At 56.1% G+C, this 281,248-nt stretch overlaps 5 protein-coding genes across 7 annotated transcripts in view; 1 reads left to right on the top strand and 4 right to left on the bottom strand.

Annotated features, from left to right (window-relative positions):
• BCR (BCR activator of RhoGEF and GTPase) overlaps positions 1 to 104,350 on the bottom strand; it is a 104,672-nt gene extending 322 nt beyond the window's left edge. The window contains exons 1-23 of one of the 2 annotated variants that reach the window (XM_045819774.1): positions 102,854 to 104,350; positions 51,855 to 52,039; positions 44,844 to 44,948; positions 44,296 to 44,481; positions 39,235 to 39,342; positions 36,156 to 36,216; positions 34,855 to 34,907; positions 33,035 to 33,175; positions 27,775 to 27,896; positions 26,289 to 26,457; positions 25,065 to 25,184; positions 24,062 to 24,137; positions 22,544 to 22,648; positions 21,871 to 21,945; positions 19,504 to 19,601; positions 17,602 to 17,733; positions 7,501 to 7,560; positions 6,540 to 6,649; positions 5,111 to 5,250; positions 4,070 to 4,204; positions 3,232 to 3,337; positions 2,569 to 2,731; positions 1 to 2,236 (exon numbers count right to left, since the gene is read on the bottom strand). The exon at positions 1 to 2,236 is cut by the window's left edge and continues 322 nt beyond it. In XM_045819774.1, the coding sequence (XP_045675730.1) occupies positions 2,147 to 2,236; positions 2,569 to 2,731; positions 3,232 to 3,337; positions 4,070 to 4,204; positions 5,111 to 5,250; positions 6,540 to 6,649; positions 7,501 to 7,560; positions 17,602 to 17,733; positions 19,504 to 19,601; positions 21,871 to 21,945; positions 22,544 to 22,648; positions 24,062 to 24,137; positions 25,065 to 25,184; positions 26,289 to 26,457; positions 27,775 to 27,896; positions 33,035 to 33,175; positions 34,855 to 34,907; positions 36,156 to 36,216; positions 39,235 to 39,342; positions 44,296 to 44,481; positions 44,844 to 44,948; positions 51,855 to 52,039; positions 102,854 to 104,165 (3,852 nt within the window). In that variant the 5' untranslated portion in view covers positions 104,166 to 104,350 and the 3' untranslated portion in view covers positions 1 to 2,146. Of the gene's footprint in view, positions 2,237 to 2,568; positions 2,732 to 3,231; positions 3,338 to 4,069; positions 4,205 to 5,110; positions 5,251 to 6,539; positions 6,650 to 7,500; positions 7,561 to 17,601; positions 17,734 to 19,503; positions 19,602 to 21,870; positions 21,946 to 22,543; positions 22,649 to 24,061; positions 24,138 to 25,064; positions 25,185 to 26,288; positions 26,458 to 27,774; positions 27,897 to 33,034; positions 33,176 to 34,854; positions 34,908 to 36,155; positions 36,217 to 39,234; positions 39,343 to 44,295; positions 44,482 to 44,843; positions 44,949 to 45,285; positions 45,346 to 51,854; positions 52,040 to 102,853 lie in introns of those variants that run through there. The other variant, XM_045819775.1, reaches the window with a different exon arrangement.
• A 9,037-nt stretch (positions 104,351 to 113,387) lies between these two features.
• RAB36 (RAB36, member RAS oncogene family) lies at positions 113,388 to 127,952 on the bottom strand. Of its 2 annotated transcripts, XM_045819827.1 has the most exons (11): positions 127,714 to 127,952; positions 126,895 to 126,977; positions 123,777 to 123,868; positions 122,042 to 122,107; positions 121,560 to 121,661; positions 119,129 to 119,193; positions 118,153 to 118,204; positions 117,185 to 117,266; positions 116,772 to 116,862; positions 115,250 to 115,369; positions 113,388 to 114,800 (listed from the first exon to the last, which is right to left on the bottom strand). In XM_045819827.1, exons 1-11 carry the CDS (start codon positions 127,781 to 127,783, stop codon positions 114,736 to 114,738), a joined length of 888 nt encoding a protein of 295 aa, XP_045675783.1. In that variant the 5' UTR covers positions 127,784 to 127,952; the 3' UTR covers positions 113,388 to 114,735. The 2 variants fall into 2 exon arrangements, with proteins under 2 accessions (XP_045675783.1, XP_045675785.1); XM_045819829.1 differs by lacking the exons at positions 119,129 to 119,193; positions 126,895 to 126,977.
• Positions 127,953 to 132,557: 4,605 nt separating this feature from the next.
• RSPH14 (radial spoke head 14 homolog) lies at positions 132,558 to 208,386 on the top strand. Its single transcript, XM_045819901.1, has 6 exons — positions 132,558 to 132,762; positions 133,821 to 133,923; positions 138,086 to 138,204; positions 204,952 to 205,177; positions 206,262 to 206,398; positions 208,148 to 208,386. Exons 1-6 carry the CDS (start codon positions 132,564 to 132,566, stop codon positions 208,384 to 208,386), a joined length of 1,023 nt encoding a protein of 340 aa, XP_045675857.1. The 5' UTR covers positions 132,558 to 132,563.
• On the bottom strand, positions 145,223 to 198,807 carry GNAZ (G protein subunit alpha z). The gene is made up of 3 exons (XM_045819900.1): positions 198,542 to 198,807; positions 172,807 to 173,994; positions 145,223 to 147,110 (listed from the first exon to the last, which is right to left on the bottom strand). The coding sequence occupies exons 2-3, from the start codon at positions 173,527 to 173,529 to the stop codon at positions 146,766 to 146,768; spliced, it is 1,068 nt and encodes a 355-aa protein (XP_045675856.1). The 5' UTR covers positions 173,530 to 173,994; positions 198,542 to 198,807; the 3' UTR covers positions 145,223 to 146,765.
• Positions 208,387 to 211,617: 3,231 nt separating the features above from the next.
• Positions 211,618 to 274,710, bottom strand: LOC123806588 (sodium/glucose cotransporter 1-like). Its single transcript, XM_045819801.1, has 15 exons — positions 274,333 to 274,710; positions 252,716 to 252,787; positions 248,285 to 248,389; positions 246,706 to 246,765; positions 242,214 to 242,318; positions 240,531 to 240,636; positions 239,681 to 239,761; positions 236,511 to 236,731; positions 230,851 to 230,986; positions 227,543 to 227,650; positions 225,991 to 226,141; positions 220,236 to 220,404; positions 217,598 to 217,816; positions 215,180 to 215,279; positions 211,618 to 212,592 (listed from the first exon to the last, which is right to left on the bottom strand). Exons 1-15 carry the CDS (start codon positions 274,429 to 274,431, stop codon positions 212,318 to 212,320), a joined length of 2,007 nt encoding a protein of 668 aa, XP_045675757.1. The 5' UTR covers positions 274,432 to 274,710; the 3' UTR covers positions 211,618 to 212,317.
• Positions 274,711 to 281,248: the final 6,538 nt, after the last annotated feature.

Here is a 281,248-nt window from a genome sequence, read left to right as displayed (position 1 = left end):
CCCAATTAACCACTGCCACTGTGGCCAAGCAAAGGAAGGCTTTTACAGCTAGAGGAGAGTGGTCATTCCATCCTTAAACGGCACATGTTCTATATAAATAAAATAAAAAGGGGAGGAGGTGGGAGAGGGGATGGAAATTGGCACAGACACTGATATATTGCTTTCCAGTTTCAATGCGACAGATGCGAACCATGACACACCAGGGGAAGGAGAAACGAGGGCTGGGTTCAGCTTTTCTAAGCGCGTGTGTTCCCCTCGCAGGGCAGGAGCTTTGCCGAGACGGGTGCAAACGGGAGGCCGGGCGGAGGAACCCCAGGGAACCCACTGAGTCCAGAAGCGTGTGGAGGCTAGAGGCCCCACTCCCTGCCCTTATCCCCCAGCTTTAAAATGGTGGGTCTGCTCTCTTTAAAAGAAAAAAGTACACCTAAATAAATACAGTATGCAGGAGTAAGACCTTCAGGTGACCTTGCTTTCTGCCCCTGACCGGGCAGGTCCCCAGGCAGAAGAGAGCGCTACCCGTCGACACACTGGGTAAGCCCTCCGCCCTCCCCCGCAGGGACACGGGAAGGATCCTGGGACAGAGCCACCGGTCACCGGTGCTGACCAAACACCTTTTCCTGAGTCATACCATGGCTTCCCTCCTCCAGCTCGTGACAGCCTTTCTTCCCGCGAGACCAGCGTGGAAACTCAGGCTGTCACAGTTTCTTTTCTGTTCTCCTCGCCCCAACCTCTCTTTTTAAAAAAAAAGTTCATAGACTTGTCTCTTCAAAATCCTTAGTGGCTTCCCCAGGTCTCTTTCCTCTGAGTCAGGTGGTCAGGAGGGTTCGTGGGAATGTCAGTCAGGTGCGCGGGGAGCGAGGAGGGTGGGCAGGCCTGCCCTGGGTGGGGAGCCGCCACCCTCAGCCAGGCCTGTGGAGCGGCCCCCACTCCCCGCCCCCCACTCCCCGTGCTCGGGGGACTTTGGAAACGGCTCCTGGTGAAAACGGAGCTGGCGCTTGGAGGAAGACAAAATGCTGCTGGGACAGGCACGCCCGCAGAGTACATTCTATTATCTCATTAGGTATCTGAATCTGTTAGGAAAAAAATTAGAAACTATGTATAAAACTTAAAAATATTCAAGTATCAAAAGGCTATTCGGATCAAAGTTTAAAACAAGCTGTCAGCAAGATGCCGCCAAGAGGAAACTTTTACAAAAATTTACTGTTTGTTCGGGAGAGAGCGAGGAACTGAAGCAATCTATAAAGGGGGACAGGAGGGGAAGGGGGAGTGGGGACGGAGGGGGCGACAGGCAGGAGTAAGCTAGAGACCAAGGCCGTTTCAAGCTGACAAGGAGAGCATGTGCCCAGCCAGGGGGCTGGGACGGTGGGTAGGGTCACTCTCCCCGGAGGGCAAGCCATAAAGTGCGCAGCCTGGGCCTCCCGCCCCCTGGCGCCTGGTCCTGGACTTCACACGGGGAGCTGCCTTCCGAGGGGCCCCGATCAGCAAAAACAATGCCACAGGACAGAAAAGGAAGGAGACCCATTTCTGCACAGAGGTCCTTCTGGAAGGTAAGAGAAGACAGGAGGTGAAAGGGGTCAAACGCTACCGTGTTGACCTAGCTTTTCAAACCCTGTTACACACAGGAGTTGAATCTGTAAGTCGGGAAAGTCTGAGTGCCCCCACCCGCACAGGGGCAGGGCTGTGGCCTCCAGGGTATGAAGCAGCAGCAGTGTTTATTCAAGACACGACGGGGAGGGGATCTGGTCCCGCTCCCTGCTCCCTGGAAAGGGTGCATCTTGACAAGTGATCCAGTAGAAATCTTTTAAATTCTGGTAAGTTCATAAAAACCACTCCCTTCGCCTGGTCCTTGGCCAGGCCTGCACTCCGAGTCGTGTGGGCTTGGGGCGCCCTCTGGTGGCAGTATGGAAATCAGAATCTGAGGCCAGCTGGGAGCTCTCACTGGCCCACAGCCCCCCGGGGGCCCAGAATTGCCCAAGCCACCTGGCCTTTTGCCTTGGGTAGCTAGCTGTCTCTTGGCAGGCGGACTGGTTCTTGGGGGCAACCCAACTGCCCCTCAAGAAGATTCAGTTCCTGCTCTGTGGACGGCCTGTTTCGACAGGAGTTTTCCAGGCTGTTCTTCCGGCCTCTTGGAGATAGAACTGGGCCTCTATACTTCAGTGGAGAACAGGATGCTCTGTCTCTTGCTGTCCGGGGCGGGGATGGCCTCCAGCTGCAGAAAGTACAGCAGCACCTGGACCTGCCGGAGCAGAGCGAGGGGACAAAAGTGGCTCAGAAGGGTGCCCACAGCTGCAGGTGGGAGGTCCTCTTGGCTAAAGCCCAGGGCCTGCTAACTAAGGCTGTAGGGCCAGCTCAGGGTGCTGAGGGCTCCCTCTGGTGACAGGAGCCCCTCACAGTAAGAGATCTGGGCGCCCCTGAAGGACCACCCTGAGAAGCCCAGGAAGGTACAAAGGCAAGTCCCCTCTTTCTGAACTGTGGTCACCTCCCCTGTACAATTTGAGTGGCAACTGGCAGCACCCAGGGTGGGGCAGGCAGAAGCCGCCTCTGTGAGGCTGAGCGCCATCCTCGTACCTGGGACATGACCTCCAGGGACCAGCTGTCGGTCATGGAGATGGGCTGGCCGGGGTTGGCAGGGAGCTTGCTTTCCTTCTCCGAGGGCCGGAGCAGCGTGGGGCCAAAGACTGTGGCAAGGTTGTGTAGGGACATCTTGTTCACTGTCTCCTTTTCCGCCACCCTGAGGAGGGCCGAAGCGGAGGGTGCTGTCAGGAGGAGGGGCCAGGCCACCCAGGAGTCCTCAGGGAAAGTGGTGAGGGGGTACCACCCCTTTCTGCCTTGGGCTGGCTCCATGACACAGCTAACCAGCCTCTGGGTGTGCTCACAGGAGACCCACCCTAGTTCTGGGTCTGAGGGGCCCAGAACGACAGTACTTGAACCCAACAGGTGGCCAGGCCAGCTCTAGGCCATGACCTGGGGGGCGGGGGCGGGGGGGAGTCCAAATGCAATGCTGGCTGTGGCCACAGGACCTCACTCTTAAGGCCGTGGTGCAGAGGGGGAGCGTGGGGGCGGGGGGAAGAAGGCAGCAACGCTCTAGTACCCAGAGGGGGTGAGTAACCCCGGGTGGGGGTGGGAAGAGAAGGTGCCAGGTGCCGAGGGGTCTGACGGGAGCCAGTGGGGCCTCCCTTTGCTGCCCGGGGGTCCTGGAACCCCTGTCCCCTGAGGAAGAGCTGGGGTTACCTTTTCAGGTGGTCCAGAAGGAAGAGGAAGGTCAGCAGGTTGGCTTCCGGGAGTGACAGCAGCAAGTTAAGCATGCAGCTCTCTTTTGCAACAGGGTCTGAAAGAGCTGCAGGTGGGGGCGGCCTGTTATTTTGTGGGGTCACTGGGCCTGGGACAGTCCCCGGATGTCATCATCTGGGCTCACACAGGACTAGCCCCAGGTGGGACCCTGCGACAGGTGCCTACGTGAGGACAGGCCCCTCTGAACACCTTTTCTCTACCTGAAAGAGGTCAAAGGCCCCACAGGAAGCACTGACAGGAGGCACTGGGCATAGTCACCGGCCGACTTGGCCATTCCTGCCTCCTGTTTGGGAGAGCCCCAGGCCAGGGAAGCCGGGCACGGAATGAGGCCCACAGGCCGAGGGGGCTGCCAGGCCGTGGGGACTCCCTTACCACCCTGTGCATGATGGGAGGGTCAGGTCCCCCACGGAACAGCCCCAGAGGCAGAGTGCGGAGGCCGCCGCTGCCCTGTACACTGGCACCCAGGCCTGGAAACTCCCCTCCAGGCTGACCTGGGGCCAGCCCAGGTCTGAAGGGGGTGCACTGACATGCCAGGACCGGGTGTCAGGGGAGCAGGACAGGTGTTCTAGTGAGGAGGATGCCAACCTCGACCCCACACCCAGCCATGTACCCACTCGAGCTATTGGGGGGACAGGGACGGGGGGTGGCTGGGGGACAGAGGCCTCCAGGATCTGCCCGGTTCTGGGCCCCCGGCACACGCGGAGTTCAGGCTGAAACACAGACCACGGCAGAAAGGGCGCAGAGGACGAGAGGGGCGGGAGACGCCCGCTGCACTCACCGATGCCCTCGGCAAAGTTGGGGTAGAACTCGTCGGTGAACAGGGGCTCGGGCAGCTCGCGGAAGTAGAGCTTCAGGGTCCCAGCGATGGCGTTGACGTCCATCTCGCTCATCATCACGGACACGTCCTTGTTATCTGCACGGAGCACAGAAGGGCGACGCGGCTACTCCCAGGCCCGGAAGTGGGCTCCGTTCCCCTGGCCCAGCTGACAGAGTTCCAGGCTCCTGTCCTCGGAGCAGCTCGTCTCACCCCTTCCAGGCTCCCTCCACAGGTCCCGCCCACACCCCCCTGCTGCACACGGGGCAGCCGGCGAAGGAGGACAGACACAGCACCCGAGCTGCGAGCGGGCGGCTCTGCCCTGTAGCAACTGTCCACTGCCAGTGTCTCTGATGACAGGAAGACACTGGATTATTTGTTCCGCTTCGGTGTTTAAGCCAGTGTCTTCCTGTTGGACTCAGGTGGCCACTGGCCCTCAGTGCCATAGGCCACACCCACTCTGGTCACGGGGGCTGGGGTGACACTCGGCCTTTGAGGGCTCCAGGCCAGGGAGGGCAGAGTGTGTAGGTACCAGGTCCCAGCTCTGCCAACCTTCCATCCACCCTGAGGGCTTTCTGGGGTTTTGGTGTCTTTGGCAATTGGGGCTGTTCTGCCAACTTTTTGGCACGCAAAGGCGAGGGAGACAGACATGCCCCAGCTTTGGCTGGACCCGCTCGCCTCAGAGCCCTCTGCACTGGCCAGCCCGCACTGGCCCGTGGGCTTCGGCTGGCGCCTCTTTGCCACCTCAGGGCGAGCAGGCTGGGCCCCAGTAAGAAGGCCCATGGGGAGGCCCCCGCTCCATCTCAGCAAGAGCCACACGTGGTTAAAGGGGCAAGAACTGGCTTCTGCAGAACCATCTCCCATGAATGTGTTTTCTTCTCATTTTCAGTGAAGAGACAGTGCAGGGCATGATGCAATCAGCATGGGCCACGGAGGGCACCCTGACACTTAGCAGGGCCTCCAGGCCCACCTCTCCCTCCCACGCTGCCCGCAGCCGACACTCACTGACGTCAAAGGCCGCCTTCAGCGCCTGGATGTCCGTGGCCACGCCGGACACACGGTAGATGCCCACTTCCTCCATGCCCCGGCGCTCGATCTCCTCCACACACTGGCGCACGATGTAGGGCACCTTGGACCTCTCCCTCCTGCGGGGAAGGGAAACACTGTTAGTGTCCAGCAGCCTGGTTCGCGCCCCAGTGGAGCACGGCCGTTACCCATCTGGACACCTGGAGCCGGGTGAGGACAGCGCCGGGTTGGAGCTGCACACAGAGCCCTGGCCACTCTGTGAGCTCGTGACTGTCACTGCTTACACCCTATCGGGGCCTCTGCGTGCGCTCCAGGGAGCCAGACGACCTGGGAGCGCACACGATCTTGGGGGAAGGTCGGGGGGCCTTTCTAAGGGAACCAGACCACGGGAAGTCCAGTTACAAGATCCCAGGCTGCGGGTTAATGGGCAGCTGCAAGCGACCTGGAAAGCAGTCTGGTCTCTGAGCCGGAAAGGTGGGACCAGCTTGCTGTGCAAGAGGCAAATCCCTCCCTCTCCAGACCTCGGCGACAGGAGAACCCTGCACACAGCAGGCACCCAGCCGACGCCTGCCTCGTGAAGGACTCCACAGGGCCACCTAACATCGGTGCTCAGAAACCTGTCATTTTAACCGCTGTTCTCTTCCCAGTCCTAAACGGACAGTTCCAGGACCTCCACGAAGGACCGTGGAGGGAGAACACTTCCGGAGTAGGAGATGGTGCTGTCTGGAGGGCTGGCTTTAGTCCCGTGTAGCAGCTGGACTCAGGAGCCCGGGAGAGCTCTTCCCGGAGCCACCCTCCTTAGCGGGGCTTCCTTGCTGACCGAGGCCTCTCTGCTCACGCCCAGAGCCTTACAGAGGTGCTGTGAGGATGGCTGGGGAGCAGCCTGGGGCAGGGAGCAGCGTTTTGACACAACCAGGTGTCTGGGAAACACCTGACGTGGGCCCCGGCCAGGACAGCCAGCAAGGTCAGGGCGCAGCCGGGTCCCCTCCTGGGCAGTGAGCGAGCTCTGGGAGGAAGCAGCCTGGGTCCCTGAGAACCCAGCACCAACAGGCTCTGCTCCGGTCGGCAGGAACGATGGGGCAGGGGTCGCCACCATTCACCAGGAACCCAGCTCATGACAAACGCCAAGCGTGGGAAGAAAACCCTGCCCTTGCTCAGTTCCGGGAGTCAGGCAGAGGCTGGCCCACCAGCACAGGAAGGGGACACAGATGCTCCTGAGCTTATGGGTAAAGTTCTGCAGTAAACATGGGGGGCAGCTAAGCACGCAGTGTCCCTGCGGGCCTGGGGGGCTCCCTCGTGCAGTGACCACGCTGTGCACAGAGGGGAGACCCACGTCTGCTCTCCCCTCTAGAAACATCTCGGGGGGAGGACGACAAGAGACCCGAGAGGCCAAGCCCCTGACGCTCACTTGGTGACCACAGCAATCTTGACCCCGAAGACCCCCGTCTGCTTCCGGGAAGGCATTCTCTTCAAGCTGAACTCCCTGCTGGTGAACTTGACTGAAAGTTTCACTTCAACCTGTGGGAGGAGACGGGGAACGGCCCTGTCACCCTTCTGGTCGTCACAGCCCCAGTTCCCGGGGCAAATCTCTCCACCACGGGGGCGTTGCCGGGAGGGTGAGGGTGGTTCACGGACCTGCTTCTGCAGAACCTCCCCCCACAGTCCCCACTGCATTGCTTTTCTAAAAAACTGAGATACAATCGCCATGTAACCTCAGTTCCAGGTGTACAACGCAGCAACTAGGTATCCGTACAATTGTGAAGTGGCCACTGTAGTAAGTCTGGTTAACACCCACCACCTCACACAGCTGCACGTTTTTTTCTGCGGATCCAAACTTCAAGATCTACTCCCTCAGCAACCTCCACGTGCACCACCCGGCACCCGTGGCTGCAGCCACCTCGCTGCCCAAGACCTCCCAGGACTTGTTTATCTGGTAGCTGGACGCTCGCACCTTTTGACCCCCTTCGCCCCTTCCACAGCCCCCACTCCTTGCCACAAGTAATCACCAAGCCGTTCTCTGTACCTTTCATCATCATAAAAAAATAACCAGAGAGAAAGTCCAGGGAATAACGTAACGAAAAGCCATGACTCGTCCGTTTTTCACAGGGCGCCGAGGACTCCTCAGGCGCCCCAGCTTCCACGCGTGGGCCCTAGGGCTGAGGCCCCGGTGGTCCTGGTGGTGCCACCGGGTCAGTGTCGGGGAGGGACACTCAGTACCCGGCCGGGGACCACACCCCGAGCACTACCCAGATTCCCTCTGGAGCCTCAATCCTGAGCCCCAGGGCCTCCCCAACCCCGTCCAGCCACGCTCCTTTCCCAGCACACACCTTCCGGGGCTGGCGGTGCCAACGGAACCCCGTGGTACCTACCCCGTTCATGGCGATGACAGTCCGCTGCCAGTCTCTCTCCTGCAGGGCCTGGGGGTCCAGCTGAAAGAAAGGAGCTATGGTTAACAGAGGCCCCACCGGGCAGCAGCCCAAGCTTGCGACTCCTCTGCGCCTAAGTCGGACCCAGAGCTGGACCTCGGCCAGCACCCCTATTCAGAGGCCAAGTGGAGCCCACAGAGGGGAGAGGACCTGCTGGGAACCTTAGAGCCCTTCAGCTCCCAGACCTCGGCTGTCCGGGGCCCGGGCTCACCCTGTGCCTGAGGCGGTGGTGACAGCTGCCCCTCTGTCCTGCCCAGGTGGGAGCTGAGGTCTGTGCTGGCAGTCCGGGAACTGGGGCCACCCTGCTCCCCTCACCAGCTGTCACGGGTGCCAACTACAGCTGCACTGGAGCTGGATAGTTGCTTTAAGTGACATTTCAGGAGCAACTTCCTGGGGGCAAAGCCATCTGAAGGTTCCGCCCCTATTCCTCCCACAGCACTGGCTGCAGTCTGGCTGGCCACAGGACCACGTGTAGCAGAAGCCTCCAGTCCAGGCCAGTCCTGAAGTTTGGAGAGCCTGGCCCAGAGGAGCCAGAGCCCAGCTCCAAATATCAAAGCCAGTGAGGGGGTTTCCGGCGGCCCCTCTAAGCATGCGCTCCCCAGAGTGCTGTCTGAGCCCTGGCCTGTGCTGGGCTAAGACACCTGGCCAGCACGGTCAGGTCATGTGACCCTGCCCACGACGGCCCCATCTCCCTTGTTCCGGGGCTCAAGCACATGCTCCCTGCCAGCCGGCTGGGCTGGATGGATAGACACCTGGGGAGATCTTGCTAAAACGATGCCTCCCTGGGTTTCACCCACAGCTCAGGGTGGGCTCTGGGGTTCGAGTAACGAGAAACTTCCGCAGCAGACTGTGGTGTGAAGCCAGGCCAGGGACCCACTGTCTGATACCATGTAACCTGCCACTCCTCACACAGGGCCTAGGGTGTCATCCTTGCTTTGGGCGATGGGTCACTGCTGCTGCAAGGCAAGCACTTGAGAGCAGGGACCATGCCTTGTGACTTCTGTACATATGAGTACACATGAGTACACACACACACACACACACACACACCAGTACTGAGCCAGTGCCAGATCTGGGGGTGCGCTGCTCAGGACAGGCACCACACATTTATCTACCACAAGGAACCCAAGAGGTCACAGCCCTCGGGGCCTCGGGCAGGTGAGGTGGCAGGAAAACAAGCTGGGCCTGCCCAGTGCACTGGCTCTGCACAAGGCTCATTGCAGGTACTCCTGGGGGCTGAGCCTCTCACCTCCTCCCTCTGTAAGTCCCACTGGTTAACTCTGCTAAGGATCCGAGTGCACAGACAGGATGACCCAGACAAACCAAGGGTGGCAGAGCAACTCCTGGGGCTGCGTGGGCACAGGTTCTCATCTGGCCTCTGCTCCACCCGGTCCCTGGGGGCCACGCTCCCAGGCAACAGGGACACCACCCTGAGGGGCAGGGTCTGTGAGCAGGGACCAGGCCGTCACAAACCACTCAGAAAGGGAAACCTCCCCAGGTCACTTCCATGCTCTGGGGCCAGCAGAGCCCTCGGCTCTTGACTGCCTGGGAGGGGCAGGACGGATGAGGGGAGTGCACCGAGGCGCCATCACCCCCACCCGTGTCCTGGCCCCGGGGAGCAGGCAGGGACCACTCCCTCTGCTCCTAAGGAAGGGGAGAGCTCAACACCACCACGGGGAACCTTTAAACAGGGAAACAGGCAGTTCGGCGGGAGAAACCCTTCCCTTTCCCTCCAGAGACGGGTCATCACGGGGCCCCTTTCCCCTCAAGAACCGAGAACTGGCAAACACAGCAGACAAGCAAAGGGACCTTGCCCTGACACGGCCCCCGCCCCCGGGGGAGACCCGAGCCGCCCTGGCCCACCTTGCCCCTGCACAGGAGGTTCCGGATGTGGGTCCACAGGGCGGTGCCTCGCGCACACAGGCGCTTGTCAGCAGGCGCTGAGCGGCTCCAGTGGAAGTACCGCAGAAGGCCCTGCACCGCGGCAGGGGTGGGCAGCGCCTCTCGCATCCTGGGTCCCGCTGGTCTGCACGGCCAGCACAGCTGGGCAGGAGGAGCATGGGGAGCCCCGGGCCTCCGCAGCCTTTTGACGGGGCTCTGTGGGAAACCCCACCCCCACGGCCCGGCTTGCCAAAGCCACACTTCCTATTACCCGCGTTTCCTACTTTGTTGTCTCTGAGTGGAAAAACACAGCCCTGCCAGCGGCCTGTTTATTGGTTACGGGAACTCTGTCGTGTCACAGTTTTCTCCAGAGCCCAAAAAAGCCATGCTTCTTTCTCAAGTGGCTGGTTTCCTGTGGGTGCTTCTGGAAACACTGAGTGACGTGGCTGCCTGGCCAGTGCACTTTGTGGCAGGAGGTACTCTGGGGACCAAGCCCCCAGGGCCTGTGACACCCTAGCTGGTAACCCCAGTAACAATGTGTTGTCTTGGATGGACTCAGGGTGGAGGACACCCATACCCCTCCCCGGTTAGCTGGCCCCGGGATGAGGGGATTCGGCGCACTGTCCACCCCCAGCACTGAGGTCCAGATCCCCCACCCCCGGGCCCCAGGGGCTGCAGCACGAGCTGGCCTCGAGTGAGACCTAGGCCATGGCACTGCAGGAGCCTCCTCACAGGGCCCCATCCCTCTCGGTGGCCCTGGACGGCGGCCCCAGCGGGAAAGGCCAACCCCAGGCTGACTGGGTCCCACAGAACAGAGCGTGCGAGGCAGAGCGGAAGCAGCAGGAAGAATAACATGACGAAGATGCGGAGGCTGCCTGGTCCAGCCCTAAGCAGCACACGGGGACGGCAACCTCTCGAGAGTGGCTATTTAAAGCACCAGAGAAGTAAACAAGAGGGGGTTTGGGAAACACAGATGACCAAGAAGTGAGGTCGAGGAAACGGACGTCTCGGGGAAAATGTGAGAGTGCTTTGAATGCCCCTCTGGGTCTCAAGGTCACAGTGATGACCAGGGCACGGGGACTGGTGGTGGGCTGTGTCCGCTCACCCCAGGTTCTCAGAAGCATGGTCCGGATCCCGCTTGTGTCCCCAGGGTTGGGCAAGGTGGGGGTCTCAGAGGCACAAGTGGGTGGTGGGCCAGCTGGCTCAGTGGGTCGGACACCGTCCCGCAAAGCAAGACACTGCCGGTTCGGTTCTCAGTCAGGGTGCCTACCAAAGGCAGCCAATCGATGTTTCTCTCTCACATCGATGTTTTTCAGCCTCTCTTTCTCTCTCCCTCCCCCTCTCTCTGAAAATAAATAAACAATCTTAAAAAAAGTTGGATGCATCATTGGTATGCCAGGTAAAGGAGGGAAGACAGAAGGCCCAACTGGACCGAGACGGAGCCAGGGGCGTCCAGGTCACCAGTGCCACCCTCTCCATGGTGGCAAGGGTGTGCTTCTTCAGGACAACCCTGGGGACTCTGAACAGGAGTTTGCTCACGTGGTTTTACACATTCGTAACTTTTACAGCCTAAAATGTTCCTCAAATGCTTGTTAAAAACAATCATTATCCACTTTATGCCCCTGGTGCAAGAGGCCCCAGCCTCCTCCACGTCAGTGCTGAAGAGGGGGCATCAGTTTCTTTCCCGGGACACGGGCCACACCTCATACATCTGAGCCCCCCTCCAAAGCAGCCAGGAAGGCACCCCTCTTCCCAGGCCCAGAGGGGGCCCCAGCATGGTGAATGGCCATGTGGACAGGACGTACATGACCCTATCACGTCCTTTGTGACAGCAGGTGGGACTCTCAGTGCCTTTACCAGTTCTCCCCTCGCCCCATCTCCTTCCTGCCTAATGTGTCTCCACAGCCCTGGGAACAGGGCTTCTGTCTGCTTTACTCACTGCAGTGTCTCCGTGCCCAGACGCATACATGCAGGATATAAAATGCGAACACAGTTAACGTATATACAGTATGATGCATATTTGCATAGAGTAAGTGAGCAGTTCCTACAGGCGGCGGGGAGGAGGGTGCTGAGAACCAGGCGCCTGCCCTCTCTGTCTTGTAGGTGAGGCTCCGAGGGGTGGCCGAGGGACGGGAGGCAGAGTCGCAGGCTTTTCCACCGCCTGTACCGAGCAGGGACGACCGAGTGCTCTGGTGGCCGGGGCTGCCATGGACGGGGCGACTCACCAAGCCTGGGCTCCATGTCCACCCCCACTCCTCTTTCTTTTTTAAAGGTTTTATTTATTTATTTTTAGAGAGAGGGGAAGGGAGGGACACAGAGAGGGAGAGAGACATCAATGTGCGGTTGCCTCTCACGTGTGCCTCACTGGGGACCTAGCCCGCAACCCAGGCACGTGTCCGGACTCGGAATCAAACCAGCGACCCTTTGGTTCACAGGCCAGTGCTGAATCCACTAAGGCACACCAGCCAAGGGCCATCCCTGCACCTTTAACTTCTTAAAAGAAAAAGATGGTAAAATAGACATAACATCAAATTTACCATGTTAGCCATTTTAAGGGCATAATTCGGTGGCACTCATGCACATCCACAATGCTGTGCGACCATCACCACCATCTCTCCCCAGAACTCTCTCCAACAGTGAGCCCACTGTGTGAGCCCACTGAGCCATCACTCCCTGTCCCGCCCCCCGCCCACCCCTGCCCGCCCCTGGCCCCCTGTCTGTCCCTGGGAGTTTGCCTCCTCTGGGAACCCGGGGTCGGTGGAACCACACACTGCTCATCGCTTTGTGTCTTTAATCACTTAATGAAAATGCTCTTGAGGCTATCCACATTGTAGCAGGTATCAGAATTGTCTTTCCTTTCGAGGGCTGTGTAACATTCCACCGTACAGCTGTGCTGCATTTTGTTTACCTGTGCACCAGCTGACGGACACCTGGGGTCTTCCCGCTCTGGGGCCGCTGTGGCCCGCACTGCTGTGAACAGCCGTGTGTGTCTCGGTGGCATCTCCACATCCACACAGCGCTTCAGTGGGCTCTCGGGTCACAAGTGCCATGGGGCTGGCAGTCAGATGGGGTCGCTGCCCGTGAGCAGGCAGACCTCAGAACTCGGTGAGGACAGCTGGCGTGTGGGTGCCAGGGGCCCCAGAAGGGGCTCCGTGGGAGCTGCCGGCCCACACCCAGCCAGGTTTCTATGTATAAGGCAGGCAGCCCAAGCTGGCAGAGGAGGTTGAAAACTGCCTTCAGCCTGAGTACCAGCTTCGAACAAAGCAGGGGTCAAACCAGAGACCCCAGGCCCCAATCTCACCGGAGATTTCTATAAAATATTTTTAAAAAAATCAACGAAACCCTGGCTGGGTAGCTTGGTTGGTTAGAGTGTTGTCCCAATACACCAAGGTTTCGGGTTCCATCCCTGGTCAGGGCACGCACAAGAATCAGCCAGCAAACGCATAAATAAGTGGAACAATAACTCGGTGTTTTTCTCTCTCAAATCAATAAATTAAAAGCACAGTAATTAAAAAAGAATCAACCCTGATGCCCATAATGGAAAGTGAGTGGTGAGCCCAGAGAGAAACTCGAAGGAGCAGGAGAAACGGGGAAGACAGAACTCTAGGACCTCGTCAATCACCCTCCGAGTAGGAGAAAGGGGCCAAGTGTGCGCAGCGACCGGAGCACTCAGAGAAGGGAAGGGGAGGGCCGAGGGAAGGCTCCAGCCGCCCCGGGTGTCGCCAGCCCTGGAGATCCCTCCGGGTGCCAGTCTGCCCGGGCTCTCCCCAAATAACTGCACCGCCCGGCCGCCCGGCCACCCAGCCCCCCGGGCTGGCCCCTCTCCGGCTCTCCGGCGCCTCGGCAGCAGCCTCCCTCCCCACACCTCTCGGCTGGGGCTGCTCGGCATGCGGGCAGGCGCCTTCTCATTCTTGGGGTCCCTGGCACCCCGCTGATCATGAGGGTAACACAGTGGCCTCCTGGTGTCTGAGGATGGACTGGGGTGGCCTTGCTTGTTCAGAAGGCTCAAGGGGCTCAGCACTGGCCGGGAGAGGGCCCTTGTCAGCCCCTCTGCACCCGTCCACAGCCAAGGGCATGGAGTTGGGAGTCTGTGACTCTTTACTGAACATTCGGCACCCCAGGGCTGTGTCCTTCTGCCTTCCTGGCCCGGGGCCTAATGCTCTGAACCAACCAGCCCACCTCTCTGAGGTTCGGGCAGGGGAGCCCTCCACCCTCCTCTGATGGAGCCTGTATCTTTCCGGCTTGGGGGTTGAGGGGCGACCTGGCAACTCACTCAGAACGGCCACCGGAGGAGCACGAGCTGGAACCCGAGACTCAGGCTGGGGGTTCCTGGACCCTCGGCCCATCCGCACCAGGTAGGGTAGCAAAACCACCCTGACCCAGCACCCCAACCCTGGAGTTTGGGACCCAGCTCTCCAAATCATTACGACACCTCCTGCCCAGACGTGTGAGCAGCTTCACTAGGGACATGATTCCATCCCAGGGACCCTGGAGGGGCCGCTCGGGGCCTGCCCTGCCTCTTCTCACCCTGCACAGCTCCGACTTCTCCCTGGCCCCCCTTGGATACGTGAGGGGTGCAGTGCCTTCCCCACCTCAAAGGAGAAGCTTTCCACTCAACTTATAAGTCCAAGTGCGTATGGGGGACAGGGAGCACCTGGGGGAACACAGGCCATGCTCCCGCCCCGCAGCACTCTGGGAAGATGCCTGAAATCACTGGGAAAAGCCTGGTCTCAGGATGGTGGGGCCCCAGGAGTCACGGATGCCCCCTCAGGCACACCCCACACAAAAGAGCATCCGTGTCCACAGGGCTGGTGGGGAGGGGGGGCCTGCCTGTGGGGGGAGGCGGGTGGCAGGCGCCATCGCTGCTCCTCCTCCTCCTTCCTTCCTCCTTCCTCCTGGGGAATCCAGCTTCACTAATGAGTGTCTGGGAGCCCAGGTCTCCAGCAGCCAAGCCAGCCTCCTACGCATGAGTCACAAACATCCCCTTTCCTGGCTAACATGGCTCCGATGGCTCCGGGGCCAGACTTCCCACTCCGCCCTCCCACTGAGGGGAGGCAGTGAACCCGCCTTCTCTGCTAACAATGACTACAAACAGTAGTGACGGGAGCTCTGACCCCCTGAGGTCCCCACCTCAATTCATAGGTGAGGACACAAGTTTGCACAGGCGGAACGATGACTCGCGCGATGTCACAGGAGGTGGGGCACGGGAGGTGACAGAGTCTGTCCTCGGCCCAAGTCTAGCCAGGCTACTCTGAGCTCTGTTTCCCCACCAGCACTCATCCGTGAGCACATCCTCACGGGCTCGACTTTATCAAGAATCCTGCTCCGTCTGTTGGGCCAGAAGCCCCACCCCTGATATCTGACCACCTTCCAACTGACCCAACTTCTTACCCTACCGTCCCCAGGTGATGTCCGACCCCCCCCCCCCGCCTGCCTTTGATGAGAACCCCATTAGGTCTGTTCAGCCAGAAGTGCCCTCACCCAGAAGCTTTCTCCAACTGCCACCACGGACACCCCCTCACCCTGCTCCTTCGCTGGAAAGCCTCCCTCTGCCCCCTCGCATCCAGAGCCGAGCCCCACCCCCTCCCCTGCAGCAAAACCCCACCTCGGGCGGGTGCCCCAGCACACGTCTCGCTAGTCCCTCGGTCGGGGCGGGATGGGAAGTGACTGTAGACAGGAATAAGGACGCCACTGTGGGGTGACGAGAATATTGTACAAATGGACTGCTGGTGATAAATAAAGTCTATTTTTAGAAAAAAGCCTGTCTTGTTGTTTCAACAAGTAGTTGTTGTTTCCCAATTTTTGTTTTTAGCAGAGCCCACGCCCTCCACCCCTTTGCTGCCGCAAGTCCGGGTCGTGGGGGTCCTCCGAGAAGGGGTGGCGGGACAGCGCCCCCCACCGCACACCGACGGGGAAACCCGGGCTGGGGTCAGGCGGTAGGAGGGCGCACAGAGCAGCCAGAGACTCAGAGAGGTGCCCCTCACTGACCCTTCCCACCCTCACTGCTTTCTCCTTCCCGGGGACGTGCCTGGGGCCCCGACTATCAGAGAGCACGGGCTGTGCGTAAGGGAATGTTCTGTTTACGCCCGGCAGTGTCATGGCACAGGCTTCCCAAAGAGGGCTTGACTTCAGCACAGGAGGAAGGAGAGTATGAGCTCTTTTCTCTCTTCCACTGGGATCTCCACTAACCAGGGACAGTCCTCAGAGGCCCCAGTTTGAACCGGGGTTCAACATCCGCAGGACCCTAGTGGTGAAGATCTCGAATGATTCAAGTCAAAGGTCGTTGGAACCTGAGCTGAAAAAAGGAGCCGGGCACCCAGCCTGTGGGCACCCGTGGCTCACTGTAGCTGGGCGTGGGTGAGGGGTGCCCAGGCTGCAGGCGGATGCAAGGATGGAAAGGAGGGGAGAGGAGAGCAGTAGCCGCTGAGTAGTATGGTAGAGGGTGAAGGCTCCAAGGACCAAGTTGTGACTGTCACTGTCACCTAGTGGGTGTGAAAACGTGTCAGTTCTCTAAAGAGCCCGGCCCCAGGACGCTCACGGAACAGCACAATCTGGAGACTGCCTCAGCGTCCATCAAGAGAACTCTGGGGATTCCACTCGCTGCGTGGGATTCCCTGTAGAGCTGAGATCTAGGTGGAAACGCGGGGCTGGACCTCAAGGGTACGATGGGGAGTCACTGCACACGAGTCGTGAAGTGGGAAGTGTCCGCATCACGCGTGTGAGGCACCTGCCCCCACTGCCCCGTCTGTCAGGGTGGGGGCCACGCCAAGCTCACACGGACAACCCTGGGGGAGGGAGGGACCTGGCTGGTCACAGATCCCCGATCAGGACCCCAGAAGTGGGGTGACTGATAAACCCTGCCTTGCATTTCTGTTGCCCTAAGACCCTCCAAACGGCTCGAGGAAACTTATGGCTGATGGAGAGCCATTCCTTCCTCACCCCAGATCTAAGCCACAGGCAGGTTCCAGGACACCTCGCAAGTGTCTGTGGGCCAGGAGCTGGCACTGGTGGGCCGTCCCCACCTGAGAGAGGGGCCGAGAGCCCTGCCCGCCCAGTGCGGGGCAGGGCTGCTGCACTGCCCCCCACCGCAGACCCAAACCCTAGCACACCCACTGGAGCAGCACCCCAGCCCGGTCCTCACCCCAGGTCCCGTCCGTGGGGCCAGCCAAGGCCAAGAACAGGGCGGTGAGAGGGGCATTTCTGCTTTGGGGCCTGGTCTCAAAGCACAGGGATTCCCAGAGGCCCTGAGCCAGAGGTCCCCAGTGAGCCTCCAAGGCGGGAAAACAGGCAGACTCAGCTCCCAGGGACCGGGTGAGCCAGGGTGGCGTCTGGAGCCACCGCAAAGCGAGGACATGCTGGCCTGACTGATGAGTGTGTGCACCCAGCCAGACGACCAATCACTCAGGGACAAGTCATGTTCTCGTGCCATCACTCCCGCTGCTCAGCATTTCACCACTGACGGACTTTTACTTCTTGCCCCATGGGTGGGAGGTGGGGCTGCTTGGAGAGCCTGGCCCTCCCACCAGCACCTGGCAGGCCCCACCCACTCCCCCTGGAGGCTGCACCCCAGGGTCTGAGGGTACCAGGGAGTGGGGAGCATCAGTGCCCACCTCTAGGGCAGGACCAGGGGGACCTGGTTAGCTGGGTCTGGTGAGTTACCCTGTAAGGAAGAAGAAACCAAGGCCCTCCCGCACAGGAAGCAGTACTGGGCAGGCGAGGCCACAAGAAACACAGCAGTGGTGTAGCTCCGGTCTGCCGAGAAGTGGGAGAGCTGGTAGTGGATCTCCAGGGCCTGGGTAAACTTCTGAAGTTTATAATAATTTTCCCTGAGGGCTGGGGACCCCCCGCTGGTTGTGTAAGGACACTGATTCTTCCCCAACCAGGGGGCCTCTACGCCAGCTCTGCACCCACACCGCAGCCCCTGGAACCAGGGTCAGAAGCCAAACAGAGGCACCAGGCCGGGTGGACTGGCATTTCTGTGCTTTTCCCAGAAGAGCTGGCCTCCTGTCTGCCAACCATGGCCCACGGCATGACCTCGCCATTTGCTGGGGGAACTGAGGCTCAGCTGGAAAGACAAGTTTAACTGACATTCCCTTGGGGGCAGGATGGGGCGTGAGAGACACTCAAGAGACAGACGTGGGCAGAGGAGGGTGGCAGCCTCACCTGGATCTGGCCCTTTCCCATGATCCTGTCCGTGCTTTCGCCGTCCTCCTTAGTGATCTTGGTTTTGTTATAGCATTTCTCGTAGCACAGGATCCTCAGGGTCTGGGAGCCTTCCAGCTCGATCTCAAACTCCTGCAGCTCCAAGAAAGCAGGGAAGTCCCCCGTTAGTAGACAGGTCCAGGGGTGAGGCGGTTGGGGCTACAGGCCCAGGGGGCCCTCTACAGGGTGGCCCCTCAGCGAACAGCTTCCTTGCGGCCCCAAGAGGACCCGGGCCTCAAGACTTCCTCACTTCCGTCCTGGGATGCAGACTCTCAGAAGCTACATCTCCATGAGCCTCAGATTGTGACCCTGTCTAGATGTTTCTACGAGCTCCAAGGGACTCTCAACCCAAACTCCTTCACCAGCATCTCAAAGGGCGGGCGGTCCCCACACGGCCTGCATCAGTGCAGGGGGCTGGATGCAAATGCAGACACTTTGTGCAGGCGCTTTGGGAGATGACGATGTATCCGTACGGGCTCGCCGATTGTAACCAATGCCCCGCCGTGGTGCACTGATGGTGGGGGAGACTGTGCATGTGCGTGTGGGGGCAGTGCAGGGGGATATGAAAATCGGTCCTTTCTGCTGTATTGTTTTGTGAAGGCACACCTGCCCTCTCTGCACTTGAAAGGGAAAACAACGGACCCAGGGGGCGATACAGGGAAGAGAGGAACATAAGAGAGAGGAACCGTGCCCGCAGCTGCTGGGGTCGTCTGCCATGAGGCTGCACTGCTAACTCTCCCCCGTCAGCCCCCACAGCTTTGGTCAGTTCTGCACTGGGACTGGGGGGGTGGGGCCTATGCCGGAAACAGGTATGATCCTGGAAGCAGCCGCAGGCCCAGCCAGGGCAGTCTCCAGGCGACCAGCTGCTGTGGGACCCTTGTGCCTCAGTCACTTGACCCCCCACTTGCTTGCACCTGAACTCCCTGCGTCATGTCTGGAACCCTGCACCTTGCTGCCTGCCAGGTCTCGACCCTCTCACTCTCTGCAAAGCTTTCTGTGATGGATCCACCTGGCTCTATCCCCGCTCATCACGGCAGCCACACAGCCCTTTCTGCTGGGACACCCAGAGCTGTAACGATTGGGTAATTCTACCAGTTTCTTGCACCCCGGCCCCAGTGAGGCAGCACATCTGATCACTCTGCAGAGTCAATGCTGGAAAATGAGACCTGGGTTCTGGCCCTACCACCCCACCAGTCACAGGACCCACCCGGGACCAGGCAGCACAGGGGTCTTAGCTTTCTCCTCCGCAGGTGAAAAGGCGGGCGGGTGGCAGCTGTCTGCAGCTGGCTGCCTCCACCACATGCTAAAGCAGGGGTCCCCAAAGGCCACAGCTGCTCTTGAGGCTGGGAAATGGCACCTCTCAAGGATCTGGGGACCCCGCCAAGACCGGCTGCTTTGCCTCATCCTTCATCTCCAAAGGCTCAAGGCACGCCAGCCGGGTAACTGGGTCACACAGCTCTCTGAGGTGGAGGAAAAGGGCGTAGCAGCCCACACACCCGGTACCTGGGAGAAGCAAAGAGGACCCTTCCTTCCCCCCAGGTCTCTACCGCAGCCCCCAGGGCAGAGCTCCAGGCTTCCGGAAACCCGGAGGCTCACAGAGGGCTCACTCCAACTTCACAGGAAAATGTGATGGAATCTTACCAAGTAAACACTAAGGAATGACAAAGGCAGGACAAGAGGCCCTTTCAAATTCTTTTCCCCAACACTCCTCTAGCAAAACAGGTCATTTCTTTGTGACGGGGGAGGGAGGGTAGGATTCTCAGGAAGCTGCAGATAAAATCTGCTGGACAAGTCACCTTCCCCCAGGAGGTTCCCGTAATGCTGGCGCACTGCCTTCAGGGGAAGCCGGTGGGGGCCCCTCACCTCGTTCCAGTTGGGCTCCGTGGTGTCCCTGTATACGCGAGTCTTGGCTTTATTCACGAAGTAGCCGAAGGAGTCCACCTCCAGCGTGCAGTACAGATCTGCAGGCGGGCGACACCAGAGGGTGACCACGCAGTTCCACACCACCCGCACTTACTATACGGGCAGGCGTTATTTTTGAAATCAGAGAACAGTGGTCTCGTTTTTCTTTTTAAAATAAAACACCAAACCAGAGCAGGCCCCTATTTGATGACCCCGCCCCTTGGGGGCAGCTGGGAACTGGCACCTCTCAAGAGCACTGGGTCACAGGTCACTCAGCCTGGCTGAAGCCCCTAGGTGGGCAGGCCCCATGCTGGTGGGCCGGGCAGAGGGGCACATGCCATCACCACCAAGGACCAAGGGGACACAGGGCCGGGGGAAGTGCCTATGACCTTCAGAGACCCCACTTCCGGTTTTACCAGGGAAACTGGGGCCCAGGGCACTGCAGGCCAGTGCTGTGCTCTGAAAGCAGCATGTGCTGGGAGAGTCATGGGGTGCAGAGAGGGAGACTGGGTGCAAGGCATGGTGCTGGGGACCAGGGAGGGGGCCCCTGCCGCGGGCTGGATGAAGGGCGTGGCATCTCACTGATATGGCCAGTGAAGAGGATGGTGGTTTCTGGCCGGGTCACATGACATAGGTTTGGCGCCTCTCACTAGGGCAGGAATTAGTGACAAGTCATTGGTTCAGTCTGGGGATGTGGAGTTTACGATATGCAACATTGAGGCAGAGGGACAGGTGACAGAGGGAGGCTGGGAGAGAGCCATGGGGACGGAAAGGCAGTTTCGGGTGTCGGCTGCATTGCTGATGGAAGGGCCCCTGGGAGCAGGAAGAAGGGAGTTTGTGTAGTGAGGGAGGCAGGCCCGATGGGACCCCGGGACACAGCAGCATGTAGGGGCAGCCCGAGAGATGCCCGGGAAAACAATTCCGTGTGCTGCAGCTTTAAGGAGTAGAACTTACAAACCATACAGTGCGCTCGTCACATGTACACAGTTTGAGGATGTTCAGTGAATTTAAACACTGGTGCCAACAGCTAAAGTCCCGCCCCCAAAAGCCCCCAGGGTCATGTGCAGTCAATCCTCCCTCCCGCCCTGAGTCCCAGATCACCTCCATCTCCATATTCTGCCTTTTCTACAAACTGCATACATACACAGAGAGCGATATAACATATCGTCTTTGCATCTGGCATCTGTCATTCACCCTAATTTTTTTTTAGGTTCCTGCACATCGTATGCACGTTGTTGCCCGTGTTGACAGCTCACTCCTTTTTATTGCCACGTGAGCGGTGCTCCACGCCAGGGCGCACTGCGTTTCACCGTTCACGTCCCAGTCTCTCTGTGGGCTGGCTTTCATTTCGCAGGGGTGGGGCTGCTGGACCACGGCGACCTTTTCAAGAAACTGCGAAACCGTTTTCCAGGGTGGCAGGAGCATTCTGCATGCCCCCAGCAGTATCTGAGGGTCCCCATTTTTCCACATCTTGACAGACTGTCCATCTTTCTGATGACCACTGTCCCAGCGGGTACGGAGTGGCAGCGCACCGTGGTTCCAGCCCACATTTCCCTGAGGACGATAACATCGCTGCACACGCCTATTGGCTGTTTGAATTTCTGTAGTGAAGTGTCTACGGCACATCTTCTGTCCATTTCCTCAGCTGGATTGTCTCTTCAGTATTGATTGGTAAGAGATCTCTACGCATTCTGGATGCAAGTCCCTTATCTCATAAATCTGGTATTCGCTATCTCCTATTTTGTGGCTTGTTGCAGGCTATCTCTTTTGTAGCCACAGTGGGAGAGGTCAGCAGGACTGTGTCCACCCCATCCTCCTACGAGGGCCTCTGAGAGCTTGTGCAGAGGCACCGGGCTGGGAGGCGCAGTGTGTGCTGAACTTGGACCGAAAAGCGACCAGCCCTCACTGCTCAGACAGCTCAAGTGGCTGGAGAGCCCTCCCCACTCCACCGCACGCCGGGACAGGAGGTTGGAAAGGGTATCCAGTCAGGGGTCAGAGCAGCCAAATCCACTCTGCTGATCAGGACCAAGGCGCCACTGACCACCACACCCCTGGATCAGAGCCTCACTGCATTTTCTGCCTGTAGCAAACTCCAGCCCCTGCAGTGACAAGACTCACCTGCAGGGGTCAGCGCACCAGCTCAGAGGACCAGAAGCAAGCATGGGAAAGGGCAGGAGCCACTCCAGGAAAACAACTCCACACCCAGCACAAGCACGTCCAGCGGTCAGGGGGTCAAAGACGCCTGATGGTAATTTGAGCCACTTCCCCAGTTCCCCACACCCCCTGGCTCAGGGCCCTGCTGCCTTCCTCCCCAAACCAGCTACTTACTTGAACTCTGCTTAAAGCCGGTGGCAGAGTGGACGATAACATTCAGGAACCCATAGAGCCCAGGAGATTCATCATCTGTGCAAAGGATGAGAGAGGTGAGTGTCGGTCCTCCTGAGAGGGAGGCAGGTGACCGGCTCTGCTTCACAGTCAACTCTCGAGGGGGCACAATGTGGCTGCCATTTGCCCAGCACAGGGTAAGGCGATGTCACTGACCAGAAACATGCCCTGTGGCCTCTGTCTTGGGGACCTTGAGATCTGGTTGTGTTCACAACACAGGCAGACCAGTGACTAAGATGAAATGTAACAAGGACAGGAGAGGGGTCGGGGCAGTTGTGACGTGGATGGGGGTGTGTCCATGTGCACAGGCACACGCCTGTGTGCATGATGGAGCGAACACCAGTGCATGGGACAGTGAATGCAAAATGCAGCACAACCAAGGGCGTGGCAGGAAGCTGCTGGCTGGGGGGCGGGGCGGCCAGGGGATTGGGCCCAGCTCTAGGGCACCGAGGCACCTCTGGCTGAGGGAGGTCACCAGTCTCCTCAGTCACCCAGCAGCGGCCACCTGGGGAGAGGCCAGTGCGCCCTAGGCAGCACACGCATCCCTTCGGAATGGAAATCCACGGTCCCGAGGACAGACTGAGCAGAGAGGGGCGGCGGCCCTCGGGAGGCCCACCTTCTTTGTTGATGGTCAGCGGGATGCTGTGGACCGTCTGAAGTTTGACACACGAGTTGGTCAGCATCTGCAGCTCCACGGACGTCAGGGAGAAGCTCTTGAAACCTGCGAGGGTGGAAGACGGTTGGCACAGGTTCTCGGCCCTTTCAGGACACCCAGGGACTTTCAGGATGCCCCTGCCTGCACCAAACCCTCAGCCCACGCTGGTGAGGGGGCAAGACGAGTGGGGTGATCAGCCCCCAGGGAAGGAACTGGTAAGTGACAGAGCGAGGTAGGGGCCCAGGGGGCCCAGGCTGGGCGCAGAGGGCAGGAGAAATCCTAGCACAACCCTTACAAACACAGCACCTGGCCGCCACCTCCACACAGCCAGGGGCATTTCAGAGATGGGGACCTGCCGCAGCTTCCCGTGGGGTGTCCACGGGCAGGCACCTGGCACAGCTCTGTCCCCTACTTTGCTAACGCAGGTCCCCATCTTTTCAACAGGTGAGAGAAAAAGCATTATTTCTGGTACAACGCTGAGCAGGGAACAGACGCTGACACACTGCCAACGATTTAGGTCCCTGGTTGTAACGGGAAACCCTGGGGCACGGGCACCGACGCCAAGCCGGGGGGACGAGAGCTCAGGGCAGAGCCCGTGTGCAGCCTGCGTGCAGCAGGTGAACCACGGTGGCTCGTGGCTGTGCAGGACCAGGCCGCCTGGGACGTGGTTCATCGTGGCCACTCAGGGACAGTGGCATGTGGGGAGTACCTAAGGACCTTTTAGCAAGGATGGTTCAAGAATCCCGAATCACACGCCTGGAGGGTTGAGGAGACCTCCCTGCAGCTGCAGCCTCAAGACCTGGGGTGGGGTCTGCCTTCCCGCCCTGAAGGCTGCCAGGCAGGACAGGGGCAGCTCTGAGCTCAGGAGAAGGAAAACCCTGCTAACAGAGGGAAGCACCCAGAGGAGGGGCTACCCCAGAGGGGAGTGCATGTCTTGTCCTGAGAACGGCCAAGCACTGGACACTTGGAAAGGGGACTGTGGCCAGCACAGTGTGGCCCCTTTGGCATCAGCTGCCAGGGTGTGGGGAAGCCTCAGGGGGAAGGCCAGGGTGGGAGCACTGGGGGAGGCCAAGCAGAGGAAGTGGTGCGAAGTGTGGGGAAGGTCTGGGGGGCAGAGGAGGCCAACGGGCTGTGCATCAGGCCTGAGGGAAGGCAGCTGGGGGGCAGGGGCCCCCGAAGGCAGGCAGGGATTGGGGCAGGGAGGTCCTGGAGGCAGCAGGGGGACTTCAAGGAAAGCCTGGCAGATGGGCAGAGGTTCCTGGAAAGGTCAAATGACAGGGGTGGGGTGCCCAGGGAATTTGGGGGAGGCCCAGAAAGGGGGGAAGCACAGAAGGCGGGGGGCCCTGTTGGACAGTTTCTCTCCGATTTATTTTCTCAGTTAGAACTCCACCTAACAGCTCACTTGGATAACGGAGGTGAGGCGTCTGTCCAGGCCCCACGTTCCCAACCACAAGCCGTCACTACGCACAGGCCACTCACATTTCTTCTGCTGCTCCCGGATGTTCTCTCTCCACTCGGCGCGCTCATAGTCGGATGAGATCAGGAAAGTGTAACTCTGGGGACCAGGCGAACACACCCCAGTCATCTCTGCCCCGCTACGCCGGCACCCAGCACGCTTGGGGCGCTGTTCCCTGTCGCTACCTCGGGCGGCACACCCTGCCAAGGCCTGCGGGCCGCTGTGCCTCTGGCTGGTGGGGCCCAGGGGCCAGGTGTGCTCACAGCACAAGGCATCGCTTCCTGCACTTTCCGCCCTTCGTGCCGGCTAGGCTCTTGGCCATGACTGTCCTGTGGCACCTGTCCCTGCTGGACTGCCTGGGTCGGATGGGGACGCATCCTAACCTGGGGCCGTGAGGAGGTCACCATGGGGAACCTGCAGAGGTGAGGGCGGATGCTGCCCCAGTGACCCGCACCAAGCCCACACGCTCTGTGCTGAGACCCAGACACAAGGCTCCCGCAGAGCCCAGCTGCACACTGCCAGGTGATGTGATGCCTGTCACCTGTTCGTGGGAAAGGCCTAAGCTACCGATGGCAGCAGGAACCAGGCTCAGGAGAGAAGGTGCCACCTGGCCCAAGGTCCCAGACAGCACCCTCCTACAATGGGACGGGTCTGCACAAGTGTGCACGCCCCCCACCATATTCACACTCCCTGGAAACCCACCCCCACCTGTAAGCTGCCAGAGGGAGAGCCAGCGGCTAGTCACCGGGGGGCTGTGGCCTAAAGCACTGGTCAGAGGGGTCCACGAGCCTGTGTGTGCCAGGTGGGACACGCCTCTCTTGGCCCAGGAAGGCTCTCTGCGGGAAAAGGGACGCTGTGACAAAAGCCACGTGGGAGCTGGGGCCACAGCTGCCGCAGGATTGGGCGGGTGGGTCCGGGCCATAGCACTGCGGGGTACCCTGAGGCATGGGAGCCAGGGTCCAGGAGGGTCTGCGTGGGGAGAGCTCGGGGGCTGGCCTGCAGAGAGAGACCGCAGTGGGCACTGACCTTGCCATTGCGATTGTGAACCCTGAAGGCCATGCTGGGGGACATGAGCAGAAGCAGCGACTCCTGCTCTGACAGCTTCTTCCTCAGCCTCTCGATGGCTTTGCTGCCCTTGTTGGCTCTCTGCGGGGAGAGGGAGCAGTCACACTTCCATCCCAGGGCCCGTCCCCACTTCCCCCAACGCTCGGTCCTCGGAGGCCGGGTATACTGCCCGGCGGCGCAGTGCAGCACAGGGCCGAGGTTGGCTGCCGCTGGCTACAGGGCGAAGGCCGGGCACAGGCTGCCGTGTGTGCCCGCCAGCACTTCTTGAAGGACTTAGGTTCTCCCCCTTAGGAGGGCCGAGGAGAGAACTTTCCAAACCTCCCTTCTTTCGATTTTGTCATATCTGGACAATAGGCAGAGGGCTGCTGTGACCCCAGGGCCCTTCCCCACTCCTGGACTCACCCCCATTTCAGTGTCAGGCCCCCAGGGAGTGTTTGTGCAGGTCCCAGTGGAGGGCCAGATGCATCCCCAGGACCGGCTGGGAAAACCCTGCCTGCCCTGTTCCTCCCACCCCCCGAAGCTCCTCCATCCTGGGGAGCAGACCACGCCGCCCGACACTGGCAGTCACAGTGCGGACGAGCGCAGCAGTGGCAGCACACAGGGCGACACAGTCACAGGAACACAGCCCTGGCCTCCCCTCTGCTGCATGATGCTGCTCTGGATCCTGCAGGGCCTCTGGGCAAACAGCCTCGTGCTCTCACTGTCTCCCTGTGCTTTCCTCGACCTGCTGGGTTTCTGGTGCAGCAGGCTGCAGGTGGGTGGGCACAAGGAGGACCCCTGTCCTGCTGTGCCTGCCTCAGCCGGGTGTCCCTGGGCTCAGGCCAGCCTTCTGGAAACCCATCTTATCTTGACCACTGCTGGGCACCTGCTCTAGCCTGGGTGGAATCCACATGCGAGGGGCTCCTCCTCACTATTCCTAAGTCTTCTAAACCCCTCCAGAAACAACTGGGGGTGTGCCTGAGGCAGTTCAGGACAGCTGGAGGGGCTGCCCCCCACCACTTAGGACAATCTCCCTATTATGGTAGGTGGGTACCTCTCCCACCCCACATCCTGGATGGCTCCAAGCCTGGCGGGGATGTCCAGCAGGTCCCAGACACCAGAAATGGGGTCAGATGCCCAGCAGAGCTTGCCCAGGGGCCTGTGTGCTGCTGCCCACACTGGCCACCTGCCCCCCCCCCCCCCCACCTTCTCTCTCTGGATGTCACTCTTGATCTGGGAGATCTTGATCTTCATAGCATCCAGCTCCTCATCCAGCACCAGGGGGATGCTGGGTGCAGCCTCGGACTCGTCCACCGTCTGGAAGCTGAGATCCGTGAGTGGGATGTACCATTTGCAGTCATACTGCTGGGTTTTGCTGGGTGAGGGAAGGAGCACATTAACACACTGATCGTCTTCCTTTGCTAACATCACTGTTTTCTTTTTTTTTTTTTTTAAGCATTTATTTATTTCTAGAGAAGGGGGAAGGGAGGGAGTAAGAGAGGAGAGAAACACCAATGTGTGGTTGCCTCTTGTGCACCCCCTTACTGGGGACCTGGCCTGCAACCCAGGCAAGTGCCCTGACAGGGAATCAAACCTGCAACCCTTTGGTTTGCAGGCCCGCACTCAATCCACTGAGCCACACCAGCCAGGGCTAATGTCGCTGCTTTCCAAAGCTGGAGAACCCCACGTCTGTGGCCGTGTGCAGTGTACCCGACCTGAAAACCCACCTGTGGGCCATGCGACAGGATGGCACAAGGCCACTGGCAGACACCAGTGGGCCAGACTCAGGGACTCCTGGAAATGAGTGTGTGTGACTCAGGCCCCAGAGGGTCTGACAAGCTCTGATTCACCTCATCCTTGCTGATGGTGGCAGCTTAAGGGTCTGTGACGTGGGAGCCCATTATGGACAGCTAAGGACAATCAGGACAGGACCCGAGGTGTACCCAGAGCCGCAGAGTTGGAGGGGCTGCCGATCTGCCCGGTGCAAGCCTTGGCACCTGGGAACGCCGAGGCTCTTCCGAGCTGAGTGATTAAACCCACTCAGCATGGCGACGGCAGGAGCCCAGCTCCAGCCCTTCCCAACGTGACTTTCCTTCCTCCCTTCCAGCCTCCGCAAGCTGGGTGTCTGGTCCCTGGGGAGGTGTGTGTGTGTGCGTGCGGGGGGGGGGGGGGGTGGTTCTGGAGGCCTAGGTTGAAAATAAACTATCACCAGGTTTGGGGAAACAAAGTGCAGCAGTCATCTAGCGATGTCTGCCAAGGGCAGGGGAAGGGCAGCCACCGCCCCCCCCCCATCACCTGCCAGCCTGCACCACATCCTGCAGCCCCCCGACCTGTCACTCATGCTTCCCAGGTCCTGATGTGACAGTCTCCTAAGAGTCCTAAGGGTATCTGAAGTCACAGTCAGGCTCCCCTTTCACTGTAGGAGTCCACAACCAAGTTCTGGCCTTGAGCCTGACCCTGACCCTGACCCAGAATGTCCAGATCATTAATGATGACCCTGGTCCCTGAGCCTGGCATCACACCCAGGTGGACACAGAATGTAGCCTAAAGAGAGCGCCTGCCCACAGAGTGACTGTCCTCTTCAGGCTCACATTGGAAGAAAAAACTCCTGGGTTTTCTCCATGTACGAAATCAGCCGCATGCCCCCAGAGCCCCTCCCCGCCCGCGGGGCACGCGTGGCGTGCTCACTCACCCTCCGCTCTGCTTCTTGAGCTTGGTGCACAGGAGCAGGTCGGTGAAGAGGAAGACGTGGCGCAGCTTGCGGGCTCCCTCCACCAGCTCCACCATGAAGCTGTCCTTCAGCAGCTGCCTGTGCTGGGGGGCGGGGCGGGGCGGGGCTCAGGTCAGGGCGGCGGCCTTCACTCCCTCCCCTTCCGACCTTCACCCCCGCTTTCCAGAGTGCTCCCTCCTTCTCCTCGGCCTGAGTACAAACATGTCACGTGAGTTCTTTTTTGCTCAGTAGTTTCCAAGCCCCTTCTGGGTGCTTGGCCTGCGACAGAGGGCGAGTGGATGGGGTGACAGCCATTAGCCTGGGGGCTGAGGGGGGTGTGTTACAACCAAGTCACGAGTCTGCCCTGAAATTATGGCAAGAGAACCCCTCTAAGCAGTGTAGCCCGTGCCTCTCCGCACAGCAGCTGGAGACCAAGAACGGGCAAGAGGCCAGCCCCGTGAAGGAGGGACATTCCCGCAGAGGTCTGTCACGGCCCAGGCCCCACAGTGAGGAGAGCCTAGCACATGGGCAAAGATGGGGTGGCCTGGTGACACGGGAGGAGGCAGGCGACCAAGGTGGTCAGCCCAAGGGCAAGGTCTGGCTCTGAGGGTACCAGGAGGCTGTGGGGGGCCCACACTCCAGTCCTCCTGAAGTTAGTGGCCACTGATGGGCAGGGGCTCACATAGGGGTCACACCTCTGATGCCAATCTGGATACCTAGCTGCCCCTGAAGCCACACGCCCTGGCCCACCCGACTTGAATGAGCAGGGGACCAGAGACACCAGCCCCTACAAGGCCTGCATCTCTGCGCCTGATAATTCACCACTGCTCATGCAGCCCTTGAGGTTGCTGCCTGGGCACACCAAGGCAAATCGGTAATTCACCCAAGATGGTGCCCAGCACTGCAGCTGGTCAGCGCTGTTTGGGCATAGGACACAGAGACAGGTTGACGTGGCCGCCCTCCCCACGCACATGCCAGGTGTGCTGTGCGAGCACATGGCCCTACCATGGGATGTGGCCCCAACATGCCAGTGGGCAGGACCTCACGCCCGTTTTGCAGATCAGAAACCTGAGCCTCAGGAAGCTCCCCTGCCCAGCCCAGGCAGCACAGTGAGCGAGCGAACGGCAACACGCAGGCTCTGCCCTCAGGTTCCCGCAAACCCAGGGTGAGAGATCAGGTGCCTGGCCCACCAGGCCTCAGGAAAGACCCCTGTCCTGTCCCCATAGAGGGCAACTCCAGCCTCTTGCTGTCATGGCAGGGGAAGGGCCCAGCAGGTCTGCAAGTACACCACAACAGGAAAAGCCCCATAACAACTTGTCCCCAGCAGGAGATGCCTGTTCCCAACCCTCGGTGCCCTAGGCAGGTCCATGGCCCCGGCTCTGCTATGCATGCAGCAGAGACCCCCATAAGCAAGAGTAGCCTGGGCGGGCCCCCAACATTCCTGGGTGCTAAGATCACACATCACCATCTGTCACACAGAGCGCGGCTCTCAATGACCAGCCAGCCCCCGGCTCAGGAGAGCTGATGGCTGACTCAGGAGGCGCTGGTGCCTACAAGGCCAGGAGTGAGAGGGCAGGACGGCTGACGGTGTCCCAAGTCTGTGACTTATCGCCACTCACACTCACCCCGCCTTCCACAGGCACATGGCACACCTGGCACTGGCACCCATGGGAAGCAAGGAAGTGCGTGCACTCGGAGAAACCTCCCTGTGGTGTGCAGACCCCGGCCAGCCCTGGCGGCCGGGTCCTCTTTGGAGGGCAGGTCTGGGAAAGGTTCAGGGACACTGAGGTAGGTCCCCAAGGGATGAATGGACGGATGCCTCCTAGGCCGGTACAAGCAGACGGTCTTCCAAGCTAGGAGGTGGGACCAAGGGAACTTCTGTGAGAGATGGTGTGTGTGTTGGGAGGGGTGTGATAGGACTATAGACCATTCTCCACACAAAGGAGCCGAGTTTCTAGTCACCACCAGCAGAGGGCACCCTACACCCAGCTCAGAAGTGGGCTCAGCAGGGTGCCCTCTGCTGGCAGGTCAGAAAAGCCCAGGCTGTCCCTGCACGGACCATCCCCCAGCTTCCCAGCTGGCCCACTGACTTTCCCTGCCAGGTCCTGCCGTTGTTCACACGTTCATCTGAAGCCCCACCTCAGGCATCCCCTTCATTCTCTGCAGGCCACCAAGTGTCACCTAGCATGCCTGCCATGCTGGGCTGAGAGGACACGGGGCTGGGAGGAGCACCTGGGCCCCTCTGGGCTCTGACAGATGGACTCAGTCACTGGGCCCCGCACCACGCATCCCTGCCCACACAAACCCTCACCTTTCTAAGAGAAGCGTCAAATCCATGGGCACCTGACACCTCCAGCCAGCCGCACTGCTCCTGCGGCATCCCGGCCCTAGCCCTGAGTTGTGTTGCACCCCCTCCCCTCCAAGGGCAGTGCAAGCAGCCCTGAGTCAGTGCATGTCACCCGCCAGTCACAGCTTCCCCGTCCCGTGTCCAGGTACCCTTCTCCAAGGGAACTGGGTCGCTGCTGAACCCTAGCCCCACCCAGGGGTCCTGCAGCTAGAAGAGAAAATGTCCTGCAAGTGGGCAGGGGTCTCCCAGCCCTGGGAAAACAGGGTCACAGCTGTGACAATGGCCAGTCTGCAAAGGGAGTCTGGACCCTGGCAGAGGGGCAGCAGCCCCACTGTCTCTATCCTGAGGGACGAGGACCCCCCAGGCCTGGGGCACAGACTCTCAAGGCTCCTGGACAGTGAGGTGAGTGTGCTCCCCCTCCGCTTCCTGTAGGATGGCACCCAGGTGGAGAAATCTTCACCCCTCGCTTTCATACAGTCCTTCCCAGGTTGTGAAGCCCTTGCTCCCTCACAACCACCCCACGGAGAGACTGTGGGCCAGGAGTCGCTGCTCTCAGAGAGCATGGACGCTCAGCAAAGAAAAAAGGGTGTCCCCAAGACAATGCCACTGCTGAGCATTGCCTGGCATCCTTTCTATTGGGACGGGACTGCAAACTGGCATGGCCCGGCTGCAAGGGCTCACCGAGGAGGACGCTCAGGCTGCAAGCAGCTCAGGGTGTGAATGCAACTGGTTAGCGACGCCTGCCGCTGGCATGGCTGGGAGGCGGGGGCAGCAGGTGAGTGGGCACCTGTCTGCCGCCCTGGTCTAGCCACCGTCTCCCTCACTGTGCACCAGATGGATTCTGGGCGCCGATACAGGCACATGCAGGTCAGATTTGTGACCCCTCAGGGTTCGTAGGCCCTCCCCACCTTTCAGAGTCCAGGAACCCAAGGGATCCCCATGTTGCACAAATGTCACTGAGGCCAACAAGGCCCGATGTGGCCGGAGGTAGTGGTGGTGGTGGTGGGCGCAGACACAAGCCCCCACCCCCACGAGGCACTTGGCCTCTACACACTTCCTGCTCAGTGTCCCCGAGCCCCTGACCGCGGGCCAGCAGGGAGGGGCCTGTGGTAACTGATGGGAGGACAAGGGCCAGGCTGCCGGCTGCCAGGCCACATCTGACTGTCCCCAACCCCTACAGCAGCTGCCTCCAAGGACCCAAAGAGCAAGAAGGCATTTTTCTCCGGGGATCCTGCAGGGCAGCTGGAAATGCAGGGGAGCAGGGAGGGGGGCTGGGCAGGCTGAGCACGGTGAGAAAAGCCAGAGGGGAAAAGGGACCGGAACATTGGCCTCCCAGAAGGTCGGCTCTCTGGGAAAAGAACAGTCAGCAAAGAGAGTAGGCATCGCAGGAGGGAAGAGGGAGCCAGGTGCCAATCTGACTGGTATAAGGGGTCCAGGCAGAGGCAAACCCCACTTCTGGCCAGGCCTGGGTGAACTGCCGATGGAGGAGGCCAGCACTTTGCTCTCCTTCGATGCCCGAGACTGGGGGTGAGCCAGGGCCCCACTGCTGCTCCAGGACACAAGACCGGAACCTCACCCCCAGGTTCTAGCCATTGGGTAGGGAAACCCTGGGAGGTGCTGGGGACCCACTCCTGCCTTCCACAGGCTTGGAGGCTGCCAGAGAGCTAACATCTACCACCAGGAAAGCCACCGGGTGCTGGCCTCCTCAGGGACCCAGGCACCCACACGGCAGGGCCGTGTTCCTGCCTGCTCTGAAGACAGGGAGCAGGGTAGGGCTGAGGAACACCTGTTCCCGGCCATCCGGTGGGTGGGACTGTGGTGATGCCAGGATCGGGTCCCCACGCTGGCCTGGCCTCAGGGCCTGGGAGTGGAGTGGAGTGGACATCTCCCTCCTCCACGCTCTTCCAGGGCCAGGCCTGCCAGCAGACATGTGACCAAGCTACTCGCTCACAGCCAAGCCTGATGAGACTCCGGGCACATGGGAGCTTTCCGCTCAGCACGCAAGGAGCCACTTCCCAAGGAGGTGTGTGGAGGATGCAGAGTGGCCTGCCCACTCACCCAGGGTGGGAGAAGAAGAAAAACCCTGGGTGCTGGGGGGCTGGCCCCTGACACCAAGCACCTGGGACACAAACCACAAGAGAGGAGGAAGTGGTTCTCAGTGGCAGCTTCTGTCATGTTCACCACCAGCCCGGGTCCTGCCCGGGTCAGACAGCTGGGGCCACAGTAGGTTCCCCTCACTCCAGTGCCACTTCCAACAGAACACGTTCCCGATGGGGGCTGGCTCCCTGACTGGCACACCTCCCCTGGCACACTACACGCTGCCCACGGGGGGGGGGGGGGCACCTTCCTGAGACCCTCCCAGGAAGGGGCAGAAGCCACGGGGTGGGCCGGGCCGGGCCAGCACGTTCTGAGCCCCTCTTCTGGAGCGGCCGTCAGGGAGGGAGGGCGGAGGGGGAAGGAGCACTGCCAGCCGAAGACGCCCTGCCCATGTCCTTGACGACACAAACATACACCACACACGCACCTCCCTTTCCTCATTCAGGTCTTTAAATCCAGCAATAACTGCCTTTAAACAGAGGAACACTCAGGAGAAACTGGGTGGTCCCAGGCAGACTGCCTGCCACCCTCCTTCTCACCGTCTCTTCTCGGGGCCCTTAGCTGGCAAGGTGTGGGGATGAGAAGGGCTGCCCTGGGCACGACCCACCGTGGCGGAAAGAGAAAGGGACCTGAGTGAGGCACGCACCTGTGTAGCTCCACTGTGATGCCCTCCTCACAGGATCAGGGACCCCGAAAGGGTGGCACTGTCCAGGGACAGTCTGCTGAGGACCAGAGAGGACCCCGCACCCTCAGCTCAGGCGGGCTGGGGCCACCCTGACCACCCCCGGCCACACTTACCTCGCCTTTCTTCACGGTCATGGACTGCCGGCGGGGCGTGATCTCCTCGTTGATGCTGGACAGGAAGTTCTGCGAGATGCGCAGGGCGTCCTGCAGCAGAGGGTAGTCGGGGTGCCCGGGGGGCGTGTGCTTCAGCAAGTCCTGTGTCGGGAGGAGAGGACTCGAGTCAGAGGGAGTGAGGCCGTGGCACCCACCTCGGCGCAAGCCCCAGACACGCACAGGGTGTGGCCCAGGGCCACAGGCTCTCCAGGTGCCGCTGCCACCCCTCCCAATGGGCCGGGCCACGTGGGCAGCCCCGGGCGAGTGTTCTCGAAGCAGGTCCTCAGCAGCACTCCCGGCGCTCGGGCTGCTTGCATGCTGCCAAGAGCTCCCACCCTGAGGGTCTAGGGTAGGTGTTTTCCGCCTTGGCACTGGTGGCATTTTTGGGCTGAATGATCCTTTGTGGTGGGGGCCTGTCCTGTGCCCTGCAGGACTCAGCACCGTCCCCGGACTCTACCCACCAGAGGCCAGTAGCACCTCCTCATCTGCGGTTGTGACAACCAAAAGTGTCTCCGGCACTGCAGTATGCCCCCTAGGGGGCAGAATTGGTCCTGGTTTCGAACCAGCAGTCAGTACAGGTCCGGCGAAAACCCCAGCTGGGCCTCCCCAGCTCCTGCTCTTTAAGACGAACGCCTAAGAACTGAGGTGGAGGGTGGACTGCTTCTCCACTAGGAATGCACATGCTTTGTCCTCCAGGCCAACAGCTCCCTGGTTTAGACAGACAAAATCCCCGAGCTCCCAAATCCCGAATCTCTGCACACGGGAGAGATGGGAGAGGCACGGAGGAAGGCTTGTGGGCTGGCGGTCCCAGGCTGGCCTCCCACCACTCGCTCCCTGGCCGTTCTGGCTTCTCCCGGTCTGGACACTCAGTGATGCAGGCCTGGGCCAATCACAGCAAGGGGACACGACACAGGGTCTCTGAGACTCTGAGGAGCCACCCCCAGATCCTTCCACCCTGGAAACCCCACCTTGCCTCCCTCCTTCTGAAACCTCTCTGTCGGAGGACGGTAGGAAATGATGAAGTGTCCACTGAGTGGAAGAGAAGGAGGCAGAGCTGTCTGAGCCGAAGTTGGACGATCCCCACAATATGATTGATACCGAGGGGGGTAAGCAAGGTATGGAATGGTGTGTACAGCACTCCCTTTGTGTAATTAAAACACATGTTTACGTGTGCTGGCCTGCGCACAAAGAATCTTGTGGTGGCGGCTCCTTTGCGGGGAGGACGTGGGAAAGGAAATGGAAACTTCACACGCTTCGGCACCTTGGTTGTACATTAGAAAAAAACACTCACGTACAACTTGCTCTAAAGTCACCTGGGCAGTAGGATTAGGGGCCGTTTCTATGTCCTGGTGGTTTCTCAGTGTGAACAAAACCCCTTCAGAAATGGCCCTACCAGGACGGCGCCTCCCCATCATCCCCTTCCCCCACTGGGAGGCAGCAGTCACCCCCGAGGCCCCAGCACGCACCCACTGTCCGCACCCCCAACCGACCACCTCGGGTCCCAGTCACGCACTGAGACTGAAGACCTTCCTCGCACTAGACAGCGTAATCCCTCCCCACACTCGCCCCAGACAGAACACCCAGGACACCAGGAGCGCCTGCTCTGCTCTCCCTGCCACCCCAACCTGTGAGCCCCAGGATGGCAGGGGCACCTCGTTTCTGCATCTTCAATAAAGGCAGGCAACAGAGGCACGGGAGCAGGTGGGCAGCTGAGAAACACCAGCGTCAGCCCAAGGACAGCAGGGGCCAAGAACCCCAGTGCCCTGGGCCCAGCGACTCACGTGCAGAACCAGCGTGCTCCGGGTCACCCGGTCCACAGGCTTGTAGAGCAGGGCTGCGGAGAGAGGGCCACACGTGGGGAGAGCAGACCCGGACCACCGCCTGCTCTTCCTCGCCGCAAGGGTCGGCTGAGGGGAGCGGCCCCAACCCCCACATCCCCCGGGAGGGCCCGCCTCCCGCTGGCGAGAGCAGACCCAGAGCCCCTTTGCACAGTGACAAGGGCAAAGCTCAAGTCCCGGACAGGCCAGGGCCCACGGCTTTGAGCTGCTAAGACTGTGCCCTTAGTGTGGAGTCCAGAGCGGCTGTTCAGAACCCGAGCCGACACGGCTGACTCAGTGACAACTGCTAAAAAGGCTCAGTGTCACTGCCCCTCCCCGTGGGGCTGGAAAGCCCACCAGCACCCTGGTGAGGACGGGCCAGCGAGGGCCCCTGGGAGCGCACCAGCACATGGCTCTCTCCTGGACGGTCTGGAGGTCTGATCGTGAGAACGGCAGGAACCGACTCAGGTGCTGGCACAGTTCTCAGCATCACAGGGGGACGGACACACCTGGACTCCAGCAGCGCAGGAGCCCTGGAAAGTGTTGGCTATCCCCGACTCTCCGTGGTGAGCACGGCCCCGAGGGCACGGGTGCTCAGACGTGTTCTGACACACATCAGGTGCATTTCCTCACGTGACTCCCAAGACTTGTGTAGAAAGTGCACTGTTATCCCTATTTTCCAGATGGGGGCACTGAGGCTTAGCAGGGTGAAGCTGTGGGCTCCAGAGACACGTGGGCTGTGCTCTGTGAGTGTGACTTTCCCGTTCTCCCAACGACTGGAAGTGATAAGTGACCTATTGTTCCTGACACGGTGTTTTCCACCAGTCTGGGGGCTCTGGCTTCCCCCTCTGTCCAGCCCCTAGGGACCTGCATTCTATGGAGGTTACATTTGTTCTAAACCTGTTTTATCATCTGAAAGAAGAGAAAATAAAATCCTCCTTACAGGGCTACTGGGGACAATGTGATGACATTTTTAATGCCCGGCAGTACCTGGTCTGTGGGTATCTGCTAACGCCTACCATTCTCCCTGGCTGTGACTGTTGTTGGAAAGTGGGTCCCGACCTTGTCCTTCCCTACCCCACCCCGCCCCACCCCACCCCACATTCTCCACGTGTCCCCGACATCACTAATGGAAGTCTAGAGCAGCAAAGGCGCCAGAGGGTGACCCCGCAGGGCACCAGGTTCGCTCTGCCAGCAAATGCTCCACCTGTTGGCAGCTGCCACCCCGACGGGGGCACAAAGAGACCTTGGCATGGAGAACTCACTTTCCAAATTGTTCTTGGTCGTCTGGTCCTTGGCATCCTTGTTGCTTCTGGCTCTCAGGTTCTGAAAAGGGAAAAAGCAGGTTATCGCAGGGGACCACTCGGGCAGCTCTGATGTGGAAGGAAGTCCCCTGGTCAGGAACCATCAGCAGAAATCTCACCCCGTGTCACTGTAAAGGATGCCCGGTGCAGCGAGCCACGAGCCTGTGTCCTGGGCAGCAGCAGGAAGAACAGGGCGGGACAGGCACGTGACGTGTCCTGGATGCCGCAGCCTGGGAGAGTTTCTCAATCCCAGCACCGCTGAGATTTGGGGCCAGAAATTCTCTTATTTGGGGGTGGGGTGCTGTCTGCATCCTGAGATATGAGCAGCATCCCTAGCCTCTATCTGTGAGTGCAGTAGCACTGCCCTCCTCCTGTTGTATCAAAAATGTCCCCAGCCACTGCTAAGCATCCTTGGGGATAACATCACTCATGGTTGGGAACCTCTGACACCAAGAACCCTGCACAGCGTGGCAAATGGCGGTGCCCTCCCTACACGCATGGAACTGCTTTCCTGGGGCCGTTACACAGCGTGCGGGGGCTGGTGGGTTGGAGGAACACACCTGTGGAGACGGCAGGGCCTCCACCGAGACCCATATCCCATCCCACCTCCACCTCCTCTTTCCTCACTTAGCAAAAGTACCCGCTAACCAATGAGGGGCTGAGATTCCCACGAGGAGAGCAGCACTTTCTAATGGGTGGGTCATGCCTGACACAACTGCACCAAAGACGTCACTGATTTGGTCCAAGGTGCCCCGAGAAATGAGGATAAAAGACCCCTTTGTGCCTGAAATCGTCTCTGGAAGGAGCTGTGGTTAGCTCCAGTTCTAGGCTTCCCAACACCAACAGACAAAAACAAAAACAAAAACAGCACAGGGACAAGAACGGGCTCAGAGATCGCTTTCCAGACTTCTCAGCTGGAAACCTCTTAAGACTAAAACAAAAAAATGATTGATGTTTTTAAAGCTCACTAGGGCCAAACTCCACAATGCGCTGTGGTACCTTTCCAGAGAGTCTAAGGCCCCTCACAGTGGTCATTCTGCCGCACGTCTTCCTCGGCAGCTGCCAAAGGAGTCTGATCGTGAGAATGGCAGGAACTGACTCAGGTGCTGGCACAGTTCTCAGCATCACAGGGGGACACTCCTGCTCTGCAGCAGCAAGGTGCTGTGAGGGGGCGCGGGAGCAGAACTGAGACTCTGCAGAAACCAGGTGCTGTGCTCGCGCGAGCCTGGGCCGCAGCCCGCATGCACCTGCCCCTGCGCAGTGTGATGTGCATGAGGACTGGGAAGTCCTTCCAGCCTGGCCTCACTGCGCCTTTCCTCAAACTGACTTGACTTCAGAGCCCTCTTTGCAGCCCAGCCAGGGCAGCTCCGGTCTGATCTGATTGGACACTGCTGTATGCCTGTCTCTCAACACTGGTCCTGGGAGGAGATGAAGGACCGAGCACTGCTCCGCCCATCCCTGTCCTTCGAGGCCATCGGCCAGTCCCCACACTGACCCCTGAGCACACCCCTAACACCTCCCTGTGGCTGCTGCTTCCATTTCCTCTGGCTTCATTCTGCTCTTTAGAGGCTCCAGTTTCTCGGATCTTTTTCAAATGTGGATGGAGAGCCACAGTGAATGCCACCCAGTGGTACCAGCTCTACAGAGCACGGGCTGCTGGCTGGCCCCCAGGTGCCACCCCACACTGCCTGCACCCCAGCCTTGGCTTAGATTCCCTTGTGTACAGTCAGTGGGTGGTGTCCCACCACTGCTTTCTCCCTCCACTGTAGAAACCTGTCCAGGTGGACTTCAACTTGACCCCAATTAACCACAGCATGCCCTTTGAGAATTAGGTCTCTCCTTTGTCAAGACACTCAGGATTCTGTGCCAACATTCCAGCTGTTACGGGTGTGGGGTTTGTAACTGAACGAGCCAGGGAAAGGAATGAACTGAATGCGCCAGGAGAAGCAGGGCAGCTGGGGAGGGAAGCCTGCAGCCGGTGGGAGCCCTGGGTGTGTGCAGCCCGTCCCCGGCAGCACCGGGCGGGGACCGGGGCGCCCAGGGGCTCTAGAGAAACACGTGGCACGTGTTATCGCCCCAGGAGATGATAAGGGCCAGGACTCACGATATCGCACCTCCTGTGACAGATTATAAAATGGCACGAAGCCCTTGAAAAACCGCCAGGTCTGGGAGTCGGAGCGTGCTTATCTCCCAGCAAGAACCCCAGCTCACTCCCTGTTTCTAGCTGCCATTTCTCTTCCTAAGGCTGCCTTTCTCACACGGGGATCTTTCCACCTAGAGTCCTTACTAGTTGGGGGAAGGCAAGTCAGAGCTCCCACAGGAGTGGGAGACATCAAAAAGCAAAGGTGAGTGTACGCGCTGAGAGAAGAAAACGTCACCCAGTTGCTATGGGGGCAGAAAAAGGGTGGGGGAGGGCGTGGGTCTGGTCGTGGTGTGGCCACCAGCCCGACAGCTCGTCCTCTTCGTGTCTGAGGGGCTCCTGCGAGGCTCCACGCTAACACTTTGGGGTGTGGGGGTTCAGTCCTCCAGGGCCTGGAGCTTCCCCCCACGGTGTCCACAGAGGGCAGCAACTCCAGCCTCTTCCCAGTGCCTGCAGCTTCACTTCCTCAGGTCTCAAGGTCACTGGCAGGCCAGAGGAACAACGGAGCGCGATGCCTTCCTGCCTGCTCTGCAGCAGCAAGGTGCCAAGGTGACCTCAGGACTCCGTGTCCAGACCTCTGTGAACAGGGCAGAACTGTGGGCGCCCCTCACCGCACATGGATAGTGCAACAGAGCATCTGTGTGGGGGACCCGACCGAGCCCCAGGATCAGGGCCTGGTCCTGAGGGGCAGGAATCCTGGATGCTCCTTGTCTGCTCACAGCAGCGTTCCTGCACCGGGCTGACGGAGCCAACCCAGAGGCATCTGGGAACGGCTGCGGCTTACAACGGAACCTCGGTTTGATGCACCTTGTTCTCCCGGGTCGTGGGGCACCAATGACTAGCCCACGGCCTGCCCACAGGAGGTAGAGGTGCACCTGTCGGAACAGCATCTGTGCATACCTCAGAGATTTCTGCAAACTGAGCATTGGCCTGACAGCACTTCTCAGCCGTTTCCATGGCAACTCCGTAGTTGTCCACAAAGGCCCGGTACACACCCAGCTGGCTGGCCTGCGGGGAGGAAGAGAGGATGGGACAGGTGTGAGACAGGTGCCATTGCTCCCCATCTTCCTGAGAAACGAGCTTCTGTGCGCAGCTCTGGAGAAGCCGCAGGGGCGGCAGGCAGTGCAGACAGGGCTCAGACAGCTCAGCTCCTCGGTGCGTCCCTCCCCCACACCTCCCCTCCCCACGCCCAGGCCGGCTTCCCTCTCCCACAGCAACATGAGATGTGACTCACGCCCCACGCAGGTAACCGTTCCCTTCCACAGCTGCTTCTTCCTCCCACCCGACTCATTTAAATGGTGCCACTTGGCAGCAGCTAAAGTTCAAGGTTGTCAGTGAATGCAGGCAGGGGTCTCAGCCCCCCAAGCCTGTGGTGGGCACAGAGCTCCACTCACATCTGATCCCTTCAGGCACAGAAGGCACACACAGCCCAGCCATCCTCGGAGGGGGTCTCTGCTCAGACACGAGCCTCCCTGACCTGGTGAGGGCCCAGGTGTCACACTGTGCACCTGGCAGGTGCGAGACCTGCTGGCTGCAAGGCGAGAGGCGTTTTGTTCGGCCTTAGTGGAACCAGAGGCATTTATGGTGGGGGTCTCTGGCTCAGACCCTCAGGTGAGTAACAACGTCCGGGGGAAGGACGTGTGTGCAGCTGCCACCCCGCCCTGAGCCCCAGGTCAGCTTCAGAGGCAGCTGTGGGGAGCCAGCCCTCATCCTCGCCAGAAAACCCAGGCTTGGGGAGGGGGAGGGCAGACCCCGGGGACCCCAGTGACTCTCGGGCCGGGCCTCCCACTGCAGCCAAGTAGGAACTGGAAGCCTAAAGCTTTGCCATTCCTGGTGTTTGTTCTGTACAGAACCAAAATTTTATTTCTACTCACATCTGCATTTATATTGAATTTTATGTTTCTTCAGATGACAACCCCAGACACTGGGTAAGGCAGGCAGTCTCAGCACTGTCTGACCTCCTGACCCCACTCCCCGTGGGGCTGCATGGAGGACCCAGGGGTGCAGCAGCTGCAGAGGCCCGGCCTCCCAACGCTGCGCCCCCGCACACCAGGCTCTTCACCAGCAGTCCCTTGGTCCAACCCAGAGCCCTTCCTTCTCTCCCGTCTCCCGCCTCCACAGGACCCCGAGTGCCTCAGACCCACACCAGGCCCTGCGTTAGGCACCCCCTCCATAGCCATGAACCACTCAGACGCCGTGCTGGCCGGAGTGACACGACAGTTAAATAAGTGAACAGACACGTAACAGGGCAAAGGGCTGCTTCAGGTAACAGGGCCAGGACGGCCTCTCCGAAGAGCTGGCAGTGCAGCCAAGTTCCGAAGAGAGGTCACTGCTGAATTTCATGCCTTCAAACTGAAGCCCTAACACCCAGCCTCTCAGCACGTGGCTGCTTCTAGAGACAGGGCCAAGGGGAGTGATTCGGGTTAAAACAGGGTCAGGGTGAGCCCTCATCCAACAGGACTGGTGTCTCCGGGTGACTAGACACAGACAGGAACAGAGGGCGCTCATGTGGATGCGCAGGGAGACCATGGCATCTATAAGCCCAGGACAGACACCTGGGGAGGAACCGGCCCTGCTGACCCCTTGATCCTGGACTTCCAGCCTCTGGAACTGTGGGAAAACAGGCCGCTGTCGTCTGAGCCACTCTTGCTGTGGCAGCGCCGGCCCACCGCGGCAGGGCCTGCGGGAGGGCGCCCCTCTCATTGCCTCTCCTGCCCCATCCCAAGGAGCTCACGATCTCCACATGGCTTGGGAGAAGTTCCGGGCAATTCATTTGCACACTTTTAGCCAAACACTTTTAGCTCCAGCAATGGGACAACGGGAGATCACGTGCCTGCAGACACGACGCACCAAGAAGGACGCAGTGACACAGCTGTGGGATTTTTTTCTCCATTAACACAGAACCTGAATCTATTCCTGAGGAAACATCAGACAGACCCAAAATGGTTTGCAGCCTTCCAAAAAAAAAACGTCAAGGCCATGGAAGATAAGCAAAGGCCTAGGAGCCGGCACAGATGGAAGAAAACTAAGGAGGCGTGGCGACCAAGTACATCCTGTGACCCTGGACTGGATCCTGAATCAAGGAACAAGAGAGGCCACAGAGAACACGATGACCGGCCCGAGAGAAGCGTGCGCATGGACCGCACACTGAACGACAGCACCGCGTCGGTGCGGAAGTCCCCGCCCACACTCGACGACGATGGGGCTGTGGGTCGGGGAAGAGCACGCCCTTGCCCTTAGCAAATACACAGTGAGGGCTGTGGGGGTAAAAAGGCAGGTACCTGCAATTTACTCTCAAACTAGTCTGTGTGTGTGTGTGTGTGTGTGTGTGTGTGCGCGCGGGCACACACACATGTGTGACAGAGAAAAAGATAGAGCAAATGGGGCCGATGTTACAACTGGCATGCCTGGCACGTGAGAGTTCTTCGTGCTGTTCTTACAACTGGGCAGGAAGTTGGAAAGGAACAGAACAACAAAAAACTGAGCCGATCAAGTCCAGCCAGAAACGGGCCCTGAGGGGCCACAGTCAACCACGCACCTCCACGGGAAGGGGCGTCGAGGGGCAGTCCCTTCTGGTTCTCAGGCTCGCCCAGCCAGACACCCGATAGAGCAAAGCCGGGCCAGCCCAGCCGAGCTGGTCGGAAGGGACGGGGGCAGGAACCTGCCTGCCTGTCCTTGGGGAGACCCGGCACCGAGCCTGGGTGGGCACACGGGAACACTCAGCACGCGGGGACTGGGGTGCGACTTCCCTGCAGCCCCACCTCGCTCCCCAGTCTTCCTGTGGCAGCGCCTGATGCACAAAGGTAGCTCCAGGACACCAGCAAAACCAGAAAAAACTTTCCGAATTCTGGCATTCATCAGACTATTAAAAATGAAAAAAAAAAAAAAGTTTCCAAGTGCTTTCAGAATGTTATTTGGGAAGTGCTGGTTCTGGGTCCCTTCCCAATAACACAGCTCTCTCTGTGTCTCAGGCGGCTTCAGGCCGAGTCACTCCCGCAGGGCTCAGACCTGTTGACACGTCACACAGAGGGAAAGGGGGGCGCCTCAAGGATGGGGGCACCTGCATGAAAACGCGGCCCCTTGCCCTCTGGCCATGGAGCCGGGGCTCCTCGCATCTCTGTCCCAGGGCAGTGACGGGGGACGGCCCACAGGAAAGCCGTGCCTTGCACAGGAATGCCAGAGCCCAAGCCGGGCCAAGGCGAGTCCCGGGTCCAGCCGACTGTGCGTCTGAGCGCCCAGAGGGCCGGGAAGCTGCTTTTCACTAATGGCCACGCCCTGTGCCCTTAGAGGGGGCCCAGTGACCTGGGGCCACTCGCACTCTGCTTCAGGGAAAGCGCATGAGCACAGGAGGCCCAGGTAACCCTGGACTCCGAACTGGGGGTCCTCAGAGGTGAAATCCCCGTCACACGGGCCTGGCCTGCACACACCTCCCAGGACTGTCCAAGGACGGGGGCGGCCGGTAGAGGGGGCGGCCTCTGTGCTGGACAAATGCCAGGCTCATATCCAGACCCCTCCGCCCCCCTGCACAAGCCCCCACCTAACAAGACTGACTGGGAGTGCGAAGATGGGGGAACTCATTTTCACACACGAACCTCACACGTTAGAGCCCAATGTCCGTCTGGCAGCTCCCGTCTGAGGGATTTCTCCTTCATCCGCAGGTCCCTGAGTTGTTTCTTCCTTTTGAGCAAGTTCCTCCTCATCCCACCTAGGCTAAGGGTGCACCCCAGATGCAGTCCCCGTCCCGGTGTGGCCTGGCCGGCACCAAGGGGCCTACTAACTCCTCCATCTGACCGCCGGCTCCTACCCGCTGACTGTTTAAAGGCCGCATCCTTGGCTCCTCTCGGGCCCTGTGGTCAGCGGAGGCCAGAGAGGCGCTTGGCCTGCCTTCCCGGCGGGCCTCTCCCATCCTGTGACTCACCGCGGACACCTCCGCCGACGGGCTCTGTGGCCAGTGCTGGCCCACTGGGCCTTTCAGAAACCCTTACTCTGCCATTCCGTCACCCACCAGCACCTGCCCTTCAGTCCTATGGCTCCTGAAAGGCAGGGGGAAGTCCCGGCAAGAGACCTTCCAGCCTCAGTCTCCTCCTCTGCATGATGGGAAGATGGGGCCTGCCTTCCAGGGCTGCCTCAGCACCCCCACCTTGCACCCCGAGCCCCACTACTCAGGAACCAGACTGACACACAGTGTGAGGCTGCCCCTTGATCTGCAACTCCTGGTTTGCAAACCAGCGCCCCCTCCATTTCTCCAGCCTGTCTGCAAGGACGAGCCCTACATCCTGCAGGGCCCGGGGCACCACTGCCTAAGTCTCAAGCACTAAATGTGCCTCCTGGTTCCGACGGGCTGGTGTCGGAAGTTCTGTTTTTACCGCTTTTCTCTGCCAGGGTCCTCCTTCAGACCCGAGGGCGCTTTTCCTTCCCACTGCCTTGATTTTTATGGACCAAGTCCCCCACCTGCCCCCACAGCACTTAGTCAAATTCTGCAAGTGATTCAAGAGCCTTTAATTCAGGGAGCTGCACAAATGAAACAAAGTCTAACAGCCCCCACTCTGCTCCCACTTGTGCTCTGCCCCACCCCTGCCCCACACTCCCGAGTCCTGCTCTCCTGGGCTACGGCATCTTTTTGGTCCAAAGCCGCCCTTGGGGGGCAGCTGGACCAGCCCGGAGACCCGGCACCTTGAGGAAAACCGAGAGGAGCCTGAAGGACCCAGGCTGATGAAACCGGGGACGGCTCTCGTGCTAGGGTCCAGCGCGGATGCTGCGGCAGAGCCTCCTGCTTGCAACCTGACCTTTGTCACCTGAAGTGGTGAGACACACCCCAGACTCTTCCTCGACACTGTCACTCTGATGTCACTCTGCCAAGAGCCCTTGGCAGCACACGCCTGCAGGTCTCGGGGAGGCCGGCCCCCGCCCAGCCACCCCCACGGCCGGGGCTCCGGGAGGCCGCTGTGCGCCTGCGCTCACCAGCTTCTGGAAGAGGTCGCCCACTTGCTGCTGGTGACCCCACTGCTGCACGCGGGGGGAGAGCCCGTCGTAGAACTCCTTGTGGATCTCGTAGAGCTCGGGCACTTTGAAGAAGATGGTCTCGATCTGCTGGCTCGTCAGCACCGGCTGGGAGGTGGTGGCGGCGGCCTTCAGAGGCTTCATGGGCTGGAAGAGGGCACAGGCGACAGGTGAGGTGGAGCAGATGAGGGGGCTCGCCAGTTGTCAGGCACATGGTATGGTCACAGAAAATCATGGTTATGTGACATCTGTGCTTTTATTTTTAAAGTCCATAAAAATGAAAATTTAAAGCCAGCTTGGTTTGGCACCAGTCTTACAATGCTATCCTTGGGGAGCTCCAGCTTCTACATAGGTGGGACGTTCTGACCCCCGCCCGCAGGTGTCTCAGTGACTCCAAGGAGAGGGGGTGCCCCCAGGCTCCGCCAGCTGACCCGCAGCCTGGGCTGTGCGGGCAGAGAGCTCCCCGTGCCCCTGTCCCACCCCCGCTCGGCCCCCTGCACCCTCCTCACCAGCAGCAGGGCCTCCAGGTGGCTCAGGTAGGTCTCCTCACTAGCTAGGATTCCAGACAGGACCCATTTTCTCATCTCCAAGCCCTTCTCCAAGTCCAGCTCACTCTGTAGGAGAAACAGATAGAAGTCGCACCCGCGAGACGCTGTCCGAGGTGGCCCGTCTCGGAGAGGAAGGCTGGCCTGTCAGCCTGAGGATGAGACTCTAAGACTGTTCCAGGTGAAAGTAAAGGGTGTCACAGGTACTCCAGCAGGTCAGCCACTCGCTTGTGGTCACTGCACACTGAAGGGTCTGCAGCAAAGCTGAGACCAAAGCTGCCCTTGGTCTGAACACTGAAAAATGTGGAGCTGAGTAAGCCGAGTGAGGCCTCTTTCCACCCCTTCCGCCCACAGCCAGGAACTGGTGGCCCCAGGACAGGCTGAGCTGAGGGGCATCGGAACCTACCGGACAGCCACCCGAGCTCCCTCTGCCGCTCGTGACTCCTTGCCTGGATTCTCTGCCACTGTCACCTGACCCTTGGACCAGAGGGAGAGGCAGCTCTGCCTCCTTCCACACACACACACACACACACACACACACACACACACACCCTGCCTCCTGGCCACCGGGGCGGAGCTGGGTGCTGCTGCCACCCGCCCAAGGGCAGCCCTGTTCCCTGGGCTCGGGATCTCTGTCCCCTTTGAATCTGCTCTTCTGACTCTGTTGGCAGGGACCCTCCTATGGGTGGGCTTCGACAAGGTGGGTCCCTGCCCCCGCCCGCCCAATACAGCTCTATTGCCTTTGCCTCCAGAAGACAGAGCTGCCACGTCACTGGATGCTGATGCGGGGAGGGGGGACAGAGTCCCCACAGCTGGAGACCACCCACACTCCCATCCCAGCTGTGACCCTATTGTGGGCTGTAGCATGCCCACTGGTGCCTCCGCATTTGGAGTTCGGGCCTTTAAGGAAGTCATCAGGCTGAAACGAGGACTTCAGGGTGGGCCCTCACCCAACATGACTGGTGTCCTTACCAGAAGAGTTTAGTGGTCAAAAGCTGCAAACTTCCAGCTACGAAATAAGTCCTCAGAGGTCATGGTCAGCGTGGGGACTGCAGCTAATACTACTACATGATATATTTAGAAGTTGCTAAGAGAGTAGGTTTTTAAGAAAATTTTTCTTTACTTATTTTTAGAGAGGGGGAATGGAAGGAGAAAGAGAGGGAGAGAAACATCGATTGGTTGCTTCCCACATGCGCCCCAACCAGGGACCTGGCCTGCAACCCAGGCACGTGCCCTGACCGGGAATCGAACCAGCGACCCTTCACTTTGTGGAATGAGGCCCAACCCACTGAGCCAACACTGGTCAGGGCCAGAGCAGATTCTCAAAGTCTGCAACAACAACAGAAATCTGTAGCTATGTGAGGCGATGATTGTTAACTAGTAGTGGTCACTTCACAGCATATACATAAGTCGAATCATGTTGTGCACCTGAAACTAATATATGTCAGTATCTCAACATAATAAAAGGGGATTAAGATGTGGGGAGAAGACAGCCATCTCTAAGCCAGGGAGAGAAGCCTCAGGAGAAACCAACCCTGCCAACACCTTGAATCTCGGACTTCCAGACTCCAGAGACACAAGAAATAAATCTGTCATTTAAGCTCCCCTGGCCTGTGGCACCGTGTTACGGGCACCCCAGGAAACTCACACGGATGCTGCTCCTGCTAAAAATGTTGACCGCTGCTGCGTGGCTGCCCCGGTGGCAAAGCCTGGTGTCAGAGGCTGGCCAGTCCCCACTCTAGTCCCGGGGGCCCCGGGGGCAGGGGCCCTGCGTTCACAGAAGGTGACATAACAGCCCACCCCTTCCTCCACCAGGTTTCCCAGAGGAGCGTGAAACGCCCCTACTGTGGCCGCCCTTGGGTGTGGGACTGGAACACTGCCCCTGCAGCCACTCCCTCACTGCCCCAATCCTCTCAGGAGCCTGCTTGGGGGTAGGCTCCTGGCCCTCGGCACCCCGACCTCTGGGGCTGGAGGTTTCTCTGTGGGGTACTGGGGGCCACTGTGTGCCCTGTAGGCTGCTGAGCAGCATTTCTGGGCTCTGCCCTCCACCTGCTAGGAGCAATGCACAGCTGCGAGCGTCTGCAGACATTGCCACACGTCCCCGGGCCCCAATCAACCGCAGGTGAGGAATGCTTGTGTCAAGGAAAAACTGGAGGCCAGCTAGGGCCTTGTGGTGTCACCACTGAGTCTGGAATCAGGACCAGCTGTGTGGCTCCTCTGCGCCCCCAACCCTGATGTCCCTCTCTCAGCTCTCCCAGCCTGGCGACACAGAGGCACTCTGTGCCCCGCAGGGAGCACCCGGGGCCAGGAGTCAGGGAACAGGGCTGCAGAGCCAGACCTGCCGGGTGAGCTCCTTCCGCCCGATTCTTGGCTCCCTGGGTGTAAACTGGGGACAGGGGTGCAGTCCCTACGTCCCATCTACTTCTGCTTTCTGGGTCCCTGGGGCTTGTACCCCATCCTCGATGCCCCTGGGATTATCCAAAGAGCCTCCCTGGACTTCCAGTTTGCTTCAGGAATCTCTAAGAGCACACGAGCGAGGTGCATGCATGTGTGTGTGCGTGCGTGTTCATACGCATGCTCATGCACTTGTGCAGGGACTAGCCACTTGGACCTTGGCTGGCAGCCACTCCAGGGAAAGGACATCCAGGCCCCACACCACAGGGCCACCTCCCTGAGCACACTGGGCGGTGGCTCTGCAGGGGAGGGAGCCTTCAGGATTTGCTGAGCCTGACCTTGAAACTGCCTGTGTCAGCACAGTATCTGGAACATGTAAGAGGTGCTCCGTGAAGATTCGCTGCAAGTCACTGAATGGATCTAGGGCTCCATGCTGGGCCCATGTGGGCTGCAGCCTTGCAAAACTGTGGCTTCCTTCTGGAGCCCTCATCTGTGAGACAAGCAGGTCCCAGGATCCAAGACTGCCAGTGCAGCCTGCTCCAGGACCCGAAGTGCTACCAGAGCACAGAGGATCCGGTGCACACGGTACGCAGACCGGCAGGGCAGGGACCCCAACGCCTCCTCTCATTTCAGCCCACTGAGCCACACCGTGAGTAGGGCAGCGCTTGGGGGAAGCAGCTCTCAGCCGACCCTGCATGTGCCTCCCACTGTGTCTAGGTGCCTTCTGCCCAGGCAAGGGAAGAGGTGAAGGTGAAAGGCAAGCGGCAGCCACCCACCCAGCCGCATGCTCCGAGAAACAATCCTGCTACTGTGAGCGTGGGAGGGTGGGAAGGGGATGACAGCCCCACCCAACACGAGATGCTGGTGCGCACGTGGGCTTGTGGCAGCTTTGTGCCTTGTTCCTGCCCACATAGTTCGGAAAACCAGGAGGGAAAAGATCATAGGCAGAACTGTGCTGAGGCCAGCTTTCCCTATTTTGAAGGGCATGGCCAGCTCAGGGACCTCACAGGGCTTGGGAGGAGACTCAGGGGGCACGGACACCCATGCTCGGGTCAAGAATCTCCTCCTGAATCACCGAAGAGGGCTGGCGGCACCGGAGAGGCACCGCTGGGACACCAGCCGACTTGCTCTCACAAACGAGAAGGTGGGAGGAGGAGCGCAGAGGAGGAAGGCTCGGAGAGCAGGGCCGGGGCCGGGGTGATTTATAGCCCCGTCTTGTGTGCGTGCCAGTTCTGGAAAGGGCATGTGAACCCAGCCAGGGCCGTGACGGTGGGAACGCCGCGGTGGGAGGAAGCCAGAGGAAAAGGGCAACTGGGAAAGGAAGGCGGTGAGTGGAGGAAGGCCTCCCTCCTGCTGCTGCCCGGAGGGGGCAGGGGACCGGGGCAAGGAAGCAAGTAAGCAACACAAACTGTCAGGCTGAAAGAGCAGATAAAAACAAACTGCGGGTGAAGGCAGGTAGGAAAGCTGGGTAAGGGACCCAGGTGACCAGAACTGCCTCCTCTCAGCCAGCCATCAGGCCCACAGGAGCTGAGGGCTGCAGCGGAGGGAGAGCCGAGGAATGGCAGCAGCAGCAGAAGTGTGTGGGGCACCCCTCATCCCCAACCTTGGGGAGCCGGGGTGGCCAGGGCACAAAAGCCCAGCTGTGAGGGGCAGGCTGTTCCTAGCTGGGAGTTCAAAGCCAGCATAGCTGCTGGAAGAACCGTGGGCTGGGGCTGTGGCTGGATACTGTCCTGGGACCCAGGCAGCAGAGGGCAGAGGCTGGCCTCTGCACAGGGCCCATGAGGGGGTTGGGGTGTGGGGGGGGGGGTTGGGGGGCAGCCCCAGTCCCCGAAGTAGAGGTGGAAGCACACAGGGTGGAAGCATGATTCCTGTGCCCACCCCCTGAACCAGCTCTCCGGCTCTCAGGAGAGAGGGAACGGCCTGGGCTGGCACCAGACACCTGGTTTCTGGGACTTTGCAGAGAAGACAGGTGAGGCCACCACTAACCCTTGTAAGTCAGGGCCTCCGAGCTGGCTCATGTGGCTGAGCTGAGTCACAGGGACCCAGGTGACGCTGATCCTGCTGCACCTGGTGCAGAGCCTCACTGGGGCCCCAAACAGTCAGAGCGTCCGTGACAAGTGAATCATAAAAGTGAATGAACTTGTGGTTGCTGGGATAAAAGCACAAGTCAGAGGTACAATTTCCGCTGCATGGTCACAGCCGTCGACCAGATAAACTGAGCGCGGGGCTGGTCGGCTGCAAAAGTGTGAGGCAGGCCTGTGAGTCCTCAAATGCACCTGAGCCAGCTTTGAGTTCCCTTTGTAAAAATGCAAAATTGACTTCAGAGTAGGGGTGATCAACTGCATATATACATTTACTTTGGCTTCTTCAAAAAAAAAAAAAAAAGAAGAAGAAGAAGACGAAAGAAAAAAGAAAAACAACAAAAACCCCCAAGCATCTGCAGGCCCGGCCAGCCACCTGCCAAGGCAGCACATGGGTGCAGCCACATCTGCAGAGCTGCACCCGGGCCCACGTGCCTCCTGGGCCCCTACATGCCCACGAGAGGCCCCCAGCTAGAGGGCCCACCCAGCTCCACCACGCGCTGGGGGCCCCTGCACAGGAGAAGGTGTATGTGGGGGTCACATCTGCCTCTCCTGGCTGAGCCCAGTATCTCTGGGCTTGCCCCTTGGTGGTACCCCAGGGACGGGGCCCAGCAGGTCAGTGTGGGGAGCAGAGTCACGCTGTGTCACAAGGCGTGGGGCCTGGAGAGCACCAACTGCTCCACAAGGTCAGCTCCCTGCTCTATGCCTTATGTCCACCCCCCCCCCCCCCAACTAATGGACAGGATGCTGCCGGGACACTAGAGAGCCCCCAGAAGGACTGTCCGTGCCGACCAGCAGCTGGGGTGATGCCCGGACCCTTCGCCCTGGCCCTGACACTGCTGAAGGGAGTCACCAGCCAGCTAACAGCTCTGGCCCCACGCGTGCAGGAGGGTCCATAACATTGCTTTGTTTCACTTGGGACAGGGGCGCCGGCTTTGCCCTCCCAGGGGAGAGGGGCAAGGTCATGGAAATGACCGGCGAAAGCCTGTTCTTCCCAGTGTCTCCAAGGCGGTGGAGATGAGGGTCTGAGGGCAGGAGTCTGGGGGTGGGGGGCCAAGTTGCACAGGACCTGGGGCCTAGGGAAGACAAAGCAGCCTCCTCCAGGGGCCTGAAGGAGGAGCAAGGTCCTGTCAGGTGGAGAGCCCTCAAGGACAGTAGATGGACAGGGAGGCCCTGTCCCAAGTTCAGAACCTCACCTACCTATCCAGGGCCCTAAGGATCCCTGCCTGTACCAAACCACACTTGCAGAGCAAGAAGAAGGGGAGTATGCCGAGAAGGGCAAGGAAGTTGCAGGAAAGCGTCCACTGAGGGATTGGGAAGGCTTCCGGTGTGGCGGCTGCGTGGCCTCGAGCCAGTGGCTTCACTTCTCTGAACCCTGGGTCCCTCACCTGTGAGCGGTCGCACCGGACAATGGACAAGAAGCCCCTGGGGCGGGTGCGTGCCGCACGCTGGGTTCCCCTCCCGTCTTCACGTCTCAGAATGAGAAGCCCGCCCAGAACCGAGGTCTGTAGAAATCACAGGAGCGTAAGTACGAAGCAGTCTTGCCGCCGAGATACCAGCCCAGAGAGGCAACGGCAGAGAAAAGACACAACTTTAGCGCTTCTTTGCAGTGGCAAAAATGAGGTAGATTCCTCTCATTTTTCAATCTGGGGTGGAAATCACCCAGAAACAAGCTAAGCAGAAGAGGGGAATGTGTCATTAGGGGCTAAAGGACCAGGAAAACGGAGGTGCAATCTGCCCCAGGGGCTGGGATCTTCTCAAGAAGGAAGGAGCTCGAGGTCAAAGGGGTGCCCCTGCCTCAGAGGCGGGGGGCGCACATCTGGGCCCGCCTGCACCAAGGACGTGCTCTCCTGAGCCACAGCACTGCAGGGGGCGGCGAGGACTCTGCGCCAGGCTGGGCTCACACACAGGCCCTGGGACAACCCAGGGCTATGTGCCCTCAGGAGAGCAGCCAGCGCAAGGGCTTCCCTAGGGGCATCTGCCGAATGTGCCACTTCGCTCTCGCCACTCGACCTCAGGGTCTCAGTGCCACATCAGTGGAGTGGCATCGGCAGCAGGGCTGCTAATGGCGATGCAGTCGCAGAGAAAGACCACCATCGACATGTGGGTGGGGTCCTCCTCAGCACGCCCCGGTGGTAAAACGGAGCAAGTACGTTTTGTGGAGTGCAGGGCTGAGAGCCGAACCACACACCCCTGCTCTGCACCACTGCTGAGGCCACCCCCACAGCCCCTCAGCTTGCTCTGCCTGCCTCCCTCGTGGCGTAGCTGACAGAGTTCCATGATCACCTTGCTCAATGCGCCCAGCAGGCGGTCCCTGTGCCCCGGATGAAGGAATGAGAAAGGAGTTTTGGTGACTCACCAACCTTGGCTGCTCCGTCACTTACTGGGGACTTGCCCCCAGCAGAGCGGCTGCACGTCAGGGAGCCTCTGGGACAAGCACGGCTGGCCTGCAGCCGGGCCCAAGCCCACCTCACACGGGGCCCGCTGGCCTGGGACTCACCGCCTTGGAGGACTCCAGGGCTCCAGAGGCCAGGGCATCGCGGCCGCCCCTGCCCTTGCTGCCGAGGTGGGGCGAGGAGGAGGGCGAGTCATCGATGTAGGGCAGCCCGTCCTGGTGCTGGCGGCGCTGCTCCTCAGCCCGGTCCGCGGCACAGCCGTATCCGGGGGGCGTTCCGAACGACGTATCTGCGTGAGCAGAGAAGCAGCCCGTGTTAGAGATGGGGAGCAGGGCTGAAGGGCCCACCTCCTGGGAGCGTCTGCACCCTACCAGCTCCAGCGGGCTCCCAGCTGAGGATGCCTTCTGCCCCTGAAGGCCTCAAACAGGGCCCTTAGGTACACGGGCTTGAACTACGGTGCACAGACCTCACAGCAGACCGGTGAAGACCCTGGGGTGAGGAGGGGATGCAACAGCAGCTCGCTCCCCAGGCGACATGAGACTGGGCTCTGAAAGCTGCCTGGGACACCTCTGTCCTTGTCCTGGGACGGGGGTTGGAGCCATTATAGAGAGGCAGACCCCAAATTGTAGTGTTTGGCTGCCAGGGACAGTCCTCACGCACCTGTCCAGGGGGATGTGCCGGTGTGAAGAGCACAGGCCAGCACGAGCAGCACCCCATCCCTGCCCATCCCAGCTCAGAAAAGACTGCTGTGGCTCCCTCCCCTCCCCCGCCCTGTCCTTGGGCTGACTCCCAAATGGCCTGGCAAAATCCCTGACCACCTTTACCCCAATCACTGCGCCTGCCTACGAGGACAGAGCAGCTTATCCTACAACACGGTCCCTGATACTGGGGACTGTCTAGTCACAGAGAGTAACACTTCCTTCCCATCTGAAGACAGACACCCCCTTCTTCTGGGAAGGAACATGTCAAGGAACATGTATAAGGGAAGCTGTGGACAAGGACAATGGGGGGGGCGGGAGGGAAGGGGCAGGATTGAATGTGGGAGGTTGGGGTGGGCAGCACAGGGGAGAGTAATGAGGGGGAAAGGGGGACAATTATAATTGAACAACAATAAGAATTTTGTTAAAAAAAGAACCCCCTTTCTTCCTAGGCTAAATCATAAAGCCACACCCCTCAGTCTTTCCTCAGCCCTATTCCCACACCCCTCCCAGGCCAGCAGGCCCCACGGCCCAGGCCTCTTTAAGCCTCATGTGAGGGCCACTTCCGGACTCCTCCCAAAGGGCACTTTCATGGCCCACGGGTTTTCCGACGGGTCAAACTGACTGGGTCACGTCGACCAGCTTACATCACCTTCACTGTGACTCACCTGCAAGCAGCACCACCCCCTCAAAGGTTACCACCACAGGTGGGCTCTGCAGCGTGCATTCACCAGTTTACAACAACCTCTGCCACCAAACACACCCACTCTGGGGACCTGGCCCGAAACCCAGGCATGTGCCCTAGACTGGGAATCTGAACTGGCGACCCTTTGGTTCGCAGGCCAGCGCTCCGTCCCCTGAGCCACACCAGCCAGGGCAGAGTAACTGATGCTTTTAAGTCTGGGTTCGCACAGCTAGTCAGCCCTGCTGCATTCCACCTGAGGGCTGCAGCCCACTGTCCCCGCTAGCGCAGACTGCCACCTCCCAAGAACCAGAGCGAAGTCAGAAGAGAGGCTTGCTCTCCCCTCCTCTCTTAGGAACAGCCAGGGGAAGAGCTCTCTGGGCCTGGACGTGCGGGCAGCACTGTGGACCTGGTGGAGGAGCAGCTGAGCACTTCCCGCAGAGCTCTACCCAAAGCTGAAACCAACACTGGGACCAGGGGATTCAGGGGGAGGGAGGAGGACCATCTGAACAGCTCACCAGCTGGGGAGGAGGAGAGCAGGCCGATTTCAGCCCAGAGCTCTGCAGACAGCAGCTGGCTTAGAGTGGGAAAGGGACCCGTCCAGTGAAATCCGAACCCTCCCCCTCTTCAGGCAAAGCTGGCTTAGCAGCCCTGGTTCCAGCACTCTGCAAATCTATTCTCTGATGCAAGGGAAAAAAGGCAACAAAACTCCCCCAAGAAACAACAACAACAACAACAACAACAACAACAACAACAAACAAGAAGAGTAAGTCAGGAGCAGGGGGGTGGAGAGTGGGGTGTGGTGCCCCCAGTCAGAGAGAACAATACTGGGTTGTTGTTTTTTTAATCCTTCAAAAATTTAAATGCAGAATTACTGTATGATCCAGCAATTCCACTTCTGGGTACACACTCAAAAGAAGTGAAAGTAGAGATCTGAACAGACGTTCCTACGCCCACGTGCACAGCAGCGCCACTCACAACGGCCGGATGACGGAAGCGCGGTGGACGGGTGAATGAACAAACACCATGCGATTCGGACGCACGATGGAGTGGAGTGTCCCTCGGCCTCTGAGAGGGAAGGCAGTTCTGTCGTACGGTGAACCTCAAGGACACACGCTAAGTGGAACAGGCCAGCCACAAAAAGACAGATTTAGGTAATTCCGTGGGTATGAGCTCAGTGCCTAGAGCGATCGAATTCGTAGAGAGTGCCATGGCGGCCGCCAGGGGCTGGGGGAGAGGAACGGAGAGCCGCTGTCTGGTGGGGCTGGAGCTCCGGTCTGGGGAGATGAGGACATTCCGGAGGAGCGCGGTGGGGACGGCTGCACGACGGTGAGAACGCACTCAATGCCACTGACCTGCACCCCCCAAAATGGCTAAAACCACCCATTTTATGCTGTGTCTATTTAACCACACACACGTTTCCTAAGGTCCCTCCCAGCCGGTGGCAATGTCGGGGTGGCTGTGCTCGGGGAAGGTGTGAGGGGGCTTCCCTGGTCGCCAGCGGCCCCTGCAACCACATCTGGAATAAGCACAAAACAAGCACAGGGTAGAAACTTCCAGGCAGTGTGCTCCCGGGCGGACGGGAGTGGGCACGACGGTGGGCTGCTCCTCCACCTACGTGTTTGTTCAGTAATAAAAGACAATAAAGGAAAGCCCTGCACATGCTCTACCAATGTCCCCTCCAGGGGAGACCCTGGCGTCACACTCCTGGGCCACGCAGACTGGCACAGCCACACGCCTGGTTCCAGCCTCCCTCAGCTCGGACAGGGTTAACACGTCCCCTTTTCCGGGCCGTTTCCCTGCCCACCAGCACTCTTCCGATCCTGGAGGGGATTCCCGCCAGCCAACCTTCCGGGGTCAGAGGAGAAGCAGCCGGTCAGAGATCACATGCGCGCCCACACAGGCCCCTCTCGGTGATGGCCGCACAGCACGTGCCCCTGCCTGCAGGCACCTTCCTCCAGCTCGCAGGGCGACAGCCCACATCTGCCTGGAAAGCACCAGCTGCTTCAGACCAGCCCCAGGCCCTTCAGCTCCCCAGCAGCTTGCCTGTCTCTTCTCCAAGCCTTGGTTCAAACAGCTCCCGTAACCTCAACACTCCCCTCCCCATTTTTGCTGCTACCAGTGAGAGACCATGCACCTCCCTCTGAGGCCTCTGCCGGGCCCTGCTGGGGCCCCTCCCACAGGGGCTCCCACGAAATGGGTGCAGAACCCAACTCCGACCACCAGCTGTGTGTCTCCTGGGAGCGGCCAAGCAGAGAGACCCGCCTGGACCCAAAGTGCCCAGAGGGTCCCCAGGTCCTGTTTTCAGGTGCCTTGCTACCACCAGAGGTGTGGGGCTCATGGATCCCAGCTCCTTTCCCACCCTCTGGCCAAGGTGCTCCGGAGTGAGTGCCTGGAGCAGGACCCTGGGAGAGACAAAGGTTATGCTCTCAGCCCTCCCCACCCAGAACAGATGGGAAGGGCAGGGGAGGGGTCTCACCACGGGATCCAGGGAAAGGGAGGAGGGACACCGGGATCTCTGGTGGCGGAGGCAGAGAGACCACAGGAAGGGAAGGGTGGTCTCCCATCCCTGTTTACATTGTCAGCAAATGGCTGAGCTTTATTTATTTACAGAAGTGAAAGTGCATCAAACACCACCTTCCTTCCAGTGGCTGGGCCAGCTGCTGCGGGGAGGTCTCTGCGGAAGGGGACACAGAGCCCCCATCCCGTCCAACCTGCAGCAGCCCTCCTTCCCCAGCCCTCCCCCCACCTCCTTCCTTGGCCCCACCTCCTCCCCTGGGTCACAGGCAAGCAGCACACGGGCAGTGCTGGGGCAGTGCTGGTAACCTTTAAAGCCTGCAGCTCCCACCCTTAGAGGAACCTGCCAGGCAGGTGTCATCCCTCCAGGAGGGGCTATAAAAAGAGAGACCCAGCTGGGACAGAGAGACCCAGGTCTTACCAATGGGCCCGGACCCCACACTCCTCCGCAGCCTGACGAAGTCTCCTTCCCACTGTCCCGCTGCTGAGAGCACACCCACCCACGGGTCCTGGCTCCCTGTCCATAGCCTGGCTCCTTTCCTATGAAGCAGAACCCCAGGTACTGTCAGGGAAGATCTGTGGTGCTTTATGGAAGTAAATTTTGCAAACTGTGGAAAAACCTCAAATCATTGATACATATTTGACAAAAAATAGCTACTATTCTTTGCTGGGAAGATCCTCTGAGCCAGGCACCCTGTGGGCCTTCCGCACCCGCCTTCTCTTTGAATGCACCCCGCACCCTTGGTGAGCAGGAACATCTAGATGCCCATTTTCCAGACAAGGAAACTGAGTCTCCAAGACAAGAACAAGTCAATCCTGACTGTACCCAGACCCACCTGTGTGGCCTGCCTATGGGGTCACTGTCCACACACATTCCAAAGAAGACGTTTCTAAAAGCAGAGCCGACGTGACCCAGCGGTTGCCCTCCTGGGTATGTAACAAAAGAGGAAAACAAGTGCGCAAACCAAAACTTGTACCAGAAAGGTCAAGCAGCATTACTCACAACAGTGACAAAACAACTCACACGTCTACCGGCTGATGACTGGATAAGCAAACTGCGTGTATCTGTACAATGACGTCTTTCGGCTTTACGAAGGAGGAAGAATCGACACAGGCTGTAACGTGGACGAGCCTTGAGAACATTATGCTAAGGAGGCAGTCGCAGAAGACCTGACTCCACGCCAATGAGCGTCCAGGACATGCATGCCCATCGAGACAGCAGGCAGATGCTCAGTGAGCATGGGGTTTCCTTCTGGGGCGATGTAGGTGTTTGGGAGCTAAGTGGAGGAGGTTGTTACATGACAATGTGAATATACTAAATGCTCCTGAATCATTCACTTTAAAACATTCAGTTTTATGTTATCTATTTTCACCTAAACCCCACCCCCCCCAAACACACATCTGTTTTCCCCTCTCACACGGAGAACCCAGAGCATAACCCAGCTGTTTCCTGACCGCCAAGGGCATCATTCTGGACAGACGTCAGAACGCCTGGCGCCGTGACCCCGGGCCGCCCACGGGCAGTTCTTTCTGAGCTATCTGGTTGGTTTCGGTGGTTCTTCTGCCTTCCGCCCCAAGGTCAGGTTGGAGGCTGGTCCTTCTTTCATCTACACCAAGTGGGCCACAATCCTTTACAGATGAGACATCCCCCAGCCAGTTAGTCACCGCACCCCAGCGAGAGGCCCATCTTTAGAGCCCTTGGTTCTGTGGGAGAAGAAGGGGCACAGAGAGCACCCCAGCCCTCGTGCTGTCACCCTAACTGTGACATCACCAAGCCAGCAGGGAAAGCCCCAGCTGCCAGGGCTGGGGGAGGTCACCGTCCAGGCCAGCGAGTGCTACACAGAAAGCCCCAAGGCCAGTCTAATCCTTCTAACGGGCCAGATAATACCAGATGGTAAGGGCCTGAGTCTCCCCCACTCACGGCCTGCACCCCGGCTCTGCAGCAGCCGCCGTGCCCCGAAAAGGGCTGAGCTCGGAGAACAGGGGCTGGCCAAAACAGCAGCCCTCCCTCGGGGCTCTTCGCACTCGGGGTCTGGGTTCCAGCTGCTTGGAGACAAATCACAGGGTCAGGGATCTTAAGAAGAGATCCCTGGATTATCCAGTGGACACTAAATCCAATGACAAGTGTCCTTAAAAGTGACAGAGGAGAGAAAAGATGGTGGGAAGGAAGGGCTCCCCCATTTGGCGGTCAGGATACTGAGCCACAGGCAGGCGTGCAGTGGGTGAGCCTGGGAGAGCCGGGCGGCTGGTGCACGTACACCCACATTCACAGCAGTGCCCTTCACAAGGGCCGAAAGGTGGAAGCAACCTAAGTGTTTACTGGTGGAGGAAGGGATACACAAACGTGGAGTACAGATACATGGAATACCACTCAGCCTCAAAACAGAAGGAAGTTCTGTGATATGCAGCATGAGTGAACCTTGAGGACCTTATGCCAAGCGAAACAAGCCAGTCCCAAAAAGACAAATGCTGTACGGCTCCATCTCTCTAAGTGTGTTACAGTCTGACAGGGCGGCCACAACAACGTGCCAGAGACCAGCAACAGAGATGCAGTGCAGAACTGCTCTCCCAGTTCTGGAAGCCCGAAGTCTGCAATCAGGGCGTCAGCGTGGCCGCGTCACAGTGAGAGCTCTCTCCCTGGCCTGTGGGTGGATGCACGCCCATGGTGTGCTCGTGCGGCCTTGCCTTGGAGCTTGGTGTCCGTGGACGGCCGGAGACGCAAGCTCTCTGGCCTCTTCTTGCACGGGCACCATTCCCACGGTGGGGCCCTACCTTCCCACTCTTGTGTGAACATAATTATCTCTCAAGGGCCCGCCCACAAACACCTCGTGGGATCAGAGCTTCAACATATGAATTTGCGGGGCGGGGGGGGGGGGGGGGAGCAAACATTCAGTCCACGCCATGCGAGGTACCTTGGACAGGCAAATTCATAGAGACAGAAAGTAGGACAGCTGTTGCCTGGGGCTGAGGGAGGGAAGAACGGCGAGTTGTTCAGTGGACAGAGTTTCAGTTTAGGAAGGTAAGAAAGTCCTGGAGACGGACGGTGCTGGTGGTGGCACAACAGTGTGAAGGCACTTCGTGCCACGGAACTGTGCACTTAAAAATGGTTAACATGATAGGCTTCATGTTGGGTGTATTTTACCACAGTTAAAAAAAACCCTAATGATCAGACAAGTTTCAAAATTAAATTTAAAAAAGAACGAAAGAAAAGATACGCAGCGTTGTGGGCTGAACTGTGTCTCCCTGCCACGCGGAAGCCCTACCCCCAGTACATCAAAGTACGACCTTCCTTGGGAACAAGGTCTTTACCGAGTCAGCATGAGGTCTTTGGGTTGGGCTGTGTCCTTACGAAAAGGGGACATCTGGTGACAGGCTGGCTCACAGGGACAGTGGCGTGTACACGCAAAGATGCCCCAAGGACCCAGGATGCCAGCCTGAATTTTGGGCTCTGAGACCCCCGTGGGCAACACACAGCAGCGGCTACAGGCACTATCCAGGTGGGCTGCCTTCACTACTTACACCTCCACCAGGGGACCACTGGCATCGCCTTTCCCAGGTGAACGTTGCACCCACATGCCCCGAGCCCTACAGCCGGCAAGTTGAGTTGCAACGTGGCCAACCCTCCTGGGCAGGTCTGCCGGATCAAGGCCGCTGTCTGGAGCCTCAGGGGGTGTAGCCACACCCTGAGCTGGCTCCCCCTCTTCGGGCAGCAGAATTTTGAGATGTACCAGATGTGAGCAGATGTTTAAAGCCAAGGAACAGACCAGGAGGTGGTAGCATTTCAAAATCTAAGCTAAAATGGATTTTCCACTAAAAAAATCTTCAGCGTTCATTAATCAAGCAGCCGGGAACTCTCCTGTGCTTGACCTATGTACACACTTGGAAAGGAAATGCAATCCCTGGGTTCCCGGCCTCCCCTCTCCCAGCCTTCAGGGCGTTCTTCTGTCCTCCTGGAGAAAGAGAACAGACCGGCCAGGGTTGTCAAGGCCTCGCAGAGGCTCGTTTCATCCTGAGGTTCCCACCAGTGAAATGGGGATAATGACGCTCCACCCACACACCCTGAGGGGCACCAGCAAGCCAGAGGAAGGACCGTCTGGAAGCACGAGTATCATTAACCATAATTATTGGAAGCCTTGGCTATTCACGTGGTCCAGCCTGAGGTAGTTACAGGTACTACGTCACTCCTTTCCAGGAAACCACGCTTTTTGACTGACTTCTCCCAGTATGTCTTTGCTCTCTCCTTCCACGCCACGCTCTACCCTGGGGAAACGACGTGAGGCCCACATGCTTGGGAAGATCCTTCTTGGGGCTGGAAGCCACATGTCAGCAGAGCCTGCAGCACCTGTCAGGTGACTGTGGGTCAGAAGGTGACCCTGGCATGGTGATTCCATCTGTCCAGCCCACTCCACAGCCCTCCAGGCTCCACTCTGCCCGGCTCAGAGGCCCAGAGCTGGTCCACCAGGAAGGCCCCAAGCCCTCCATCATCCCAGATGGGCAGTACTCCCGCAGTTCTCTTCCACACTCAGAATCAGCAGGAGCAGAGCCCTCCCGGCTTCCCAGGGGCCTGGGACTCTGCAGGCTGCTGGGTTTCTTCGAGCACAGGGTCTCGGAAACAGCTGAGGAGCCCGCCAGAAAACAAGCCGGTGAGGATCTCGGTCCAGATGCAAGAGGAGAGACAAAGGACTAGCCTCTCCTCTTGACCTGAAACTTGAAACTGTCATGTGGGAATTACCACCTGCGGCGATAATCCCAGCTGTCATCACAGCATGACAGCCTGGGCCAGGCCCCATGCTCACTCCCCCGCTGGCCAGCCTCCCATCCTCCTCCCCCCGCCGGGCACAGCTGTCAGACGCCCACTCAGGGCTCCATCTCTGCCACCTGCCCAGTCAGGACAGCAGGTTGTGACAAGGGTCTGGGGTATGCTTGGTTCTGAAAGCACCTCTGGGGAAAAGTGAGTCCTCCAGGGAGAGTCTCTACATGGGGACAGGGCTGTGCAGACCGCCACACCGTAGAACACCCTGGGCCTGCCGAGTGTAGACACACTAGGGCCCGCCCCTCGAGAATCACATGACCACGGGGAAGACAAGGCATTGGAAAGGCTCCCAGAGGTGTCTGACACCAGCTCTGAGCCAGGGCTTGTCCCAGAAAGACCCTACAGGGCAGAACATCAGCTTGGCTCACCGGCCGCCCTGCCCGGCACTAACGCCGTGAGGCTGGCACCTCCCATGGGCACTGTTCAAGGCACAGAACTCGAGCTCAGACCTCCTGGACAGGCCTGGAGAGAATGAGGCAAATCCCTGCACCTCACACCCTGGACCCTGCCCACTGCCCACTGCCAAGGTCGCTGTCCTGCTGTCCTTTCACCTCCGGAGTAGGCACTGCCACTCCCCTGCAGAGGGGAGCGCTGCAGACCCCGTCAGACCACACCCCCACAGTGCCTGGCTGTACACAGCCGGCATCTAACAGCTCTCGGCCCGCTCCCGGTCCTCTCGAGGGGAACCCCAGCACTCTTCACTCTGTGCATGTGGATCCTTCCCATAATAAATGCTGTGTCTCCTTGAAATCACTCTTGGCTGTGCAGGTGTGTGTTTCCCTGTTCTCACCTGACGTGCGCTCTGCTCTTGGCCAGGGGGTGGGGGGGTGGGTGTCACTAGGAAAGCTGATGCAATCTAGCTGGACCCAGCCCACCTCGGAGCCACCAGCCTTCTCCCACCCCTTCTTCCAAAGAGGCTGCGTGAGTCAGCAGTGCAGCAGCTGGGAGACAAACATCCCCTAGCCCCCATGCCGCTCAGCCACGGTGCACCCTGGTGCTGCAGGGTGGGGGCAGGGGAAGAGACGGTCATGCTCCGAGCCACCCGGAGCCAGACGGCAGGGCGAAGCACCTGTCTGGAGAGACCCGCTTTTCTGCAGGAAACTGAGAGCCTGGAGGGCGCTTGGGCGGCATGGGAAAGGCCTCCGAGTTGGGTGACAACCTGGGCTCTAGCCATCAATAACCCCTCAGCCCTGGGGACTCTGTCCCCAGTGGCACAGACCGTGGCCTTGTCGGGAGGCACTCTGAGATGCGCCTCCCTGAACTGAGAGACACGTACACCCGCCTATTGCAAGTTTCCAGAAAGACCCATGACTCACCAGTGATACAACACGTCCCCGCCTTCTGCAGCCCCCGTTACGCCTTAGAACTCAGAGGCCTGGACACTGTCGTCCTGACTGCTCTGGGAAGTTCGCTTAGGAGAAGCGCTGACCCAGCTTTACACCCAATGCTCTGTCCCAGAGGGCGGGGTTCAGAGCCCCAAAAACTGTTGAAGAGAAACAGGAACTGAGTCTTCCCAGGTCCACATTATTTTCACCTTCTCGGAGGCTCAGAAATCAAGAGCATCAGGTGCACGGTACTTCGGAGCCAGGAAAGGAGGCATTGACCTTCGCCAACTGGCCCCTTGAGCAGCAGCCAACTTGTGTCCACACACCCCTCTCCCCTGCATGCTCCCCCCTCCAACCATGTCACAGCTCCAGGCGGCCCTGGGTGCCTGGCCCTGCGGCCCACCCAGCACACAGGCTGGGCCCTGGGCCCACGGTTCTGGTCCACACACAGGCTCCGCCAGGGCTCAGGCTCACCACCCCGGCCACCTGCCCGCTTTGTAGGTTTAGCTCTGCCGTCTCCCTCCCATGTCCTGTAGCCCAACCAGACGGGACCCTCCACCCCTCGATGCTGCGTCCTGGGCCTTGCACCACACTCCCACCATCTCCACCCGGAGAGCCTCTGAATTCTACCGAGTCTTCACAGCCTGCCACTGCAGCAGCCCCTTCCCCAGTGTGACTGAGCCTCACGCCCGCTGTGCCTCACCAGGGGATACTCTCCCAGGTTCTCTCTCTCATCACCGTGTGTAAGAACCTCTTCCACGTTCCACTGACTTCACAACCTGCGTCCTGACGCCAGAACTCTCCCTGACTGCTCACAAGCATCTCGGGATGGCCCCGAGTCCTGTCGTCACCACGCCACTGACCGCCTAGGAACCAGGTCCAAATAAACCCACACACATAGCCACTGCCACGCAGGAGTGCTGGGAACATGAGATTAAAGGCAACCCCCCCTTTTCTAGAAGCTGATGATACATAGTGAAATTTCCGTTCACGACCCCAGAGAGCCCAGCTGTGCACGGGCTCTGTGAAAACACTCACGCAGACACCCCACAGCTGACAGCCACCCGGAGGACTCGGCCTGGGGTTTCCGACCATCTGAGGGGTGTGTGGGTTGAGCTCACTTCTGAGTCACAAAGACCAAAAGTGATTTTTGGGGTCAGTGACGACTGGGAGAGCCTCCAACATCTGCCCACTGACCTCACGTGCCCACGGCCAAAAGGCCGATTTTCTGTGGGCCCCTGGCTGGCATGCCTCCTGCAGCTGGGAAGGCCACCATGCTCTGCTGAGAACTGGGAGGAGAGTTGCTGACAGAGGGCAGCGGGGCGCTAAGGGCCCTGGTACCTACTACGTGCGCACACAGGGCCAGCGCTTTGCATACATCACTGAACCAGAGCCGTGTGCTTGGGGAAAGGGCGTGGGGGGAAGCAGTCGTGGTGTCTCTTCTGTTTCCAAACAACCACAGCCTGCCTCTGCCTAGAGAAGGGCCAGTGGGAGCGAGCGGCGAGAGTAAGCTGCTGGAGCCTGGGGCGGGCACAGGCTGCTCGGAGGCATGTCTCAAGACCCGAGCATCTGAGTGGGGAGACGGGGACACAGGCAGGCATGTGGGCCCGTGGGAGGCTCCGGAGCAGACACCCCCCACTGGGTGGGGCTCTGCCTGGAGCTGCCAGGGCTCCCAGGAGACCACAGAGGGTGCAGAGGAACCGCAGAGGAGAAATTTTCTACCAAACCCTGATCGTCTAGAACCATTTTCCTCTCCGAGGCTAAGGACCCAAGTGCAGGCTGAAACCTTCTGGGGGGCCTTGCCCCAGACCAACATTCTCCTCCTTGCACAAGCCATGTCTGTGTGTGGCACATGCGTGCAAATGTGCCTGTGGCTGTTGCATGTAGGAATGTGTGCGAAGTGTGTATGTGGCATATGGGTGCGCAGGTGTGTGCACGTGTGTAGCATGTGCGTCCACCAAAGGGAGCAGGCTGGCCGCTCCCACTCGTCTTGGCCAAACTGACACAGAACAGAGGCTCGTGGCCTGGCCCTGCAGCACCAGACCTCACCAACAAGATCTCTCCACATCTGTGCGACACAGCAGCACCTACAGTCTCTCTCACTGGCCACTGCCCCTTGAGGCTGAAGCCGAACGGGGCTGTGCACACACACAGGTGCATCAGGTGGCGTTCTGACCAGCCACCGAGACACAGAGAGGATGACACGGAGAGGGCAACTGGCTGAGCCAAACTGGACCTCGATCGCAGTTAGGCCCCATCTGCCCCCAGGCTCCTGCCTCTGCAGGTGACAGAGCCAGGCACCCCCTCCAGCAGGCCCAAGGCCACTCCCCAGGCTGGGGGCAGCTAAGTTGCTGGTGTGGGGCAGAACTCACCTACTGGGCAACAGAAACACTGGTTCAAACCTAGCCCCACCACTGCCCAGGTGGGTGACCTCGAAGTTACATCTCTCTGGGCCCACGCTTCCTACTGACAAAAAGAGGATTCAGCTGGCTGGGCAGCTGGCACACTCAGAGGAGGAGTTACAGGGCCCTGCGCTTGGTGCAGCATCCAGGATGGCGCCCCCCAGAGGTTCTACCATCTTGGCTGAGCTAGGAGCTTTGGTATTCGGGGGCCCTGTCCTTGGCAGAGCACTGGGCTTTGAGACTTCCAACTGCTGGGGAGCCAAGAAAGCAACATAAAATCAGGAAATAATGCCAGCATCTGAGTTACTAAGTCATCAGTGAGTCCCTGGACCAGAAGGCTAGAAAGGACAAGACGGCCCAGGGCCTGAAGGATGAGCAGCCTTTGGACAGACCAAGGGTGTGCAGAGAGCAGGCAGGCACCGCAGGGCCACAGGGGAGCCAGGCGGGGCTCAGGAAGAGGACGAGAAGACCCCAAGGACTGACTCACTCCTCTGGGACTTCCCTCCCCGCTCCTGCAGCACGAGCCTGGGGCCAGATTCTCCCTCTGAAAATGAGTGCGGGCGTGGGTGGGGACATACCTCACGGGCCCATGTGCCCCAGGAGCCCGGCCAGATGGTGCAGGCGGCTGGGGCATCCAGGGAAGAACGCCCTGTGGATTCCTGCCGGGCTCCACGCCTCCCCTGCACAGCGGCAGGTGGGGCAGGGCACACAGCCTCCTCGCAAGGCAGCCTGAGTCCATGGGGCCTCTGGTCCCCACAGGTCCCCCCAGTACGTGCGGCTGTCCCTGTGCCAGAGCACAGCAGGGAAACCATCTCAAACAGAGTCCCTCCCTTCCCACTCCCGAGTACCTGCACAAAGCCAGCCATCTCGGACCTCACTGCTAATCCCAACACAGCCCTGCACATTCCTAGAATCGCTCCCACTTGACAAATGGGAAAACAGACGCGGAGAGAAGCAGTGACTCGCCTGACGCCATCAGATGGTTCCGGACGCTGCACTCCCCAGTCCCACCCGGGGGCCCCCCATAGGGACGCAGGAGCCCCGTCCTGCGGTGGGGCACATTCCATGAAGGAACGCTATGTGTCCATAACAACTGCAGGGAGTGGGTGGTGCTCTAGGGAATGACAGCTGGATGTGGGGCTGGGGGCCGGGCTGCTGGGGAGGCAGGCCTGGCACGCAGGAGAGGCCGGTGGGGGGAAGCGATTTCTGGGGTCCTCCGGCCCGGAATCCCTGATGTTACTGAAGGTCTCCGTGATTTCGTGGCCTGAAGCCCTGGTCTCCCTGGAAACCTGGGCAGGAACTTTAGTTAACAGGCACACAGCTATACCTGCCTGCAAAGACCTGTGTCAGACCACGGAATCAAGGGAGGGGCCTGGGGCAGAGCAGCACCTGGGCACACTGGGGCGTGCTGCTGAGTAACCTGTGGGAGGTGAGGCCACAAGAGGAGCTTGTGCGGTGCTACAAACAGGAAGGCGCTCTGGCTTGTGGGGACCTGGCCGGGAGGGCCCTGAGTGGGGGCCGGGCCAGGCTTGGGGGGCTTGGAGGAGCCTCGGGGAGGTTACTAGGGACGGCCCAGGTGCCCAGCCAGCACAGGCCACCGCCCTCCGAGTGACGTGGAACTAAGGTCAATCCCAGGGGGCATGACCGCACGGAAAGAGGGCCTTCAAAAGCAGAAGTTTCAGCTTCCAGCTCCTGGGGAGACAGACAGAGAAAGCACACTCCACCCTCCCCCACTCAGACCTAGAAATTCTAGACAAAACATGTGACATAGCACTCACGGGACTCTCGAAAGGTAAGAACAGGACCACACGGGGGTCTCAGAACCTGAGGGACACCCCGGTGGTGAGCTGTCTGGTGTTTTGGTTTTGGTTTTTAAACTCTTTTTCTTTTTAGAGCAAAGCTGAGCAGAAGGTTTCCCGTATGCTCCTTCCCCCATCCCAGCCTCCCCCACCAGCAGCATCCTGCACCAGAGCAGGACATTTGTTACAATCAAATGTGACCGTCATTACTGCCATCCCCAGTCCCCAGTCGGCATTAGGGGTCACTGCTGGTGCTGTGCATTGTGTGGGTTTGGACAAGCGTTTAATGACTTGTGCCCACCAGTACAGTAATACACAGAGTGTACAGTACCACACAGAGTATACAGTACCACACAGAGCAGTGAGGGGCTTCTGCCTCCATTTATTCCAGCTTGGGCATAACAGCTGCCCAAACCACCATAGGTACAGACAGAAATTTTTTAAAAACCAATAGAAAGTCCACTCTCTGTAAGCTGAAGGGCCAGGAAGGAGGGATTCAACTCTGTTGACCTTACCGACCTCGCTCTAGGTGGACAAAATGGGGTCCTTGTTCCCCTCCCCACAGACAGCAGGCCCCCAGGCATGGAGCCCTGTAGTGTCTCCGGTCTACCTAGGTGAGCGCCACCAAAGACGCAGTGACCCTGCCTTCACCAACACACAGAAGGCCCTCGTGGTGGAACCTGGGAAGTGGAGCAGTGGGGGAGGTCATGGGGAAGGTCATGGGGAGGAGGGAGCTGCAGAAAGGCCCCCGGAAATCTGTGAGTGAAGCCTGGGCTCACCCCAAGCTGCACATGTGTGAGACACCCTGGAATCAGCGCAGGACTGGGAACTGAACCGTACCCGTGAGAATCAAGGCCGGCTCCTACCTTTCAGTTTGAGCCCTGGGGGGCACACATCGGGGTGGGTGGTGGGGTCACGGGCCGCAGAAAGTGGGCCAGGACGTGTGGTCTGAATCAAACTGGGTCGACACCCTGTTTTAACAACTCAATCAATATCCCCAGAACATTTAAACAGAAACCAGAGTCTCTTAACATAATATTCAAAAATGTCCAGGATACAATCCAAACTTGACAAAGAACCAGGAAACCTAAACAGCTGTCAAGGGAAAAAGCAATCAATAACCATCAACCCCCAGATAAGCCAAAGGTGCCTCCGAGAAACCCAGGCGGCCGTTCCTCAATCCACCAGGATGAAAAACAGTGCCGGCCCTGGAAGAGAGGGAAGCCCCAACCCATTCACTCTCTCCTGGAAACCTTCCGAGACTTCTGGGTCCGGTTTCCTCTCCGTGGAACCCCCCGGGGAACACCTACCCAAACCCTCGCGCCCCTGAGCATTCCTAGGGCTGACAAAGGCTGCAGGAAGGGGGGCCTGGGACGGACAGCAGCAGAGGCGGACAGCGGCTGGGCACACAGGCACCAGGACCGCATGACATGGTCCAGCCTTCTAGGTTTCTCAGGAGCGAGAACTGCCCGGAAACCAAACCTCTGATAACTTAGGACCTTGAGCATTCTAAAGGAACTCCATGCTGTCGTGGTCAACCGAGAACAGGTTTGTTGGGGGGAGGGAGGCAGAGGAAGAACTGCTGAATCAGAAAGGTCAAAGGTGTCCTTCAGGGACCACTGTCACCAAGCAGCCGAACACCAAGCATTGGAAATACACTTGAAAACAGCTCATCCTTTCCAAAGCTCCCCCCAGATGGGAATGTCGCACATTCCTTGACAGCTTGTCCCAGTGTTTAGCCGGGCTCACAGTCAAGATGTTCCTCCTTCTGTCCCACAGGGCAGCTCAGACGCTGGCTAATTCTCTCTTCTCTGTTCGAGGGCTCCTACATTCTCACACCCAACTCTGAGCTGGGTGACATGCAAGAGGCACACCCTTGGAACCTCTTTGACAGCTGGGGACAATGGGAGCGGCTGCTTTGAGATTAAACATGATGACAGAGCCACTGCTGCCCCTGGCACATAGTAGGCGCAGAAAGTGGTGGCTGCCGAGAGCAAGTGGCACTTGTTCGACTGCGTCTGTCTCCAGGCTATTGAAATCCGCACCTCCAAATATTCCCTGAAAGGCCCTATTTTCTACCCTTTACATCACTCAGCTACTTCAGGAGGCTCAGCGTTTGCATGGGTTTTGGCTTTGAGGGAATTTTTAAAGAAACAGGTTTTTTATCTGATGAATTTGACATGTTACATTTTGTAAATCTGAAATGTACAGGGAGTTACTTTGATATACTTGTATATTGTAATATGATTGCCACGGAAGCACTATTTATCACATTACAATCCCTACAGGATGACATGGTTGTCTATATTCATTGCACCAGGCACTAGACCTCTGCAGCTTATTTACCACTTGTTACACTGTGTACCTTAAACACCATCGGCCTTATCCATCCCACGTCTCTGGGAACCAGCATTTTACTTTCTTTTTTTTTTATGGCTTTCACTTCTGTGGATTCTACACTGAGGGATTTTTCTGAAGCTCAAGGTGAGGCTGCATGGGCACCTATCTGCTCCAGAGGCACCTGCCACAGACACGCACACGAGGCTGGTGCCAGGTCACTGTCGGCTCCCCGCCCCCCCCCCCCGGGCTGGTCTCCACGCCCAGTCGAACCCCAGTCTGCCCCCCAACCCAGTCCTTCTGGCCCCTTCCAGGTGGAACTGGGGGGGCTTGAGTTTCCACATCAGACCTAGTTTGGAGGACAAAACTGCCGGTGAGGGGAACCCCCATGCAGGCTCGCCGTTCTGGGGCCTCCACACCTCTGCGTTTTATCCTAAGCCAGGGATCCCCGAGCTTCTTCTGCACGGCCAGCCAGTAAATATTTTCAGCTTTGCAAGCCATGTGGTATCTGTCACAACTACTCAGCTCTGCCGTTGTAGTGTGAAAGCAGCCGTGCAGCGTGCACAGACCCATGAGCATGCTGTGTTCCCCATAAAACTTTATTTACAAAAGCGACTGGTGGGCCAGGCTGAGCCATAGTTTGCTGACCTCTGGCCTACACGGCAGGGAGAGGCCCCAGCCGCAACCCTCTCTTCAGGGCCAGGACTCGGCGATTTCTTGCTGTCATCGTTGACCTAGAAATTTGCTATGCAGCTTAGGAACCTCTCTCTTCATTTGTGCCCAGGCATTTAAATGCTGCCAAGAACTTACCAGGCACCGCGCCATGAGACGAAAGAATGCCTCCCCTCACTGCCTTCAAGTGTGGCACCCAATAACAACACACACTCACGCTTGCGCGCACGCACACACACACACACACACACACACTCTCTTAATACTGACGAGCATAAAAGAAAGACTCTGGGCCTTGTGGGAAGAATATCTCTAAAAAGAAAGCTCACATCAGCCACAGCAGAAAACATGAGCCAGGATCCTGATTCACACTTAAGAGAAATGCTGCTGGAAAACAGCGCAGGACTCTTGGAGGAAATGAATCATTTATGGAGGCCGAGGAGGAGGTTTGCCTGGTTTCTACAGCAAGGCCCGCCCCACCCGGCCCCACCCCAAGGACGGTCCTCCCCTTCTTCAGCAGGAACTCCAGGTCCTGAGCAGGGAGAGCAGGATGTGGGCAAGGGAGCGTGCCAGGCTGGGTGGGGAGTGTGTTTGTGTAGGTTTTTACCCGCTTATTTCCAAAAGGATCAGAGGCAGCCGGAAGAAATTGAACAGTGTAAAAATAAGACCACTGGGAAGAAAACAAAAATGAGAGACCAGAGAATGTTTGTCTGAGGTCTGTGGGACGCACTAACTATGCCAACCGAACACGGAATTTGGCCCCCACACTTCCTGACGGCAAAGGCCAGAAGAGGGGATGAGTTCTGGGCAAGCGCTGCTGTCGGATGGGGAGCTGGGAGGCTGGGACTCCAGGGCCAGGAGTCTTCACCGCGGGCTCCTCGGGTCTGTGACTCCACCCACCCCCAACCTGCTGGAGTGTGCTGCAGACACATGATGGCGAGAATGGGATACCAACTGAAAGTCAAGGGGGAGAAACATACCCAGGGTCATCTCAGCCTCCTCCAGACCCAGGGGAATTTCCCCCAAATCAAAGTCCTGGACAGCGGCCAGCACAGGCTGGGGAGGAGGGAGCTCAGGCCACGCCCTCAGAGTCCTGGGCGTGGGAGAGCCTGGGGCGCGGGCACTGCACTCTGGTCTCTGGTTTCTGGCTGGCAGTCCTGCCTTTGGCAGAGCCCACACCCTCCACCTGGCTTGGCCAGCCCACTGCTGGAGGGATGTGAGAAGCAGGGTGGGGTCCACCGGGTGAGTGGGCCCAGAGATGCACAGAGAGGAAGTCCCAAAATAATCACAATGTGCGCTACTCTGGGCTTGGGTGACGTCCCTGGTCCAGGCTCCTGGGGGTCAGGGGCCCTCTCCGTTTAAATGCAAGGGGGAACCAAGCACAGGAGAAGCACAACACCAAACTGTTTTGTTGACCAGGATGCACACAGGGAGTGAGGGGGGTCTCAGCTAGGGGCAGGCAGGGCCACCTCCTGCTGGGCCACACCCTCTGGCAGCAGCCCAGTTAACTGCCACTGATGCCCCACCCGCCTGCAAGGTCTCGAGGCTGTCCCCTGCGTTGTGGCTGCGAGAACCAGAGACAGCTAGAACACTGGGCTCCAGCCCCGCCCCGCTCCAGGCTCACCAAGGGCTGCTCTGCCCAGGTTTGGGAGGGACACCCCCCTCCTCTGATAAGAGGAGGCTCTCCTGGCAGACCAAGGCATCACAGTGGGCAGCAGGCGGCGGGCAGCCATGGGCTCTCCTCCCAGCCTCTGCCCTCCCTTGGGAGAACGCAGCTCACTCACTCACAAGGTCACTCAGGGTGAGGGGATTTCCAGCCCACCCAGAGGCGAGGTGGAAGCTGAGCTTTAGAAGAAACGGTGTCCCCCCCTCTGTACTACCCAGGCTGCCAGGGAGTGAGTGACACAGGCAGGTCACCCCCAATATCCCCTCTGCAAACAAAGTCAAACAATAAAAATGCTAGTCCCCCAAACCACCTGACGAGAGCCCCGGGGAGCAGAGGGGTGGCCCCAGGACACCAGGAGTGGCTGCTGTGTGGCAGCCCTGGTGCATGCCCAGAGACGGGTGCCCACGCCCATCTTCCTGTTGTGGAGTCAGTCCCTGCATTTGCAGTTTCAGCACCAGCTTCCTTTAGACCGTGTGGAAGGGAGAGATAAACTGGCCCTCTCAGCCGGTGGCCAAGATAAGAGAACTCCTGTCACTCCCTTTGAGTGGCAACCCAGGCACAAGGGCCTCTGCCCTTGGGAAAGGCAGGAAGAGGCGACTCCCTGGGAAGGCATGGCCTGAGTCAGGGTTTCATGGGGCAGAAGGACAGCAGAGGTCAGGGAAGAGCTCACCCTGTGCGGAGGAGGGTTGGAGCCCCTGGTCAGCTCTGTGTGGGAGACTGGAGCCATAGCCCTACTGTGCACTGGGGCAGGAGGGGGGCAGGGAAGTGGCTGGCTCCTCGCTCATTGGAATCTGGGGGTTCAGAGTCCCTCTCCACCTCGCCTCTCCTGGCCCCTCCTGCCAGCCCCATCTGCGGCCCACATGCTGCCACGCGCAGGCTGTCACTCCATCTCACGGCTCTCGAGAACCAAGTTGAGGTCCTCATCGGAGAGATGAGGCTCAGAGATGCTGAAACACGTGCAGACGGTGCAAACCCCAGCCCCAGAGCCACTGCTCCTCCCCAGTGGGACGCACAGCCACGTGCAAGCACGCACACACACACACGCACGCACGGACGTGCACGCACACATGCACACGCACGCACACCCACACCCTAACTCAATTCCCTTGGTTGAGCCCTTGTCCACAGAGAGGTGTGGCCCAGAGATCCAGACATGGGGACAGGAATTCTGCCCAGATGCCCACCTGGAGGTCCTGACTGCCCGAGAGAAAGACTGAGGCTCTCGAACCCCCTGCCTCAGGTAACAACGGTCTGACTCGGGCCTCTCTGAGCTGTTCAATGCACACCGCTGATTAGGGTCCCCAAACCACTGGGCCTCCAGGCCACGTCTTTCCACCCTTCGCCCTTCGCCAAATCCCACCCTCCCTCAGCCTTCTCCCCAAAACCTACGCCCACGCCTGCACCCTGAGACACCTCCCCTGCTCCGAACGTTCACAGCACATTGCACTTGAGCAGCTGATTTGGCCTTTCTCACCAGTGCGTCCTGTGAACAACCACTTCGTTTGAATTCTCGTATTTGTGCTCCGTGTCCCCACTTAGGCTGGAAACTGTCAGCCCCCAACTTCTGTCAGGGCCTGACGGTGTCTGGGAGGGGGCCCGAGACGAAACAGGCCGGTGGCCATCCTGTGCCCCTGCAAACAGAACCGAATACCTGCTACGCGCCAGCACCGCTCTAGGTAGGTGATGGGGATGCCGCAGGGTGTGCATGCAGGCCTCAGGAAGCTTGGGCGGGAGGGAGACCGACAGGTGGGGACAGGAACAGGAACACCTGATGGGCACCACTTTTCCCTAACGAAGAGGACCACCCCCACCCCTGCCCAGCCCACCAAGGCTGTCTGTTGAAGAAATGGGAGGCAGGCAGAAAACCCAGTAAACCCAACCTGAAAAACAAAAATTACATTCACCGCCAACTGGGGGTCTGACCCAAGCCCCGGGAAAGGGAGTTTCCTTCGTCCTGGAGGTGAGACCCCTGAACGGCCCTATCGGAGCCTGGAACTTTGTGTGAGAAGCACCGACCAGCGCAGGCGCCCTTACCTGACCTCTGCACTCAGCACAGACATGGGTAACAGGGGTTGCCTGCTCCCTCCCCTCAATCTCCTACAGAACCCCTCCCACCCCACCCCCACCCCTGTCTCCTGCTCCAAACCCATCATCTGGAACCCCTCCCGTGAAGACAGCTCCCATCTGCCCTGGCCCTGGGGGAGGCTGTGCAGAAACTCGAGAGCCACCACGCACGGCGCTGTCAGAGGGAAGCTGGAGTGAAGGGGCGAGAGCAGAGAGGCAGCTGGGGGAGGACCAGGAACAGGCCCCCACGGTGCCTCCAGGAAGCAGAGGCAACTCTGCTCTCCCTGGGGAGGGCCACTCTGGACGTGCACAGCAGAGGCCTGAAGTCTCCGTACGGACTGCGAGCAGGTCAGTCATTGTTCATCTGCGTTCAGATTCTCCGATTTGTAAGAAAGGGAGCAAATTATGGATGCAAATTCCTCGTGCACTGGGAAGAATAACGTATGGCACTTGAAGCAGTTCTAGTTCAGTGTCAAGGAGGCTGGAACCAGGAGATAATTATAAGGTACTGTGAGCCCATTAGAACGAGGAACTGAACCCAAGGAAGCCACTGTGCAGGTCCTGCCCGAGCACAGACAGACGTTCTCGCAGAGGCTTTAAAGACGCCGAGAGGCTGCCACGTGAGGACAACTCCCTGCGCATCCCCAGGGACCTTCTGATACCGAGAGCAGATCCAACCCTGCATCCAGCTCGAAGCAGAGCCAGAAAATGGAAAACATCTCATCAGCAGCCCACGGTGCACGCAGGCTCCTCGCCTCTGATTTTCACGTCTCAGAAGCTTATTGCAAAGAGCATGCACAAAGCCCCAGGTAGAGAGGAGCAGAAAGTGAGCTTGAGCCTTCTCATGGGCAGGGCAGGAAAAACACACCCCAGCGGGCCTCAGGCGCCAGGCTCGGAGACCCCCGTGTTTTTAGCACTTCACATCTGAACTCGGCCTGGTGAACTCAAATGCTGCTCCAAACACAGAGCCACTGAGCTGAAAGGACCTGGGTAGAGCAGGAGTCTGGGCTGGCCATTCCCCAACCACCTGGTGTCACCTGCACCTCGCTGCTCCAAAGAGGTTGCACACCACCCCCTTGCCCCCCACAAAGCCCCCCTGGAACCTGACATGTGGCTGTCACCACACTGCAGGGAAAACCTCAACACGACCCTCCTCCTTTCAGAAGCACATTCAACAGGAGGTGGGTCCCCTCGGTCGCCGCCGGAGGGATGTAAGTGCTTCACCGACCTGTAAGGTGGGGGCAGAGCAGGACCCCTCGTGCTCCGTTGGTCCTGGAGCTCGCTAAGCAGCCTGTGCCAGACAGTCTCAAAGAACAGGGGGCAGGAGAGCCCCCCTACTCCTGCCCCAAGCAGCAGCCACACAAGCAGCAGCCAGCCCCCTGACCCCCTACCCCAGGGCCGTGTCTTCAGCAGGAGAGGTGGTGATACAGGGAGTTTGGACAGTGCAGGCAGGAGGCACAGATGAGGGGGAGGGAGACAAGTCCAGGGAGAGGGGGCATGCTGGGGTGGGGGGGACACAGATGAGGCTCAAGAAGAAAACAGCCTGGAGCTGGACCCCGGACGACAAGTGGGTCTGGGCAGGTCGGGCATTCCAGGTGAGGAGATCGGGTGCAGGAAGCACAAGTGGGGAGGAGGGAATCGTGCTGCCCCCATGGCAGCGCCTGAGAGGGTGGGACAGTGAGGTGTAAACGATCCTGCAGGCCGGCCAGCCTGCCTGGGAAGCCCAGCCTCCAGCCCCAGGCCAAGGGCAGGGGCTTCTGAGAAGGGGCCCTGTGAATAAGAATCTGGAACGCACACTGGCTGACCGGGGAAGGAGCAGAGCCAAGCCCAAGGGCAGGGCAGGGCCACAGTCAACGTGAAGGGGTCAGTCCAGTCCACTGGGCTCCGGGCTCCACACGGGGCTGGTTTTGGAAGCATGGTGGGGAGAGGCTGGGGGTGGGAGGCTTCCCGCTGAAATACCACCTAATGTCAGAGATGCATCTGGAAGGTACGCACCACCCACTCAAGGGTCTCTGGCGCGCACCCCCGGCTTTCTGCTGACTCACTGGAATTTCCAGCTGTGAGTGGGGCAGAGCCGTGCTGGGAGCCGCTTCCCCACGAGGGCCTTCTGTCGGTTTGCACGCGCTGCTTCTCTTCACTTTCTCTCCTCCCCATGGATTATTTTTAAAAGATTAGGTTTCCTGTTTTCACTGTCTGGCTGGCCGGCCCTCTGTCCATCCGTCCGTCGCCACGGTCACTGGGGCGGGGCAGGCACACTGCAGGCGCTCTGGGCTCTGGAATGAGGGATTAACCACCTCTGCACCCCGCACCAGCTGGCTGCTTGGCAAATGCTGCTTTCTCCCATGTGGGGCCGGGCTGCAACCTCTGCCGTGGGCAAGGGTCCCCTTAATGAAGCAAGTAAATAAGCGATTCATCCTAGCTGCTGACAGTCACCTACCCTTGGAGCTGGCTCATTCCAGGACAGAAAAAATAGCCCTTCCCAGCAGGTGCCTTGCCTGGCCTCCCCTCCCCTCTCTGCTCCGCTCCAGCAGTGGGGCCTGGACAGCAGCCAGCTGCCCCAGGCTTCGAGGATAAAGGTCTGCCCAGTCACTTGTCACTTGAGTGGTCAGCATGCTGCAGAGTGGTTCCTAGCCACCACTGCCCAAGCTGACAAGTAGCAGGGCTGACGACCCGCCACCAGGCCCTCCTGTGCACCCTGTCGCCAAGACACCAGGGCCCTCCTCACTGCCACTGCCAAGAATGGGAGGGCCTGAGACTGCTCTCTCCCAGCTCTCAGACCCCCAGCGGCCCTCAAAGTGGGACACTGCAGGGGAGGGCGAGTGTCAGCCAGCTGCGTCTGCCTTACGTACTGGGGGTCCCACAGTCTGCCTAGTTAAGTGGTATGCAGCTCCCGAAGAGAAGGAAAAGGCTGAAACCCAGGGGGTCAGGGGAGGGAACTCAGTGTCTAGGCGCCCTGTGCACCAGGCACTGTCCCAGGTCACCTCTCAGATCCTGACACAGCCTCAGGGGATGGCACGAGGTGGGGCGAGGGGACAGAAGCTCGGAAGCTGACCCGTAGCAAGAGGTGACCTAGACACCCACCCAGCTCTGAGTGCTCCCCACTGCTCCCAACCCGCCTGGCAGTCCAGGGCATTAGCAAGGCTGGAGGCTAGGTCAAGAGCACACACCCCATGCTGAGGGGCCCAGAGGGGGCCAGCTAACAAGGCTCTGTGGGCTTGGGAGTCCAAGAGGAAGAGAAGGGTGAGGGCAAGAATGCCGTGAGGGGGCCGGTCCCCACATAACAGAGGAGGAGTCTCTCTGATCAGAGGAGGGTTATTGCACGGCCCGTGGTTTCCCCTGGAGCGAGGCCCACACGCTCGGGGCAGGTTCAATCCCCTTCCCAGCTCTCCCGGCCACAGCTGTGCAAGACCCCCAGTTTCTCCACGGGGCGCACTCAGGAACCTGGGCCCTCGCTCTTCCTTCAGCGGGGTCTAGGCCCCTGCTCACAGCTGGAGCCCCCCGCCCGCCCCCCCTGCCCAGAGCCCCCACCTGTGTGGGAACGCCCTTCCTCCAGGCCTCACAACCATCCCATGTGCAGGCAGAGCACGGTTTCCGTGCATTTATTTATTTAACTTTTATTCTGAAACACTTTCAAACCCACAGAAAACTTGGAAGAAGAGTACAAAGAACCGTTTGTTTAGAATGGCAATAACCTAAAAAAGGAACCTGGCGGGACAGACAAGTAGACCTTGTGCCCCGACTGAATCAACCGGACAGGACAGCACTGTCCTTGGACACGAGGGTCCCCACGACGCCCCCTCACCCTGTATATGGCCGGCTCTCACTGGCTGGACCCGTGCCTGCCTCACAGAGGCGGCTGGCCAAAACCCCAATGGCCTGGGTCCCTCTGTGCTGCAGCCAAGGCCTGTGCACCCTCTGCACAGGTGACAAGGTGGAGAGAGCACCCAGGAGCCCCGAGGTGCCCCCACCCCCACCCCGAGGGCTGGTCGCTGTCTCAGAGCGTCTTCCTCCCAGAGCCAAGCCCCTGCAGCAGCCTGCCCCGGGCGAGCCTGCACGTCCGCAGCACCCAAGCGCAGGGCCCTCCACCCCTTCGCTCTCCAGCTAGCTGCCCGATGGACGGCCTGTGGAGGGTCATTTTAATCCCGTTACATAAACACGGCAGTAGCCAAAATCTAAAGATCACCCGTAACCTCCCCTCCTTGACCGGGGCTCTAGGTTCATTTTACGACAGTCCCTTTCAGCCCCTGTCCGGAGACTGCACAGCCGGAGGAACCCCACGGTGGGCAGCAGACCCAGGACCCCGGGAGTCACATCGCACCTGTCTGTGCCCGTGCCCCGTGCCAAGATGCCGCTGCTCCTCCCGTCCAGAGGCCGAGCCTGGTTTTGGTTCAGCGGCCCCCGGACCAGGGCCAGCCCTGGGGCCAACGCAGCAGAAGTGACAGGGTACCAATTTCATGGCCCAGACCTCGGGAGGCCCTGCAGCTTCTGCCGTTGCTCTTGAAACCCAGCCTCCGTGCGAGGATGCTCAGGCTAGGCTGTGGAACAATAAAAGATCCCGAGGAGACAGAGACCCAGCCTTCCAGTGTTCCCAGTGGGTGACAGCCACAGAACAAGCAGCCGCCAACCCACAGTCACAAATAATGAACTTGTGTTGTTTTAAGCCACTGACTTTGGGGAAGGCTCCTTACACAGCAAGATTGGCAGACACAAATCCTAACACGCACAACTCTGTGCGTCACTCCCCCCCTCCCCCGCTTCTGAGCAAGTTCCCCTTCGCTACATAATTTTCACTGTTACCATCTGATAATCACAGCACAGCCCACCCAGCTAATGTAACCCCTGTTCTACTGTGGGATGTTTTAGTTTGTTTCCAGTTTTCCACTGTTATAAATACAATGAATAGCTTTATGTAATAATACCAAAAAGGAAAAAGGAAAAAAAAAGTCCTATTTCCTTAGGAAAATACCCGAGGGTGGGATTACTGGCTCTGAGCTTGTAAACATACTAATGACTCTGAAACAATGCAGACACTGAAAAGTCAAAGAGAAAGATGCCCTTGAACCACGATAAAGAAGGAGTCAGGGGTAAGCTCAGCCTTGCAGGAGCACAGGTGTCCGCGTTCAGAAGCGAGCCCCCCCCCTCCAAATCGGCGCTGGCACTGCTCACGTGGATCAAGGCCCCAGCTCCAACCAGAGAGGAAAGAGCTCGGAGCACCTGTCCATAAAATGCACCCACCACTTCCTCCCAAACACTCAGGGGAAACAGAAGGTTGCATACGAGATGTTTCTCAGTTAGGTTTCGTAATTACAGCTCAGCCAGATTTCCTGAATGTGGCAAAATGAAAGGGAACCTGGTTATTCTAGAAAATGACCCAGGTTTCCAGGAAAGGTGCAAATGCCTAGAGACTCAGTCACCCTCTGACTCCCTGACTCACTGATCCCCTATCTCTCTTACATGGCCCCTTTCCCTGGAGGCAGGCTCCAACCTGGGTGCTGAACGGCTGAGCAGGGTGCAGAGCCACAGCCCCAACCCAGGGCCGGCCGGCACTTTGCGGTGTAGCCTGGAGGAGCGCCCAAACCACCCGCCCTATTCCGCTGGGGAAGCAAAGTGTCAAAACCAAGCTTGTACTTGTCCTACCTCGACTCTGGTTTCGTCACTGACTTGCCTGAGGGCAGATGGAATCACACAGAAAGACTCCCCCGTCTCCCCGAACCTCACTGGAGGCTCACCAAGTCCCAGGAGTGGCTGACTCAAGCTCCTCTGGCAGAGAAGGGGGCTGAAAACGGAGGTGGGGCTCGGAGCCAGAGACGCCTGTTTCCAAGAACTTCAGCCCTCTGTACGGCAGCCCTCTGTACGCCCAGAGGGTTGCCCTCACCGCAGTCACTGCAAGAGAGGGGCTGCCCTCTCCCACCTCCCGTCAGCGGGGCTGGATAGCGCCCCGGGTGCTCACGCAGCAGGGACCTAGTTGCAAGGGGACGGCAGGAAGAGCAGCAGGACATGCCCGCTCACAGCAGCAGCATCCACAAGAGCCAAAGGGTGAAAACAGCCCAGCTGTCCACGGACGATTGAATGGGTAAAAACAAAGGTGATATATTCATACAACGGAGTATTATTCAGCTTTATTTAAAAAAATTTTTTTAGATTTTATTTATTTACTTTTAGAGAGAGGGGAAGGGAGGGAGAAAGAGAGGGAAAGAAACATCGATATGCAAGAGATACAGTGATCGGCTGCCTCTCGCATGCCCCCGATTGGGGGTCCAGCTGGCAACCGAGGCCGGGGCCCTGACTGGTAACTGAACCGGCGACCTGTCAGTTCACAGGCCTGTGCTGAGTCCACACAGCCACACCAGCCAGCACAGAACATCACTCAGCTTTAAAAAGGAAGGAGGCCCTGGCCTGGTAGCTCGGTTGTTCAAGTGTCGTCCTGATGGGCCGAGGTTGTGAGTTTAATCCCTGGTCAGGGCACATATAAGAAGCAACCAATGAATGCTTAAACACACGGAACAACAAGTCCATCTCCTTCTCCCTCTCTCTCCCTCTCTCCCTCTCTCTCTCTCTTCCCTGCCCCCTTCTAAAGTTGAGTTAAAATTTTTTAAACGAAATAAAAAGGAAGGAAATTCTGACACATGGTAACAAGGGTGAACCTTGAAGGCATCAGACTAAATGAAAGGGCTGGACACGAGAGGACGGATACTGCGGGATCTCACGACACGAGGTCTGTCCAGAGGTGTCCAGCCATGTGATACGAAAGATAGAAGCATTTATTGAAGAAGAAACAAGATACAAGAAACCCTGTACAAAGGGCAGTGAACCTCAGCCCCCTTCAGAGTCGGCCCCTGGGACCTCAAGCTGTTCTCCCAGTCGCCATCAGCTGCCCTGTTGTATTTCCCTGAATCTCACCGATGGTCTGAAATCTCTTCCCTTTCATAGGGGACTTTAGTTTTCTAAGAAGCCAGAAGTCACGGGGCACCAAATCTGGGCTGCAGGGGAGCTGAGTCACCTGGGCAATTTGATGTTTTACCAAAAAACTCTGCACAAGATGTGATGCTGCATGAGCAGGCGTGTTGCCCTGATGGAGCTGCCAATCACGGAGACGGAAAGGAGACCGTGGTTGCCAGGGCCGGAGGGGGGGACGGTGCGGGGGGTGGGGGAAGGCTGTTCAATGGGGACAGAGTCTCCATCCGGGAAGATGAAAACTTTCTGGAGATGGATGGTGGCGACGGCGGCAGAACACTGTGAATGTACTTAGTGCCACTGACCTGTACACTTACAAATTTTATCACAATTTAACAAGAAAAAGAGCAAAAGCAAAGCTCAGTAACAGGCCCAAAGCCTCGTCTTTCACCCCTCCGGAGCACAGGTTTGGACGGCACATGCTCACAAGCACAGGCTCCAGGCTGCACAGTCCCTCCGGGCCACCCCTCGGCCACCACAAGAAAGGGCCGGTCACTCCTGGGACTGACTCTCTCTTCCCGTTCCCTGCACGGCCGACTCCACCGTAGAGCAGACACGGGCTCTGACCCCCAGGCAGTCGCCCTCCAGACCTCCCGGCTGCCACTCCTGAGAGAGCACAGAGCGAGCACAGAGCGAAGGAGAGGGCCGGCCAGAAGGAGATAAGCGTGGGTCCTCAGAGCCACGGGAAGGCTGCGAGCAGCCGGGGCAGGTGGGGAGGCTGAGCGGGGCTGGCTCCTGCAGCTCCTGCCTCATCTGCTTCATGTACTGAGATGTCATCCAAAATGTCATTTAAAAAGAAGGGCTCTGTTCCTAAAACAAAACAAAACCATCTGAAAAATCACTGTTTGGAAACTGACACTCTGGGCCTTTCCAACTCTGATGGAAACGGCAGCTTCTCATCTTCCACTTCGCCACTTAAAAAAAACACCACCCCCCAAACCTTCCCCCAGCCGATGACACAGCCAGGGTCCTCTCCCGCTGTCTCTCGTCCCAGCAATGACGGGTAACCAGAGGAGAGTAGCGAGTGCTCTCAGGCGGTCGAGGTGTGCTGTTTCTGCACCGAGTCCCCGGGTACGTGATTGCTGCAGATGACTTCTACTTCACAGACGAGGAAACCAATGAATTCTCAGGCATGTACTTTCCACACATTTCAACCCAAATGAAAAAGTGGGATCTTGAATGGAAGGGCTGCCTTCCTTTTCCACGGCACATCGGGCTGCTGGTGCGCTCCCCACGGAGGGCGTGTCAGTGACCTGCCTGTGCCCAGCAGGACCCCCGCTGGGACTGGGCTCCATGCCCCTCAGGAGTGTGAGCCCAACCAGCCCTCAAGGGGGTGCTCCCCACACCTCTCAGCTCAGCTCTGCCTCACTCAGGACCCCCAGAACTGGGGACACACAAGTCAGCCACAGCCTGTCCCCCAGCCTGGCCAGGGTCCTGGACATTCCCACCAGGCTCAGAGGCAGTGGTGTCCACAGGGCTGGCTGCCGGAGCCAGCCACATCTTCTCTGGGATGGCTGCCCTGGCCCAAACGAGCAAGAGGAGCGGGGGGCAGATGAGCCCACAGTCAGAACAAAACCTAACATTGGTGGTTCTCGCAGCACCATCCCAGCAGTGCTGTTCAGTGGGGAAGCCTGAAAGCCTCCCAGCGTGGGCTTGCCGCACTGTGAGTCCTGACCCTCTGTGGCCCCTGCACCCCAGCAATGGCGAGGAAAGCCCACAACCCCTCACGCCTCCAAGTCCTCTGCAGATGAGACACTGATTTATGACTGATCCATTCCTTGGTCCGAGCAATACTCACAGCTGTGCGTGCAGCTGGAAGCTGCCACCGTCTCTTGGCCTGAGGGCAAGTGCATCTATTTCTCTCTTCAAACGAGGAAACACGCACTGTGTCCATCCGAAGCAGAGAGGGTGACCCATGGAAACTATCGTGAGTGTCGGGAAACGTGCAGCACCGCTCCGCTCGTGGGCGGGAGCCGCCCTCGGACGCCAGTCTGCAATGCTGCCTGGCTCCGGGAGCCCCTTGCACTCCCGGGAGAAGAACTGTGCTCCCCTGGAGAGGCCGGCAACCCCAGCCCCTAGAGAGCCTGAAGAGGGCTCGTTCCGGGCCCTGGCAGCCCCGTGCGTCATATACCTGCATGACGACAAGCTTCCTGCCGCGCTTCCTGCTGAGGCCCCAGGGTCCTGGGCAATGGATGTCCCTGTAAACTCCCAATTCTGCCATGGCTCCCAGGGACACGTGTCAATAGGCACACGTCCAAGGACTGCAGGCAGTGAAAGGATCCAACTGTGATCACAGCCCAACCTGCAGGTTCTTGGTCCTGCAGAGCCAGGGCATGTACCAATCCTAAGCCAGTCAGTCCTTGAGCCACAGCTTGGATTCCAGGCTGCAGCCCACGGGCGTGGCCGTACACCACAGCACCTTTTACTCCAGCCTGCAGTCCCCTTTCTGGGGCCCAGTCAATCCGGCAGCAAGAATAACAAAGGGGAACACAGCAGCCGGACTCCTGGGGAAGAGGAGGCACATGGGAAAGCTGCCGGCCCCTCTTAAGAGGACAGAGGGTCCGACCTCCCATCCACCTGCCACCTCTGGGATCCACACTTTTATGTGAGGCCGAGCGTGGGACAAGCAGAACCCTGGTTATGGGAAAAGGGCACCAGAAGAGAAGGGGGTTTTGTTCCCTGGCAAAGGGGAGCAGCCTCAAGCCCAGAGCGAAAGGCTGGGCTCAGGAAGGAGCTAGGAACATACGGAGGGGGGAAGCTCCCGTCCCCACCTCCCCCCAAAATGCAGTACAGCCTGGATCTTCCAAAAGAAAAAAAAAAAAAAAAGATCTGTGTGCCCTGGCCAGGTAGCTCAGCTGGGTGGAGCATCATCTCAATGCACCAGGATTTCAGGTTCGATCCCCAGTCAGGGCATGTGCAAGCATCAACCAATGAATGCATGAAGGAATGCAGGTCGAATGGCAAATCGATGTTTCTCTCCCACCCTCTTCTTTCTAAAATAAAAAATTTAAAAAAGGACAGTGTCTACCAAAAGCTATGTACTGTATGACCTCATGTATGTGAAACGTCCAGAAAAGAAGAATCCACAGAGAACGAGTGAGCAAGCGAGCAGACCGGGGGTGGCCAGGGCCGAGTGGGGCGTGCGGAGGGCTACAGCCACGTGGGCGTTCTCTCAGGCGCAGTGACGCTGCTCTGGGAGAGGCGGTGGTGGCGCCGGCATCGCCCAGTTCCGTGAGTAGACCGAGATGCGCTAAGTGGCCCGCTGGAGGGGGATGAGCTACACGGGAAGTTGTATCTTAACAAAGCTGTTGGGACAGAAAGGATGGGGACTGTTGTCAACCCACCTGTGTGATAAAATGCTCCTCAGTGATAAAATGCTCCTCAGGAATAAAAGAGGAACGAGCTATCGGTGCACACAGCGACTCGGATGAGTCTCAAGTGCTCTCTCTGCGTGAAAGAAGCCAGACCCACACGGCTACTCACTGTGGGGATTCGCTTACTCGACATTCGGAAAAGGCAAGACCGCGGGGAGAGAAGGGGCATCGGTGGTTGTCAGGGGCTGCGGGGGACACAGGTGACAGCGCCTTCTCCCGGGTGGCATGCCCGTTGTGCACCTTGGTGACAATTCTGTCGTAACTCACAGACGAGCACACCAAAAAGAGTGACTTTTACAGCCTGTAAATTACATTTCAATGCGCACACACACACGCACACACACACGCACACACACACACACACACACCCCTAATGACATCATGGCCTCTTTTGAACCTTCGGTGTTTTTTTAAAAGGACAGATTCACTTACAAGACACATATTTTTTTTTTTACCCTCACCCTAAAATTTTATTTTTCGAATGGATCAAAATTCCTGTAACTGGAAATGTGTTAAAAGAGGAAGAGGAAGTGGTTGAAACACAAATAACTGAGAAGAAAAACTGTAACCGTGTGCACGGATGCATGTTAACGGAACTTTCTGTGGTCGTCACTATGTGGCATATGCGTGTATCAAATCGTTGTTACATACCCACAACTAGTATGTTATATACCATCATATCTCCATTAAACATACGTGAATGAATAAACCAAAGGGACGCAGGGGGGAAATACAAAAATCTGTCATTGAAGACAGACCAGAGAATGTACAGACTCAGAGCACTGTTCACTGGCCAGAGGTGGGGCCGCGCAAGCACCCACCGACAGAAGAAACGGTCAAACGCGTGAAGTGCATCCACGCCAGGGAACACCATGGAGACTTAAAAAGAAAGGACATTCTGACACACACAGCGATATGGATGAACTGTGAGGATGCTGTTCTGAGTGAGGTGAGCCAGTCACAAAAGGACAAACACGGTTTGATTCCACATGTGTGAGGGACCTGCAGTCGTCCAATTCACCGAAACAGGAAACGAAAGGGTGGTTGTTGGGTGCCGGAGTCTGGGGTGGGCTGTGGTTTAATGCGGACAGGGTTTCAGTTTGGGAAGATCAGAAAGTTCTGGAGACGGATGGCGGCGGTGGTGGTTGCACAACAGTGAGAAGGTACTTCGTGCCACTGAACCGTGCACTTAAAAACGGTTAAGAGGGTAAACTCTGTGTCATCTGTATTTACCACAATTAAAACAACAAACAAACAAACCAACCCCAAACCCCGGTAACTCTTCCCACAATGCTCAGCAACCACTCCTGCCCCGGGCCTGGCGGAGGCCTGACACTGCAGCCTGGCTCTGCCCCCAGCCAGCCACGGACCCTCAGCGCCACGCAGACACACGCGCCGGTGTGGGCAGACGGCCCGGCGGAGCAGCAGCTGCTGCTCTCACCGCTCTAGCCGTGGACCCCTGCCCAAGCTCCTCACCAACACCAAGTGGGCCTGACAGCCTCGTGAGCAGTCCACGGAAGCAGCGAGTTCCACGAACGCCGAAACTCCTGCCTGTCCGTTCTGCCTGCAGACACGAAGTCCCACTCTTTCTGGGCTGGTGCTGGTCAACTGCAGACTGTGAGCCGAGGAGCCCAAACAAAGGGGAGCACTGGTAAGCACATCTGCCTTGGCCAGAGCGAGGCTGTCACCTGGGGGAAGAGCTCTGTCCAGAGGGAGTCCAGGAGCCCAGGGTGACCCAGGTGCACTGTGGGGTGGGGCACAGAGCTGGCAGGGTGGGCCCTCACACCCTACAGTCATCGCCCTCCCTGCAGGCACTGCAGTAGCCTCCTCTGACCTGGGGGACACACCAGACCACCCCCCGCTCACCAGCCAGTCCCTCGCCCCGACACCTGCTCCGGCTGCCTCAAACCTCACAGAAGCCTGCAGTGAGCCAGGCCACCCCACACCTCCAGGCCTCTGCGCAGGCTGGCCTCTGCCCTGAATGCTTCCTCCACCCCCACCCCCCCACTATGGCCTAACATACTCCTCATCTGGGTCCATTCAAGACCCAGCTAATGGGCTGCCTTCCCCGAACTAACACAGCAGAATGAGCCCCTTTTCAGCACCCGCGTGGTGCTCACCTCTGTCGCAGCACCGGTCTGTCAGCTGTCACGTGTCGATGGGCTCCTTGGGGTCAAGGGCTGTGTCAATGCCTCAGCACGGGGCTTGGACCCTAGTGGGCACTACGTGACATTTGTATGGACAGACAGATGGACAGATGGATAGATAGCTGGATAATGAATGGGCAGATGGCAGGTGAAGGGACAGTGGATGGCTGTCAGGTGTCAGGAAGGGTGGAGGACAAGTGGATGATGGGCAATGCTATAAACAAAGAGTCTGTGAGACCGAACCCTCACGTGACGGCACTGGGACCAGGCCTTTCGGGGGTCATTAGGTCAGAAGGGTGGAACCCTCGTGAATGGGATCGGAGCCCTTACGAAAGAGACCCCAGAGAGCCCCTCCCTCGCTCTTGCTGCCAGGTGAGGACGCGAGGAGAAAACGGCCATCCGTGGACTGGGAAGCAGGCTCTCCCCAAGTCTCTCGGCACCTCGACCGTGGCCTTTGAGCCTTCAGAACTGGGAGAAATGACCTTCTGCTGTTCATAAGCCACCCAGCCTGTGCTCTCCTGCAACAGCAGCCCAGCCAGACCAATGGGCCAGGTGGCTGGATGGACGGTGACGGACAGGCACACAGGTGACAGGTGGTCGGGTGCACGGGGGACGGACGGAGCAGCTTAGGCACGGCTGCCACCTGCTCAGGCACACCTGCCCCAGGAAACAGGTGAGCGAGAGTTCCCCCGCATGCTGAGGGCTTGGGGAAGACTCAGGGTTCTGACATCCTGTTCTCTCACAGTGGAGGGTGTCTTTTGGTTTTGGGGTTTTTTTTAAGAGCTTTCATCAATTAGCAACTTTTTTATAAAAAACTTTTCATTATGGAAAATTTCAAACCCATACAAAAATAGAGAATACAGTATGATGAGTCCCCATGTCCCATCCCCCAGCATCGACGATTATTAAGCTGGGGCCGGCCTTGTTTCAGGGGGCCAAGGGTTGACACCGGGGGCAGAGGGCACACGGGCGAGAAAGGGGGCTGTCGCCCAGGCAGGTGTCTCCCACCTCAGCTCCAGCACCTGCAGCGACTTCCTGGGGGAAGGAGCCCTCGGGGGCACAGGAAGACCGACCCTGCCTGCTTCACAGGTTCCACGGGGGAGCACGTGAGCTCCTGAACAGACGTAAGGCACCCACGCACAGCTCCGTACCTCCAGTCATAATCACCAGGAATTGGGGGGCAGCTCTCTGCAGAACAGGGGCCAAACCCAGCCCGACACTGCCCCTTTCTGTGTGACCAGAGAATGGTTTTAAATGTTCACATTTGAAGTGGTAACGTAAGTCATTTACCCGATAGCCCTGATTTCGCCTCTCAGCCACAAAGCCTAAATTAGTTACTATCTGGCCCTTTAAGAAAAGGTCCGCCAAACCCAATACTGCAGAACAAAGGGCAGAGGCTCAAATAGCTGCCTTTGGTTTGAAGCCAGAGCCTGCCACGAAAGCTCTTACCCTCCTAAGCTCCTGCTGTCTGAGCATCAGCGTGGCAGGCCCCACCTAGCTCTCCGCAGGGCGGTGGGGCTCAGATCCCAGAAGGCACACGGGATCCCGTGACAAATCGTAAAGCCAAACCCAAGTGCAGAGTTCCAGTAAAGGGTGGGGGTGGGGGGTTTCTTTTCTGCAAGACCACGGGAGACATACACCAGAACACCCTGGGGGGCTCTGAGAATCCCAGCGCACCTCGAGCCAAACCCACCAGATGGAAAGTTCTGAAGGAAAGTGCAGACTCGCACTGAGACGTCCTCACCTCACCGGAGTGCAGATGGTCCCGAGGACTCCTTCCTGTCCTCGTGCCCTTCAGACAGACCAGCCCACCCCGGGCCGACCAGCTCAGCTGCATGGCAGCCCCGGCTCCGGCCGGCACTGGGGACGCCGAGAGCTTCCACTGCAGGGCGCAAACCCTGGACGCGGATCCCCGGTGGGGCCTTCACACGGCAGCAAGCTGCTGGAGGACGGGTCCTCTGTGATGAAGTTACAAGATGGCCCCACGGTCCCCGTGTCCCTCCCGCACCACCACACAGAGATGACACAGGCAACGCCCCGCACGGGAGTCCCGCTCGTCTCAGCACAGGCTTTAGCACAGCGTTCCTGAGCACGCAGGGCTGCTCCGGCTGGCCAGACACCAGCTGGCACTCCAGGCCTTGCCCTGCCAGCCACCTGCTTGGACACCATCACCTCCGCCCTGGCAGACGCCCTCCTGCTGCCCATGCTCTGCATTTCAGCACACTGCCCAGGTGGCACCTGCACCGCTTCTGAGCATCTGTGCCAGCCCTGGGGGCTGATCCCAGGACCCCTGTCCCTGGCAGTGAAGGAAGATGACAAATCGACCAGCAAAGATGCATCCCGGTTCCCGTTAAACTTGCAGGCAGAGCCAAGCCCACCCTGGCTCCCCGGACCCCAGGCACCACAGGTGCCAGACCCCGTCAGGGTCTCACACAAAGAGAGGCTTTGGGACACTTGCCAGCAAGGTTTTCCGAGCACTTTTCTGGGAACTTAGGGTGACTTAATTTAATTTGGAGTCACAAACCTAAAGGAATCTTAAAGACGCTACTGTGTGGCTTCCTCACTCGCAGGTGGGAATCCAGAGGCCCAGGGAGCATTAAGTGATTTACTCAGCTTCAGAGCGGCAGCTGACGGCACGGCTGAGATGGGAAATAGAGCTCAGGAAAAGGAAAGAGTGTGAGCCCAGCTTCTCTAAACCACGATCTGGGGACGCGAGGACTCCTGAGCTGCTGGCTCCCGGCCGCGGCGAATTACATGGTCTCACTGCGGCGTGAGACCGCCGTCAACATCTGGGAAACACGCATTCCTCTCTCGTCTGCCCCAGGCCCGTCACACCCACCGCCCTCCCTCCAAACGCACGCAGCCTTGCCCTGTCTGCCCTCACCTCCAACCTACGCGGCCACACAGTCTGCACACTGCCAGTCCTCAGGCACAGGGAGGTGTCTGACCTGACAAAACCCAGCAGCATCCTACTGCCCTGGCCTGGCCTCTGCCGGCTTCTCCGGCCGAGAGCAGCGACGTCTCCCTTCTGTAAAACCCCTTTTCCACCAGAGCATTCGGTTTCCTTGGAGCTTCCCTGCCAGCCAGGCAGGAACTCTACAGGACAGAACTGGCTGGACAATGCTATCTAGCAAACTGAGTCATTGGCCGGAATGTACAGAAAATAAGCCAAAATGCTTTTCAGATTCAGTTACAAGCAGTCCAGGGCAGCCATAAACCAGCAAGTTTCATGATAACCCAGGGAACAGGGAGTTCTTGCCCCACCAAGCACCACGGAGCTGACGATGAACTGTCACACGGCCAGTAGCCTCCAGGGCCTTCCCTGGCGGCCCCAGCTCAGGGCCTCTCCTGCTTCCAGGAGCATCAAGGAACTGGGAGTTACGGTGGGGCCCGGCGTAGGGCAGAGGCCCCCTAGACCAACATTAACCTCTGCTCCTGCTTGTCCAGACAAAACACCCAGATCAGTTTTGGATTTGGGAAGGCCCCACCTGACTCAACCTTTTTATCACCTGATGGAATTACCCGGGTAAAGTCTTGCAAAAGGAACAAAAGCAAGAAAGAAGTCAAAGGAGAGCAGAAGATTAATTTTGAAACCAAAGGTAAACTGGAATGTGTTTCTGGAAGGCCGTTTGCCAGCAGATACCAACAGTTTTAAAACCCTCCACAGATGCCTGACAGACGCCCACCGTGGTGGAAGGCGGCAGGAGCGTGAACAGAAATCCCCATAAACACATTCACAGAACGTAACGAATCCACTGAAAGGCACACTTGAAACAAAATGCAGTCAATACAAACAACAGGATATTACTCGGCCTTGAAAAGGAAGGATATTCTAATACATGCTACCCCACTGCCGAACCTCGAGAACCTCACACTAAACGAAAAGAAGACAGCCCAGCCGCACAGGGCGGTTGGCTGGAGCATCGTCCTGACGCATCGAGGTTGCATCCCTGACCAGGACACACATGAGAGGCAAGCAATGAATGCATGAATGAGCAGAACAACAAACTGATGTTTCTCTCTCTCTCTCTCCCCGCCTTCCTATCTCTGCTAAAATCCATACATTTTTTAAAAAAGGAAATAAGACGGTAATAATGTGTAATTCTACTTCTATATGAGGTCCCGGGGACAGACAAGCTCACAGAGACAGAAAGCGGAATGGTGGTTGTCGGAGGCTGGGAGTGGGGTGGGGTGGGGCGTTACTGATTAATGAGGACAGAGTTTCAGTTCTGCAAGATGAAGAGAGCTCTGGAGACGGACGGTGGTGACAGTAGTGACGGTGGCCAAACAGTGTGAACGTGTTTTACACCACCAAACTGTACAATAAAAAGTGGTCAATAAAAAAAACAAATAAAATGTTAAAAAGGTAACCCTTCTATAACCACAACTTTTAAAAGCTAGTGCAATAATATATCAAAAATATCGGCTTATCCACTTTAAATGGGTGAACTGTATGGTAGGTGATTATATCACGATAAAGCTTTTTTTTTAGAAATAAATGCACTGCCCCAGCCCGTGTGGCTCAGTTGGCTCAGTCATCCTGTAAACTAAGAGGTCGTCAGTTCGATTCCCAGCCAGGGCACATGCCTGGATTGCGGGTTCAATCCCCCAGTCGGAACGAATCAACGTTTCCCTCTTGCACTGATGTTTCTCTCCCCCACCTTCCTTCCCCTCCCTCTAAACAAATAAACATAAAAAATAAAATAAATAATGCACTGAAACATAATAACCAACTATATACAGTAAACGCTTTAAATTTCCAACAAAATTATTACAAGTAGATCAACTAAACTATAACTCTTTTACAAAGTAATAATGTGGCCACTAAAAATGTTTATAAACTAGTTAGTAAAACAAAAAATGTTCCTGTTAATGGAGAAAAGCAGGACACCCAAGCACGCAGTGAAGGGAACCAAAGTCCCGCCGCCCGGAAGCTGCCCTTTTGCCAACACTGACTTTAAGCTCTTTATTAAGACAGAAGACTCAGAAGGAACCTCGTGACCCTCCCCCTTCCCTGCCCAAGCAGTTCAGACAGAGAAACCTGGTTTGAGAAGGCAACCTTGGCTTCAGCACCTTGAGAGTCCTCACCCTGGCGGGAGGGCTCCAAGACTGTTTCCTTGGCAGCCCCACGCACCCCACCCCATTGCTGAGTCGCCTGGCAAGGATTTTCCTGCCACAAATGGGCAAGTCTTCCTCAACTGCCCGTAAATCAGCCATTCTCACTTCTGAAATCTAATACCCACCCCCCCCACCTCCTCTCTCCTTCGTCCAAAATGTCTCCTATACCTAAGGTTGCATCACTGTCTTTGGAATGTTTAGGCCTATGTGAATTCCCCATGCACATGTATTAAAATTTGATTTCCTCCTGTTAATCTGTCTCTCTTAATTTGATTATTCACCCAGCCGGAAGATCTTAGAAGGTGGGAGGAAAAGCAATAATATCTTTTAACCCGCACAACAGCGAGATCTCTGCTACATAAAGTAATTATAGATACGATTTTATATGAAGTCAGAAAGGAAAGAAAATCTTCCTCAACACTGAGCAGAAACCTGTCTCCCTGAAGCTTCTAGTCCTTAATAACAGACCAGCCTTCCAGACAGGACCCAAAAATATCCACGCCTCCCACATGTCAATCATTCAAAGCTTACAGCCCGAGAGCCCGAGCTCAGGGCCGCGTGGGTGTCTGGGCTCACGCCATGACATCCCCACGAGAAAGTCCCGCCTCGGCCTTTGATGTCCAAGGTCTCATTAACAGTCAAGCCCGGTCATGTCCTGTCTCAGAGTCCCATAAACATGGAGTGACCCTCCTCCCTTAGGGGTGACTGATTAACTCACACACCTGAGGGAGCTCAGTGCTTTGAGGACCAGGAGAAAGGAGAGGAAAAGAATCACCCATCTTGCATTCTCCTCCCAAATATATCCCCTGCACTCACGGGATGACCAGGCAGGACACTCTGGTTCTGGTGGCCATGTCCCTGCCAACTGCACCCAACTGTGGCTGTGACAGCTTGCACCTGTGAATCAGACAGCAGGCCCCTCGCTGGCTGTCTGGGCACCTGGCTGCCCAGCCCAACACGGCGGACACTCCCACAAGAAAGCCCCACACTTCCTGAGCAGCTAGAACACAGTGCCGCTCCCAGACGGCCGGCGGGCCGGGTCTCAGCCCACTAACCTTCCTGGACTTCCTTGCCAGAGTTCCTGGAACCCGACACTGCAGACTTTGCAGGGATAAATAAGCAAGCGCAGCACTCACAGGGCTGGGAAGCCAGGAGATGACAAAGGCGAGCTGGGACCAAGTCTCCCACACTTCCTCACACACCTCTTTCTAGAGCCTCGTCCGGCCCTTGCTGGGGCCTTGGCCTTGCTCGCGCTTCCATGGAGAAGAGTCTGCTTCAGGGAATCACACCATCTGGACGCTAGAGGAACGCCACGGGAGAGGAAACCAGACTTATGTTGGTGATCACAGCCCAGACTGCTCAGGGCTGTGACAGCGGCTCCCCAGCTGCTTCGGAGGGCGAGGACAGGCCGTGTGACAACTCCGCGACAAGATGCTGGCCACGGGGCCTCCCGACCTGGCACCCGCAGGCCCACCCAAGTGCACGGCAGTCTTAGAACTCAGACCGCTGCCCCGTGAGCACAGGCTCAACGCTGCGTTCCTCCTCCCCACCTTCCCTCTGCCTCGGCCCGCAGGGACTCCACTCCCACCGCCACCCTTCGAGTCCCCTTGCCCACCACCTCCCTTTATGCCAGCCCCGTGGCCCACCTCCCTGGCCCCTCTCAGGCCTCCTCTGGGGCCCCCACCCTGGGCTTCCAGAACCTGCGTTCTTGTCTAACTGCCACCTACGTCCCTCTGTTCCTAATCGTCTCCCCACTCACTCCCCTCCCTACCCCCAGGCCCCAGGGTGAGCTGTGTCGACACCCCCGAAACCCCGCCATGTTCCCGCCAGGCCCTAGTGACCCGACTCCCACAAGTCCACGTCACCCCGGGCGTCACAACCTGGCCACTCCTCTGCTGGGGCCACTAACCTCCCTACGAGACCCCCACACACTGAATCACCTCCCTGGAGCCCCGCTTGGGCCACCCACCCCCAGGGACCCTGTCCCATTGGTCACCTTCTCTGCAGGCACTGTCTGGGCCGCTCCTCCCACAGACGGGGGAGTGGCCATGCCCCAGGAACTGGGCAGTCCCACAGGTGGACGCTGAGGGAGCACTCAGACCCCCCACCCCCAGTCCCAACTCCTGACCACACCAACACCCCCTCACCTCCCCCCTGCCCGAATCCTGGGCGCAGCGGCCCACATGCAGCGCTCGGGTTCCTCCCTTGCCCACTTGCAGGTCCTCCCCACAGTCTCCTGGCGGGCCCTTCCCTTGACCCTTCTGTGACATCAACGCCCCGCCACCCTTCCCGCCTCCTCGTCTCAGACTCCTCCTCTCTCTCTCACGCCCCCAGACATGCAAGGCCCCAGGCCTGCTCCAGCCCTCCTCCTCCTTCCTAGCCTGGCCCTTTCTCCCAGAGGCCCCAGCCGGCTGCCCACCAGAGGCCCTCCAGCACAGCCATCACCACCCCAGGTTCGCCTCCCTTCCTCCAGTCACCCCCTACCTGTCAGCTCACTAGTGTCCTCTCCATCCTCCCCCACCCCACTCTCACCCCAGACAACAACTCCAGGTGCCCCAGCCCCCACCGGGCCATCTCTCACACCACACCAGATGCCCCATCCTGAGGCGGAGCTCCAAAGGCGCCCTCTCTCCTGCTCAGCAACCTTCGGCAGTGCCCTGTCACGGTCCAAGCAAACACAACTCTCCCCCATCCTGGCGCCTGGGTCCTGCACAGCGTTGCCCAACTCTCCCATCCATTTCGGCCTCCCCCACGGCCTGCATCTTACACCAGGTGTTCGGACAGACTCTGCCATTTCCTGTGTGTGCTGGAACGCTTCCATCCTCTTCCATCCTCGGGGCTCTTGCCCACTCCAGACTCTGCGAGGACCATGATCTCCTGCCCCGCCCCCTCCGCCACAGGACAGGTGGGAGGCTTTCCCTCCTGCACACTCACTCCATGGCTCCGCGGAGCCTCAAGGGCGGCCCCACGTTAAGGCCGCTTTAGGTGCCTTCTGGTCCCTGCTCCCACCTGGGTCCGCAGGCTCTGCCACCCACTCCAGGGCTGAGCCTGAGCCACCTAGCCATTTCCTAGGACGCTGGGAGAGGCACCCGGTCCTAAAGGACAGATCCGTGTTTTCCCATCAGCTCTGCCTTTTGAGAAACACTGAAGAGTGAGCACTTCTGAGTTCTACACTTCTAAATGGTTAACGCGGTAAATTCTACGTTAGGTGCAGTTTGTTCCACAATTAAAAAGACAAACAATGAAAATAAGGGAAAAGGGTGAGGCAGGCTCGGCAGGACCCTGGTGCTGCGGACAGGGGCTGACGGGCGGCGTGTGCATCGTCCTCCTCTTCCCACATTCAGGGACGTTGGAAAGTGGCAACTTTTTCAAGTGAGGAAAGCACACGTAGAGCACGTTTCAGGTGGCAGGGTCTGATGCACAGACCGAGAGGAGGAGCCCCTGGGCCGGAGGCTGAAAGAAGCTCAATCGCCCGCTGCCCTTCCCCGGTGAGCCCCGAGACTCCCTGCCATCACGAGCCCCCCAGCACCCCTCGCCCCACACGGGACCCCTGTGAGCCAGCAGAGAGAGCCGGAGAACGATCAGGGCCCGACCACCTGTCCTGGAAAAGACCTTCTGGAGTAACATCCGGTGGCAAACAGCAATGCAGCCCTGAGGCGGGCCATGACGAGGGTGAGCCCTGAAAGCCTTACTCTGCGTGAGAGAAGCCGGACACAAAGGCCGCGTGTTACACGATTCCATTCACGTGAAACGTCCAGAGGAGGCAAATCTACAGACTTGGGAAGTAGGGTGGCAGGTGCCCAGGGCTGGGGGAGGGAGGGGACATGGCTGAAGGAAGCAAAGCCCTTAGAAATCCGCAGATGGAGCACGGATATGCCAAAACATTAGTGATTTTCGGAGCTTCCTGTCTTCCTCCTTTATTTTCTATTAAAATAAGAAAGTCTGTGGTGTTTTTTTAAAGATTTTATTTATTTATTTTTAGAGAGAGAGGAAGGGAAGAGAAGGAGAGGGAGAGAAATATCAATGTGTGATTGCCTCTCAAACGCCCCCTACTGGGGACCTGGCCCACAACCCAGGCATGTGCCCTGACTGGGAATTGAACCAGCAACCCTTTGGTTCACAGGCCTGTGCTCAATCCACTGAGCTACACCAGCCAGGACAGAAAGACTGTTGTTTTTACTTCCTCTCTTAGGGCCTCACAATCACTAAAAATGAGAACAAAGTGGTCCTAAGTCTTCCCTCTACAAACATGGGGCAGGGGAGCTCTGTGAGAAAAATCAAGAGATCTGTCTTCCTCCAGCTCCTAGCTTCCAAGGCCCTTGAAAGCCACCAGGCCAAGCAGTTCAGGAGTCCTGCAAGGGGACCCCATGGTGCCCCACAGGGGGGCGATGTGGCCTCAGCACAGTGCATGGCCCCTCACACCCCTGGCTGATGGGACTTCACGCCAGATGAAGTAGCTGGCTTTCACCGGGGCCACAGCACAGAAACACACATGCCGTACCCTCAGGATGGAAGAATCCCACTCAGCCCAGGAGCACACACCATGAGAAGAACAGAGGGGTGTGAAGGCCAGAGCAGACCCCTCAGCCCCCCTGGAGCTCATACCAGACACTCTCACTGAGTCAAGAGGGTGAATCTACTGAATTATGCATTTCTCCTTTAAAACCTCTTGCTAAGTGGTGTTCAATCAACTGGCATTAGGTGCCCGAGGGGAGACTCTGAGAGACTAGAGAGGAGGCCAGGTCCCCCCCCCCCCAGACAACCCACTCTGGGTACTCACGCTCCCAAAGGCCTCCCAGGCAGGGGCGTCCTCTCCAGCTGACAATTAAATCCCAGCACGAGGCCACACGCTGGCTCCTGAGCAAGTCCCCATCTTCCACCTTCAAAGTCTGTGTTCTTCCCCCGCACCAGGCAGATATATGTTGCTTCTAGATGGTGACTTCTAGAGTGTTCACCATGTTACATGCAAGGTTACGTGCAGATGTTACATGCAGAGAAATCTCTTCCTGTTCTACTGGCTTTCCTAGTCGGTCCCAGCAGCATTTTCTAAAAGGGGCCAGTCAGGCACTTCAGGTGAAGTGAATCTTCAAAAGCTCTTCTGGAGCCAACAGAAGCACTCAAGTCGAGGAGCCCCTCGGGCTGTCCGTCCCTGGCTCTGCCGGCTGGGCCCCGCTCGGTCTGGCCCAGCAGGTCTCTCCCTCGTCTTCCGGCGCCCCCCTGGCTGTCTCCTGGCCATGGACACGGCTGCTTTCCAGCCCTCCCTGGTCCCCAACCTTGCTCACTGGGCCACGCCCCTGACACTGTACAAAAGGCCAGCCACCTCCGTCACGTCTCCCCAACCAGGCATTGTCCCTCAGCATCTCCCCAACCTGCTCACCACTGGGCAGGTCAGCACACCCCGGCCCCTTCTCCCCAGCCCTTGACTGTCAGAGGCACAAGCAGGGAGAAGGACAGTGTCCTTCCACACACCTGTCCTCTCGGCTCCTGTCCACCCCACTAGCTGGAGGGGTCTTAGCAAAGCACCCCAGGAGGATGGATGGGACATTGGAAGAAGTCCTTTCTCTGGCAGATTTGCCAAATAAGAGACAAATAACATCCCTGGATGGCTGATACCTCGGCAGACCTGCTGGAAGGCCAAGGCCAGGAGATTCCTATCAGAGCACGTAGGCTTACAGGGTTACCTACGGGCTTACGTGGCTGTCTCTTGGCCAGACCAAAGATGACCTGCTAGGAGGCCTGTCTCCTGACACTCAGCACCACCCCTGTCTCAAACGGCAGGTCCCCAAACACATTTGCAAAACAGCTGGTCGAGGCCCCCTTCACTTCTGGGGGTCACTCTGTGCCCACTCTCCTGGGATGACCTCACCCGCCCTCTGAGGTGAGAGGCCAGCCCCAGCCCCTCCACTGGCCGCCTGACCCGCGGTATGTTATTTTAGGTCTGTGCGTCTGTCTCGCACGCCCTCGGACCCAGTCAGCCAATGGCGTATAATTACGATAATAATCTTCCTCCAGCCACCTCACAGGAATGTTTTGAGGACACAGGAAACAGCGTCCACCCCCCACACAGGAGGGGTGCTGTAGTCTCCCTGATGCAGACCTCAGCACGCGTGTCTGTGAACCCACCAGCCGCGTCTCCCTCGGGCCCCAGCCACCACCCCGTCCACTGTCATTTTGCAAGGTCGCAGGAGTGAGCAACAGAATCCAAGACACTAATTAGGAGGCCCCAGTCTGAGAACTCGAGACGCTCTGTAAGGTTTAGCAGGAAAGCCCAAGGCTCAGCAAAGGAGGAAAACTAATCTCCGGATAATCGCCCAAGCCAACAGGCTTCCTGGCTGGAGCACCTGCAGCATCGGGCCCCCGAAAATCCGCCACCGCTTATCAGACGGGGTTCAGAGGGGCGGGCCTGAACCGGGAAGGGTCTGAGCAAACAGAAGCCGCAGAGACGGGGTCTCTTCCATCTCTGACTCACGAGCACAGCGCCAAGGACACAGGCCCGCGGGGGCTCACGTCACCGCCGTCACATCGCACACGGTGACGGGCCTGAAGTGAGGCACACGGTGCGGGGCACCGCAGCGTCACCGACTCTGTCCTTGTGCTCAGGGCCTCCACCTCCCGAAGGAGCAAGGCAGACAGACGCAGGATTAACAGGAAACAGCTGCAAATCTGGTCAGAGGGAGACACGCGGTCAGGGAAGATGCCAGAACAGGACAGAGGTTTCGTTTTGTGCGTTAGTTTTAAAGGACAAGGCCCTTGGAGACGAGCCTTTCCTCAAACCCACAAAGAAAGCCGACGGCAAGAAGGGACCTACCTCTCTCGGAGACCAGATGCTCAGTCTGGCCTTTCGACTGGACAGGGAGAGGCGGCTCCTCTGTGAAGGAAGGGCAGGTAGAAACCGGGAATAAAAACGTACATTAAAAACACTGTCTTAATAAAAATTTTCATGTTTAAAGACAGAACTGAGAGCAAGGGCCTCGGCAACGATGGGCCCGAACATGAGGACCGTGAGGGCAGGCAGCACAGAGGCCTGAGGACGCTTCCCCGGGCGCCCCGCAGCGCTGTCCAGGCCCCGGCACCCAACGCTGGACGTGTGTCCTCCCAAAACACGGCCCGTTCCTCTGCTGCCCAGCGAGGCCGGGTGTGGTGGGCTGAACGGCACTCCCCCCCGAACTCGTGTGCGAAGTCCCGGCCCCCAGGATCTTAGTGTGGGACAGGATGTGGAGACAGGGTCTTCCCAGTGGTGATGGAGTGAAAGTGGGGCTGGTCGCTAGGGTGGGCTCCACTCCAATCTGCCTAGTGAACTTGTAAGAAAAGGACACTTGGCCCTGGCCCGGTGGCCCAGTGGGTTGGAGTGCCCTCCCAAGAACCGAAAGGTTATGGGTTCAGTCCCAGGTCAGGGCAAGTATGGGAGGCAGCCGATGGGTGTTTCCCTCCCTCCCTCCCTCCCTCTCTCACATCAATAAGCATATCCTCAGGGGAGGATGGAAAAGGGGAGGGGAGGGGACTTAGCCACACTGAGACATACCAGGGGTGCATGTGCACACAGGGACACCCAGTGAAGATGCAGCAAGAGGACAGCACCTTGACCTTGAACTTCCAGCCTCCAGAACTGCGAGGAAATACCTTTCTGCAGTTGAAGCCACCCAGTCTGTGATACTTTGTGATGGCAGCCTTAGCCAACTAGTGCACCGGGACACTTCAGAAATGTGGGTGTGAAAGCCACGGAACCACTACTGTCACTAACTGCCATTTCCCTGAAGAGAACACACCTACTAAGGACCAGAGCTGGGGAGTGAAGGACGACAATGCTGCTCCCAACTTCGGAACCCTGGGTGAGTGAAATGCACCAGACACCAGAGGACAAACACGTGATCCTGCTTACACAAGGTGCCCAGGATAAGCAAATCCGTGGGGACAGAAAGAAGAGTGGTGGCTGCCAGGGGCAGGGCACGGGAAGGTGAGTCATTGCTTCGTGGGGACAGAGTTTCTGGCTGGAGGGATGAGAAGGTGCTGGAGGTGGACGGTGGTGACGGTCGCTCGGCAATGCGACTATACTTCGTGCCGCTGAACTGCACCCTCAACGGAGTGTGAAGTGGCACATTTCATGATGTATATTTTACCAAAAAACAAAACCCATCACACGTTTCATAAATAGCCCAGCTTAATGAGAATCACTACATTTTTTCCAAAGGAAAATGCCCTACATGAGTCATGGACTGTGTTCCAGTCAGGGCGGCGAACTCAATGGGGGTCCTCCCCCGCCAACCGTGACCTAAAAAGGAGCCTCAGTCAGGATCAAGCCTGCTGTTTTGCAACACAAAACCACACTGGAGATGCCCATCCCAGTACTGTGACCGAGGAGCCCCCTCCAGCCACAGGGGCGAGCTGCGCCTGGCCCCAGGCACTGCTGTGTCCCCTTCCTGGGTGGGCCCCAGCGCTTGGCTCACCCGGAGTCTCTGCCCCGGTGAGGACGGCAGTCACACGCACACAGGTCCTCTGGGCCACGGGACTCCCGGCCAGGGGTGCGGGCTGGCTACTGAAGCAACAAATGAGGCAAAAGGGAGAAATGGGAAAGGCACGTTCTCCTGGACCCATGCAAATCAACAGCACTCCCGGCCCCTTCTTTAGTGGAAGGTTCTGGAATGCTTCCCTCTGTTCCCAAAACAGGAAAGTCATCCTTCCCGAGCCAAGACACACTTATAAAATTCGATCTGGACTTCGTTTCCACCCTGTTGATGACTTAAGTGCCCTCAAGACTCTGTCCACTCTCCCTCTGCTCACAGAGTGGAGCCTGTACTCAATTTAGAGGTGACCACAGGCTCTGGTCGACGGAGATGACGGAGCCAGCGCGAGGCATGGGGTGACCTTCCACTGCCCCACAGTTACTCACTCTGACTGGTCACTGGTCCATTCAATCATCCCAGGGAAAAACAAAGCTGTAATCATTCTGGTGACAACATGTCACCAGGACCCAGAGGGCAAAGCAAGCTGCTTAATAAACATGAAAACACAGGGCAGCAAGTTGCAGGAGAGCCCACAAAGGACCACGAGATTTGGGGGGCACAGCTCACCATGGACACTTGGACAGGGCTGAGTGGCACATGGGGCTGGGTGTCCAGATTTAGAATTCCTCGGGCTGAGAAGGGACTAAAAAAGGAAAGGCCTTGGAGTCTGCTGGCCTCCTCTCTCAGGCCAGGCTGGCCGATTGCTCCCGCGGGGAAGTTGAAGGGCCAGGACACAGGACGGAGCACGGAGAGAGAGGTGCCGCTGATAAGCCGTTTCCCAAGCCAGGCTCGCCTTCCCAGTCTCCCAGTCCCCACCCCAGAGCGGTGACAGGAGGGAGGGATCCTCCGGGAGGTGCTGTGTTTGGCTCTGACTCAGGCTCCACGGGAGACCCAGAATGGGCCAGGCATCCTTGCCTTCCAAACGCAGTCTGTGCTGCCGCATGGATGAGAAACCTGGCGACATCATGCCAGACACAGAGGCACAGACACTGGGTCATTCCACTTACACGCGGTACCCAGAATAGTCACACCACAGAAACAAAAGTCGAGCGGTTGCTGCCAGGGGCCGAGGGCGGGGAAACGGGAGCCGTCATCCAATGGGTGCAGGGTCCAGTTCTGCGGGAGGAAGAGCGGTGGGGATGGCAGCGGTGGCAGTGGCGGTGGAAACACAGCAACGTGAATGGACAGAATCCCACTGAACTGAGCAAGTCAAAGTGGCTAAAATGGGCTCAGGTACGTTTCACGTCATGTATATTTTACCACAAAAAAGCACACAGTCCAGAGTCACAGAGGGCAGAAATGGGTGCTCCCGAGCCGTTGCTCCCCCTGCTCCTGGGGGCAGACGGCTGCCTCACCCTCTGCTGCTAGAATGGTGCGGACCTGCAGGGCCCCTCCCCCGTGCTGCTGCTTGTGGAAGCTCCCCTGATCTCCCCCTGAACACAGAAGTGAGGTGTGTGTTCCTCTCTCCTATCAACTCGTGAGCTCCCAGACGGCCAGGACCACACAGTACAAAGGGCGGGGCCTGTAACACCCCCTGGGCCAACCCCGTCACGCTTTCTGGTGCAGGGAGGGAGGTCGGAAGAACACCCTAAGGCCACTGCATTCTAGAAGGAACAGCTCTGCAATCCCACAGGGGCCCAAAATGCCAGCTCTGCCATTTCCTGGTTGCATCCTTCTTTCTGGATGGGCGGCCCCACCAAGGGGTGACGTAAGAGCCCAAGAGGGACCCTGCAGGGAGCACACTGTCACCATGCCCGGCACGCAGTGGCTCGTGGTCATTTCAGCTCCTTCTCTCAAACAGCAGTGTCCCCCAGCTCAGAAATGTGAGGACCCACTCATCCAGAGGGATTCTGACAGTATTGGATCCAGACCCCCGTGTCTGCTGCTGCGAAGAATTAGGGTGACTTCCACTCCCTCCCCACCCTGGCATTTTCCTCTTCGCCCCTTTTTGGAGGCGCAGCCCTGGCCAGCAAGCTCCACGGCCATCTAACGAACATCAGTGAACAGTTGGGACAGGGACAGATGGCTGAGCCAGAGCGGGGTCCCTCCCGCCCCGCCAGCCACAACCCTCAGAGGACAGTGCTGGGTGCAGGGTTTAAAGGCTCCCGGAGCTAAAACAACCAGGAGTATAAAAACCTAACAGGAGACAGAATGTGGGACCTTAAGGACATTCAGAGAAGGATCCAGAAAGTCCCAACAGGGAAGCCCAAATTGTAAAATTAACTCCTCAGCCATTTCCAGGGCCAGGGTCTCAGAGGCAGGCTGGGGGAGCTGATGAGGGTGGGGGAGGGGGGCCCACTTTCCGGAAACTCGGAATCCCCTGCCAGCAAGGGAACATCGCTTCAGATTGCAGGTCTGATACGTTCCTCTTTGTTAATAACGTCCTTCCATGCCACAGCGCTCAGGGCCAGTCCGAGCTGGCTCGCTCGGCCGACAGCTGGCCAAACAAGGCTGGTGCCTGCTGACCACAGGGCAATCCTCCAGACCCTGGACCAGCTGATGTGCCTGCAAAGCAGGTTTCTAAATACTACAGCCTTCCACCCCGCCCCACCTCTGCCCCTCCGAAGGACCGAGGGGACATGGCTGGGCCCAGCCACAGGTCAGGGCAGCACCCGGCAGCCACCCCCAACTGCAGATGGAAAACCATCTACTGGATGCACCTACACCAAACAGGACAGAGTGAGTGCCGATCACAGAAAGGCGGCTCACAGAGCCAGAAAACAGCCTCACTGGTTTCAAGGGGATTCCGACGAAGGAAGCACCCGCAACTCCATCAGCAGAAAAAGGGGAATCAGTGGAGCGGAAAACGGGACCAGCCCGGCAGGGACCAGGACTCCAGGAGGCTCCTGCCAGCCCCACACCCACCCTCTGCTTACCCCAGTGACAAACCTCAAAACCCAGTCCCATCACCCCAACACCAATGGTGTTTGTACACAGTCCGGAAGTTGTATACACAATCCCACGGGTTTAATCGGAGGGTCAGGGCCAGACCGTGGGTTGGGAGCCTAAAATAAGCACTGGTGGGCACTCATCCTTGGTTCAGTGAGGAGGCAAGGACTCCATGAGGGACCAGAGCACGGAGCTGGGAGGAGCTGCGTGGAGAAGCCTGTGGGTGAGTAATGGCGGTGAGCTCTCCCACCAGAGCCGGGCCTATCCGAACAGGTGTGGCTCTGCTTCAGCTCCGGATAAAATCTACACCCCCGCTCACTTCCAGCGGCCCACTGAGTCAGAACTACCTGTCACCTCACTTCCTTCTTTTAAAAAAATTTGTTTTAAAGAGAGGGGAAGGGAGGGAGAAAGAGAGGGAGAGAAACATCAGTTGGTTGCCTCTCATACACACCTGATCAGGAACCAAACTTGCAATCCAGGCGTGTGCCCTGACCTGGAATCAAACCAGCGACCCTTCGCTTTGCGGGAGACGACACCCAACGCACTGAGCCACACGCGTCAGGACACCGCACTTCCTTCTAATTCATATTTTCACCTGCTGCTGGCTAGCAAGCAAACCTGACACTTCCATGGCCTGGGAGCAGCGAACGCATCTTGGGTTCCCCAAGCATGTCATGTAACTCTTTCAGGACAAGAGGGCTGGGACTGCCCGAGACACACATCAACCCTCAACAAACCGTCTGACAGAAGTGGCCAAGATGACCCCTATTTACACCATCCCCACAGCCTGGCATGGCGGGAGCGGAAAACCAGATGACTGTCCAGAGCACCCTGGTCCCGACACGAGGCAGCACACACTTTAGAACCAAAGGAACAAGACGCCTACCACCCCACACACCACCCCTCTCAACCCGATTCCCTTCCTAGCCCTGGGAACCTGCATTCAGGAGGAAGGCAGGGATGGAGTTTGCTCAGACGGGGGATCGGCATGAACCCCTCCTGTCCCCAACAGTGTCAGAAATCCACTCCTATACGTACCTCCCTGTTCCTCGCCCTCCACCATCCCTCTCCCATTCCCTCCCGCTGGCTCAATGGTTTCCAGCCAGGGTGCTGGTGTGCCCACCTAAGCTGGTGGAGGTACCCACCTGTGTCTCCATGGAAGGTGCCATCCTGAGGCAGCCTGCTAGACAAGCTGTCCCCATCACTGGGCCAGATCTGCCCAGTCTTACGAACTCCCACAATGGTGGCCTCTGACACCACGACCTGGCACTGCCGGTGCCGCTTCTGGCACTGTGGCGTGGGGGGGCTGCTGCTGTCGAAGGACTGCTGTGAGTTCTGGGACGGCGAGCGGCTCTTGTCCCGGAACATGCGGTAGGTGGTGGGGCTTGGGGACACCCGGCTGGACTGGCCTGAGGAGAAGTCCTCCTCGCTGGAGGTGAGGTTCTCATTGGAGCTGCAGTCTGGGGTATAGCCGCCTCCACTATCCTCAAAGCTCCGAGGGGAGTAGGACCTGCGGGGCCAGGTAAGGCGCTTCTCTTGCTCCGAGGTGCTCTGGCTGCGCAGAAGCGGGCCTTTGCCCTCCCCTTCTACCATCATGCCCCCCACGTAGATACTCTGGTAGGGTTGGTACTCCAGGGGAGGCCAAGGGGGCCTGCTGCCGCCATTGGTGTTGATCAGGTTGTCCTTCAGGAAACGGGGGTTCAGCTCGGCGTCTTCGTAGTCCCCGTCGAGGCCGCAGCTGCTCTCCGAGGTGCGCCCCCGGTAAGCCGGCCTGGGCGCATCTCCCAGGCCCGGTCCGGCACCGTGCTGGGACTTCTTGCGTTCCATCTGCATTGCCTGGCTGCCCAGGGAGCTGATCCGGTCGGACACCTCTTTGTCGTTGACCTTCACCAGCCCGCGTTCGTGGTGAAACTCGACGTTCACGTAAAAGGGCTTCTCGGCGTCGGCCGCCCCGGGCTGGCCTTGGCCCTTGCGGATCCTCTCGAAGTTGGACCTAAGCGCTGCCACGCTGGTGGGGGGCCCCCGGTCGTCCCGGTCGACGGGCGTGGCGGCCCCGGGCCTGCGGGTAGCCGTCGGCCTGGCCTTGCTCGGGGACCCCTCTCCGTCGGGCCGGGCCTCCGGCTCCTCGGCTGGCGGAGGGTCCGCGCCGTCGGAGGGCGCGGGCGGTGGGCGAGGAGCTGGTGCACTGGGCTCAGCGGCGCCGTCGGGGGGCTGAGCCGCGCGCCGGAAGCCCCAGCGCTGCCGGTCGTAGCTTTTCTTCTCCTTGGCCAGCAGCGTCTGCAGGTAGATCATGCGGAAGCGCTCCTGGTTCACCTCCTGCTCCAGGCGCCGGATGGAGGCCTTGCAGCGCTCCAGCTCCTGCTCGATGTCGCCCACGGAGCGCAGCTCCATGCGCGGCGGCTCCGAGTCCGGGAACTGCGCTTTCCACGCCTCAGCGAAGCCCACCGGGTCCACCATGGCGCGGTCGGTCTCACCTGCGCCGCCCGGGTGCTCGCGGAACCTGCTTCAACGGCGCCGCGGCAGCCTCGCCAGGCCCGGCCCGGGGCGCCCGGCGGCCCCCATGGCCCCGCGCGGCGGCGGCGGCGGCGTTGGCAGCGGGCGAACAATGCCCGCCCCCTCCCGGGCGGCAGGTGAGGCGGTGGCCCAGCTCCGGGGTGGCGCGGGCGCGGGGCGGGGCGGGGCGCTGCTGGGGGCGGACGCGCGCCGGGGGGAGGGGGGGGACGGGGGGGGCGCGGGCTGCGCGCTTTGCTATTGTGTGCGGGGCTGCTCGGCGCGGGGCGGGACCGGAGCTGCACTCCACTCGGCCGGGTTCGCTAGTCCATGGCTGCCGCCTGCGCGCTCCTCTTCTCTCGCTGCCGTGCCGCCCTTGTCTGGACTGCCACCACCTCCCCCGGCGCTGCGCTCGGCTCGGCCAGCTCTGGCCACACTCCCTCCCGGCCCGCAATCGGCGCCGCAGGAAGGGGAGGGCCGGGGGGCGGTGGCCGCGGCGGCTGACGGAGCCAGGCGGGCCTCTTAAAGGGGCCGCACGGTAGGCGCCCCGGGGAGGGGCGGGCAGAGGGGGCTGCCGGGAGGTCGTTCACCCAACCACTGCCCCGCGTCGCCCCCGCGCTTGGTTGGAAACTGAGGGTCGGACGGCGAACCCTGCAGTCCAACGCAGAGGCCCTTCTGCACTCCTGGGACAAGAACACCTGGATTCCACGCCCAGAGCCACTCATCAACATCAGGTTGGAGCTGGGCCGCCAGTGCCAGCAGCCCGTGTGTGCCAGTGGGCCTCCAGCGCTGTGGACCTGGGGCGACTGATGAAGCAACAACTGCCACACAGGACTGACACAGAGATCATCGATAGGAATTTCTTTCCCAGGTCGCTCAACACCCACTTCTTCCTTCCTGCGGTCCTGTTCCAGGTGTTTGTCCCCTTGTCTCTCCTGAGCTCCAGGGGCCAGTGTAGTTTTTCCTGAACTTCCTGACTCAGAACTTACCTGTGTAGTTTCCCTCTAAGGTGTGTGCCAGCCTCCACTGTGACCAGCAGAGTTGGGCTGAAGACGGGACAGCCCAGGAGAGCAGTGACGTGGAATCTTTTCTCCTGCCCCAGGGATGCTCGGAGAGCTCAGATACACAGCAGAGAGCACGGTGTAGGGAGCCTGATGGGGCAAAATGAAAACAGCCAAACAGCCTGCTGGGTGAGGGGAAAGGAAACAGGATTTGTCAGCCAGAGAACCGACCGGGCGTTGGCATGAGAACAAGGACACCTGCCTGTGTGGATGTGAGGGATTATCTTGCTCTCCCCCGAGGTTCCAGTGCCACCCAGGGCAGGTGCCCCAATGTCTAATCCAGGAGAACAGAGGCCAGGGCCAGGTCTCCCCCACTCCAGGACCTGTGACCTGTGCCCTGGCAGTTCTGTTCTCTAAGTCCGTTTTGTCCCCCTGTGTAAAGTGTTGTGTGCACTGTATGTAAAGCACTCAGATGGGACAAACAGAAAACACACTTCAATAAGCCCGCATGTGGTGTTCTATCCCGTGTTCGTTAATGTTAGTGCCCTGGGAGAGGCGCGGGAAAACCCTTGGGGCATGATTTACCGGTAATTCGAGGTGCAGCTCACTGCTGCCCTCTGCAGGCCTCTCCACCCACCTGCCTGTAGGGCCGGACAAAGCAAGCCTGGAATCCCAGCAGTGCTGGCATCCGTGTGACCTGTTCTTTAAAATGGGTGTAATAAATCCTGACCTCACGGGGTGTGAGGCGGCTCATGATCAATAGTAGCCACCTTCATCCCATGGCCTGTTCAGGCTTCCCAGCCAGTGGGTCAGGCAGGCTTAGAACGCAGGCCTGCAGAACCCCGTTCGCTCGCGGGTGGCAGAGAATCCCCAAACCACAAACGGCTTTTCCCCTTGCTGACAGGGCTCCTCAGTTTCCAGGAAGAATTGTGAGCTCATCAGGGACATTATAATTACCACCTGGGAAAGAGAAGCTACGGGGGGGCGGGGTGCTTCATCTATCAGTGAGGTGTTCCTTTCTCCCTAAATATTGTAGACATAAGCAAACATAGTTTCACAAACCCTAAAGCTCTGTAGTTTGGGTTTGCAAACTCTATTCTCTTGCCAGAAGAGACACAACAAGATAGTGGCTATCTCCCCATGGGACAGCTTCTTCTGACCCCAAGGACACTCCTCCCATCCTCAGCCCCTTCTCGAAAGCACTCCCACCTTGGGTCTCTAATCCTTTCCTGAAAAACATCCTTATCATCCATTTCCCTTGAGGACAGAGGAGCGTAGGGTCCCAGACACATCACACTCTGTAATTCCCCGTTTGCTGTCTGTCGCCAGCTAGATCTAAACTCTGGAGTTCAAAGATCAATCTGTCTTGTTACCCAAGACCCCCCAGTGCTCAGCACATAGCAGATCCTTAGCCTGTGCTGGTGAACGAAGAATCTGTTCTGTGTGGCCCAGAGAAGCACACAGCCTAGGGAGAGAGGCGCACGTGTTGGAGGGGGATGGGTAAGGCGGGAGGAGCCAGGCCATAACAGAGTTTTGTGTCCCATGTGGGGGAGCAGGGGGAGGCAGAGATCTGGGGAAGGCTTGCTGGAAGAGGTGTTATCTGAGCTGCTCCTAGGGATGAGAGAAAGGCAAAGACAGGAAGAGTTCCAAGTTCTCAGTGTGTTTAAGGAACATCTAGGTTAGGAGACGAGGCTGGTGTGGGGGGCAGGAGAGGAGGTAATATCAGAGGCGAGGCAGGGCCGTCCAGGCTTGTAAGAAGTTTGAGTTTTATGCTAAATGCAAGGAAAAGCACCTGGAAGGTTCTAAGCCTGCACCGTCCGATAGAAGTCTCCAGCACGATGGACATGCTCTGTACTCTGCGCTGAACAATACAGCAGCCATTAGCTTCCCCATGTGACTCCGGAGCAACTAAAATGTGGCTGCTGCAACTGAACGGAATTTTTTATCTGATTTAACTTTAATGAATTTAAGTTCAAATAGCTGCAGCAGCTGCCGTAAGCAGTGGAGTGACTCGCTCAGATTTGCCAGTGGGCGGCGGGGGAGGGAGCAGGGCAGGCATGGCGCTGGTCCAGGAGGTGGGGGGACATCGGCGGCCCAGGCTAGGGTGGAAGCAGGGCAATGGAGAGAAGGGGTCAGACTCCAGGTCTGCTCCGGACTTGTAGGTGGATTGGTTGTGGGGAGAAGAAGAGCTGTGGGGGAGGCAGGGTGCCCATGTGAGGCTTCAGGGGCCCGTAGCCCACCCACAGGGTGAAGTCAGGTAGAGAGAGGGTGGGTCTGGGGCACTGAGGAACAGCTAACACCCAAGACAGAAATGGGAGTGCTGTCAGTGCACAGCTAGTGTTTGCAGAAGGGCAGAGGCTGCACCAGGAGGGAAGTAGAGGCTGAGAGACTGAGCAGGCCAGGGAAGTGACAGGAACCCGGGGAAGTGACAGAGAGGTGCAGACCCAGTGAGGAGGACAGGGTCCCAGTGCCAGACTGCTAGGCCCTCTGGTGGAAGGGCTCTGGGTCTGGCCCCATGAAGTCAGAAGAACCCAGGTGGGGCCTGGAGCCTGGCTGGGCAAGCTGGAGGCGGGGTCGTGAGTCCTCGCCCCAGGGGAGCCTCCCAAAGGGTTTGGCAGGTGGAGGGGACATCGCAAAAGACTCCACAGCTGTCTCTGAGCAGTGAGTGACATTTTTGTCATCATTATGCTCTTCTGAATTCTTCATAATGGAAATGTCTATCTTTTATAATTAAAAAATAGATGTTACTTTTTGTTATTTTTTACAGCTTTACTGAGGTGTAATTGACATGCAATAAATTGTGTAATCTGAAGTGTGCGATTTGATGAATTTTGACATCTGTGCCTGCCTGTGAAACCACCATAACAGATAACATTTTCATCACTCCCAATAGATGTGTTGTTTTTTTTTCCACCTAAAAACTGATATGGGACAGGGAAATGGGATTATTGGTGATGTCTCCCCTCCATTTTCTTCATTTTCTGGGATGTGGTCCCATGGCTTTGTGGTCACATATTTAAAATACATGCACACACACACACCACACCCTTCCCCCCTCTGCCCCCTCCCCCCCTGCCTGCAGCCTCAGCCTCAGTGGTCCATGAGCCCAGACCAAGGTTCTACAAAACCTGTTCCCAAGGTTGTCCTTTCCCTTTGCTGGAAGGAGAGGCTGGGACCCAGCCCATCCTCTGCTGGACAGAATGCAGAACTTCCAATGCCTCAAAACCCAGGCGTCCATCAACAGATGAATGGGTAAACAGAAAGTGGTACGCCCATCCAATGGAATATTACTTGGCCATAAAAGGGAATGCAGTGCAGATACAGGCTGCAACATAGAGGAATCTTGACAAAATTATGGTTAGGGAAAGAAGCCAGCCATAAAAGGCCGTGTATATGTTTCCATTTACATGAAATGTCCGCAATGGACAAATCTACAGAAACAGAAAGTGTGTTGGTAATTGCCTGGAACAGGGGAGTGGGAGCAATGGGGAGTGACTGCTAATGGTCACTGAACTTCTTTTCGAAAACGCTCTAGAACTAGAGAGAGGTGGTGGTTGCGTGGCCTGGTGAATACACCAAAAACCATTCAGTTGTGCAGGTGAAATGGGTACATTGTATGGTAAGGGAATTATGTCTCAAAACAGCTGTTATATTAAAAACACAAAAACCAGCCCTGGCTGGCGTAGCTCAGTGGATTGAGTGCGGACTGCAAACCAAAGTGTCGCAGGTTCGATTCCCAGTCAGGGCACATGCCTGGGTTGCAGGCCATGACCCCCAGCAACCGCACATTGATGTTTCTCTCTCTCTCTCTCTCTCTCTCTCTCTCCCTCCCTCCCTCCCTTCCCTCTCTAAAAATAAATAAATAAAAAAATCTTAAAAAACACAAAAATCTCTGAGGGTGAGTTCAGCAGGCCCTGGTCCTGCTCACTGTGGGGTAAGGATGAACATCTTTCTACCGTCCTCTCAACCCTCCCACGAGTGCAGGGGTTCACCTCTCCCTCCGCACAGGTGAGGTCCTGTTGTCAGGTCCCCCAGCCCCTCAGCTGAGACCCAGGCCTCAGGATCCAGGCCCCTTGTCCTCTGTTATTCTGATGTCAGGAGGCCCTACCAGTATGAAACCAGGAAGGGACTGACGTTTTCTTCAGATGTCCGTTTGCTCATCGTCAAATGGACTGGCCCCCCTGCCCTCCCAGGGAGCTCCCTGAGCAGGGCTGCCAGCCGCAGCCCGGCAGCACAAGCACACCTCGAAGGGGACACCATTCCCTGCTCAGAGCTGGTGATAGGGATCCTGGTGGTGGCAGCGATTGTGGAAAGGTGTCTTGCTCTTCCAGAATTGGTCTATGACACAGTTTCCTAACAGAGGGGCCGCAAAGCCCTTGACTGATGAGTACTTTTTTAAAATTGAGGTGAAATTCTTCGAACAAAATTTTTAAGTGAACCATTTTAAAATGAACAATTCAGAAGCATTTTGGAAATTCACCGCATGGTACAATCATCACTTGTATTTACTTGAAAAATATTTTCGTCGCCCCAAAAGGAAACCTCACAGCCACTGAGCAGTTACTTCCTGTTTCTCCCTCCCGCCAGCCCCTGGCAACCACCAATCTGCTTTCCGTCTCTGTGATGCTACCTGTTCTTGGGTATGTCATGGACTCTTACACAGTGTGGCTTTTTGTGACTGTCTTCTTTCACTCAGTGTACTGTTTTCTAGGTTCATCATGTTGTAGCGCCTATCAGTACTTCATTTCCTTTTAAGGCCAAACACTGTTCCGCTGTGCGGATGCGCCACGTGCTGCTCATCCGTCCGTCCTGGTGGATGCTTGGCTGGTGTGCATAATGCTGCTCTGAACACGCGAGTGCACGTACATGTTTGAGTCCGCGTTTTTAATTCTTTGTGGGAATATACCTGGCAATGGCATTTCTGTGTCATGCAGCAATTCTGTGTTTGACCTTTTGGGGACTGCAAGCACGCCTTTTTCTAATTTGCACACAAAGGCGCTCAGGCTCTGTGTGGGTGGGCACAGTGGCACTTGAGAGTCACACAATCTTCGGGGCTCACACCCACCCAGCTCTCACCAGCTGCCCAGCCTGGGGCTAGAGGCTCCATAGAAGTGACTTCCTTCCACCTTCATGACCATCATCCAGGCAAGAGGCAGGGGAAGGGGCTCCGACTCGAGCTCAGCAGCCCGAGTTCCAAAGCGCTGTTTGTGGCCACTGAGTCACTGGGCAGCGTGGTCAGATGTGGCGTCATAATCTGAGGCCCATTGAAAAGCTAAGTCTTTTTCTTGTTCCTCCCCTGCCCTGTCTGTACCCTCGTCCCCACCCACTTTGTAAGTCAGAGGCTGAAGGAGGGCTCTCTTCAAGGAGAAGGCGGCCACATGACCCCCATCTGTCATCTGTCATCTGTCATCCACCATCCATCATCTGTTAGCCCCAGGGATCTGCGGGCAAGATCTGAAAACTGGGGCAATTAATACAGCTGTGTTGTAGTCTTGCTTGCTTGCTTGCTTGCCCTGTGCTAGATAGTGCCTGGCCAGGCACCTCCTCTGGGCTCCCAGCCCCAGCCCAGGGTGGGGAGCAGAAGTCTCCTCGGGGCTCCATTGGCCAAGGGCCCCAAATGAGTAAGGGTGTGGGCCTTTCTTGCCAGACCCCCTCGGCTGTAACTCCACCTACCTTCTGCAGAATCAATTATTGATGAGGCCCTTACAGTCGGGGAGACCCAGGGGAGTATTCTGGCTGCCTTCCAGCCTCCATGAGAGCAGAGGGGCAGGGACAAATGAGCTTGTTCCTGAAGTCATGGCCAGTGAGATGCTCCAGGCTGTGGCTTCCCATGGTCAGATGCCCAGAGCATCCTCAGGCCAGGGGGTCCCACTCCACTGAGGGGAGCAGGGAGCTCTGGGGCTATCTTGCTTCCCCTGAGGACTGAGAAGGAAGCAAGCTGTTTGAAGGGCCCACACACCAGACCCGCAGCTCCCACAGTCGCCCGGCACACAGGCTCAGACAGGTGGCTGGTGGCCTGAATGCTGGGGAGGCATCTGGATGGGGGGGGGCCGGGAAGGATCCGCTCTGCCTGGAAGGAGGCAGCGTGGCAGCCACAGCTCCCGTCTGCCGATCAGCTTCCCCCGGGGAAGGCCCGACATATGGAAAGTGACACTGGGAGGCCGAGGCAGATGGCAGAGTGGTTCTGGAGCTGCTGGGAGGGTGTCTTGTCTCAGGGCAGTGGCCAAAGCCTCAGGCTCCCTGGGTGGCAGTGAGCCCAGCTCGTCCCCACCTCACCCCCAGGAGCCTCCTCCCTCAGCAGGGGAGGCCCCTTTCCGAGCTCTGCCATATCCCCTCTGCAGCTATGGCCTGGAACGTGTTGTTCCTCTCCCTGGGCCGCTCCTTGGTGCACTAGTTCTTTGTTTTTTAAAGATATTATTTATTACTATTGTTATTATTATTATTTAGAGAGCAGGGAAGGCATGGAGAAAGAGAAGGAGAGAAACAGATCGGTGGCCTCTTGCACACCCCCCGCTGGGTTCCTGGCCCGCAGCCCAGGCACGAGCCCTGACTGGGAGTCAGCCAGCGACCTTCCAGTTCGCAGCCCGGGGCTCGGTTCACTAGTTCTTACTCGCGTGAATGAGTGAGCATGTGACTGTAACTGATCTGCTGTCCTTCGCTAAGTTCGTTTCCCAGCTCTTAGGTGACCTTAGGTCTCCCCGCTTAAGATGTCCCAGGTCCCTCTGGAGAGTGAGGTTTGCCTGGGAGTGGCTCCCACCCCCTCCCCCAGACTGAAATGAGAGTTGAAAGGATCCTGGCCTCCCCTCCCTTCCGCCTTCCCAAAGGAGGCCAGGACACGTGATCAAGGAGGCTGAGAGCCAGTACCCTGCTTAGCTGTGGGGCTGGGGCAGGACTACAGCGTGGGGGCAGGGAGCTGGGTGTCAGGAGAAAAGGGATTGAGTTTCCTGGCTCTGCTGGGGACTCCAAGGAGGGCTGGGCATGGGTGGGGCCATGCAAATAAGCCAGGAGAGGTGGGAGAGGGAGCCCAGACACAGACAACTACACCCAGAGGTAGCAGGTGCTCTGCGGGTCATGGAGGACCCACAGAGTCCTCCTAGAGTGGGGCACGGAGCTCTTGGCAGAGAAGGGGGCCAAAGCCCGGGGATGGAGGCTAGAGCACAGGGGCTGGCAGGGGTGGGCTGGGGCGGCCAGTGAGGGGCCTCAAACACCAGGGCGAGAGTGCACTCTCAGAGAGCAGGGAAGGGGTTGGGAAACGCAGAGGGACGAGACGTCACAGCCAAACGTGGAGGTGTTTGAGGGGAGGTTCTCGTGGACTCGTCCTGTTGGGAGAACCACACTGCAGCGACTTTGACGGAGACACTGTGTTGACAGGGAAACTGAGCACACAGAGTGGGCAACACGGGGGCAGTGTGATCAAGGGCCACTTAGGGAGGGAGGGAGGGAGGGCACACAACAGACGGTGCGGGTCAGCTCAGGAGCTGGTAACAGTGGGATGCCACTACTACCCCCAATTCTGGGGCCTGGAGGGGCAAAGAGAGGGAACCATGGAGAATACCAGCCCACCAGGCCCAGGCTCGCCCACCCTGTGACGCTTTCTGTTGTGTGCTGCAAACCCACCCCTAATACACCCCCAGTGCAGCCTGCCCCCCAAGATTGTGTCCAGTGGACCAAACTGGGGTGATGGTCCGCAGGAGGCCAGCAAGGCCTCTTTGGGGAATTCTCAGTGGGCAAAGCTGTAACTACAGGGTGACCACTGTAGCCCTCCTGTGAAAACTAAAAGCCGACTCAAACCAATTGTCCCAGGTGCAGGACGGGGTACATGGAGTCTGGCCCCTCCACAGGAAGGGAAACCCACAGCTGCTGAAGGCTCGAGCATGCTCGGTGTGTGCTGGGGGGGATCCCGAGGGTCATCAAGGACGCAAGCTCCCAGGCAGTGGGTGTGGACAGGGGTCGTGCTGGTTAAGTGACAAACAGGCTGACAAGTCAGGGTAGTGCTCACCCAGGAACCGTCTGGAAGGGGTTCTGCCGGCTGGGAATAGGGCTTGCTTCCCGGAAGCATTACCAACCCGATGGGGACCTTCACTTCGCATACAAAGCTTTGGCTCTTGTTTTGTTTTACAATTAGCACACAATTCCCTTAAGAGTGATTATACAAAGAAGTATTTTATATCTATAAAAATGAGTGCTAAGTACATGGCAAAGGGGGAATAAACAGAAAAAAAATGCCAGTGTCCTCCCCCACTGATGTCTGGCAGTGGCGGTGAGCACCTGTGGTGTGCCAGGCACTGTCCCAGGCACTGGGCGACAGCACCGACCAGAGTGGCTGCCCGCAGAACGCTGGCCATCTGCGAGAAGCAGGTGAGGTGTGTCCACACGTGCCTGCCTGCCCACGGCGCAAGGTGGGCAGGGATGAGTGGGCACACACCTAGGGATGTGGGAGTGTGAGGGGGGAGAGGGGCAGTCAATGGCCCCCATGGAGGGACAACAGGAGGGCATGCAGAGGACAGGGCACCCCAGGGCCGTGCTGTTCCAGCCTGTCTGGGTGTGCAGGAGGGCTGATGGAGACAGGAGCATGCTCGACTCTGCAGGGCCTTGTGTCCTCCAAGGACATGGCGACGCAATCACAAAGGTCCTGAGGGGCGAGCCCAGCACTTCCTTATTCCCAGGCTGGTGGGAGAGAGGGGCAGTGAGGGCGACAGTGGGCACTCGCCCAGCAGAGTTTGGGGGACTGCTGCCAGAGGCAGAGCAGGGCAGTGCCATGCTCAGCGGGGGTCGCAGTGAGTCACCCCAGGGGCAGCTGGGCAGTCTTTTTCCTGTAGCTCGGTTGGAGAAATTCACTGTCTAGGTGGGCCAGAGGAGTCTGAGTGGCCTGTTCTGCTGGTCCTTGCCCACTGACTGGAGCGCAGGACCCCAAGGATCAAGGAGTAGCGGAGATGGACCCTTGACCAGAAGGGGCCAGAGAGGCCTTCTCACCCACCCTCCTGCAGAGAGGCAAGGCTACCCAGGGGCCCTGCGAGACTGTGGCAGAGGGCCAGCAGACAGGGAGACCAGAACTGCGGGTCCTGTTGCAAACATCCAAGTCCAGGGCGGGGAAGGCAGGTGAGTGCCGACTCTGACAAGTCCTGCACACCTAGACCACTGAGATCAGAAGGCGCTGGAAGCTGACGCAGAAAAGCTGAGGAAGAGCACCTGGGCGGAGTGCTGACGAGCACTGTGGGCCAGGCATGCGGGCTGTGGGGCACAAGTGTCCTCTGTCCACAGTACGAGGCCTCTCGAGGCCAGGTGGATTGGTGACCGGAGATGAGACGGCTTTCCAGATCTCACCACTGGCCCCCAGGTGCTGGGCAGTGTGGAGGCCCTCAGTGGGAGGTGAGGGCCTTTCCCGGCTCCCGACCTGCTCCAGAGAAGCAGCTGAGCGCTGCAGCGGCAGGCGGGCAGGCACATCGCAGAGCGCAGGCTTCACGTCGCCCCTCCACAGCGCAGAAGGCACTGCCCGTGCACTTGTGGGGGACAAAGGCCTCTGCCACCATCCCCAGCTAACAGCAACCCAGGCCGGAGGGCCTCTTGCTCTCCTGGTTCTCGGACGGACTTCCCTCCATATCTGTAAGGAAGGGAGAGGTCACTTGGCATCAAACGGACACCTCCAGGGACACTGGACAGGGACCCCCTACTGATACCCTCTTGTGGCTGCTGTCCAGAGCTGTGACCTTGAACTTCAAGGCCGCTTATTCAAGGCCTGGCACAGGGACACATCCCAGGTGGTGGAAAAGTGGACAAAGGCAGGTACTGGGAGAGCCAGGACACGTCTGTGGAGCCTGGAATGCTTGACGTGGCCCATGAGGAGCCTGCCGGGCAGACAAGGGAGCCAGGGAGGAGTCTGAGCTGGCAGGTGGGGTCAGGGAGGCTGCAGGCCCGAGGTCAGAGTGATGGGAGAAAGGGCAGCCCAGAGAAGGGGACGGGAGGGTGGTGGATGTGGATTTTAGGCCACAGGCCTGCCTCCCCCGCCAACCCGCCACCCCCCGCCGCCCCCGACCCACTGCCTGTACGCACGGATGAAGTCTCCATCGCCGACCTGGGGCTGGGAGCCACTCCTCCTCTCCAGGTGTTGCAGCACCGACTGCTCAAACGCCAGGGTGGCCACGCGGCTGAAGAAGGCCTTCACGTTCTCCCCTGCGAGCCCACGAAACAGCTGTGACCCCGTCTACCTCCACCCTCAGCCGCAGAGCATCTGGGCGGGAGCCGGTGGGTATGAGGGTCAGGGTGCCACCTCTGGGGCTCCATGAGATAATGCAGTGTGGGGGACTGTCCAGTGGGCCCCGCTCTCCACCTGGCTCTAGCTCTCTCCCCACTCTGGCCACCTGCCCCAGCAGCCTCCTCAAATCTCTGCACCTGGGCTCCGCCCAATCTATTCTTCCAATCAGTCAGTATGGAGCACCTCCTGCAGGCCAGGCGTGGGGTGTGTGCGAGCACAAAGGTGCCTGCTCCCTGTGACTTGTGAGCGCCTGTGCAGTGGGCGGCTGTGAGGGTGAGCACATGCTGCCAGCCCCACACCTGGGGCCTTCATGGAGCCTCCTCCCGGTGGAGGCGGCCGCCCACCCGGCTGGGCCGGGGTCCAGTCGCCCACATGCATGCCGCCCTGCACGTAGGGTGTTCTGCCTGGCCTGCAGGGAGCGTAGTGCGCCTTCCTCCTTCTGATGAGAGGGGGGTTCTCAGAGGGCACAGGAGGCCATCGGGTTACCAGGCCTGGGTGCTGCCCCTTTTTGCTAGTGTTGGGCTGGAGGTGGTCTTCCCCCGGCGGCACCTACCCTCGGCATCCCTCAGCCAGCCCCTGGGCAGTGTCTGCCCTGGCCCCTCACCAGGGCCGGGATGGCCGTGGGGGTGGGATCCCCCGTCCCCAGCGCCTTTACACACTGGCGCTCACTGCACGTTACCTCATTTTATGTCCCCAACAACTTGTGTTTTCAAAGTCTGTTCTTTGTTGCTCTGAGTTGCCTATTTTCTTTTCAGTGTAATCTATTTTACACATGGCTCTTGTAATTTCAAACATGTTTTCCATTAAAAATAAAATGAGATGAACAGCATCACCCGCTTCCCAGACGAGGGTACTGAGGCCCAGAGATGCTGGGCACCTTTCAGGGGCCAGAGTGAGCAGTGGCCCACGGGGGAAGGTGGGCCAGGGACCAGGGGACAGATCAGATGGGATCTGAATGAGGACCGGAGGCCCTGAGTACTATTTCAGTGTCTGCCACAACGATACCCGGCGAAGGATGGGAGCCCCTGTTGCTGGGACCTTCTATGTGCCGGGCGGTGTCTCCCACCCAGCACCCACAGGGTGTGGGCAGGAAGCTGGGGAGGGCTGAATTCTAATCCTAGACCTGGCACTGCCACCCTGGGACCCTACAATTGACTTAACAGGGACAAAATGACCCGCCCAGAGGGTCAGGTGTCACCTTCACCGTCATTAGCACAGCTGGCTGTGATACAGGCACTCAATGGGCCCGAGGAAGGAAATGCGTGAGTCCCCCACAGCTGGCCCCGAGCCCACCGGGGCGAAAGGCCCGTCCCCACTCACCTGTCTTAGCCGACACCGACCAGTACTCAGCCTGCATCTCCTTGGCCAGGTGCACAGCCTCCACTTCCGCCTGCTCACACGCTGCCCTTGACTGGGAGAATTGGCCCCTCTTCAAGGAGGCACCTGAGGAAGAGGCTGCTAGCCCCCCAGGGTGTCTCCTTGCTCCCCATTTCGCCCTGGGCTGGGCAGGCCCCAGGTCGGGGGCCGGTAGCACATGCCTTGCCCGGGGGTGAGACCCTGGCAGTCTCGGGCAAGTCTTAGTGCCAGCTGTGCCTCCCTGAGAAGAGCGCCCCTAACCTTCAGGTCCCAGGCCTGCAGGCCCCAAGCTCCCATCCAGCCACGTCAGTGCCCCCTCCCTCTCCCAAGCTTGGGCCGAAAGCACCTACATTTTCCTGGGGGCCACCCCTGCTCACCAGAAGGTCCTTCTTGGTTCCCACGAGGAATACAAAGCAGGAGCCTGGCTCGTTCTCTCTCAGCGCATCCTCCAGCCACTGCCTGGAAGGCACAGGGGGTCGGGGTGGGGGGAGAGCGACTGAGAGATAGCCCCACCCACCCAGAGAGGCCTGAGAAAGATCAAGGAATGGGTACAGACCTGGGTTCCTCCCCAGGGCTGAGAGCACTGAGCTGGGAGGTGCCAGGAGGGGACTTTGACCCACACTAGTTGAGAGGGTGCTAGCCCTGAGGTCAGACAGGCCTCAGTTGGACCACAGGTAAATGGTGTTGCAAGCACACTGGCCAGGGGAGGTGAAGACCCAGTCTTGGCTGTGGCTCTGCCCTTGTCCCATGTCAGCTTGGGTGAGTCCTGCACTGCCATCAACCGGTACAGTCACCCTGGCCTCCCTCACAGGGCCTGTGAGATGCTAGAGGTAAATGCCCAAACAGAAGTGAGGTAAAGGGGGCTTTGGTCCATTAGCCGGATGACTTCCGGCAGAAGCAGGAGGGCCCCCTGGCACTGTTCATGCTGCCAGCCAGCTCTCTGTCCAAGACACAGATGCCAATCACGTTCCTTCAGACAGGACTGCTGTATGACTTGTGGGGCCCAGGGGAAAATGGAAATACGAGGCCTTCCGTCTGACAACAGGGCTTTCAAGATGGCAACAGCAGAGCATTAGAGCAAGCACAGGCCCTGCTGGGTGCAGGCCCCTGGGCCACTGTGCTGGCTGTGCGCCCTGAGCGGCCCTGACTCTATCTAGCACACGGTGCGAATCTTGAGGGATCATAAGGTGACTTTAAAAAGTGGCCTGTGGGCATTCCTAACAAGTGAGCCAGTCACTCACACCTGCCAATGGGGCCCCAGCTCATGGGCCCAGACTTGGGGAGCCCTTTCAGGTGATTCTCTGAGCCCAAGGGGACCCCAGGAGCAGCAGATTCTTAGACTTGCCTGGTATGTTCCAGAGTCTGCACATCAGTGAGGTCAAAGGCCGTGATGATCACTGCACATGTAGGGGAAAGCCAAGAGCTGGTCAGTGACAGGTAAGGGAAACACAGTGTGACAAGGGACGCTCCCTTCAGGCGGCCCCCTGCTGGGGAGGGAGTTCCCTGCCCAGGAACTGCTGGGGTGGGACCCCAGGCTCTCAGCTCTGGCCCCCACAATGGAGGCTGGGAAGGAGATACCCCATGGCTGTCCCTTGTGACCCTGCCTCCCATGCCCTCTCCGACCCACACCCAGCGGTGCAGCCGCAGTGGGGGATACAGAGGCGAGACGAGGTTGGGGCTGCTGAGCCCAGATCTCCTCCCTGCCATGCACAGCGAAGGGGGCTCAGGCGAGGGCCTTAGCTGCTGAGAGCCTGTCTTCCCATCTGTGAAAGGGCGAGAACCACACCTCTGGCTCTCAGGGCTGCTGTGAGGTTTAAGCCAGAGCAGCTGTTTTAAAAGCTCTCGGTTCAGGGCCTGGTGTGGGGCAGACTTTCAACCCATGGCAGCTATGCTGTGAGAGCAATCAGCAACAATCAGCTCTGGGGAAACAATTTCTGGGGAGCAGCGAGGGCAGAAAATGGGGAGATGGAACCCCCCACCCGGCTCTCTCATCAGTGGCCTGGCCACCCCCACCTTCTCCTCTAACCTCCTCCTCTCCTTTCTAGGTGCTCTGGACACACACTTCTCTCTCTCTGCATCTTTCTGAGCTGCAACTGGTGCTGAGACGCACAGGGAGCACCCATCACCACAGGGTCCCCAAAGGGTAAGACTGCTGAGGCCAGTCCCGGCCCCGAGGACAGGCCTTAGCATTTCTCAGTGCTTCTTGGGGACAGATTTGGTGCCGGCGTGGAGGGTCCGGACTTCCCACTGTGGAGCCTGGCAGGGAGCCCTCTGCTGCACGCCGTTGAGGGCCCCATGGTTGCCACCACCCGGCTGCTCACCCTGGGCACCCCGGTAGTAGGCAGATGCGATGCACTTGAACTTCTCTTGCCCTGCTGTGTCCCAGCTATGCGGTGGCAGAGAGAGAAAGGGAAACAGAGAGGTGGCAGATTAAGTGACTGCAGTGGTCAGAGCTCAGGAGGCTAGTGGGGCCATGGGTAGCAGACCCCGAGGGCCCAAGCCAGCTGCATGGGCTTCAAGAAGTGCCTGCTGTGCCCACCTCCCCACCCCTTAGGCCCCTTAGGGTCCCTTTCTAGGGTGCCCCATGGGGGAGTTCCCTAGCTGGACGCACTGTACTCATGGCAGAAGGGCAGGGCCTCAGCAGTTCCACTGCCCAGGTGTGCAGAGCTATAGCTCAGCCGCTTGTGACTGTGCTGTTAAAAAGGAGAACACGCCCCTGTGTGCTTGCTCGGGGGACGTGGAAGTGCACCCACCCACGGCGCGGGCCCTGTGAATGGGACAGGGGCCCCAGGGTGGACGGCCAGCTGCGGCTCCGCCACTCGCTCGCGTGTGACTGGGCCATGGCTCCTGCTTCTGCACTGCAGTGGAGGGCTCGCTCAGCACCTGGTGGGGGTGCAGGTGTCTAACAGGGACATGGTTGTATCTCCTGGGTGACTGATCAGTTAGCTCCGGCTCTCTGGAGAAACTGAGCCCTGGCTCCAGGGAAAAGAATGTGACAATTGATTGATGATGTCTGCCATGGGCACCCTACAGAAGAGAGGGGTGCAGATGCTGCGATCCACTGGCCCTGGTTTGGAACCAGGCCGGGAAGTCACTGTGCAGGGCTGACTCTGAAAATCTATCCCTTTAAAAAATCAACAGGTCAAAACTTAAGTTTTCTCTTGCCCTGGCCAGTGTGGCTCAGTTGGTTGGAGCACTGTCCTGTAAACTGAAAGGCTGCCGGTTTGATCGCTGGTTAAGGCACATGCCTAGGTGGTGGGTTCGATCCTCGGTGGGGGTGTATATAGGAGGCAACTGGTTGATGTTTCTCTCTCCCCGCTTCCACTCTCTTTAAAAGGAATAAAAAAAATCACACCAATGTTTCCTTCTCTTTCTCCCTCCCTCCCTCCCCTCTCTCAAACAACAACAACAACAACAACAACAACTTTTCTCAGTAAACTGACAAGTAGACAAGCCAGAATAAGACATCAATGGTCTGAAATTTTTTCACGTGATCACCATGATGCAGAACTTTTGCGTTCTGTTCTTTCATTAATTCGTTCACGTTTTCTTTCACTTCTGAAGATGACTCTAGGTGGGAAGCTGGAGGGGTGGTCTGCAGGTGAGGCCAGTTGGTTGGCTGGCAAAGGCCTTAATGTAGGACAATAAGCCAGGACAGCGTCCCTACTTTGTCCTTGGCCCTCTAATTAGACACAGCCTGTGGTCACCACGGTGAGCCCAGCCACAGGCCACGCACCACACGGCTCCACCTCTGCTGCCTCCATTAGCGCTTTGTTCTCCTCGGCTCTCCTGCTTCCAGATCCCCCCGCCCCTGCAGCCCTGCATTCCCACAGCCTCTTCGGCTCTCGTCTGACCCTGTGCTCCCCTGTGGGTGAGACTCAGCGGTACCACCTGGCTCTAGGACTGCACTGGGGCTACAGAGGTCCTCAGAAAAAGGGGCGGTCTCAGCAGAGTTAGGAGCTGGGGTCCACGGGAGGGTGAGCTCCATCTTGATTACCATGGATCCCAGCCCAGCCTGGGCAGGGCGTGGGGGTTTGAGGAATGAAAGCACAGGAAGTGTGAACCCCAGGGAGAGAGAAAGGAGAAGGGACCAGGACAGCAGCCTGGTGAACACCAGCAGGGGAGCATGGAGGGTACATGAAGGAGGGAGGGCTTGGGATGAGGTGGGGGCCACGCAGGAGTCGGCAGGGCCGGGGGTGCGGGGAGGCCTGCAGCATCCTCCATGCACCAGAGGAGAGGGAACACACGGTTCAGAGCTCTGGTGGGAAGGTGGGCACCTGGGGGAGAGACTCTGGGCTGTTCTGAGGGAAATGAGGGCAGGGGAGGGGAGGGGAGGGGAGGGGAGGAAGGCAGCGGCTGCTGAGGGGCAGAGGCACAGGGCCCAGCAGGGAAGAAGACAGACAGAGGGATAGCAGAGCAAGGGCATCGGGGGTGGGGGCAGGCGCACCAGGACTGAGGAAGGTATGCAGGCCAGGTGGGCTCCAGTAGAGCCTGGCACATGGTGACCCAGTTCTGGCCCTGTTTCCCAGATGGGAAGAGAGGCGCAGAGACCTGACGTGACTTGCCAGAGGCCACCAGCTGGCCTGGCCAGTGGGATCGCAGGTGGCCAGGTGCGGGTGGTGTGGGGACGTGGAGCCCTGCTTGTTCAGACAGGCCCTCACTGGGCGCCACTGGACAGTGGAGGAGGAGCTCACCGAGGGTCTCCTCAAAGCCCCCATGAGACGTGCAGGGATCAGCACGACAGGGACTTACATCTGGAGGCTGTAGGGGATCCCGGCAATCTCAAAGCGCTCGATTTCAAAGTCCACTCCGATGGTGGCCTTGTAGTCGCAGTCAAAAACATTCTTGCAAAACCTGTGGGAGCGAGTCGTCAGAGAGGCCGCAGGACGCTCGCTCAGGGCAGTGAGCGCCTGGAGGCAACAAAGCCGGCGAACTGGGGGTCGCTGCGGGGATGGAGGTCCACAGAGACAGGCCTCGGGGGCAGCCAACAGCAAAGGTGCAGGTCAGGGGGGTGGGTGAGGCGTGAGCTCCTGGCCCTAGAGGGGCAGTGTGACCAATGCCAGGCTCCTGGGATGCCACACCCTCTGCTGACCCCACCATCGCCCTGACTTCCTATGCCCTTCCATGGGGTGTGGTTCCCAGCTGCCACGCTGTCTCAACCCTGACATTGGCATCTGGGCCTCCCAGGAAAGTCCCAACAACCTGGTGCTGGGAGGTGTGGCCGGCGTGCTTACCTGTGGATGAGGCTGGTCTTGCCCACGTAGAGGTCACCGACCACCACCACCTTGGAGAGGCTGAGCCTGTGGAGAAGGTGGCCGTGCTGCTCTCAAGCATGGTCCCAAGAGCATCTTCACACACACAGGCTCCTCCTTCCCTGCACTTGCACCTGTGAGCTACCCTCAACCCTGGACAGGGGACGGGACACCTGCTGAGACACTCTGGGGAGTCTGTGTCACTCCTGGCCATTAGAGAGGAGGGCAGGAAAGTCTGTGTTTGTTCTGGGAACTGTACTGTCCCTGGGGCTGTACCCCTGACCGTGCTGAGTTCAAGTCCTGCGTGATAATTAGACTTGGGCACCGGAAGATGAGGAAGCAGAGGGAGGAGCCCTTGGTGGGGCTGCGTCCAAGCTGGGGGTGCACCCAGGAACCTGGAGCACACTGAAGGTGCAGACACAGGGCCCATGTGTGCAGGGAACACAGCCTGGGGTTGGAGGCAGGGCCCCTGCACCTCCTGCCTGTCCCTGGGGCTAATGCCTGATAGGTTCCCTCTCACTCCTTGAAAGCAGTCGCTCCCATGGGTTAGTGGGGCACACTCGCTCCCTTGGAGGTGTTTGCTAGGCCCAGCCAGGCCAAAGGCCGTGTCATAGATGGAACTCAGGTCTGCACGCCTGGCCTGCAGCGTGAGGCCAACTGGCTCTGAGGTTCTCGGGCTCTCTGGGGACCGTGCTCACCAAGAGCAGCTGCCACTCACTCTGGGAGTGTCTTGCATTCCATGCAGCGGCATTCTGGGGCTGGGGGTGATGCTCTGAGTTTCCGTAGCTCATGCCAAAGCCCAACAGGTAACATCTGACCAGGCACTTCCTGTGCCTGCAGACAGCAAGAGGGCACCTCTGGTGACCTGATGACCTCGTGCGGCTCGCCTGACTGTGTCTGTGAGGGCAGAGGCTGTGTCTACCCTGTTCCAAGTGGCCGCTAGCTCTGGAACAGGGTGTCCCTTACTCTGCTTCTCAGGTGAAGGAGTAAAGGCACTGCTGAGATGTTGTGGGGTACCCTGTGTGCCCCAGTCTCCCCACCTCCTCATGCTCTTGGGCAGGGTTAGGGGTAATCTGAGTGAAGCACCTGGTACGGAACCGGTACTCCCAAATGGGCGGCTGTTACATCAGCCCATGACCGCAGCTGCTCTGGCCACCCCGACCTGAGTCCGGCCTCACTTTGAGCCACCTTGGGATCTCAGAGCTGGGGCCCCACTGCCACCTCCCTGCACCTGTGTAACACCTGTGAGCCCAGCCACTCCCTCAGCAGACTGTGAGTGTGGCAAGATCCCTGTGCCGGCTGTGCCAGGAAAGAACAGACACAGCCCTCACCCCCAAACTCGCAGTCCTGTGAGGTAAGTGCATGGGGCACAGGAGTACACAGGAGGCGTGCCCCGCCCACCCTCGCTGGGGACAAGGTGGGGGGGGGCTCAGAGAAGACCCCCAGAGGACCTGACACTATACTGAAGTCTCAAGGAAAAACACTACAGACAAGAGAAGAAGGCAAACACTGAAACCTCAGGCTGAGAAATGGGGAAGCTGTTCTCTACGGCAGAAGTGTGCCCAATAAGGCCAGAAAAAACTCTCATCACATTCAGGCCTGGCCTGGGTCGCACTGGTGTGCTCTGGGGAAAGGTTTCCCTGGTGCGTTCACATGTGCACTCATTCCCTCCTGCCGGCCCCCCACCCCACGCCCCGTGAGCTGGGGCAGTGCTCACCCGACGGTCCCTGTGCTCCGGCGCTGGCAGGCGGCATGGACCTGCCTGTGGAAGTGCTCCTTGAGCTGCAGGCAGGCGTCAGGCGTGTACCACTGGAAAGAGTCAGACAGGCAGACACAAACGGGCACATCACCCTGCGAAGCTGCAGCTCTGTCACCGAGCAGGGCAGTGAGGTGGTGACTTCTTTCCCAGCATTTCCTCCTCAAGCCTCACAGCTCGCAGCCTCATTAGCGTTCCCGATCCCTCGGTCACATCCATCCTCTGTCTTGTCAGCAGCCTCAAGATTCCGGGGTCTTATGAGTCCTGAGGAGGAGCCACAGGGGCAGAGCCAGACCAAAGAGCAGAGCCAGACCAAAGAGCTCAGGTGGGGACCGGGCGAGCTGGGCCTCACCTGCGGCAGCCGTGCCCTTACCGTAGGCAGGTGGCAGGTCTCTGTCCCCTCTCGTCCTCGTGGGATGAGATGAGGGGTGGGCTTTAAGGGCTCTTTTTAGCTCCCAGGTCCTCTCATAGCTTCTACAGATCCCTATGCTGTTTTTGTTTTTAAAATACGCACATATGTGCATGGAAAATGTCGTGGAAGGCACTTACAGTGTTCCACAATGTTTGGAAGGCAGAGCTGGGCAGCGGTTTAGGAGCACAGCCTCTGGGTCGAGAAGACCTGCATCTGCCCTTAGCGGCCATGTGAGCCTAGGCAGCTGCCTAATGTCTCCAAACTGCAATTCCCCATCTCAGAGGCTCGGAGGCATAAAACGAGATGACGTGGGTAAAGCGCAGAGCCAGCGTGGCTCAGACTAAGTGCTCAGCAAATGTTTGTGGCCACTGAGATGCCACGGCATGTGCTGAATATACATGTGTTTTAAAATAAGAAAAACGAACTTCAGATGACCATTATGTTCTGTTCTCAGGTTGGCCGAGGCCAAGCACAGAGCGTGGCAAGGACACGAAGAGAACGGCGTCACACTGGAGACTGCTGGTGTGCTCTGCTGTGACATGGCAGTGGTGGGCCGGGCCACTGCAATGTCCTCAGGGCACTACTTGGGCCCACAGGTCCCCTGTGGCAGGGGCTTGGCCACATCCCCTAGCCTTATTGTTTCTTCTGAACTCTCAGGCATTGAAATGGGTCCTGCTCTAGGCCATTTCATGTGCCCTCTCGGCTCCAGGGGTGACTGAGGCAGCAGGGACGGTGGAAGGAACTTTGCGAAAAGGAAAGATACAGAACCTCGCAGAGTCTATTTCCTCCTCTGCAAAGGGGGGACACTCCTAACAGCACCTCCCCACTGGCTGTTGAAGGCTTAGGAGGGTGACGCAGGGGAACAGCCTGGCCCAGCAGCCCACAGTCCTGCAGAAGAGTGTCAGCAACCCCAGGGGAAAGCTGGCGGTTTTTTCCTGTCTACTTGCATGTCAGCTTCGAACTGGGGCCTGACCTGGGCATGGTGGTCATTAAAGGAACCCCCTAATTTTGGACAGATTGGAAAAGTGTAAGAAGGAAGGCTGGGCAGGAAGTGTGAACCAATTTTAGGGACAGGAAAACTGAGGCACACAGAGCAGAGGGAAGGACTCGCTCCACCCGACCACAAATTTCTCAGGTCTGAAATGGTGTGGTCCTGGGGGGCAGGATGAACTTGGCCAACTGTGGCCCGTGACCCCTGACTGCCACAGGCAGTGGGGGAGAATCTCACCCTCTGTGGAAATAGGTCAGGTGCCTCCCAGGGTAGGGGAAAGCACAGCCCTAGTCAGCCTCAGCCGAGTCCTGGCTCCACCATGCCTAGCTGTGTGACTTTACACAGCCCTCCCTACCTCTCTGAGCCTCTTTCATGTCCTGTTCTGTAAATGGGCTCCTTTATCCCATGAGACCTGGACTGTTTTGGGCCAGTCACACTTCCCTTCCTTGTGGCTCATTAAATGCCAGTCTCCGTGATCCCTGGGTACCACTCTCAAGCTCTCTAGGGAAGTAATTGCCCAAGCCTCTGGTAAGATAGAAAATCCTGGGGGAACTGTCCATGGGCCTGAGACATTATGGCTCTCTTTGTGGGGGAAAGCAGAAAAGGGGGAGAGGGAATGACTTGCAGCCACCTCCTCTTTCCCTACCAGCATGGGCACAGCATTCAGGAGGTAAGAAGGCCACTCCATGGAGATTTCTCCCTTCACACCCCTCCCAAGTCAAACACAGGCAACCACTGAGCTAGATCTTATGCATCATTCCAAAGCTATTTTCTGCAAGTATCAACACATACATTTCTGTGCTCCCATCTTCCTTCTTTGTTGCACGTGGGAGTGCCCTACACACACTGCTCCATTCCTTGCATGTTTACTTTGGCTCTCACTGCACATTAGCACCTGGAGAGGGGCCTCACTCCTCCTCCAGTGTCAGGAAGTAGCATTTTGTTCACTAAGCAGCCCTCTCTCCAAGGACATCTACTTTGTGTCTGACCTTTCTTTAGCTTTACAAACTGTTGGAATGCCTGGGCTTGAAATGCTGGATCTGAGGGTGGGGACATTGCAAAGATGGGAAATACTGTCCCACTCCCCCTATAGAGGTTGTACTAATTTGCATTCCTGCATATATTACAGCTAGGTTTTAATATAAATGGAAGAGAGCTCAGTTTTAAGTAGAAACTGAAGGCAGAAGGATAAGGGGGGAGAACCTGGATTTGGTGTGGGAAAACTGGAGTGCCATTTTGATAATCATCATCATAATAACAATGAGAACAGAACAATGACCGCCCTCAGGGGAGGGAGCTCCCATTTACTTCGAGCAGGGCAGCCTACCAGAGAGGCATTTTCCTGTGTAGCAGTGGCTCCGAGAGGTTGAGTAACTTGCCCAGAGTCACACAGCTTAATGACAGATTCAAGAATGACACCCAGGATTGCCCTTAACCTCCATGCCACACAGTCTTCTGGTCTCACCCTTATCATGCTGGCCCACTTTGGACAAGTCGACCCCATGTCTCCCAGCTTCTCAAGAAGTCTGGTAAATTCCTGGAGTCTGTCAGCAAGGGAATGACCCCCTGATTCACCTGGTGTGTTTCTGGTGGTGAGTGCAGGTGGGGACAGCTAGATGGGGATGGGGAGTCCAGAGAGCAGCACACACACAAAGTCTGGCCTAGTGACTCTCTACCTTAGGGAAGCTGGCGATGATGCGGTCTCGGCTCACAGGGGGCCCCAGAGGCAGCAGGGAGGACCTCATCCTTCCAGAGAGCTCTGTAGACCCAACCAGGGGAAAGAGAGTTAGGGAGCTGTGCCAAACCCTGGGGACTCAGGTGCAAGTTTATGCCTAACTTTTCAGTAGCTTTGAAAACAGATCCAAGCCTCCTCTCCTCTGTCAAGAGTCTGGGCCAGAGGCCATCATCTCTTTCAATCTACAGGCCCTATGGGGGGGGGGGTGCTGTGAGGGGCAGGCCTGCCCCACGCTGCCTGGGCTTCTAGAATACCTGCAGCTCCCTCCTCCTGCCGCCCCCCTTAAAGCACATGACTGGCTGTGAGTGAGGAGGCACCGCATGAGGGCACAAATATCGCAGGCAGGCCTGGTACAGAAGCGGAATGGGGACGGGGGTGTCCCTACTCATAGTCTCTAAAGGATGGAGGCTCTGGGTGGGCCGACAGGTTTCAGCCTCCTGGCCTGTCAGCACACCCAGGACCCGGCCCCTGATGTCTATTCAACAGTCCTACCTCTCCTTCCGTCTGAACCCTTTCCCCTCTAGGGTGGCCTTGACTAAGCCTGTTGTCTTCCTCGCTCTGAGCCAGATCTCCCCCAGGACCAGCAGCATGGGCCTGACCCAGGGTGGGGTTCAGGAAATGCTGAGGCCCCAGGCACTCAGGCCGTGTTCAGGTTATGGCCGTGGGAAGCGGGCGGGGACGACGCGTCCTCCCGACCCCGGCCTCCGAGACGCGCCGTTACGGAGGTGGGCCGAGGGTAGGAGTAGGGCGGCGGACTCACCCGCAGCGGCTGCGGAGGCTCTGGGTTCTGCACCACAAGGTCTGATTGGGTTCGCTGCAGCAATCACCATGGCAACGAGGGCCACGCGGGACTGGAGGGCATTGACGAATCCTGGAAGTAGGGGGCTGGGTCCGGGCGGGGCTCGCAGCAGAAAGAGTCCCGTGGCGGCCTGCCTGAGCCATCACCATAGCAACCAGAGCCTGGCCCTAGAGGGAGCTGGGGGCGCTAGGAAAGGCTGTTGCCTGCCGGTCCGAGCGCCGGCGATCACCATGGTAACGGGGCGGAACCGGATATGGGTAATGGGCGGGTCAGGGCGGCCGGGGTGGGACCTGGAGTCCAGGGGCGTGGCCTGGGCGGGGCTGACGGTGAAAAGCCAGGGGCGCCTGACCTCCCTGACAAATCTACATAGCCGGGAGGGCTGGGGGCTCAGACTAGTAGGGATTATGATACGAAGTGTTTAATCATTTACTTATTAAATATGATTCTTTTCTGGTTATCTAAATACTTCATAGTTTTCGTTATATATTGGTATAGAGGGATCTTTAAGATCCCTTGTCCCCTTCCTCACATCTCATATCTCATACATCAGTAAATGCTATAGGTTCTGCCCTGAAATTTTGGTATTCTCTATCTTCCTCCCACTTCTCTTGGCATCACCTTGGTCCAAGCCATCATCTTCTGTCCCTTTATCTGGTCTTCCTGCTTCCATCGTTGCACTTATTCTGTTCCCAGTTCAGCAGGATATCCTGTTAAAACAGGGATCAGATCACGTCCATCTTGGCTTCAAACCCTTTAACATCTCTTTACGGCTCACAGATTAATGAAGCCTTCATAATGGCTTCAGTGGTTATGTGATTTGCCTTGGCCCCATTTCCTTTTTTTACTTCATCATCTAGTGCTCACCACCCTCCCGCAGCCCATCCCCCACTGGCTCCAGTGGCATCCTTGCTGCTGTTGCTCTAGCAGGCCAGGCGCACGGGTGTTTGCACTGGCTGTTGCCTGGGTCTGGAATGCTCTTTCCCCCGATGTTCACATCGCTCCCTTTCTTCATCTTCTTTGCTCAGATGTCACCTCTAGAGGAGGCTTTCACTAAGCATCCTGTTTACAGTTGCCGCCTTCTCCCAACCCCTTACTCTGCTGTGTTTCTCCAGGCACTTACTGTTTTCTAACATATTATCGTTTATGTTGATTGTGTACCTCCCTCCACTGAGAGCCATGACTACAGACAGGGGTTTTTGCGTTTAGCTCACTGATGAATCGCGAGGGCTGAACGGTGCCTGCACGGAGCGGGCATTCAGTCAATGTCGAGGGAGTGCACAAATATTAAATTACAAAAAGAAGGTGGAAAACAGTGTTTGAAGTATGCCGCCACAACATTAAACAGTAAATAAATCATGTTTACTTGTATAAGTGTAACTTACCTCTGGAAAGATACCAGTGGCTGCCACAGGTGTGGACAGCTTGTTGTCTGGGGACTGAGGGAGACATTTTTCTTTTATCCTTTTGAGATTTTTCTCTATGTGTATATATTGCTATTGAATAAATAACTCAAATGAAAAATAAATAATTTGGAACACAGAATACAATAATGTCCCCCATCACTGGCCCTTCCAGCTCAGCTCTAATGTGCTTTGATGTGCTTCCCTCCTTGGGCCCTTTCCTGAAGACACATCCGCCTTTCAGCAATCACAGCATAAGAACTCTGGCTGTAATATTGGTATTTGATTGGAGCCTAGCACTCTGCAGCAGCAAGTGATGGACATACCTACCACTTAGGGACCTTAATCAGCATTGTTCGGAATCTAATGGCATCCAAATACCATATGCCTGGCTTCTAGAGTTCATGCAACAAAATGAATTCCTGTAATTAATGGCTGTTTAAAAGCTGACCCAAGCCACTCAGCCCCTGTGAGCTAGTTTCTGTTTAGAGAGTGAGGCACATGGGGCTAGAAGGCCTCCAGGGGCGCTGGTAAAGACTGTGTAATCACAAAAACGAGAGAGACGGTGGTTAGCTTTGGAGAGGAGAAAGGGGTATGGGGACAGGGAAGAGAACACAGGCACTGATGATGTTCTGTTCAATAAACAAACAGGTGGTTATTACATTTTTATCTTTCACAAATTAGCATATGCTACACGGAATGTTATATGTACATTTAAAAAACTAAAAAGGAGATGGAAAAATGATAAAATTGAAAAGAGAGGGCAATTAAAAAGAGAGAGAGACTGTATACCCAGATACTGAGAGGCCCACGGTTCCCAGCTTTGAGAATCTATTTCATTCAGTTTCCCATTTCACAGACTAGGAAACTAAGGCTCACACACTCAGAAAGATTTGCCTAGTGAGTTAGAACTAGAACCAGAACCCAGATTTCCTGACTCTCAGCCCCGTGCTTTCCATACCATCTTCCTAAAAAAGCTAGGATGCTCTGGGTTAGAGGGGAACCCTTATGACTTTTCCTTAGAGGGACAGCAGTAGGGGGCAGATCCCCATGTCACCACATGGAATCCTTGGCACACAGGTCTGCGTCAGTTACCTTCATTTCAAGGCAAATGTGCTGGAGGCTGACGCTTGGTGCATTTTTTAGTGGTTTCACTGCTACAGGCCCAGGCTTAGGGCTCCATCCCCTCCTATGCCTCAGTTTACTCAGCTATAAAATGAACTATCTACTTTGTTGTGAGGATCACACAAGATGGTGAAAGTGCCTTGTGGATTAGTATAAAACTTGATTCAAGTCCATTACCCATTCATTTGTTTCTACACTTACTCAAAGCCTCCTGGTATATTGCTGGTGTTGGAGAGGCAAGTCAACAGGAATGACATGGCCTCTACCCTCAGGGAAATGGGAGTCCGCTGGGGGCAACTGAGAAGTAAATAGAGAATTAGGGAAGGGAAGTGTGCCATGAGGTAATTAAACTTTGGGACCATTTTCTGACTTGGAGGTGGGGAGGAGTTAGGCATCATGGAGGTAGTGTCCACCAAGTTGTGTCCTGAAGGCCAAAGAGGTGGCTGATGTTGCAAATGGTCCAGGCTGCAGAAGGGCTGTCCGTTTGGGGGGTTAAGAGAGAGTTGAGCATGGTTGGAGGAGGCCATCACCCAGAGTCTTGAGTAGCAGGCTAGAGGTTTGGACTCTGCCCTGGGGCCTCTGGGGAGCCATGGAGGGTTTGATGCAGGTGATGACTGGGTCTGGCTCACTTTCAAGCACAGCTGCTCCAGTTGGCCGTGTGTTGGGTCCACTGCAGGGGCTGGTCTGTGTCACTACCAGCCAACGAGCCTGCAGAGCAAGGAGGGTGGGCCAGGGTGAGACAGTCTTGGGATCTGACCTGTGTGATTTTGACAAACTACTAAAACCCCCTGAGGTTCCTGTCTGTAAACTGGATAATGTTACCCCCTTATGGGGTTACTCTGAGGATTAAAGGCGTGCAAAGTGTTCAGCACAGGGAAAGGAGTACACATTCATTTCCCTACCTTTCCGTGCCGTAAACAAAGCGGAGCCGCCTTTGTTCCCCACAGTAACCTATAAAGTATCTTTGTCCCCTCTTTACAGCCAGCCTGCCGCAGCCCCGGAGCTGTTTGCGCCTGCGCAGTGGGCGCCGAGTGTGCCGAGCCGGACAGGACGCCTCCGGAGTCGCCTAGCAACCGGGTCGCCTGGCAACGGACAAGCACTACCGCGACCCAGCGAGCTGAGGCAGGTGAGCCCACGGCGACCAGACAGGGTCCCGAGACAGGGGGCCCCTAGACCAATCCAGTCTGGCTCACACGGGTCTTGTGTCTTCACACCCCAAAGCTCTTTCACCTGCAGCCAGACTCCTGCTGCCCATGGCCCTTAGAGGAGGGCAGGCCCCTGCCCCAGGGCCCCCTGCTCTCTGCGAGGGGAGCCCACAACGGAAAGGGCCGCGTTTCTCCCAGCTCCGCTGTGGGCCTCCCCTTGCCACCTGGTGTCCAGGATCAGAGTCGGCTCACTCCTTTAACTGGAGTAGAATCCTACAGGGCTGGGACCTGCCACTGCCACGAAACCCTGGCAGCATCAACCGCTACCAACATCCCTGGAGCCCTGGTGTGGTGGGCTCGGGAGGGAGGAATGGAGGTGTTATTATCAAGTCCCTTTTGCAGCTGTAGAAAGACACAGAGAGGGGAAGAAATTGTCAAGGGCCACCCATGGCCTGAGGCTGGAGCCTATTCTTAGTACTAAACCACACTGCCTAGAGTTGCTCAAGGGAGTGAGTGTGTGTGTGTGCACTCCGTGCACAAGATAAAAATAATTCACCTTTTAACCTTTTTAACTCCAATTCCTTCTGAATTCACTTTTGTGGATGTGTCAGAAGCATCCGAATATGGGTCCCTGATGGGTTAATGAGCTGGGCCCTCATTTGAATGTTGGCTCCTGATCTTACTAGTTCTGTTTCCTTCAGCATGTCACTTTCCCCTAAAACTCAACTTCCACCTTTGTAAAACAAGGATAATCCAGGTCTCTTTCTTCTGCAGTAGTTGATTTAGATACCAGGTATTTCTGGCACAAGAGAAGCACTCAGTTGGTGACCATATTAGTAAAGTGTGGGTGGTTTCTTTGGTTGTTAAGCATGGGACAGCTCTGGAGTGTGAAGTGTGGGCCGCTACTCACTTCACCATGACCTTGAGCAGATCCATTCATTGCTCTCAGCCTCAGTGCACTCATCTGTAAAATGGCTGTAAAACTAACCACCCAGCTGTGCTTACTGTTTGGAGGATCAAATGAGAGTTAGTTTCTAAATCACAGTAGTAAAAATGACAACATTTTGGGTTCTTTTCATCAGTGGTTTCTGCAGAGCTTCATTTTGGAACCTAGAGAGTCACCTTCTGCAGGTGTGGAAAGATGGCCCACACCTGGATCTCTATGTACCAGCCCCCTAACATCGACCCCACCCAGGCTGCCATTGCCTATGGCTGCCGGGCCCTGCCCAAGCTGAATGAGGAGCTGCAGTCGGAGGACCTGCTGACGAGGCAGAAAGCCCTCATGGCTCTGTGCGACCTCATGCACGACCCTGAACATATCTATGTGGCCATCGGAACAGGTGAGAGTGTCACAGAGCCTAGGTGACCGTGACCAGGATCTGGATGGACAGACACAGAGTAGCTTGAGATGCGAGGGGCTGAGGTGACCCGGTCCCTTCACAGCATCCCTCCCAGCTGGTCCGTCAATCCTTGCAGCACACCGCTAGTGGCTGACCCAAAGCCACACACTAGCCCTCTCTGCTGTGGCTCGACCAGGTGGCCACAGATCTGCCAGGCAGCCCTGTTTATCTGTCCTGTCTGCAGGCTGTCACAAAAGACAGGCACGCACTCTGTGGAAACCACATGGTATCTGGGACCTGTGTCCCTTGTTTCCCGCTCTCCTAATTACCAAAATAAAAGTTGAGGCGATTTTAGTGGCATGGCCACACCTTCCAGACCAGGCACATTGATGAGCGTGAACCGCCGCTTCTCCCTCCAGCCTTAGCTGAGGGGCCGATTTAATATAAGAGGTGGTGGCAGCTCTAGCATGGCCTTGTGCGCCTGGTGGAGCTTTAGTAATAAAGGCTGCTCTTTAATAAGCCTGACTTTGGGCCAGCAGCACCCCACATGCTGTGCTCACGTTATCATAGTCCTCAGCACCTGCCCTGGGAGGGAAGGCGTGCTCTCAGCCAACAGGTAAGAAAACCGAGGTGCAGAGAAGGGGTGTGCGGTGAGAGTGGCCTGGTAAGTAAACAAAGCGGGGTCTGTATTTGCTCAGTCTGGTCTCCCTAGGGGTAACCGACTCAAGGCACAGGACCAGTTAGGGACAGAGTTGGAATGGGATCCAAGTCCCTCCAAAGCAGAGCCCATTTTCTTAACCCCGCGGTGGACTTTGAGGGAAGAAGGTGCTGGTAGGAAGTGTGCGGGGAGATGCAGGAGGGTGTTAGACGAAAGGGTCCCTGGAGTGAGCACACAGCACCCCGGCAACAACTCCCAAACGCTTCCTAATGGATTCCCCCCCATGCCCCACAGCAGCAAAACCTCCGGTAAATCTCTAGTGCCTGATGCTAGCTTACCCGTTGAAGTCTGGGTTAGTTGAATTTTGAGACTAAGTGTTCAAAGGTTCTTCTCCTTGCAGGCTGCCTGGAGAGCCTGAGAGTTTTGCTGAAGGACACCAACCCCCTGGTGCGGATCAAGGCCACGGAGGTGCTATCTATCATGGCGGCCCATAACGTGGGCAGGTGGGCCGCTGCTTATGGAAACCAGTGTCAGGCTTTGGAGCTACATCCCGCCCCTGGGTGGCGTGCCCTTGAACGAACTTCAGTGCTCTGCGTTCTTTGGTGGGAATCCTATTTGGCCTGAACAGGTTTTGGTGGGGTGGTTTTGGTTGCCTCTGTGGGCACCTGACCTGACCCATTTTTATGTGAGTGTCCTGTTCTGAGCTTTCCCCTCTGAAGGTGGAAAGAAAGTTCAGGCCCCACCCCCGCAACTGTTTAGCCTTTTCTTTTATAAATTGATTTTTTCTTAAAAAAAAAAGATGTTTTAAATTGATTTTAGAGCGAGAGAAAGGAAGAAGGGCGGGAGAGGGATTTGTTGTTCCACTTATTTATGCATTCATTGGTTGGTTCTTCTCTTTGCCCTGGCCAGGGATTGAACCCCCAACCTTGGCGTATTGGCACGATGCTCTAACTCAGGGCAACTCATTTGCACCGGGGGCCACATCAGCCTCGAGGTTGCCTTCAAAGGGCCAAATGTAATTTTAGGACAGCATAAATGGAACTCCTCTTTAACAGTTAAGCAGGAGCTCAGTGCTGCTGTTGGGTAGAAACAAGGTGCCGGGCTGGATAAAACGAGGTGGAGGGCCGGATTCGGCCCGAGGGCCTTGTGTTTGGCACCTGTGCTCTAACCAGCTCAGTTGCCCCACCAGGACCCAGCCTTTTGTTGGCTCTTCATGGGGAGCCCAGTTCCCTCTCCCAGACCCTGACAGGGCCTCTGGCTTTGGCTCCCGTCCCCATGCAAGTGTTAAGACACCAGCTTCAAAGCGTACCCCTGGTCTGGGCTGGTGGCTTCAGTCCCTGCTCTCAACGACGCTGAGGTTCTTCTAGGTTTCTGGCACCTGGAACTGGGCCTTTCCCGTGCAAACATAGCTGCGAATTTCACACTTAAGAAGTGGTTCATCTAGCATTTTGGTTAGGAGTTCATTCGTGTGTGGGGCTGTTGGAGGTGCTTCCCCACAGCCGCTCAGTTTATCCTCTTGGCCTGCAAACACTAGTTTTACTTTGTATTAAAAGCAGATCCCAAAACCACAAAGGGCCCCCAGGCCCGGCCAGGGACCTCTGCCCGGCATGCGAGTGCCCAGCAAGGAAGGAAGAAAAGTGGTGATAAGAGTGGTGACGGAAGACACTGCAGGGACAGGGCCTTTGCCATGTGGGCACAGTGCAGACAACAGATGCCCCTTCAGAGAAGCTTCACATCTTTTCAGGGTGGCAGGGCATCTCACAGAATGGAAGATCTTTCGGTCCCGTCTGTCCCCAAACCTTGATACCTCGGTGGCTTTGTCTGCGCCTGTGCGTGGGGCGGGGAGTTGAATGAGTTCATACACCTGAAGCGCTCAGCCTGGGACACCTCGAACACATCCACCCCACGTGGATCTGGGCAGCTGCTCCTCTCTCTGGGACTGCAGCCTCCCTCTCCTGCAGTCTCTGAATTCACACACCCGTTTGCTCAGGGCCATCTCCAGATGGCCACCTGGTCCCTCAGTCCCCTTGACCTCCCCCCAACTCCCCGACTCCTCTCCGGGATCTAATTTCAGGTCCTGTATGCAATCGCTAGGAACAGAGTACATGTGTGGAGGTGGTGCCATAGTGAGACTCATAAGTGAGTCTCTTTTAAACAAGTTTAATGATTTTAAAAGATTCCGGCTGGTGCCCTGGGCCACCGTGGCTCACTTGGTTGGAGTGGCATCCCATAACCAAAAGTTTGCTGGTTCGATTACGGTCAGGGCACATACCTAGGTTGCGGGTTCAATCCCCAGTATGGGCACAGGTATGTGCGACCCCCTGTCTGGATGCGCAAGGACCCCAGTCTTGGCAATGATCGCTGCTCTGGGTGTGTCTGGGAGGCAACCAATGGATGCATCTCTCTCTCATAGATGTTTCTCTCTCTCCCTTCCTCTCTCCCTAAAAACAATGAAAAAAAAAAAGTCCTTGGATGAGGATTAAAATAAAATAAAATAAAATAAAATAAGATTCTGGCAGGTTTTAGCATCCAGATTCCTTCATTATTGTCTTTGCATTGTTGTTCTCCTTTAGAGAAACCAAAGCTGCAAATTCACAGGCACCAAGAAGGGGATAGAGCAGTGGATGGGGGTGGGAGCCCTGGTCTAGGGGGTCGGGCCCCTCCCTTTCCTGCCCTGTGTCCTGGCAAGACCCTGGGTGGCGTCTCCCTGTGCTGCTCTGGGACCGACCTAGGGCCAGTGCTTTAATACCTTTGGGGCACAGTGAAGGGAAGCATCTTTCGTTCTTCCTGCTCCTCTTTTCTCTTTCGGGACCTGGTACGGACATTAGGTAGTAACCCCCCGTGAGGGGTGATGGACGCTGAGAGGCAGAAATGCTCAAAAAGGGCAAGTCTAAGGAAACGGTCAGCCCAGTGAAGGTGATGGTAGTTTTGTTTACTGGACCTGGGAGGTCTGGGCGGGGGAAGGAGGCTCCCCACTGTGGCCACATCACTGGGGTGGGGGTTGGCGAGGACACCGGCACCGGTCGGGGGCGTCCCGGCTGCACGTGTTCTCCAGTCACCCTGACCTGAGCGAGGCAACTCGCGTGGTCAGTGCCCAGGAGTCCAGAACCCTGGCTCCCTGTACCACACCACGTCGGACAAAGCATGCAAAGGGCCAAAACTAAGTGGGAGCAACTTCTGAAGTTCTCCCAGGGTTCAGTCCACCTTATAACTGAAGCCAGAAGCTCTCGGGGCCCGTCAAGGGCTATGTACGTGCCTGTGCGGAAACCCTCTGCCCTCTTGTGCCCACACAAGTAGTGACAGGCAGGGGTTGGGGGGAAGCCCGGGGCTTGGCATCTTGTCACCTGAGGAGTTATTTCATATGATGGCCCACACATAGGAGAGCCTCCCGGGTGGCCTGGCTCCCCCTGCCCCCTCTTGCTTGCCTGCCGGGGGTTGGGGCAGATGCCCTAATGACAAACACAGCAGATTTACAAAGCAGGGGTGACACGGGGTGGGCGACTGGGTGCTGACTGAAGGGTCTCAGACACTTCGCGCCAGCTAGTCAGGACAGACCCCGGCAGCTTGGGTGACCCCCTCCTGCTTCCTTCTCCAAGGAGGACGCAGAGCTCCCCACAGGGTCGAGTCCTGGCCCACACGGCGGATGCGCAGTTTGATGGGGCACTTCCTGTGTGCCGGGCCCTGGGCAAGCGGCCCACACGGAGTTCTCACCTGTCCCCGACCGCAGCCCTGAGAAGTGTGACCTCAGAAGTCCTCCCTGCAGATGAGATTGGGTAGCAGTGAGTTGGTTAATCAAAAGAAATGGTTAAAAAGCCAGGAAATGGATAAATTGTACATTCCCTTGACACAGTTCATTCTAACTCCAAACACAAATGATTAGGCATTCATCAATCTCTGTGTGCCACTCAGGCCTTCTCTTGGATAAGGGCCCACTGATTGCTGTTTCCCATCCTCTTTCGGGCTTAAACCACATCTGTAACTTCATCTAATTTGCAGCTTTGGTTTTTTAAAGTGGAGCAAGAACTCAGAAATTAATGAAGTAATCTGTATGCAAAAACCTTGCAGAGTCTTTTACAGTCATCTCACTTTTTTTTTAGAGAATCACTTTTGAGTCTTCTCATAAGGAAATTAAAAAAAACCCTCTCCTCTCCTCTAATTGGCTTACCTAATATTTAATTAACTCATATAATTATAACAACAAGGATAGCAGGCGCACGCAGGTTTGGAGGCACCTCCAGCAGAGGGAGGGAGCCTCAGCGCTGGGTGGGCGGAGCCAGGCTGTCACTCAGCAGGTAGTTTGGGGCGTGCTGCCTCCTTCCCCTTTTACAGACAATAAGACCGAGGCTCAGAGGAGTAAAAGGAAGGATCCAGGGCACAAAGAACCTGAGCTGCAGCCCTAGCTAGGGAGGGGCAGAGCCGTGGCTCTTTCCAACACCACCACCACCACCCCAGCCACACTGCCCTCACGGCCTGGAGAGTTTCCGTAATATGTTGTCCACTCCAGGCCGTTGCCTTCTTTCTGGAAGCCAGAGGGATGAGGTCTGCAGCAGCTAGTGCAGATTCAGAATCCAGGTGGGGCTGAGGGTGGGCAGCTGACTCTTGGTTCTTCCTTGTCCTCTCCAAGCCTGGTTGTAGTTGTGTCTAAATCCGACTTCTCTTCTCCAGGCAAGGCTTTTTGGAGCATGACATTATCGCCGCGCTGTCCTTCTTGCTAAACGACAGCCAGATTGCCTGCCGGATGAACACGCACTTAGCATTCAAGCACCTGGCCCAGCTGCCTTCAGGTAGGCTCCCAGTGGGCGCTCAGCAGCCCCTCGGTCTCCTGTCCAGGTCAGGTGTGAGCCATGCTGCAGGTCACAGGCTAGAGCACATTTTTTAACGAAGTTATGTTTTAATTAAGGTACAACATACATATTAAAAAGGCACCAATCATGCACGGACATCTGATTAAATTGTACTAAGCAAACATGCACAGAGCCCCTACCCAGATCGGGGCATATCCGGAGCACCCCCAGGTCTCCAGAAGCTTCCCACATGCCGCCTACCAGCTCCTGCCCTCACCAGAGGTAAACAGGATCTTCGACTATAAGACCTCAGATTAGTTCATGCCTATTTTAAAACTTTATGTATGATCGTTATTGATGATTTGCACTGGAGCGTGGTATTCACATTATGTTACAGTTTATTTATCCCCTAAATAAAGTGGTTTATTATCCACTGTTGCCAATGGGCATTTGAATTGTTCCTAGGGCGTGGCTACCGAGAGCAGAGCAGCTGTAAACAAATGTCTTTTGGAGGACATTGTATATGTTTCTTTTGAGAAATACCTAGGAGGAGAATTGCTGGGCATAGGATAAGTTTGTGTCCAGCTTTAGAAGACAGTGCAAATGGTTCTCAAAAAGTTCTATCAGTTTACCCTCCCACCAGTAGTCTCACCCACACTCTATCTTTCCCATGTTTTTATATTAGCTATTTTGGTGTGTGTGTGTGTGTGTGTGTGTGTGTGTGTGTGTGTGATAATGTCTCATTGTGGCTTTAATTTGTATTTCCATGTTGATAATAACCCTGTAAGCATCTTCTTCTGTAAAGTGCCATAACATGCTTTTAAGGACTAAAAATGCCTGCCCCCAAAGGCCACTCTGCCTCCTGGCTGGATGTCCACAACCCTCCCCAATTAGACACAGAGTCTGGGATAATGGCCACTCGAGGGTGGAGGTTTGTGTCAGCTTGACATTCACCCCGTCATGTGATGCAATGAGCACTTCAAATGCAGGGCTCATTCACAGAGGTGTGCCGTCGTGCCCGGGAGTGCCCTCAGGTGGACAGCCAGCCTTGGAAGCCCAGGAGCCGAACAGACTGGGCTCCCCCTGCCCTGCCCCTCTTTCTCTGAGTGCCCCTGGACAGGCTGTCAGGAGGCTGATGACACCCACCTCGAGGCCTGAAGCAAGGGTCACGTGGGAAAATGCTCCCCCACCCTGTGGCCCAGCACCCCACATAAGGTGTGCCGGAGACATTCAGGGCCAGGAGCGAGCACTGGCTGAAGGAGGGGCCTGGAGAGCACGACGGTGGCAGGATGAGGTGGGCGAGGCGGGCCTAATGGGGCAGAGCCCTGGGGAGAGGGTGCTGGGTGTGGGGGGGCACACTGGGCTGGACAGCAGAACCCCCTGGTGGTCTTTTTACAAGACCACCCTTGTTTCTTGCTGGAAGGGCTCTGTGGATGAGGATCTGCCCACACTTTTCTTTCAAGGACCGTGGCTGATTCTCTTGTGCGGCCATGGTCGAGGGGCCCTGGGGTACTGGGGCGTCTCTATGAAGGGTCAGCGCCTGGGGCCGAGCCCTGTGCTCTCTGTGCAGGGATCTTGAAAGCGTTGAGAGAAGTAGAGAGACAATGATCATGAACATGAGGTACCATCACTCGGCTTTGCTCAATCTTAACATTCTACCCTATTTCATATGTGCTTGAGATTCTCCTTTAAAGAAAGATACAGTCCAAGCCCTGTGCGAACCTCCTCCACTCAGCACCCTTTCTCCTGCCCACCCTGGAGCCACCAGTAATTTGGGGACAACATCCCCAACACACATCTTTATATTTTACCACAGACTTAATTAGATAGAGATCTTTCCTTGCATGTTTTCAAACTTGATACAAATAGACCTTGCTGTCTGTATCTCTTTGCTACTTAAAGAAATGTGATGTTACAATTTTGAGTACCCCGTGTCATGGGCTCTATTTCATTATGACAACCACGGCATGCCCTTCTGGTATTTGGATGGATACTGACATGCAATGTACTCACCCTGTCCTGCTGACAGGCACGCCACTTGTGCTGTGTCTGCCCCTGAGCACTGAGGAGCTCAGCTGGAGGAGGGTGTCGTGGGGCATGGAGGGTGCGGGCCAGCATCTTGGCCTGATATTGCACGTGCTTCCAGCATGCCCAGCTGCACCCTGATGGCGTGCTGTGCTGTGTCACTGTTGTGTCACTTTCTTGTCTCCTGTGACCGAGGGAGGGGGCATCTTTCCTCTGTCTGGCGCCGCCTTGGTCTCCTCTCCTGCCCAGTGCCTCCTGGGAGCCCCGAACCCATTTGCTGTTTCCATTTCTTATCGATTTGAGGGAGTGTTTCATTCATTCTGGGTTCCAGCCCGTCCTGAGTTACACACCCTGGAAACGCCATTTCCCAGGCCGGTTGTGTGGCTTTTTGCTGTTCATTTGCTTACTCTTTAGTCCAGCAGTTTTTTGTTTGAATGTGATCGATTTCATCAGTCTTCTTTTTGTCTTTTTAGCAAGGGAAGGGGTGCTATTTAAGAGAATTTGGTGCTGTGTAAGAGCTTATGAAGATATTCTGCCATATTTCCTTCTAAAAGTGTAAGACTTTAGCTTTTCACATTGAGCTGGTGAAGGTCGCTGGAATGGGTTTCTATCCATCTGTGTCGAGGCCTTCCTGCTAGCCCTCACTGGGCCAACACTGTCTGCATTACAACAGCTCTCCGGTAGCCTGGGTTCTGGTGGACTGGTCCCACCCCTGCATCTCCTCCCTGCAAACTTCTCTGGAATCCACGCGCTGTGGCTGCGCCGTGAACAGTGGGGGCGGGGTGGCATTGGTTCTGACAAGCCTCCACGCAGGCCCGGGGGGTTAGCCTCTGCCTTTATTACAGGATTTCCTGGGTGCTGCGCATTGTCTGTGATGTGTCCAGACGGGAGGCCTGGGACACCCTGTCTGGAGGGAGGGAGGGAGACATGCAGTGCAGTGGGTGCTCCATGAGGTCCCTCTGGCCTGGGGGGCTCTGAGTGCTGTGGCTTCTGGGCAGGCCAATGTCCTTGGGGGTGTTCTCCCTGGGGCCCTGGGTGGACTGAGGGCACCTGTTTCAGTGGCTCCACCGTTATCAGCGGTGGCTGTGGCGGCAGCAAAGCCCGTTGGAGCCCGAGTTGCATCACTGTGCGTGGGTAACAATGGGCAGCGTGGCACCTGCGTGGTTTGGCCAGGACGGCCACACCCGAGGCTCAGCCAGCCCTCCTCGTGCTGCTGGTCGTCAGCATGGGCTTTCTATCCACGGCCAAGCTGGAAGGTGCCTTCTGCCCAGGCGATGTGCTTGGCGTGTGGCTGACACTCAACAACTACAGGTTGTTTAGCAAATTTTACTCCGTATTTGTAAAGATCACTTGTTAGCTGTTTTCTTGCTGTAGTTCACTCACTCATCCCTTCGTTTGTTTGGCGAATGCGTTGGGGTATCTGGGAGGAGTGGAGGTTTTCCTCTGAGTCCTGCTGCTGGGTGGTCTGGCTTACTGTGTGTTTCCCAAAGTAACCAGCAAGGGGCGCCACAAGACCAATGACGGCCCAACTGGGCTCTGCCGTGGGCTCTGCCGTGACCTCGGACCTCAGGGTGGGGCTGGCGCAGGTGAGGAGAAACCAGGATTACGGAGGCAAAGGCCACGCACAAGCTGCAAGTCCAGGCTCCCCTGGGTGCCTGCTGGTGGTTCCGGAGGAAACTAGTCTCCTTCTGTGGCCGGGTGCTCAGCTCCAATGCTGAAAGTGAGGGCTCTTCTGTAACTGATTTTGGGGTGCAGCTGAATAGCCTTCGGACTTGGGAACTGTCCCCCTACCACACCTGCTGGCCATGCCCAGGTCCCCCGGCCCCCTGATGGTGGCCTTGGGCCCTGGCGGGCATACCCAGGAGGGAGTCTGGCCCAGAGACTCCCCTGTCACCCACTCCAGTGCCAGGCTTGGAGCCGCTGGCCCGGCTGTAGCCGTAGCGTGCGGTATGGACAGCTCCATCCTGACCCTCACACGCAGCCTGGGTGTGGGGGTGGTGTGCGGGTGGAGGTAGGCGCCCCTCCTTGGGGGTGGGAGGATGTGAGGATGTGCTCAGGCCGCTGCTGTGGAGACTGGCCCCTTGGCCTTGGAAGGAGCAGGGCATGGCCAGGGAGGGACAGGACACGGAGGCAGAGATGTCTGGACACAGGTTTGATCCTGGTAATTTTGAGGTGCTGGGGGACGTTCCTGGAGTCATCTGTCGTCAGGGCTAGAGAGGGAAGTGGAGGGCGGCTGTGTCGGGGGGAGCTGAAGCCGTGGGAGTAGTGGAGGTAGGTGGAGCGGCTGCTGGAGAAGCAACACGGGGTGCCCTTCCCCTTCTGCCGGTCGAGGTGGCGCAGAGCGGTCCCACCCTTTCCACTCCTCCAGGCCCTGTGACCTCGGGAGGGCTGCCCCGGACGGGCGGGTCTTTCCTTTCTCGTCTGCCTCAGGGCGGGGCAGGGGCACTGGGTACAGGTCAGCCTGTCTTTGAGGGGCCATTGTCCCCTTCCTGGACTTAGCAAAGGACGACCACCACCAATGGGGGCACTGCCCTCCTGAGTCCCAGCCTGCCACACCTGCCAGATGCCTCCTTTCCCCTCACCGTCCCATGCCACCTGCCCCTCCAGCGGGGCGAGCCTTTCCCTCTGACCCCACCAAGCCCGGCTGTGGTCCCAGTGTCTATCCCCATGCCCTCTCATGAGGCAGGTGGCCTTTCTCAACCTTCTCCAAGGTTTTCATAATATTCCCAGGTGGTTTGGGACAGCCGATTACACATGGAATTACCAGAAAGATCAGGTCTTTCTTGGGCATGCTCTGGGCATAACCAGCTGGCACCTGGCCCAGGACCCACTCAGCACCAAAGCCCCTCCCCCACAGCTCTCAGCTGGACCAGCCCAACGGGGTATGGGGTACCCCTTCCCAGCACTTGCTGCTCTGCCTGCTGGACCCACACAGATGGGGCACAACCCCTGGGGACCCAGGCCCAGTTGGGTCCCTTGTTGCACCCTGTGTGATGTGAGGAAGTCATTCCCTCTCAGGGTCTCTGCTTTCTTTTCTGTAAAATATGAGGTCCGACAAGGAATGATTGAGTGTGGCTGGGATGTCTCGCGTGAGATGGACAGCAATGAGAACATCTCACCTAAAATGTCATATGGTGTGGTTGAGTGTGATATTGTTATGCCACAGAATTACATGCTTACGATTTTGTGATAGAAGATTGGGTACAGAATACCAGCCCCTAAGATAGGGGCGTTATTTGTGCTGGACCCCGTAGAATCAATGCTGTGGTCTTCCCGGGAGTGGGAGGGGCCCGGTGTGCTGTGAGCCATCACCGAGGGGAGCTGGGGTACTGTGGCTGTCCTTTCCCCATCGCGTCACCCATGGGGGAGAAGAACAATGTCCACAGAGCCTATGTCCAGGGAGAGAGGATGGTGGGCCCTGGTGGTGGGACCTGGGAGGAGTTAGTCACTTGCAGAAGGTGGGCTTGGACCAGCTCCCCCTGCACAGTGGAGGGCCTGTGTCCTTCAGGTGGTGCTCTACCACCTCTAGCCTCCTCCCACCAGCCCCCGTGCTGATCCCTCAGCTTGTTTCCCTCCTGGGCCTTCAGCTTGGCTCAGTTCGTGCCTTCCCCTGCTGCACGCTGTTCGGGCACGTGGAGGAAGGGGATGGGTCCAACAGTGTAGACGCCTCTCCCCGCTTGCCCTCCTGGGGGCGCACTAAGAGATGGAGTGCAGGATCGAGGGGACCTCCAATGCCCAGGGAGTTGCCCTCTGAGGGCCAGAGGGACCTCAGACTGAGGGTGGGGACAGGGACAGCCCAGCAAGCTCCCGGGGAAGCATGGGTGCAGCGGAGGGTGGGAGCCAGAGGAATGCCGGCCCTGGGCGGCTTCCTCCCATCCTTGAACGCCTCCGGAGAGAAGGCAGAACCCTCCCATTTCCCTCTAGCTGTGTATTTTTAGGTTAAAGATGCTCACAGTGAGATTACTGCTCTTTTCACAGTTGGCATTAAAAGCGCAAAATAAGTCTCAATGATTATGTCACATGTTATTTCTTCTCATACAAGAGCCCCCTTGGGCTTTTGCTGTTTGGTGACGTGGGACGACATGGAGGGAATCCCCACGTGGGCTCAGGGTGGCAGGGCGTGAGGAGAGAGCGAGGTTCTCGAGTGTGTCTGCGTGTTGAGTGCTCGTTGAGTGTCTGTGCGTGTGAGCCTTTTGAGTGCGCGTCTGTCCGCCGCCCCACCCCCCAGGGCTCTGTGTAGGTCCTGGATCCAAGGCGGTGACGAAGGGGGGCTCTGCCCCTTCCGTCCAGGGGCAGAGGCAGGTGAGGACCCAGGCCTCAGGAGGCACCAGCCCCTTCTGCTCCTCCTGGGAAGGACATCTCCACCAATTCCTGACCTTGGTCTTGGGCCCCTTTCCTTATCTAAATGATGGGTCACCGCAGACAACCTGCCGTGGTAGTGAGTGTTAAGTAAGTGATTTGTAAGGAGTCTGGTGGAGGGTGAACAAACTTCCTTGACTTCTGATTAGAGCTTTCCACCGCATGGAGATGCCACTAATAGTCAGCAAATGAAGGGTCTGTGGAGTCACCTCCTCCCCAAACCCTGCAGGGCTCACCCTGCACTGTGGGGGGCTGTCGGCACCCTACTGGCTCTCCAGACACCTCCTCTGCTCTGTGAGGACAACTCTGTCCCTGGCAGAGGTGCCTTTTGCATACGAGGAGTCGGAGTGACATTGCCACTTGGGCAGGGTCTTGTGGACAGCAGGAGCCATCATCACCCCCAAACCTCAGCCCCTCCGGGAAACATGGGACTGGCAGGGCTCCCCCCTCTTGCAGGTTCTTTCCTCTTGTGAGGTTATTTGTTCTTGATTTCATTTCAAGATGATTTTTACCTAAATGCGCGTGTGGGGCGGGGCGGGGAGTGGCGCAGAGAGGAAGGAAGCTCAGGGTGCAGTGTGTCCCCAGCTGCCCTCCCAGGTGTCAGCCCTGCACACACAGCATGCTGGGACGAGGCTTGGCTCATTCAGGATATTTTATTTTCTTAAAGTAGACAATCTTTGACTTTCATACCATACCGGCTCCTCTTCCCTCTGTACATCTCTGAAAGTCCTTGGCTGCAACTCTGCGCCCTGACCTTGGACACGACTCTGGGCCCTGACCTTGGACACGTGGGTACCAAACAAAGGCGAAGAGAGAAGATTTGGCAGGGTCTCTGGTGGTGCCTTCCCTCTTGGTGGCAGCGGGGGTTCGGATTTACATGTGGCCCTCGGCCAAGGTCCTTTCACAGTGGCAGGTGCCATGGGCCCCAGGGCAGAACGGCCGGAGCTGGCGGTCCCAGCAGGGCCTCCCTCAGGCTACAACTCAGGCTGAGCCTTCACAGGAGTCACAGCTGCTCTCAGCCTCGGGCGCAGGGTGCTCGGGGCCAGGGCCCCATCTCTCGCCTTCCCTTCCTCTACTTGCGAAGCCACACGGACAATTTAATCTTTAAGTACCAAGACATTCAGCTATTGTTCATTCGCTCCTAGGTGAGGAACCTTCTTTAAATACATCACATTTATTTTCTGAAATAAAAACGAAGCAGAAACCGCACCAGTAACAAGAGGACGCTGCGCAGGCGTATGTACAACGCTGCCCTGCGAGGCGGCCGCGGGGCGGCCACCGCTCCAGCGTCGCTCGGGAACAGGGGACGGACTCATCCAGATAACAGCGGTTACGCTCAGCAAGCCAGACACAAAAAGGACCACCTGAAAAAAAATAGGTTTCGAAAATCTGCATTTTTAAAAAAGAACACTCAACTGCATTTGAAATTGTCTGTATTTGTTTTTCTGCGAAACACCACGAGGTTTGGCCAAAAAAAAAAAAAAAAGGATGTCAGAGAAGAAAAACCAGGTTTGATTTATAAAACACCAGACGAGTAGAAGAAAAGCTGGAACCCAGCTGGCCAGGTTGGAAACCAATCGCGCCACTCACGTTATTGTGTGGATTTTTGCTGCATATTTTGAAGCTGTTTAAAAAGGGCTGTGAGTGGCTGGAGGTCTGGTTAGGGCTGTCCTCTGGCTGTGCACCCTGGTTCCAGAGCCCAGTCGGCCAGAGGTGGGCGTGTCCTGCAGGGAAGGTGCTCGGACCCTCTCTGGTCCTCCCTCCCGGTCAGGGGCAAGGCCCCTATTCTGGGGCAGGGCTGGCCCCTCCAGGTGGCCCAGCTGCCTCCCCCGTAGTCCCACGGGGGCCCCCATGCAGAGCGGGGCCAACTCAGGGAGGGGAAAGGGCTTGTAGGGACCTTGGTGGCAGCTCCTCAAGTCTTCAAGAGACCTCGACGTTTCGGGGGCCTTGGCTGTCCCCAGACTGTGAGTGTGCGTGTGCGTGTGTCTACCTACCTAGCGATCTATCCGTATGTATTTATGTCTGTGGAAATGTGGGGGCCAAGGAGGCGGAGGGGGGAGGGACGCTCTTAAGGCCCCCTGTTTTCTGCCCCCAGGCTAAAGTCTCCCTAGCACGAGTGGAGTTGGGGCGTGACACCCCAAGGGTTTCGTCCCAGGCAGGCGGGCTGGCCCAGCCCCTCAGCAGAGGCCTATGTACTTGAGATTGTTCTGTATGATGACATCTGTCACTGCGTCAAAGACGAACTGGATGTTACTGGTGTCGGTGGCGCAGGTGAAGTGGGAGTAGATCTCCTTGGTCTCCTTGTTGCGGTTCAGGTCCTCGAACTGCCGCTGGATGTACACGGCGGCCTCCTCGTAGGTGTTCTGGCCCTTGTACTCGGGGAAGCAGACGGTGAGCGGGATGCGCCGGATCTTCTCCGCCAGCAGGTCCTTCTTGTTCAGGAAGAGGATGAGTGAGGTGTTGACGAACCAGTTGTTGTTGCAGATGGAGTCGAAAAGGCGCAGGCTCTCTGCCATTCGGCTCTGGGGGCCGGGGAACAGGCTGGTGTTAATCCAGTGCAGCAAGGAGAGGCCCTAGACCCCCAGCCTTGTTGGTCTCCCAGCCCGGGGCCGGCCCCCACCAAAGTGCCCTTCTGTTGGGAAGTCCCTCCTCTGCCGGGTCAACTGCCTTCACCTGTCTCCCATGGGCTCTGGGGCTCTGAGGTGGCTGGCCCCTGCGTCCAAGCCCCGGCAGCCTGGCGTCTCCTTCCCTGCCGGCCCCTCCTCTGGGCCCTAGTAGTGACAATATGCAGCTTCGGGGCAGTAGCCTAGCTTCCCCCAGACTGGTGGACTGGGGCACCTCCACCCGCACAGCCTGAGGGCCCCACCTGCCCAACCTGCATGTGCAAGCTCGTCTCCCACGGGAGACACTATCATCACGTCCCCCTCAACGTGGGCCTGGGCAGCCTTCTGCCCAGCAGTCAGCTCCAGCCTGCTGGGGCTTTGGCCCCGTCCGGCAAGCCCTGCTCCCACCATGTGTGGGGCCGTCAGTCCTCTGCCGGAGTTTGCGGGGCGTGGCCTGCACTTTCAACACCAAAGGCTCCAGTTCAGAGAGCTGGGGAAGGCTCAGCCTCCTCTGTCGCTGCAGGGCCTCGGGGTTCCTGGCGGTCACACGTGGCCTCCCCCAGCCCAGGCAAATCCTGTGCTCCCCGCCCCACCTGCTGTGGCATGGGATGGCAGCTCAGAAGGTGCAGGAGCCACAGGGCATGGTGGCGCCCGGCCCTTCTCTACCGCCCCCCAGTGTGAGGACCTTCTAAGTGCCATAGCGACTGTGGTTTTCTAAGAAACGTAACATGTTTGCCTGACTCCCAAGCCCACTGTTTCCACACAGAACTGACAGTTCTAACTGCTAAGAGGAACTTATCCTGCTGGTGAATTACTGCTGGCAGAGGCTGCCCCTTGTTTAAAAATAAAGTGACAGCTGAGTGTCCAAAGTCTGGAACCAGTTTAGCTTGGATCTGGGATTTGGATTTAAGCATTTTTTTGACCAATCGTACCGCTGGCATGGTATCAGCAGCGAGAAATGCAGCTGGTGCCGACAGTGTAGACGCAGGGCGTGGCCTGCTGATCCTCCCACCTTCCTGTTCCCATTATACAGGTGAAGGGACCGAGGCTCAGAGAGGCATGAAATGTGCTCCAAGTCCCATGGCCTGGAGGTCCAGGCTCACTGCCATCCCCAGGGCGGACAGGCAGTGCTGCCGGACTCCAGGGAGTCACCCCAGGGTGGGGGTGCCAGGAAGGATGACACACTGAGACCCCGCTATCGCACAGACCCTGAGTCGTGTGAGGTACAGGTCCAACAGTGACAGTGCTGAGGAGGGACGGGGCTGGACCCGGGGAGGATGCCTGGGGCCACGCTCATTACCCCCAACAGCTGCCCTGAGGTCCCGCCCTTTACCCAGCTGGTCCTGTTTTTCAAAATGTTGCACCTTCCTTAGAGCAAGCTCGGGAATAACAGAAGCTGTGAAAAGTCAGGAGTCTCGGGCCTTGGCGGGAGGGCCTCCTGTGGAGACACGGAGTGCTGGAGCCCCACTGCCGGCAGCGCCAGGAGCCGCTTGCGTCCCAGACGTGAGAGCTGAGTGGTGCGCTAGGGCTGTCACATTCTGTGGGGAGCAGTCAGCTTTCGTGGGTTCCTGGCAGCCCCTCCGTAGAGACTAACTGAGCTGTCATTTCTCACAGGGGTGATGTCATAATCAGGGGCTGCACTTCTGACCCCACATTTTACATCAGATAAATAATAGATGCGGCCATTAGCACATATTCATTAATTCATTGACCTCATAGTTGCCGAGCACACCTGGAGGGTCAGTGACAGGTCCCAGCTGTTCTGACGGGGCTTAAAGCCCCAGAAACCAGGAAGAGTGTTCCCCCCAAGGCTGAGAGGGGCACAGTCGGGCCACCAGCAGGGGGGACCCAGCAGGCCCATGGCTGGGAATGGAGCTGGGCTTCAAGAGTGGGTGGGCCAGCCCGGAGTGAGGGCCAGGCAGAGGGGACAGGGCATGGATAGGGTCCTGGCATGGGTATTTGGTTGGGGGTCAAGGCCTGCCTCCCTGAGCCCTGCTGGGTCCCCGGGGTGAGAGCCGGGCGGCTCTTGTGCCCAGCCCAGCCTCGCCTGGACAGACAGGCCGTGGAGCCTGGGAAGAGGGACAGGAAGGCCTCCCACACACTGAGGTGGAGCGTGTGCACAGGCCACCAGTCACGCAGGGGGCTCGGCTGGGGGTACATGCAGGTGGGAAAAGCTCAGCTGCTGGGTCCAGAGTGGAGCAGCCCCTCTGGCCGGCACAGCCAACTCATCCTCCTCCTGCTCAGCACACGCTCTAGGCCCCTGGCTCCAGACCCCGATGACCAGCCCCCAGGAGTCCTGGTGCACTGAGGACCCTTCTGCCCAGTGAGAGCCTCTGCCCCTCGGCAGATGGGGGGCCCCTCGGAGGGTGGAGCCGGACAACTCTCTGGGGCTCATGCTCCTTGCTTGGAAATCCCTGGCACTCAGGCACGCATCCTGAGGTGGCTGGGAAGGCAGCGGTGCCCTGGGCCGCCCCTCGCACTTGCTCGTAGTGTCACTGTGCCTGTGCAGTCACACCAGGGCCATAGACCAGGCGTCACCCTCATCTCAGGTCCTCGCCCACTCCTGTCGCTCCTCTGGCTTTGCAGGCACTCAGGGGCTCAGGCTTCCGGTTCCCTCTCTTCCATGGGAACCACACTGGCCATCACTTAGGTGCCAGGGAGATGACGGGCATCATAGATTAACCATAAAACCTTTGTGTCGGTGCCCTGCCCCCACGGCCCTGCCACAAAGTGGATGGGTGGGTGGGGCCAGACCCTCGGGTCCTTTGACACTGTGCTCATGGTGTCACCGTCACTGCAGCATGCATGTTCCTGCAGCCCAAGCACTGCCAGGTGGGCACAGCAGCGCCCTGACACCTCAAATCTCAAATCATTGAAAAAGGAGCTTGCTATTTTGGGCTGTAACTCTGGAAACCGTGAGAAGCACGTGCGAGTGTGAGTACGGGAGGAGGAGCCCACCAGCCTCTGGGGCCTCCCTGCAGGCCACAGCAGCGCAGTTGTCAGCTTCCCTTTTCCTCCCGCCTCTCCACATTCTGCTCACACTCCACGGCCTCGCTCAAGGCCTCCTCTTCCTGGAAGCCCCCCTGACTTTTCCTCCTGCCTCTGCACCTCCTCTCAGCTTTCTGTGGCACACGTCTGGCTGTGCCTTGCACCAGGACATAGCCTCTCAGTATGGCCTTTGGGGCCTCCCCTGGTGTACCCCGACCCCTGGTTGGGTGTACACGGCCTGGGTGCCAGTTGTGGCCCCACTCTTCCCCTCCCCAAACCCCTCCCTGACCCGGGGGAGGTTCCACCCTGCCACCCAGTTCTTCCTGGCCTCCGAGGTCCAGAAAGCTGGTGAGGCAGGTTCAGCACCATCCTCATGCGGTCCTGCTGGGCCCCTTTGGAGAGAGAAGCCAGGAGCAGCTTTGGCATCACTGTAGCATGTCACCCCCCTTGTCCTGCCGCCACTTCCATCAGCCTGACACACACATCCTCCCCGTACACCCAGAATCAGAAGAGCTGCCTCTGCCACTCAAGGCTATGCTGCAAGGTGGGGGCATGACCCACCTCACATGCAGGGAGACAGAGACAGAGGCCTGGGCGGCCAACCCCCAGGCCTCAGCTGGGAGCCCGAGTTTCCACCAAGCATGCCTTCTTCCAGCCCACAGCCCTCTTTGCATTAACCTCTCCAGCTGCTAAGGCAGCAGAGGTCGGGATGCTTCTCCTGGGAGGAAACGCACCCAGCCGGGGCTCTGGGGCCCACCCAGCTCTCTCCAGGGCCCACTCACCAGGGAGAGGGCACCTTCCAGGAGTCTGGGGTTTGTCTGCACATTCGTGTTTACACGAATATCACAGAGCAGACGATCCCCGTCGGGAGCCTGTGCGATGGCGAAAATCTCCCGCTCAGTGGTGAGGAACCAGTGCTTTGTGACAAAGTGTGTTAGACACCGGGAAGCAGTGGGGAGCCAGGCACAGCCCCCAGGGTGGCACACAAGTCATTTCCTGGCCACTTGTGAAAAGGATAGCTTCTGCTCAGACAGCTCCGAATATGCCCCCCACCACTGAACAGGTGTCTACCAAGGTGGTGTGTGGGAGTCGTCTGCTTAGACCACGGCTGTCCCTGATCCTCTGTCCCTGAGAGGCTCCCGGCTTGCTGGCCTGGTCGAGTGTTTGCTCAATGCCCAGCTCAGCAGTGGAGGCCTTCACTCCACGCACGCCTGCCGTGCACGGCACCCGTGCTGGCGCGGTCCAGACCGGCTCCTGGAACAACATTCTGGGGAGGCCAGAGACGAGGGTGAGTGGAGGCACGAGGGTTAGTGAGGGGGCCTTGACCCCTCAGTCCTGATTCTCCGTGAAGGCTCCCCTGCAGGTTATGAGCACGGGGTTTGGGGCCACCAGTGCTGTCACCGCCAGTGCTCGCCGCGCTGGGGACAAGTGGTTTCTTCACTCTGGGCTTCAGCTCCTCGTCAGTAACGGGATGGGGTGGGGGTGGGGGGGTTGCTGTGGCACTCAGTGTCAGGACTGCCGGGAGGAGTGAAGGTGCTGGTGCTGGAAGAACCTGGATCCAGGGGCCTTGTCCTGTGGCTGCCACTGCGTCCCAGGGAGCACTTGCTCCTGCCACTCACAGCCCCTCGCCTCAGTGCTGCGTGTCTCTTGCTTCCTCTCGCCTCTTGGGGAAGATACGCCTCCCTCCACCCCCAGCACAAAGCCACGTGGGATATGGCCACCCAGCTTCAGGTAGCTCTGTGGCACGGGGGAGAGCCTGCAGGCTGCAAGCCAGGGCTCAGCCAGTGCTTGCTGGGCTCCTGGGGCCAGTGACGCCTCTGTGCTGGTCAGGCCTCCCAGTCCACCCGGTTCCTCTGGGAGGTTCCCGTGACGGCTAATGGCCCGGAGACCCGACGCCCACCCTGGCCTTCCCCACTTGCTCTCTGGCCCCTGTAACACACCGTGTCAGCACCTTCCGGCTCCGAACCCTTTCCTGCTTTGCTGTGAGGCCCGCCTCCTCGCAGCTGCTCCCTCGCTGTTTGTGGGGCACGTGATAGCCCCAAGTTCCAAGCCGAGTGTCCGTCATCCTCATGTCCCTGATTTGACAGGCCAGGCCATGAACACTGTCACTGGAGGGCTGCCTTGGGTTTCCCGCATCCTGCCTGGGTGGACAATGGCTCGTTCCTAGAGACCTGGCATTGGACTTGACCCTGGATAACTGAGTCCAACCGCTGTGTTTTACAAATGAGCCTGGATTCCCCAATAAACAGGGTCTGCCCAAACATTGCCGAGGTGGCCTTTCCCAGCACATCCGCCTCCCATTGGTTCAAGAGCTCACTGGCCTGCCTGAGGGAGAGGGGACAGCGGGCGCCCTCCTCTGACCCCCAGCCTCCTGGGTGGGGAGCTGCGTCTCTCAGTCCCTCTAATGTACTGTAGTTTCTAGAGGGCAGAGGGAGGAGAACAGGGTAAGGGAGCTCACTGACGACCTCCTGGCTGCTGGCCTGCCTGGGTCTTTCCAGCGAGTGCCCTCCTGAGGGGTCACTCCAGCCTCCAGCCCTTTCTCCTCACAGGCCATCCTGCCTCCTTCCCCAAACCTCCGAGCCAGCTCCTCCAGCCTCCCGTAGCTCGCTTCCAGTCTGTGAGAGAGCACAGGACCCCGTGGGCAGCGTATCTGCAATTTACCAGGCCTCCGGGGCATCTTCAGGTCCCTTCGCTAAGGCCTAACTGCCCCCACACCTCACCCAAAACATGCATATCACTTTCCAGCCTGTGACGACATCCTGAGGGCAGGTGGGCTGGGGACAAGGAAGCCCAGGGCCTCAGAGCCCCAGGCTGTGACCCCCAGTCCACTGTGCCCCTCCTGAAAGACTCCCCTCAAGGGCAGTGTCCTTCCTGTTCTCTCCTCACAGGCTGCCACAGGGGTTCCATTAGGATGCAGGTCCTGGATGTGGTGACTTGTGACTCAGGACAGGGCCCTGCGGGAGGGGCAGGGCATGCTCTGAAACCCTTTCTTCCTCCTATTTCTTAACTGAGCTCCTAGGAACAAAACTCTGGACTCTGCAGAGGGCTGCGTCAGCCCTTCAAGATCGGGGTGTTCTCATCCCCCTGCCAAGAGCCTGGCCCCCACTTTCCCCGACACCCTCTTCCTGCACGTCACAGGCCAGACCTGCCCCCGTGCCATTTGGGGCAGGTATGCTCATTTCTTGGAGCCTTGGCACCTCACGGGAGAGGGCAGTCACAGCCGCTTCACAGAGGAGCGTGCTTTTTTATGGAGCAACGAAAACGAAGACTTGCACTCACTGTTCTCATCACTAGTTATGGGGCCTCGGGTCCCACCTGGCAACACCTGTCCATGTGTGCCTACCTGACTCAGTCCTTGGCCAACCCCGATGCCTCCCCGTGGGGCCCCCAGCTCCTCCTCCTCACAGCCCGACAGCCCCTCCAGGAGGCCTGGGCACACTCCAGGTGGTCTCGGTTTCCAGACCAGCTCCAGCTCCTGCGGTCGCCCTGCTGGATGGTGGCCCAGTGCCCCGTTCCTCACCCCTCATCTCTTGTGTGGATGCACACTCCGGAGGTGGGGTGGCCAACACCTCCCTGTCCTCCAAGGTCACACTGGCTTGGGGCGGCCATATGAAAATGCTGACTCATGGTGAATGTGCTGCCCACGAAATCCTTGTCGCATGGGGGCAGCCGGGTGGGGACCCGTCCAACACTGATGGGTCATTCTCACTCAGTAGGGAACGTGCCAGGGAGGCGGTGGTGGCGTGTGATATGGTGTGTGTCTGGGGAAGGCCCTGTATCGGCCCATCCTGCCTGCCCACTCTCCGGCAGCCCCCACCCCACAGGGGCCCCTGTAGTCACAGCACAGGGCAAAGCCAGCGGGCCCAACCAGGGGTCTGCAGTGCCGTAAGCCTCCGACAGGACGCAGGTGGTGCCGCGGTTTCAGCTCTACCCAGAACCAGCCTGAACCCTGGGGCCCAGGTGACCTGGAGACCTCCACCTGCCGGCACCTCGACCCTGAGCCCCCGCAGCCCTCACCCGTCCTCATCTCCCCGGGCAGACGCTCTCCGGATGCCCTCTCCACAAGACGCCGCTCTAAGCGTGAGGGGCAGGGGGGTGGCCTGGCGGCGCTGCTCTCAGTGAGTGGCAGAGCCTTCAACGGGAGCCCTTGGTGAGCCTGTTGGGGGCAGGATGAAGTGAAGGAGCTGGTGTGGTAGCATTAGAGTGGCCGACAAGGGTCAGCTAGCCACCAGCTCTTAGCTGTTCTAGCCTCAGTTTCCCACTTGTAAAACAGAGTCTGTAAGTGCGCCTCACTCACGAGGTGCTGAGGGCTGAAGTGGGACACGCATGGCCCCCACACCCAGGCACCAGGTGCTGCTGGCAGCCGCCACGGTCATGGCTCTGAGATAAAAGGGAGCCTTCCTGGAGCAGGGGCATCGCACCGGGGCCGGGGACAGGGGCAGGGGTCGGGAAGACGACCAGCAAGGGTGCAGGGGCCTGGAGCTGCGGTGCGGGCGTGCTGGCAGGGGTGGCGGAGAGGACGCGGCAAAGGCCAGGGGAGGCTCTGTCTGGCCCTGGGACTCAGTCCCCTCGTCTCTAGGACGAGTTCTCAGTTCTGCTGCAGACTGGAAAGCCCCAGTCTGCCCACCGCAGAACAGCCTGCAGTGTTTGCTCACGGGAACCATGAATTCGGCTTTCAGAGTCGAAGTACAGCCGAGAGGACAGGCTGCAGACATGAATGAGTTCCATTCACCAGGGACAAAGCCATCCCCGTGGCTGCCCATCCTGCAGCTGAGCCACCAGGCCTGTCCGGGGAGCCGAGTGCCAGGCTCCAAGGGCACCGAGGGTGTGACCTGGGCAGTGAGGCCGCCTGGCGGCACCCTGGCTGGATACACCAAGGGAGAGGTTTCATCCGAGGCTGGATGTCAAGCATGCTCACGCTGCCCTGAGCGCTGGGCTGAGCCACCCTTCGACGTGCCCCATTCTAAGAAGCCTGTCCTGACAGCTGCTCTCTGGTCCCCACCACATGGACTCGGGGACAGTGGCTGGGTCCTGCCTCCAGGCCTGAGATTTCCTGGCCTCCCTTGGCTACTTGGCTGTGTGTTTGCCTCGCTCGCCTGGCCGGGGCCTGGAGACTGTGCCTGCTACTCTGCCTTTGAGTCTGAGGGGGAGGCCATTATACACCCTCCCCTGTCCTCAAGGAGGTTATGGTGTACGTGGGGGCCGATGGTAGGAGACAGAGATGGGCAGACAAAAACCGTGCAGCCCGGCAGCACACTGCTGCTTCTCCGCGGAGGCCCAGCGAGGGAGCAGGTGGAGGAGCCTGAGTCATCCCTGCTCACGCCTGCAGGGACGGGCACTCGGAGCCTGGGCCTCCCCAGGCGGCCCTAGTTCCCGTCGCCTGCTGGAATCTGTGCTTCTCCGCTCCCAGCCAGCCCCACAGAATCGATCGAGTGCCCTCCTTGGAAGCAATTCCTGGAGGGCAGGGCCCGTGTGCTTGGCTTCCCCAGCACCCAGACGGAATCAACACAACCCCTCGTGGACGAGAGGGCAGATGCGGTCATGTTCAGCCGCCCACAGGGAGACAGAGGGTGAGGGGTCTCTGGGTTGCCCTCTGAGCTCTCAGGCTCAGGAGCATGATAGCCCCTCAGGGCCTGGCGAGTGCCGAGCTGCCGAGTCTGTGACGGCAGCTGCCGCCCAGCGGGGCTGCTCCCCTCCCTCCACTGAGCTTAGTATCCAGACACTCAGTAGACTTGCTGCCATTTCCATGACAACCGGGAGGAAGCCTCCACCCTCAGAGCCTAACACGCTGACACAGGCTGATGGCGGGAGGAAGTGCTGGATAGTGAGTCAGGCTGAGTGTCCCTCCTCAGCTGTCTGTCACCATCTGGTCATTGGGGTGGGGGGAGGGGAGGGCCTCTGGGAATCTGGGGGGGGGGCCCTGTTCTCCCTGAGGGACATGGCAATGGGAAGGCCCTTCCGGTAACCTGCTCCTGGCTGGGGTGGGCCTTCTGGTGGACTGGGAGGCCGGGAGATGGCATTGTTGCTGACGGAGCCTTGGGTGGCCTCTCGCGCACGTCACCCTGTGGCAGAATTAGCTCGACGACCACCCTGACAGCGCGAGGCCTCGCTCCCTCCTCTGTGCGGAGGCTGCCGTGGTACATCTGGGCAGGTGTCCAGCTCTGTTCCTCTGTAAGAAGTGGCTCCCAGACACGCCCGAGAGAGACGCTGTGGTGGGGCTCCTCCCACTGTGCCCATTTTACAGACGTGGAAACTGGGACTAGAGGGCTTGCCTCGCCTGCCTTGGCCCCTATGCCCGTCATTCCCCGCCCCCACTCCAGGGAGAGCCTCTGGCAGCCAGACACCTGTGGGACATCGTTTCCCCCACCTCAAGGGCCTTAGGGAACGGGAAGGGGTCTGGGGACAGAAGTGGATGACCGGGGTCACTTCCAGACCAGTCAGTCTGGTTAGCACTCCCCACTTCCTCCGCCCAAAAACCGACACGCTGCTGCGCTGGACAGGACAGCCGGGTTAACGAGGCCGGCGGATCAGCGAGCCCCGACTGTTCCCGGAGCCTGTCTCCAGGGAATGCACAGAACGGCGACACTTCGACCAGCCACACGGGCAATGGGGGTCCTCGAGGAGTGCGGCCGCCCGCCCCTCTCCCCAGGCCCAGGGTCAACCAAACTCACTCCCCAAGCCTGGGCGCCTGGGGTGTCAAGACCGAAACACACAGCAGGGACAGCAGCTCATAGTCCCGTGCCCCTCCAGTCCCAGCTGCTGGGGGGCTCCCGTTTGGCGCCCCACACCCGCCTCCAGCCACTCTGCTCTCAGGACCCTTGGTCAGATGCCCACTCACCTCAGCGCCCACCCATTTCCATCTGAGCCCCTTTCTCCTTGCTCGCTTCAGCCTGGGTGGTGTGCATGGGACCTTAGGGAGGCAGCAGGCAGCCCCATGGGGTGGGGCCTCAACGAGGCGCCCTCGGCTCTGAAGCCCTCAGCTGCCGGGTTCTGCTTGGGCTCTGCCTTCCTTGAGGGCCTCGGCCCCCACGGCCACGAGAGGGCAGTTATTTCAGCCTATTGTGAAGCGAGTCACAACCGAAATGTGGTCAAGAGGTAAATAACAAGGGGGCCAGAGGCCTCGTGACACCCCCACCGCGCACCTTTCTGGACGCAGAGCTGAGGTGTAAGCCCCACCCTGGCCGTCCTCCCAGCACCTGTTCTCTGGACCCCTGGCCTCACACTCAGATGTGCCGTAAGCCCCACCGAGCACTCCCCTGTTTTGAGGGACAGAGAAGAGCAAGGAGCAGCCTGACGTGTGAGGACTGAGTCACTCAGAGGAGGGGACACACGTGCCCACTGCCCAGCACTACACAGTGCAGAGCAGAGGGCAGGCAGCGTGGAGGGAGGGTGATGGCCAATGAGCTGATGTGGGGAGAGGGGCAGGAGGGAGAACAGGGCTGACTCCCTGCTTCTGCTGTGTGCCGCCCATTACGGCCCCATCACAGCCAACCAGATCACGTTATTCCCCTGGGCAAAGCTCTCCGACGGCTCCGACATGACTGGGTGACCCCCGCACACCGTGCCCAGCTCTCAGACTCATCCCATGCACACCCTCCCCTCCCGCCTGGGGCCACGCTGTTCCTTCCTAACCCACAGGGAGGGAAGGCTCCCAGAGGCCTTCCCCAGCCCTCCCCCACACCCCACAGTTGACACCCCCCCCCCCAGTCACTATTGTTGTAACCTCTCCTCTTAATTTGCTGCAGAGCTTTGAGGCTCGGTGGACTCACTCCTTACGGCTCGTGGCTGGCTCATTAGTGTGGTACCCGGTCTGTCACAGGGACAGCTCTCTCCAGCGCCCAGCCAGGGCAGCCTGCCTAACGTGGGGCTGTGGCAGGCAGGGCCAGATGGTGCAGGCCATGGGCATTCGGCATGGCAGCCACGGGTGCGGGGGCTGGGCTGAGAGGAGCCGTGGGCGCCCGAGTGCCCTGCCCCACCGTCCCCCACAGGTGCGCCTACCCTGGGCAGGTCTGGCCCACAGACGGTCTAACAGGGTAGGTGGGGAGGGGCTCAGAGGCTGTCCCCCTCCCCAGCCTTTCCTTCTCCGTGCTTAACGTTTGGCTGGGACTGTGGAGGACAGCAGGGCTGGACACTGTCCTGGGCTTTCACTGAGGGCTGGCCTGTGTCCTTTCTCACTGCAGCTCCATCACTCAGTGGGTCACTCTGGCGAAACTGACGAGAAGGTGTTTGATAAGCAGGTGCTCTTGGGCTTTAAAATGATCAGGAATGACGTGACCCTATGTCTCGGTAGGTGAAGGCTTGGGCGTTATTTCCCCACTTCAGCCCCTGGTGGCCAACCCCGGGGGGCTGTGTGTACAGAGGCCCCAGGACCCAAGTCCCCCACTGTGTTCCCAGGGTGAGGACATGCCATTCCCCCAGCTCCTGCTTCCTCCACTCCCAAATGCCACCCGCAGACAGACACCCTGAGGCCACAGGACTTGTCAGGAGGGAGATTAGCGAGTGACACGCAAAGATTAGCAACCAGGAGGAGCACACCTGCCACCAGACACTCTGGGCCTCAGGTCTTCACGGACCCCTGACCTTCCCCAGGGCGAGGGTGGCTTGAGGGGGTCACCACCTCCCCCGACCCATGGTCTCATCTCTCCGTCCCTGCCCACCCCAGGGGACTCAGGAGAGCCCATTTCAGAGGGCCCAGCCCTGCAGCCCTCAGGCCAGTGACAGATGGGGCTTCTCTGGGGCAGAACGTGTTCTGAGGAGTTCAGAAGTCAGAGTCACTGCTTGCCTGTCCCCGCCACTGGCCCCCACCGCTCTCCCATCCAGTGACAATTACAAACCTCATAGTAACAGCCGTGAGCAGGCCTGCCACTTCAAACAGCCAGGGCTGTTTAAACAAGATAACAGGCTGCAGCAGAGCAATAATTCAGGCCCTAATAGCCTGAAACCCGTGTTCCAAACCTGCCAGAAACAGCAGAGCGCTGCTTCCTGCCATATGAAGCAGTTCAGTCTCACATGGCCTCGCCTCCGATGCTCCCTGGCCCCGCCAGACCAGCCTGCTCGCTAGTGCCTGGCTTCCCCACTGTACTGTGTGGAAAGGGCTGGGGTGACCCTAAGTAGTGGAAAGGGTAGCAGCCTCCCAGCTACCCCACCCCCCTGTGTGGGGGACAGCCAAGGCTCCTCTTTAGGTGACAGACCAGCTGTGCCACTAGGGTGACTTGTTCTTGGAGCCTGAGTTTCCTTATCTGTGAGGCGGGGGCCACCCTGCTGGGCCGAGGGCCCGGAGGTCGTGTGTGCAGAGCCCCACGACAGTGCAGGGGCCCAGCAGCTCCCATTGCCCAGCCTTCATCTCCCCACCTGGACATTAGCCCTCAAAGACCTAGGACGGCGGCCTGGGCTCCACCATTTCACCCCTGGTGCCTGGCACAGGTCTGAGGACCAAGGTGCCACAACACAAGTGTGGCCAGCTCAGCTCTTGCCCTTCCGTTCACCCTGTGGCCAGCCGCAACACGCAAGGCTGTTCCAAGCTCCGAGCCCACGCTGGGCCTGGTGGCTGCACTGCCCGACAACTCAGGAGCTGGGCAAGGGATGAGGCAGGGCCTGGAACTGTGCCACTGGGACAGCCTGGACCCAGGCAACCCAAATGGGCACAGGTGTGTACACAACCCTGGGGCTTCAGCCATGTCTGGGTCGCACCCAGGACTCCAGAGTGAGCTGGAGGTAGCCCTGCACCCAGAGCGCGTTCTTGTCCCCAGCCAGGGGACTCTGCCTGTCTGACTGAGCTGTCCCCTGGGGAGCCTGAACAGGCCAACCAGGTCACTGGCAGCCATCAGGCCTGCCAGTGCTGCTGGTCCCCAGCACAGGCCTGGAGCCCCCAAACACACACATCACTGTTTGCTTTCTGCTCTCGTTAAACCTCAGAACCAATAACTTGAAGGATCTTAGAGCCAGAAAAGACCATTCCTGCTGCCAGTGCTGGCCATAGCCCTGGGGTAAATGTGACATTGATGGCAGGCATCCTCTAACTTAGAGGGTGACTCAGGTGCGCCCAAGACTCCCACTTCTGGGGCAGCAAACTCCCAGGCCGACACTGGGAGCACTGGCTCTGCTGGGGCCTGGGGCTCCCGTGTCCTGCTCCCCCATTCCACGCCCAGGCACCGAGAGGGAAAGGGCCCCCGGGCGGGCCAGCAGGCCTGCAGCCTACTCTCACCTTGACCTTCCTCCCACTCTGCAGAAAAGAACACTTTTTTCCGGTCCATTTTTGCTTGAATTGAAATGAGAACTGTTCCCTATTTGTCTTAATGTTAAACCTTGCTGGCTGGATCCCAGTCTCCCTGCGGTCCATCGCTGATGGGAAATTAGCGAACGGCAGGATGCAGGTGTGTGCAGACTGGAAGCTGCCAACAGATTCAGGCCTGGCCTGGGACTTGCCAGCGTTACTCGCACTGGGAAGAAACCAGAATGCAAGAAGCGCCTCCTCTTTCAGCTCCAGAGGACCCCCTGCAGCCTATGAGGCTAATATCCTCGTCTGACTCTATTCAGCAAGCTGTGCTCTCCTGCACTCCTGGGTGCTGCCCCAGGTCACACCTGCAGGAGCAAAGGCTGGCGAAACCACTGGCAGTGGCTGGAGGCCAGTTCCTGCAGTGAGAAGTCTAAGACGTGGGTAGATATCCCAGTGGGGACCCTCTGCCTGTGGCCAACACGATGGATTTCAGGAATGCTCATCCTTAAAAAAGTATTTGGGTCATCGCCGCCCTGCCCTGGCTTCTCCCTCGGCAGGAAGTGGGACTGCTGGGGAAATGCAGCCTTCCAGGTCTGGCTCCATGGAGAACCGGCTCAAAGGATGCCTGTGCCTGTGCTGGTGCAGCCACGCAGCTGGGGTGTGACTTAGCTAACTTTGCAGCCCCTGGGACCTTCCATGGCTCCCGGGCCCTGCCACAACAGAGACCTCGAGCCTGGGAGTGGCTGTTCCTAACCCAGTGCCTGTCACTGCATGTGCCCAAGGCAGTGGCTGATGGCTTCATCCTGCCCAGGATGCGGCAGTCCAGCAGGGCCAGGCAGGCTGCTGGGGCTGCTGACGGCCCTTTGGAGGAGCTGCTGGAAGTTCATGAGCTAGCAGAGCCAGGACAAGGGCTTCCTGATGTTTCTGAGCAGCTGCTTCAGAGAAGAGAATGCCTTCTCTATCCCGGGCCAATGACCTGGTCACAAGATGCACAGACAGTAGCCAAGAGGCTGATGCGCAGCACAGCCGCTTCCTGGCCCCCGACAGCCGCAAGCACTGCCCACACCAGGGCCTGGCCAACTCGGAGGGCTCTCTGACATGAAACTTTCTAGACGGCGACCAAGGACCAGACTCAAGACCATGTTCCCTCTGTGGGTTATAAAATCCATGCAGTGAGTTGTGAGCTGCTATGCAGAAACCAAACCAAATCAAGACTGAAAGCAGTGTGTGGCTCTCGCGGGAACGTTACTGTCACCTGCATACCCACACCTGCCGGGCGGTCAGCAGCCGACAGTGCTCTCCCAGCGCTCACCTGGCTGGCACCAGCCAGTCTCTCAGATGAGGCAGTGAGGTGACACAGGCTGGGTGGGCCATTTCTGGTCCTAAGCCTTTGTCTTCACTAGGGTGGTCTTGGCCTTTGGCTTGTATAGCTCAGGGGTCAGTGCCTCCTGGATGGGTCCCCAAACACCTCACCCCATCTCACCCCACCCCACCTGCATCATGCCCAGGGCAGTCTGCATGTCTTCTAGGGCAGGCAGTGTTGGGGGAGAGCATGGGGACAGTTCAGGGTGGCCCCTAGGCCAGGCCACAGGTGGGCAGGGCACTCTGGCCACAGGGCCATGGAGAGCTAAGGAGAGGATGGCATGTGAGCTGGCTGGGGTGGTCATGGCACAGGCGGCTTGGGAGAGGGGCTAGAGCTGTGTCCGTGGATGGAGCGTTGGGTGGAGCAGTGACGATGGTGGAGGGGAGGGTGTGCCAGAGGCTGGACTGGTCATTGGGCCATGGCCTCCGTCTCTCTGAATCCAGGCTGGGATCACACACTGTGTCTCAGTCCATGACTCCTACAGCCCTGGGAGACAGTCAAGCCTCTGTCCCCAAGGGCTCCATGCTGTCCAGATCTACCCTTGCTAGGCCTCATTCCCCTGTAGCTAGGGTCTGGGGTGCCCCCAGGAGAGACATGCACTATGCCAGGCCTGGCAGTGCCCCAGCGTCTTTGCTCTGAGACCCCTATGCCAGGTTCTCTGGTCAGCTGGGTTGTAACAGGCCGGCCTACTAAGTCTGGGCATCAGAGGAAAGCAGGGCAGGCCTGACCAGCAACAACCCCATCCTGAGGGGCACTTGCAGCCTGGACCTGAGGCCTAGGCAGGTCTATGGGCAGAAGAGACAGGACAGCTGCCAATGGGCTGTGCGGAGGCCTCATAGGGTGACAGAAGCACTAGGGACAGGCTGACAGGGGAGAGATGGGCCTTTTTACACACTGGGTTGGGCCACGTGTGGGACCTAGCCTGCTCTATGGTGGGCTGGCCTTGGCTTTGGGGGTGCCTCATGCTGTGCACAAGGGCTCCACCCACTTGCTTGTCCAGGGGACCCTGTGGCTGTCTCTTGTGAGAGGGAAATAAAATGGCACAATGGCAGTCCTGTCCTGTATGGTGTTCCCTGCCACCAGCATCAAGCAGGGTCACCAGCATCCCAGACGAGGCCATGGGAGCCAGGAGAAGTCAGCTGGCCTGTCCAGCCACCTGGCGTCTGTGCCCCAATGACCGGCACTCTCCTTTATCAGAACACACGACCCACACTTCCGGGCCCCATGGGTACCATGCATGGGCATAGGTAATGGCAGGTATTGCCAAAACTACGTCCTTCTGTCCTTGAGCTGAGGGTCTGTCCCACTTTACAGATGAGGAAGCCACGACTGGCCAGCTCCTCCAAGCTGAGACTGCCCGGGGCCGGGGGCTGCTCCCTCTCACCCCCAGCGGTCCTGTCCTTGGGCCCACGAGGCTGAGAGGAGCCAGAGGGGATTGCGTACCTGCGGGCCCGGCCAGCACTAAAAGGGCCATGGAACAGACGTCTCCCCTTAGCATCTTTCCTGCTGGGCCAGGGCTTGGGAACTGCCCAAGAACCACAGGTTGCCATGGTCAGCTGTTCCAGAGTGTTTTTTCCTGAGTAGAGGTAATGAGCTACAGATCTGGATTCCTGGAGCCCGGGACACTGCAGCCAGAGGCTGTGGCTTTTGGGGACTGTCGAGCAGGTCACAGATTTCCCAGCTCCCACCCGCCACTGCTGGAGGGAGGCTGTGTGGCCCTGGGGGGAAGGGCTTGCCTATGGCCACTCCTATGGGCCACGCTGGCCTGGGTACTCCAGGCCTCTTTGACGTCAGGATGTTGTCAGCCTTCATGGGGTCACCAAAGGCCACAAAAGGTGTGTGGGGCTGTGGGCTGGGGTTGGCCTTAGTGGCAACGTCAGGATACGAGGCCCAGGGCCTCTGGCTGACTGGCTTTACTAAGGGATTAGAGAAAGTGCGTGAGCGGAGGACCTGCCAACCAGGGGCGATGAAGACGGGACTGGGCGGGCTGCAAGCCCAGCCTCCCAAGGGTGGCCTGGGCTTGTTCTCTGGGTCTGAGGAAACCAGTCCAGTCTGGACCTCATGCAGGAGTAGGGCTAACTTTCGCTCTATCCTGGGTCTCCCTCAGATGTCTAGGACCCCTTCCCCTCGGTGACTGTTACTCCTTTCTTCCCAGCAACTCTAGACTGTCAGAGCCAGTGGGGCCTCACGGGGCCGTACAGATGGGTAAAGAGGAGCCCCGACACCCTGTTAGACCAGAAGCATTTCTTGGTGGTGTTTGGGGCCGTGGGTGGCAGATACCCCACTCCTGCCCTGATCTGTGCTGAGGGTCCCCCAGTCATCTTGGCCTCCCCTGCTGTTCTTGAAGAGTGAAGAAGTTGTTGTTTAGTCTCGAATTATAAAAATGCCTTAAACAAGAATAATCTGCATCTTAAAACCCAGAGCTGCCTGATATATACCTAAGGAGCAGAGCTAATGTGCCCGGAACATCAATCACCCCCCAGCCTGGCGGCTGAGCAGGACGCAGGCTGGGACGTTCCTCTGTCCTGAAGCACCCGTGAGTGCAGAACGGAGGTGTTCTGCCAGTCGGAGGGGCGTTGTTGAGGAGAGGTCAGGTGTCAAAGGGTGGGGAGCACACAGATGGGCAGGTTGTAGAGAGTCCGGCGAACCCCAGCCGCGCCACCCCCCATACTGTGCAGCACCTGGGACCTGGCCCTTTCTGCAAGGTGCCTAGGCCCGGACTCTCCATGGACCCCCGGACAGTCCCTCCACCCTGCCTGTGCTGGCTGCCTCCTCAACGCCCAAGGCCCAGGCGGGATTCTGTGAGGTCCAGATCAAGTCCAGATAACCACCCCCACTTCACCCCAACCTGCCGAAGCCCTGCTCCTGGTGTCTGGGCCCCTTCTCTCCTGCCAGTTGGTCTCTGGGGCAGAGGAGGGCTTCCTAGCTTTCCTGGGCCCAGACAGCTGCTGCACAGGGGCCTTGAGCCCAGCCGCAGCAAGCGTGGAAGTTGGTGCTGGGGAAGCCACTCCAGCCCTCCAGGGGCTGTTTGATGCTGCCGCCATCTGACCTGAGAGGAGGAAGGGACATTTGCCTCTGTCCCCAGACGGCTGCACACACTAGGTGTGTAAGGAGTGCTTCCTGAGTGAGCAGTACAGGCTTTTCTCTCCCGGACGGAGTGCGTAGGACAGGCCCCGCTTGAGCAGATGGTCTCATGCTAGTCTGCTAACGTGCTGCTGGAGAGCAAGCAGAACCGCCCAGCTCTGAGTCTGCTTCTCTGCGCAGGATTCTTGTAAAATCTGCGGGGGAGAGCGGGAAGTGGGGGGGTGGAGGGCGGACGAGCGGGGAGCCACTCTGGGAAATCACCGTTCTCCAATGGGATGAACGTGAACAGAAATAACACACGCAGTCACCGGGCGAGAGTAGGGGATGGCTGAGGAGTCCCAGAGGAGGCGGAAAAGCAGGGACACTGTCTGGCTTTTCAGAAAGAGGTGGACAGTGAATCCTATAATTCACCCCTAGCTGAGCCTGACCCAGACAGGACCCCTGGGCCGGGCTGAGAGCCACAGGATGTGGCAGGCTGGTGAATGTTTAACAACCCATCGGGAGGTGATGTCCAGCGTCTGCTGAGGGCCGTGCTGTGGTTATTCTCACCTGGCTGATTTTAAGCTACAACACGATGTCAAATGGCCCAGAAATTCCTAAATATTGGACAATTGACAGTTGTGAGCTGGTGCAATCCAGCTCCACCCTCCGAGGCACTGGTGTGCCGAGAGGGAGGCGCTGCCCCCCAGCCCCACTCTTGGCGCTCTCCGCTGCAGGCGGGGCTCGCCTTCCCGCCTAGGCCTGTCTGCACCGAGGCAGGAGGGCCCCGCCGGAGCCCAGGCAGGCAGCCTCCCCTCCATTCTCGAGGCCTGAGGGACAGTGTAGACAACCCCATGCAGACTCAGCCAAGGCACGTGGTAGTCAGTCGTGGTGGAAGAGTCGCAGTGATGGGGATGGCGTCCAACCATCAAGAAAGGGCGGCTGACGTGCTCGGTTGGCAGAGCTGGGTTCGCAAGGGTGAGGAGACGGGGACAAAGGAACAGGCCCCAGTAGCACCCCAAAGCCCCGCCATGTGGTGTGGAGTGGGGGTGGGGGGGACACTGAGCAGGAGGGCCCTGTCTCGTCCTTTTCACTCGGCTGACATCTGATGGAGGACCTGCTCGGGGCAAGGAGCCAAGCCCAGAGGTAGTGGGAATGGGAGTCCTCGGAGGCTCCCAGAGTGACAGGAAGGGGAACGGAGGAAGCTGCTACGGACAGAGGCCTCGACGGCTGCTGCCTCCCTGGGGGCAGAGGGGAGGAGGTCTTCTTCCAACTAAAATGTGAACTGGCAAGTGCTGGGGGCTGAAAATAGGTGCCAGGCTGTGTTGCAGGGGAGGGGCCGCTGCTGCCTTTTCCACCCTCCCTCCACCTGGCCCCCGCCCATCACAGGCTGAAGCCAGCACCCCACTCAAGCTATGGGAAGCTCGGGGCCCTGGGGAGCAGACCCCCGTCACTGCCAGCCGCTCACTGAGTGAGGGCCACAGGCTCAGACCCAGGAGCCACTGAGGTGAGAAGCAGATGGCCTGAGCCTCTTTAGGGCCAAGACAAGGGCCAGGTGACAGGGCAAAGGACCCCGGGTGAGGCCAGGGCCTGAGGAGCCTGCGTGGAGGCGGGAGACTGCTCACGGGTGCTGGCAGCCCCTTGGTGATCCAGCTGTGAGTACCCCCCGCCCCCACCTCAGCAGCTGGCCGCACCCCCAATGCTCGGGAAGGGTGATGGTCACAGAGACAAAGAGTGGGTCCCCGCTCCCAGGGGCACAAGCCAGCTCCTATCCCACAGCTCCCCCTGGAACACCTGGGACCCATTGGGCGTGGGGGGTCCCGAGTCCCCTGGAATCCTGGGGAGCAGAGCCAGCATTCCCCAGAGAGCCTGACTTGGCCCTGGGACACGGTGCACATTCTGTGGGCCTTGCTTCCGGCACCGCAAAGATGCTGGTTAAGGTCACACCAGCACACGGCCAGGTGAGCCCTGCGCCTTCCCAGGGAAGTGCTGTCACGGCCCTGCTGAGGGCCAGGCCTCTGCTGCCTTTGCCCCTGCAGAGCTCCTCAGAGCCGTCCATTCCGAGGGTGGCCAAGGCCCACCTCCTGGCTCTGGCCCAGGAGGTCCCTGCTGTCCCAGGGTCACCATCATTTGTGGAGGCTGCAAACCACTGCATGTGGTCCTGGCACATAGGGAGATCGGAAGGAACTGCTCAGGGAGACCAGGGCCTGGTGGGGAAGGCTGGGGGCCTCGGGGCAGGTCAGTGGCACGTCTCTCTGGTGCTGTCCCAAGCCCCTGTAGCATCTATGTACTCGACAGAGTAGGGACGTGCTCTGCTCCGGCTCCCTGCAGTCCTGCCACTGATGGGGTGGGGACACTGGGCAGTGCCGACCCTGATGGCCATTCAGGTCTCCTGAGTCCGGGTGAGTCCCCTGCGCCCAGGCCCCAAGGGTGGAAGCCAGCTCCCATCCCACAGCTCCCCCTGGAACACCTGGGACCCGTTGGGCGTGGGGGGTCCCGGAGTCCCCTGGAATCCTGGGGAGCAGAGCCAGCACTCCCCAGAGAGCCTGACTTGGCCCTGGGACACGGTGCACATTCTGTGGGCCTTGCTTCCGGCACCGCAAAGACGCTGGTTAAGGACACTAAGGACACGGCAGGCCCCTTCCAAATCTGAGCTGGTGTCATCACATCCGGCCGTTTCCCCCTTGCAATCCCCTCTTTGGACAAACAGAACCAGCTTGTTATCAACAGGTGAGAGCCTGTCCGACCGTAGCACCATATGTCACCTCAACGCCCTGACTCTCAACCTGCCATCTCTAAAGCACAAAGACAAGCTAGCTCCCTTTTCGGCCGACAAGACATGGTGGCATACTATGTGCGGGACGGCCTTGAGCATCCCCCTCCTCAGGCGCGAGCTGCACCCGCACGCTCCCATTAGCGCCTGGCACCCTTGACGGCACACCCAGGAGCCAGGGCCCTGAACTCGCACTCTCCCCGAGCCTGCCTGCCTCCCGCCCTGGCTGCGGTCTGCTGAGCACCAGTGTGTGCCAGGCTCTGGCCCACAGCACACGGTGCTGTACAGGGTGGCAGGGCAAGGGGGCTGCAACCTGTGCAGGCGGGGTTCGGGAGGGGCTTAGGGACCTGTACAATGAGGGGCCACTGGCCAGGGCTGGGAGGGATGACCCCCTAGGCTGGAGCCTGGCTGTGTAGCAACAGCCACCTGCAGAACTTAATTCTCTAAAGGGCATGTTCTGTGTCCCAAGACCCCCCAAGGGACTCTCCTTGATTCATGTCAACCAGCTGTCTGTGGGGTACGCAGTGGGGACGCCAGGCCTCCCACAGTAAGCCTTGATGTGGCCCAGACCACCTGTAGCCCCAGCTGGACCTACACAGGAGCCAAGCCGGGGAGATTCCCCTGGGAACTGCTACCTGCTGGGTCCTAAAGGAGGAGGCGGGTGTCCCCAGACAGCACCAGGGTTTGTAGAAATGACACTGTGACTACGGGGTGTGAGCGTCCCCTCCTGCCAGCCCCTTGTGCTTCTAAGATAGTCAGGCTCACCTGGGCGCCTGGCCCCCAGGCAGGTGCACAGCGGGTGCACCACAGGCGAACACCAGGCCTGGCACAGGCCGGGAACACAACAGCTTCTCCGGGAAACAGGCAGCGAGGGAGCTCCCGTGGGTTTTCACGTGGGAACACTTGGACACTTTGCAGCCAGGCCTTTTAATCTGTCTCTTCTGAAGGTTCCCTTCACTATTAAGCGACCACATAGTCCATTAGCAGATCTGCAGGGGCCGAGGCTGGGCAGCAAGCAACCCCCGTTTTCCCGCTTTCCTGAGATCCCCAGCAGGGTGCGGGGCCCCTCTGGCGGGGCGCGGAAGAGGAAGGGGCAGAGCGGAGACCAAGACGTGGGCAGGCTGAGTGCGGAGGCCACGGCCAACCCTCAGGCGCGTGGCCTCCAGGGCTGTCCCAGTGAGGTGGGTGGTCGGCGGGTGGTCTCTGCGCCTGGGTGGGGGGGGGGGCGGCCAGGCCAGGCTGAGCCTGTGGATTTAAAACTTGCCTCTCTTCACTCCTGGGAGGGGCTGTGGGGCGGGCAGAGAAGGGAGGCTGAGCCACCAGGGAGTGGTGCTCCGGCGGAGGGCAGGCTGGGGCAGGCGCGCCTGGCTCTCCCCTAGCAGATGTGAAGCCGGGAGGCCCACGGCTGCCACAAGCTACAGGCCTGGGCCCATACCCTGTCCTAAGCCTGGGTACTCCCACCTGTCCCCCTACCCGTGACAAGGACAGTAGGCACAGCTGTTGCCACACATGATCGGTCAGGTGATGCCTCCCTGGGCCATGCTCTGGCCCCCCACATTGTCAAAGGGAGCCCCCGTAGGAACAGTAGAAGTCTACCGACTCTGGAGCCCGTGGGTGGCCGGTGGACTACATGGGGGGATGAGGGCCCACAGAGCCTGTCTGGAACCAGAGCAGGCGGGTGGTGTCAAGGCCAGGCACGGCTCATTGCCGAGCTCCGTGAGTGCCCGGAACCTGCCTCCTCCTGCCCAGGTGCTGCCCTGCACTCGCTGCTGCCCTGCACTCACTGCAGCCCTCTGTGCCCAGGAACCCAGAGATCCTGATGTTACCCATGGCAACGTGCTGACGCAAATGCCAGCGGGCGGGTAGGGGGCTGTGGCTCCTCCACCCGGCGTGGGGGCGGGGGCTCTGCCAGCCCGCCGTCAGGGGAAGACAAGGCCTTGGAGCAGAGTGGAGGCTGAAGGGCCCTGAGCTCCTCGTCCAGAGCCTGGCACTGGGCCCCCAGCCTCCTTTGGTTTCTGCAAAAATCAGCCTGCCCTGTTCTTGGCTGCCACGCCTTTGCTGGAGCCCGGGAGAACAGTTCAGGGCCCCTGAAAGGAGGAGGCAGGGGTGGCAGCCTCGTCCCAGGCCTCCGGCAGCAGGCGGGAGGAGGGCAGGGCACAGGAGAGGCATGCCAGCGGCGGTGACAGGAACTGCTTGCAGGCACTGGGAGAGGCAGGCTCTCCTCGCTGCCTGGCCCGGCGCTCTCCTGGGCGGCCGGCCCACCTCAGTGGACAGCCAGCGGCAGGAGAAATCTTGGGGGGTATTGTCTTTCCTCAGCAGACTGTTTGTTTTCCATCCTGAGATATTGCTGGTAGAGCATGAAAGGTCAGAACCATTTGGAATCCAGTGAATTTCCAGCCTCGCTTGCTTGAGTTTCTCATCGAGAATTTCCTTTTCTGGTGAACAGCCACCTCCCCAGGCCTGCCGAGACTAGGGTGGTAGCAGGAGGCGGGGCACAGGCCCGGCTGCCAGCCCCTCCCTTTAGAAAGTGCCCTGCACGGCCCCAGAGCCTGGCTGCCTCCCGGAGGCAGGATCGGCTTCACAGAGAACCCCGCCGGCAGCCAAACCAGCAGCTGCTGTCCTCACCCAGGGTTTCCCACTGTGGTGTCCCACAGGGACAGGGCCGGGAGAAGGCTGGAGGGACAAGGCCTCGTGGGCTGCCTGTGCACCCGGTCTTCCACCCGGCCTGGCTGTGCAGCCACTTGCACCCATGTGAGCGGGACCCACCCAGTAACGGCTGCAATGGAGGGGCTTGCAGGCGCCGGGCTGAGGTCAGGGAAGGCCTCTCAGGGAGGTGACACCTGAGATGAGACCTGAAGGGCAGGGACAGGTGGGCAGGGGGAGGATGGGCAGGGCGGTCATGTGCTTAAAGCCAGAGAGAGCAGAGCACAGGGGAGTGAAGGAAGCCCACAAAGGCCAGACCAGAGAGAGGAAGAGGCAGCCAGGAGGCGAGGATGGGCTGGCGGGAGCCAAGAGGTCCTGGGCAGGAGAAGGCCTGGCCCTGGGCCTGTTGTGAGGACACTTGGGCCATTTCCTGGTTGACAGCTTCAGAGAGCAGAGTTGAAAGCCAAATTCCTCCATGAAACACGGGACCAACTCAGGGCCCACGCACACCCCAGGGCCCGCGTCCTGGCACACCTGTGGGCACAAGCGTGGCGGGCAGAGCCTGCCAACGGACAGTCTGTGTGACAAGCCCAGCGCCGAGGGATTTGCCGCACCAGTCTTGGAGATGACAGACGGGACAGCCCAAGAGCCAGAGCCCTGGAAGGCCTCAGAGCACAGGCCACCACCAGCCTCAGGACAAACAGGAAAGGGCAGAAGCCTGGAGAGCCGACCCCTGGAGTCCGTGTGGCTGGCAGACCTGTGCTGGCCCCGACGGGGCCCAGGCCGAGCACCTCGCCTCGCCTCGCTGCCTCACAGACTCACCCCAAGCCCTGCACCCACAGCGAGGCTTCATCAAGGAGCCTGGCCTCGCTCGTCTGCCGGGGCGTCCCCTGCCTGCAACGACACCTGGGCTAAAGTCGGGGCAGGCGGAAGATGAAGGGTGGCTGGAGCCTCAAGGCACACAGTGCTGGGAGCGATGCGGGCCAGTCCTTGTGGGCAGTGCCCTCAGCTCAGGCCACTCCCACCAGGGGCACCGTCACTGCCTGGGCACAGCTCTGTGGAGAGCCCCAAATGCAGAAAGGGGACATGAGGAGAGCTCCGCCTCCTGTCTCCATGGCCACCTGCAGCCGCTTCCCCTTCTCCAGGAGCGGGGTCTCCGTGGGAACCTCGTGGAAGCTGCGGGCCCTTTCTCCCAGAGAATGCTCAGGTGCTGAGCACAGAGGTCGCAGCCTGCGGCCATCCACAGACTTCCTGGGGGCTACGGGCCCAATCAGGATTCCCCAGCCGAAGCCCCAAATAAAGCTACCACCTGTCTTGGGAAGACCGGATGAAGAAGCAGGTTCCTTCCTTGCCATTGCCCTGGTCCCCTGGACCCTAAAGGGCTGGGAGTAGAATTTACGAGCATGGGTCCCCCAGGAGCATCATCACCCCTTCCCTAGGTTCCTGCCAGCCGCCGCTGCCGCCGCCCCAAGCCCCTGGCACCCACAGCCCCACACTGCCTACGGCTCCTCTTGTACCCCATTTGCCTCCACGCCCTCCACTCAGGATCAGAGGCCTCTTGAGGGCAAATTCTGAGTCTCTGCTCAGTGCTCCCGCCTGGCACCAAACGGCTGCAGGGAGGGGTGGTGGGAGACCTTGGCCGTGTCTGTCCCCCGTCTGGCTGTGTGGCCTCTGTCTACCACCACCAGTCCTGGGAGCCGGGGAGCCGGGGAGCTGTGGCACCTTGTGCACCAGGCCTTCTGCTTGGTTGGGCTGTGGCGTGCTGTCCTTTGTCCCTACCAGCAAACTGGCTGTCTCCCTGCTCAGCAGCTCCTTTCAAGCCCCCACTGGCTCGGCACTGGGCCTGAGTTGCCCCTGACACCTCTGCGCATTGCACCCGCCTGTGGGGCCCTCCACACACAGTGGTTCTCAGCCTGGGCTGGGGGCCTGAAAGGACCCCATATGTGCCCAACCCCTGGAGCTTAAACCTCAGAAACAGATCTTAACACTCCTGATACCAGACTCTGAGGATCTGCATGGGGCATAGCTGCTGTTCTGGGGCCAGCACAGTGCCCAGACTGGTAGGTGCTTCGTGCATTTACTGAGCTGACACCTAGACCACCAGCTGGATGCCTGGCCCGGGCCTCGTCCTCTGTTTTCACCTGGCACAGGGGCCTGTGGGAGCTGCAAGGGCAGTGCCGTCTGCGCTGGGTGAGGGGAGTCACAGCCCAGGGGGCGACCCTATGTGGTGGAGTCCTGGGGTGGTCACTTGGAAGGGGTGGCGCCCGGAGGCCTGTCAGGGCACCGAGTCAGAGTGCGGCCCACCAGGCTGGGGTGGCCACCGAGAGCTGCCCCTGTGGTAGACGACCTGACAGCAGGTGTGATGCCAGGTCCTGTGGAGCCTGGGGAACCCGCTGCACTCCACGTTCTACGGCCAGGCTCACACCTCGCTGGAGCCACCTTGCCCCCTTCCGACTGCAGCCTCTCCCGCCCCACCCTCTGCCCCACCCTCCAGCACACCCAGAAGCCCACCCACTTCCCAGGCGCCAGCAGCGGCAGGAACGAGCAGAGAAAAAGCCTGGCCACTCACCGTCTGGTTGTCCTCATAGAGCTTCAGGTCGTAGCCACTAAGCTCCACGCAGAAGATGATGGCTGTGACACCCTCGAAGCAGTGGATCCACTTTTTGCGCTCCGACCGCTGCCCACCCACATCCACCATCTTGAATGTGAGCTCCTTGAAGGTGAACTTGTTCTCCACAATGCCAGTGGTCATGTCCCGGGAGCGCAGGATGTCCTCGACCGTGGGGATGTAGTCGGGCGCGGCGATGCGCTCCAGGTCGTTCAGGTAGTAGGCCGCGTTGTCCTCCAGGTGGTACTCGCTGGAGCGGCCGAAGCAGGCCTGCGCCCCGGGGTCGGCCCAGAGCCGCCGCATGACGCCCAGCAGCTCAGGGGTGATCTCGCCCTTGCTCTCGGCCGGGCCCGTCAGCGCGAAGAGCTGCACGGCATCGTAGGCGCGGTCGGGGTTGTGGAAGTCGATCTTCAGAGCGGCCAGGGCGCGGATGATGCGGGTCAGCGAGTCGATGGCGTTGTAGATGATGAGCGGCTTGTACTCCTTGCAGGCCTCCAGGTTGAAGCCTCCGCTGTGGATGATCTTCATCTGCTTCACGATGGTGCTCTTGCCCGAGTTGCTGGTGCCCAGCAGGAGCAGCTTGATCTCACGGCGCTGCCGCTGGCTCTCTGAGCGCAGGTGGCGGTCGATTCGCCGGGACCGACGCGCCGCCTCTTTCTCCTCTGAGCTTTGCCGACATCCCATGGTCTGGCAGCGGCGGGCCCAGACAGGAGCACGGGACTGGCGCCTCTCCTCCTGCCCCACAGAACGGGACGCTGAGTCGCAGGCGGCGTGCCCAGCGGACGACGGAGCCCTCGGGTGCTCAGCGCGGGTGGCGGGGCGAGGCCAGGTCCCACGGCAGCCCCTGCCCCAGCGCCTCTCCTGTGGCTGGCATGGCGCTCCTGCTGCGGCAGGTGGCCGAGCCCTCCCTCTAGTGACACTCCCCCTCCCCGGGCTGCCACCTGGCCTGCTGCGCAGCAGTCATTTCCTGTCCTCCTGGTGGTGGGAAGCAGTCCACTCGCCTCTGCCCACTCGCCTCTGCCTAGGCTGCGGCCGTCTGGTCCCCGGTTGCTGTGGCGATGCTGCTAAGTGTGGCTGGAAGGCCCGCCGCCAGTGCCGCTGCCACAGGCGCTCCCTGCGGCCCCCCTGCCTCGGGCATCCGCCCTTCACCTGCCAACACAGAGAACAGCATAAGCCTCCTCCCATCGTGGGAAAGGGAGCCTTCTAGAAAGCAGAAAGCTGCCTGGGGAACAGTGACTCAAGCCCCCTCCCCTCTGTGGAGCTCACGGAGTTGGTGCCCAGACCACAAGCTGGCCCCCCACACTGGCCTTGCATCCTGCGGCCCGTTTGCTGAAGCGGGTGCTCAAGGAGAGTGCCCAGGGGTACCTCACCAGAGGGTCTTCAAACTGTGGGGAGCGATCCCAGGCCTTGCCGCCCCTCCCTGCCCAGGACCCGGCGACCTGACCCTCCCTGAGCCTCAGTCTCCCTGTCTGGCGGTGGTGAGGGCTCAGCACGGTGGCCCTGCTCCGACACTGCCCTGTGTCCTCCCCCACAGCTGCTGCACTGCGTCCTCGGGTGCCGAGGCCTCTGTAGGGCTCAGCCTCTCCCTCCAGGCCAGGGTGACTGGGTACCCCCCACTCACCACCTCCCCAGGAGCTGGGTCACCACCCCTGCTCTCTCCTGGGGCAGGACATTCACCAGCAGGAGGCTGGCCAGCCCTGGGGGTGGGGTGCACAGACAGGCAGGAAGCAGAGAGGGAGGAGCTGGGAGCACCACAGGGTGGACGATAGCCTGGGGCCGCCACTCTCTGGGGGCAGGGTGGCCTCCCTCCTGGTGGGTGAGGTGGAGGGAGGCTCAGGCAGGGCAGGCTGAGTTGGGGGAGCAGAGGCTGGAAGGGGCAGGGGTGGCTAGGTGTGGAAGGTAGGACAGGCCAGAGCATCCAAAGTGTGGGGATGACCGAGTCCAGGGCCAGGCAGGGCCCAGAGGCTCCCTGTCCCAGGCTAAGTCTTTCATGTTCCCACCCCTGCCTGGTTGATCACCCAGGACACCTGTGAGCTCTTCCCAGGGGTCCCCCAACAAGCTGTGGGCAGCAAGGCCAGGGCCCTCCCTCCAGAGCAGCTCAGGTTCTCCCTGCAACTGGGAGCCCAGGGTGCCAGGTGACCCCAGTGCACCCCCTCACATGCCTCTCGCCTCTCCCCCCAACCTCTGTCCCTGCCCGGCCACCTGCTGCAGCCTCCCCATCCTGCTGCGCTCAGCATTCACACCTCTAACACCCCCATCCCCCTCCAGCAGGAAGGACTTCAGACCGACAGACCCTGAGAACTAGGACTGGTCCAGTCTCCCCACCCGGCCACATCCTCCCCGCTGGCCTCTGCACTTGCTGGTCCCAGCCACGCTACTCTGAAGCAGGCTCCCAGTGCCTGTTCTCTCCCTGGGGCCCACCTGCCTGCACAGCCGGGGTGCTTTAAACATCTCTCACCCTTCTTCTCCCCCTGGATCGAGGCTCCCTGTACCCCTACCACCCCTAGGGTGAGGGTCTCATCCCAGCTGGTAAACTGGGCACACAACTCTACAGCTCAGAGCTTGTCCCTCACCAGCCACAGGCGTCCCTGACAAATAAAGCATCCAGTGCAGAGCCTGGTACCCAGCAAGTGTCAGCAAGCCACTGTCCCCATCACCTGTGAGTGCCCCGCCTTGACCCACCTCTGATGCTTCCACCCCACCCTGTCCTGCTTTCTGTGGCAGAACTCAGGAACCTGGGACCCAGCAGGGCCTGTATGCTGACGCCGCCCGCCCTTCCTGGGATAGGGACCGGGGTCGGGAGTGCTGAGAGCAGGCCTGGAGCATGGCGGTGCGGGCACCCAGAGGGTGCTCATTATGTGCTGGTGGAGGACGGAGGGAAGGAGTCGGACTTAGAGAGGTGGAGGGGCTGTACCGGCCCACGGCAGTCCCACCTGCCGGCCACCGTGGTTAGGGCTGTGCTAGGAAGCACCGGGGACGGAGCCCTGCTGAGGGAGCGTGTGTGCGGGCTGTGCAAGCAGAGGCCTGCAACGCCCTTCCCCATGTGGCACTGGGACTGCGAGAGGTTTGTTCCCTCTCTGTGTTCCACCGCGCTGACCGGGTTTTCTTCAATGATTCCTGCCGTGAGGAAGGTCTGCAGGTGACTCTCCGGGCGCTGACAAGGCCCTGCCTCGTCGGGCACCTGGGGCTGGCCCTGCCCGCCTTGCACTGTGAGCGAGTTGGGCGAGGCCCCAGAGCTGCTCCCTGGTCCCTGATGACCCCGCAGCCCTCTGGGTGTGGACAGGCGTCCAGAGCCCTCAACCTGCTGCCTGGGACGCCCTGCTCCATGCCAGAGCCGCCCAGGACCCCTGGGCCACCCCCCACCAGCACCACCGCTCCCAAGGAAACGCCATTGTCCTCCCTCCCCAGGGCTGGGACGGCCCCCGTTGTCTTTCCTGGTATTCCCGATTTTGTGTTTTAAAATGAAAAGTACAGGCAGGTCTCGTGTGATCAATTGTCCCTCAGCTGGTCAGTCACAGGGACACGGGTCCTCCAGAAGAGCGGGTCCCTCCCACTGTTTGTTGTCACCTGGGGCAAGCAGGCTCCCGCGTGCTAGGTCTGCATGCCTTGGGGCACCCTGCAGTGACCTCACTCTTGGGACACCGTCTGGCCCGTGCAAGTTCCTTAGTCTGGGATCCTGTGGGACAGTCCCTTGCCTCCCTGCAGAGCTGCACTTGAACCGACAGAAGTGCCAGCTGCTTCCTCAGAGGGCCGTACATGGTCACCCCGCCTCGGGTCCTTCTCCAACCCAGACCCCTCCCCTGCCGCGGGGGCCTCAGCGATGCCGCCAGGCCAGCCTGGCACACGCTGTTCTCGGGAGCGCTCGCCTGTCAGCCCGGGCTGCTCCCGCCAGCAGTGCCTGTCACCTGGCTCCTGTACCGGAACCCCACCTGCTCCTCACAGACCAGCTCACACACGCTGCCACGCCCGACAGCAGGCGCCCTGTCCCCCCGCCCGCCCCTGCGCCTCTGTCCGCCATGTTCTCCCTTCTCCCGTCTCTCCTGCCACACCGGGGTTTCCTTAAAAGTGCCGAGGGCCTTACCTAAAACCATAAGCGAAATTAACTTGAAGTGGATCAAGACTTAAGGGTAAGACCTAAAACTATAAAACTCTTAAAGCATGGGGCAAAAGTGCATGGCATGGAATTTGGTAATGATTTCTTGGATATGACACCAAAGATGCAGGCAACAAAAGAAAAAAATCCACAAACTGGGCTTCCTGAAAATTAAAAAAATTTTGTGCACCCGAAGACAATATCAACAGGGTAAAAAGGCAATCCACAGATCCGGAGAAAATATTTGCAAATCATGTATCTGATTAGGGATTAATATCTAGAATATATAGAAGATGGCTAAGACTCAACAGCAAAAAGTCCTGATTCAAAACTGGGCAGAGAACTGAAATAGACATTTCTCCGAAGAAGGCGCACAAACGGCCAATAAACACATGAAAAGACGCTCGGCATCACTAGTCTTCAGCTCAGTGCAAATCGAAACCACAGAGAGACATCCCACGGTGGTAAGACGGCCGCTATGAAAAAGCCGGAAAACAAGCGCTGGTTAGGATGCGGAGAAATCAGGACCCCTGGGCGTCGTTGGTCGGAATGTGAGGTGGGGCAGCTACTCTGGAAGAGAGCATGGTGGTTTCTCAAAAAATTAAAAATACAACCAGCATGTGATCCAGCAATTCCACTCCTGGACATGCACCCAAAGGAACTGAAGTCAGGGTCTTGAAGAGATTTTTATACACCTGTTTTTATGCAGCATTCTTCACAGTAGCTGAGGTGCAGAAGCAACCCAAGGGTCTTGGGACAGATGGGTGGAACAACAAACTGTGGGCCAGCATCACAAGGAAATAATACCCGGCCTCGCAAAAAGGACATTCTGACCCGTGCTACCTATGGATGAGACTTGAGGACGTTATGCTCGGTGAGATGCGCCCATCACAAAAGGACAGTGTACAGGGACGAGGTCCCTAGAGTCCTAAAATTCACAGACAGACAGTAGAGTGGTTGGTGCCGGGGGCGGGGCACGGGGGCTGCTGTTTAGTGGGGACAGAGTTCCAGTTTGGGGAGATGAAAAGGTTCTGAAGATGGATGCTGGTGACGGTCAAACATGAATGTATTGAATACCACTGAATTTTGCACTTAAAAACGGTTAAAATGATGAATTTTATGTTATGTATATTTTACCACCAAAGTTTTGTTAGAGTCCTACCCCCCAAAAAGGCAGAAAGCCAGGTGTTGTGGGAGAAAGAGGGGCAGACCAGTGACCAATCCCGGTTCCACTCACCACTGGGGGGCTGTTCTGGGCCCACACTGCCTACACTGTGGATGGCCCAGTGCCACATCTTGTGGGGGGCAAACCTCGCCCATCCAGCCTCAGGTGCAAAGCCACCCTGTCTGAGGAGGTGTGACTTGTGCTTTGGGAAGTGTGTACCCCACGGCCTCATGCCCGAGGGCTGGGCTTCTGGGAATCAGGACTTGACCCGTGCACACCAGCAGCCACAGGGTGACACGGGAGTAAAAGGGAACCTGTGGCCAGGTGGCGGCCGTACACATCCAGCCAAACTGTCTGCCATCTGCACAGGGCAGCCACCAGCAGTCACGCCAGAGGCTGCCCCTCTGCTGGAGGTACCCTCTGCCCTCAGATCGCCAGAGCCAATGTGCAGAAGGCCCCACCCAGGCTTCTTCTCGCAGCTCTAGGGGGCTCAGCCGCATTCCAGCGGGTGGGTGCTGGTGCCACGAACTGGTGGCAGTGGGGGGACGGGACTGTGCTCGGGCGTGGGGCGGGAGGTCTGTGTGTGGGGGTCTGGGCCGGCCAAGTTCCGAACAGGACCTCAGAACAGCCCCACCTGCTCTGAGGCTCTGCTTTGCTTTGACGCAAGCCTGCCAGGTTCCTTTCTCCGAGTCCAACTGGGCCTCCAGAGCCGCCTCAAGCTGACCCAGGGGCACAGGGCTGGACAACCACGTTGCTCCTTGGCCCGTAACTGATCGCAGGTCCCAGCACCCAACACCCAGGACCCCACCATAGGCCTGGCTGGAAATCACTGAGAAAGAGTATTGGGCAGAAAAGGAGCGTGTGCAGAGGCCGGAGTGGGAGGGGAGACAAACTACAGTGTGGCTGGGGAGCTGAGGGAAGGTCAGAGTGGCTGGATGGAGGACAGAGGCACAAAGTCAGGGGGGCCGGGCCGACCAGGGGGACTTGCCATCAGGTGTGTGACTGAGACTGTGCAGTTGCGTGTGTTCACACGTGTGTCTGTGGTTGCATGCATACAGACCTGTGCATGTGTCTGGCACACAGGACTGCATGCATGTGTTTGCACTGGTCTAGATAGGTGCTTGCATGTGCAGGTCCATGTACATGCAAGCAAGCATGTAGGTGCACACATATGGCTGTGTGTGGTGTGCTGGGAACAGAGGTGCACACAGACAAAAGGAACGGGCTCTGGTGGGAGGCTAAGTGAGGCAACCGGGGCTTTCCATGGTCCCAGGTACTTCCCGGGCCATGGATTTGAGCCTGGCACCTGGGTCAGGTTAGGGGCCACTGCTGACTGCAGCAGACCAAGACCCACGTGCGGGTTTCCGCATGTGAGGAAGGCAGGAGTCAGACCAAACGAGGCAAGTGGACAGTGAGGGGGAGGCACTGAGACCAGAGTGAGGTCGGGGGATGGGGTGTGAGGGCTGCAAGTCTGCGAAGGTGGGCCGGCCTCCCAACAGGTCACAGGCGAGAGGTCGTCACGAGCCGGAGGCTGGGAAGCAGAACCGCCGGTGCAAAGGCCTAGAGGTGGGAGCCTGGCTGGCTAGTCTGAGGGACAGCAGGGAGGTGGGCGGCTGGTGCTGAGTGAGGAGTCACAGTAGGAGGTTGCTGTGAGGGCTCTGGCTTTCTCTCTGAGCATGCTGGGAGCCAGCTGGGGTTTGAGCGGGGGGGGGGGGGAGTGTGTGGTCTGCCCTGTGTATGAACCCCACTTCTAGACTGTGGGGCTCCTGCGTGAAGCTGTCCAGGCGAGAGTGCAGTGGTGTGGGAGGGGCTGGGAAAGGCGAACCCATGGACTGCACAGTCGACAGCACCAGGTGACGGCATGGCATCAGGGCTCAGGGTGCCCCGGGCGTGGCCAGCAGTGGGGTTGTTCTTGGGAAGGGGACACTGGAGGGAGGTGGCAGGAGTGTCTGTAGTGGGCTCAGCGTGGCTGTGGGGGTCTTCAACTGTGGCTCTTGAAACACTCCAGCTACGCTCCTCACAGGAGCCCGAGTCACCTGCCTACCTGCCTGTGTGTGATGCCCCCAACCCACAGCCCACTCAGGGACCCCTTGGCTGAAAGCTGTTCGGCTCCCTGCAGACTCAAGGCCGGATACTCCAGTCCCTGCCCTGCCCCTGACCCCGCTCACTGCCCACTCACCGCCCGGCAGGCCCAGCCCACCTCGGGTCGCAGGGCCCTCTTCCCCCACACACGTCTCTCTCAAGTGTCTACTCACATCCTAGACACCCAGTGACAGCCCGAGCCAGGGGTGGGGACATGGTGGTGGAGGACGGGCTGCCACCTCTGGTGCTCTGTACCCTGGGCACCTACCACGCCAGGTCATGACTCTCCCCAAGCCTGTCCCCACGGCCTGGCAATGACATACCCATGTCTATTGTCGCCCTCACTTACAGCCAAGGTTGGGGCCAGGGTGCAAGGCAGAGCAAGGCTGCAGAGCACTGGCCCCTGCTGCTCTCTGAACAGCCCCTCTGGGCCTGCCCCACAGGGAAGGGAGCCTGGGGCCAAGGTCACTCACTGTGCCGCTGCCCCAGCCAGGCTAAGCCAGAGGGTCTCCAAGGAGAGAAGTCGGCTTATCAGCTTACTGGGCGGGAGAAAGCCTGCAGATAGGAGGTGGGGCTCCCTCCTGACCAGGTCCCCAGTTCCTCCAAGGGGAGGGGGATGAGAGCCAAGCCCCTCACTTTCCAGACCCCCTCCCACCCCAAGAAAAGCCTGCTCAACACTGAGCCCCGAAAGGGGTGAGCTAAGGAGGGGGTGGGACCCTCTTGCATGGCGGTAGCTTGGCCCCCTGAGGAGGGACACCTGTATCCAGACAAAATGGACAGAGAGGCATATGTGAGGCACTCAAATGGCCTGCTGTGAGGGGGACAAGGGTAGGACCACGGAGGCAGAGGGCAACCAAGGTCACAGGGCAAGTGAGGCAAATTGAGACCACATGCCCAGTGCACCAAGGGGCCCCAGTCGTCCTTCGGATGTGACGCACACGGCCAGCCTGGTGCCTCTACTGCAGAGATGCACCCGGCCCACGGCGGGATGGGCAGTGCCTGGGCCTGGTCCTTCCCACCGCCCGGGAGTCGCTGGCTCTCCCCCATTCAGAGGCAGAGCCGCAGCTGGCGCAGGCAGGGCCATGACTCAGCACTACTCACCCCTGCTTGCTCGGCCACCTTCTGCCCTGGCAACAGCAGCCCTTCCACCTGCCAGCTCCACCCTGGCACCCAGCAGTTGCTCTGTGGTGGCCTGAAGTGGGGGGACAGGGGCCTGGCATGGGCGTATGTGACCTCAGACCTTCCTCAGGCAGAACAGGGACGCCACTGCCCTGAGTCCCAGCGGGCCAGTGTCTCAGGGTTTGCAGGAACTGCCAGAGGCAGACACATGTTGAGGTCCCCCAACATGTTGGGGTCCACCTGCCTCTGTTGCTGGCTTGGGGGCCACGATGGCTTGCAGGTCAGAAGGTGCTGTCCCAGTCCCCAACCCAAACCCACTCGGGGTGTTGCCATCGCGTTCCTCTGAGGAGTCGGCCCCTGTCCCTGCCCTTGGGAACGGGAACATGGCCCCTATATCAGCCCCTGCCCCCCCACCCCATGGCTGTACGTTAGGAACCAAAGTTCTTGAAAAGCCTCTGCCTGCGGCCCTCACTGGTTATCGGTTTGCTTCCCGTCTTGATGAGGAGATGTTCCCACTGTCTCTGCACGCCGGTATCCCAAGATCCCGCGTTCACGCCCTTTTCCATCTGAGCATCGCACCGGGGTCCCTGGCACATCCCTCACTAGGTCTCCCAGAGCCTGGTCCCGACCCTGCAGAGGCCTGCATGGTGGCAGCGGCCCCTCCACGGCCTCTGGGGAGCTGATGTCCTTTGCCCAGCCTGGGTCTTCCGCCAGTTCAGACTAACTTCCCTGCCCGGCCTGAACATGAGCCACAGCCCACGACGGCACGCGTTGCCGGTGCTCAGCCGCTGCCGTGCCCGGCCAGCTGGCAGCGCGTTCCTGGTCCCGTCCACATGCAGCACCTGAAGGTCTGGTCACAGTCTGGGGCCCTGCTGGCTCCTCATGAAGCCGTGTCCACATGATCTTGGACCACTGGGGACAGCTGTAGGTTGGGCCTCAGAAAGAGTCTGTCCCAGGAGAGCTGGGCATGGTAGGGACAGGGAGAGGGTCAGCTGCACTTTCTGCATCTATCATACCTGCTCTGGCCACTGGGGCCACCAGGAGGGAGGAAGGAGCTGTCACAGCCATGGTCAGGGCCTACCTCGTCACCCTGCCTGGGCTGGCCCGCAGTTATGCGCATGTCTGTCCTCTTGTGTGCGATCCCAGGTCAGCATCACGGTGCGCCAGGGACCTGGGCCTGACCTCACTGGTGCAAGAGCTAAGGTTCGAGAGACAGGGTGACCCCTCGGGCCTGCCTGGCTGGCGCCTGCAGGGCTCAGCCTGCACCAGGCCCTCGGTCCCCTAGTGCTCCCAGTGCTGGTGACCATGGCATAACCTGGTCACCTGCTGTTGTTTCCTCGACATCTTCCTTTACACTGACTTGCGGTTTTTACTCAGAGATGCACTTTAAACGTGACTTCACGTTCCCACTTCAAACAGGAAGCCAGAGCCACTAGACACAGACGGAAGTGACCCTAAAGTCCCGGCTGGTGCAAAGGAAACACTGTGGCTGCTAACCAGCGACCACAGTCTGCAGAGGCCGCCCCCTTCGCCTCCCTGCCCCTCCCCAGGCCACCATCTGTCTGGGAACAATGGGGACTGCCCCCTTCCAGCAGTGTCAGAGCTCCCAGGGCACCAAACTGGGGTGTTCTCCCCCAGAGAAAGGATTGAGAGAGAAACGAAAAAGTATTATTTCCCTCCTGGTGCGTGGCCTCAGGTCACGTCCTGTGCTCTGGTGGCTTTTGCCCAGCCCCTGGGGGCATAAAGGGGTACCCAGTGAACCTGGCTCCCGAGGCCCTCTCTGCTGGGACTCCCTGGGCAGAGGCAGTGAGGCTGGGATGAGGGCCTTTGGCTGCGGTGTCAGCGCTACACCCCTTGTCCTCACTCAGGCAAGGGGCCATCCTTGACCTTAGGAAAGTACCCCCTCCCCGACCTCCTGTGGCCCCTTCTGCTTGGTTCCACTGGCCTGTTCATCAGGGCACCAACTTCCGCTGCACCTCCCAGCACCAATCACCCAGCTAGAGGTGCAGCGGGCACCTGCCCCAGGCTGAGGCCCTGCACGCTCAGATCTGTGGGCAATCAATCAGTCCACCACTGGGCCCTGCCTGCCGCTCACCCTGCCCTCTGGGACCCAGGCCCAGTTGGCAGGCTCTGCTCCGGGCCTGGGGGACAGGGGCAGAACAAGTTCAGTCTGATTGGGGAGTCAGTGAGGCCGTTTGTGATGAAGAGCTGTGTCTGGAGAAGAGGGAGTAGAGATATGTGGAGTCCAGGGAAGTGACACTGGAGGAGACAGAAGGACAAGAAGCTGCCAGTCACCTGGAGGGGCGGGGCAGGGCCAGGGCAGGGCAGGACAGGGGGCAGGTGGGGCAGGGACCTCTGAGGGAGACACCGCCCCAAGGGCTGGCCTGGGACTGGCTCAGAGCAGGTCCGCCCAGCAGTGCCCCTGCCACGGCTCCCTGGGGAGCGGCTCAGGGACGGCCGCCCTGGTAGGGACCTCCCAGAGGCTGGAAGGCAGAAACTGTCCCTCTCGAGGCTCCCTTTCTCCCACAGGAGTGCCGCTGGTGAGGGGGCGAGTCAACCCATGCACAGGACCCAGTGTGGCTCTGTCACCCTGCCCCGGGGCAGGCGCTGGGCACGCGGCTCCCCGGGAAGGCCGGCGGAGCAAGGCTGAGCGCGCCCGTCCTCCTCACACCACACAGCTCGTGGGCCGGCCAGCCTCACGGGCGGCAGCATCAGCTCGGCCACCCGACACTCTGATCGTTTCCGATATGACACCTTACTTTTGGATTAAAAAGACACCTCCCTGAGGAGATAAAAGCCCCTCCTTGCCTTAATGGCAGAAACACCAGATCGGGGGCAGGGCCAGGCCACCCTCCCAGGAGGTGCCCTCTGGCCTCTGCAGCCCCACTCCTGTCTCCTGTGAACCCCACGGAACCCAGAGCCCTGCCTCCCTGGCTGTACCTTCCACCGCCCCCCATGCCCACTGTGCCCTGCCTGGCCTACCTGTCACCCTTTGAGGTTGGTTGCTATGGCACCAGGCAGTCCCCCTTGGAGCCCTGGGGACTCATGTAGACTTGCCACCCAGACCTGTGTTACCCTGAGTAGAGGGTCGTGCGCCGTTGGCTAGGCAGTGGGAATGGACTTCACCTTGGGAAAGTCCAGCAGCGATGCCCACGGACCGGCCTGCATTGGGCTCTGGGCTACCAGCCTCTCTGCAGGGCACCCTCGCCGTGCCCTCGGCTGGTCTGGCCTCCCGCCTGAGGCCCACCTCACCCTCCACTCTCCCTCCCAAGCTGCCAGCTCTACTTCCCTCTGAGCTGGTCTCTCCCAAAGACGTGCGGAGCAGATGGATGAACACCGGAAACATCGGTGCACAGCTCCCGGGTTTCCCCAGCCCTCCTCCGCCGTGCTGCCTCACTTGCCCTGGCCTGGGCCTGTGCTGAGGTGTACTGCAGCCCTCCCCCAGAGCCCCTCAGGGGGCCTCTGCCCACTCACGGACCACTCCCCCGCCACCCCTGGGGCCCTGCGACCCTTCTGCCCGTGCCTTTCCCTGCCCCAAACACTCCAGTACATCTCACCCTCCTCCCCGAGTGGCAGGCAAGGTCCCCAAGGACTCCAGAGTGTGTGCCACTTTGTGCTTCTGTCACCCCGCCCGCCCGCAGCTTACAGTCCCTCCTCCCACCTTCTCATTCTAAGTGGCAAGGGTCCTCTTGAGCCTTCCTCCTGCCCACCCCTCCTCTCTGTCCCACTGAAAGCGCTATCCGGACCACTCCACATCCCACTGAAAATGACACGGGATCCTGGGGGGCGGTGGAGCAGCATGGACTGTGCGTCGCCCGGGGCACCCCCAGCTGGGAGCCCAGCGAGCTCCCACTCAGGAAACCGGCTTGTCCTGGTCCTTAGGCCTGCGCCCAGGTGTCCTCACACAAGGAAACCCCGCACTTGCACACGCCCTGCAGGAGCCCCTCAGGCAGTCCTGGGGAAGTGGGTGCCAGGCTGGCCCGTCTGGGTGAGCATCCTCTCCTCTGCCCTCGTCTGTGGCGCAGCACACTTCACAGCCTTTTCAGAGAGAGGGGCCCACCCCCCTGTTCTGATGGTGAAGGAAAATCAGAGCCCTGCAGCTTCCACTGTGATTACAGATGTGTGTGAGATTCATCAGTGACTGAAAGTTAGGCATCAAAGTTGGGACTGCTGGCTGGTTGGCATATTGAAAAGTCACCTAAAGCAGAAAGTCATAAGAAATGCTATAATATGCACTTTAAACGTTATATTTTAACCTAAAACAGGTAAACATCACGCATTTGCCAATTTCTGGAGCAGGCTGTCCCTGCTCTGTTTAAACCAGGGCCTGCCAGGTGTGCCGGCCAGTTGCCGTTCCCCCCTGGTGTGAGGGGGCAAAGTAACCGGGACCTGAATCCTAGCTGTCACAGCTCCCCATCCCTAACCTGGCGGCTGTCTTGCCCACACCAACCTAACCTCCGCTTTCACTGAGGTTTTTCAGGGCATCTTCTGGATTTCCATGGAAGCCCTTGCTACATGCAAGTGTCATCAGTTTATAGGACAGTCGAGGACACAACCACAATGACAAGTGCTATTCACACACAGAGGTCTGGGACAGACCCACAAAGGGGCAGGTGCCAGAGTGTGCGGCATGGGCGCCTGTTGTCCCGGTACAGGCAGCCGGCAGTGGCCGTGGCCAGCCTGCCCCACCGTGAGAACCCGTGACACTCCCCCAGACGGGGGAAAGGGGTTTCTGGGCACCAAGATTTCTGTAAGGCTTTTTAAAAAAGTATCTTTTATTGATTATGCTATTACAGTTGTTCCAATGTTCCCCCGTTGCCCCGCTCTGCCCAGTAGCCACTTCCCTCCGGCAATCTCACCCACGTAGTTCATGTCCATGGGTCATGCATGTAAGTTCTTTGGCTTCTCTATTTCCAATACTATTTTTAACACCCCCCTGTCTATTTTGTATCTACCAATTATGCTTCTTACTCCTTGCACTCTTTTCCCTGTTCTCCCCCTTCTCCTCCCAGCTGATAACCCTCTAAATGATCTCCGTACCTATGATTACCTATGATTCTGTTCCTGTTCTGGTTGTTTGCTTAGTTTGTTTTTAGATTCAGTTGTTGACAGTTGTGAATTTGTTATCATTTTAATGTTCATAGTTTTGATCTTCTTTTTCTTAAGTAAGTCCCTTTAACATTTCCTATAATAAGGGCTTGGTGATGATGAACTGCTTTAACTTGACCTTGTCTGGGAAGCACTTTATCTGCCCTTCCATTCTAAATAATAGCTTTGCTGGATAGAGTAATCTAGGTTGTAGGTTCTTGCTTTTCATCACTTTGAATACTTCTTTCCAGCCCCTTCTTGCCTGCAAAGTTTCTTTTGAGAAATCAGCTGACAGTCTTATGGGCACTCCTTTGTAGGTAACTCTCTGCTTTTCTCTTGCTGCTTTCAAGAGTCTCTTTATCTTTAACCTTTGGCATTTTAATGACAATGTGTCTTGGCGTGGTCCTCTTTGGCTGCATCTTGTTTGGAACTCTCTGTGCTTCCTGGACTTGTCTGTTTCCTTCACCAAATTAGGGAAGCTTTCTTTCATTATTTTTTCAAACAAGTTTTCAATTTCTTGCTCTTCCTCTCCTCCTTCTGGCATCACTATGATTCAGATGTTGGCACATTTGGAGATGTCCCCAGAGGCTTCTTATACTATCTTTGTTTTTTCTGAATTCTTGTTTCTTCTTGCTGTTCTCGTTGAGTGCTTATTTCTTCCTTCTGTTTCAAATTGTGGGTTTGAATCCTGGCTTCCTTCCCTTCTCTGTTGGTCCCCTGTGGATTTTTCTTTATTTCACTTAATGTGACCTTCACTTCTTCCTTTATGTTGTTGCCACACTCAGTGAGTTCTTTGAGCATCCTGATCACCAGTGTTTTGAACTCTGCATCTGATAGGCTGCTTATCTCCATCTCATTTAGTTCTTTTTCTGGGGTTTTGTTCTGTTCTTTCATTTGGGCCATATTTCGTTGTCTCCTCACTTTGGCAGCCTCCTGGTGTTTGTTTCTGTGTGTTAGGTAGAACTGCTTTGATTTCGTTTCAGCGCACCTGTTAAGTTATATGGGGCAGAGCCTCAGGTACTCACCATGGTGGGGAAACCCGCTTCATCACTTTGTGGCTCCGTGTGGGGTGAGGGCTTGGAGATGGGGCAGTGCTGCTGCCTGGCTCCTGGAGGTTTGCCTGGCACTTACCCTGTTTCCAGTCACGTCACACACTTCCCATATGCGACTGACACCCTTCCAGCTGTTGCCCTGGTGGTGAATCCCAGAGTGGGTGGGCTTGCACACGTTCTAAGTCTCTGCAGGCCCTTTAAATGGAGTCTCCTGAAAAGCTGGCAGTTTCTTCTGCCACCCCAGCCCCCACTGGTTTTTAAATCCAGAAGTTATGGGAATATATCTTCAGGGCTCTGGAACCCTAGGCTATGCAGTCTGGCCTGAGGCTGGATCACTCACTCCCAAGGTATTCCTCCAGATTTTTATCCACCATTCCACTGCTGCCTCTCTGCACCACACCGAGTCTCCTCACTCTCCACCCATCTCCGTGACTCCACCCCTCCGACCCATCTGGATGAATGCAGCTTCTTTAAATCCTTGGTTGTTGGACTCAAATACAATTCAATTTTCTGACAGTTCTGGGTGTTGTTTTGAGGTTTTGTTGTAACTCTTGTCAAGGTTGCACAAGGAGGCGAAGCGTGTCTACCTATGCCTCCGTCTTAACCGGAAGTCCCTGTAAGGCTTTAAAATAACTTTGCATTTCATTTATCACGACAGTTTCTGCTAATGCTGGGAGGAAAAACGGTAGCATGTGCATATGCAAGTCACTCCTGACTGTGTGCCAGCAGGAAAGGGACCCGGGGACACATGACTCTGCATCCGTGGGCTCTCTGCGGCCACTCCATAGCCACCAGGGCCCTAGCCACTGGGTTAGTTTATCCGGGCCCCACAACCAGCCTGACTGGCCTGGTACCAGCAAACCCACAGCAGGTCTCCCCTTAAAAGCAGCCCTACTTTTTCTGCCCCCTCCTTGTTCTGGAGCCAGAGTTGAAGCAGATGGGAGAAGGACCAGGATTAGCCGTGCAGTGTCCCAATTGCAGACCGGCCCTAACAGGTGGTTCTGCCTCAGCGAGGCAGCCTCTCGCCTTGGGGTCCTGTTAAAGATGACCAGGGAGGCTCTGCCCTGTGGCCCCATGGAGTCCTGTGGCTCAGGACACCCTCGACCACATGTCCGCAGCCACCAAGGCTGAGCAGGAGAGATGCGATAGCATCGTCTGAGGAACACTGACTTGGGGAAATCAGGCCAGGAGTAAATAAGTAAGTAAATAAAACTAGAGAGGCTCCACACACAAGGGGAAGGAGGCACCACTACACAGAGAGGCGGTGCAGCCTTCATTAAGGTCCAAATGGAGGGGCCCTGCCTCAGGGGGAACCAGGTTCCCCAGTTTCCGTAGTGAAGGTAGCTGGTGGCTATCAGTCGGGCCCCTGGGCTGGGTGGGACCTGATTTAACCATTCTGGGTCTCTGCTGCCTTGCCATTTCCTGTCCCCTGCCTCTGAGTGCGGGACCCCAACCCCTCACGGTGGCTACCCCCTGCCATACCCTCTCTGGTGAGGACTCTGTGGGGCCAGTCGAGTGCCTGGCTCCTTCCCCAAGCCCCTCCTTCCCTCCGAGCAGCTCCTTTTTGTCTTTCCCACCTGGACAGTGAGCATCCCCTCTCATCGGGTACCTTTTTCATCCTTGCCTCTCACCACAGCCCGTTCCCCAAGCCTTCTGCACTTACGCAGGCCTGCAGGCTGGGGAAGCTGAGTCTCCAGGCTGGTGTGGTTCAAAGAGAAGTGCCTACGCCTGGCCCCCCCCGCCCAGGCCTGAGGAAGGGCCCAGGAACGTGCGTGTTGTCAGGCAGCCTGGGGCCCTGCACTGGAAGCTGCTCCGGGTCACTCTCAGTGGCTGGCATTGGTCCTCCCATCCTGACGGGCTCAGGAATCTCCCAGCCTACACCAGCCTCTGACCCTGTCCTGATGGGGTTCTTGAGAAGGACAGCCAGAGCTGGAGATTCCTGGGCGCCTGATTGGTTGAGGAAGCAGGTCTAGGAGAGAGAGACATAATGGGCAGGGCCAGGAAGGGAACCAGGCAAAGGTGTGGTCTCAGCCACTCTTTCCCTTGGCCTGATCCCGTGGGCACTCGGAGCATGAATGAAATCCATGCATTCCACCTTGGAAGGGCAGGGCCTCCCAGGCGTTTCCAGGAGAGGGGCCTCTGAGGGCCCAGGGCAGTTTTGTCGGAGGTGGTGCAGCGTGTGAGCAGACAGCAGTGACTGTGGGGGAGCGGTGCGCCAGCAGGAAAGGGTATCCGGGGACACTGGCATTGTCTACTGCATGCCCAGCACACCAGCCCTCTGCCCCCTCCCCACCTCCTTTCTAAGACAGCCCAGTGTCTCAGGCCAGGGGGGCCCCGTGTCCAAATCTAACCACTTACCCGGACCCCCACCTGCCCCCAATCTGGATTACCACAGCGATTTCGTAAGCCTCCTTGCTCCTTCGCAGGTCCTGCACTCTGTGCCCCCTCCAGCAGCCGGGGATCCTTATAAAAATATAAGGTAGAGCACCCCTCTTGTGCTCCGAACCTTCCCACAGCTGGCTTACCACTTCAGTTTAGAGCTATAGTCCCCCGGGGCTCTGTGACAGGCCCCTGACTGACACCCCTCCCCCCATGCTCCCTCTACTCTCCACTCCTGCTGCAGTGGTCCCCTTGCTGCCCCCTGAGTCCACGCCCACTCTCACCTCAGGGCCTCTGCACTGGCTGTTCCTCTGGGAGGTAGGCTCGGTCCAGAGAGGCACTCCTTCCTTCCCGGCAAAGGCTCAGGGGCCTCTCCATGGCGGCTTCCCTGCCTGTCCCCACACGCTGTACATCCAGTGTCACTGCTTTCTAACATGCTGCACAACGTGTTTGTGCTCACCACCCCCCTCCCCATGGTCACAGAATGCCAGCTCCACAGGGCAGGGGCTCTTGGTCTGTCACTGCTGTGTCCCATGCGCCTGGAAGTACCTGGCAGGAGGGACCAACTTGGTGCAGGGAGAAGACAGCTGGGACTTCTGGGAAGTCTTCTAGAAAGGCCCTTGGCCTTCCCCCAGATGGACGTGGTAGATGTGTGGCTGCTTCCCGCCTCGCCTGGGCAGACCCAGATATTGCCCTGCCCCAGACCCCCAGCCCAGGAATGTTCCTTCATCTGGTAAACCCATCAGGGCCAGGCTTCTGTTGTTGCCACTGAAAGCATGCCGCTATCCCTACCCAAGGCCTGCTCACAAGCCCCAGCCCTCACCCTCCCCGCCCAGCTCCAGCTTTCCTATGCCAGAGACACTGGCCCACCCGCAGCCGCATCACCCTTCTGCTCCAGTCCTCAGCTCAGCGGCCACAGTGGCTGCAACTTTCACACCCTGCCCCCCACTCATTCTGCACTGGTCTTCCATCCCTTTCCCTGCCCAGGAGAGCCCCAGAATAGCTAGCAAGAGAAGGCTAACACCCCTGAAGACTGAGGCCACACAGGGACCAAGACCGGCTATGCAACTCCAGGAGCTGCAGCAAGGGTGGTGGGCGCAGTGCGGCCGTGGGGCTTCCTGGAGGCAGGTGGTGTTGAGGTCACCAGGACGGCCCTGTCAGTGCTCCAGTGCCCTCCTCCCCGCTACAGGGCGGGGCGGGGCTGGGATGTGTGTGCGTGTGCTGCGTGCATGGTGTTATCATAGAGGAAATCAATGCTTGGCACTGGCCCAGTGTTTAAGGGAAATGAATAGATTTTGGCCGAGGACAAAGAGAGTTTGATTAATCAGAAATTGGATAATGGAGGCAACACTCTATTTTTCTTCCCAGCATTTCATCGGGAAATATGTTTGCACAGCATATCGGAGGCAGCAGGGTGGGTGAGGGGGGCACCACGTTAGAGCAAAGCCCAGCTCTCCAACAGGGCCACTGAGCCCACGCGCACCGACAGGGGTGGTGGCGGTCGCTCCATGGGGCCACAAAGAAGCACAAGGGGATGGGCTGGACAGGCCAGAGGCCACACAGCCGGGGCAGCTGAGGTCAGAGGATGGGCAGGACCCCAGAACAGAGGTGGATGGCCGCAGAGAAAGGTTCATCACGTGGAGACCACCCCTTTCCTGGCCTGGTCACCTCCCTGCCACCCCACCCTGCTCACAGCCCCCCTCCCGTCCGTCCTCACTGCCCTAACGCTTAGAGCCCAAACCCCACATTTTAGCATGTTTCTGTGGTTGTCTGGTCTCCCGGTTCCAGGCGGGCTTCTCTGTGCTTGAGCAGAGCTTAGCACAAGGCTCACGCATTCTTCAGGGCACAGAGAGAGGCCGCCGTGGGAAGAGACATCTACTGATGGCCCGAGTTGCCATATGGCTCATGACACTGCTGGGGAAGCACTGAAGAGGAGGGAGGGCGTGTCCTCCCCTGGTCTGGGGTCGGGGTGCGTGTCCAGAAAGAAGGGCCACGTTCAGAGAGAGGAAGGATGAGCCGCAGCTGCTAGGCAAGAGTGAGGCGGGCCAGGAGGGGCGGGACAGCGCCCCCCCGCCGCACCCGCAAGCACGCCCTGCCTCCCCTACCTGCTGCAGGCATCACTTGTCCACCACGACTGCTCTCCTTCCAAGCCATGACGCACCCTCAGAATCCTTCTCAACACTGTGTGCTTTGGATAGCTGCTCCAGAGTTAGTGTAAGAAATAAAAACTGTCTGTGCCTTTGACCCAGCCCAACTTAAAGTGGAGGACACTGAGGTCCAGCGAGGGGAGACGATTCCCCAGCATCAGCACCACAGGCAGGGCCGAGGCTGGGATCCAGGTCTCCCGACTCTGCCCGGGGCCCTTTCCCCCGCACCGAGCTGCCCTGCTGAGCTGGTCTGGGGCACAGGGCTGTCCAGAAAGGCCACTACACCTCCCGTGGTCACTGTGGGTACCATGTCCCTTTCCAACCGCCAGGATGGTACCTTGCCCTCTCAGGATAGTCTCCTGGGACACGTCTCTGTACATCATGACCATGCGGTTCCCTAAGGTTGACCAAGGCCCTGCCTATCCATTCCACGTCCCCGAGGGGCCGGGTGTCAGCCCAAGGTACCTGATTCCGGGTGGTGGGGACCTGGGCCTGTGTGGCCGTGTGAGAAGCCGGGGAGCCCAGCAGCCTCTGGCTCCAGGGTGAACCGCAGTCGGGCCTGACGACACCTACCCAGTGGTGTCCAACGTGGGTGGTTTGAGTTCGTTGGCCAACGCTTAGACCCAAAGACACACCTCTTGGCACCCAAAGGCATAACGTCTCGGGAGTGGAGGGTTGAGCTGAAGGAGCTGCTCTCTGATGTGAGGGCTACAGCCACCGGCAAGCCCAGACCCCCGAGTGGAAGTGGCTCAACAGGTGACACTGGGCCTGTCTACTTGCCAGTGTGCACCCCGCTTCAGAAGCCATTTCCTGAGGCCCTGCTGCAGGAGGGGCCGGGCCCTGGGGCCAGATGCTCTGTGGTGAATGGCCAACGGAGGTCCTGACCTCCCAGAGCTTACGTTCAGGTCCGAGGCTGGGGCGGGGGCCGGGGGGGGGAGATAACCTACACGGATGAGTAAGACAGGGGGTAGGTCCCACTGTGACGAGTACTAAAGGGGAGAAACAGAGGCAGGAAGGAGTACAGGGCCCCAGGGTGGGGACACGGGTGCCGTTCTAGATGGAGGGCCTGGACGGACCTCAGGAAGAAAAAACAAAACCAGAAGGTCGGGACCCTCCTCCTGGACACCGGAGGATGTGGGTGGGCCCTGTCCGAGAACTGCTGGTGAGAAGGGCAGCTTCCAGGGTCAGGCTGGCCCTTCCAGTGAAAAGACTGAGGGTCTAGGGCAGCCCCAGGCAGGGCCAGGCCCTGAGAGCAGGCCGGCCAGCCCTCCCGGGCCACCCGTCCAGGTGACCATCAGGCCGGTGGAGTGCGCCACCTGTAGGAAGGTGGGCGCCCCGGGCTGCTGGGAAGCAAGCCCTCAGGGTTCTGGACGCCTTCCCTGGAGCCCAGTCAGTCACCCACTCAGGAAGGCCACCCATCTCCCAAGTCTGTCTTTGCAACTGTGAGGAGGAAACTGAGGTAAAAATAGACCCCTTCTTGGCAGGGCTGGCTCTGGGGAGATATCGGGAGTTTCCGTCCCCTCTCGCCCCCCACCCCCCACCCCGGGAGGCACTTGCCCTCTGCAGTCTGGAGCTGCAGATTCTCCTGCCCGCCTGCGAAGGCCTGGATTTGCATTTGGGCTAGGGGGCCGGGGCGGGGGCGACGTGCACATCCAGTCCTCTCTCCTCCATGATGGACTGTGACCTCCCTGACTCACAGACGCAGCCTCGATGAAGGCGTAAGCCTCCCACCCCACCCAGGGAACCCTGTCTGACAGCTTTCCCTCCCAGGGCGGGGGCAGGGTGGTCAGTGGGACAGGGTCTCTCCCCGAGAGGCCTGCTCTGACCACCACCTGCACCGCCGGGACAGGCCCTCGGGAAGACGGGCGATTGCTGGCTGGAGGCTCCTGGAGGGAACGGGCCCCGCAGGGCTCGTGAGGCCCCTCCCCGCACCGTGATTTTTCAGTCTCGCTTCTTAACACTTTTTGATGGATTCTCCAGGGACGTCTCTAAAAGAGAGTTATACCTTAATTTAGAACCAAATAACTCAAAACTCTGTGATGTGGCAGGCTCCTTTGGAAAAGAGATGAACTCAAGGAAGCCATTGCTGTGTGGAGGTGCCCACTGCGCTCGCCCAGGTCCTGAGGACAGGACTCGATGTCCCTTGACTCGAGCTGTGCCTTGTGCCAGAGACCGTGGGGGGTCACGGGACAGAGGGGGGAGAAGCCACCTTAGGAGGCCAGGGTGAGGCGGGCAGGGTGGCTCTGACTCACCCTGGTGGCCTCAGGTGCCAAATGCAGCCCACCTGACCGAGGGAGGCAGATGAAGGGGGGAGAGGGGGATGGGCCGGCAGCACGGTCCTTGCAGCCACCACCAACCAGGCATCATAGGCGTGAACTCGGGCAGTCACAGAGGGCCTCACACCTGGTGTGATGCTCTGCTGTCGAGGCTTTCAAATGCTCAGTCATTTTGAACAAGGGCCCTACCAATTACGTAGCTTGTCCAGCCCACATTGCACAGTCCCCGTGCACCCCAGGTCTACCACAGTGTCCGCTGCGGGGGACGCACCCTCCTGGGAGTGCACACATCTTGAGTGGCCACCTCGACTATGCTCCTGCCTCCCTTGCTCGCCAGTCCTCCTCAGGATTTTCTGGATAACTTTCTCAGCTCACACTTTGGGCGGCGGAGGCCCCGAGGCCCAGCTCAGCTCTCCTGGTCCCCCCTACCCTCGATCCCCAAGTGTCCTCAGCTGGTCCCTGGCTTCCCACACGCTTGATGCCGAAGACTCCGGGTTTCTGTCCCCACACTTGTTCTCCCCCTGACTCCCACGTGCACCCGCACCCCACCAGGGCTCTCACCCAGCTCCTAGTCCCCTGCCTTGCACGGATGAGTCCGCATCCTCCTTCTCGGCCAATGCCAGCCTCAGGCTCCCAGAGCTCCTCTCTCCCCCTCTTCTCCAGCAGACTGCCTCTCACTGCCTCTACTGCTCCCACCCCACGGGGCCGACTGCCTCCTCCCCGCAATGCCGCAACCTCCCCTACAGCCTTCTGGTCTGACCTCCATGCCCATCAGCCAGACAGGTCTTTCAAAAGTGTAATTAGCTTGACTCTCTGTTCCAAACTTACCCTGGGCTCCAGCTTCAGGGGGGCCTGCAGAGCCCCACCTGGCATGCTCCATGGTGCTCCACCCCCAGCACAACCCTCTACTGAGCTCCAGCCACTTGGACTTCTGGTGGGGCCTCCAGCAGAACTGCTGGGCCTCGGTGCATTCACACCTGCCATCCCCTTCCTGGTGCTCTTCTCCATCAGCCACTTGGCTCTCCCATGGTTCTGCCATGGCACTGTGCCAACACGGTCTTTCCACCAGAGATTCCGCCCTCCCGCCCGCGGCACCTATCCTACCTGGCATTCAGTTGCACAGCTGTTGTATCGGCCTCCCCCCGTGGGATGGGAGCACCACAAGAGTGGACACTGGTCTGCTCTGTTCCCTGCTGTATCCCTGTGCCTGGCATAGTGCCTAGCACTCGGCAGGTGCTGGTAAATATTAGCCCAAGGAACGACTGAATGAACCAAGTGTGTGAAGTTCCGCTTTTCTCTGGCTCCGTACGCAGGGCTGATGTCTCTACCCTTGTGCTCCTGGACCCATCAGGCAGTCCCTGTGAACTCACAAGGGCCAGACGTGAGGGCGGGGGGACCTGTGTAGGAACTTTGGGCTCTGAGGACAAGGTGGCTCCGACAGAACGGGGCTGGGCCGGGGGCAGCGTGACCAGGTTCCGACCCAGGCCTTCTGGTGCCTCACCTGGGGCCCTGCCCTCTCCCCCTCCCCAGTCTGCACAAGCTGTGTCAGGCCACCACATCATGCTCCTGCCTGGGGCTGATACAGCATCTGCCTCAATGCCTGTCCATTTCTCTTCGCCCTCCTTCCTGTCAACCATGGTGCTTGGAGGCCTGCCTCTGGGGACTCGGTCACCCCAGAGGTTTCCTTCCTGGGGGCTGTGGGAGAGCAGTGTGCTAATCTGCCTCCTTCAGAGTTCCTGTGAGCCCCACCCTGGCCAGCCTTGGCGAGAATGCGCCCCCGCTGCACAGTGGAGGAGATCTCTTGAGGGCTAGCATGGGGCAGTGCAGGGCCGCTCGTCCTCACGTCCAGGGAGGAAGGCCCGGGGCACTGTCAGCACACGCACACACAGGACAACCACTCGGAGGCCACGCCCTGAGTCTGAGGCCAGCCTCCCTGCTATCCAGTACTCCGTGCCACCAGCCTCTCTGCAGGGGCCCTGGGCAGCCTTACCAAGTCCACCTGGTTACCCAGAGTACCTGGGATTGCCCTAGAAGCTCCTGAGATCCAGACCGAGGCACTTTTCCTCCCGGACTCCAGGAAACAGAAGAGCTGAGCAGCCGGAACAGAGGGAGGAATTTATTCCCTGTGTCCCAAATTTAGAGTCCATGGCAGGCCCCCAGGACAGGGCGGGCGGCAGGCACAGAGTGAAGCACCTCCATGAGGGCAGGTGGGCTGCCTGCTCCTGCTGCAGCAACCTGGGCCTCACCCAAAAGCTGAAAGTGGGTGTGTGTCTGGGGGTGGGGCTGGGAGGATCAAGAAACACAGATGAGTAACAAACAGCCTCTTCAGAGGGAGAGCAAAACATCCCTGGGAGCAAGCAAGCAAGCCGATCTACGTCAGAAGGTGACTCGGCCTTCCGAGGGGGAGGGACTACGTCTTACTCACGTTCTGTCTCAGAAAACCAAGGTCCACTAGAGGAAAGCACGATAGGAGTTTGAAACCAAGCGCCAGTGTCTCATGGCCGAAGGCACACCACTCCATCTGAGCAGGAGCGTGGCCGGCCCCCCGCCCCCACTCCCTCAGCCCTGGCATGGAGAATCCCAGGCCTCCACGGTTACTGCTTCCTGACGTCCACACCCCAAAGGGACAGCAGCTCTAAACATCATCCTCCACCCTGCTAAGAAGGGGGCCAGCTGATTGGTCACACAGTTCCTTCGCCTGGCTCAAGGGATAAAGTGCCTGGAAGGCAATCCTAGGCTGCAAGGAGCCCCCCCACCCCAAGCCTTTCAAGCTCTTTCCCAGGCCCACCCCAGCTCCTGGGTCACACACCTGCTTCCTTTTACAGAGGAGAGGACTGCAACCTCCACTGAAAGTGCCACAGCCGACTAGCAATGGGGTTCTTCTCCCAGGCTCCTTGGCCCCTATTCCCCCACCCCTACCTTTGCTGCCACACCTCCCATGCTTTGCCAACCACCCCCTTTGCTCCTGCCACACTCAACTGCCCGAGCTCAATCTCTGTGTCTGGGTCCATTTTCTCCCCTCTGCAATGCCCTCCCCAGCTGTGTCTGTGTTCTTCAAGCTCCAGTTCAAATGTCACTTTGCCCACGGGCCTGTCTGACCCTAGATTGGGTCACGTCTCAGGTCCCATGTCTCTGAGGTCCCTCCTGAGACCTCGCACCCACACTCAGGGTTGGGTTATCTGAACAGAGACATTGCTCCCCTGTGGAGTGGTGAGTCAGTCCCTGGAGGGCAGGCCCAGTCCACTCCCACCCCAGCTCCAAGCCTCCAGGGAACAAAAGCTCAGTAAATATTTGCTTAATCGAATTTGGCCAAGGAGCCACCTCCAGACAGAGCCAAGGCAGCGGGACTTGGTCCCCAGGGCAGGGAAATCACTTGGGCAGAAAAAGCCAGTCAGGGGCTGGGCTGCCTCCCCAACCCCAGCCAACTTCGCCTATCAGGCAGGTCCCTCCATTCTCACACACGGACTCCAAGGAGCCCTGGTCTGCACTGCCTTTCCATCCTTGTAAGACAGAAAGAACCCCAGTTCTCGGCCTAGGCAGATTCCTGCCGTCACCCAGAGGCTCAGCACCGCCCTGAAGGCAGAGTCCCCCGATCTCCGGCATGATCGCGAGCCCCAGCCCTGAGGCCCTCACACCACTCCCCTCGATCACCCCCACCGCCTTTTAAGGAAAAAAATATTGAGCCAGGAACATATCAAAATCGCAGTGGGTCGATACTCATCTTGCTCTAAATGCCTCGGAGCAACCTGCTCGCTGCAAGAGCAGTGACCGAAAACTGAGCCGTCAGTCCTCGGGCCCAGGCCTCCGGGGCCCTTTCCTCCGTTTCAGCCAAGGCCACGCGTCGATGCTCCCGCCGCCCTGGTCGCCTCCTCTCTGCTCCCCCGAGAGGGAGACCCTGCCTCAGCGCGGCTCCCGCAAGCCGCCTGGCCGGGCCCTGCTCCGCACCAGCGACTGCTGGGTCGGGGGCGCCGTGCGGCATCTCCAGCAGTTGCTGTCTACCATCCTGGGTCCGCAGCCTCCACCTCCTGCCCGCTCCTTGGTCCGGCGGTGCCCCTTCCCCAGCACCTGCCAGGCCCTCGGCCACCCTCTGCACACCTCACGGGCATCTCTACCCTCGCCGCCCCACGCCCCGGCCGGGCATCCCTTTCGCCCAGCCAGGCACCCTCCGTTCGGGCGGATCCCCGGCACAAAGGCCCGGGCGGGGCCCCGGGTGGGGGTGGGGTAGACCCGCTGGCCGCGCCCCCGGCCCCCTGAGGCTCAGCTGCACGCCCCAGCCGTGGGGTCCACTCACTCACCTCCGGGCCGCGGCACCGTGCATCCGCCGAGCTGCTCCGGGCGGCGCGGGCAGCGCGGGCTGGCGGGGTGGCAAACAAGGGCCGCGGCACCTTCGTTCCGCACTATGCGGGCGGCGGCGCCCGCGCGGGGACGTGACCGGACCGCGGGCGGCGCACACACTCCGGCCGCCCTGGTTCCCTCCGCCCGCTCTCCCGCGCCCCCCGCCGCCCGCGGGTCCACCCGCCCCGCGCTGCCGCCGCCGGCAGGGGGCGGAGCCGCGAGCGCAGCTCGTTGCCAGGCCAACTGCGGGAGGGGGAGCTGCGCGCCCGCCGGTGACCACGCGCCGGGCGCCACCTCCCCGCCACAAGCGCCGGCTCCCTGCCCATTGGGTATAAGTGGCTGACAGACGCGTCCGAGGCCCAACGGAGGCGGGCAAGGGCGGGGCCGTAGCTCAGCGCGCGCCGCAGTCCGGCACGCGCTACGGGTGCAGGCGTCCCTGGACCCCACTACCCAGAGCTTTGGACACCCACCCAGTGGAATCGCCTCTTGCAGATCCGGAGACCAAGCGGTGGATGGCCCCTGTCCCCGCTCGCCTCCTTCGGTCTGAAATCAAACTCAGCTTGGCCTTTTCTGAGCTCCTCGACCTTGGGCAACCGACTGACCTATTTGGGCCTGTTTTGTAAAGTGGAGCTAGTGGCACTCGCTTCCCTGAATTGTCGCGACAGCCCGCTAGAATGTGTGAAAGGGCTGTGCAAACCTTAAAGCTTCACACGGTTTGGTTTGTGCAGCGCTGGGAGCGGCATTAGTCATCCTTTGACCTCCTCCCTGCCCCTTTCAGGGTCCCTGGCAAGCCTGGCCACGGAAGCTTGCCTTGGGAGGGAGTGGACAGAGAAGGGCCCGGGAGCTGTCCCCCTCCACCAGACAGATGAGAGGGAGCCAGTCTAGTAAAGGCTAGGGTCCCACTGACGCCTTTGGGAAAGAGGCTCGCAGAAGGTTTGGGATGCTCAGCAAAATGCACCCGAGGGCAGTCTGCCAAATTCTGTTTTGAATTTCAGCGGGAGCCCATCTGTGGGCCTCACAGCCAGGAGCCCCCTCGCTGCTATGGTTAAAAGACATCTCCATCCTGGTAACCTGAAGCTTTGTATGTCCTAGAGCATCCCTGGTAAAATGCAGAAGCTCCCAGCCAACACCGGGCCTATCACTGTATATTGTCGTGGTCATCTTAACAAAGAACACCCCAACTCATGGGCATAGAAGCACTGGAGCTGACCATTGGCAGAGGTAGATGGGGTGCTGGACCCCATCCAGGTCTGTGGTCAGAAGACAGGGACAGGGCTTTGGCTCTGCCAGCTGGACATGGTGGCATGTCAACATCATCCCAGGACCTCTCCGGTATGATCCCTTTCCTGTGAAACGGAGACCATTGCACTCCCTGCCTATGGCTGGCCAGTTGAGGGGGCTGCCTGAGCTAACAGGGACAGGACAGAGGTCGATGATGGGCATCCAGAGGTGAACCTAGACCTGGCACAGTGCTAGCTGGAGGTGGCCAGTGAGGGCCAAAGGAATGTGGGCAGCAGCCCAGGGCTCCTCTGTGTGCACGTCCTCAGCAGCAGGCTGGGTCAGTCTGGGCCTCTGCCCAGAGGACAACAGGTATGACACCAGGAAGACAGTGACACAGGCCCTGTCCTAGGATGGATTAGAGGGGAGAGGGACTGCAGGTGAAGCACAGGCCCAGCTCTGTTGCTATTACCTGTGCACCCTTGGGTGGCTTATCTGGCTGAGCCTCAGTTTTCTCTTCTCTCAAAAGGGGACACCAATAGACTGTCCCTAGAAGGTGACTCTGAGGAAGAATGCACATTGGCGCATGTTCAGAGATGAATGAGAGGACATTCTGTTGCAGGGTCAGGGGTTAGGGTTGAGCTGCTTGCAGGGGCAAACCTAGAGGCAGGCATGAGACGACCCTCTACAGCGGTGCAGGTGTGAGATCAGCGGCTAGCCCGCTGAGGGGCCTAAGGGGGCTGGCTGCCACCTCCCTCACCTGACCCTGGTGGCCCCCTCGAAGTGAGAGTTCACACGGTATCAACAATGATTGTAACCCTTCACACAGCAGTCCTTACTGATGACTGTCTCCATGCTAGGTACAGTTCTAGGATTTAGGCCGACCTAGCCCTGCCTGCTGGACCCTCCTGTCTGTGGGACACAGGCAGTCAGCAGAACGTAACCCACCAATTGTTCGAGGCTTGATGGAGGATACCCACCGGGGCTCTGGGGGCATGTGGCAGGGGAAGCACTGGGCACTGGGACGGGGCAGGAGTGGAAGTGGCTGGTGACTGGGGGCGGGAGAGAAACATGTGCCAAGGTGAGGAAGGCAATGGGTGTGAAGGGGCACGAGGCCTGGAAGAACCCAGAGAAGACACGTGTGGCTAGAGCCAGTGAGCACGTGTGGGTACAAAAACACAAGGCTCTGTCGTGCTAGGAACAGTCACCCCAGGAGGATGGCTCTGGTGCAGACCTGGGGACGTTGGCCTGAGACCCATCAGAGAGGTTTTTTTAAAAAAATTCCTCACCCAAGGGCATACTTATTGATTTTAGAGAGAGGGGGAAGGGGAGAGAGAGGGAGAGAAACATCGATTGGGAGTTTTGGCGTTAGCTTTTTGAACTGGGGAGGGAGGGAGGCAGTTTTTGTTTCCTGTTGGCAGGAGGCACGTTCCCAGAGTATGTGTTGTCCTAATATGCAGAATCAAATAACACAGCAGCTAGTCAGCCCGAGGGAATAAAGCAGAGAAGTCAGCGCAGCAGGTCAGGTTCAGGGTAGGGTTGAGGGGTCACTGGGTGACAGCATGTGCCAGGAGATGGCAGTGTGGTGGCTGTAGCCATGGAGGGGAGCTGGTCCTGGCAGGGGAGGGGAGGAGGGGGGCCAAAGAGGCTGGAGGAAGGGTTGGCACTTACTAAGCAGTTGGAGAGGTGGCCAGGAAACCAGGGAGTGGAGTGTCCCAGAGTCACGGGGAGGGAGTGTCTCGAGAAGGGAGGTATGGTTAGCCGTGTCATGTGCTGTTGAGAGCAGGGCTGTGTGAGCAAAGGCAGGCACAGATGGGGGTCAGTGTGCCAGGAGATCGGGGCATGGGGGCTACACAAGGCTAAAGCTGGACAGGTGGTCACTCTGGGTTGTGGTGGCCTTTTGCACCAGGCATGGATATGTAGTCCCCAGGGCTGGGGCCAACACTCCGTCCTGTGTCCTCACTGGCCAGGACAACGGAACCAGAGGCGACAGCCGGGGCTCTGTGGTAGAAAGAGGGCTAGGGCCCTGGTGACTGAGTCTGTCCGACACCTTACAACCCAGCAGGGACAGCTGGCCGAGGAGTAGCCCATCGAGGTGGTGTCAGCTCCTCCCCGAGGAAATGACCAAGCCACAGTCGAAGTCGGGGACCGGGCTATGGACATTGCGACCCTCCATCCCAGTGGAGCTTTCTGGCACAGCAGCCGCCAAATTCATCCGGGCACACCAGCTGTTCTGAGTCAGCACCCTTCCCAAACACTGGTGGCTGGTGCCTTCACCACTCTGCCCCCTGAGGCCCAGCTCCCCTGGGTCTTCCTTCCTGCACACCAAGAGCCCCAGGACCCTGGAATCCCTCATCTACACCTGTGTCTACCTGAGCGGTGATGGCCGGTCCTGGCTGACTCTCCCACTAGTTTCTCACTCCCCGAGGGTGGGGGGGGGGATGTCTCACTGTCTATGGACCTCTGATGATGGCCCCCTCTTGGCTGACCAGGCTCTGCACTCCACCTATCCGGTTCCCCCAACCCATGCTGGCCAGTTCCCAGGCTGTGGCGGGCCAGGTGGGGGTCTCTCTAGTTTGTCTTCTTGGGGTCTGTGCACTAGCCCCCGCAACATCCACTCTCGAACAAACCATTGCAGATCTGGGTTAGTTATAAATAGCCAGGGCTGCGACTCTCCTTTTAGCTGAAAAGAAGCAAAGTGAACGAGCAGAGAGGCACACCCGGCACACATTTTATTTTTAATCTTCTCCCTCTGTCTCAAAAAGAAGCCGGGTCCCGGTGCTCAGCATTTCTAGGAGCAGAGGACCAAGGCAAACACCTGAGGAGCAAAACCCGGGGACCTGAGGGCCCCGCCCAGCGCCGGCCACTGCGAGCACAGCCTTGGGCACTTGAGCTGCCTGTCTGGGTGCTTCGTTTCTTCACCAAGGCACAGTGGCGGTGACTTCCAACACTGCGACCTTCTGACTCTGACCCCCTCCCTGTGAGCGGCCTCTCACCCCGCTCCAGCCTGTGGCTCCAGCAGCTGCCGTTCTCCCTGGGCTTTCCCAGGAAGGTCAGACCCCGGGGCAAAGGGGGCCACAGTTAAGCCCTGACTGGATGATGCACAGACTCCTCACCCCTAGGCCTTTGCTCGGGTGCCCTTGGCTAGGAACCCTCTCCCTCCATCAGCCAGCAAAATCCTTGGAAAGGGAAATTGTCACCTCCCCACTGTGAGCTGAGGGGGCGCCATCTAGGTTGTGGCTGAGAGGGACCCAGGCCTGGGGCAGGTAGGGAGCACGCGGAGGCAGAGCAGGGGTGGAGGCCCAGGTGTGCACCTGTCAGAGGTCCGTCTGGAAGGGAGGGCCGTCAGGGAGTGAGGCTCGGGCGTGCCGGAGAGGTGGCTCGTGGGGACCATGGACAGGCACTCCTGCAGGGCAGGGACCGTGTGGCTTTTTTCTTGGCATTCCACTCCTTTCCCCTCGTCCCTGCCCCATAGACTCTTGCTTCTGGCCGGGACCCAGTGTTGGTGGAATTTGGGAGATTCTTGCTGTGCTAGGCCCAGAGTCCAGGGCATAGAGTGACCGTCCCTTACACAGAGCGTGTTCCCACCCGCTGCCCCATTGGCACTGCACAGCCCCCCCCCCCCCACCACGAGGCAGGCTCATGTCAATAATGAGAAAGCCAGGCTCAGAGAGGTTCATTTGCTGGTACATTGAGGAGTCCAACCTTTTTTCCTCCCTCCCTCCCTCCCTCCCTCCCTCCCTCTCTTCCTTCCTTCCTTCCTTCCTTCCTTCCTTCCTTCCTTCCTTCCTTCCTTCCTCCCTCCTTTCCTTCCTCTGTGTGTATTTTATCTTAAAAAGCCCAGCAGCACTCTTGAGCAGTAGGAGACTGCTCTTCCTGTCGTGAGTGGCCTGAGAGCAAAGCGCTGCTCCACCGGCCCAGTGAGAAGCCGGCCAGGGCGCCTGGGAGCCGCTGGACCCGCTGCCCTGCTGCCTGGCCTCTGCGCCCCTCTCACTCCGCCCCGCTCTCCCTGGGGGCTGCCATTTGATGTCCTTTGAGAGTGAGGTAGAAAGACAGGGGTGATGTCTTCAAAGAGGAAATCCCTGGTGCTAATTGGCACTCAGAGACCTTTAGGCTAATTAACCTGTTTATTTGTCTCTCTGGAGTAAATTAGAGGGTTTAGCCGGGGAGGGTGGAAGAGGAAGGTGTTTACCCGTGGCCACCTCTGTGGGGGCCCGTGGTGTGAGCTGATGGGCAGGCAGGGGAGAGGGTGGGCTTCAGGGCAGTAGCGAGGGCCGCCCTTGTGCCACGGGGAAGGGCTGCCCTCCCTGGCGGCGCCCTGCTCACTTCCCCGGGAGTGCTGCTCTGCGCGCACAGGGACTGGGCCCCGAGGGGGGCATCTGGGACAGTTCTGGGTTCTCCTCCTGGCAGCCACACACTGACATCCCCCGGGGGGACTGAGGCTGGGAGGAGCGAGGTGGAGTTCCTGCACGAGGGAGGCTCACCCGCTGAGCTCCTCCCAGCCCCGGCACCCCAGCTGTGCCATGTAGACCCCCGCCCTTGGGGCACCAGGCCCCTTCAAGACCCTTGACCAGAATCTCTGGATTTCCTTTCACCTCTGTTTGGGGACAGAGCCCTTTGGTAGATAAGTTGCTGGCCTGTTCACTCTGAATCTTCCCCCTCAGACCTCACTTCAAGCTCTTCCTCCTATCCCTAAGGGCTGGCCAGACTGGTCTAGGGTCTCTAGCAGGCTGGAGATGTTGCAGGTGGGAAGGAGGAGCTTGGCTGGTCCCCCGCCCAATGCTTCCCTGTGGTGCAGGGCGTGGAAGGGACGGGGCTCCTTGTGTGCCTGGGTTCCCCAGCGGTGAGCGGCTGGGCTCTCCAAGAGGTGGTGGCTGCTAGGCGCTGCTTTCAGGGTGATGCCCCGGAGTCACAGGCTATCACAGGCTGGCACCTTCCCGGGTCCTCGGGTGGTTATGCACCCATCCCCACTTGTTGCCCACAGCCTCCTGTGGCTGCCCAGTCCCCCCGTCCAGCGGTGGGGGCATTCACAAGTTGTCTTGTCCAGCCTCCTGCAGGACTCTGCGGGACCCTCCCCACCTGCCCCTGTGTGACGCCCAGCATGGGTAGGGGGCATGGAAGCCCACCCTCAGTGCTACTTCTTGTCCCGCAGGGGCCCTGGGCATCGTCAACAGTGGCCTGATCCCCTCCCTGGTGTTGCAGCTGCACACAGAGCACGAAAGCATCCAGGAGATCCTCCTGGACACACTGGCGTCCTGCCTGCTGGAGGACGCCAACGAGGCGCTGGCCAGCCGTGCGGTGCCCTTCCTGAAGGAGATGCTCCTCAGTCACAACAACAACATCCGCACCAAAGCGGCCGCCACACTCACTGCTGTCAGGTGAGGCCCGGCCAGCTGTGCCGGCGGAGCAGGGAGGGCGGGAGTGGTCAGTCCTGGGCCGGGCACTGAGGCATGAGAGAGGTACCCGCTGAGCTGCCCCTGGCCTCGCAGCAGGTCCGGGGGTCACAGCAGGGGGAGCTTGGCGCCCCACTCCCCTCACCCCGGAGATACGCAGCACCTGGCCTAGAGTGGGTAGAGACCCGGGTGCTGCTCCACGTCTCACAGTATGTAGGGCAGCGGCCCCCCAGAGCCCTGCCCCTGTCCCCCACAGCCAGGGTCCAGGGCTCCGAGGCAAGAAAACTGTTCTTGCCTCAGCAGGTCCAACAGCTCCTCGGCCTCACAATGTCAGAGGCAGTGGCTGGCCAAGCTGTGCTTCCCCAGCTGGGACGCAGGGCACCTGTGTCTTTTAAGATATTATTAAGGGTGTTGCCAACACAAAAGTCCTGTGGGCAGCAACGTTTGGGGAAGGCTGGTTCAACGAAGCAGCTCAGGGCCCTTCGCTGCTGGAGGAACTTGCACTGTGACTCTCCCGTAGGGCCCACATTTCCTGGCTCAAGAAACCGTTCTCTTTTGGGGGACAGCGTTGGCCCCCTCACACTTTGGGAAGCTCTTTGGAAGTCCACCACTTTCATTTTCACAGCTCCATACAATGCGAGGGTGAACGGTGACCAAAAACGTCATCTCGCTTGAAGGTGGCTGCTGTGTGTGTGTGGCTCAGCCTGTCCTGGCCGCTGGGGCTCTTACGGGGACAGAATGAGTCTCCCTGTTTTATGTCTGGTGTCTTCTTCCCACGAGACCTTAGGACAAAGCTCCATCACCCGCTGGCTCCTGGGTGGTTTCACTTTCAGTGGCCCCAGGCCAAGTCCCCGGGTTTTCTGGGCATAGGAACGAGGCTCACACCTCACAGCAGTGCTCCCCTGCACCCTGGGAGCCAGGCCGTGGGTGGGCCCGGACAACCAGGGATGGTCCCACCACAGTTCCTTTTCTGTACATCCCCCTGTGTGTGTGTGGGGGGGGCGGTCCTAGGCTCTGCTCCCTTCCTACCCACAAGCAAAGCCACACAGCTGTCCCCTCTCTGGCCTAGCATCCCTCTGGAGGGCAAGAGACAGGTGTGGCAATATGACGTCATCCCCATCCTGGTGCACCTGCTGAGAGACCTGGTGGAGGAAGTGCAGGCCAACGCGGCTGGGGCCCTCATGTATGCCACGGTGACCACTGAAGGTGAGGCCGCCGGCAGGCTGGGTATGCAGGTGGGAGGTATCCCCTGCGTGGGCACGGGAGCTAACGTGTGGGGGAGAAGGTCACCGCAGCCTCCCAGCACGCTGGCCGTCCTGGCCAGCTTTCCAGGACTCCTCATCTCGCACCTCCCTGCCCTGCCAAAGTACATCCGGACTGCTGTTGAAGTCCTTTCAAGTTCGGGTCCTGGGCTTCGCCTGCCCTCTTCTTCCTGGCCACGGCCACTTGGTCACTCGCATCAGGATCACTGACCCTTCCCTCCAGGCTACTCCCTGGGCCTGGCATTTCTGCCTCCATCCCAGGCCTCTTGTGAGCCATGATTCTGGGATTGATTAGTTTGCCTTTTGAGATCCAGTTATCCTGCGGCCTAAGGAAACATTGGTCCCCTTGCTTCTATGGCATTTCTGGATTGAAATTACTTTTCTCAATTGGGGCTGGGGGTGGTGCTCAGAGTATAAGATTATCTCCTCAAGCTGGGACTTCCAGCCACTCAGGCTTCTGCATGCTGTCACTAAACCCGGGGCTGGCAGGAGGGACTGGTTGGGGCTGGTTCTCCCACCTGGAGGCCAGGGCAGCCCATCCCCCCATGAGGCCACCTTCCGTGACCTCTGAAAGCTGTCTGACCCTTCCCATGGCCCGCCCTCGCCTGCACCAGCCCTACGTCCCAGGCTTTCTTACAGTTCCTCAGAGGACTGCTGGGCCTCTGATTCTCATCAGCGTCCTGCAAAGACCCCAGCCCCGAGGCCTCCCAGCCACTCCCCACTTGACCCCAACGGTGGAATCTGAGACACTCCAGAGGGAGGGAGGTTGGGGCCTTCCTGGAGTCCGCACCCCACTTCGATGGTGCAGTGAGGATGCGGGCCAAGGGGTGGGGGCGGGGGCGGGGTGTCCTCAGTGCCGGGTCTCCACCCAGGGTTCCCATGTCAGCTCTTAGGGGACAGAGGGCTCCTGGGGGCCTGGGCATTGGCTGAACCTAGGGATGTCGGGCCACTCTTCCCGGATCTGGCACTCCGGAGCTGTGCTGGGTGGTGGGAACCCAGACTTCTTGGCCTTGGTGCTATAATTAGTGGGAGGGGCAGACTGATGAATGACATGGGGGAGAAGTGCTACTTGTACTGGGTACCGGACAGGGGCAAACCGTCCCATGGGAGGGGCATGGATGTTGACCCAAGGGACAGTGGGAGTCAGCAGGGCAAAGGTGGGGCTGGACAGGTCCCAGTGGCAAAGAGAGGAGTACTCAGGGCAGGAAGGTTGGCGACAGGGGACAGCTGCATCTTTTAGCAGGTGAGGTGGAGTGGGGGTGGGATGAGGCAGAGAAGGGTCGGGAGAGGCGTCTACTTCCCACATTAACGTCTGTGCGCCTGTAGACTCCAAGTGCTGCGAAGGCAGGCGCTCTCTGTCTTTTGTGCCTGGTGCACAGTAGGTGCTCAAGAAATGTTTGCCACATAAGTAAATGATTGGATACCAGTTTTTAGGAGCCCACTCGTGTTGCCTCGTGAGGACTGGCTTTCGGAGTGGGCACCGAGTGGAAGGGGAGAAGCCAGTTAGGAGGCAGGGGACGCAGAGTTGATGGGGTCTGACCTGGGCTGGAGGCAGAGGGGGTGCGAGGGCCTGCATGGGGGTGAAGCAGGGAGCTTGGTAGCAGGCGGTGCCTTCCCGAGGTCATGCAAGCCAGAGGTGGGACGAGCAGGGGGCGGAGGCCCCCACGGGAATGCCCGTGCTGGTAACCCACAGGGAAGTATGCGGCCCTGGATGCAGAAGCCATCCGCCCGCTCCTGAACCTGCTGAGCTCGGGGCTGACAAAGGCCCGCCTGAACGCCATCAAGGCCCTCACCATGCTGGCGGAGGCCCCCGAGGGCCGCAAGTTCCTGCAGGCCCACGTGCCCATCTTCCGTAGCCTGGAGCTGGACCACAGTGAGGCTGTGCGGCGGGCGGCCCAGGTGGCCATCAAAGTCATTGAGTGGAAACCCTGAGCCTCTTCTGAGGCCAGACCTGATAAGGTCCACGCCTGAATAAACGGGCCAGATTTCTTCCTCTTGGGTCTGCACGTCTCTTGATGTTCATGGGCCATGGTCACGTTTCTCTCTCTCTCTCCCCTGCCAAAGGGGAAACAGCCAGCCCAGAAGGACCAGGTCACAGGTGGCCAGGTGAGGCAGCACAGGCTGAACACAGAGCCCACGGGAGGCAGTTCTGCTCCCTGCGGGGGCCAAGCTTCTTCTCAGAAGGCAGAGGGCAGGCCTGAGCCTTCCAAAGACGAGAGGTGGGGGGAAGGGACTTGGGTCAGAGGAGGAAACATAGCTGGACCAGGCAGCACCGAAGCTCCAGGCGCTGGAGCGCCCAGGCCCTTGGGGTGTGCCTGGGCACAGGCAGCCCTGCTCAGCCAGGCTGTTCCCTTCCTACACTGAATAGCAAGGTCAAAGAGGTCTCCCACGGGCGCTCTTGCTGGAGGAGGGTGAGTTGTAAGAGACCCTTCCGGCGATGAGCCGTCCAGACAGGGATGCTCCTTAGGGTCTTCCTTCCAAACAGCCGCATTCTCCTCTAAAGGCAGGAAGTTACCTGAGCAAGCTCTAGGCAGGCCTGAGGCCGCCGCCCCCCACCCGCCCTCCCCTGCCGTCAGCCTGGCTGGGTCTGGTTTGCCTCCACCTGTGCCTTCACCTGCCTTGCTTCTCCCCCAAGGAGAAATTGGCTAAGGAGGCCAGAGAGCCAGGGGGAGGGGGGTCCAGGCATACTCGGGGACCCCTTAACCTCCCCCGCACCCCTGCCTGGTCTGGCAGGAGGACTGACCTCCAGCCAGTTCTGACCTCAGCTGGAGAAGCCGCAGGACTGGGGCTGGACTCCTTCGTCCGGGCTGAGCTAGAGCCTTACTCTTTGCCCATGAACTTCTCGAGGCTCCGTGTTTCAAACAAGGTCTTGCTCGTTACATCCCCCCCCAGCAGCCATTTGTCCTGTGGGACAGAACCTCACGGCATGCCTGCCCCTCCTAGGGAAAACGTTATCAGCAGACCCAGAACTCCCCAGTGGGCGCCGGCCGGCTGGCTGTCCTTTCAGGGACTGCGGCCTTCACTCTCCTGGAAGAAGCACAGAGAGGTCTGTGTCCCTGGAATCAGAGGGTTGGCCCAAATAGTCCCAAGAGGGTGTGTTCGTTCTGCAAAGGACGGGCTGCTGCTGGGCCCAGCTGGGGTCAGGTTGAGCCTCATTCTCAAAACGGGTCCCGGTAAGGCGAAACCTTATTTCCTTTAGGAAAAAGGGGGCTCCAGGGGCTCCGGTTCCTCAGGTCCCCATTTCACCACAGCCCCCAGCAGGCTGGCTCCATCCCTGCCGCCTCACCCAGGGGCTCTGACCTGAGAGCTCCGGCCTCCCTGCTGCCGAGGCCCAGGTGCAGGCGTCCCCTTCCCGGGCTGCTGCCTCCCCTCCAGGTTCCAGCTGCGCCCTCCCGGTTTCCCTGGGAGCCCTCTCTCCCTCCATGACCAGGGGCGTTTCTCATGCTGCCTTCTAGGGCCTCCTCCCCCTCCCCCCCAGCCTCATCTGCCTGACGTGGGCCTCCTCTGCTGGGTTCCCTTCTCAGCTAGGCCTGCCTGCTGCCTGCCTCCCTCCAGATCTGGGTCTCCAGCCCCAGCCTCTCTTGGGTTCTGGACCCTTGTATCCAACTTAACATCTACCCTTAAGTGTCTCCAGGTAAGAATTATCAATCTTTCACAAACTATCCTTCCCAAACACTTCCCAACTCATTCTACGAGGCTGATATTACCCTGATGTCCAAGCCAGACAAAGACATCATAGGAAAAGAAAACTACGGACCAGCACCCTTTATGAATGTAGACACCAACACTCAACCAAATGTTAGCAAGCCAAATGCAGACAAATTTTTTTAAAAAGCATTACACACCATGACCAACTGGGATTTATCCCAGGAATGCAAGGTGGCTTAGCATATGAAATGAATCAATGTAACATAAATAGAATAAAGGACAGAAACCACATGATCATCTTAATAGATGCAGAAAAGGGCATTCGACAACGCCTTTTTAGAATCTTCATGGAACTCAAACTCAGCAGGCCCCAAACAGTGCCTGACCTTTCCCCCCACACCTGCTCTTTCTCCAGTGGTTGGTCTTTGGAGTCGGTGTGCCCCTCGCCGTGTGCTCAGGCCAGAGTCACGCCTGGCCCGCTCTCCAGAAGTCTCATCACCAAAGTCCTGTTACTTCTAATAGATGGCTTCTCTTGGTACCCTGCCCTTCTTTTCAGTTTTCTGCCACTAACGTGCTCCCTTGCTCTAAAAGCCTTCTGCTGGGTGTCCTGGTCCCCTTTTCATCTTTCTGCAGCAGCCAGCAATTCTGACCCTGTAACTTCCCCTCCAAAGCTCCCAGGGACTTAGGACTCCACAGCATATAAAGCCCGCAGGTCAGGCCCCTGCCTACCTTGTCCTCTCATCTCTCACGTTTTTTTCCTCTGCACAGGCTGTGTCTTGGCGGCCTCAAACATGCCTTGAGCTCTTGCCTTGTGTCTTCCCACGGGTTTTCTCTTCTTTTGTCCAGCTAACTGACCTCCTTCTTCAGTCAAGGAGGCTTTCCTGACCCCCGAGGCTAGGTGGGGCTCCCTGCTGGGCACCCCTGCAGTGCACACCCTGCATGCGTGGAGGGCCGGCATTGGCTCGGTGTCAGACAGGGCTGCTCGGGCCCACAGCACACTCCGGCTTTACCAGGACCCCCTGCCTAGCCTCGGTCTCCTGCCCTGTGAGATTCGGTTAATTTTAGTCCTTCCACAAGGGTGGTTCTGTGGCTGGAATATGGTAATGTTCTTGGCCCAGGCAGGAAAACAGTAGTCAATGCTGGCAGCCACTTGGGTGGGGAGGGGCCGGACCTGCAGACCTTACCTGCTTTGGGAACCTGAACTCCCCCGGTGTTTCATTCTGTTTCCCCCACAGGCCATGTGCTCTTGGGCACGTAATAGCTGCTCAACAATGCTGGCCGAAGGATTAAATCAGGGACGAGGAGCTGGGCACGTTAGTGCGTCTTCAGAGTGTGATTTTTGGGACGCCGGTGGGTCTTCCCAAATTACTTCAAGGCACTCAAAACTTTTTCTAAAGACACAAATCATTTATTTTGGTCCAAGAAGAATTAGGAGGGGGACCTGTAGAAACACTGCCCAGGAGTAGCCTGTGTTTGACAGTGAAGGGGAAATGAACCCTTGGACCCAACAACCCCCAATAACATCCCAAAAGCTTGCAGACGGGGAGGGACTGGGAGGGGCTTGGCAAGGCAGCAGCAGGGTGTGCTGAGGGGGTGCGGCCTGTTCCCTAAGCACAGACCGCCTCAGCTCCTCAGCCCCTCCGCCGGCCTGCAGGAGCCCACATTTCCGTCCACAGGTGGGTTTGGCTCCAGCTGGCCCAGTGGCCGTCAGTGGGCACAACGCCTGGGGTAGGAAGCCCAGCACGGGGGTGGCGCTTACACTGCATGGCACCTTTGCCAGCAGGGGCACACACTGAAGAAGGAGGGGGGGACAGGGCAAAGAAGGCTGGGTGTGGAAAGAAATGGTGACAGTAAACACAAGTGAAAATCCCCGGAACATGCAGAGATAAAAAGCCAAAATTCAATTTAAAGTGAAAGTCAGTGTTTACGCAGTAGAGTCATTTGGAGAAAATGACTCATTTTGTAAAGGAACAGATGTTCTCATTTGCATAGTCTCTGCAACGCGAACGGACTTCGCTCTGCCCCTCAGCACACACGCCCTGCAGCTGGTGGCACTTGGTGAGGGACAGTGATGGAGCGTTTTCACTAGTGTGGTCCTCGGTCCCACAGACGTGGGTCTCCCGGTAGGAAGCACTTCCTCCCCTCAAAGGCGAGCGAGTCTGGAAGAGGCAGCGGTCTGCCTGCTCACCCCAGACGGCCCCGGGCCCCGGCAGCTTCAGTGGTAGAGGATGTAGCACAGGACTGTGACCAGTATCAAGAACAACCCACTGACGTTGATGACTCTTCTCCAGAATGGGGATTCCAGGGTGTCCTGGTGCTTCGTCCCTTCCCACATGTCACTGAGCTCGGGCTCTTCAGACAGGGCACCGAGCTTCTTCATCTTCTCCATGGCCACCTCTTCTGGAGCCAGTCTATGGCCTAGCTTTGGCTCCAGACCACAGAACACATCCAAGGCCTTCCACAGGCAGCTCTGGGGCTCCCTGAACACAGCTGGAAGGGAGGGAACAGGCAGTGGTCAGGAGGCGCAGACCAGGACCCCGGAGAAGAGAGCGGGTGTCACATCTCAGTGGTGAGTCCAGCAGGAAGACCGACAGCCTCGCTCTAATATGAAGGCCAGTCCTCAGCCCCCGCTATGGAACGCCTGCCGCCGCCCTCAGAGATCTGGGAGAGTGGGACGGGGGCGAGGGCTGCGTGCGGGGGCAGAGCGGGACTGCCTGGGGCCATACTTACCTTCTACTGGCAGAGCCTTCGGCTGGGCCCAGACCCCCTGAACTGGGGGGCAGAGTGTTGAGGGCTCCCCCGGGTTTGTTTCGGCATGCCCCCTTCTCTGTCTCGGGCACACAGCCAAACGCAGCTCCATAGGTCTGATATCCCCCTCCCCAGTCACTACGCTCCAGGGGATGGAAAAAATCTGATTTCTTGAAAGAGACACTGCCCTCCTTGGTAGTGTCTCAGGGAAGGTCTTCTCCAGGCAGGCGTGTCTTACAGCTGGGCCCAAAATAAGGCTCTCCAGGCCCTTGAAGGGGAATCACTAGCATTTTCCAGGAGGCAAAGGAGGAAAGCCTGGGAATTACAGGAAAGTTTCCACTCATTTTTCTAGGCCAACTTTGTGTAAACACCTAACTCTGGGACTTCAACTTCGCTCCTGTCGGTGGAGCTGGCGGGCTGCTCCTCAGGGCGTGCTCGGGCTGGTCAGCACCACGGCCAGCGCCGGCGCATCTCCCACCCTCCCTGCACCCAGCGCTGCCTGGGGAAGGCTCCCTCCTTCCTGATAAGACACGCGCGCGTTTCCGTCCCAGCAGGCGCCCAGCAGCAGGTGCTCTAACGTGCTCTGCGTCTTATCCCTTTGGGCAGCCTCCACACCAACTGTGTTCTGAGGCTTGGGGGACGCCGGGAATGATGGGGCCCATCCGCCAGAGACGGAGGAGCCCTTGTTACAAGGGGAGGGTGGCTGCAGCCAGAGAACCCTCCAGTCAGGGACAGCAGTATTGGCTACTGGTGTGGAGAAGTCCTGAGCAGCACACCCTGGCCCGTGCTCTGAGATGCCAAGGTTATAACGCCAGCGTGCAGCTGCCAGGCCCAAAGAGACAGCTTCAGTGAAAGGCAACTGATTGTTCGACCTCAGTCTAAGAGCTGTGTGATGGGAGGTGGACACACACTAGAATCATACTGCCTGTGTTCAAATCCCAGCTCTGCCACTGACAGGTTACCTTATGGACCCCGGGGCAAGTCACTTAACTGTTCAGTGCCTCCGTGTCCCCATCTCTAAAGTGAGAATGACAATTGAACTTCTCACACATGAGGAGAATTCTGACAGTGCCTGGCACATCCCAACTGGGTGATGAATGTTAGCCACTGTCATCATCATCGGCCACCCATGACAGTGGACTGGGGGCGAAGAGGAATTGAGAGGTGCACCAAGAACAAACACCTGGCACACTGCGGGCACCCCGGGTGCCAGTTTCCCAGTTGGACAAGAGACATTCCCAGGGAGCCCCGTATGCCCCAGGTGCACGAGGCAGCTTCGCTCAGAGAGGCCTGCACTGGCCTGGCAGAGGTCCAAGGAGCCCACCCAACCCTGGGTCTCCTCTGCCAGGGTCTGGAGGGAGCCCAGCCTCTCTGGGCTCCGAACCTCCGCGGCAAGAGCAGAGAGAGGGCCCTGGACACTGCCTTCTCCTCATGCAGCCTCTTCACCGCCCTCTTCTTCCCTCCCCCAAACTCACAGCTCCCCCCACACTCTCTGCCCCAGACTCAGGCCTAATCTCTTTAGGCCTTTATCCCTGTTTGCGTCAGGGCTCGAGCAGCCCAGGCCGCCCTCCCTGTGGCCCTGAAGACTCCTCTTTGACCCAATCTGCTGAACCCTTCCTCTGGCCGCCAGGCCCGCAGGGCCCAAGCCTCTGCCTGGAACATCCTCTCTCTTCTTGCTTGGACTGAAATCTGGTTGTCCTTGGGCCTGTTCCTCCCAGTGCCTTCTTAGGTGGGGCTGCTTCCCGCCCTCACAGACCATCTCCTGCCTCCCTTCCGAGAAACGCTCTCCTTTCGAATCCCTGTGTAAGCCTCCCCTGTCCCCTTCCCCTCGGCTCCACCACGTTGCTCATGTCCAGGCACCCATTCTGTGCAGCTAAAACAGCAGCTAGTTCTCAGGAAGCTTTCTCCACCCATCAGCATTTGCCTCAGTGGGCTGATCACCCACCCCTGCAATGCTTCTAGGTCACTGAACGCTTCTGTTTTTCTACCCCTTGGCTGGCTCCTCCTCATGGCCCGGAGTGTCCCCTTGCTTCATGCCAGTCCCCTTCTTTCCCCCCATCCCCTGCACCTGCATTTCAAGGGTGGCCCAGAGCATCTGCTGATGCTCCCACGTGGGTCTCCCCAGCCCAGGTCACTCCCTGTGAATGTTGGAGAGGAATCGCAGCCTCAACAGCCCCGCAAACCCCTGAAGGTATCGTAAGAAAAATGGAAGACAGGGCCTCTGCCTGGAACAGCATTTCTGGTGGGCAGGGGGTGCTGGGCGGCAGCACAGGTCACGCCCACCCCGCAGGACAGGACCCCACCCAGGGCTTTGGCTCCTCCTCCTCACCTGGCTGTGCTCCTAGCGCGTGTCTCCTCTCCAGTACTTCTGCATCCAGATCCACCCTTTCCTCTGGGCTATTTCGTAAACTCCAACAGATCCGGTGGAGCTGGGGGAGAGAAGGGGCATGTGACCACTCAGGGCCCCATCACACAGGCCTCCTGTTGGCATGGCTGGCAGGTGGGCACTGGGGTCCTGATGGGGAAAAGGGATCTGGTCCTCAGACTCCAACATGAGACCGAGGGAATGTGGGGTGGGAAAAGCGTGGCACTTGGGTTTGGCTCTGCTACTGTGTGGTTGTGTGGCCTTGGCAAAGGGTGACACAACCTGCCCAGGTCTCAGTGTCCTTCAGCTGTGTGATAAGGCTTGGGAGGCAACTCGCTCAGGGCTCCTTCCAGTTCTGAGGGCCCAGGAACCTGTGCCCTTCAGGTGGGGGCAGCCACCTGTCCCCCCTGGTCACTCCTTCCGGTGGACGAGGCCCTCTCGCTGGATGAAGGGGACCGAGCAGACCCAGGAACTGCTTTCCTTCCTGGCTGCCAGAGAAGAGCGCTAACTCAGCCCCAAAGAGGTTTTACCTGGTTCACCTGGTTAACCTGGCCCCTTGGCTGAGCTCAGCTGCTCAGGCTCAAGAAGGCATTTGTAGGTGCAGAAGGGGAGCATCCCTTCCCCTCTGGTCTGTGATTTTGTTCTTCTCCTGAAAACATGTATGGAAACTGTGGGAAGTAACAAAACCCAGCCAATTGCTGTTGCTTTTGTTTCCCCCCGCAAAAGCAGCTAAGCGGCTGGAATGAGCAGAAGCACAGCTAAGTGACATTTCCACCAAGCCTACCTATCCTGGAATAGACTTGAATCCATTATTATACTAGCTTGGTACACTCGAACTTCAGTGCCCCCTCAGGATGTGACTGAGTGGGGCGGGGCCCTGCCCGGCCAGCACACTTGCACTCCAAGATCTGCCTGAAGCCCACCTGTGGGATTACAGTGTTGGAACTAAACTTCCGCTGTGTTCATGACAGAGACTGGATGTAGCCCTTACCTGCTTCCTGGTGATGCTGTACGTGCACATTTGCCTTCTCAACCGCACCATCAGCCCCCATGGGCGAGGTCTGGGGTCCACTGGGACAGCCTGGGTTCGCCTGCTGTCCCGCCTCCTTGGTGAGCAGCAGGCCTGGCCTAGTGCCTGGACATTGGCACTGACCCACAAACATGGACTTCCCTCTTCATCACCCCACCCCTGCCAGCAGCTACTTTGTGTTCTCCCGAGCACCTGGCCACCGCTGGGCAGATGGGAAGCACTCCACAAGTACTTGGTTGTCTGAGCAGCAGACCAAACCAAAATGTTGAGTAGGAGAAGGGTAGAGAAGAACACAATCTAAACGATTAAGACCTTGAGCAACAGGAAATTAAGTGCATCATCCTCAACTTCTCAAGGTGCCAGAGCAGGGAAGCCCCCCACTGTCATGGATGCAGGGGTGAGGTGTGGTGGGCCTGCACCCCCAACAATCCTGGCTGTGCACCCACTGACTCTCCCCCTCTTGCAGCTGGGCTCTGTGTGTGGGGCGGCGGGGGGCGGGGAGGAATCCCATGGGAACCACTTAGCAGCGACTGTGGCCAGAGGGGATGCCCAAGGGTGAGCTGGGGACCCCGAAGCTGCCTCTCAAGTGCGTGACTTTTACCTCTGCCCCAGGCAAAGGCACAAGAGAGGCAGGTAAGCATTCCAAATGCTTCTCCCTTCTGAGCTCCTCCAGAGGCTTTGGACATCCAGGACCTTCCTGCTGCTTTCTGGCTCGGTCAGGGCCCTGTCCTGCGGAGCCTGCTGGCCGTGCTGCAGGAGGTGGTGTGGCGGCTCCAGGTTGGGGCACAGATGTGTCATTTACTAATTTTGGTGCCTTGGACGAGGGACTTAACTTGAGAGAGCCTAGGCTTTCCAACTGGGGTGACTGACACCTGCCTGCTGGGAAGTGTGAAACAGCCCTGCCAGGAGAGGCTGAGAGGCACCCAGCCCCACGCTGGTCCCGGGCAGCTGCCAATAACTGTTCCCTCCCCCTTCCTGTTGGCTTACTTCCCTCTGGGTGGTGGCAGCTGGGACTGACCTGATTACATGAATTCATACTGAGGTTAGGGAACTTAACACTTCCAAGGAAAATTTGTATTTTAAAAGCCAAACTTCTCATCATAAGTAAATACCTAATTGTCAGAGGACTATTGAAAAGGTTTTTGATTCAGTTTTGTTTTTAAGGCAGGTCCCTTTCTGTGTTATCTGCCTATATCTGATCCAACCCCTATGCCTGGCCCCGGCCCCCACCACTTTCAACATGAATGCAGGAATTCAGCCACTTCTGTCCAAAGCCAGCAGAGCCAAGGCACTGCCCTCTGGGACACTGGGACTGCTGGTTGGCCCCGGAACACCCTAACGGCAGCACTTACGTGTTTATCCGGAATGGGGTCTGTGAACAAGGAGATCCCCAGCATGGTGAAGAGGCTGACCAGGAAGAGGAGTATGGCAAAATAGAGGTAGTGCACTCTACAGATGATTGGGGGGCACTTGCTGTTGTCTGATGCGCAGGTCTGGGGTCCCTGGACAAACTCAGACACCATTCGAACGAAGCCAATCAGGAGTCCACCGATCAGCCCCCAGAAGGCACCCTGCCGAAGGGGGAGCCCCGAGAGTCACCCGAGAGGAAGGTGGGTGATGAGGCAAACCACTGTCAGCCTCCCCTCCCGCACCGAGTTCTCAAGTTGACCTGGTCATAATAAGGGCTTCACACACCATGCAGAAGCGTTGTGTGAGCAAGCACCAGTGTGGAGACTCCTTCCGGGGCTGACAAAGACCCGAGGTACTTGCTCTCTCTCTTACGTTAATCAGAGAACTTCGGAAACACTGGACACACTTTTAGGCTAGATCATAAACAGCTATGTCGAATGGAGTGTATCCAAACAAGACCCAAGTCCTCCTCATTGCTCTCAGGGGCTCCTCCATCTCCCCGGTTGCTCGGGTTAAACACCCAGGTATCACTCCTGCTCCTTGGCCTTCCATCCTGCCCTGCCACCAGCCCAGCAGCAAATCCAGCTGCCTCTACCTCTAAAGAGCATCTGGAATCCAGCTGCTCGCATCTTCTCTGTGGCCAGTGCCCGAATCCCAGACTGCCGCCTTTTCTCATGCACGTTGTTCCCCTCCTTGGCCCCTTGCTTTCCCAACGTCCCCGTGGGAGCCAGAGCCATCTCTTCAAAGCCTGTATTGGAGACGGCCACGCTCTGCTTAAACTCTCCAATAGCTTCTCATGGCTCACCATCACAATCAAGTTGAAATTCTGCTCTTTAATGACCCCACCTGGCTCCGCCACTCTCCCCTTGGTCATTCCTCTTTGGCCACTGTGTGTGACCTTCTCCTCCATGTGGACACTGCCCACTTTGCCCTTGGCTTAGGCCTTTGCACTTGTTCTTCTCTCTGCTTGGTTCCCTCCATAGATCTTAATATTTTTAGCTCATCCTTCAGAGTTCAAATTCAAGGTCATTTTCTTAGAAGTCTGCCACAACCCTGGCTAATGTCCTCCAGCCCCTCAGCTCACCCCAGCGCCTGCCCTGCCATCCTCCATGACCTTTTTTTTCATCTTTCCATCAGTACTACGTCACTATCAGAAATCTCTGCCTGTTTGCTGGGTATGATCCATCTCCTGCAACTATACTGTACACTTGTGAGGAGTGAGGACTTCATCTTGAACGAGTGGCAGATGGATGTCGGAGGAGACAGAGGTTCCAGTATCAGGCAAATCTCTTGGAGAAAGAGCTCAAACTGAAAGCCAGGTGGATGACTGACAGAAACCATTTACTGAAGGAGACATGCAGAAAGGAGAGATCTAGAAAAGGAAGGGCAGCAGAAGCCAGATGGGCATGCTATCTGAAACAGGGTGGGGGAGAGGGCCTGGAGAAGTTCTCTAGGATGGAGATGGTACCCACAATACACTTGTAACTGTGGATCAGTGGTAGCAGGAGAGCTACTGCCCTGACCCCCAGTTTTCCTTGGCAATAGGTCCCGACATCTTAAGGTTGGTATTACAGGTGGGAGGCAGATTCTCCTGACTGCCTGCCCCTCTTGCCCGTGTTCTTTCCAGGAGACAGAGAAGAGAAGAGGCTCTGGCATCCCCAGAGCCCAGCCACTCTCTCCACACATTATAGGCACTAAACTGAGTCCCGGAGAGGTGGGTGGAGCAGGGAGCACCAGCTGGATGGTCTAGAGGATTGAACACTTGAGATGAGCCTTGGGGGAAGCATCAGCTGGAGGGAGAAGGAAAAAAGATAATCCCAGCAAAGCAAACAGTCCACGCAAATAAAGAGGGGCCACGGAAGGCAGGAGTGTTCAGCTATCAGCACTGCAGATCAGCGGGGGCGGGGGGCAGGCAGGGGCTGTGCATGGAGAGGGCAAGGGCTGAGAGGTTAGAAGGGGCCAGATCCTGGAGCACCTTAGGCCCTGTGCTCAAGAACTTGTTCAAGGTCCAGCCACTCGGTGTTGGTAGGGGAAACAAGTAAAAATATGACTCAAATAATAAATAAAACTATTCTGGCAATTGTGTGTTCAAAGCCTTATGAAAGCGCAATCAAACCACTCATTGGGACCTTTATTTAAAGCATGGCTGGGAGAGAAGGTCCTCACTGCAGGGAAGGTGGAAGGAGCCCATGACTGCACACCCCTCTGTGAGTATGGGATCTCCAGGCATGACACACCCAAGCAGAGAGGCAGCAGAAGAATATTTTCCTCCAGCCAGATGTGTGTGAGGGAGGATCACACACACACTTTGCTTCGTCCCTGGCATGGTTGGAAGTGGGTTACATTGCAAAGTGAGGAAAACAGATCAGAGCTTGCCTTTACCACATATGTATAAGCGGGAGCATGGCCCAAATCTTCCCGGGAGGAACTCGTCTCTCAGAAAGCAAATGACGCAGTGCTATGAATGCCTGACGCACCAGAGACCCTCCCAGGGCAACTCTGGCAAAGACAGCTACGATGTGGAGGTGGAGGCAAGCCCTTACACTGTGCCTTGTGGTGGCTGTACCAACCCCCACCTACCTGCTCAGTGACTCTCTTGCAAAATACGGCAAGCAGGAAGATGGCAGCAATGGGCGGCACCAGGTAGCTCATAACAGCCTGCGTGTAGTCGAACAGCTGCTCACTGTGCGCCGTCTGAACAATGTGCACCAAGGTGGTGGTGAGAGCGAGCAGGATGATAACAAAAAACCTGTAAATTAAACCAACAGTCAATGGCAATTTGACGAGCTCTTCCCCTGACAAGAAAATATCTATAGACCATAAACCAGGAACTCAACTTTTTCCTAGGTTAAATTCAGGTGCCCATTCTCAAGTGTGGGGTGGAGAAGACAGGCGTACTCCTAAACACTCATGGGGCCACACAGCCGCTGACAAAAGTCTTTCAACTTCTGAACAAAAAAACAGTGTCTGTTTGCCTGTCACTGAATCATGGATATATGTTTACCAAGTATGTAGGGTGGGTTTGGGGCAGTCATGCTTAAAAAATGTAATACACAGAAAATATTAATTTCTTGAGGGGTAATACATTTTTAAACATTTCAGACAGACTGAGAGTTGCCATAGGGGAAGGGGGAAGGGGGGAAGGTGGAAAGAAGGGGAAAGGACTAGTCACAAACATGTAAGAATGATCCATGGACACGGACAACGGTGTGGGGATTGACTGTGGGAGTGGGGGGTGGGCTGGGCAGAGGAGGATAAAGGGGAAAAATTGGGACAACTGTAGTAGAATAACAATAATAAAATACACAAATGAATACATAAGTGAATGAATGAATGAATAAATGAATGAATGAATAAATAAATAAAAGCAAACACTCCCTGAGCTAAAAACAAAAACACACTTCAGGCAGATTAGCATGGCATATGAGTTTAACGATTCCAAAGCTTATTTTACTATTCAAATTTTGCTGAAAATTTTAAGGAACTGAGTCGAGGTTCCAAATGTTCATCGCCTTTGCTAAATGAAAGATTTTAAAATATGTGTCTACATATAAAATAGCACTAGATGAAATGTCACCCCAGAGATGAACAGATCTTATTATTTCTGTGTCGATAAAAGCTTAGACATACTTCTGAGAGAGTGAGTCAGAGAGCAAATGATGTCGGAAAGGACTAACACCTCGATGGCGGAAGGAGAGTCAAAGGAGTGGGTTCCAGCTCCAGTTCTGATGGGCTGGCTGGCGTTGGAACCACCCTCCCACAGCTGACAATGATAACTTCAGGGTCAAATATAAAAATGAAAACACTGAAGAGCAGCCAAGAGTAGGCAGAACTGGGGGAGGGGTTGGGATTCAATCCTTGAAAGAATGGAACCGCACTGGGGGCTACCTACATGTATCCAGCATTGTGCCTCGGCCCCGCCCTAGTCTGCATGGTGTCGGGTGGCTAGAAGTTAAACAGAAAGCCTCGCTCTTACTGGGTTTAGGAGTCCGAAGACCTCTGTTGGCGATGCAACCTGGTTGAAAATATTTCGGGAAAATTCCAGAAAGTTGGGAGCCTAGAGCAAGGAGGTCCAAATTTGTGCATAACCCCTCTAAATCCATGGCTGACCCCTGAACTGTGCACGTGGAAGAAAATCTCCAAACAGTCCACCAGGAAGCAACTGTTGGAAGGCAGAGAAAGAAAAGAACCAGCTCCTGCCGACAGTGGGGAACAGAATTTGGAATTTGAATCTCATTGAGTTGGAATGGCTATCTGACCACCTCGGGATTTGCACTGAAACCCCTAAAGGACCATGCTTTATCCAGGGGTGTCCAATCTGTGGCCTGCGGGCTGCATGTGGCTCAGGATGGCTGGGAATGTGGACCAAATCAAAATCATACATTTAGTTAAAACATTATGAGATTTTTTTGAGATTATGTGTCATACTGTATTTAATGTGTGGCCCAAGACAACTCTTCTTCTTCCAGTGTGGCCCAGAGATGCCAAAAGGTTGGACACCCCTCTGGGACATTATATCCTAGAGCTAAGATTTTGCCATAAGACTAGAGCAAAACCAAAACAGACATCCTAACAAAGTGTAAAACCAGGCTCCATAAGTTTGTTTTCAGCTAGTGATTTACCTGCATGCTTGAACAAAAGCCAATGCTCTCCAGAGGAACATGATAGAGTCTTTATGATACATTATCCACAATGTTCGATATACAATAAAATGTACGAGGCAGGTGAAGAAATAAGAAAATGTGATCCATAGTCAAGAAAGAAAGCAATCAATAGAAACTGATCCCAAGGTGGCTCAGGTATTAAAATGAGCAGATGAGGACTTCAAAGCAGTGATTAAATCTATACTATGGGACTCAAAGGAAATGATGATGAAGAATGAACCTATGAAAAATTATAACTATAAAAACCTTAAAAGGAAATCAAATAGAAATTCCAGAATTAAAATTCCAGTTCAATGCATGAAATGAAAAATTTGCCCTGGCTGGTGGGGCTCAGTGGATTGAGCACTGGCCTGCAGACCGAAAGGTTACCAGTTCGGTTCCCAGTCAGGGCACGTGCCTGTGTTGAGGGCCACGCCCCTGGCTGGTGCTGTGTGAAAGGCAACCGACTGATGTCTCTCTCACACATTGATGTTTCTCTCCCTCTCTTTCTCTCTCCCTCCCTGTCTCTCTAAAGCAAATAAATAAATAAAATCTTAAAAGAAAAGAAAAGGAAAAGAAAATTTCAGTGGTTGGCCTTACCACACTGGAAATCACAGAAGGAATGTCCAGTGAACCTAAAGGCAGACTGGCAGGAAACTAAACTGAAGAACACAGAGAAGATAAAAAAATAATAGAGCTTCAGGGACCTGTGGGACATTATCAAAAGAGCTAATATGTGTGTAGAATTCCCCCAAAAGAGCAGAGATGGAGTAGAAAAATATGCAAAGAAATAATGGCCCAAAACATCCTGAATTGGATGAGAACCATTAACTACGGATTCAGAAGCCTGGCAAAACCGTCAGGATAGGCGCACACACATGCTGCTCACACGCGTAAGCAGATCATAATAAAATGACTAAGAACCAAAAACGAAGAAAAAAATCTTGAAAGCCATCGGGGAAAAAAGACACCTTAAGTAGAGAGAGAAGTACTACGAACATGAATGACTTCTCCTCAGAAACAAAAGGACAGAAAAGAATGGGAAGCAGTTTTAAAGTGGTGAAAATACTGTCAAGCCAGAATTCTATACCCACCAAAAATATCCTTCAAAAATAAAGGTGGAATAAAAACATTTTTTGATAAAAACAGACAAAAAACATAAAACATATGGGTTATATAAAATACTATGTATAGATATATTTTCTTATTTTAATTTCTTCAAAAGACAATATATCACTATAGCCGTACTGTGGGGTATATTATGTACGTAGACATAAAAAGATATGACAACAATAACAAAAGATAAAAGATGAACAAAAGTTAACCAAAACAGTGTGGTGCTGGCACAAAAGCAGACACATAGACCAATGGAACAGAGTTAAAGGCCCAGAAAAAAACCCATTCATGTACAACCAGCTAATATGTGAAAAGAGAGTCAAGAATACTTACTGGAGAAAAGGTCTCTTCAATAAGTGGTGCTAAAAAATGGGATATTCACATGCAAAGGAATGAAACTGGACCTCTGTCTTACAACATTCACAAAAACTAGTTTAAAATAGAGTGAAGACTTAGGACACAAAACTGTATGTCCCCCAGAAGAAAATAGAGAGAAAAAATTGCTTCACATTGGTCTTGGCAACATTTTTTTTGTTTGTTTTTTGTTTTTTTGATACAACACCAAGAGCACAAGGAAACAGAAGCAATAACAAATGAGTGTATTCCAGATTTTACATCAAAGTAAAAAGGCCTTGTGCAAAAACAGAAACAATCAACAAAATGAAAAGGCAACCTATAGAAAGGGGGAAAATATTTGCAAATAAGAACACATCTGAAAAGGGGTTAATACCCAAAATTAGAAGGAACTCATACAATTAAATAGCAAAAATCCAAATCATCCAATTAAAGTGGGAAAGACCTGGTAGACACTTTTTCCAAAGAAGATATTCAGATGGCCAACTGGTACATGAAAAAATGCTCAATATCACTAATCAAAAAAGTGAGACTAGAATTACCATATGATCCAGCAATTCCAATTCTGGGTATATACCTGAAGGAAATGCTCACTATCTTTAAAATTTTTTTCTTTATTGATTTGAGAGGGGGAGGGAAGGGAGAAGAGGGAGAGAAAGAAACATTGATTTGTTGTTCCATTTAGTTATGCATTCATTGGTTGTCTCCTGTATGTGCCCTCGCAGGGAACTGAACCCACAACCTTTGCATATTGGGACAGCGCTCTAACCAACTGAGCTACCTGGCCAGGGCCTAACAATCACTATCTTGAAGAGGTATCTGCACCCCCATGTTCACTGCAGCATTATTCACAATAACCTAAGTACCCATGACAGATGAATGGATAAAGAAAATAAGGTATTACACACATAGTATGTTATTGAGTCATAGGAAGAAAGAAATCATGCCATTTGTGACAGCATGGATGGACCTAGAGAGCATTATGCTCAGTGAAGTAAGTCACACAAAAAAGACAAATACCATATGATTTCACTTACATGTGGAATCTTAAAAATTGAACTCATAGGAACAGGGAGCAGATTTGTGGTTGTCAGAGGTGGGAGGTGGGGGGTTGGGGTAAGGGAAATATACGAAGATAGTCAAATGATACAAACTTTCAGTAATAAGATACATAAGTTCTGAGAAAATAATGTACAGCATGTTGAATAGTGTTAATAATACTATACTATATAATCAAAAATTGCTAAAAGAGTAGATCTTAAAAGTTCTTATCTATAGAAAAAACGTTGTAGCCTGGCTGATGTGGCTCAGAGGATTGAGCACCGGCCTGTGAACCAAAGGGTTGCTGGTTCGATTCTCGGTCAGGGTACATGCCTGGGTTGTGGGCCAGGTCCCCAGTAGGGGGTGCTTGAGAAGCAACCACACATTGATGTTTCCCTCTCTCCCTTTCTCCCTCCCTTCCCCTCTCTAAAAATAAATAAAATCTTTAACAAAATAAAAAAAGAAAAAAGTTGTAATCATATGAGGTGATGAGTATTAACTAAACTTCTTATATAATTATTTCACAATATATACATACATAAAATCACGTTGTACACCTTAAACATATACAATGTTATATATCAACCATATTTAAATAAAACTGTAAAACTGGTGTCTCTTCCTAAGAAGCATTATAGTTGGTTTAAAAAAATAGTCTGATGAACTTAACCTTTTAACTCAGGTATTCAGTCCACTGACATTTCAGGGCCTGCACGGTGCTGTGTGGCATCACGGTTAACAGCATGGCCCTGGGGCAGAGAGATCCTCCCACTTACTGTGTGACCTCAGGCAGACCAACTCCCTTCTCTCAGCCACCCTCCCCCCACGTTTCCAAAGACAGTGAGCACAGTAAAACTGACCTTTCAGGATGTCATGGGGACAAGATGAGATAATGAGATTCTGTATGTAACTTTCCTCCCAAGGACTACTTTGGGGTACAGTTACCTATGCTCATTTTTATCACTGTAATTACTTATTTTTTTCCCAAATGAAAATCATTTTCTATGTGATTATAAAAGCAATGCATCTTCATTGCAAGATGGTGGTGGCAATCACAGCCACACTGCATATACACAGGATGATTCCATTTACAGTATTACAGCCTAAATTTTTCATGTGATAACACTGTGGCCATCATTTTGCTGACAGCAGTAACTAATGTGATCAGAGGAATCCTTCACCTTCCTGTTACCATGAGCTCCTTCTCCGAGGCCATCGGCCGCATCTGGGTGTAGATGTCCAGCGTGAACAGAGCGCTGGCACTGTTGAAGATGGAAGTCAGGGAGGACATGAGAGAGGCCCACAGTGTGGACAGCATCAAGCCTCGTGCACCTGCAAGAGAAGGGACATTTCCTGGACCTCCAGCTCTTTGTCCACCTGGGGAGATGCCTGAGGCCTCCTGAGGAACTTTTCTATATACTACATTTTCTCCTACAAAATACGCAAATTTCATTTGGAGTGATATTCCATCTAAGACATACTAACTCATTACATTTGTCCTTGCTTGGTGACCACACTTACTAGTGTTCTGCTATGTCTTTATATAACAATGGGAGCTAATATCTCCTGAGGGTTACTTTGTGCCAGAACATTCCCTGAGGCATCAGCCTGCGCAGTTGGCCCTCTCACCCTGGGAGCGGGAAACCAGTGCCCCCTCCCTCGCCACTTTACAGATGAGGAGCCAGAGGCTCAGATGAAGTGCAGGCTGTAGGCAAGTGATGCTGTTCCTTGTGCCTCAGTGTCCTCATCTGTAAATGGGGCATAAAAGTACTTACCCCAGGCTGTTCTTAAGATTAAGACAAAGGAAGTAGATGAGTTAACACAATTCCCAATACAGAGCAAGTGCTCAATAAATATTAGCTATAAGCACACCAATCTAGTATTATTATCACATGGCAGGGGCTCTGCTCTGTTGGGAGAGCCCGAGGGTGACCAGGGCCTCAACTGAAGACCCACTGCAGCAAGGCCCCCACGATATTTACTGGGCTACTGGGGGTGCTCCGGCCAGGCAAACACTGCTGGCCTCGGATTTGCCTTCCCTCAGGCACCCCACAGCCCACTCTCACCCACGGCCCTTGAAGACAGGCTCAGACGAAAACCTGGATGACTTCCTTCCTGAACTATGGAATGGGTAGCATTTCCCTCACTCAGATTCCATCTGTGTTGCATTTCACGGAAAAGTCTCAACCTTTCCAGCCTATTGATCTGCAGAGCTAATGTGGAAGTTAAAAACAATGTACTACAGTGGGCATCCCCATGGGACTTCGGGGTGCAGGGGAGATGCATGCACAGGCTCACTGTCATCTCGCAGTGCAAGCCCCCTCCCTGTCGGTGAACTGCCCGTCTCCCTGCCCATCCCAGTAGCTGTGTGCTCTCTGAGCGCAGGACTAGGTTTCTCCCATTCTCACGGCTAGGACACTGTCTAGCGCAGTGTGGAGCCCGCCTGTGGAATGAAAGCGCCAAGGTGTGAGCTAAGCCAGGGAAGCGGACTACGCAGATCCCAAGCACAGAGCGTGAGTGTATGAAGAATGAAGAGGGAGGAGGCCTAGCTCCTTCCTTCAGGCCATGAAAGATTTCCTTTATGCAACTAACTCTCTCACTCAATAGCCTGTGTTTCCACCCAGAAGGGTGGGCAGGCTGGTGGGTAAGCTCCCACAGCCTGAGGGCACAGGTGTCAATGGGGACAGAGATCTGGGGTTTCTATGGCCTTTGATGGTGGGGTCCATTTCTTACCTTTGGGCAGCAGCCCTACTATCAGCATGGGGTAGGCGATGGGGCTGCAAGTAGTTCTGGCGCCACAGTGCTTTTCACATTCGGAAGGTGTGGCACACGCCACTTTGTCTGCAAGGAGGGATACAGTCACACCAACACGTTGGCCTTGGAGCCCTGAAGTCTGAGCTCAGGGAAAGGGGTGCAAATGGGAACGGTAGTAGGTTCCTGATTTGGCAGGTTCTTGGTCTACTGGCAACTGCTCCAAGTTGCCATTCACGATCCTATACACACTTGAGGAGCTCGGGGTAGACACAAAAGCAGAGTTAGGTGCTGAGGAGTCCAGTGAATTGATACTTCTACCAATTCACTGCTTGACCCAAAGCAAACCCCATGGCCTTGACCAGTCTTGAGGGTCCCAGCTACTTGTTGGGAAACAAATGGGTTATTTATCCACATGCTGATGTATGAACAACTCATAACCTTACTTCCTTAGCCCTGATGGGGGTGCTATTTTAGAATATTTGGGTAGAAATTTTAGATAAAGGGAAGTAAAGGGAGGGAATGTGATATACCCTTCAGGAGCTTAAATAAAAGATATAAAGTTACCATATGAGAAAAACAACAACATAAAGTGCTTCCCAGATAAGGTCGAGTTAAAGGAGTTCATCATCACCAAGACCTTATTATATGAAAGGTTAAAGGGACTTATCTAAGAAATAGAAAAAGATAAAAAAACTATGAACAGTAAAATGACAACAAACTCACAACTATCAACAACTGAACCTAAACCTCCCCCCCCGCCCCCTGAAAACAAATTCTAAGCAAACAACTAGAACAGGAACAGAATTAGAGAAATGGAGACATGGAGGGTTTTCAGTGGGGAGGGGGAGGAAAAGAATGGGGCGGGGGGGGTGGCGGCAGGAAATGTAAAGGGAATAAGAAGCATAATTGGTAGGCATAAAATAGATGGGGAGAGGTTAAGAATAGTATGGAAAACAGAGAAGCCAAAGAACTTATATGTATGACCCATGGACATGAACTAAGGGGGGAATGCTGGAGGGTTGGGGGGTGGAGGGTGGAAGGGAGATAAAGGGGGAAAAGTTGGGAAAACTGTAATAGCATGAAATATACTTAAAAAAACAAAAAACAACACATCAACATAGACTGGAGAGAGTTAAGATATCGCCTAGGTTTCTGGGTAAAGCAAGCTATTTTCTTAGGAACAGCTATCTAGCTTGAGGAATGGTGACCAAACATCTGGAGAAAGGATATGAAAACTCAAGGGGTGGCTACAGTGACCCTCCTTTTTCACCTGCCCACTGTCCTTGCCCCCTGCTTCGGGAAACACAACCTCAGTCTGACTTGGCCTGGTGTGCGAGGGGCCCGGGAGCCAGGCCTGGCCATTCTGGAAATCCCTTCTCCTTGATCACAAGGACGAGTCCTTATCACTCAGGTGAGTTTGCTAGGACTCACGTGGGATTTCTCCGGGAAGTACTGGGAAGGGAAACACTCTTTCCACGGGGGTTGCTGAGCTGGGGGGATAGAGGCCTGGTGCTGCTGGTGACTATCTTGCCACCTGATGCCCTGCGTGTGACACCAGCTCAGAAGACAGAGGAGCCAAGAGTGCACATCATTTTCCAACAAAATCCCAAGCACTACAGAGGCCTACACAGAAAACCAGGTTTAGAGAATCACACCTTGGCAGTGCCTGGCCCCCAGCTCTGGCCGGGGGAGAGATCCAGAAGGCAGGGCCGGAAGCATTCAGGTTACTGGGAAAGCATCTTCTTCCAGGAACGTGGGCTAGTGCCAGGCTTTCGTGATAAATGGCTTTCTGGCTTTATACACTTGGCATGTATAAATGGATCTGTGAATGTGGCCATTTCTGAGGATTAGGGACAAGTGGTTCTGGGCCCTTTTCTACCCCAAGGGCGCTCCCCAGTGCATTCCATCAACGCTATTCACTTCGTGGTCAGGAGGCCGCTTTGGCTTCCCAGAGGCCCACTCCAGCGGTAGGGAAGAGCTCTGCCCCACTCTCGTTTCCTCCCTCCCTTCGCAGCTTTTAGAGTCTGAAATACACGCAGTTCTGCCCAGTCTTGTTCTTCAGCGAGCAGAGAGGTCCACGGCATGGCGTGGGGGCAGGGAGGCAGGGCCATGGAGCCTAGGCGACTCCTGGGTCTGGGAGAGCAGAGGGGCCTATTTTCTATTCGATGAGGAGGTACCACTTCTGAGACCCCAAAGAGCGCTGCCCGACAGCCAAAGACCAAACATGGGAATGTTGAAACAGAACACTCCTCTGTTAAAACTGGAAAGGAGCCCTGGCTGGTGCGGCTCAGTGGGCTGAGCACTGGCCTGTAAGCCAAAGGGTCACTGGTTCGATTCTCAGTCAGGGCACAAGCCTGGGTTGTGGGCCAGGTCCCCTGTAGTGGGTGCGTGACAGACAACCACACATTGATGTTGCTATCACTTTCTTTCTTTCTCCCTTCCCCTCCATCTAAAAACAAATAAATAAAATCTTTAAAAATAACTGGAAAGAAGATAAGATTAAAAAGAGAAAGACATGTATGTCCGGGGCAGACTGAAAGACGAGTTAGGGTCAGAGATGCCCACTGCAGTTACTGAGCAGGGAGAGGTGTTCGCACTCCGCCCTGCCACAGCACTGCAGCAGGAGACTCGCTCGGAGGTTGCTGGCTCCGTCCCAGAGGCCGCACCTGGTAGAGCACGTGTTCCATAAAGGCTGAGTGGGTAAACAACCCAGGACCCTGGGGGACAGTACAGCTAGCAAAACTAAGGGATGAGATAGATCCATAGAATTATGATAGCTCATTTAGGGAAAGGGGGATGTTTTTCACAGCATTTGATGGAAAGAAAGTGGGCCTCCAAGACAGACCTACTTTGGGGGTTACGTGGAGCTCCACTTCCTACATGTCTCATCTGTGCAATGATGCCACACAAGGCCACCTCTGGGGCTGTGAGAGCAGGGACACATCTGTCAGATCCCCAGCACAGCGCCTGGCACACAGGCCCGCCAGGGTGCGGCCTGGCATACAAGGGGAGGAACGCAGACTTCCTGCCGTGGCAAAGACTAGGCCCTGGCTGCAGGGAGTGCTGGTTGGCTCTTCCCTGCCTGAACTTCACTCTCCGCAATTTCTCTCCTGCCACCTACCTCCATGGTCTCTGCCAGACTTCTGCTCAGCTGCATCCTTACTTTAAACCTGTTACCTCCCCAGGCAGCAATCTGGGCACTGTGGCACCAGGACACGATAGGAGACCTACCTAGATCTCCGAGACAGGAGTTGACTGGGGTGAGCATGTCCGAATTAAGAACTTACCTGTGTACAGGATGCGGCTGATCATTCCGGGCATCACAACAGTGAACATGGGCAGCAGCTTCAGGTACCCGCACAGGACACAGCTGCTCTTCACGTGAGACATGTTCTTCCCTGCCAGGCACCGTTGGACAAAAATCTGCCAGGAACCACAGATGAGTGAAGGGGGGTGATGGCTTTATTGGAGTATAGAAAGCCCAGTCCGCCTTGGCACAGACAGAGTAACTGACCTGCTACGGCAGCCAGACGTGCCCTCTGGTGGGTTTCTGCCAAGCTGCTCAGCCCTATCACCCAGCCAGCTCCAGGCACTGAGGGCCAGAGGAGGTGCGTGTGACCAGTAAGCACACTTTGCTCAGTGTACAGTGGCCAGAGGGGACAGGGATGGTGTGCATGACCTTGGCCTCATTGCTAGCACCATACACCCATCCTGGTGGCACAGTGCTTACAGTCTGTCCCCCGGCAAGGACGAGACTCCCTCCCAGAGGCCACAGACCATTGCTGCTGGGTAGAAGGGAGAGAGCCCTGTGACATGGGTCAAAACAGAGGTGGGTCCCTGGCAACAAACGAGTATTCGTTTTAGAACTGGGACCAACTTCATTCATCTAAATGTCAGCAGATCAGCAGAGGCCTTTAAAATGCAAAAATCTCCAGAGGATGTTTCACGACCCATTTCACGGAGCCCCTGCGGGAGGGGCAGTGTGCACTCAGGCCGAACAGAACAGCACAGCTGGCAGGTGGACGAGCACTTAAGGAGACACAAAGACACGGTCCAGCGCATCGCAAACAATTCGGTGTTATGTCTGCACTAAAAGTATGTTCCTGAAGAACACGTAAATAGGGTGAAAAAATTATCATTTTTTTTATGGCAACTAAAAGGCACAGGATGCAACAATAGCATATACACTTGGACTCTGTACCTAGGAAAACATTTACAGGAATAAACCCATGTGATAATAGTGGTTAATCCTGGGGTGGCAGAATTAACAGGGGTTAATGTGGGGTTTTCATTTTCGTCTTTATTTTCCAAATGTATTATTTTGACAGCAGGAGGAAGAACCCAAAAGTGGTCCTGCCTCATGCAACAGACACTGCTTCTCAGGGGATCTCCGGGCACCTGCTGCTGGCCTGGGGGTCAGTGTGCGTCTGTGCAGAGTGGGCGGGGGGTGGTGGGGGACGGTCAGGCTGCATTTCCTGGTCTATGCTTAGCCCTGTGCACGTGAGACTTGGTCTCTCAGGGAGGAGGTGAAGAAGCAGGGCAAGGGCACAGATGTACTCTGAGGAGGGGTGATCATAAGGGCACAAAATCATTCCGGGTAGAAACGTCTTAAGCACGTCTACATGTTGTTATACAGTAAAAGGATGACTGGTTAAAAATGGCAGTGGGACAAAGATGAACAGTTTTCCTACTGTCAATTTATCTGCCTTTTTCAAAAATTAAAATTTCTTCTTATATCATTTTCTTTACTAGTTAGGAAGTTGTATCTTCTACTCCAATGCTTTGAATAATTACCCTCCAAATTTTAACATGGGTACAAGTTCAGGTCTAAAGAAAATCAATATCCCCACCTTTCTGAACAGTTTAAAGTCCATAGCTAGATTTAACCCCGAACTGTGTTCCGATGTTTTAGTCTTGTCCTGTTTTACCTCCTACAGTCATAATCACTCTGTAATACTCAGCCAGTGCTGCTCGGCTCAAGTCAAAGGAGCCGCCGCTTCCGCTTCCGTTCTGCCCACGTGCCCGTCGGCGTCTCCGCTGACTGCGTGTCCCCGCTCTCTGGCACTCCCTCTTTCTTCGCGCACACCTTGCAGTCTTTCTTTAGGGACAGCAGCATCTTCACTTTGCTCTTGGTTTTGCCCTTTCCTTAGAGCTTGGAAACTTCTGCTCCTCTGCCTCTGGGCTCCATTGTTGCCACTGAGAAGTCTGTTGTCAGTGTAACTGTCTTCCTTTGTCAGTCCGGGTAAGCTTTACTCCCAGGAGGCTTTCAAAATCGTCTTCTCGTCTTCGATGTTCTGAGCTTTCATTATGATGTAACTGCGTGAAGGTTCGAATTATTTCTGCTTGAGATTCACTGGGATCCTTGACTTTGATCGTTCCTGCTATTTCAACAACTGAAATTCTCAGCACTCCCCTTGAAATATTGTCTCTTGTTGCTTTTCTTTTGGAACACCAATGAAATGTCTTTTGATTTTCATTCTTTTATGTCATGCCATCTCTCCTCCCCACTTCGTGTTTTGTGCTTTCTGGGCAATTTCTTCAGTTTTCTCTTTCAGATTACTATTTTTTTCCTTCAACTATGTTTAATCTGCTATTTTAGCAGTTACTGAGTTTTACATTTCAATAAGTTTGTATTTCATTTCTAGGAGTTTGAGTTTTCAAATCTGTTCTCTTTTTGATAGAACTGTATTAATGTTTTCAGTTCCACTTTTATTTCTTTAAATGCTTATTTTGTATTTGGTTATCTAATACTTCAATTTTCTGAGGTTTAGGGTACTGATTCTGCTGTCTCTTGCTCAAGGTGGTTTGATTCCTTCATGTTTTCTAATTTGGGTTGGGGGCTCATGGTGAGCAGGCGTTTGTTTACGGGAACCCTGCGGAGCATCGGTTAGAGGGCGTCTCTCCAGAGAGAGTCTGCTGTCCCTCCTGCTGGGTCGGTGCACAGCGGATTTGGGATGAGCTCACATCCATTCCTTCCCACGGGGTTTCCTCTGCCCATAGAAGGTAATTAAAGGCCCAAACACACAAGGGAGGCAAGCCTGCCATGACGAATTCTCAGAGGAGACTTCCTTCCTCTTTCTGGAACCCAGGTTGAGGCACTTAAAATTTTTCTTTTTGCTGCTGTTTCTCCTTGCTGGCGGGCAGATTTTTTCCCTAGTCTGCCTTTTCAGGGAAGCTACAGCCTTTCAGGAAGCCAAGCTCTACGTGGGGGGCTGACTCTTAACCACTCATCTGCTCGAGGCCTTTCTCTGGGTCTCCCCCGGGCGTTTAGGCCTTTGCGGACCAGTGCGGTCAGGGCACTGTCGGTGCCAGCGAAGCTCTCTTGATTTCAATTCTCTCTTTGTTTTGGGCCTCTGGGCTTTTTTTTCTTTCCAATGAGCTCCTCTGTGATCATAGAAAGATGTTTGTTTTATTTTGCTCAGCATTCCTGGGGGTTTTGTGCTGGGAGATAGTTTGGGACATCTAGTTGACCCATTGTAAGAAGGAGAAATCCAGGGGCAGCTTTTAAAGTTATGGCTACAGAAGAATTGGATAGAAACAAGTTGAGTAGCATAATTCAAACCCACAATCAGTAGAAGGAAAAGACGACAAATCGCGAAATTACAGCTGCGTCGCAGAGAACGCCCACGCACCGTGCTCTCGGTCTCATCTGGGGCCTCCTGCCTCCACGCAGCGCGTTCCGAAGGTCCGTCAGGGTCGCTGCGTGTCCAGTGCGTCCACTGCTTCTCGCTGCTGTGGGGTTCCGCAGCAGTGCCCGCCCTGCCTCACCTGTCCGCTTCAGATGACGGCACGATCAGCACTGCGGTCAGTGTCTCACACGAGCAAGGTACCTGTGACCTCGCACGCGGGTGGTTCAGGCAGACCCTGAGGAACATCGTTGCTGGGTCACAGAGCATGATGTACTTGATTTCATTAAGCACTGCCAGGACAGACGCACCAGCCTGTGCTCCACTGGAAGCGCATGAGGGCTCCTGCACATCCGTCCCTGTTCCGGTGCTTGGCGTCACTGAGCTTTCTGACCTTTGCCTGTCTTGTTGAGGTTTGAACTGCACTCCCCAGTGTCACTGGGTGTTATGCCTGTTCCCATTCACATTTGTTTGAATTTCCCTTTCCGTATGTTGCCTACCAGTATTTTTTCTCCACTGTTCTGTTGGGGCTCCTTTTTCTGTGGATTTTCCATTCTCCTCTTGTTCATTATCAACATTTCTAATGAGCTTCTCTAATCTGTCACCTGTCAACTTTGTCCACGGTATTCTTGGTTAAGAAATCCTTATTGTAATGTGATCAAATTGATATGATTTATACTCCATCTCAACAATATTCTCCAACATTACCTTCCCTTAATTGTGTAGCTTCACCCTGCACACGGAAGTCTTCAGTCCATCTGAGGTCCCCCTGGCACAAGGGTCATGTAGGGCTGGAGTTCTGTCACTCCAGAGAGCATCAAAGAGCACGTGTCTCCCCGGTGATTGGTAGGGCCTCATTGAACATATACTGAATTCCTAGGAGTACACGAGTCTGTCTCTGAGATTTTTATTCTGTTGCCTTAGGCCATGTGTCTATTCTGGGAAATTTCAATCTTTTTCTTACAGCTACTTTGTAGATTTTCGCATATCTGGTTGGGCAAGTTCTCCGCCTTTGTTCTTCGTGTTCAAACTTGGGTTAGCTATATGCGGTATTTTTTTCTTCCACAAAATGTCTAAACTTTTAAAATTGTGCCACAACACACAGAAGTACACTGTGGCACGTGACAGAGCGCACCCTGCACCCGCCATCCTGATCGCGGGATGGAAGACCCCGGACTCTCTGTGTGACTCTTGGACAGAAGAAGAGACACGGAACTCACAGCACATGTAAACTGCCCATTGACAGCGATCGGCTCAGGAGCACTGTGCATCCCGGTGTCGGACAACTGCCACCTCTCTCTAGTGCCAGGGTTTTCTCCCCCCCAGAAGAATGCCTGCATGCAGTAACAGTCACCCTCCGTTCTGCCTCCCCTTGCCCCCAGGCAAGCACTCATCCATTTTCTCTCTATGGATTTGCCTTTTCTGGGTATTTCACATAAAAAGAATCATGTAACAGGTGATTTTTCATGTCCAGCTTCTTTCACTCAGTGTAATGTTTGCAGATCCATCCAGGTTATAGCCCGTCCCAGAGCCCCATCCCTCCATGGCTGAGTGACAGTCCAACACATGGACGTGCATCTTGTTTGCTCATTCATTTGCTGATGGACATGGGCGTAGCTTTCACTTTTTGGCAGCCGTGAATAATTCTGTGGTATGTGCCTCTTTTAAACCACACCCCCTTCCCTTACTCTAGAAATAACCACTTGCATGACTATTTTATTTCTTCCTTGCTTGTCTTTATAATTCCTGCCACTTAATTTGAATACCTGAACAACATAGCAGCCTCGGTTGTGTTAAACTTTACCCAAATATAGTCACACAGGACCCAGCCTTCACAATCTGGAATCATGTTTTGAAGACTTATCAGTGTTACTATATGTAACTGTACTTTCTTCTTATTTCTTTATTTCCTTTTCACTGTGTGAATATTTCACATTTTATTTAATCTATCATTGAGAAAAAGCCATATAATTTTTAGAGTAAGTTCAAGTCCTTAAAAAGTCCAACTGAAATACTGATTGGTTGCATTTAATTTATTGACTCAATTGAGGAAAACTGAATTATTTTTTGCATCCCCCAAAACTGTTTTTGATAGTGATAGTGAAGGGAAAAAATGAAAATAGCTGATGTTTTATAGATGGGCCTGTGGGAGAAATTCCTTTTAAACAGAATTTCATGCAAAGTGATTTAGGCAATACCTGAATATTGGCGGGGCAGCTGACCGCCGAGTGCACGCTGGCCCTCTGCGGTGTACCCTGGGATCCACCAGGGACCAGCAGCCCCCGGCGCCGCGGTTGCTCAGCTGCCACATGTCTGATTACCTGGTCGGTGCACCAGTAGTACAAGGAGAGGATGGGGAGGCCGAAGACGACTCCAGGCCAGGGGATGTCTCCAGTGATGGGGTCTCGGAAGATGTGGAAAGAATCCGGGCGAGGGAGGTAGCACTCTGGGTTGGCGGTCCAGTTTCCTTCCTGCGTGATGCTTGGTTTCGTGTTTAAGTATTTACGCAGGAGCTCCTGGTATCCTCCCACTTCCTTAAAGGCTTCAAAACAATACGAAACTTATCAGTACTGTAAATGGTATAACGCTCGTCTGAAGAACCAAGGTTGCAAAGACAGACTCAGTTTGATGAACTGTCCAATCTAGAAAGTATAATGGAAAGAAGAACACAGTGGGCATCTGTGGCTGCGTGCCCGGGGACCCCTGTGCCTGTATCTGGGGGCCGAAGCCCCCTTTCCATGGCATCTTGTGCCCTGTGGCTGTAGGAGGGTCTCGTCAAGCAGCCTGCCACTCCAGTCTGGTACGTGGCCCAGGCCTGACCAACACTCCCTGTGCCCTGGGCGACGGCTGGTGGATGGGTTTGAGACCCACGCTCAGCTAATCAGAAAGTGTCTGGGTGCTGGTTACTGGAGTGTGTTTACGCGGCAATCTTTGATATAGCTACACGCTTTAACTCGCACACTTCCTAATAAAAAGTTTATTACAAATATAAAAATAAAAAAGAATGATCTCTATTCACTGATACAGAAATTTGCCTATGATATAGTACGAGTGGTGGAAAAACAGACACAAAATTTGGTTTTGATTCTATTCAAAAGTATATCTCAATGATGAAAAATGCTAGTATGTATGAGGACTGTCTCTGGAAGGCTGTACACAAACTTGTGATACTGCTCATCTCGGGGCTCAGGCTGGGAAACTGAGGGCAATGAGGGGCTCGCTGTGCCCTCTTTTGTTCTGTTTAGTTTGTGTGTATATTACCTGGAAATAAGAAATAAAATTGCCATGGGTTCCCATGGTGACCAGTTTGAAGGAGAGTACTCATTTGGATGTACAAGTTCTTGTGTACTTCTAAAAGAAAACAATTATTCTACTTTATAATAGTTTACTTATCAAAAGAACATGAATATTTCAGTAAAACATCCCATTAAATTTCTGAGAAAAATGCCTTAGTTTGTTCAGGTGGCTCTAATAAAACACCGTAGATCAGGTGGCTTTTAAACAACAAATAGGTACTTCCTGTGTTCGGGGTGGGCAAGTCCAAGACCAGAGGGCTGGCCCGGGGCTGTCTGGGGAGGGTACACCTCCCGCTCCAGGCACAGCCTCCTTCCCACCCACCATTTCCTCTCGGGGCGGCAGGGGAGAAGGAGCCCTCGGGGGTTTCTTTGATAAAGGCATTAATGCTATTCATGGGGCAGAGCCCCCCGAAAGGCCCCACCTTCTAATACCATCACATTGGGGGTTAGGATTTCAACATATGAATTTTGGAGGGACACGCACATTCAGTCTATAACAGTAAAGAAAATATAATTATTTAGAAATATAATTGCTAACATTAAGTGGAATATCCCATCCATTTCTAAAGTTTAATTGGATGTCATTTGCAACTACTGGGGGGGCCTTGGCCAGTTTGAAAAATGTTCATGTTGCCCTGGCTGGTGTGGCTCAGTTGGTGGGAGCGGTGTCCTGTAAATTGAAAGGTCATAGGTTTGATCCCGGGTCAGCGCATAGGACTAGGTTGCAGGTTTGGTTCCCGGTCAGGGTGTGTACAGAAGGCAACCGACCAATTTTTCTCTCCCTCTCTCCCTTCCTTCCCTCCTCTCTAAAATCAATAAGCATGTCCTCGGGTGAAGATAAGAAAAGTGTTGATGTTTAACACTAGCACACAATTAATCACAATGGCTTAGTGTGTTTTAGTTTATAGTTTTGTCACTCAGAGGCCATCGCTTCTCGGTTCATTAAAGAGTTCTGTGGGTCACGCTCAACGTGCATTTTTTCCCCAGCAAGCCTCGCCGAGTGCACTTCAGGGCACACTCATGCTCACTGAAAGGTAAGACCGGGGACAGTGTGTTCCGTTTGATTCTTTCTGTCCTCACTGCACGGGGTGCAACAGCGAGGTCTAGGAAACCGTAATCCTTCCACTGTGCTCACATATCACTTCAGTGTTTTTAGGTACCTGGGCCTAGAACTTCTCCTTCTAGGTGTCTGCAAGACTGATCTCTCACCCTCGGAGCAGTGGGCAACACCGGCTTCCCTAAGTTGCACTCCTGCCCCAGCTGGTGGAGGGAGACTTCTGTCTGAAGGTAAAAGCGCTTGCCATGCAGGTGCTGCAATACGTACGTTCACGTGCCGGGCTCTGTGTCAGAGGGACCTGGTTCCGGCTCTGCTCGTGGTGCATCTGTGAGCAAGTCACTTAGCTGAGCCCAGTTTCCTCATGTGTAAAACGGGGGTAACGACAGTGGTTATGCCTCACGGTGCCAGTGATGGTTCAAGAGGCAACACAGACAAATGCCTACATGGTACCTGACACCCAATTCGTACAGCTATTATTTTCATTCTTATTACTTAATAATTTGTTGGATTCTTATCTTGCTCTTTTATCTCCCAATTTCCCTTAATGCCCCACCCCTTTTGGATGAATGAATTATCTACTGTGTGCCTCACACTGCACCATATGAGGGATATGATAGCCCTGGCTCTTAAGGAGTTCTGAACCTGGGAGGTACGGTTCACACACGTGGCACAACTGATGGGCGAATGAGGCGTGTGTGCAGAGAAAAACAAGCTGTGTGGCAGCTGACGCAGGGCCAGAGGAGAAGGACGTGCAAAAGGAATGACCACAGAATCACGCCTCTGGGGCAGGACCTCCCACTGACGTGGACAGATGGGTCTGACTGAGTGGGTGCAAAGCAGAGGGGCCTCGAACGGCAGAGAAGAGCACGGGCCGAGGCGGGGATGAGGGTGGCGGACCTGCCCGGCCAGCTGCCCTGAGGCACCAGAGTCTGTCAGCGCCACTCCCGTCCCTGGACTCCTTCCTGCTCATTGAGCAGAAGTCTCCTCCCCGATGTTCAGCACGACCTTAGGTGATGCTCTTGGGTTCCGAGGGCCTCAGTCTCCTCATTGGCAAGACGAAGGTGCTGAAGTGGCTCCAGGCAGCAACCAGATTCAAAGATACCATCCACAGCACCCAATCTTCTCAAGATTTACTTACCAAAGCCCATTAGCAAGATGGACCCCAGAATCATAACGCCAGCATGTACGGTGTCAGTATACACCACGGCTGTGAAGCCACCTGAAGAGGCAGGAGGAAGAGGATGAAAGCACATTGGACTCTTTGTGCTGGACGCTGCCTTGGCATCCTACTCCCCACTCCCGTTTCCTGCAGGTCTCCACATGTGCACCGTCTGTCCCTTTAACTCAGTGGGTCTGACAACTACGTATGCTTGGTCTTGGTACACCCTGTTTTCTCTCTTTACTCTCCTTCAATAGTCTTTTGCTGGATTCTTTTTTGTTTGTTTGTTTTAAAGATTTTATTTACTTTTAGACAGAAGGAAAAGGAGAGAGAAAGAGATGGAAAGAAACATCGATGTGTGAGAGAAACATTAGTTGGTTGGTTACCTCTCACACACCCCCAGCTGGGGACCTGGCCCACAACCCAGGCATGTGCCCTGACTGGGAATCGAACCACTGACCTTTCAGTTCACAGGTCAGCACTCAACCCACTGAACCACACCAGCCAGGGCTGTGGTACCATTTTTGTACCGAGCAGCCTGCTGTGTCCAGCCTAATACCACCTAAAATAGTACCACTGCCGACCCTGCCGGTCAGAAGGCCCCCGCCTGCCCGACCTGATGTCTGGGGTGGGGCCCCGCTTTGGCACTCCTGCCCTGATTATTTTTACTGTTTGTACCCCCTCCCCCCACCGGGCCTCAGCACTGTGCTCTACAGACTTCCAGAAAATGTAAAAGCTGAAGACCCCTGCCTCAGTGTCTACCAGGACTCCCCTGGGAGGTGGGGCTTTTGTGTTAACATAAATACCTGTACGGTCAGAGTAGCCTCACCTGTGATGGTATTAATACCAGTAATCGTCACCAGGACTATGGTGACCAGGTAAATATCCAAACCCAGGACCAGCCTCATGAACATGGCCCCAGTGCAGATCTCCACCTGCAACGAGGACAAGGCACCGGGCCGCTCTTCCATCTGCGGCTCGGCCCACCGCAGCCCCGGAAGCCACCCACAGTCGGCACAGCACTGCATCACTGGGGGCACCGGGTGGGGGTTCCCCAGGTTCTGCTGGGCACCAAGGCTTGTGCCCCACGAGTTCAGTCAAGGTCAGCACCTTCAGGGCTTAGGTTAACCCAATTAATCCGTTTAACACCACTTAGCCTCCTCCTCCCTGGAGCACCCGAGTGGGGAGTGTGCTCGGAGAGTGAGCTATCCCTGCAGTTCTGCACTGGGGCAGGTCTGCACTGGGACGGCAGAGGGAACAGCTCACTCGGCGCTGGCCAGCTTTTTCCGTACAGGAGCAGGTGGTAAATGCCATCGGCTATGCAGGCCACATACCATCTCTGTTTTCCACAGCCCTTTAGCTCAGTGAGGGCCATTCTTAGCTTAAGGGCTGTTCAAAGCAGGCCACTATGAGGACTGGCCTTTGGGCTGGGTTTGCTGATCCCTGGCTTAGATTCTGAAGCATCTGCACATCATTTAACCGGCCAACTTCTTGCTTTGTTATTTTGGTCTCCAAAGCCAGAAATACAATGGGCAGAGAGATCCTCCTAACATTCCCCTATCCGTTTATTTACCAAAGGTTTACCGAGCACCAGCAACATATTAGGTATTTAGCAGGATTCTGAAGACACAGGGTTATCAAAAGCCAGTCACTGTCTTCAAGTAGCTTACACTTAATGATGGACACAGACCACTAAACAGGCACTTTCCATGTAATGTGGAACTCATTCGATCCTTCAGGAAACATGTTATGAGTGTCTTAGGTGCTGCACGTGTTCTCAGCACAGGGGGCATGACACTGTGAATATGCCAGGTGAGGCCCTGGGCCGCAAGAAGTTTGTGCTGGAGTGGAGAAGACAGATAATGATCAAGGAAGCAAATAAATCCCTCCCACATGGTGACAAGTACTACAGAGGAAATAAAGACAGAGTAATGGAGCAGAGACTGACAGCCATATCCATGGGAGGTGTTTCCAAGGAGATGCTTGGAAAACATGGGGGAAGAACATTCTAGACAGAGTACAGAGCAGGTGTCAAGGACTTCAAGTGGAAAAAAGCTTGCAGGATTTGAGAAACAATGAAGCCGCTGGTGTGGCTATGGCACGGTGACTACAGGAGAGGGGACAAGGCCACAGAGGCAGGGGCTAGAACAAGATGGTTCTTTCTGGCCACAACAAGGGGTGCAGGTTTGCTTGCAAGGGGGGGTGGAAGCTCCTGGATTGTTTTAAGCAGAGGAGTGACACTACCTAATGACATGACACAGGTAAGGCCACGGTCCTCTGGGAATACAGAGGAGGGGCCTGTAACCCAGGCTTGGGAGGCAAAGAAGATGTCTCTGTCTTTTAGCTTTTGTGAACTCTCATGAAGCCATTCTTCCTCTGCCCTGGTTTTAACAGCAGAGGCCAATGAGTAATGTACGGGGCCCCAGGGTGACCTGCTGGGACAAATACAGCACTGCCCTGTCCATTGAGTTTTGTTTGTTTTCTTTCTTGGGCTGACTTTGAAACAACTCACTGAGATCTTGTGGAAGATGTAGAGGAATAAGTGCAGAGTGGCGAGGAGGATCTGGATCCGGCAGCCACCAAACCGCTTCCTCAAATATTCCGGCATTGTCACCACCTGCACGAGCAACAAGAGAAGTCACTGGAGGAGTGCGGGAAGGGGCAGGTGCAAGGATGGGCCTTGCTCACCACGTGCTGGTTGTCACAGAGATTCAGCTGATGGTGGGAGTGGCCCGGGAAGGCAAGATGCAGGGTCACCAACTCTGGCTTTGTACTTACTGCCTGGTACCTGTGAAGATGACAGAAATAAGAAAGGAGGGGAAATACTGCTGTCTTCAAGAAGCTTGGAATTGAGCTTCTGGTGCAATCTGCAGAAAGAAGGAAATCCAGCTAATCGAAAATGTTTAACGATGACGAATGACTTGTGTGAAAAAATCACCGGGCAAGATTAAATGCTTTATCACACACGACAAGTACAGCCAGTGCTGGAGACAGACAGAACCTGACTCCGTGAATGATGCCCGTGTGTGTGCTGCTGCCCGAGACAACCCGGCTCACTTCTGCCTCCACCTCTCAGGCTGCGTGCACCTGGTGGCGGGGCGTGCGCCCCCCCGCCCGCCCAACTCCCGGGCCCAGCACGGTGCCTGCGCACGGCAGGGGAGCAGATAACTGTCCACTGCAGCCCGTCCCACCTTCTGTCCGAACACCCCCGCGTGCTCCTGTCTGCGCAGGACAGACGTCCTCTAGTTTCTTTTTGGGTTTTTTTGGTTGGTCAGTCAGGAATTTGGGATTTTTGTATCTTATTTTATAATTCTCTATCTCAAGGCCATACAGATAGTCTATACTTTCTTGTAAAAATATAAAACTTTGTATTTCCCATTTAAGTCTTTAATCAATCTAAAATTATTGTGTAGAACAGGGACCCAATTTTGCCTTTTGATATGATAATCAACCGGCCCTCCTTCCTGCACCAACCTGGTAGCCCTCAGAGCCACCAGGTGCCCTCGTCCGAGTGTGCCTGGGCTTTTCTCCGCCTCACCTGTCCACGTGCCATCCGCACGCCAACCAGCAGCCCTGATATTAAGTAGGGCAAGTCCTTCTTTTCCTTTGACAGGAGTGTCTTTGTTGTTCACATACTTTTGCTCTTCTACGTACATTTTATTTATTTTTTCCAGCTTTACTGAGATATGCTATAAAACATCACATAAGTTTAAGGTGTACAAGATTTGATACACGTATGTATTGTGAAATGAATATTACCACAGTAAGGTTAGTTAACATCTGCATCACCTCACAGAATTACCATTTCTTTTGCGGTGAGGGCATTTCAGATCTACTCACTGAGCAACTTTTAAGTGTGTAATATAGTATTGTTAACTACAGCTACCATGCTATTTTAAAAAATCTATTCTGCCACCCACTCTATGCTTTTTTAATTCATCTACATTCAAAGTAATCATTTATAGGTAAGGACGTAATAATGCCATAGCGTTAGTTGTTTCCTGGCTGTTTTGTAATTCCTTTGCTACTTTTTTCCCCTGTGGACGGATGGCTTTCTACAGTGGTAAGCTCTGATTTCCTCCTCTTCACCTCCTGTGAATCTTCTGCAGGTTTTTGCTGCTGTGGGTACCATGAAGGTTGCATAAAACATCTCACGGTGCCTGGGCTGGTGTGGCTCAGTGGACTGAGTGTAGCCTGCGAACCAAAGGGTTGCCGGTTGGATTCCCAGTCAGGGCACATGCCTGGGTTGTGGGCCAGGTCCCCAGTGGGGGGCCCATAAGAGGCAACCACACATTGATGTTTCTCTCTCTTTTTCCTTCCCATCTCTCTAAAAATAAATAAAATCTTCAACACAAAAATAGCACCCCCCATCTCATAGTTATAACAGTCTATTTTAAGTGGGTATCTCTGACTGATACAAAAACTTTACCCTTTTACTTCCCCTTGATATTTTGATGTCATAATTTACCTTTTTTATATTATGTATCCACTATGCAGATAGTCATTTTGATAGTTTTACCATTTAACATTTGTACTAGACTTAAGTTGATTAACATACCAGTATTTGAGTACTCTGAATTTGACTACATCCTCACTTACACCAGTGAGTTGCCTATTTTTATGTTACTAATTAGCATCCTTTCATTTAGGCTTGAAGAACTCCTTTCAGCATTTCTTGTAAGGCAGTTCTACTGGTACGAACTCCTTTGGTCTTTGATTGGTAAGTGTGCTGCCTTTGTTTCTGGAGGACAACTGTGTCGGGCTCAGTGCTCTTATATGGCAGTTTTTCCTTCCATCACATTCACTGTATCACCCCCATCTCCTGGCTGCGTGGTTTCTGCTGAGAAACCCGCCAACAGCCTTATGGTGTCACCCAGTAAGGGAGGAATTTTTTTCTCTTGCTGCCTTAAACATTTTTCTCTTGTATTTGATTTTAGACAGTTTTATTATAATGTGTCGTGGAGAAGATAACTTTCAGTTAAAATTTTGGGGAGAACCTATGAACTTCAGGATTTTGGGTATCCAATTCTCTCCCCAGATTTGTTAAGTTCTCAGCCATTGTGTATTTACATAAACTTCCTGCCTCATCCCCGCTCCCCTTTTACTCATAGTCCAATAACGTGTAGACTGTTTCTCTTGTGGCATCCCACGGTCTATGTAGGCTTTCTTCGCTGCTTTGTCTTTCTCTTTCCTGCCTGGATAGTTTCACCTGACCTGTCTTCTGCTTCACAGACTCTTTCTCTGCTGGCTCCAGTCTGATGCTGACACTCTCTGTTGCATTTTTCCACTTCATTCATTGTATTCTGCAGCCCCAGAACTTCTGTTTGGTTATTTTTGACTTCTCTCTGTCAAATTGCTCATTTTCTTTGTTTATTATTCCCCTTATTCTGCTGGGTCATCTGTTCGTATTCTCTCATAGCTACTGTGCTTCCTTCAAACAACTGTTTTGAATTATTTATCAGGTAAATCTCAGACCCCATTTTTGGGGTCGGTTACTGAAAAACTGTTGTGCTCCTTTGGTGGTGTTGCACATCCTTGGCTTTTCACAGTCTTGCCATCTTGCACTGCTGTCTCGGCATATGAGGATGAGTCCTCTCCTCTAAGTCTTTGCTGACTGGCCTCGGAGAGAAATACACTGTCACCCTTGCTGGTGATTCTGAAGCTTTCTGGGACCTTTTCTGTGAATAAATCTCTGTTCTTCTTGTTCCCTCACATGCAGGAATTCTAAAAAAATCCGTCTTCTCTCGATCCTGCAAAGCCAGGCTGAGTGCTGCCAGCCTCCCGTTTGCCTGCCTTCCCTGGCGTGATGCTGAGTGTTCAAGTCGGTGTGCTCCCTCCCAATCCAGAGTCAGGCTGGCTTTCTGCACGTGCCCACTAGCTTCGTGCAAAAGCTCCCTCTTGCCACTGTCAGGGGTGCTCAATGGAGACTGGTCACAGGGTAGAAATACATGTAGGTGAGATGTGCAGAATGTTGGGGTACCCGTGGGCCAGGAGGGAATTCTGCAGATAAGAAGTCCCTGAAAGGTCATTGGCAGGTTTCCTGATAGTCTGCAGAGCAATCAGTAGGATGCATGTTCCTCTGACGCCAGCTGAGAGCCCCGACTGCTGGCATCGCCGCCACGTCCTGGCTCCCACGAGGCAGCGCACCTCAGGGCAAGCATGAGACGGAAAAGCAGTCAGTCTTTCTGGCAGCAGCTGCACAGCTGGAGCAGCCAGGCACTGATTCGCAGGTTCTTGGAAGGAGAAAACTCAGGCTGAGCAGCTTGCTCTTGGTACTAAGCTGTGCCACCTTGGGGAGGGGTGGCACAGATAAAGCGAACTGTTCCCTTTACTCTCTTTAATGTGTCCAAAGTTTTTTTTCTTTAATCTAGCAGTGTGCTAGAAATTCTCTGCTAGACTCAGGGACTTCCATAATGCCCTCTTGTCTGTGGGTGATTGTCTAAATTGGTATTCTTTGGGGGAAGGCGGCAGAAAACTCGGATTTTGCCACCTTGATGACATCACTCCACACGTCCCTGCGGATGTGCAGCCCAGACAGTCTCTCTGTTCTGTCCTCTCATCTGGGCAAGTCTGTGTGCCCTTAGGTCAGCCTGTTGGCTCCTAAAAGTCCTGTTGGGTTTTGTCGGGAATGCACTCCATGCACAGACCAACCTGGGAAGAGCTAATAGTTTTAGGCGACTGTCTGCCAATCATTAAATAACATAATTGTTCTCTTCATTTATCTAGGCCTTATTTTTAAAAATAAAGTTTTAAAATGTTTCCCACACAAGCCTGAAGAGGTAACTCCTGGGTAAAGTCCAGAGTGGAAGAGCAGGCGGTTAATGGCACCTGTTTGCCCAGCAGAACAATGTTATTGGGGGCATTTCGCGGGATTTAGGGAAGTCAGTACAAGGATCAAGAGGCCAAGAACTTCGACTTGTCTTCCAGGAAGCTTTTATGTACAAAGGCAGTATTTGTAAGAAAAAGTATTGTAGAGAATTGAGGAGCTGATAAAAGACACTCACCCCAGCCTTAATGTAAATCGGAGAAAATACCCAGCCGAGAATGCAGAGCAGAAATGGAGCCTGAAACCAAACAGAAAAACGTCAGGGTCCCACACGGGCCGAGCTCTTCAACGCCATGTATTTCTTGGATAGAGAAGCAGCGGTAAAAGGACAACCCCAGGATAGAAGAAGGTCTCCATCCAGCATGTCCACACGAATGGACAGGTGAACTCCCTGTCCGTTTTGAGCCTAACTAAGGTGCCACTACGGGGGGGCCTTCGAATAACAGCCCCAGTGTAAACCTCTCTGTCCAGTGACCTGAACTTACAGGTGCTTGATCTTTGCCTATAAAGGGGTGCATTCTTAATTGTAGGGGGTTCACTGAGACAAATTTCAAGGTATTTATTATTAATTTATTGTTTGCCTACTTCCAGATAGGAATAAATATAAAAGACAATTTAAAAAGAAAACAAACCAGAAACCACTCAGAGAAATGGGAGAGAGACTATACCAACATTTCATACGTGTTACTGGATTAAGTGGAAAGTCAGGTCTGGCTTTCTCGACAAAGAAGGGGTGAGGTGCACGGAACACGTGGAGGAGCTGCTAGTAAATTCCGAGAGGAAATGGCTGTAAGTGCGGGGCGTCTCACTGGGTTTGGGACTGACCCTGCTACCAGTGTCCCTACTTCTGCACTGGAGTCCATCGGAGGAAAGAGTGACTCGGGGAACAGGGAGGGGGCTTTCCGATTCATCCAGAAGAAGTCCGATGATGACAGGCTAATTGACAGAAGACTGGTAAGTATGCTTACAGTTTAGGTGAGCAATTCTATGTCCTACAACAAATGTATCCCACAGATCAAATAGATAATCCACTTCACAAGTTTTATAGTTAAAATCTGGTATTCTTAAGAGATTAATTAGGAGTTTTGTAGTAACTAGTTGAACATCTCAAAGAGCTCAGGTGAGCCCATTCTTAATATATACTGCAAATATGCATACAGATATATGTACATGTGCATATTTATACACACATATACACATACAGATAAACAGGGTCCGGCACAGATAATGCCCCTCTTTATTACAAAACCATAAGCATGTGATTCTGTAACATAACAATATCACACTCAAGCACACCACATGACATTTTAGGTGAAATATTCAAGTTAAAACTGTAAGTTATCACACCCATATTACTACCCTACCAACCACACTGAAGCAGGTGTTACTTCTGCTGGACATGATTTCTTTTTTAGCTGTCTTTACACTTCATTATATGTGTGTACGTATATACGCACACATGTATAGGCATTTACATATTAATGTGATCTTTTCTCTACATGACTACTCTTTTAAAACAGTTTTGTTTAGTGTATGCCACAGTCCCTGAAAGATAAAGATTCTGTCTCTTTATTAATTTACCAAGAAGATAAGAAACTAGCACAGTTTTTGGAGAAACTGAACCCTTGGTCCCTTTCTTCTGTGGCTTCTCTTTAGTGCCTCCTCAGGGCTGGAGGCCGGTTTTTGTGTCCCTGAGTTTTATCTGGACCGTGGTGATGGTGACGGTGGGGGCTGGCGTTACAGGACAAGTCACTTACATTCCACTCGGAGGCCCCGATGGCGACCCCCGACGTCGCTGCGGTCCCAGCCAGGCCCATGAAGTGGGCGGTGCCGGTGTTGGAGGCGAACAGGGATGCACCTGTCTGGGAATTGAGAGGCAGTTCCGTGTCAGAACTTTTGGTCCAAGTCTAAGAACAAAGTTCACAGATGTCACGTCAAAGTGAATCACACAGTTTTTCAAAAGGGATTATTCCCCAGCCATAATTCCCACTCATGTTTCTTCTATGAGAACCCTAACTACGAATTAGAAGCCAAGTGAAGAGGGAGAAGGTGAAAGAGGCGGAACAGATGCTCTTATGCTGCCGCCCCCCACATGCCCCACCGACTTACTGGTAATTCCTCGATGCAGAAATATTCCCAGGAGTGTAACTCCTTTGGAAATCATTAAAAAATATTAACAATGTAACTGGTCATCTATAAGGGACTGGTTAAAATACATGAAAACAATGAAATACAATGTAGCATTAAAAAGAATAAAGGAGTTCTATTAAGTAATAAAAATAAAAAAACTTTATAATATAATCTCATTAAAATTTATGTGTGTACATTATACTTCTGCACATATATGTTTACATATGCATGGGAGAGATTCTGGAGATATACGTGCATGTATATATGTATATATACACACATATGTAGAAACACATACATACGACAAAGTACTTCTGGGGGCTGAAATTATGGGTATAGGGATGGAATTGGGAGAAAATTTTGAGGTCTACACTTGGACTGTAACTTTTAATTTTTTTTACAACCAACATCTGTTACTTTAAAAAAAAAATCCCAGAGGCATTTAAAATGAACAAAATCCCTTCTAAACCAATAATAGCTTTTTAACTGAGTGGAGATAGCCACTCCATTAAACCAAAAATCCAAGTATTATGCTGTTGACATGAGAAACATTTAAAACCAAATTATCAAGAGAGGCTTAAAATGTCAAAGGCTTTTAGGTACAAACAAACAAACAAACAAAAACAGCCCTGACACTATTAACGCATAGATAAAATAGCACTGGATGCCAAAAGCATTAAACAAGAGGTTTTGCTGTTGAAACTATGAAAGGTAAAATGCTCTCATAAGACATTGTTGAGCATGCGCAGGCACCAAACATCTCAGCAGCGACAAACACAAATGTAAGGTAGAAAACTCTTAGAAGAGGCACAGTCAGTACTCAAGCAATGGCGGTCATTCGTACCACTGGGAACGCTCACTACGTTCATGGCAACACTGCAAAACTGCACACAGCCTACATTGCCCAGTTACGAGGCGACCACAGGGGGAGGTGTCCTGTGGCGCACTGCCGGGCAGCCACGCGCAAACTCTGGTGGGGCCAGAGTGGTCACAGCTGTCCGTGTGGGAAATGACACTGGGCTGGCCCAAAGGTCCATTTGCTTTTTCCATATAAGGGAAGACACATTTTTCATTTTCACCAACAACTTTATTGATTGGGACATTTTGAGTATGTCAGCTATCTGCTGCTATTGGCTTCCGGTGGGTAGAAGGGGCCAGGGGTGCTGCTAAACATCTTCCAGTGCATAAGACAGCCCCACTGCAAAGAATTATTTGGTCAAAGTGTCACCAGTGCCAAGAAACTTCACAGACCACTTCTGATCATTTGATCAGTCACAGCAGCTTCTCCACACACTGCACACATCTGTCTTTACATTTCAGCTGTGTTTCTACCTTGACTGAAATAATAAAGCATAATATGCCAACAGTGTTATGTATCTTCTTCCAACTTCAATATTTAAATGGCTGCACAAAAATTCACCAACTTTTAATTTATTTTAAATGCACACTGATATGACAGCTGTCACAATACAATCTAACAAAATTGTTTTGAATGAAGTTAAAGACAACTAAATACTATTACAGACACTATGGACAAAACTAAACAAACTTTTTGGCCAAACTAATATAATAATTTACAAATAATAATACTGTAATAAACTCTGTTTCAGCTACCACAACTGTAAACCTGCTTTTGCCCCACCCTGTATAAAAAATCTGTATCTACCTACCTCCGTTAATACAGGCCTAGGAAGATATTGATACAGTATTAAAGGTGGGTTAAACAGGCACCATTCATTAGCACAGCAACTACTGTGAACGTCCACTGCCACCCACCTGTGCGCCAGGCAGCATCCTAGGGGTACGTTAGTGAGTAAAACAGACGAAAATCCTTGCCGTCGTGACAATGACATTCTTTTGGCAAGAAGAAAATAAACAAAACATGGAGGGCTATTTTCTAGCTTAATAAAAAGGAAGGTGGGAAAATGAATAGGAAGTGCTGAGCAACCGGGTGGTCGGGGCAGACTGTCTGGGAGGAGCCCTGAGGAGTGCCAGGGGAGGAAGCAAGCCCTGAGCCAGGAGGGGAGAAGCCTCCGGGAAGGGGAAGCAGCAGGGGCAAAGGCCCTGAGGCAGAAGCACAGCAGACTGATCAAGGACGCGGGCTAGGACTGAGGACAGGAGTCCCCAGAGGCGAGGTGAGAGAGGTAAGGAGGGGCAGATCACCCCCGGCCTAACACAGGCCATTGTAAGCAGTGGGGTTTTCACTCTGGGTGACAGGGGGCCCCCAGAGGGTTCTAAGCACAGAAGTCACAGTGTCTGACTCAGGCCTTAACTGGCTCCCTGCTTTGTTGAGACTAGAAATAGAAGAGCAGGGGTGGAAGGAGGGCCCCGAAAGAGGCTGTTATCACTACTCCAAGGAAGAGACGACGGCGGTCTGGACCTGGAGGCAGAGCTGATGAGAAGTGGTCAGATTTCAAACACGTTTTCCCCCCGATGGATTGGATGTTGGGTGTGAGAGAGAAGAATAAAGTGTCTAATGTGACCCCATGTTTGTCAAGCGGCACCCCAGAAGGACGGAGCTGCCGTTCAGGAGACAGGAAGCAGGCAGGCGAAGCAGATTTGCAGAGGAAAGGGCTCCTTTTGGACCTGGTCAGTCGGAGATACCTGAGAGACCTCTCCAGTGCAGGGTACACACAGGTAGCCAGGCCCACGAGTCTGGAGTCAAGGGAGAGCTTTGGGAAGTGCTAGCATGTAGTTGGTATTTAATGCCATAAGGCTAGAGGGGTTGCCACGTGTGTGAGTAACTGGAGGGGAGAGGTCAGGCGCTGGCCCGGGGAGCTCCAGCGTTAAGAAGCCAAGGAGATGGGAGAGAATCGGCCAGGGTGACTGAGTGGCTGGGGAAGCGGCAAGAAAGGAGGAGAGCGGGGTGGCGAAACGGGGAGGGAGGGAGGACTGGGAGTTTCGGAGGTTCTCCATGGCCAGGCCGGGTGAAACAAGGACTGAGAACTGACTACAAGGATACACCACGCACAATTTAAAAAGGAAGGAAGGAAAGGAACCAGCCATGTGGAGGACCCTGGTGAGAGCCACTGATATCCATCAAACACCTCTGACTGAACAAGAATATAAAAGAAAAGAGAAATTTGAAGTGGCAGAATTATTCTTCTACTTCAATTTCCTTTAATGATACCACAATGTATTTTGCTCACTAAGCAATAACCCCATTACTGAGAACAGGAGTCACAGTACAGAAATCAGTAAGTCGTAACATACAGCACAAGCACGAGGAGGCCAAGGCGTGTTAGCGCTGTCCGAAAGCCACTGCAAGTGCCACAGTGACGCAAGGTAACACGGGCGGCAGATGGCTGCTTTCCCGGGAACAGAATGGAGGACTTCAAAGCCTGAGAGTGGCTCAGGCAAGAGACTGGGGGCCTCGCAGCCCAGGAAGAAACGGTGTCGCCAGAATTCTCTGCCGAGGAATAAACCAAGGGAGGAGGTCTGCTGCAAACACTGCTTTGCCACATTCAGTTTCTAACTCAGGTTTACAAAAAGAAGATTCAAAGATAAATCAGAGAGCTGTACCTCTGAGTTGCCTACCCCACTCCAAAGACCACTCCAACAACCTCACCTCTGTGAGACCTTTCCAGTCCTGCACCAGGTGCTGATCTGCCGGGGCGGCCTGGGTTTGCCCTGCACCCGCGGCTGGCCCCGCCCCTCCGGTTAGACCTCCTGCACCGCAAGCACTGTGTAATGCACGGGAGGTGTGTCTAACCCCCACTCTAGGCTGTGTGGTTCCAGGGGGCGGTGCCATTTCCTTGTACACACAGGCTTTATTGGGACAGGAAAACTCCCCTAACCCAGCAAAGGAAACAGACATGTGAGTCCCGTAAGTGCAGAGCGTCTCAAGCATGTTTCAGTAACCAAAGAAATGGTTGATGAACTAAACTGAGTTAAATGAAAACATTTAAGTAACAAACTACTTTGAGAGTTAAAGGAACTACCAATGGAACGGCTTTCCTTCCTGACTTAAAAGCTTCAGATTATTTTGAGTGTAAGACACCTAATTAAAGTAACAAGCGAGTTAATATGCAGCCCCCGAAGTGGACCGCCACACTCACCAGCCACCACGCTAGATTCCGGCCGGCCAGGAAGAAGTCTTCTACCGTTCCGCGGCTGCTTGATACTATAGCCTTAAACAAACAAAGGAAAACAAAACAAAACAAAACAAATAAACAAACAATGGAATACCAGAAACAAAACTGCAACAGAGACATAGGTCTCTTATGGGCTCCCAATCTGCTCTTCCCTTCCTCCTTTTTCAGGAATGGAGGCCCACACACGCTGAGTGAGAGGAGGGCTCATGGCTGCCTAGTTGGCGCTGCAGTCTCTTCTAGCTCCGACGTTGCATGGGAATGTCCGTTTTTCTACACTCTCGTGAAAATAATATTGCTTTATTTTTCCCAACTAGTGAACTAGTGCCATGGTGCCCGGCAGAGTCTCAGAGAGAAGAGGTTTAGTGACCGCATGGGTCGGTCAGGAATGGCAGATCCGAATGTGTGCCCGGCTCCTTCCAGGGAGAGCGGTCACACCACCATCACTCTGGTGTCTTTCAAAGGGTGTCCTCTCCACTCGGGGTCCCCAGCTCTGATTCTCAGAACCTGGTATAGTCAACAGACAGTACTAGCTGGGGATATCCTGGATTGCCCAGGACTAGTACAACCTAAGGATGACAGCGACGGGTGGAAATGTTTTTCCACGGGAAGAGCGAACTTACTATATTACCACCATCTGAGGTATCTGCATTATAATGGGGTCCCCTCACATCATAAAGCCTTAAACCCAAGAAACAACTCTTTATTGGTCACATTAAGTTAGTCTCATTTCTACCATTCAATAAATATTTAGCAAGGGCCTACTGTGTGCAGAACCTGACCTCTTCCAAAGAAGATATCAGTGGTAAGTAGGTAGAGGTGCATTAAAACTTTTAAAAGGAATTTACAAAATATTCTGAGATGAATAAACTCATCCTCTCTTCCCATTAAAGAAAGAACCAGACAGGAAGAAGAGGAGACTCTGGGAAGGATGTGGCTTAAGCCCATGTCTCTGCCTCTTCTCTTCTCTGCACTCTTTCCGGAATTACACAACCACAGCAGAGAGGTTCACAGGGTGGAAGATGCATCTAATGCCTTCTCAGATTTCTCGGCAGAGAATAATAAGAAAGAAAACAAACAATAAAGAGTCTAAGTTTTTCCCCTTTAGAGTTCCCATCAAGACAGCAGAGTAGGTAAACACTGTGCTCGCCTCCTCCGAAGACCACAACGAAAAGGTGTCCTTCACCATGCCCCCAGGACCAGACCCTGCCCAGGAGGGGACGGCCCTTGTGCCAGGGAAAGGTCAGATTGGTGTGAAAGCATCAGCTGATGTCAGGGTGCCACTGTCCCTCGGCTAAGCTGTCAGCCCTCAGGCCTCTGCCTGGCCTGCTTCGCCGAGCAGAAGTAGCTGGTGACAGTGCCACCATTCCCTAACTAGTGGCAGACCTGTCACTACCCATGGTCCCCACCCAGCTAAGCTTTCATGCACGTGTGACCTTTAACTGGGGGCACGTCAGCAGGTCACAAACAGGACCTTGCTGTGCACAATCAGGCCCTTCACAGTAAAACCACTGGACGCTTTTCAGGGCTTGCAGTGAGTCCTCACCCTGCTGGTGGGCGCAGAGAGCAGTGGAGACACGGTCTCCATCCTCTGAGGGGAATTTTGTACCAGAAGAAAGAATATAGGCCCTTTATTCCAAATGTAAAAAAGAGATCTGATGTGTTTCTACAGATTGTTTAGACAAACAAAAAGAACTGGCCTCAGTTATGAGAAACATCCTTCTAGGTGGCCAGGTAGCTTTGGGTTGGTTACAGGCAGCAGCTGACCTTGGCCTACATCAGAGTCCCTCCCAAGAGGACCCAGAGCCAACATACCTGGTGGCCACTTCAGACCAAAACCAGCCCCACCAGATTAGATCCACAAGAGACCTACCCAAACAGTGGTCTCAGCAGGCCCCAAAGCCTGCTGGGGCAAATCCGACTCCACGAGGTCAGCCTCGCATAGCAGCTCGTACACTGTGGTCATGACCAGTACTCACAGCCACTCAGTCTGAAGGTCAATGCCACCCACCAATGTGCCAATAGCCATCAAGGTTCAACTACAACAGGAGGGCACACACAACCCACAGAAGGGACATGCCTGGGGCACACAGGTCAGGTAATCAGGGAAACCTCGCCCCTGGGTCCACAGGTCACCTACTACATAAGGCCCCCTGGTGAAGACTGGGAGACACAGCAGACCTGCCTAATAAATGGCTTGAGGAAATGTGGACAGGTACATACCCCAAAATGAAACTGGATCACCACCTTATACCATACACAAGAATAAACTCAACATGGATTAAAGACCTACATGTAAGACCTGAAACCATTAACTCCTAGAAGAAAACACAGGTGGTAAACTCTCTGACAGAGCTCACTTCTCATGATATATCTGCTTGGGCAAGGGAAGCAAAACAAAGAATAAACAAATGAGACTACATTAAAGTAAAAAGAACACTGCTCGCAAAATGAAAGGACGACCTACCTAATGGCCAGGAGAAGATTTCGCCCATGATACATCCAAGAAGGGGCTAATATCTAAAATTTATAAAGAACTCATACAACTTAATACCAGCTCCATACCCATAAAACAGCCCAATCAAAAAATGGGCACAGGACCTGAACAGACATTTCTCCAAGGAGAGACACAGATGGCCCACAGATGTATGAGAAGATGCTCAGTGTCGCTCACCATCACAGAAATGTAAGCTGAAACCACAACGAGAAACCGCCTCACATCCGCTAGAATGGCTGTCACCGGTGCTGGCGAGGATGTGGAGGGCAGGGGCCTCCTTTCCGGTGGGCCTGCAAATTGGTGTAGCCACCACGAAAGGCAGTAGAGGTTCCTAAAGCAATTGCAAATAGGATGACCTTATGACCCAGCAATTCTACCTCTTGGTATTTATTTGAAAAAATTCAAAACACTAATTCAAGAAAAAAACACATCCTTATGTTCACTGGAACATTCGTTACAATAGCCAAGATGTGGAAGCAACCTAAGTGTCCACCAATACCCCACTATGTAAAGACGATGTGGCGTATACATGCAATGGACTATTACTCAGCCATAAAACAATGAAATCTTACCATTTGTGACAACAAAGATGGACCTAGAAGGTATTATGCTAAGTGATGTGAAATGCAAGACAGAGAAAGACAAATACTGTGTGATTTCATTTACATGTAGAATCTAAAGAACAAAACAAACAAACAAAACAGAAACAGACTCATAGATCCAGGGAAAGAACCTGATGATTTGCAGGTGGGAGGGGGCTGGAGGGCTGTGTGAACAGGGCAAAGGGATTAAAAAGTACAAGTTGGTAGTACGATCGTAATAACTATGTACGGTGCCAGCTGGGCACTAGGCTTATAGAAGGGATCACTTCCTAAATTATATAACATTCTAACCACTGTGGTGTACACGAGGAACTAATATAAAACAATATTGAATTTCAACTGTAATTGAAAAATAACAAAGGAAAGTCTTTCCCATTTAACACTGTGCCAGAGCCAAGGCACCAGCAGCCAAGGCATCAGCAGAAAGACCGACTTCCCAGCTCCCTGCGGATGCTCAGCCGGCAGGAGCTGCTGAACGCACAGAAAGAGTCCCGAGTGCCCACGCGGGCGATTCTGCTCGCCGAGAAAGGGGCGGGTGGTTTAATAACTGGAAGTACAGAAAGCTAAGCTCCTCCATTACTTCACATATAAAAGTAAATCCCAGATGTGTTAGAGATTTAAACGTCAAAAACTATAAAATATTAGAAGAAAATTTAGAGTAATATTTGTACAAACTTGGAGTGGGGAAAAGCCAACCAGGAAATCTAGAAGGTGTAAAGGAAAAGGGAGGTAGCTGACTCCTTCTAAGTGAAGAAAAATCCAAATGACAACAAGGCACCATTAACAGAGTCTGGCCCAGCGGTTCGCAGCCAGGGTGGCTTTGTCCCATCCCTCCAGGGGGCATGTGGCAATGTCTAGAGAGCATTTTGGTTGTGAATGGGTACGTCGGGGGTACTTGCAGGAACTGTATAGCATACAGGTCAGACCACACAATAAGAAATTAAGTGGTCCCAGATGTCACTTGTGCTGAGGTTGAGAAACTGGCCCACACAAATCATAGCTTGGAAAAAACATATTAGCAATTCAAATGACAGACAAGTTCATAACAACAGTCAAAAGCGTGCAAATAAACTGAATACTCACCGAAGAGGAAAATCAATGGAAATGATGCTCAGCCTCGCTAGGAGCCTGGCAAGCGCAAATGAGAGCCACGCCAAGATGCCACGATTCACCCATCAGACCGGCCAATTACACAGGAAGCAATGAGCAAGGCTGGTGAGGAGGGCTTGGGGAAAAGGGCATGCCTATATGCTGCTTGTGAGATGTACATTTTGACACGCTTTGTCGACTGCCACTTAATAATACCTACTACAATTCGAAGTAAACATAACCTTCTGACCCAGCATTCCAATTTTGGAATCCATGCCACACAGATTAAAAGCACCAACACATTAAAAACTGAAAAACCTACCTGGCAGTTACCTAAGTGTCAATTACTAGAGACAAGCAGAGCAGCGCATGCAACGGTACGACGGTCACGCAGCTAATGAAAACAGGAGCTAGAGCTCTGCTGTGGACTTGGAGGACTCTCTCCACCATTTAGCAAGCGAAAAGAGGCAAGTTGCAGAATAATGCATGAATGTGATCACAGTTTTTGTAGAGACAAAAACACAAAAACTCCACGTATGTGTCCACAGGTCTGCAGGAGCACTGAGGAGGGGGAGGAAGGCTACACAGTCCCCAGCTACCTCAGAGGGCTGGGAATGGACGGGGAAGACTAGTAACTTATTTGTCTTATTTATACATCTTTTCACTTCTTACAATGAGCATGTTATACTTTTCTAGTTAAAAACAATATATGGTTTATAAAAAGAACCAAAGGAAAGATAGTAATATAAGGAAGAAAAAAGATCAAAGCCTCCTGGAGAATGGTGCATATTTCATGGCTCCAACGTGAACAGAAGGAACAGCAGGTTTCCTTTGGAAGTGACCAGATGGCTTACCAGTACTCTGACCTTGGCCAGACCTAGGCCCAGTCTGGGCTAGGAAGAAAGCTGGGTGGGGGCTTCTTAATTCAGTAACAGAAACTGGGGAAAAGATCCCCAAACAAGTACTAATCAGAGCCCCTGCCTGGGCTACCTACAAGGATGTTTCTCATAACTGAGGCCGGTTCCTTTTGTTTAAATGGTCTGTAGAAACACGTCAGGTCTCTTTTTTACATTCGGAAAGGGCCTATATTCTCTCTTCTGGTACAAAATTCCCTTCAGAGGATGGAGACCGTGTCTCCACTGCTCTCTGCGCCCACCAGCAGGGTGAGGACTCACTGCAAGCCCTGAAGAGCGTCCAGTGGTCTTACTGTGAAGGGCCTGATTGTGCACAGCAAGGTCCTGCTTGTGACTTGCTGACGTGCCCCCAGTTAAAGGTCACACGTGCATGAAAGCTTAGCTGGGTGGGGACCATGGGTAGTGACAGGTCTGCCACTAGTTAGGGAATGGTGGCACTGTCACCAGCTACTTCTGCTCAGCGAAGCAGGCCAGGCAGAGGCCTGAGGGCTGACAGCTTAGCTGAGGGACAGTGGCACCCTGACATCAGCTGATGCTTTCACACCAATCTGACCTTTCCCTGGCACAAGGGCCGTTCCCTCCTGGGCAGGGTCTGGTCCTGGTGACTATGGACAGCTTTTTGAATGCTAACATGCTGAGCTTTAGTGAATGAATGGTGTTAAAAGAGACACAGTCTCTACCTTATTCAGAGAACCTTGTAACAGAAGAAAAACTATAAGCTCTTTATTCAAGTTTAAAGAGAACTCGTAAGATCCCTAAGTTATTTGTGTGTGGCCTTTGAGGTCTTGCTAGCGAGGCAAACATGGCTGAGCTCCTAAGTCAGATCAGGCAGCTCTAGGTTCGAGTCTGAACTCCACCGTTTCCTGGTTGTTACTTAACTTCTTTGAACCTCAGTTTCCCCACTTGTGAAACTGGAGGAGCTAACGGGTCATTCACACTGCACTTGTGAGGCTGTGACACTGAAGACCTCACCATTGGCACCTGTCATTGTCACCACCATCATCATGATGACCGTAAAGATTTTGCATTAACTGCTGCCTAGGTTCCAGGCAGCGGGCACAGAGGAATTTGACCCAGGTGTTTATTTGGGGCCGGGAGGGAAGGTGGGTTTGGCCAACTACAGCTCGGCTGCTGAGAACGTGAACTTACCCTTGCCTGGAAGGGAGGAAAGTAACGAGGCAAAGGGAGGGCAGAGAGGCTGGGCTGAGGGCTGTGCACGAGCAGGGGCGGGGATGAGAGGGTGTGCAGGTGGAGGCGGGGACCAGGCGACTGGCAGGGAGGGTCGAAGCCGGCGGTGCCCAGGGCCCTGCCCTCCCCTGCGGAGCCCGTCGTACCCATATTCCGATGCCCAAGACCAACAAGAGGTACAACACCATCACCAGTATGTCTACTGCGTTGTTGACACCGGAGTCCACGGTACTCCAGTTAGAGGCTATGCCAGACCAGGGAAAGTACATGGCTGGGCGTCCGGGCTAGCGGAGAAGGGCTGGCTCCTAGGAAGCGGCAACGGCTTTGATTTTGACTTCCGGCTTTGGTTCTGGCGGCCGCAGGGCATCCTGGGAACGGCCGCGCGGGGCATCCTGGGAGTTCCTGGACGGCCCGGGGTGCTGCGTAGCCCAGTTCTCACCAATTGGCAAATGCCTCGCTGTTTAGGGCTTGTGCAGTTTGCCGCACGTCTTCGCTGCTGGTCCAGGCACAGCACCCTCGCTCTGCTGGCCACGGTCGCTTCATCCCAGACTAAGAGCAGGTCCAGGCTGGGGCCAGCATGAGGCTGCCCAGGCGGGATCAGTAACGGTCTTTCCGAACCATTATGGGATCCTGGGGCAAAAAGGAGAGACCAGTAACACTGTGCCGGTCTTTATTTATAATTTTGATGTTTTGTTCATTGTGGAATTTTGGCACTACTTAAGATTTATTAAAGTGTTACATTAGAATATTATCTATCATGAGTCGTGAGTTTTTTGGGCGCCTCCCTAAGTTTTGCCCCAAGGAAAACGCCCCGTTCACCTCACCCTGGTCATGGACCCTTTGGACCAACTGATCACACAGGGTCCTCAGCTTTTTGCAGTTTCACTCTTACTGGTGAATTTTTAATCTAAGCCAAGCAGTTACTCTCCTTGTAATTGCTTGGTGTGTTTCTCTGCTAAATAGTAGTTTTAGAAATTTTGGTCAATAATGCTGGTACTTAAAATAATAGCTAATAGTTATAGAGCTCTTGCTAGGTGCCAGGCCCCCTTCTGTGCACTTTGCATATACGAACGCCTTTGATTCCACAACGACCGATTAGTCTGCGTCCAAGACTGTGAGTCTGCGTCCAAGACCGCGAGGCAGGGAGGCTGCTCCCTGGAGCCAGTCGGAGGTCTATGGTCTCCTGAGCGGAGTTCTACAGCCCTGGTTTAGTTCAGTGCTGTCCAGAAGACATACAATGTGAACCATGGATTATTTTATCTTTCCAGCTTTATTGAGACATCACTGACCAATAAAAATTGTACATATTTAAGGTGCACAACCTGGTGTTTTGGTGTATGCATATATTGTGAAATAATCACCATATCAAGCTAATGAACATATCTATTACTTCAGTTACCACTGTGTGTGTGTGCGCGCGCGTGCGCGTGTTTGGTGAGAACACTTGAGATCCACCCTCTTGGCAAATGTTAAGTGTATGATACATTATTATTAACTCTGGTCACCAGGCTGTACATCAGGTCTCTAGGGCTTACTCATCTTGTTACTGAAAGGTTGTATCTTTGATCAGTATCTCCTGTCTCCATCTGACCCCTAGCTTCTGGTAACCCCCATTCTACAGCCTATTATTGTGAGTTCAGCTTTTTAAAAAATATTTTAATATTCAGTACGCTATTTTAAAAATATTGCATGGTGAGATCACGCAGTATTTGCCTTTCTGTGTCTGGTTGATTTCACTTAGCATAATGTCCTCCACGTTCACCCATGTCTTTGCAAAGTTATGTGTGCTGGTATGTATATACCTCACATTTCTTCATCCATTCACCTGTCCCTAAGCACCTAAGTTATTTTCATATCTTGGCTACTGTAAATAATGCTGCGATGAATGTAGGAATGTAGATGTCACTTCGCAGTGGAGATTTCATTTCCTTTGAGTGTACGCTCAGAAGTGGGATCGCTGGGGCATATGGTAGTTCTATTTTCAGTGTTCTGGGACCCTCCGTGCTATTGTTCACAGAGGCTGCACCGATTTACATCCCAACCAGCAGGGTGTCAACATCCTCACCAACAATTGTCTCTTGACTCACTGGGGGCGGCCATCCTAACCCGTGGCCTCGATGTGCATTTCCTTGATGATTAGTGACGTTGAGCAGCTTTTCATACACCTGTTGGCTGTTCGTATGTTTTCTTTGGAAAAATTTCTATTCAGGGTCTTTGCCCATTTTAAAAATTGGGTTATTTGTGGACTTTGTTGCTATTGAGTCACATGAGTTCTTTATACATTTTAGACAGTAACCTCTTATCAGGTGCGTCGTTTGCACACGTTTGGCTGGTTTCCTGTGATGTGCAGCACAGATACTATTGAACATTTTCCGTAACCATGTTGAGGAAGTAAAGGAAATTGGTAAAATTAAAATTACTTGAGTAATATATTTTATTTAACTAATATCTCCAAAACATTATTATTTCAGTATGTAATCAGTGTAAAAACTGTTGAGATATTTCATATTCTTTTTTTCCACAGTAAGTCTTTGAAACCTGGTGTGTATTTTACACATCTCAGTTCTCACGCTGACTTCTCACCAGAAATATTTGATGTGTCCTTAAACTTAATAAAAGGTACAGTTCAAAATATAGATTCACAAACCAAGTTGTCCTAAACATACTTAAAAATTTTCCAGTAGCTAACTATGTTATCAACATTTTATTCTCCTTTAAGTCAATAACAAAACTGGTTCATCTTTTCAGAAGAATTGATTTGACTTTGAAGCAAAAGCATATTAGTTTCAAAATTCTGTCTGTCCCAGTTTTGTCGTCCACTAGCCCTTGTGGTCCACTCAGCGTTATTAACATTGACTTCAAAGAGGCATTACATATTTAAAGAGCATTTCTAACTGATCAATCTCACAAAGAGTTCTTTAGACTTTTCTGGTAGTTTTTGCTTCCAATTACATAACACAGCCAGTAACAATGAAAATCTTTGACATATTGACTCGTGTTTGGAGAACATGCAAAATCATTATTATTGATTTGTATTATGAAGTTTCCATTTGAACATAAATTCCTGTACTTGGCTAGCTAGGTTACAAATAAGCCTTTCCTTTCTTTAACTTTAAATTTAGCTCATTTGTATACAGTACATATTCATGAGAAATATAAGTAAGGCTGAATGCCATCTATTGCCTTTGATTAGTGAATATTCGACAAGCATTCCTTTTGCTTCAAGAAAACCGTAAAATATGTAAATTGTAACTGACATTGTAATTTTTTGATAAAATTTCCAATATTCAATCAGCAAGCATTGGGAAATGCACATCATCGAATTCATCGCCTTCTATGTCTTCAAGTTTCATAGAAGGGTGGTTCACCTCTGTACGTATGCACTGACCGATTTTAACAACTGTGTCCATCCATGACGCTTTTCGTAAAGTCTGCCATAAAAACTAAGCACAGATATCTCCCTGGCTGGCATAACTCAGTGGATTGAGCGCAGGGTGCGAACCAGGTATCGCAGGTTCAATTCCCATTCAGGGCACATGCCTGGGTTGCAGGCCATGGCCCCCAGCAACCACACATTGATGTTTCTCTCTCTCTTTCTCTCTCCCTTCCCTCTCTAAAAAATAAATAAATAAAATCTTAAAAAAAAAACTAAGCACAGATATCTTTAAATATGTATCACAGGCTGGGACAAAGCAACAGGGAAACATCAGTCTCCTGTTTTAAAATTCCATTCAGTCTGGCATTCTGACCTAACGTAGTCAGAGCACTATTTGTCATGATAAAACTATTGCTATTTCTCCATATTCACCTGAAAATCTTTGATCAATGTAAAGAAGGCTAAAAATATGTATGCCACAAGTTTGATCTTTTAGGCCATGAATTGGCACCATTTGTTCATAGTTTGGGTGTTCTTTGAGACAAAATGTTTCAAAGTATTAAGCGGGCAGTGTTTCGTATCAGTGGCTCAGCTGAAGCTAACGAAAGGTGCCTGAAAACCTTCAGATGTTGAGTCCACCCATTTCTGATACTATTAGGAAGGGCTTGCATTCTGTGGGCAATTGTTTTGAGACAACTGAAAAATTTTCGGCTTTTTATAAAATTTCTTTTTTGCAGCATTTTAGCATAATTTTCTAACAAATTTCTATAACGGGAATACTTCTTTTTGTCATCTTTCCATCTAAATTGTTTTTCTTTTTGGTACAAGAATCCAAGCTGTTTTAGAGCTGGCTGAAGTACAAACTCAAATTCTGTTAAAAATAATTACAATTTTTTGACATTTATTTCTGATTTCAGGCAACTAAATTTGTATTATATTTATCACTGAGAGCAACTCTGTAAAAATCAAATTCACTCTGTAGTTGAAAATTTCTCTTAATATTGTTCACTTAGTTATCTTTAATTAGTCTTACAGCTTTACACGCCCAACAAGTGGCTCTGCCACAGATAGCATGATGCGTAGACACTGTGTCCTTTAGACAAAGTGACCCCTTTTTACCTAGCAATGCCTTTTGCTCTGAAATCTATTTTTCTTCCTTCCTACCTCCCTTCCTTCTCTCCCACTTTCTTTAATTTCACCCATCTCCCCACACCCCTTCCCTGTGGCCACCATCAGCTTGTTCTCTGTATCTATGGATCTGTTTCTGTTTTTATTTTTTATTTTTAAAGATTCCACACATAAGTGAAATCATATGGCATTGGTCTTTCTCTGTCTGACTGACTTCACTTAGCATAATAGCCTCTAGGTCCATCCATGTTGTCACAAATGGCAAGATTTCAGTCTTTTTCATGGCTGAGTAATATACCACTATATATAAAATATATATATTATATATACATATATATACACACATGCACTGCATCTTTAATGGTCTATCAATGGACTAGGTTGCTTCCATATCTTGGCTATTGTAATGTTGCAATGAATGTAGAGGTGCATATATTTTTTTGAATTAGTGTTTCGTTTTCTTTGGATAAACACCCAGAAGTGGAATTTCTGGGTTGTATGGCAATTTTGTTTTTGTTTTTTTGAGGAATCACCATATTGTTTTCCATATGTTTATATCTATATTTATATTTTTATATTTAAAGTACCTTTATGATTGCCAGCATATAGTTGGGTCTTGGGTGTTTATTTAATCAGATAATTACTATTTGAAGCATTGATGTGGTAGTGTCTAAATATGCCACCACGCTATTTAATTTTTACATCAGCCATATGTTCTTTTTTTTTTGTCGTTCTTTTGTGTTAATTGGTGGTGTCTATGTGAACCTTCCCACCTTCATTTTATTTCCTTTGCTGGCTTATTAGCTGTAATGCTGTTGTGTTATTTCAGTGGTGGCTTCAGGGCTCATAGTATCCACCTTCGAGGTACCATTTCACTTGACGTAAAGAACTTCACAATAGGGCGCTTTCATTTCCCCCCTCTCCGCCTCTGTGGTATTGTCATACATTGTTACATTACCCTTTAAAGAGAGTTAAATAATTTTAAAAAGTTTTTATATTTACTCATATAGTTACTAGACATACAGGGCTTTAAATGTTTATAGATAAAGCCTATGTAGTTCTTAAAATTTATGTACTCTATACAGTTTAAAAATAATATATAAAATTCTAATAACGTCTTTGTATATGATAGACATATTTCTGTATTATTAGAAACATGTATAATTATGAATATAGAAACACATACACTAAGACATCATTTTCTCCAGTTTTGCCGAGGAGTGGGTGGAGCCCTTCACACCGCCTCCCCGGATGTGGAACACTCTCTCCCGCCAGCTGGAGAGTGTGGATGCCCAGCTGGATGCTTACATTAACTCCCACTGCAGGCAGACTCGAGAATAGACGTCCCAGTGATTCCTACTTTCTTTTTTAATTAAAACAAATTTTTTGGCTGGCCACAGAGTAACTTGTTAAATAAAGCTCTTGTTACTTTGAATTTTAATTTTCTGAGCCCTTTGGGGATACAGAGCACTCATAACCTAGCTAGCCCAGAAAGACTGGATTCATACTCTGCACCCCATCACAGGGCCCCGGGGATAAGGAAACCAGCTGTTTGCAGGTTAGCCCGCTCCTGGCAATCACGCCGCCTGGTGGCAACTTTTATGTACATCACCTAGAGCCTGGATTAGATTTAGTGGTCTCTGGCTCCTCCCAGCGGTGAAACATCGCAGCCTGGTGTTTTGTGATGGACCATATTTTATTTGTGTTGAAGTGATGTTTGACACCGTGTTTGCCTTTTACAAGGGAGCAGATTTGGGGGCTTATTAGCTGAGGGGCCGGAATAATCAACCCGTATCCATGTCCACAGGCTGTCGGCTGGCATCTCACCTGGCACGGGCCAGGTTTGGGGTCCCCGGGAGGACATTGAAGGCAAGTGTCCCCCATGTCTCCATTCAGTATTCCTCCCAGGTCAGCGCCCTGAGTTACTTTCAGGGTTTGGGACTCATGCATCTATCTCAGAAGATTTTCCTGGTGATTGTGAAGACTATAAGGGAGGCATCACAGTATAGTGTTCCTCCTGATTTGCTGGCCAGCTGTGAAAGGATTGAGAAGAAAGGCTGGTTTGGAATTTTTAAAAATACCTACACCTCCAAAGACATAGGGCACCCTTCTCCCTTCTTTGTTGGGTCCTCCCCATCTCAGATCCTTTCACTCCATCTCACAGTATTTAATGATTTCCTCCCAGCGGAGAGGATGTCCACTGAGGCTGATCCAATTGCAGACATCCCTCTGTTACAGAACAGAGCCGGGGGTGGGGGTACGCCATACTGTTACTGAAAGGACCCCCCACTAGGTTTGCTATGCCTGCTGCCAGAGGAAAGATGTCTCTCAATGCCAGAGATTTGTGAAAAGGAAAGGAAATGTTTATTTAAAACTATACAGATTTAAAGTAGTGACCCAATGTTTTCATTAAAATGTTAAAGTCTTTTAGGATACTCACAGATGCACACACAGTCCTTCCTTCTCCCTCTACCCTAATCTGGGGTACCTTATCTCAGGAAAATAAGCAGAAGTCCGTGATTCAGGCTCCTGGCACCATCAGCTGTGTCGCTGCCACGATCTCCAGCTAACCCAAAGCCATGTGGCGCCTTCTCATGGCCCACCAGCAAAAGTCTTTTCACCCCTTTCCTTCCAGGCAAAGTCTCTTCTGTTTCCTAAGCCATGTGGCAAAAGAGAGCACCCCAAAGCCACATGGTCCTTACTCTCACCAAAGCTGTGGGGTCCCCACTCTGCCAAAGCTGTGTGGTTCTCTCTCCAATGGCTGCCGAGTCTGGGTTTAAATCCCCAAGCCAATCTTCCTTTGCAGCCCCATTTCCAACTCCTCCTATAATTGGTTACACCTGCCAGCATTCCTGTATCCTTCCAGCTTTACTGGGCTGCCATAGTGAGTCTGGGCAGGTGTGGCCCCATGTCCTGGAGCCAATCATCTCCAAGCTCTCATGCAGGCTCTGTAACCGGGGGAGCTGCCCCCCAGTTTCATCTTGGGTGTAAGTCACTTCCATTCCCCTGGCTTAAAGCATGGCCACAGCTATTTAACATATCCATGAAACCAGTTAAAGGTTATAGGTATGTTAAATGACCGTGCCTGAGGTTAGCTGCCAAGCTGTTGCTGTAAAAAACAGCTCTCAGTGGCCCTGCTCCAAGTGTCCCATCCCCAGCTCAGACTTGTCGGGGTGAGGACATCCTATATGTATTGTTTTCTAATATTTCCTGGACACCCTGAGTTCTGGACCCCATTCCAAATCCCTATTTGGGGCCCCCCTCTTGGCTGCGCCCCGTTACACCACCGCCCAGCCTTCCCTTGGTTTTCAGGGAAAGCTGCCCAAATTTGTGGCCCAAGGTTGAGAGGCCTATTGTCCTTGTGACCAGTCAGGAGCTGTGACCTTGTGCTTCCGAGCTGCGTCCTGTGCGTCATTTAGCTTGATTGGCTGCTGCCCAGAGACTCCAGCTCCTTACCTTTCCTGGGAAGGATCATTCAGAAAAAAACAAAACCCATCCTCCTTGGCAGTGGCTTGTCTTGGAATGTTGGATTTAATTCTTGCAGGCCGCCACTGCCACCGGTCCCACCTCCCATGAGATGCCCATATGAAAAGCCCTAAAACAGACAGGATGACCTGTTTTAAAAAAACACGACAATGGGGGGCCATCCTGTGTGAGGCTGTCCCTGGGGCCAGATGTTTTGTTTGCACCCTAGGACTTCGTTAAGAATGCGGAAAGTGACAGGCTGACTTCCTCCATTCAGGAACCCGGGAGGACAGAACAGTTTTTTGAAGAGGGAGAGCTGCGTGTACAACCCCACTCTTTCCACGTGAATTCTCAGGGAGAAGCAAAGGCAAAGGGAAATTGGCTCCCAGGCAGCCCGGCCGGTGCCTGTTCTGGGCTACGTGGGTGGCTCACCCTTGTAACTAGAGCTGGGCCCGAGGCACCTGAAAGAGTGTCCGTCCGCATGCGGTCCCGAGCTTTTGTAGCTTCTCGGTCCCTCAGATGTTCTTGGTTCTTCTTTACCCTGCTGCACAGGCTTCTCTGACATCGCTGTCCTGGATTAGACCTCACTCGTCTTCGAGGACCTCGCCTGCCACGCGACCCCTTGGAGAGCGGCAGAGCATCTCCGTCCAGTTCTTGCCCGTCCCCACAATGGCCGCCCCAAAGAAAGCTGCCTGTGTCCTCATGGCTGATCCAGTCCCCCTGGGTCAACCCCAGTTTGGATCAGGCGGGCCAGCAGCTGGGTTGTGCGGCCGCACACTGGTGTTCTGTTCCTCCCTGTGGCAGCTGGCTGCCCTCTGCAGGATCAGTGCTGGGGGCCTCATCTATTAGAGCCCAGAGGCCATGGAATGAAGCGGAGGGGTGAGCCTGGAAATTTTGAGAGCAGCAGATGCAAAATATCAGACCAGTCTTCATTTAAGACCACCCCCAAACAACCAGCCTTGTCTACTCTGTAGATTTCTCCTTTCAGCGAATGGAAATTGGTTTCTACCTATACCAGGAGATCGACGTTTGAATGAATGATCTTTATCACTCACCCCGCCCCAGAGCTCTTTAGACAGCCTGTCAGGAGCAAAGAAATGCGTCCATGGGGCACGGGCCAGGGCTGGTCCTCGCAGTGGCCGGCAGTGCAGGGGGTGGGGGGCTGGTAAGGTCCGCGGGAGCAGCTCCCAGGGCGGGGAGACGGCTGCCTGAGCATACATCAGGAGCTGGTCTGTGCACGTGGCAGGCGGGATTTATGTCTGATTAATGATGCCCCCCCCGTTGCCCTTACAAGGATCTAGAAAACGGACTTCTGGACTAAGCAGATGCTTTCTGGAGGAATACACAATGGAAGAGATGCAAGTCTAAAACCACGGTGGTCGGCAATCTGTGGGGGACTGGGGAAGCCAGGGGCCTTAGTGTCATGATTTTACTGTTGCAGAGGCTGCCCTCACCTCCCCACCCTCCCTACCGTTGGTGGGGATACAGGGCTCTGAGATCCGGGGGCCAGGGTTGCACGTAAAATCAGAGGGGAGTCTTGGACCAGAGAGAAGCCCAGGGGCTCAGGCCAGACTCCGGGTCCCGGGAGAAACACTCGTCAGGAACAGGTGCTTCGGGTGTGCTGGCTGGCTGACCCCCGAGTAGGGGTGCTGTGTCACTGCGTCAGTCTGAGGCGCTGCTCTGGTAATTCTCAGTCGGGGGTAGGCTGGAGGTCTGCAGGGGTGACCTGTTCTGCACGTGGTGATTTACTGCCTTACAAGGTCACTTCCCCCTCCATCCCAGGAGCAGCCCCACCCCGTCCCCATGGGGGCGACCAGCAGGGGCTCCTTCGTGGGAGTCTCCTCAGGCTTTCCTGGAGATGATGGACCCTGGGGCTGAACAAGAGAGAGGAGAGAAACCCTGGGGACATGGGGGTGGAAGGGTGGGGGTTTTGTTACTTCTTTCCCCACATTCTAGGTGCTTCTCCAGGTGGACTGAGATTTTCTTGGCTTTGCCACTGGGTGGCGCTGTCTACCCATACAGAAGCACAGAGAGGTGAGGAACTGGGCAGCCGCAAGCAGTGAGCGGTGTGTGGAGCCGGCTGCACCAGCTCACACAAGAGCTGATCTTGGACTTGTACCTTCCTGACTCTGTGTTCACTCATGCACCTTCGTAGCTTTAAATTGGCCTCGATGGGAGACTGAAATCACGGGCGTGAAAATGGCAAATGCTACAAATGAATGCTCCCCCCATCAGCTTCCAGGCTGGTTGTTCAACATTTACCAGCACACCATTGGGCATAGTGACCATTCAGTGACACTGGCTGGGACACTAGAGCTCGGAGAGTGTATTGAACTTGTGGCAAAACCGGAAAAGAACCCTACTGTGTATTGTGTCGGAAAGCTGGAAAATGAGTGCGGTGCCTTCTTGCTGCTGTCACCTTGCAGTGTCCCTCTAGCACCCTCTATTGGCAAAGCCTAGCAGTGCACCCGCTGGCAAAACTTCATCTAAGAAACAGCAATCCTTTCTACAAAAATCTCATCCTCTCCCTCAAATGAGGAGACATGTTCTCATGAGTCATTGTAAACACAGCTAACCCTATTAAGTTCTCCTCAAATTCAGTCACAGTTCTACTGAATATTCTGTTAACTGCCAGCAACTTATATATAAAGTAATACTGAGAAGAAAAGAGATCGCAGGTAGTAGATACAAATACATATATACATATAACAAGGAAAGAAGAAAGGTGAAAAGTTACTGCAGTTCTCCTTTGTGTATCGGTCATGAATAGGGTTGAGATAAAATGCAGGACACTCAAACAATGAGTGTTTTTTTAAAAGTATAAATATGACCCAAATATTTTACGTGACATACTTATACTTGTTGTTTATCTGCAAATCATGTTTAAATGGCCATTTGTATTTCTATTTGCTAAATGTGGTAACCTAGTCATGAGATCATAGTTAATGTCTATGACATCTTTCTTCCTCTATCAATTCTATATTTTTTTTTGTCCTCAGCTAGAACCTCAGCTGGTCATGGGTCTCTTTACCTGGTGGCGGATGTAAACCTTCATTCTTTGAGGCTCTGAGTGCAAAGAAGTCCTAAGATACTTAGTGTCCTGGGTTCTGGACATAGTCTTCCTGCTCCCCTGGTGTGGCTGTGCTCAATTTTTCCTTAGTAATCAGGATCAATTAGTCCCACCAGAAGAGCAGCTTCTTTTTCTGTTGGTTTCAACACAGTGGAACCACTGCAGCGCCCCCTGGTGGAAGTATTATCTTCTTTGGAACGAAGATCTCCAAAGCAGAAGATCTCAAAGCAGCCAGGACAAAAGCAAAATTCTTTGAGTGAATTATGGAAACTAATTATGAAACGAACCATTCCTACTTCTATCTCCTGATTCCCAGACGCAAGTATCATGTCTCTGGGAGTACCAGTTCATAGTCTTTGATTCAAAGCATAAATTGTATCCTGCAAGACAAAACTACGATATTTCTATTTCATGGTGTCATCTCTCAACTTGCGCCATAACCGAGTCTTCAGTAAGCCACTCCGCTTTTAACTAGGTCAGTTGCTTCTGGGCAATGGCATGTATGCTAAGACCAGTTAATCCATGTTGCACTTCTTTGGCTGTGGAATAAGTTCCTCAGTTAGATGCAGCGCTGTGGGGAATACCATGATGGTGGCTAAGACATCCCAAGAGTCTAGGGATGTTGGTGCAGGAAGAAGCATTATAGCAGTGAAAACAAATTTGTATCCAGAATTTGTACCCCTTCCATGACGACAGTGGTGCAATGGAATCAACCTGCCACTAGGTGGCTAGCTGGTCCCTCAAGGAATGGTGCTGGGGCTCCCTGTTGTTCTCTGCTGTTGGCATTTTAGCCACTAGGTGGCAGCAGCATCCAGCTCAGCCTTGGTAAGGGGAAGACCATGTCCAGTCCCCATCTCTGCAACCACAGTCCCTTTGTTTATGAGTCCATTGGGCAAACACTGGCATGGCTGGGAACGAGGTCAACTGACATTGTGCAGTGTGTCATTTTGTCCACCTGATTACTGAGGCCTCTTTTGCAGAGAGTGTTCAAATGCTGTTCAGTGACATGGGATATGAATATCTTTACACAGTGTCCATTCCAAGAGACCCATTCTGTACCTCCTTTGATTCTCTGTGTCATATATTCTCAGATACCAACTACTGATCCTTCTGAGACCTCAAGCTGCTATAGCAAAATGCAATAGGCTAGGTGGATTAAACTGCAGACATTTATTTATCTCAGTTCTGGAGCCTGAGGTGTCCTAGATCAGGGTGTTGGCAGATTTGGGTCCCAAGGAGAGCTTCCTGGCTTGCAGTCAGCTGCCTTCTCACTGTGTGCCCGACTGGCCTTTCTCTGTGCATGGAGATAGCCTGAGATAGAGATAAAGATATCGACTGATTTCCCTCTCTTCCTTTTCTTATATGGACATTAATCCCACCACAAGGGTCCCCTCATGATCTTATCTAAACCTAGGTGCCTTCCAAAGACCCCATCTCCAAACACCACCACATTGGTGGTGAGGGCTTCAACATATGGATTTGAGGGGAGGGGACACAAACATTTAACCCATAACACTGACCATCTGTCCAAATCACTGGTGACTACTATGAATCACCATGGATACATATTTCTTGCTATTGCTCAATGCAGACAGAGCAGATCTGAAATGGTCCCTCCAGTCTTCTGTCCCTGGAAGAGGTGTCCTTCCTTCATTGTTGTCCTGCCTGAGTGGCCTGCAGTGCTGCAGATGGCCACTTTCAGGTGGTACCAGCATATCGTGCAGACCCCTCGGGAAACCAGGCTCACGGCCTCCTACCTGGTGTCAGGTGCAAGGATGAGGCCTCCACAAGGGAAGCCAGCCCATGTGGGGACCAGAGCATGGCAGGGAGAAGCAGGGCAAGGGTCTCTGGCATTCAGGTGGCCCCAAGTGCCCCATGTCTAGATGCCCAATTATGTGAGCCCATAATTCCTCCCTTGTTTGAGGCTATTTTGATTTTTGGTGTGCTCCACAGGATCACTGAAAACACTAAGCATAGGTCTGCACGCAAAAAGGTGCCTGGTAATTCTGCCCCAGCCTTGAAGACTAGAGGAAAGACTATGAGTTTCCATCACACCAAAGCAAACAAACTATGGAAAATGTAAGGGGCACAGACATAACTTTGCACAATGGGATGCTTGGTACACACCACAAATGCATGATGCATGGAGAAAGTCATTCGGAAAAGAGCACTCTTTCTAGAAATGGTGGTGGGTCAGGTTATTCAGTTGAGTTAAAAGTAAATGGATGGACAAAGATACCATAAAATTCCTACCCCAAAGAAATCTGGTGTGGTTATGCTGAGATCAGATTTAAAAGCTTTATGGCAAGAAGCAAGACCTGAAATAACTTGAAGAACATAATAACAGATTGGAAGACTTAAATGACTAGACCCAATGGATTTATATCAAGAACATACACACAAAGTTACAGTATGTATATTCCCTCCAAGTAGAAAAAGAACATTGACAAAAATTGACCATATACTGGGTCATAAAGCAAGCCTAAACAATGACTGAAATCATTCAGCCTATATTCTATATGCAAAATAGTAGAAATCAATGGTAAAATGGAAATCAATAACAGAGATACTAGACATCCTCACATGTTCGGGAATAAAGAAATACGCTCCCAACAGCTTAGGGAAGTAAATAATATTTTGGAAATTAGATAATATTTTGAACTGAACAGTGATGATATCACTACATAAAATCCTTGTGGCATGCAGCTAATGCAGCACACAGAGGGAAATTGATAACCTTAAAAAGTATTTAGAAATTTTATAGAGAATCAAAGAGCCAGAAATTAATGAGCTAAGTATATATCTCAGAGAGCTAGAAAACAACAAAGTAATCTCAAAGAAAATAGAATAAAGGAAACCAGAAAGGGAAGAACAAACACTAAATAGAAAAAGTAGAAAACAAATAGTAGAGATGACAAAATGAGAAAGCAGAGAGTTGGCTCCTTTATGATGCAACTGCAATGGAAAGATTTGGTGAATTTATCACGAACGAAAGAAAGAAGGCAAAAATTACTCATGTCAGGAAGGAAAGGGGGGACATTTTTGCAGACATGAAGTACCTAAAATGGATAATCAGATTCTATTATAATGGCGTTATGCCAATAATTGGAGATGAAAAGAGGACATTCCTAGAAAAACTTTATCAAGCATATATATTTGACTTAAGGAGAACTTGAAAATCTCAATTCTCCTAAAGGCATTGAATCAGAAGTCAAAAATCTTCCTACAAAGAAAACCAGCTCAGAGAGCTTCACTGGTAAGCAATTCCAACCTTATACAAATGTCTGCAGAGACTAAAACAGTTCTTTTAGAGAACAAACAATGTCTCATTTTATAAAGCAAACACAACTTCGACAGCGAAATCTGACAAGGGCAGTGGAAAGAGGAAAACAGCTCTATATCACTCAGGAATAGAGATGCAAACATTCTGAGCAAAATATCACACTGAATTCAGCAATACTGCAGAACAGCACACAATGGACAAGCCTGGTTGCTGCATTCCAGGAAATTGGCTCAACATTAGGAAACTCTACACATTAATTTGAAACATGAAGAGAGAGAAATCACATGAAAAGACGCAGAAAAATCAGTGAATAAAACCCAACAAATGATGTTTTACAAACCCACTTATCATATTAGGAATGTATGGGAACTTCCTTAATCTGCTAAGAGAATCTTTAAAGGAAATTGCAGGCATCAGGTTTCAAAATGAAATGCTGGAAGACATCCCTTCGTGAGAAGACGAGAATGCCTGTTACCCTCCCTGCTGTTGCACCTGATGCCAGAGACCCAGAGTAAGGCGAGGGAAAGAGATGAAATGTGTGAGAATTGAGAAGATGGCAACGAAACTGTCATCATTCACAGGTGACACACTTAGGTATGTAGGGAGGTACAGATACCTAGCTTACAGGATGTACAGATCAATTAATAGAAGCTTTTAAAAATAGAGCAAATTTACCAGATCCAATTTCAGTATAGAAACTTACTATATCTTCATACATCAGCAAATGAATAAAAACATCTAAGAAGTGTACAATTTACAGTTACACCAAAAATGTGAGTTAACTGGAAATTACTCTAGAGAGCTGTCCAAGCCATTTGTTTATGGGGAAGATTAAAATCTACTATGAAAACCTCTTAGTGGGAGAGAGGATAGCCATGGATGGAGAGATTCAATGTGGTGAAGACGCCAATTTCCTCCAAATTGAAAGGTAAATTCCCCTGGGAATTGGTTAAAGGTGCAAAATTCCTGTACCTTTTTTTCAGGGAGGTAGAAGCCAAGGAGCTGATTCCAATCAAGAGAAGCTCGGGTCCTCTCGACTGAGAAGAGTGCTTTCCTCCTCCTTTTGACCATCCAGGCCGCTTCCAGGTCATGGCTAGAAGGTCTTGGTTCCCTCCGATGACCACTCAGAATTCTCCCTCTCTATCCTTGAGGACCAAGAAGCTGGACCACCCTGTCCCCAACTGAGAGGCGACCTGGAGTTGTCCCTGCTATTGGCACACCCTTGGACCAGCTTCTTCCCAGAGTGTGGGCCCTGGGGAGGGACTCAGGGGATCCGCCCCGCTGGGCCTGGTCCTCCTCTAATCCCGGGCAATCACGCTCTGGGGCCGGTTCACTCACGTTGGCCGCCAGGGGTCGCTGTCCCCTCGCCAGAAGCGCAGGGAGCTGCTGCATGGTGCGCAGATCAGAGAAGTGGGGACTAGGAAGACAAGAGGAGCTCAGGGGCCTCGGAGTGACGCCACAGGATACTGAGTCTCAGAGTCCAGGGTCACATGAGACAGGGACAGCGTGGGGACCAGGACCGCGGGACTTAGTGACTGCCGAGTGACGCCTGTGGGCTTTACCTGAGTTCTCATTTAATGCCACAAATGGATGCCTACTGCTGGGGATCACAAATTCTCAGCATCAAGAACCCAAGGAAGGGCTGACGTGGGGAATGGGGCGGTGGCCTGTCGCTGGGCTGCACGTTAATCCTGCTGCTCCAGAGAGTGGGCTGCAGCTCACAGGAGACCCTAACATAAATGCCTTGTGTCCCCCAGTCTGGTTTATTTGTGTGCTCCTGAACTGCTGGTGTGTGTGTGAAGGATGCACAGCAGTTCTCTGGGCCGTGTGTGTGACAGAAGAACCAGAACTGCCCCAGCGTCCACCCACTGGGGACAGGCCAGTGCTGTGCTGTCTACTCTCACATGGCCATCTAGCTCTCTGTATTCGATGTGGTTGGACCCTAGCCCTGGAGATACATTCGTAGGAAGTCAGAAGGAGCACGGTTGTCGGCACAATGTCCTCCAGGTGCATTTGAAGACTTGGGACAAAATGCAAGGTGCTCAGCGTGACCTCCAAGGCCCCAGGGGCCTGCTGGCTCCCTCTCCTGCCTTCCCCCCACTTCCTTGGATCTGGCCACACTGACCTCCTTGCTGCTCCTGTCATTTGTCAGGCACATTCCACCCCAGGGCCTTTGCACACGCTGCTCCTGCTGCCAGGAGCACTCCCTCCCAGGCACCGCCGTGGCTAGTCCCCTAGCGTCATTCGGAGGCGGCCTCTCCTGAGCACCATCTAAACCAACAGTGTCCCTCTCTTCCTCCTATTACAGCGTAATGTCTTGTTTGTTCTGGCCTGTGTCACCTACTGGAACTTTGCTCCAGGATTTGGTCTTAGAGGCCACTGCTGTTTTCCCAGGACCTAAAGCAGCACCAGGCTTTGGAGCTGCACAGTAGCTACACGTGGAATGGAAAGTGCTTGTTTTTTTTCTGTGGAAGGAGGGAGCTCATGGGATGGGGTTGGGGGTGAGGATGCGGGGTGGGGACAGGGGGCAAAAGGAGTCACTCCAGCATGATTAGCTGCTTATCTTCCCTTCACAAAAACACCTGAGCTAGTTGACCCCAGGTCAGCATTTGTTGCTTCTGCTTCTATATATCAACGTTTGGGACATTTTTGTGTTTCCGTAAAGCCCGGCACCCTTCCCTGCTGACACCCTCCCATCCAGCATGGAGCAGCCCCGTCTCAGGGACTCTCTGGTCTGGAAGTTCCTCTCCCCCAAGGGGCTTTGTTCCCTCCTGGGGGCACGCACCCTGTGTGTGTGGGGAGCGAGGGTACAGCTCCTGTCTCAGCCCCTCTCCTGGGAGAGGTTCAGTGTCTGGGCTCTGGCAGGGCCTTGGGAGTGGGGACTTGAGTGCCCAGGCCAGGTGGGAGGGAACGAGGGCACTGGCTTAGGAGTTGGGGCCAGGGCTCCACCGCCTGCCCCCTGTGTGACCTTGGCCAGGGCGCATCCCTCCCTGTGAAAGGAGAGGATGTTCTTTCCAGACTTGTGCTGCCGGGATTTGTGATGAACACTCCTGGGGTTATTACTGAGAGGAGCGTGACCTTTTAGAGAAGTAACAACAGATGCCACTAGAGGGCACTGTCAGTTTGGGTGTGCTCCTGTGTGAGTGTGAAGGCGTGTGAGTTGTGTGTGTGTGTGTGAATGTGTGCATGTGAACCTGAGTGTGAGGGGGCACTGCACACGGACACTTGGGGTGTACTGACCAGGAGTACAGATGGGACACCTCTGTGTGGCCCATGGAGGACAGTCAGGTGAAGGTGGTGACATTTCTGTGCATTTCTGTGCAAGGTGTGTGGTGCTCGCCTGGCTGAGGTTCCCACCACCTGGACGTTCTGCTCCCGGGTCAGCCCCTGATGGGCCAAGCTCCTCTCCTCAGGGGTACACTTGAACCCCTTGTTCCTGGGGAGAGCCTGGGGTGGGGGCTGGTTGGTCAGAAGGGACCTGGGTCTGTGGGTGACTGTGGAGTATGGTGCAGTGGGGTCTCTGTGCTCCCTGGGACCTGGCAAGAGGGGTGGCAGGGAGAGACAGCTTGTCCCCTCAGACACTGTGTAGCGTGTTCTGACAACTAAGGCCCCATTCCCGTGTCCCCTCATGTTCTGTCCGCTCAGGGTGGACTAGACCCACTCACAGGGAGGTCACACAGGGGCTGCCTGCTCCAGTCGGGTGCCGCCCCGACCCTGGGTCTCCTTGGTTAGGGTTCGAGGTGGGAAGCTGAGAGACTGGGAAGCCGATGCTCAGTCTCACGTGGGCTGCAGGTCTGAAGGCCCAGAGGAAGGAAGGCCCCGGGCCTGCATGGGCCAAGCGGGCTGGGCCGGGCCAGGAGGCCTGGAGGGGGCAGCCAGATCATTGGCCTTGACTATGGACCCTGAGGGCTCCTCAGCTCAAAGTGGCCAATTCTAAGCCTTTGGGGACAGGTCACAGGGCTCAAAAGGCTGAGAGGGAGGCCCCCTTAGGGCCCAAGGGCATGTGGGTGCTGTGTGTGTGGGGAGCAATAGGCCCTGAGTCCTAAGTCCTTAGCTGCCTGTGGGACTTGGTTTCTCCTGTGTAGGCTGGGTATATTGCCCCTTCCAGGTTCCCAGGGACCCCTCAAGCCTTCCTCTGGCTTCTGGGGCAGCTGATTGAACAGCCGGGACCCCTGATGGGCCTGACTCCCAAGTTCTGAGACCAGGCCTGGGAAGCAGGAGCACCAGGCTCTGCTGCTGGAGGTGCTGGGGCTGGAGGTCTCCTGTCCAACCCCCCATGTCAGGGGCTTCTGTGCCGGGAAGGTCAGACGGGGGTCTCTGTCCCCAGAACCTGAGAGACCATGTGTTACCGGGGGCAGAGGGGACAAATCCCCTCCCCGGGCCCTAACTGTGGGAACCACCACCGGGCCCCCTCGTGCCCTCCCACAGCCCACAGGGCAGACCCCACAGGCCCCCGGCACAGCCTGCTGACCCTGGGCCACGTCCCTGGCCCCTCGCTCCCAGCACTCACACCCTCGCAGCCCCCAGAGCAGCCAGAGGACACGTTCACTGCGCTGAGCCCTCTCCTCCCTCAGGGGGCTTGGTGCTGCCAGGCAGACACGGCAACTGTGGAGTGGGGGGGGGTCCGAGGCTTCCTTGTGGAAGGGGGTTTGGGCCTGGTTCACGTCACAGGTCGGGGGAACTCCAAGGAGCTGGGCAGAGGCCTCGGAGCCCCTCTCTGCCTCTGCCTCAGAGCGGAGCCGGGGTTGGGGTGGGACAGGCGGGGGAGCGGAGTTCCCAGGCTCCTCTGTGTCCACACCTGTGCCATTCCTTCCTTAGGACCCGGGGCCCTCCCAGGCCCTGAGGAGTGTGCAGTGCACGTTCCTGTTTCTGGAAGGCCTGGGAGTTCATCTGTACCCTACTTCCAATGCCTCAGACAGGCGTGGTCATTGATTCCTGTGGGGAGGCTTTGGGGAGGGTCTACCTGAAGTCAGCGGGGGAACACAGGGAGGGAAATCGGGGCACTGGCTGTGTCCTGTGTGGGACAGTGCTGTCCAGCGGGACCCGGGACGGGCAGCCTGAGTGTTGTTGGAGCCACAGGTTCACAGGACGCCCAGGTGACCCACAACTGCGTGGGGCGCCGCTCAGGGCAGAAGCAACACTCTCCGTCCATCTGTCTGTCATCTATCATTTGTCACCCACCTCTCCATCCATCATCTGTGTGAAATTCAAGGTCACGTCTGGAAGGACACATACCACATACAACCAGCATGGATCTGCAGGCTGTGCTGGAAACTTCTTTATACTTAATTTCCTGTTTTATTTTTAAAGAATCTTTGTATTTCTTTATATAATCAGGAAAACACTTAAGCTGTCTCCATCTTCGAAAACCCAGCAAAGGTAAACAATGCGATGCACAAACGCAGGGCGCTGGAGAGACAGACGGTCACTCGGAGCTCCAGGCGGTGCTGCAGGGCCCCGCTCCGGGACAACCTGCCCAGCCAGGCCTGCGGCCCGGCACAGAGCGGGGTGTGGTTCCTCCGCCCGCGTGAATGGGTGTCCAAGACGCAGCCTAACAACCTGTGTGGCGTTAAAAATCAGGCAAGGCTGAGAAATGGTGGGCTTAAGGGCACTCACAGAGGAGGTAAAACTGTAAAGAAAAGTGGAGAACTCAGGGGTTCCTGAGGTTCTCACCACGATCTGGGTCTGGGAGGCTAGTGATGGGATGTTCGCATCACACGGAATTCACCATTTTAGAGTGAGCAGCTGGGTCGCCTAATACATTCCCAACATTGCACAACTATCACCACTATGATGATTACTTTTTAAACTTCACCAATGCATTTTATTGATTTATTTTGTGTTCCTCACAGTTTACAATTAAAATAGGAGGTCCATCAAAATAATAGCAGTGGCTCTTACGGGTGAAGTGTGCAGGTGAGTTCTTCTACTTGTTTTTCTGTGCTTCTCACGTTGTTTACAGTGAGGCCTTGTTGTTTTCAAACTACAGACCAAGACCAATACTCTATTTTAAGAGGAACTCAGAAAACAACAAGGTGATTTCCCTCACTCTGGACGGACACCTGTGTCCTTGTCGCCCGTCTACACCCTGCTGCCTCCACCTGGGCCTGGGGTTCGGGGCCCTGGAGGTGCTGGAGCCTCGGGCAGGGTGGGCCCTGCACAGGAGAGAACCTCTTCCAGCCCCGGCACTTTCCTTCCTGGACGATCTGCCCCAGGTCCTTCGGCCCACTCCGTGTTGGATAAACTCTGTATTTCCCCTTGTTGTGGCCTCTCGTTTGATGTTTGTAGCACAAGATCACGGACTAGAGGACTGAAGGTCTCTCAAGGGCGTGGGGTGAGATTTTTTGCCACCAGCCACGGCCTCTTTCTCCTTCAGCTTCAGTTGATTGTTAAAGCTCTCTTGTAACAGACTTGAAAGACAAATTTGAAGGGAAAGTTGAGATTCCCACCCCCCTAATCCTACCGCTTTATCCAAATGGTGTTTCCACCCCATTTTTCCCACCCCCATGCCCCAACTCTTGCCCCAACTCTTGCCCCAACTCTTGCGGCCTCTGCCTGGTGGTGGCAGTCCTGTCCCGGGCTGGGTGATCCAAGGCAGGCCCCTGCTCCTGAGCCAGGAGGGTCTCCCACTGGGGTGAATGCACGGGCTTTGCTCTCCCTTGACCCACTGGGAGGGGACTCAGGTCTCCGGCTCCTAGATGAGGGCCTTGGATTATGGTTAATCCCTTCTGGGTCACGGCCCCTCTCTGCCTAAAGCCCTGGAGCTCTCCCCACGATGCACATTTTTACAGAAACATTTCAGAGTTTTGCCACCCCTGTGTTAGATGTCCTAGAACACCTTGTGGCCTCCAGGGCACTCAACTGCAGGTCAGGGGGCTGAGTCTCTTCTTCGTGACTCCAGAAGGCAGACCTTAGTCCTATCGCTGCACCCTTACCTGGTGCTGTGCCGAGAGCTTTGTAAAATTATCCCCCCGTGTCTGTCCACATGCCACTCCTCATACAGCCCTGCAGGATGCTCGCCACTATCATCACCTCCATGTCACAGAGGAGGACACATAGAGGACAGTCACCAGTCCAAGGCGGTAGGTACACTTGGAAAGTGGTAGAGCCAGGACTAGAACTCAGGTCTGTCTGGGCTCCAAGCTCAGGCTCTTACCACAAGCTGTGGTCCAACCCTGGGGGGAGTCAGCCTGAGGACCTGCAAGGTCCTTCCAACACCAGCAGCATACCTGAGAAGCCCTCTAGAGTCTCAAAAGCATCTTCATGGATGTGTGTCCCTCCGTGTCCTTCCTAGCAGTTTGTGAGGTGGGCAGGGCAGGGACCAACATGCTCCTCGTCTATGAGAGGACAAAACTTAGAGACATTAAGGAAATTGTCCAAGGTCACACTCAAGTCTGCATCAGATGTGGGATTGAAACCCCAGTGCTGGGTTCGGTTCTTCTCCCAAGAGCTGCCAGGCACCAAGGTTCTATGTGTCTGATGATTAGGGTCTACCCACCCAGCCAACATCCGTCCATCCATTCACCACCCAACTACCCATCCACTCTAGCACCCACCAATCCACCTACTGACACATCTGTCTATTCAACATACATCCAGCCGTCCATCCATGCACCTTGTGGGACGTGGTACCCATCCACCCAGACATCCATCAATCATCTACCTGTTTCCCCATCCACTCATCCACCCAACTGTTCATCTCTCTATTCACCCATATGACTATACACCCAACCACTCACCCACAATCCACCCACCTGCTCATCCACCCATCAGCTATTCACCCACGCGCATGTCCATTCACCCACTCTTTCCTTCCTTCCTTCCTCCCTTCCTTCCTTCCCTCCTTCCTCCCTCATTCAAACTGTTTATTGAGAGTTGAAGTTACCAG

This window comes from Phyllostomus hastatus, unplaced genomic scaffold, assembly GCF_019186645.2.
Source record: "Phyllostomus hastatus isolate PE091 unplaced genomic scaffold, TTU_PhHast_1.1 phas_scaffold_387, whole genome shotgun sequence".
NCBI lineage: Eukaryota > Metazoa > Chordata > Mammalia > Chiroptera > Phyllostomidae > Phyllostomus > Phyllostomus hastatus.
The sequence above is the reverse complement of the archived record's forward strand: the minus strand, read 5'-3'. Positions and strand labels throughout refer to the sequence as shown.

Bases quoted from the DNA above. Each gene is read 5' to 3' on its own strand.
- RSPH14 (XM_045819901.1), top strand. From the start codon at position 132,564: ATGGCCCACACCTGGATCTCTATGTACCAGCCCCCTAACATCGACCCC. The intron at 133,924-138,085 runs GTGGGCCGCTGC...TCTCTTCTCCAG, and splicing joins GCGGCCCATAACGTGGGCAG to GCAAGGCTTTTTGGAGCATG. The intron at 205,178-206,261 runs GTGAGGCCCGGC...TCTCTGGCCTAG, and splicing joins GCCACACTCACTGCTGTCAG to CATCCCTCTGGAGGGCAAGA.
- LOC123806588 (XM_045819801.1), bottom strand. From the start codon at position 274,431: ATGGTCAAAAGGAGGAGGAAAGCACTCTTCTCAGTCGAGAGGACCCGA. The intron at 246,766-248,284 runs GTAAGTGACTTG...GTTTGGTTTCAG, and splicing joins TCGGGGCCTCCGAGTGGAAT to GCTCCATTTCTGCTCTGCAT. The intron at 227,651-230,850 runs GTAAGTTCTTAA...CCCTCCTTGCAG, and splicing joins CAGCCGCATCCTGTACACAG to ACAAAGTGGCGTGTGCCACA.
- GNAZ (XM_045819900.1), bottom strand. From the start codon at position 173,529: ATGGGATGTCGGCAAAGCTCAGAGGAGAAAGAGGCGGCGCGTCGGTCC. The intron at 147,111-172,806 runs GTGAGTGGCCAG...CCCGGCCCCCAG, and splicing joins TCTATGAGGACAACCAGACG to AGCCGAATGGCAGAGAGCCT.
- RAB36 (XM_045819827.1), bottom strand. From the start codon at position 127,783: ATGGTGATTGCTGCAGCGAACCCAATCAGACCTTGTGGTGCAGAACCC. The intron at 126,978-127,713 runs GTGAGTCCGCCG...TTGGGTCTACAG, and splicing joins AGCCTCCGCAGCCGCTGCGG to AGCTCTCTGGAAGGATGAGG. The intron at 122,108-123,776 runs GTGAGCACTGCC...CCTTCTCCACAG, and splicing joins CGGAGCACAGGGACCGTCGG to GCTCAGCCTCTCCAAGGTGG.